The following is a 288,358-nucleotide window of genomic DNA, read 5'->3' on the forward strand; positions in this document are numbered from 1 at the left end:
CAGGTGTCCCCCCTCACAGAATTATGCCCAGCTGTGCCCCCTCACAGAATTATGCACAGCTGTGCCCCCTTCACAGGATTATGCCCAGCATTGTGCCCCCTTTAGGTTATGCTCTGCTGTTCCCCCTCACAGAATTATGCCTAGCTGTGCCCCCTGCACAGGATTATGCCCAGCATTGTGCCCCCTTTAGGTTATGCCCTGCTGTCCCCCCCTCACAGAATTATGGCCAGCTGTGCCCCCTTCACAGGATTATGCCTAGAATTGTGCCCCCTTCAGGTTATGCCCAGCGATGCCCCCTCACAGAATTAAGCCCAGCTGTGCCCCCTTCACTGGATTATACCCAGCATTGTAATCCTTTCACAGGAAAGTAAAAAATAAAAACTCCACATACTCACCTTGTTCCTAGCAGCAGCAGCCACAGGATACATTGGCTGCTCTGGCGCCGGCAGGGGGGGAGGAATTATGGAGCAGAGAGCCAACTGCTTTCTGCTTCATCATTACAGGCAACTGTCTCTGCATCCTATGATCATACCTCTCCTGTACCAGGACACCAGGACAGCCACTAAAATCCTGGACTGTTCCACTGAATCCAGGACAGTTGGGAGGTATGAAAAAGGGGTGTTTAACTTCAGTTAATTACATTTATCATGTAGAATAAGTTAACACAAGGCACTTACTAATGTATTGTGATTGTCCATATTGCCTCCTTTGCTGGCTTGATTCACTTATACAGTGCTTGTATCTAGGAGTTATGACCACCGCTGCAGCACAGATACAAGGTGGCAAGGACGGGAGCTGCTGTGCATGCAGTGCCAGCCACCAGAAATGCCCGCCCTTTTCCTACAGTGTGCAAGCACGGCCACTGCTGCTGGATTGCAGGGTGGTCATAACCCCTGGAAACAGTGGATAAGCCCTGGAGAAGTGTATAATGAATAAAGCTAGCAAAAGAAGCAATATGGACAATCACAATACATTAGTAAGTGCCTTATATTAACTTTCTCTACATGATAAATGCCATTTACTGAAGTGAGACAACCCCTTTAAATCACAACGTTCAACTTTTTGCAAAAAAATGACCTTTAGCGCTGATCCACTGGGTCACTGCATGAGTATTGAACTGAATCTTTGCTCAGGGTAAGGCTACGGCTACATGGTGACGAGTGTCGCGTGACTTCTTGTCGCCGAAAATTCGCAATTTTTTTTATAATGATAGTCAATGGTGTCGCCCTGTGACATGCTGTGACTGCCACATGAAAGACGCAAAAAATCCATTGTTGGATATCTGTGCGACACTATTGACTATCGTTACAAAAATTGTTGCGCAACATTGGTGTAACATGAACCTTGCGCAACACGTGTTGCAGTATAGTTATTTCCTTTTTGTCGCACGACACATCGCCATAAAGCCCTAGCCTGAAGGATATTGAATCCTAGCTACAAGTCTGCAGGACGGCATCCAGGACAACGCGTTCTTTCTACGTAATGAATGCAAGTGAGCCGTATTGCCAGCTGCAGTGCTTTCTAGGACGCAGTACGGGCAATGCTACACAGGAGGTAATGCGTTATAGAAAAAGGTGAATGACAGCTCTGCTTTCTAAGAGGAGATGGTGATTTCTTAGCATTCTGCTGCCCTAGCTCATGATGCCCTCTGCATTTCTGTGTGCAGGCTTCTAGTAGAGCACATACCCTATATATATATATATATATATATATATATATATATAGAAAGAGATATAGACCCCAAATTATAATAGTCTACCTTCAATTCAAACATGACGTTTTATTACAAAACAGCGGCTTTACCTGAACCCAGTAGTGATGCAGATCTAAGCTTTAGTGGGTACAGGCTGAAACTTTATGAGTTTTTATATATCTCTGATATCTCTGACATGGTTTGTACTAACTCTCACACAGCGCCCTTACACAGGGGCTATAAACCTCCATCACAATAATCTGCAGACTTAATAAGCCTCATTATACATAATCCTGGCCGGATCACATAATAATCCCCCCCATGTAGCTCTGGCAAGTGAAGAAATAAGAGAAGACGTCCTTACCATTTGCTGCAGTGCGAGACTCTCTTCGCCTTCTGCCAGCCTCTCGGTTCCTATACCAGAGTACGTCACAGTGCCAAGTCTGTTATTCTACCCCCCGTGCCCTGATTTTCTTCCCTGGGCAGGATATACAAGCCAGTGCACACCTTATAGATTGCTTTCTAGCAGAACACTAAGTGAGTTTGTGCTATGCTCAGTATTCTCTGCATCCATGTCAGACTCTGCCTGCATACAGTATGTATACCTCTACATGGACTGATTAGCTGGGGGCAGGGAGGAAAGCTAGCTCCTTAGATTGCTGAGTCTATTGCTCGGCTCTGGGTCACTGACAGCTGCCTTTTTTTCCTCTCTATTTCATTATTTTTCTATCTCCATCTCTCTCCTGTTAGTTCTGTTTCTTCCTCTCCCTATTTCCCTCTCCTTAGATATTGCAGATCATGGAACATATCGCCTTATAGACGCTCAGTACAGCATGACGAAGATAAAAGCATGATCGGCACACTTTAAGTAATGCTTCTCTGTCTTTAACCTCAGATTACTACTCAAGAAGAAATTGAAGGTCTCTTATGCCTTTAGAAAGGAAATATATATTGCAAAACATATGTAGACGGCCTTGTTTCAAGCGCCTTGAAATGGTTTCCAAGAATATTGGAGGTCATTTACTCAGCGCGCCATGCCACTTTTCAATGTAAAAAAAGTTTTGCAACGGTTTTTAATGCCCGGCGTTTTTGTGCTGTGCTCACCACTTGAGAGTGGAAGGGGCTGGGACTTCAGCCCCAACAAATTTACCATCTTTTACACCTGAAAACAGGCGTAAAACATGAGTGAAAACTATTCCAGTTAGGGGCTGGAGCAGTTTTCACTCCCGGCGCACGGACTGCCGGAGGTGTGCCTAATTTATGACGAGGTGCCGAGTTCGTATATGTTATATATAACCAGAAATGTATTAAATTAGTGTCCTTTATTTGAAAAAAAAAAAAAGGGTAAAACACATATCAAAAACAGGCTTATAAAAACACTGAATCCTCCAGCAGAGCAAAGGAGAAACAAAGACTGGCCATAAACTTTTAAGGGAAGACCCCTAGTCTGCACCGCCTCCCAAAAGATTCATACTCACTTGCTCCGGTCATGTGAGCTGGCTCCCTTTCGCCCATCTTCCAGTCCCTGGCTTGTTTTCTTCCGGCCGAAGAATGGAAAAGGCCAAATGTGCTGCTGCAGCAGCCAATGACAGGCTACAATGGTGACTTGCAGGTCTGCCATCAGGAATTTCAGGGCCCCATAAAGGGAAACAATGTGGGCCCCAATCACTTCTCACATTCAGAATCACATAATCTTTGCCATACACGTCAGATTTAAATTTCTATAGACATTTATTATGGGGGAAAAAAATTAAATGGAGAAACAAATTTACAAGTAATTATTGGGATTTGAACCGAAGACCTTCTGTGTGGTAGACAGAAGATTTACTTCTAAGATATAGATCTTTCATATAGAGGATATTGGTTTTCTGTCCTTAGAAAGCTAAAACATAATTACTGGTTTCTTCATATGTATAATATTAAATAAATACAGGTTGGCCCACGAAAAAGTAGCCCGCCTCCAGAGATAGCATGACAAGATGAACAAGCAAGTGGATTTTTTTTTTTTATTACCCACAAGTCACAAAAGATGCTGAAAGTGGTCCCTGTTCCCGTCTATGCATCGTTGGGCACGTCAGATTATGTTGGCTGATACTGCTTACAGCTCTTCAACAGTGATAAAAAAAATGTCCTGCTTTTTCCAAGAAGATGGGGCAACATGCCACACCTCACTGAACTCACTGGTACGGGTTCATGAACTGTTTACGGAGGAGCGAACTGTGAGCAAGGGGTTATGACCACGTTATCACCACGTTCCCCAGACTTATCCACGTGCGATTTTTATCTGTGGGGAAATTTAAAACAGAAAGTGTACGATAACAATCCATATCCCCTGGATGAACTCAAGGAAAACATCACAAACACTATCCGCGGCATCACAAAAAGTATCAGCCAACAAAATAATCCTACGTGCCCAAAGAGGCACAGACGTGAACGGGAACCACTTTCAGCATCTTTTGTGAATTATGGGTGAAACTTTCCACTTGCTCATTCATCTTGTCATACTATCGCTGGAAGCGGGCTACTTTTTCGTGGGCCACCCTGTAGTATATTAATAAAATTAATGGAAAAAAATTGAGGCATTTTTATTTTCACAATTAACTGATTACCATAAATAATGTGTTTACTATATTGTACAGGTTATTATGATTACAGGAATACCAAATACTGTAATATTTAACAGTAAGTATGTTACCAAAATGCATTTATTGTAATGATTTTTCTTTGCTCAGATTTTTTTAGTAACATTAGCTTTGCAGAAACATGGAACTTTTAGGCCTTAAGCAAACCACGGATCTGCAAAATACGGACACTTTTCATGTACAATCAGCATCTGGTGACCAGCTTCTCTTATGTCATGGGGATCCAATCACTGCTACGGCCACTGATTGCAGCCATGTAAAAGCGGATGTTTACAGCGAGGGACCAAGGGGAACATCGCAGGCCGGGAAAAGCAGGAACGTGGAGCCAGAAGCAGGTAAGTAAGCTTCCCTTTACAGGTCCCCCCCTCGATTCTTGCACAACCCCATTACTCCTATCTGGGGCCTGGACGCTACCTGAGTTCCCTAATCATAGATACAGATAAAATGCACTTCTGTGAACTTCTCTCCACTGAAGTCTATAGGAGTTAAGGAGATAACCGAGACTGCTACTCACTTACATATTAAAAGAAGGACATACCCATGCATTGTCTCCTCCTCACCTCTTCTTGGCTGGATAGAATCACAGAATAGCCATCAGTGAGGGTAGGTAGTGGAGACCCAATAGTTCCCCAAAGTGATAGAGGCCCCAGGACACTTACCTGACGTGCTCTCACTATAATATGACTTTGGAGAACATACATAATAAGTGAAATATGTGAAAGATAAGTGAAATGAAGAACAGTTTGTACTGTATATTAATTTAAGACTTACCTCATTTCCTTTGGGACAAATTCATAAATTTTACATGTCAAAAAAGAGAAACATAAACAGTTAATAAAATAGAGATATTTAGCCTAAAGTCTGTATGCACTACAAGCACATATTTTATCCATTAACTGCTATGTAGTGTATGCCTTTATATCATTTTTTAATTAAAGTGACCCTCCAATTTAAGAAAAGAAAATCACATTAACTGGGGAGCAAACAGAATACTTACATCGTGACCTTTTTATCATCATTTCAGCTGCAGATCTGTGGATTCCAGGGCTCCTCAGTGAGGTCTGTAGTAGCGGAATCCATAATAAAATTCTTAGATAACCCAAACCCGAACCTTGTATGCTGAACATGAAACACAAGTTCACTGAATACTATCCAAGACACTTACTGTTTAAAACGTCCGGCCCTGCCCATAGACTGGCCAGAACTGTTCACCTGGGCAGTGCCAATCTAAAACTTACCACTTATGGTCCGTGGTTGTGAGATTGTGAAACAGCTCTTATTGCATGAACAGTTATTTTAATGTTTGGCCACAAGAGGCCGCTGTTTCCCCACACAGCTAAACAGACTGCTCAGATTTAAATATTCATAGGAGGTGGAGCTGTGGGTCTAGAGGAAGGAAGCTGGCGTCCATTTTAGTTGCAGACTGGAAAAGTGTGTGAGAAAAGAAATCCATTAACATCCAAGCATGGAATCACCCTTTTGTGACCAGGACTGCAGCCAAGTGAAGGGATAGTACTGTATAGTCTAGTAAGATTGTAAGCTGCTGTGTCGCACCACGGGCTAGCCTGTATCTCACACACACACTATTGTTCCTGTTCTTCAGGGTAATAACAGGCATGGTGAGGCAGAGTTACTTCTGCTCGCAGTAGTTAAATTGTGCAAGTATTTTTCGGCTACCATCGTAGGGCGCCGTGCAGTGCGACACAAGGGTCTCAGCCTCCGGGCTGAGTATATATAATCTGATTTTATATTCACTGCATTTGGGAGTGTGTTTGATATCCCGTAACAGAAAAACAAAGTCTGTTCTACAAGAGCTGGTGTCAGAGTCGTTTTCCTTATTTGTGACTGTATCCTGTGGAGCGCACCCCAGTACACGGCTTACATGGTAGCGAAATCCATAACGGAATTCTTAGATAACCCGAACTATGTATGCTGAACTTGAAACACAGGTTTGCTCATTCCTAGTCTTGGACTATCAAATGCACAGTAAACATGAGGTAGTCTGAGCAGCAGGGTGGACTACTTGGATGGCAGACGAGGAGCTTGGGAATCAACGGATCTGTAGCTGAAAAGATAAAAAGGAGGTCACCATGTAAGTGTTCGGTTCATTTCCCAGTGAATTGAATTTTTTTTGATGAACCGGAAGATCACTTTAAACTATTTATCATGATAGGAAACTCTGTTTATTATTGATGCAGCGACCCACGAGGAGTGCTGTGAGAAGGATGGGAGTGGTAGTAGTGTCAGCTAAGAGTTGTAGTTCACAGTGGCTGTTGTAAATCCATTGCCCCCTGAGGCTGTACAGGGAATGAAGGGTGCACCCTGGACCTTTCTGGGGCTCCTGCCTGGTGGGGTGGTCTTGATGTTATGTATAGAGATGAGCGAATCGAAGTTGACGAAGCGGAATTGGATCTGAATTTCAGGAAAAAATCAATTCGCACTGAATCCAAATTTCTTCATGCTTCGTGGTAATGAAAATGGCTGCTGCACATGTTAGGGCATGGAGCAAAGAACTCTGGGAACGAGGGATCACCCACAATGCCATGCATGCAGCCAATCAGCAGCCAGCCAGCCCCTGTGATGTCACAGCCATATAAATACTCTCAGCCATTTTGGATTCTGCCATTTTCCAGTGTGCTTAGTGCAGGGAGAGACATCAGCAGACGCTAGGGACAGTGGTAGAAAAGACTTTATTGTGCTGAAAAAACGGTTTACAAGTTCAGGGAAAGATTATTCAAGGTATAGGGAAAGCATAGGGAGGCATCATCCACTCTATAAAAGGAGAACAGGGTGCAATAGGAGAGTGTAGAGCCTGGGTAATAGGAGCAATTCTATTACACCTTGCTGCACTTATTTGGGATCCAAATTGCTATTATACTGCTGCTTTTAGGTTTGCTTTTAGGTTTGCTTTTAGGTTTGCACTAGATGATACCTCTGTAATTCCAGCAAACCTTGTTTGTTATTGGAGTGCAAGTGCTGTGTTGCAGGGTGTATTTATAGGAGATATACGTACATCATATCAACCGTTCTGCGATGCATTTAAATTGTTCTACAGTTTCTTTTGGGGTGTATTAGTGTAAAAAAAAGGACGTCTTATTTGCCGTTCTGCGGTGCAGTTACATTGTACTACACACTTTTTTGGGGGTCTTTTAATAGTCTAAAAAACACGTATTATTTGCTGTTCTGCGGTGCAGTTACTTTTTTTTGGGTGTTTAAGTGTAAAAAAAGTACATCTTTTTTGCCCTTCTGCGGTGCAGTTACAGTACATTGTTCTACAGCTTTTTTTAGGTGTATAAGTGTAAAAAAAGAACATCTTATTTGCCGTTTTGCAGTGCAATTTCATTATACTACACACTTTTTTGGTGATGTTGTAATAGTATAAAAAGTATGTCTTATTTGCCGTTCTGCGGTGTAGTTACATTGTACAACACTTTTTTAGGGGTATTGTAATAGTCTAAAAAGTAAGTTTTATTTGCCGTTCTGCGGTGCAGTTACTTTGTACTGCAGCCTTTTTTGGAGTGTATAATTTTTTTTTTTAAAGTACATCTTATTTGCCGTTCTGCAGTGCAGTTACTTTATTGTACAGCCTTTTTTTGGGGTGTATAAGTGTAAAAAAAAGTACTAATCCACAGAGGTGTGTCCCAAAAAACACTCCCAGTCCAAGAAAAAATTACATAACCAAGGGACAATGGGCAATGGTAAATCTTAACATCAATTTACATATTACACATTATAATCCAAGCCAAATTGTCCCATAGATAGCTATTACACCATACTATATAATACATATAATGCTCAGCAGGTTTGGCTGTGCTGTTGCAAGCATACCCAAGGAACCAGTTTGTTTTAATGGTTGTCTTGTGGGTTGGATTTGTGCTGTTGATTGCATATTGAGGACACTGGTTCCCTGGGTATGCTTGCAACAGCACAGCCAACCTGCTGGGCATTATATGTATTATATAGTATGGTGTATTAGCTATCTATGGGACAATTTGGCTTGGATTATAATGTGTAATATGTAAATTGATGTTAAGATTTACCATTGCCCATTGTCCCTTGGTTATGTCATTATTTCTTGGACTGGGAGTGTTTTTGGAGACACACCTCTGTGGATCAGTACTTTTTTTTACACTTATACACCCCAAAAAAGGCTGTAGTATAAAGTAACTGCACGGCAGAACGGCAAATAAAATGTACTTTTAAAAAAAAACGCATACACTCCAAAAAAGGCTCCAAAAATGACATTCTCTGCGGTGTTTCAGCGAGGACAAGCTACTAGAAGACAGTCAGCAGCTACTGCCCAGCCAAGATCTGGAGAAGAGATCTGCTGCTTCCTCCAGTAGGCGGGCAAGTAGTGACAATGAGAGTCGTGTGGGTGCTGATGTTGCGAGCGGTCAGGCTCCTGGCCCTGAGACCATTGAGGGGGAAATCAGTGACGTGCAGACAGTAGTGGATGATGATGAAGCCGACCGCACTTAGGAGCCGGGTGAAGAAGGGCTTCATCGTCATCAAGAGAAGAGGGTGGCAGTTTGCACGTTAGGCAGCGGCTGAGCCAGCAAGGTGGCCGGGAGTCAGCAGGGTGGCAGCAGTGGGAGGTCGGGAGCAAAACGTGCCCGGGGTAGACTGCCTACTTCGCAGAAGACTACCTGCCTGGGAAGTAGCGGTGAAGGGGTCATGAAGGCAGCAGTAGCAGGCAGTCAGTATGGAGTGTAGGGGGAAAAATGACATTCTCGGCAGTGTTGCAATTTTTTGTTAGGCCGTCGGAGGAGGTGAACATGGCCATTTACCGAATTTGTGGGCAGGTATTGGCAATGGTTGGCAGGAATTTATCTTCTGCACTTTCTATCTTCTGCTGTCTGGGGACTGACTAGCTGAGGAGGAATGTGGCTTCTCCTGGCGTTCTGGTCTTTACTCACAGGTGTCTTCACAGGGTATGCTTCTTCCTGGAACTGGAGTGGTCTGCTTGCTTCTTCCAGCTGAGGCTGAAGAGCTCAGGCTGGGGAGGATGATCAATGTCTCAGCCGAGACAATATCCTGGCTTTGTTCTCTATATCTGGGAGCTCCTAACATGCACACCCTACCCCTAGCAGGGGTGGGCTACACACTGAACAACTTCCTTCTCCACCCATGAGGCAGGATGTGGGCGCAACCCACTCTGCTCACAGAGGGGGGAGCTAAACTGGAATGAACTATTCCAGCTTAGATGTGCTAAACTGAACCTAGCTCCTTGCCAGAACATTGCTGCCACCTGCTGGTGAACATGAAGATTGCAACAATTATACATTTGACAAGGTTTAGAATGCACAATTGTGAGGATATTATGTGAAATTACATGAGATGACAAGGTTAAGGCTCTTAACAGATTGTAGCGGGGTAGAAGAGTTTAGTAACACAACTCTGGGGTGTTACACAGTCCCTCCCTTCCAAGTGGTGGTGTAATGACCCAGAGTGCCATTACCACTTCCGCACCCCGCTACTGTCTCCTATAGGCTAATTCTATGTCATCTGTGTATGTATTGCAGGTCCATCACAATGTGCATATCTATTTCTTGTAACTGTTATGGTCAGATGTAATGTACCTGGTTCACCAGAGGTGGCAGAAAACATGGCAGTGCTAATTTTGCAGAGGATGGAACCCTTCTTTTCATTCTAAACCCCCTCTCTAAAGAGAGGAGGAGACTAGTTAGTTAAAGTTAGTTGAGAGTTACCCCCTGACAAGGGAGGAAGCAGGTCCACGACTCTGCTGGACTTGTCCTGTCTAAGCCAGCTAGAGCACCTTCAGCTCTGCTGGATATGGGGGCCGTAGCCTGGAGCCTCATAAGCCTGGAGGAAAAGTTCAGTGGATTAATCTAGAGTAAGACTACAGAGAGAAGTTGCAGCCTAAAGCAGAAAGCAAAGATTTCATTTGAGCCTGTCAGCACAGCAGAGCCAAAGAGCAACAGATGCAGCAGAGTTTAGTTTGCCTGCCAGAGTGTTAATGCTAACGCCTGCTGGAACCAAGATAAAGCTTGAAGATTGTTTCTGATACAGACGTGGACAAAATTGTTGGTACCCTTTGGTCAATGAAAGAAAAAGTCACAATGGTCACAGAAATAACTTTAATCTGACAAAAGTAATAATAAATTAAAATTCTATAAATGTTAACCAATGAAAGTCAGACATTGTTTTTCAACCATGCTTCAACAGAATTATGTAAAAAAATAAACTCATGAAACAGGCATGGACAAAAATGATGGTACCCCTAGAAAACACAGAACATAATGTGACCAAAGGGACATGTTAATTCAAGGTGTGTCCACTAATTAGCATCACAGGTGTCTACAACCTTGTAATCAGCCATTGGGCCTATATATATGGCTCCAGGTAATCACTGTGTTGTTTGGTGATATGGTGTGTACCACACTCGACATGGACCAGAGGAAGCAAAGGAAAGAGCTGTCTCAAGAGATCAGAAAGAAAATTATAGACAAGCATGTTAAAGGTAAAGGCTATAAGACCATCTCCAAGCAACTAGATGTTCCTGTGAGTACAGTTGCACATATTATTCATAAGTTTAAGATCCATGGGACTGTAGCCAACCTCCCTGGACGTGGCCGCAGGAGGAAAATTGATGACAAATCTAAGAGACGGATAATCCGAATGGTAACAAAAGAGCCTAGAAAGACTTCTAAAGAGATTCAAGGTGAACTTCATGCTCAAGGAACATCAGTGTCAGATCGCACCATCCGTCGTTGTTTGAGCCAAAGTGGACTACATGGGAGACGACCAAGGAGGACACCATTGTTGAAAACGAATCATAAAAAAGCAAGACTGGAATATGCCAAACTACATGTTGACAAGCCACAAAGCTTCTGGGAGAATGTCCTGTGGACAGATGAGACAAAAATCGAAGTTTTTGCCAAGGCACATCAGCTGTATGTTCACAGACGAAAAAATGAAGCATATCAAGAAAAGAACACTGTCCCTACTGTGAAACATGGAGGAGGCTCTGTTATGTTCTGGGGCTGCTTTGCTGCGTCTGGCACAGGGTGTCTTGAATCTGTGCAGGGTACAATGAAATCTCAAGACTATCAAGGAATTCTAGAGAGAAATGTACTAGCCAGTGTCAGAAAGCTTGGTCTCAGTCGCAGGTCATGGGTCTTGCAACAGGACAATGACCCAAAACACACCGCTAAAAACACCCAAGAATGGCTAAGAGGAAAAAATTGGACTATTCTAAAGTGGCCTTCTATGAGCCCTGACCTCAATCCTATTGAGCATCTTTGGAAGGAGCTGAAACATGCAGTCTGGAAAAGGCACCCTTCAAACCGGACACAACTGGAGCAGTTTGCTCATGAGGAGTGGGCCAAAATACCTGCTGAGAGGTGCAGATGTCTCATTGACAGTTACAGGAAGCGTTTGATTGCAGTGATTGCCTCAAAAGGTTGCGCAACAAAATATTAAGTTAGGGGTACCATCATTTTTGTCCATGCCTGTTTCATGAGTTTATTTTTTTACATAATTCTGTTGAAGCATGGTTGAAAAACAATGTCTGACTTTCATTGGTTAACATTTATAGAATTTTAATTTATTATTACTTTTGTCAGATTAAAGTTATTTCTGTGACCATTGTGACTTTTTCTTTCATTGACCAAAGGGTACCAACAATTTTGTCCACGTCTGTAATTGTTTATTAAAGTAAAGCTGCTATTGAACTTCACACAAGGTCTGGACTCAGTTTATTACTTTTCTTTTGCACCTAACGGTGCTGGGGTCAAGAACACCAGGGACCCTGCCGCCAAGGCACCTTAACAAAAACCCATTCCACTCAGGGCACCTCGAACACCATCTGTCGGTATTCCCTGGACAAACAGAGAGTGCCCCGAAGGAACTGGTGCTGTCCTTCCCATCACTGCACGCCGACCTAGGGAGGCTCTGCTAACCATGAGTAAATCAACTATTACCCCCATCGGCCCACCTTTCCTCACGTGTTCCCCCTGTGGATCCGGTCCCTGCAGTGGACTCTGCACCTTTCAGAGAACTGATGGCTTGTGGAGAGTCCTAAGTCGTCATTTCTTTGCCAAAAAGGCAGTACCAGCCATGTACACATATGTAGAACAGAAGGTGGGCCAGTCCTTGAGCCTGTCGGTGTCGGCAGCACTGGTTGTAGAGCTGTAACTATCGTCAAGGACAATATATGTCCTTTATGGCCCACTGGGTAAATTTGGTTCCTGCCCAGCCACACCAGCGCCTCCACGTTCTCACGCCGTTGGTCCTGCGACAATGTCCGCCTCTGCCTCCTCATCTTCCACTGTGTCCTCAGGCTCCACTGCAGGGACAATTCACAGTGCCCCACCAGCATACCACATGTGCAGCGCACGGCGGTGTCATGCTGTTTTGCACCTGGGTGAATGGAGTCACACAGGGGAGGAACTGCTCGACGTCCTTCATCAAGAAATCAAATCCTGGCTTTCTGCTCGACAACTCAAAATCGGAACCATGGGGAGCGACAACGGGAAGAACATGATGTCGGCACTGTGTCAAGGAGGGCTGAGCCATGCGGCCTGCATGGCATGTGTTTCAATCTGGTTGTAAAGCGGTTCCTGAAGTCTTTCGATCATCTGCAAGACATCCTGAAAATGGCCAGGAAACTTTGCATGCACTTCAGCCACTCGCAAAGCACACCCTCCTTGAGCTGCAGCGGCAGAACGACATCCTCCAACATAGGCTGATATGCAACGTTTCCACTCAATGGAATTCCACCCCCCATATGTTGGACCAATTATATGAACAGAGAAAGGCCATAAACGATTTCTTGATGATACAGGCGGACAGAGGTACTCCCCTGTGTAACTTCGATGTTAGCCAATGGCAGCTCATGCATGACACCTGCCGTTTGCTCGGGCCCTTTGAGGAGGCCACTTTATTTGTCAGTCGCCAGGACTACGGGATGAACAACGTCATTCCACTGATTCATGTCCTGGAACAGATGCTGCTAAATCTGGCAAGCAAGGAGACAGGAGACGTGGCGACTACATCTCATTGCCACATGAGCCCTGTGGGGGGCTGAACTAGAGGTGGAGGAGGGGGAGGAGGACATTCGAGCACAAGCAATGTGTAGTGAAAAAGGGTAGTTTCTACACAGGGGACAGGAAAGAAGGAGCAGCCAGAGGAGCTACAGGGCGATAAGGAAGAGGAGGCAGAGGACCCAGACACACAGTGTCAATATCAAGTGGAGATGGGGGCAGGGAGTCCCTCTGAGTCACTTGGGCAAATGGCCCGATGCATGCTCACTTGCTTGCGTAGTGACACCCGAATTGTCACCATTCGCCACAGGGATGACTACTGGCTCTCAACCATGTAAGACCCTCACTACCAGTCCAAAATGGGGGCCTTTTTTTACAACCGCTTAGAGAGAGGAGAAACTGAACTGCTATCAAGACATCCTATGTAGTCAGTTGGCTACTGGCTATGTGCACCATCGCCCCTTCCTCACGCAGGTCTGCCCAGGGGGGCCCTCTGCTCTCATGTTCCTTTTCCATGGCTGCTGGGGGGGGGGGGCAGGAGCAGTACCAGCTCCATCAGCAGTGTTATGCAAGATGGTGTGGACCTACTGCGCCACTGAATGGGTATACTCTAGAGGGGCGTAACCAAGCCACTACCTGGTCCTTACTACAGCCTCTGATGGTGAGGATAGGCGTGGGCTGTTAGGGTAGTTGCCAGGGGCTACTCCAAAGCAGTCCTCGAGTCAGTGACAGTTGACCAGGGGGTCAGAGTACTCGGTGCAAGCACCAAGGGGACTTGCACGGCCAGGAGGTTCTGGGTCTGGACAGGCGGTAATCAATTGGGCAGTCAATCAGGGGCAGGAGGCAAACAGGCAAAGTTCATAAATGAAGTCCAAGGTCAGAGGCAGGGGGCAAACAGGCAAAGTCCAGGAGTTCAATAAGCAGGGTCCGTTACACAGCGAAGCAGACAAGAGAGACACCTTAGCACTTGGAGATAGACAAGATAAAACCATGAGGTTGCTTAGGCATCTTCCTGTAGTAGGAAGCGCCTTTAAATACCTACTGAAATCCAGCAATAGGCTGGTGAGACAGAAGGCGTGTGTGTGTTGCCTCATAGGTGAAGAGAATCACACCCACGCAAGCTTGAACACCAGTGCAAGTCTTCAGCAGGAAGGAAACTCTGGCATGGAACACAGATAGCATAGTTAAGCTACCTGCTGCCCGCATTTGTCAGCATGGCAGCAGGAGGAAAAAGAGGGAGCCTGGCGCCCGTGGATAGGGGCAGCGGCGCCGGCACGGACCGCTGGGCTAACAAGCAGCAACTTAAGTCTAGAGTCACTGATGAGCAGTTTTCTTCACCCGCTTACTGAAGAAACTATTCACCAGCAGCAGCAGCTAGACTAAGAGCAGAACCTGAACCAGCAGGTTGTGGCATACTTGGAGTGCACCCTGCCAACCCACATTGAAGATCCCCTGCACTACTGCGCAGCCAAACTCGATTTGTGGTTGCAACTGACTGAGTTTGTCCTGGACAAGCTTTCCTGCCCGGCCATCAGTGTGGCATCAGAGCGGGTGTTTAGTTCGGTGGGGGCCATAGTTACCCAATAGAGAACTCGCCTGTCCACCCAAAATGTGGAGAAACTGACCTTTCTGAAGATGAATCAGGCGTGGATTAGCCAGGATTTTCAAACATCATTTCCTGATGTATCAGACCTGATCATCCATGGTGCCACACCTACACTTTGACGAAAGAGGCCTGTTTCTTCTGGCTACCTTCTTCAGCTACTATTCTGATGCTGCCACCTGCCTGATGCCACACCTGATGCTAGGTGCTTCTACTCAGCCACCTTCTTCAGCTGGTACTGGTATTTTTCCCCACCTCCCCATCTTGTCACTCTGCCACTCTGTGGTCTCCTCATGCTGCTGCTACATCAACACTATGTCTCTGGGCCACTCTGTGGTCTCCTCATACTGCTGCCACCTCACCACTCTGTGGTCTCCTCATGATATTTCTACCTCAACTCTATGTCAATGGACCACTCTGTGGTCTCCTCATGCTGCTGCCACATCACTACTCTGTAGTCTCCTCATGCTGTTCCCACCCTCCCCACTCTGTCACTGGGCCACTCTGTGGTCTCCTTATGCTGCTGCCACATCACTAGTCTGTGGTCTCCTCATGCTGATGCCACCTCAACACTATGTCACTGGGACCCTATGTGGTCTCCTCATGCTGCTGTCACCTCCCCACTCTGTCATTGTCCCACTCTATGATCTCCTCATGCTGCTGCCACATTACTACTCTGTGGTCTCCTCATGCTGCTGCCACCTCCCCACTCTGTCACTGGGCCACTCTGTGGTCTCCTCATGCTGCTGCCACCTCACCACTGTGTCACTGGGCCACTCTGTGGTCTCCTCATGCTGCTGCCACCTCACCAATATGTCATTAGGCATATTTATTTGATCCTTCTGATCTGCCAGAAGGAAGGAAAAATGAGACGCACAACGAATCCTGTCTATGTAGCAGCTGTAAGGCCTGTGTGACATGGTCCCTATTCTGCATCAGAATTGGCTTATGACTTGGTGGCCAAAAGCAGGAGTGGGTACAAAACACAGAAGACATGCAAAGATTCCATCCACGTGTCATCTCTGTTTTAGATCCACTCCTGTTTTTTTTTTTTTTACTTTAGCAATAATGATGGATTACTGACCAAATGCTGACCAAGTGAAGGCGGATGCTCAACAGACAGGATCCGTTTTTGGGGGGTTATTGTTCTGACGGATCAGAGGAAGGGCAAAATTATCAGTGACGTCAACACAAACTTACTGCTGACACCCTCTCCACTTTGTCAATGGGACTCTACTTGTATAAGCGTTTAATAGAACAGGTTCTGTAGACATCTATGTGGAATCAGTTGCCGATAGTGTAAAAGAAGTGCGCTTCTTCTTGATGCTAACATCGACCTGTAAGGCTGAGTTCACACTTGAGTTATTTGGTCAGTTTTGGCCCTGTAACTGCCCAAATAAGTGAAGTGTATAGTGATTCTAAGAGAGACGCCTGTCATCTGCATGTCATACTGACTCACAGTATTGTTTCAATACCACAGCATACTCCCTATGCGTGTTACTGCAAGGCACAGTGTTCTGCACCTCTATACAGGCTCTCTGCAGCCAGGAAATAGCCGTTTTTTAACACAATTTGCCACAAATAAATTTGGATTTAACCAAATCTTTTTGGAAAATTTAGCGAATCGACCGAATCGAGAAATTCATTCCTCTAGTTATGTAGGTTGGGTCAAGGCAGGACTCCCTGGTGGTGCAGGCAATGCAATGGTGGTTCAAAGTAATAAACAGGTCAGTTTAGGGGTATTTTTTACTGAGGTAGTTTAGGCAGTTCATAAACAGACACTGGTAGCCTTGACTCCAGACTGTCTTGGATACATTCACAATACCTCCAAGGCTGAACATGGGATCACCAACAGTGTGATAGCTTGTAGTACTGTGCGCTAGTGACAAACATGACTCCACTGGCTTTAATTGAACTTTACTGAAGTCTTAACTTTTGATCACAAGCAAACATATGAATATGATAACAGTTGTAAAGAATAGCTTATCAGTCATTGATGCTGTATAAGGCCTACCAGGCAGTGAGGGTCTCTCTTCAGCGGCTTGCCGGAAGACTCCCTCTCTGTCCACACATGTTCTAAGACCTTGTGCACAGCCGTGTGCATTCGGCCTTAGTCCCAGCACTGCCCCCGCTCAACCCTTCCTACTTCTATCGCCACAGCCCTTCCCTTGCATTCTAGCTCCATCTACTGGACAAGAGGTTGCACTGCAATCCCTTGTTACAGGCTGACTGAGTTTCTCTATCAGATCCAAACTACTTTCCAAGTCAAACAAAGAAGTGCACAATCCTAATATGTACTATAGTTCCTACAGCTGGGTTTAGATCCTCCAAAAGGTAGCTTATCTGTGGTAAAAGTGTAGTGGGTGCCTGACTCAATGTATTATTTGCACTAGCAGTAACGCCTGTATCTTTATACAAGCAATTTGCACCAGTCCTTTCACCCCTTAAGTACTGGGACCATTTTAGGTTTTGCATTTTAGTTTTCCTCCCTAAGTTCCGATAGCTCTAACTTTTTAAATTTTCCATTCATATAGCAATATGAGGGATTATTTTTTGGGGGATAAGTTGTATTTTTGACACCATTTATTTTACCATGTCTGTTATTGGAAAACGGGGAAAAAAAATTGTGTGCTTAAATGGAAAAAAGCCCACAATTCTGCCAAGGTTTTTGGGTTTTTTACATCACTGCATTCACTGTGTACTAAAAAAGACATGAGGTCCTTATTCTGCGGCTCCATATGAATACGACGATACCAAACTTGTATATTTTCTTTTTTTTTTGAACTACGTTTAAAAAAATAAAAACCTTTGAAAAAATAAACATTTTCTTCACATCACTATTTTCTGACAGTCATAACTTTTTTATATTTCTGTCTAGAAAGCTGTATGAGGGCTTGTTTTTTGCAGAATGATGAACTGTAGTTTTTATTAGTACCATTTTTGTGCTACGTACGACATTTTTATTACTGTCATTCATTTTTTTGGGGGAAAAGATTACTAAAAATTGTGAATTGCGTTAACATTTTTTCCCATTACGGTGTTCACAGCAGAGAAATAAAAAAAAATGTTTTTAATAGTTCAAACATTTCCAGATGCAGCAATACCCGATATGTTATAATTTTTCCTATTGTTATGTTTTTATATGCAAAATTTTGAAAGGGGAGTTATTTAAACTTTTTTTTTTTTTTTACATTTACAGTAATAACTTTTAACCCCCTTAGAGAGCTAGAACCTGGGATCTTTTGATCCCTTGTCCTATTCACTCCAGTAGAGATTTATTAGTGTGAATAGGATCCCGACACTCTCCCTGCTGAACTGTGCTTCATGCACAGCTTAGCTGGGAGCTTGCCATTTTACTGTGGGAGCACTGATCAGAAGGCAACCGCGTCCCTCAACAGTCTGCATATTCTGTACTTCTTTCTCTCTCAGAGGATGGTGGTAGTTGATGTCATACATACAAGGATAAGAGTTCCTTGAAGGCAGATGCAGATGTTTCCTCTTTCTTAGACACCTAGAACTCAACTACAAAGTTCCTGACCCAGAGGAGAATGGGTAGCCTCTTCCCACTGAGCAGGGCAAAATAACTAAACGGTGTTCCCAATTTCAGCTTTTGGATTACAGACATCACAGCTCAACTTTATTCATGCTTGTACAGTCAGTGGCCTTCTGTGGGATGCATCCTCATCAGGTTCACTGTGTTGACTGTGCAAGATTTCAACCAGGGGCTCGATGACCTCAGGGCCAGAAGGAAGTGTAGATAAGGCAGCAGTGGGAGGAACAGGGCTTGATTCAGCTGGAAATGCCTGGGTGCTGACCCCCTGGGCTCTTTTCAAGCAATTTGCATGTGAATCATAACACATTTTTGGAGGCTGACAATATCAACAAATGGATATAAAGTTATGTTTGGGTTACTGTGTATATCAACTACAGGGAACCAGGAACAGTTTAATTTGTGGTGGGTGACAGACTAACCTTTAATATTTTACTGGTTACTTTAATGCCAGACAGCAGTTTAACTCTATTTCATTGTCAGACATGTAACTTTAAGGGAATGTGACTTCAGAAAATGACCTAGTATTTGAATTAAATTAATTGAGTTAAATTGAGTCTGTCAGCAGTTTTGGCTAGGAAGGGGGCAGGGAGAATAGGAAAAATATACCTTTTGTGGAGCTTTTATTATCAGGAAGAGTATGAAGTTTTATTCTGCCAGACACTGCTCCTGCAAGTTCCTAGGGTGGGGCTTCTCTGTGAAGTGCTCACTGCAATTGAGCTGCTTCACTACCCCTCCCTTCTGCTCTGAGTGACAGCAGTAGTAGTCTCCTGGTTGGATGCTTAAGCTGTCACTCAGATCAGGGGGAGGGGCTGTAAAGCAACTCAGTGCACAGAGCATGTTATAGTAAAGCTCTGCCCTCTTGGTATTTCCAGGAGTAGATCCTAGCAGAAACAATCTTCATATTCACACTACCCCTGATAATGATAAATCCAACAAATATTTAACAACATACTCAGTTTATTATTATAGACATAAGCCAGCTAATACCCTCTTTCCTCAGGGACCTGCCTTATTGACTTCCTTGTAGCCCCCCACCCCTATCAATCATCTTGCAGCGTATTGCTGCTGCCAGTTGCTGTGTGATCCTGTGTGATGTGTTCCTGGCTCAATTAATTCTCCCATAGGAGTCAATAAGTCATCTCCAGACTACAGTTTAATTCATGCCAAGTGGCTTCTGTAAGGGTACTTTCACACTGGCTAGAATCCGTCAGGCAGGTCGGTTGCCGGAGCTGCCTGTCGGATCCGGAAATCCGTATGCAAGCGGATATCTTTTTTTGGGATCTGTTAGACTTATGCAATGAAATACCGGATCCGTCTTTCCAGTATCACCTGGAATAAGGGATCCAGTATTAAATTTTTTCAAAGCTAGAAAGAACTGTGCATGCGCAGACCGGAAAACCAATGCCGCAATTTCCGGAACGCTTGGTACCGGACCTGGCATTACTACATTTCAATGGAAATTAATGCCGGATCCGGAAAGGGCGGTAGTGTTCCAGGATTTTGTCCGGAAAAAATAACGCAGCATGCTACAGTATTTTGTCCGGTCAAATACTGTACAAGGGACGGAACAGAAGACATCCTGATGCATAATGAACGGATGGCTTTTAAATTCAGAATGCATTGGGACAAAACAGATTTTTTTTCCTTTACCAGATTTCAATACCGGAAAAGAATAACGCCAGTGTGAAAGTACCCTAAAGCATATCTCTGAATGCTGTTAAAGCAGTACACCACAGGTATTATGACTGACCCCATAGTTATGTACACAAAATGGAATTTAAAGTCTACTATAAGCAAATAAAAAACTGATTAGAAAAAAGAACACGTATCAGTATATATTTTTAATAAGTAAAAAAAAAAAAGTGATAGATTCCTTTTAACAGCTAACAGACCTATCTATAGCTTCCACTAGGAGGAGCTTTGGAGCTTTCTGATACAAACTTACATCTATACTGCTCTAATGTTACTGTAATACAGATATACCGCAATAATGTTACTGTATGACATACCTTTTAACCACCAGACGACAGAGGAAGCCACATCAGTATGAGAACCTAAAAGATAAATGAGAATATTTACAAGGAAGCCAAATACTTCAGCATCAATGGGAAATAATAGGTACCAGAGGACAAATAGGTTATTAAAGAGTCATAAAAAAAATGTATAAAACTCTCAGTTTTTTGTTTTCATCATTATATTCTGACCCCCATACCTTTTTTTATGGTTATGTCTACGGTGCTGTGTGAGGGCTAATTTTTTGTGGGATGATCTGTAGTTTTAAATAATACCGTGCTGGGGTGTGTATGACTTTTTGATCACTTTTTATTCAATTTTTTTATGAGCTAAAGTGATGAAAAAACAGCAAATGACCCATAATTATTTTTTTCCATTATACCATTCACCATATGAAATAAGTTTTAGTATGGGCGTTTTCACATGCGGCGATGCTCATAATGTTAAATTTTTATTGTTATTGTTTATTATTTATTTGTTTATTATTTATTATTAGGGGAAAAAGGGGTTATTTAAATTTTTATGGCGCTGGCAGGGTCTTTAGAGATGGCGCCCGCTCCTGAGCGGAGTGGACATTATAACCGCTAATGTCCACAACTTGCGGTCAAGCTCGCCGCAGATATTTTACACTTCAGATGTCGTGGTAAATCCTAACCACAGCATCTGAGCTGCTCCGGCTCCACTGCACAGTGATTGGAGGAGCCGGAGCTTGTGTCCAGCAGCCTCTGTCTTTGTGAATGACAGGAGGCTGCTGCATAGTATTTCCTATGGAGCCCTTGCCCGTAATAGGTCTCCATAGGAAAGTAGTAATTTTCTCATAGACTCCAATGCTCATCTAATGACTGCTTGTTATAGTTCCCTATGGGAACTATAAAAAAATTGTAAAAAATAATAATATTTTAGTAAAAAAAAAAAAATCTAATCACCCCCCTTTGCCCAAAATATCAAAGATCAAAGAAATAAAATAAAAAATACACATCATGGGTATCGCCATGTGCAAAAATGCCCATAGTTTAAAAATATCTTCCCTATATGGCAAAGAGCAAAGCGGAAAAAAGCGCCAAAATGGCCGATTTGCCGTTTTTAGGCACTTCACTTCTACAAAAAAATAACATAAAAAGTAATCAAAAAGTCATACACACCCCAGAATGGAATCAATAAGTACAGATAGTACAGATCACCCACAAAAAATGAGCCCCCATACAGCTCTGTACACATAATTACAAAAAAGTTATAGGGGTCAAAATACGGCGACAAAAAACTGATTTTTGCAACTTATTTATTATTTTATCTCTATCAAAACACAAGAAAAACTATACACATAAGGTATCAACGGATACGTACTGATCTGTTGAATGAAAGTAATTGCTCAGTTTTATCGCACATTGAATGTTGTAAATAAAATAAAAAAAGCCCTCACATGGCTATGTGAACAGAAAAATAAAAAAGTTATGGCTCTGGGAAGGAAGGGAGCGCAAAACAAAAACACAAAAACAAAAAAACCTCCAGGGTAGAAAGGAGAGCATGTATGTGTGATGCCCATGGACCATGTCCCACTAGAGTTCCCTTAAAGTGAAAGGAGTCCCTGGCCTGTCGTAATGCCACTGGCTTTACAGCGGGCGGTTAACAGCATCTTGGGTATCCCTTGCCCCTTAGGAGGTTTCTATGAAATATCTCCCTCTTATAGAGCAAGTAAATGTGACGCCAGCTGCGGTTAAGCAGAGGAAGCACGAGGCTCCCTTTTGTAGATGGTAATGTTGGTACCCAGGGTGGGATTGCCAGAGTGGTGCAGGGTGGCCTACAATGTAGATGTTGTTTACATGTGTCACGGTGTTCCTACCTGTATATCCTTGGATTCCAGACGTGGTGTGGTTCGAGGCAGTGCAAAAGGGGTAGGTGAACTTGGATGGTGGATGAGTAGAATGAATGGAGTCCAGACTTTGTAGTAACGTTTGAACAGTTGCTTTTACTTGACATAAATTGGTAATCCAATCAGTTTCCAAACGGTATCTTGGTCATCAGCAGGTATTAGCTTAACTTTGGCAGGCAAATACTTCTCTGCAACTATTTCAGCTCTGCTATGCCTGGTGGAGTAAATAGTAACTTTCCTCTTCTGCTGGAACTTAGGTTAGCTGTAGTCTGTCTCTCACTTTAATCCTAGAAACTTATTGTCCTGGCTTTGAAGTACTTCAAGCTCTAGCTTCAGCTTGGATGTGCACAACCTCCAGTGATAAGGCTGGCATAGGACTAACAGAACTTGTCCAGACAGGACGAGGCCTGCTGCCTTCCCTTAGCAGGGGTTAAGTCAGACAAGACTCCTCACACAACCTCTCCCCAGGAGGGGGGTAGGTTAGACTGACCTATTCACTACCTAAACTCCTCCCTCTCTAGATAGGGCTGGAAGGAATCAGAAGGTTCCTCTCCAGGGAAACTAACCTTGCCAATGTTGCCAGGTAATTGCATGAACATAACATGTTTCATAAATGAATATGCACATTATTATGAGATGACATGTAATACATTAGATAATATACATTAGCACATAGGAGACAGTAGAAAGGTACCAAAAAGAAGTGGTAATGGCACACTGGCACAGATTTCATGTGTTGCTATACAGGCTCAGTTAGGTGTGGTAAATGCGGAAGTATTCTCTTTCACATTTTGTTACAAAACTTATTCTAGGAATTATTTGTAATTTTCTAACCAAAATTATACTGAGCAGTATGTTAACAGAGCTAGTGTCCTTAACAAAGCTATTGTCTTACTTAACAAAGCCAATGTCCTCCTAAAATAGACATTGAGCCCTTAAGAGACAGTTTCTGTGCCTTTCTTAACAGAGCCAGACATGCCCACTCTTCAGCTTTTCAAAAGGAGAGCGGCCAATCGAATATTAGTCATATTGTTGCACTGCTCAACTCTAACTTACCAACAAAGAAGGTATGATGTTGCTCGTCCTTCTCAGGGCTTGGGGGAGGTGTATCTGGTGGATTTAATATACTGTCTTTGGGCAATGCATCATTTATTTGTTCCTCACCATCACTTTGTTGACAGACCTCAATAGTGTCAGGAATTATGCTCACCCTACGAATAGTTTGAAACTGTGATGTCAGAGGAGCATTAACTAGGTTTGTTTGATCCAATGTGACAACTTCAGTATTATTTAGTCTAGTTTGCAAAGAACTATCACTTATAACCGATTTAGTAGAAACTGCTGGCGAGGTACTATGGCGGCGTATAGCAGTACTGGCACGAAGAGCTGCGTAACTTGGATCTATCAGGGACAAGCTCTTTGATCTTGGTTTCACCTTGGATGATGCATACTGTGTCTCCAGTAGCCGTTTCCTCCATTCTGTGGCCTTGATTTCCAGTTGGCATCTATCCTTCTTAGCATTCACCAGCAAATTGGGATTTGGCGTTTGAACAGAAGGATTACTGCTCTTCTGTGCTTGTGTAACATCTTGTGCACTTATGTTCTCTTTTGTTGGTCTTTCTGCCAGGTCTGGCTGGACTGAAGTAGATTCCTGTTCATTTTTCTGGATAGCGTTTGATGACAATATGTCTCTGTCCTTGTCCTGTGCAGCCATGATGAGGAAACGTGAAGTCTGAGATTTAATAAAACAATGCAATGATCACTATAAGGTTTCACTGACAAGTGTATTGGAGAGAACCTGCCACCAACCATTTTTATCTTAATAAGGTCTAATATTGATACCTTTTCCCGTTAACCCCTTGAAGTTCCAGCCAGTGTTGGCATACTGGACTATTATAACTTTTTACTCTGACATTACTGTATGCAGCCTCGTTATGTTGTGTCAGTTGTACTTTGGTATAGCACTGTGGAGCACCGTGGACTCAACAAACAGGTTTATCTCTCCCACCAAGGAGGCACACACGCTTGGTGGTTATTGTAATGGCAAACAGTCTTTATACAGTAAATAAATGTTGCAGGAAAGATCACACAAGATTTTTAAATACATTCCTCTCCTGCTGACACACTTGGAGGTTGTACTTGGGTGCTTCTGCACTGTTGATATTCTTAAGGCAACATTTCTCATGTGGCTCAGCACTAAACCCACCTGATCTCAATTCACCGGGCACCAGGCAACCACAGCTGTTTTCATTGACAGTCTCTGCAGTGGGCCAGATCTCATCAGCCATAATCCCTCTCTCTTCTGGGACCTCTCTCTCCTATGCAGGGGCGAATTGGCAATGTACTCCATAGGGAGACTTCCCTTGGGGCGATTGCCTCTTACAAAGCAGTGGGCCGGTGACCCTGCAGCTGCTACTGTACGTTAATGAATGCCTTTAAGACAGACTCTCTTTACATGCCTTCATTACAGATTGCAATCTCGTACAGACGCCATGCCCCCAGCACTAATGAGGACAGCAGCTGATAGACGTACTGACTTCAAGACTGCGGGCACCCTGACCGTGACATCACTTCCCCCCCCCCCCCCTTCATTCCATTCATTGTTCCTGACCTGTATAACTGTCTTATGCTACTTTCACATATGCTATTTTGCTTGATCTAGAATGGATTTTTGTGTCAGAGAAAACTGATCCATCACCATTGCCGGATCCGTCTTAGTCCGCATCCCATGCTGGACAGAAAACCCTGTTTGCCGCGGTTTTCTGTCCGGTATTGGAACGTAACCAAACAGAACGGAATGGTTTCTGGTGCATTCTGTTCCGTTCAGTTCAGTTTTGTCCCCATTGACACTGAATGGGGACAAAATGGAAGCATTTTCCCCCGCTATTCAGATCCTCTGCCGGATCTCAATACTGGAAAGGAAAAAGGTAGATGTTAAAATAGCCTTTTCTACATCCCATCTCCCTGTGGTCCTCTCCGCCCTCTACCCTCCTCCTTTGGATGATAAGAAGTGGAGCACGTGGTTAGGGCTTATATGGAGTTACTGCTGTAAAGTGTTGGCTGGCAGTTGAATCGTATTGTCCTTGTCCCAGGAGGACCATGTAGAAGCTGAATAAAAGCAAAATTCTCATACAAGATACTCCTGATGAAAAAAGGTAAAGCCCAGGTAACCTGGCACCAGGGAGTAATGGCCCCTGGCTTAGGGGCACACATTACTTTCTTTATCTACTTGATGTAGCAAGGCTGAGTTTGCCATTTGGGCTGCAAGTGAGGATAAGTTTACCAGCAGTTTTATATATACAAGCAGGGGCGGATTGGCCATAGACCTAGATCTGTGGGCCGATGCCCAAAGGGCCACCCAAGCCCTCCTCTCTGCCGCTGGTCGGGTACATAATAAGCTGTCAGTGGTAACGTTGTGAGAATCAGCTATTCATGTACTCGGCCAGCGACATGCCCTCCTGAATTCATCTGCTGTGGCCCACATCTAACCTCCTAAGCCCCTACTCCATATCTTAATCAGAGACAACTGGAGGAAGAGAGCAGAAAATGGCAGCTATTGATGGCCACCACAGGACAGCTTTTGGGGCAGTATATTCTGCTGCTCTGTGGTATATAGTCCTGATGGGATGGTATTGCTGATGCCGCCTACTTGTATTGTCCTGCCTTCTGTCAATTTGGAACCCTCCACCCCACAACATGGAGTCACTTTTATGTTTTTTTTTCCCAAGGCCACTTCAAGTTCCCAGTCACCCCCTGCCAACAGGGTCCAACTATGTGCAGTGTCTCCTAGGTCTTCATGCATCTCCGCCAACTTCTCTCAGACTTCTACTATAAGCCCAATGGACTGGGGCAATAATTGGGCACTGCCCTGTGTAAAGGTGCCAGTAATCTCCCAACAAGTAAGCAAACACTTGATCGTCTGGTGATCGCATCGTTAATGGGGCACATAAAATCATCGTCTGTGGGCTGCCTACAAGCAATGAATCTGTATGGGGACAAACAAGCAAAGTATTTTCATAAAACCAAAGTCATTATTGGCCAAGTATTAACATACCTTATATTAATATGGAAGACAACATAAAAATGTCAGCAACACTGAGACATTGCCATGGCAGGGACAATCCCCAAGTGTCACGTACCGCTGATGAGGAGGAGGGCTGAAGTAATGTAATGCAAGTGTTCAATAATATAGACCAACCCCTGTCAAATGTTACATTTGGCTTCTTCCAACGGTCCTAACAGTTTCCTGTTGTGTCAGACATACTTGATATAACTGTAATGAGGGGTGCAGCTGTTCTTACAACCTCCCAGAAACACTTTATGCAACACTTCTATCCTAATAACTTCAGGTTACACTGTATGGTTAGGGGGTCTGCCCGCTGCCCACATCAGTACTTAGAATGAAGGTGTTGTCCTCTGTGACTCTTACCCCATATATTGAAAGGACCAAGTGCTCTTAAACCACAGCATCTGCACCAGCATCTTCTGCTGCTCCCTTTAATGACACCACTTCTGAGATGATGCTATGCAGAGAACCGAAACAACGCCTCATTCAAGTGAATTAGCTGGTCTACATTTGCCGCCAAACTGACAAAGTGAAGTGGTCTTAAAAAGGCAGAGAAATGCTCAAAACCCCAAATGCTGTTGCGCATTTTCAACTGGCGGAACAAATCCTGCACATGTGATCCATTGCTAACAGCAATCCCCAGCAAAAATGCATACAATGGAGGATGCCTGCAGCGGACCACATGTACCACAAGAACATCCTACACAGCATAGCCAAATGTGCGGATGTGATTGATTATATAAAACATAACATTGCAAAAATTGGTGCACTACAGTGGTAAATGCAATGGACAATATATGGCAAAACCCTCACTCTGATATTAAAAATGAGACTTTCGCCAATATATTCTTACCGTATATCAAGAACATACCGTAGCCTGAGTCATGTGACGCAGGCTTCACAGGTGCACCTAAATTCCTGTGTAGGATGTTCTTGTGGTACATGTGGTCCGCTGCAGGCATCCTCCATTGCATGCATTTTTGCTGGGGATTGCTGTTAGCAACGGATCATATAGGCAGGATTTGCTCCGCCTGTTGAAAATGCGCAACAGCATTTGGGGTTTTGAGCATTTCTCTGCCTTTTTTTTACTTTGTCAGTTTGTTTGTATATGTGTACCTGGAGGTGTGGCAACTCCGGGTTGAGTACTATTTAGGTGCACCTGTGTAGCCTGCGTCACATGACTGTGATAGGTGTGACTGACAGCCTCCAAACTCCTCTCATTGTATGCGTGATTTTACGCTGGAGTTAATCTGGGACCTATATCTTCCTCCCTTCTCCCATTGTATGTGTGATTCCACGCTGGAGGTAACTGGGAGGTGTTTGCCGTGTGTTGGACCTTATGCTCCTGTAATTGCCCATACGGCACAGGTAGGTAAGCGTTAGGTCCCGTGCCCCTATGAGAGACCTTGACAAGGTGCACAGGCTCCGGTATGTTCTTAATGTAAGAATATATTGGCGAAAGTCTCATTTTTAACATCAGAGTGAGGGTTTAGCCATATATTGTCAATTCCATTTACCACTGTAGTGCACCAATTTTTGCAATGCTAAGTTCTAAATTTTCCGCAGCAGCATGAAGTGAGAAATGATGGGTATTTTTGGAGGTTATAGTTGTTTGGCCCCCAAGATTTTTCTACAAATCCATCCATGTGCCATGCGGTCAGTTTGCTGCCCTCCAGCAATAACAGGTTCTTTACTGGAGAGCTTCTTCATTACCTTCTTCAAGACCCCTCAAGCTGAAACACATTGAAGCCAAGGCGTCAAGATTACTTATTGTCCATACCAAAAACTGTTTTCTTGAGCCCAAATTTAATTAAAATAAGAAGAAAAGGAGTAAGTTGTGTCACTAGAGCAAAGACTGGTGCAGCCAGTAAAAAACCTGTACAGCATATAATTGCTTCAGCAAAAACTGTTATCCAAGCAGCACCTCCCCAACAAGTAGGGTGGACCTTACCACTGGTGCCCACCTCACAGTTTGAGAAGCTGGCAGAGACCTGACCTTCATGATTCCCCAAGCTTGATTTTCATCCCATTTCTTTAGTGCTAGTGTCTCTATAACAATACGATTGATATGCCTTTCAGGGTACAGGGAAAGCTGCAAGACAATGACTTCCAGTAGTGGTCGGTTGTCTAGAGGACCAAAGTACCTCAAACACAGTAAAATATTTATAGACTTGACACAAGTTTCCGAAAACGAATAGTTCCAGGGTAAATGTTCTTTATTTCTAAAGATTATTCTAATTTCTTTTCCTTTGTGAGTTATGAACTCATTTGATATTTCAGGGTTCATTTAGGAAAGATTTAATCTGCAGATATAGAGCAGCACATTTTCTTTTGAACAAATGGCTAAATTTTATGTAAATTGTTCCTAAGAGGAAACGCTGGGACCTTCATTATTATGTGTGCCTGTAATATTCACTACCAATGTGCTTTTTATTGCTGACGAGGAATTTGGAAGATGCAAATCTGTCCTCCTGCTGAATTATGCTTTCCTGATCCATTGTACTGTTCATAAATTGTTTAAATTAATATACTTAGGCTACTTTCACACTAGTGTTAGGTTTGCCCGGTAGGCTGTTCTGGCAGGGGAGCAGCCTGCCACATCAGAACTAACGCTTGCACACGTGTGCTGCCGGAAAGTCCGGCCCGGCCCCATTCACTATAATGGGGTCGGGCCGAAGGTCCCGCCGCAGCACGGCAAATAGGCCGAGAGGCGGCCGGACAAATACCACAGTAGCCTAATATAATTAGTTAAGAAATACCTTGATATTGAATCTAAAGGTGAAAACTACCTGGTCTAAATCAATAGTGAACAACCATGGAAAAAGCATATAGAGAGACGGAGCCATAGAAAAATTACTATTGGGACATCCTCCGCGGAGTGGATAGTAGAGGTTTGGTGCAATTGTGTCGGTCAAAACTGATAATGCATTATAAAAAGAGGAAAAATATAAAGTTCTGGGAACTGTTCACATCGTACTTGGGTCATACATTGTGCCACTGAACAGATATGACTTGGGGCTACTCTTGAAGGTATTGTCAAGGTGTATATACCCTTTCACCCCCTGTATGGGAACCTGGCCATCGCTTTGGGGACCATCAGGCTGCTATCTCTAGTAGTAGTATTCATTCAGTGGTTGCTAACCCAGGCAGGTGAAGAGACACCAGTGTGTGGCAACAAAGGGACAGACAAATGTGCAGTCAGAAGGCAAGCTGAGGTCAGGACTGGCAGAGCTGCAATATGGTTAAACAGGCAATAGGTCAGGGAAGGCGGTACAGGTTCAATATCAGGCAGAGGGCAAGACAGGTGACACAGAGTCAATATAGTTTTTAGGCAGAGAAAGTCAGAACATACAATAGTGGCATACCCTTGCAGGAACTAGGCAAGCTGGGAACCTTGTTGATCAGACACTTTCTCATAGGGAAAAGTGCCATATATACCCAAGGGAACGCTGTCTTAATGTGAAATTTCTAGGTATTTACTATCAAAAATGTTTCATATATGTGGCAAAGCTGAGGTAGTGTAGACTGTACCATGTCATACGGAGTACCTGTAGTTCTGTATCACGAAGCAGTTGCCTCCATACGGCATGTGATGGAATATGTCATGGTTTTTCTATCCATGGATTCCCCTTACTCTAATTTCTCTGTATGTATCCTTATGGAATCAGTTAAAATATAGTTCCACAGACAGTCCATATGTACATAAGCTTAGAAGGCCTCAGTCAAAAAATTGACTATGGAGCAAGAAAAAAAGTTTTTGCCTGTGGGCAGAATAAGTTGTGGTAGCCAGGGCCTGCTTCAGACATATGTAGGCAATCGAGTCATAGTAGTCTATGTGGTCCCCTGTTACCCCTACCCTTGGCTTTACATATGTGAAGCATATTTACCATGGATCTAGTGAGTCCAGAGGATCCTAACATCTGGTCAGATTTACCTATGGTAGCACCAGCCCTAGGATTCACAGTGCACCCACTAGCCCACATTTACTGATGCAAATGCACCTACAGTTTTTTCGTAAATTTGCTGCATCTAGGTTCATAAAATGTTTCTACAGTAGCCCAAATAGGTGTGTGGCTTGGTGGGAAATCGGTGTAGTTTCACAGAAAAGGAGTGGCCTAAGATTTGATGTGTTGTGCCAAAATTATGCCACAATTCTGGCATAAAACTCTGTCTCAAAGTAAGCCAATCAATAGTTACTATACAGTTAGATGAAATCTAGATTTCCTGTGTGCCAGAGTGAGATGCACCTAATTTATTAAGAGGCAGAAGCCCTGCTCCTGCTGAACCCAGCCCCTTTTCTCGCCACTTGGAAAAGTGGCAAGAAGGTTATAAAGTCGCTAATTATGGTGCACATATGGCCTGCTTCATAATCTGACACTTATTAATGCAACAATATTGTCGTAGCTGCATTGATAAATGTCCTTCAATGTGTCTACCCCTGCCCCAAATTTATCATCCAGCCTGACCCCCTGTGATAAATCTGGTGCAGGTCTAGCCAGCCTGTGTATGCTTGCACCATCTATAGGTTTGGTAAATCTGTCCCATTGATTTTACTGTATTTTCCTTTCCATAAGACAAATAAACACACAGAATACAGGGGGCAGATACCGGGACAACTTCATGTATTCATTAACACAAAATGTAACAAGTGAAAAAGAACAACTTAATATTCTCCTACAAGCAGTGTCGTTTCTGAGAGCAACAACATACAGTACAAAAATGTGCAATATCATCTGCCTACCACCGGCTATTAGCTGCAGAGGGAATTTTCACTTCTTCATATACTGACTCTTACGGTGATTGACAAAAGAACCCTCAAGAAAACCTTAAAGTGAATGACCAAAATTCATCATCTCCTGTAATTTTTAGGTTCAGTCTTCCGCGCTGATACATTTCTAATATCTTTATAGTGGTCAGAGCTCCATATTTTTCTGTACAGATCTCCAAATTCCCTGTATGCACATTAAAGGGGTATTATCATCTTAATGATCACTGTTAAATCTGTTAATGATTTAACAGTGATCATTTTTCTAAATATATTTCATTAACAAATCCCCACCCCTTAGAAAAAAATAAACCTATACTTACCTGACTGTTGTCTTCCGTCTCCCCTGGTTACGGCCACCAGACTTCTATTTTTCTCCCGGCCGGCCGCGCGCTGTACTGAAAGCGCACGCCGAATCCACGCATGCGCCCTGGTGACTTCTTCCTGGCAAGTATACTATACTGGACAGGAAGAAGTCACCAGGGCGCATGCGCGGACTCAGGGTGCGCGTTCAGTACAGCGCGCGGCCCGGCCAGTGTTCTGCCGAAAGTCTATAGTTTGCCGAAAGTCTATAGCGGAAGTCACATGGTGCACTGCGCAAGCGCACTTCCACGAATCATCGTCTTAAAGTGACAGTCATCTCCAGTAAAATACAGCATCTACATTAATTTGTACCCTCGCGGGCTCGCTTCGCATCGGGCTCGGCATTTAGTAAAACTAACTCTATGCCGCCATTGATAGTAAAGAAGGAAATAGATGGTAAAGAAAGAGACTATCCATCTCTTTCTTTACCATCCATTTCCTTCTTTACTATCAATGGCGGCATAGAGTTAGCTTTACTAAATGCCGAGCGCAGCGAGGCGGAGCCCGATGCGTGGCGAGCCCGCGAGGGTACAAATTAATGTAGATTAATGAGCGCTGGGGGGGTATAGACTGTCACTTTAAAAAGTCTATACCCTTAAGTGTGCGCACGTGCGGTGTGTGAACTACTGCAGTGGAGGAATGATTTGGAATGATTTGCGGAAGTACGCTTGTGCGCTTGCGCAGCGCACCACGTGACTTCCGCTATAGACTTTCGGCAAACTATAGACTTTTGGCAGAACGCCGGGAGAAGACATCAATGAAGATGGAGCCCGCCCCCTGCCGAAACAAGGAAGTGGACGGCGCGCCGGGAGCAGGTAAGTATAAACCTGCGTGTTGAGAAAACCCCTTTAAGTTAAGTGATAAAATTCTGTCTGCCTACATCCACCACTAGGGGGAGCTTGGGAACTTTACGGTTGGTGAAAACAGTCAAAATGTTATAATTTTGCTCTATCTCTGTGCAGAGATCTGTATTAGAAAAACAAAGTTCTCACCTCTCAATTTATATTAAAGGGGGTTTCCCATCTTGAACCTTTATATAATATTCACAGGATGTGCCATAAATGTCAGGTCTATAACCTCCACAGTGGGCTCCCTTGACAGTCGCCCCATGACGCCTGAGAATGGAGAGGTGGCCACGCATGCCACCTGCTTGGCTGATTTCAGAACTCCCAAAGAAATGAATGGACATAGCTGCGGATGCGTGGTCACCTCTCCATTTACAGCGGCTGTGGGACAGGAGACCCTTATCTATCAGACTGTAGATATGCCATAAATGTCTAAAATGGCAAGACCTATAAAGAGACCAATGAGCACTGAACTTGTGAACCTGTCACCTGCAAATAGCGGAGGTAGAAATTTTGTGAGCTCAATCAACATAATATTAAACTGTAATTAAATTACCAATGACCCTTCATTATGTTGGAAGTTGTGGAGTCATAGGTTGCAGACACTACGGGTCTAATTTAAGGTGGGCTGGAGCTAGAAAGATCATTTAAATATTTCACCATATTTCATGTAAAGTAGATCTTAGTCTATATGATGTCTTGTTTCTACATATGATTCCGAACTGTTAGGGTACTGATGACCTACTGAACATTGTGAGGACGTTAGAGATGGACTGTGAGTTGTAAAGCTGGCCAAAGACACAAAACCATCATTAGGCAGACCTCTATGTTCTCAAGCCATCCCTATAAGCAGGCCGGTTTCACTCATTTCAATGGATAGCTTCAAGCTATGGGGTAAGGAGATAAGTGGTTACCAGATGCTACCTGAGGGTAGCAATAGGCTCAGATATGGCTCCAAACAATGTCTGATCTCTGTTATCCTGATGGGAGATGTGGTACACGGTCATCATTCCCCATACATGTGAGATTGTCTAGTATTTGCCAACAAAACCCTCATGTCAATAGACGACTTGATATTCATAATTTTTGGGAGGCATAAACACAATGCAATGTTCTATAGGAATTCTTAGATGAACAATCCTCAGAATACAGTTCTGGAGAAGTCAGGAGGTCACTCTGTGGTGGTACATGTATGTGTACCCTGGTGGACACTGAGAGTTGCAGTCTAACAAAACTTTCTGTGTAGCAACAAAAGTCATCTATTTAAAGAGTACAGCACTGGTGAATGGGCAGCTGCAAATATAAGAATAGAAATAATGTGTCTATTACAGTCTGTGATGGTCAGCGGGTTTCTGTATATGTGCTTGCTATAACATGGTCCGGCAAGAATCATGGGTATTACCTTTGATTGTCCTGTAGAAATCATTGATTGTTGTCAAACTTCAAATTATCATCTACTTTCTTTTAAAAAAAATAAGGAGTCTTAAAGGGGTTTTCCGGTTAGAATTATATATTTAGTAATGCCTCCTGAAAAAGAAGATGCACACTTACCTGCTCCATGTCGCTCCGATCCTCCTCGCTGTCTTCTCTGTGTCCATCTTTCAGTCCCGGCACTTTTTACATCTGACTGGCTATGCACTGCTGCAGCCAATGATTGGCTTCAGTGGTGACATGGCCACAAACAGCATATCAGGCAATGGCTGGAACGGTGCATGTGACCATGCCCATAGGAAGCTGGATGTAAACAATCCCGGGACTGGAAGATGAACACAGCAAAGACAGCACGGAGGACCAGAGCGACATGGAGCAGGTAAGTATGAAGCTTATTTTTCAGGAGGCAGGCTGGGGGCATTACTTAAAATATAATTATAACTGGAAAATCCCTTTAAGGGTACTGTATATGATCTGATATCTTATGGATACAAGTTTGAAGCGATTACTGGTGGGGCTCTATGGAGCCAAGACCTTTACTTTTAAGCAATGGGACAAATGGTAAACAAGTAACTTGAAGCTACTGGCCCAAGAATGTGTCATTTATACAGTAATAGTGGCGTCCTATATGGCCAATTGGGCCTCTAAGCCCCTTCGAGCTTCAGGGCTCAGTATAACTGCTATCTTCACCCCTAAAGCTACGTCCCTTGACAAACGGATTGCATCCCAGTGCCCATTTGGCTTCTGTCTGCTCCACCTAAAGAGCATCTGTCAGCATGATCAACCCTAATAAACCAGGCATAACCTGGTACAGTTGATCATGCTGAGTGCAACAACTCCCCCTCTTCCAGCATTCGCAGTTTGGATCTCAGAACGGGAACAGCCGAAAGAGATCCACTGCGTATGCGACAACTTTCCTTTTGCCGGTGGGTTGATCATACTGACAGATGCCCTTTAAAGGAGTTGTCCAGGATTAGAAACACATGGCAGCTTTCTTACAGAAACAGTGCCACACCTGTCCACAGGTTGTGGATGGTGCAATACTAGACACAACCTGTAGATGGTGCTATTTCCATAGGCAGCTATTTTTGTAATACTGGACAACCCCTTAAAGCTCTAGATGTGGAGCTGAAGGTGCACTACTGTTCCAATGATTTCAATCAGAGCCCCATCAGCTTCACTCAGAGATGGGGAAAATGTTTGAGTGAAACCAACTGAATGAAGACACAGTCCTTTGGGGTCTTAGCATGTAGGTTCCCACTGACATCAGGTCCACACACACTCTCAGAGATGGCCATAGGCATACATAATCAATAATAAATAACGATCTTTTGCTAAAAATTCTAATGGCTGATTCCCCTTCTACTATGGCCAGGTGTCTCAGAAGTGGGCAGGCAATTTCAGTAGTATTTCTATTGGGATAAACAATAACATGGGACAGTAAGCAAATGGAACCTTTGTAATCTACTCTCCAGATATCAAATGAAAGTCTAGCTGCCCACACAGACATTAGATTGTTAGCAGATCCTAGCAAAATTTACAGGATCGCATGAAAAAAAATTCAAGTATATATGGGCAGTTTTAGGATATATTCCCAGGCAGCCGACTTGTTACAGCCTTAAAGGGTTTGTCCAGGATATTACTATTGATGGCCTATCCTCTGCATAAGTCATCACTGTCTGATCGCTGATGTGCAGTAGCTCTGGTGACAGAAGACAGCGTCAAAACTACTCAGTTCCGTCCACTGTATGGTGGACAAAGCTGGTTACTGCAGCTATGCTCTCACTTAAAGGGGTAGTCTCACGAAAGATATTCTACAATTTTCAAACCAGAAGCTGGATCTGAATACATTTGTAATTTCATGTCATTAAAAATGTTTTATAGCTACTGAGTTATTCAATGAAATCTATCTGTATAGCGCCTGCTGTTTGCTCCTTTTCTAATTTCTAACAATCAAATTTTTCTAATTTCTCTGTCCTGCTTATTTAGGTGGACGCACATGCTCAGTTCCATCCTTCAACTGTTACCAGCTGCAGCAGAAAGAACACACCCCTGAGAAGAAAGGACACCCCACAAGCTGCCAGCTTGAAATAAATCTAGGGGTAGATGTCTAGATCCATGTGAGGTACAGGGCTGGTTCGAGCTTTGTTAGAAAGAGGTTGTCATGGAGATTGTGTATGATTTTCATTTTTTACATTGAACTTTGAATAACTCTTTTAAGTGAGAGGGAGCAGCTTTGCACTATCCTGCTCCATGACCAGCACCAGAGCTGCTCCTTAACAGCCGATTGGCAGGTATGTGAGGTACCATATCCCCACCTATTACATATGGATGGCCTGTCTTGAGAATGGCCATCAATAGTAAAATCCTAGACAACCCCGTGAAGGCCCTTTTACACGAGATGATGATGGGCTGAACAAATGTTCATATCAATGTTCATTCCTGATCTCTGCCCCGTGTAAATATGGCCGTCAATCAGCCGAAAGATCATTTGTTGGCTGATCACATCTTTTACGCAAGCATAAGAATCAGCATACCGACCACAGTGGCAAACTATATGGGGATAAACAATCGTTTTACTGATCATTCATCCCCAAACGGTATGATGAAGGCTGCATCTAAATGGCGGATGACCAGCGCCGATCAACTTGCTATTTCATTGATTAGTGCTCGTTATGGGTAGATTATCTGCCTTCGTAAAAGGACCCTTAGCCAGTTTGACACACTGGCAATGAAAGTCAATGATTCTAAATAAGATGCCGAGCGCAACACTGCCCTCTTGTGTACAGAAATATGCAAAATAATTGTGGAGCCCCAGTTATGGGTCTTCAACACAGTGAAAGCCAGATATCCCTCAAAGGAAGGAAAACCGAGCAAAGGTGTACGGAGGGAGCTTGGGTTGCAAAATCCTGCAGTATCAGACTCTGCAAACCTACATTCAGTATGACAGAATATGTTTGTGAGGTGAGGAGGAGATGAAATATTTTCAGTAACTCAAAAGTAAAAATCTAAGGCCAAAACTGTATCAAGGAAACTGCATTAATGTTCTATAAAAGAAAAATGTTTTCCTCATACATAAGGCAAAAATGTAGATTATTTTTAAATGTGCAAAACTGCTACACTGAGAAAAATGCACACTAGGGGGTGCTGTACACAACATGGAAATGACTATGAAGTGCACTTATAGAACACTGCAGACAAGGGAAATGAAAAATGGAGGAAGCCTGCAAAAGCTTCAGATCAATCACTTATAGGAAAGCTGTTTCTTCTCTAGTAGCTGCACATCTATTACATACGATGTATGCATCATACTGGCCTTTCAGTACTAAACCTAACGGTAAATATATGGTCACATCAGAACAGTAGGTGCCTTTATAAGCTACAGTAAAACTAACACAGAAGAGGCCGGTAGAAGTCCTCTTAGCACTCGTGCGTATACAGTCGCCTATGGGTGCTGCATATATCAACAGTAACGATGTGTAGACATAAGAATGCTGGTGCTTTCAAAAGCTGAGAACCAATCTATAAGTGCTAAGTGTGTAGACAAATAACATGAAATAAAATGAGAAGATGTCTTCTTTGCGTGTAAGACAGGGAGGCCTACTTCACAGATGTGTGACTGTCCTCTGCCCGAGTGCATTCTGGTCCTATCATAAAGACCAAGCCTGCTCTGGGCTGACAGCGAAACCAGTAGTCTCTTCTTGGCAACGAGAACAAGTCATCAAGGACAACAGGCTAAAGTCACAGACGTTGGGAGGCTATGTACAGAAAGCTATGCACAGTCTGCATATACAGATGAGTATTTACACAAGGTGCAGAATGCTCCTTTGAACAGAAAGGTGGTCAGAAAAGGAGGACGTCATGCAAGGAGGAGGTGATGTAATGACGCCCTGAAGGACAACATATATTCATTACCAGAGCCGCAAATAGTTTACAAAGTGCCACATAAAAAAACCAGGTTCCTCTCTGCCAGTCCAAGAACCATTACAAGCTCACTTAACGCGGTAGGCACCAAGTGGAACGACATCATCTTTGGATTCCCCACACAGTCAGTGGCAACAACTTGCTGGCACAGCAGGACCCGTTCTCAAATCAAGGATGTAGGGAAAGGGTCCCCAATCCGTGCACGGTAAGCAGTATGAGCTCCTCACAAACACACACAAGTTGAGTTATCTCCATAGGGTTTCCTTTATCCTTGAAGCTGATGTTATTCTGGGACTTCGGGATGTTCATGCAAGGTACTATCTCCTCTTCTGTAAATGTCCCAAAACCCTTTCTCCAGCTGCTCAAGATGTGAGCTCAGAGGCAGCTGCAAATTCAGGTGCCTGAGGAGTGAATCCAACCAGAGCTGTAGCTGCGAGAAACTTGGCCTATAAGAGATGGAAGGGTAAAAGAAATGATTTAATGCCGTAATATGTAAATCATACTGAATTTAATCAGTTTTTTTGTTACTCCGATGAGCAGAAAAAGATGTTAACTGTGTGTCGCTCCCAAATAAGAAGAGAGAGGAATTTTATTGAAGAAAATCAAATGAAAAGGACCTGATCGGGTATAGTTTAACAAAAGACAAGGTTCTATGATCTGAGGAGACCACATCACATTCATAAATCATGGTTGTGGCAACATCATGTGTTAGGTCAGGCTTAGGAAGGGCGCTGGGTCGAATTTTGACTCATAGGGAGCCACTTCCACAAGGTGGTGCTAGCGAAATTGTTCTCTTCACCAGCAGGTCAGAAAAACTTGTGAAGGTAGAGTGCAAAATGACTGCATCAAATACAGGGGAAAATGAGAAACAACTGCTTGGGAGAAGATTTCATTTTCAGCCACCACCAAGCATATGGTGTGATGGTAAGTATTGGGATGCCCAAATCTGGGTAGAGACCTTATTCCAATTTGTGGCTGGACTGGTAAATAATTGTTTCCCATGAGTCCCTATGTAACTTGATGTGAGATGCAAACACTTCCTTAAAATAAACAGTCACCTTATTCTGCACCTTCTCCGAAAACGATGGCAATGTCCACAGTGGATGCATGGATGAATGAAGCATAAAGCTTAGGCTACTTTCACACTAGCGTTCATGGGTCCGTTCGTGAGCTCCATTTGAAGGGGCTCACGAGCGGACCCGAACGCCTCCGTCCAGCCCTGATGCAGTCTGAATGGAGCGGATCCGCTCAGACTGCATCAGTCTGGCGGCGTTCAGCCTCCGCTCCGCTCGCCTCCGCACGGACAGGCGGACAGCTGAACGCTGCTTGCAGCGTTCAGCTGTCCGCCTGGCCGTGCGGATCCGTTCAGACTTACAATGTAAGTCAATGGGAACGGATCCGCTTGAAGATGTCACCATATGGCTCAATCTTCAAGCGGATCCGTCCCCCATTGACTTTACATTGAAAGTCTGAACGGATCCGCTCAGGCTACTTTCACACTTAGAATTTTTTCTAAGTTATTAATGCAGACGGATCCGTACTGAACGGAGCCTCCGTCTGCATTAATATGATCGGATCCGTTCAGAACGGATCCGATCGAACGCTAGTGTGAAAGTAGCCTTAAAGGGGCACTGTACTTTCAGTAAACTTTTAAAATGTCATAGGGACATATCAAAAGTTAAGATTGGTGGGGGTCTGAATGCTGAGACCTCCACGATCTCTAGAACAAGGAGAGAAGCATGCACTTAGCGCTCTCTCTCTCTCCTGGCTGCACAAGACAGGGCCATAGGCTTTCTATTGAGTCAGTCTTGCTTCCTGTCCTGCAGCGAGATCCATGCTAGAGATCGGTAAGGGTCTCAGCGCTCAGACCCACAAAGATCTAAACTATCCCTATGACATATCAAAAGCTTACTGAAAGTACAGTGCCACTTAAAGTTGCTGTCAAAGATGCCATCATAAAATATCTGATGTTGAGTCGTCCTGTAGATAGATGTCAATATTCGACTATGTCATTACAAATGGTTTGTCTTCACCAGCAGTAAAGCAGTAGCCTACCGTTTTTCAGGGTCTAAATCACAGCATAATACTGCACTGGGAAAGAACCCGGGTGGGCAATTTGTAGGACAAAAGCGATCCAAGAAGGCACAGACATTCAACCCAAAATCCATGGTGCGAGGAAGATAATCCGGGTCTGCACTCACACGGCCAATAATCTAAGGTAGAAGTGATGAGAAGAAAGATGGATAAGCCCTGGACAGTTCTGGTAAGTGCAGAAAATATAATGTCTCAGCATCACTAGTGTGTATAGATCTGTTACGGTATAAAGCCAAATAAAAGGTAAGAGGCTAGAAAAGCAAAAATATATGAGATTACCTCACAGAGAACAATCCCAAAGGAGAAAACATCTACAGATTCATCATAACTTCTTCCTGTAAAATGAAAAAAGTAGCTGAGACATTGTTTGGCTGAACCCTCAGCATGGAGCAGCTATCTGTGGCCCTCTGAACTCTCATACTATTGTCTAAGCATATTCTATGCATTTTTATTTCTAAATGTAAAGTACAATGCAGTATAATGAGGAAAAAGGATCCCCTGGTGGGCCCAGTATCTGATATTATAACGTGTCCCACAAGTAGGAGGGGGTTTATCAACTTTTTTGGGGGTTATTGCACAAACAAAAAACTTAATGCTAATTGGTGACATGGCCTGTATGCATTGAACATAGCACTGTAGCACTGTATACAACAAAATGAAAAGGAGACATGAAATTGGTTTAGAAAGCTGACAGTGGGTCCTCTGGTAGACCCCCGTTACTTCAGTCTGACACTGCAGGCATGACAAACTTTAAAGGGGTTGTCCGAGATCATAAAAAATGGCAAAAGAAGGGAATGTGAGAAAGAACTAATAGTGACCTGTTTCCACCCCACTCCTAAGTCATTGCTTTTGTTCCACCTGAAGGTCTTTGCTTGATGATGATGACACACTAGTCTATCCACGTGACCACTGCAGCCAATGTCAAGCCTCAAGTGGTCTCGTGCCCTAAACCTCTCAGGCAGTGACTGGCTGCAGCAGTCAGTGATTAGACACGAATGTCATTGCTGTAGACGAGTAAGCAAAGACAGTCAGGCATTGAAGTGGAGTGGAATCTAACAGAAGGGTATTGGTTCTCTTGTTATTTTATCACTTTGCCTGCCTCTTCCCATATTTTTTATGATCTCTGACCACCCCTTTAATACGTAATTTTCAGATTTAATATATACATGAACCTCACTTTTTACACTGTTTTTGTAAGATCTTACCATCTACCTTTACAGTTTATATAGGACATGATACGTATTGTAATTTTATTCTTACCATTTATCATTTCTGGTGCCATCCAGTATGGATTACCCACCACAGTATAGCGTTTCCTTCGGTCTTTTCGGAGGTCCCGAGCCTCATCTGTTACTAATCGTGCCAAACCAAAATCTGCCACCACAAGGCTGCCATCCTAAATGCCAGAGACAAGGGTGTATGGTTTTGCGCAGGATCAAAGAAATGTACATGGTGACTTTACTTATAATAAGCACAAAGTCATGTTAAAAAAACTGCTGCCACTAGTCTAAAGAACTTGGGGGTCTAAACAACTGGTACCTGATTGCAGGACAATTTTAACACAGAAATTATATACACCCATCTTCTTGGGTATACAAACAGCCTTCCTGGCAGGGCAGACACAGTCACTGTGGACGCTCTGTCTATGCCACCATTAAGGTAGCCATACACCTACACAAAAAGCTCATCAAAACGAACTATGAAAACTGATTGTTCATTGGGTTTATCAACAAACGATTGTTCTAGCTGATTCTTGACAACATCATCATCTGAAAAGTTGGTCATGTTTGAAATTTTCATCCAACATTCAGACAATAGTGGTTTGTGGATGAAATATCTTTCTTTGAAAGAAAGTTCCCAGAAAGATTCTTCTCCTGGTCTAAATAAACATTTACAGCCAACATGAAGAACTGTAATATAGACTACAATGTCTACGGCTGTGTCTGCAAAACTCTTGTTCACTCCTCTCTAATGTGTACAGGTGCATCTCAATAAATTAAAGGCTATGTACACCTTCAGAGGCAATTTTTCTTATGATTGCATGTTACTCATTTTTGGCCTTTAATAAAAATATTGAGCTGTTCTGTCACAAAGGGTTAACAGTTTTTCTAGCTGTGTGACGGACTTTCACTTTGTGACAGTCATCTAATAAGCCTTATCTCTAAACTACTGAGAGGTTATAAACACTTATTTAAGCCACATTCTTATCAGTAAGATAAGACCTGAGCTATAAAGAAGGTTTATAATGTCAGAGAGAAGAGATAAGGAGTGGAAAAGACTGAAAATCCAGAGTGCTACTAGAGCATTTTGCTCTTTACAGAAAAAAGGATGCCATATTTTTATTAAAGACCAATTAGAAAAATAATTTTTAGCTCAAAATGAGTACAATGCAATAATAAACAAATGCTCCAAATGTTGGCCTACTGAATAGTATGTACAGTATATGCACTCAGTACTTGCCCAGGGCTCCTTTTGCATGAATTAATGTATCAATGCAGTGTGGCATGGAGGTGAGCAGCCTGTGCCACTGCTGAGGTGTTATGGAAGCCCAGGTTGTTTTGATACCAGCTTTCGGTTCGTCTGCATTGTTGGGTCTAGTGTCTGTCATAAATTCTCTATGGGGATAAGGTCAGGCGAGTTTGCTGGCCAATCAAGCACAGTGATACTGTGGTTATTAAGCCAGGTATTGGTACTTTTGGCAATTTGGGCAGGTGCCAGGTCCTTCTGGAAAATTAAATCAGCATCTCCATAAAGCTTGTCAGCAGAGGGAAGCATTAAGTGCTCTAAAATTTCCTGGTAGACGGCTGCACAGATTTTGGACATGATATAACACAGTGGACCAACACCACCAGATGACATAGCTCCCCAAACTATCACTGACTGTGGAAACGGCACACTGGACCTCAAGCAACTTGGATTGTGTGTCCGTCCGCGCTTTCTTCAGACTCTTGATTTCCAAATAAAATGCCAGATTTCCTTTCATCTGAAAACAGGACTTTGGACCACTGAGCAACAGCCCAGTCCTTTTTCTCCTTAGTCCAGGTAACATAAACAAATAATGACCCACTTAGCAAGTCATGGGCGTATTATTCAATATACCGTATCCTATTTACATATAGTCGTAATGTATAGTCATATGTAAATTCGATTAGTCCAGGTAAGACACTTCTGACGTTGTCTCTGGGTCATGAGTGGCTTCACACAAGGAATGTGACAGTTGTAGCCCATGTCCTAGACAAATCTGTTTTGGTGGCACTTGACGCACTGACTCCAGCCACAGTCCACTCCTTGTGAATTTTCCCCAAATTCTTGAACGGCCATTTGATGACAATGCTTCCAAAGCTGTGGTTATCCCTGTTGCTTGTGCAACTTTTTCTACCATACTTTTCCCTTACACTCAACTTTCTATTAATATGCTTGGATACAGCACTCTGTGACCAGTCAGCTTCTTTAGCAATGACCTTTTGTGGCATACCCTCCTTGGGGAGGGTGTCAATGACTGTCTTCTGGACAACTGTCAAGTCAGCAGTCTTCTCCATGACTGTGTAGCCTACTGAACCAGACTGAGGGACCAGTTTGGGTTTTCATTAGCTGTAAGCCATAATCATCAACATTAAAAGAAATAAACACTTGAAATACATCACTCTGTGAGTAATGAATCTATATCATATGTGAGTTTCACCTTCTGAACTGAATTACTGAAATAAATAAACTTTTAGATGATATTCTAATTTATTGAGATGCACCTGTATGGCCACCTTTTGGTTGGCAAGTGTAAAATTTTTACCAAGATTGTAATGCCCCTGTTCTCAAGCCCAGTGATGCTGACCCTGCTTCAATGTTGACTATTCAGTACAGTCTACAATAGCCTAAAGAGGAGAATATGCTCCATGTGCACAGTGTGTAATAACATTTTAGGTTAGTCTTACCTCTCGTACAAGGCAGTTGTGAGAATTCAAGTCCCGATGAATTATATTCATAGAGTGGAGGTAGGTCTAGAAGCAATCATGTACATTTATTAGAAATACTGAATGTGAAGGGACAAACTATCAAATGAATATGAAACAGATATTAGATAGATACAGGCAGATAGACAGACATAGATAGATAATAGAAGATAGACAGCTAGAAAGAAAAAATCTCACCATTCCGGCTGCTATATCTCTCGCAAAAATAACTCTCTGGCTCCAGGGACATTGAGCATCCTAAAAGCAAAAGGAATGCTAAATTACCTGTGTGCTAATAAACATTTTGTGATTTAGGGTGGGTGCTTCCGTTTGACGTATACATTAGGAAAAAAAGGATAGAAAAACGCAGCACACCATGTTCTTGTATCCTGCAGAGTCCAGTAAAAAATGTATACTTTTTTTTTTTTTTTTTTTACAATAGTAAAAAAAAGTATACTTTTCTTTACAATAGAACTCTATGGTGCACGGATGACACTGTATGGCATCCGTCTGAGGCATCCGTTTAACGTATACGATTTTGTACACATTAAATGGATGGAAAAAACGTGATGTGAACCCAGACTTAGCAAACAAAAAAAAAAAAATTATTTCATGGCTTATGTTAACATACTTTGGGGGACTAGTTTAGTTGCCCATGGCAACCAATCAGATTTCACCATTCATTTTTCAGAGCTCCTTTGGAAAATGAAAGGATCAGTTTTCCATTGCACCAGTTTTGAAAAATGTCAATTTCCAAATGCTATGACTTATGGTTCCTTCATACTGTACATAATTACATACAATTTGGATGCACTGAATGTACATATTATTGTAGCCTCAAAGTACTCAATGCAGAAGAAGGATGAGGAAATCGAGTCACTTTCTAGTCTGGAATAATAATTGCCACCAGCACTTTTGAGGTGTTGGTATATTATAAAGATATGTGACACACAGTAGACTCTCATGGAGTAGGTGAAAGCCTGTTTAATGGAAGGAATTGGAATTCACGTACCATCCCCTTTATCACCTGCCGCAGGGTCCCTCCAGGGATGTATTCTGTAATGAAATTCAATCTCTTGTCCTTGTAAAGTACCCCTATAAACCTCAGGACGTTAGGGTGCTCCAGACAACGCATTACCTTCACCTTCAGGACAAAAGAAAATAAACGAGGGATCATGTATTAAATTTATTACACAAAGAAGTACATGTCCCCCTGAATTCACCCAATTCAATGATGCTGGCCCCTGTGGAATCACACCTATGGCATCATCAAGACTGTGGTGCCTTAAAGGGGTTGGCCTCTTTCTGGTTACTGTTGACCAATGTGGTTGTGAGATGATTATATGGCACTTACTAATATAGTCTTTGTTGAAATTCTGCCCCATTTTCTATATTTCATAAGATATGCCCCCTTGTTTACAATGTCTTTTCTGCTGTCCACACACAGGTCCTGCCCATAAGATGGCCGCTGATGGAGGGTCATCTGACCAGGCAAATCACCTCCATGTGATGTCTCCTCCATTTCAAACACACTGCACCTGCACCGAACTTCCAGTAGAACAAGCACAGATGGCAGGTGCAGTGTGTTTGAATGGAGGAGGCATCACATGGAGGTGATTTGCCTGATCACATGACTTTCCATCAGCAGCCATCTTATGGACAGGACTGTTCACAAGGGGTCATACCTTATGAAATATAGAAAATGGGGCAGAATTTCAATAAAGATTATATTAGTAAGTGCCATGTAATCATCTCACAAACACATTGGTCAACAGTAACCAGAAAGTGGTCAATTCCTTTAAAGTGAAAGCCTCACGATTCCGATATACGGTAGGTCATTCAATCCCAAAATGGCTGTTGGTCCCAGTGCTAAATTTATAGGGCCAGCACCCCTTTCAAGGGTGCTACTAACAACATTCTTACTTATGCCATCACCACCTGTTTGGAACCGTGAAGAAATTGTCCCACGAAAAAAAAAAAAAAATCTGCAGTTTTCAAATCTGAATACTTTTGTATTTACATGCAGTTCACAATTTAGTATAGCCATGGAGTTATTCAATAAAATGTATCTGTATAGCGCCACCTGTTTGTTCCTTTTCTTATTTCTCTGTCCACCTTGCTGAGGTGGACACATGCTCAGTATTAGGCCTCATGCACACGACCGTTGTTTCATTCCGTGTCTGTTGTTCCGTATTTCGTGATTTTCTGCGGACCCATTGACTTTCAATGGGTCCGTTGAAAACTCGGCTAATGCACCATTTGTCATCCACGTCCGTGATCCGTGGTTCTAGTCCAGTCCAAAAAATATAACCTGTCCTATTTTTTTCACGGAAAACGGTTCGCGGACCCATTCAAGTCAATGGGACTGTGAAAAAACGAGGAGGTACACAAGATTGTCACCCGCGTCCGCGGACGTTTTTTTTCCTATCATTTGCATGGCAAACTTGACTTAGACTTTTTTTTACTTTCCTTCATGTCTGGTGATCCTCCAAAAATAAAGGAAGACACACGAAAACAAAAACGGATCACGGAACAACGGAACCCCATTTTGCGGAACGGAACACAACAACGGTCGTGTGCATGAGGCCTTATCCTTCAACTGCCTCCTGAGCTGTGATAAGGAGAGAGGTGCAGATGAAAGAACACTCCCCTTAGCTGTAGCTTGAAATAAATCTAGTACAGCAGTGAATGAAGAGATCTCTGGATCCATGTGAGGTACAGGGCTGGTTCTAGCTTTGTTAGACCAAGACTGTCATGTACTATATGATGTCTGAATATAATTTTTTGCAGTACTCATGGCATAACACATTTAACACCTTAAGGACCCAGGATGAGAATTCTCGTCCTAAATTGCCAGTACTTTTTTCCCCAGGGCGAGCATTCTCGTCCTGCGGTCCTTTCCCTGCCCCACATGCAGTGCCACTATCAGCGGCAGGGGTCCGGCTGTTACTGACACCCGGAACCCTGCTGCATCCGCCAGCATCGGTGATAACACCGATGCCAGTGGATTTACCCCTCATATTCCGCGGTCAGCGCTGACCGCGGCATATGGGAGGTTCGTACTCCCTCTCCTGATCCATCGGGTCCCCGCACTGCTGTGACAGGGACCCGATGGTTGCCATGGCAGCCCCAAGCCTTTCAAAGGCCTTGGGGCCTGGCAGCTACGTTGGCCTATGAGGCCCAGCCCTCAGACAGGGTCTCATAGGCAAACTATCAGTGTATTACACTGATAGTCAATTGTACTGCATTGTAACAGGGATCAAACTTTAAAAATGTTGAAGTCCCATAGTGGGACAAAAATAAAAGAGTAACATAAAAGTGTTTAACGATAAAAATAAAAAAGTTTCAAGTAAAAAAAAAGAAATATAAAAAAACTAAAAAATACAGACATATTGGGTATCACCGCGTCCGTAACAACCTGCTCTATAAAAATATTATAGGATCCAACCAATCTGGTGAACGCCGTAAAAAAAACTAAAAAAAACAACTAATTTTCAAGCCATCACAAAATGTGCAAAACCAAGCGATAAATAAGTCATATGTACCCAAAAATGGTACTCAGCAAACCGTCATCTTATCCTGCAAAAAAAATGATCCTACATAAGAAATAAATATAAAAAATAGACAAATTAGGTATCGCCGCATCCATAACAACCTGCTCTATAAAAATATCACACAAACTACCTTGTCACCTTACATCACAAAAAGAGTAATACCAAATGATCAAAAAGTTGTATTTACCCCAAAATAGTACTAATCAAACCATCACCTCATGCTGCAAAGTTTTTCCAAATTTTCTGTAAATGTTAGATTTTTTAATAAACAAAGGTAAATTATATCGACTCAAATTTTCCACTATCATGAAGTACAATGTATCGCGAGAAAAAAATCTCAGAATAGTTTGAATAAGTAAAAGCATTCCGAAGTTATTACCACAAAGTGATATGTCAAATTTCCAAAAAACGACCTGGTCCTTAAGGTGAACAGTTCATAACCCCTGTGATGTCATAACTTGAACTGGTGCCCCACAGATGCTCCTGGTCCATTCCCCCCTCTCATCTCATTGGTGGTGGCTTCACTAGAGCCGGCTGCGGCTTGAGTGGCTGCACAGTACTTAAGCGCCACCACATCGCAACTGCGTTTGGTCGTACCCTTAGAAAATACTTGCCTCTTTTAAAAAGGCTCTTTGTGTCTCTTCATCAAATCTAATTAATTCCTTCATCACCATCACTTCACCAGTCAGACGATGAGTAACCTGAAGAGCAAGAGAAACACAGGCTTATGTATTAATGCCAGCTTCAGCTATAAATACATACAAAAATATGGCGTTTAGGCCACACGATGAATAGACAATGGCACAGAACTGGCATGGTCAATCAGTAATGGCAAATCTCCCCCATTATATTTTTATTGATATATCATTTGGCGTAGACCATATATCCGGGCATTTATAAAGAACAGATATACAGTATAATAGGACTGAAACGATTACTCGATTGAATCGAGTAATTCGACACAAAAAAATTCCTTGATGCGGGAGTGAAGCGCTTGCTATTACTTACCGCTCCGTAGTCACCCGCCGGCCCTTACCGCACTGCACTGGATCTTGACGCATCATCAGGTCATAGTGCACATAAGGATCCAGTGCAGCGTGCGGAAAAGAAGAGGAAGGGGCTGTGGAGCGGTGCCCCTACAGGAAAGGTAAGTATTTTATTTCACTGGCGCTGGGGACATGGCACTGAAGGGGGACAGCCAGCAATGGATAGCATGGAGGGGAAGATGGCAGTGGGGGACATGGAGGGGCTGATCTGATGGCACTGGGCGAGTGGGGACATGGAGGGGCTGATCTTATGGCACTGGGGGACATGGAGGGGTTGATCTGATGGCACTGGGGGACATGGAGGGGCTGATCTGATGGCACTAGGGGACATGGAGGGGCTGATCTGATGGCACTAGGGGACATGGAGGGGCTGATCTGATGGCAATGGGGGACATGGAGGGGATGATCTGATGGCACTGGGGGACATGGAGGGGATGATCTGATGGCACTGGGGGACATGGAGGGGCTGATCTGATGGCACTGGGCGGGTGGGGACATGGAGGGGCTGATCTGATGGCACTGGGGGACATGGAGGGGCTGATCTGATGGCACTGGGAGACATGGAGGGGCTGATCTGATGGCACTGGGGGACATGGAGGGGCTGATCTGCTGGCAATGGGGGACATGGAGGGGATGATCTGATGGCACTGGGGGACATGGAGGAGATGATCTGATAGCACTGGGGGACATGGAGGGGCTGATCTGATGGCACTGGGGTAGTGGGGGACATGGACGGGCTGATCTGATGGCACTGGGGGAGTGGGAGACATGGCAATGGATGGCATGGAGGGGCTGATGGCACTGGGGGAGTGGAGCTGAAGGCACTGGGGTGGGGGGGAGCTGATGGCACTGGGGGAACGGAGCTAATGGCACTGGGGTGGGGGGGGAGCTGATGGCACTGGGGGGAATAGTGGAGCTGATGGCGATGCGGGAACTGATGCACTTGGGCTGATCGCACAGGGGGGAACAAAGAGTGTTGAAGACTGATGTAAGGGGGTCTGATGAGTTTTTATAAAGGAAAACAGTCTATTAATTCATTTTTTCTTATTAGATTACTCGATTAATCGTAAAAACTACCCAATAGAATACTCGATTACTAAAATAATCGTTTACTGCAGCCCTACAGTATAAGATAAACGTATTCAGAGAATATTACATCTCATACAATACATTACATTAATAATAAAAATTTAAAAAATCTTAGCACAGTGGTCACTCAAGATACAATATTAATTGGTTCCAGGCGGACCATTGTATGGTGAAACCATTGTAAGTTGAGTAATACAGTGGTCACTCAAGATACAATATTAATTGGTTCCAGGCGGACCATTGTATGGTGAAACCATTGTAAGTTGAGTAATCGGTTCCAAAGCCCGAAAATGTAATCCAAGATAAGAGAAAATGAAGATTTAAGAAAAATAAGCAGATAACTAAGACAGATAGAACAAGTCCTTATATATAACAGTCAGGAATAGCTGCTAACTAGCAACTAATCCAGCTATTTCACCAGCGAAGTGTCCTTGATTGGTTGGATCTGAGTCTGAGCCATTGTATGCTGAGTCTGGTTTCAACTTACGATGGGTCAGAAAAGACTATTGTATGTTGAAAATATTGTATCCTGAGGCCATTGTATCTTGAGGGATCACTGTACTGATTCAACTAGCACAATAGATGGATCTTTTCAGGATAGGACGGGGCTTGCCTGTTGCTTGGGTACTTACCCTGATTGCCTGCCCAAAGCAGCCCCTTCCCAGCACTTCTCCCGGGATGAGATCTGAGGACCTGAATATACGATGTGATCCAGTAACACCACGGACAGATTCAGAGCGACACATATCTCTTCTGGAGCAGGATGGGGAACCCACACAGCTAGATCCAGGTGATCTGTCTATACTGCAGCTACGCCTTCACATGGGAGAAGTAAAAAAGACATCAAATACCAGTATAAAAACTCTTAATTTTCTTTAAGTAGTAGTTCTTTATAAGATGGAGGATAGCTTTGGGTGGTGGCCCCCCAAAGACTGATTTCCTGCCTGTAAGATCAATGTGTCTCTGTGTGATGATTGCCGTGCTGACCTCACACTGCTCTGCTGTGTGATAGATCACAGTACCACTGGCAGCACTCTCTCTTCCTATGCTTTGCATAGGTGGCCATGCTCTGAGCAAGGATGAGGAGAACTTCCCCAAGATACTGCAGAGATGCAGAGGAAAAGGGAGCAAGACGCCATCAACTGCTAGAGAATATACCACTGGAAGTGCTATTCTACCACAGCAATGTTATCACAGGTTCTTACTGCAGCATCAGCACCGCTATGGTAGCGCTCCCTGCAGTCAGGGTTGTTAAGGATTTTATTTTATATACAAAAAATTGGGACACTATACAAATCGTGAATAAAAACTGAATGCAATGATGTGGAGATGGCAAATGTCAATATTTTATTTGTAATAGAACGTAGATGCACAGATCAAACGTTTAATCCGAGTAAATGTATCATTTTAAAGGAAAAATACGTTGATTCAAAATTTCACGGTGTCAACAAATCCCAAGAAAGTTGGGACAAGTAGCAATAAGAGGCTGGAAAAAGTAAATTTGAGCATAACGAAGAGCTGGAAGACCAATTAACACTAATTAGGTCAATTGGCAACATGATTGGGTATAAAAAGAGCTTCTCAGAGTGGCAGTGTCTCCCAGAAGCCAAGATGGGTAGAGGATCACCAATTCCCACAATGTTGCGCAGAAAGATAGTGGAGCAATATCAGAAAGGTGTTACCCAGCGAAAAATTGCAAAGACTTTGCATCTATCATCATCAACTGTGCATAACATCATCCGAAGATTCAGAGAATCTGGAACAATCTCTGTGCGTAAGGGTCAAGGCCGTAAAACCATACTGGATGCCCGTGATCTCCGGGCCCTTAAACGACACTGCACCACAAACAGGAATGCTACTGTACAAGGAAATCACAGAATGGGCTCAGGAATACTTCCAGAAACCATTGTCAGTGAACACAATCCACCGTGCCATCCGCCGTTGCCAGCTGAAACTCTACAGTGCAAAGAAGAAGCCATTTCTAAGCAAGATCCACAAGCTCAGGCGTTTTCACTGGGCCAGGGATCATTTAAAATGGAGTGTGGCAAAATGGAAGACTGTTCTGTGGTCAGACGAGTCACGATTCGAAGTTCTTTTTGGAAATCTGGGACGCCAGTGTCATCCGGACCAAAGAGGACAAGGACAACCCAAGTTGTTATCAACGCTCAGTTCAGAAGCCTGCATCTCTGATGGTATGGGGTTGCATGAGTGCGTGTGGCATGGGCAGCTTGCATGTCTGGAAAGGCACCATCAATGCAGAAAAATATATTCAGGTTCTAGAACAACATATGCTCCCATCCAGACGTCATCTCTTTCAGGGAAGACCCTGCATTTTTTAACAAGATAATGCCAGACCACATTCTGCATCAATCACAACATCATGGCTGCGTAGGAGAAGGATCCGGGTACTGAAATGGCCAGTCTGCAGTCCAGATCTTTCACCTATAGAGAACATTTGGCGCATCATAAAGAGGAAGGTGCAACAAAGAAGGCCCAAGACGATTGAACAGTTAGAGGCCTGTATTAGACAAGAATGGGAGAGCATTCCTATTTCTAAACTTGAGAAACTGGTCTCCTCGGTCCCCAGACGTCTGTTGAGTGTTGTAAGAAGAAGGGGAGATGCCACACAGTGGAGAAAATGGCCTTGTCCCAACTTTTTGGGGATTTGTTGACACCATGAAATTCTGATTCAACATATTTTTCCCTTAAAATGGTACATTTTCTCAGTTTAAACTTTTGTTCCGTGATTTATGTTCTATTCTGAATAAAATATTAGAAGTTGGCACCTCCACATCATTGCATTCAGTATTTATTCACGATTTGTATAGTGTCCCAACTTTTTTGGAATCCGGTTTGTAAAATATGGGGTGTTCATGTCAAACAGACATGGTGAAAATATTTACCCTCCCACCATCAGACCCTCTTTACATTGCTAAGACTTGGTACCACACCATCCACAAGTGCGGGAAGCCTGCTGTTAAAGGTTATAAATGTAATGGCCGCATAGTGAAAAGTGCAATGTACCGGGAGTAGAGGGACAGTTCCTCTACGGCAGGTAAATTACTGTAATGAACGAATCTGATTTGTACATAGAACCAATTCGCTCATCACTATTACTGACAATGCCGTGAGCACAGTGCAGAGGTCCAGAGTGCAGCAGTCGTGAGGTCGGCCAGGAACATACAGTATTATAAATCATTATGATGCTGTGAGTTCACGTCAAAGGAGCAGTTAGATAAATACAGCCAGCACATAGACTGTATATGCCGTACTAAATGTCTAGAGCTGAGGACATGGGTTGCTAGATGGCCGCTAGCACATCGGGAATACCCAGTCCCCATAGCTCTGTGTGCTTTTATTGTGTAAAAAACCTGATTTGATAAATATGCAAATTAACCTGAGATGAGTCCTGTTTGTTAGATGAGTCAGGGACAGGACTCATCTCAGGTTAATTTGCATATGTATTAAATCGGGTTTTTTACACAATAAAAGCACACAGAGCTATGGGGACTGGGTATTGCGGATGTGCTAGCAGCCATCTAGCAGCCCATGTCCTCAGCTCTATACACAAAATCCCAGTGACAGGTTCCCTTTAAACCCAGGAGTGAATCTCAGTCTTTCCTTTACACATGTCCTCCGTTTATGATCCATTCCTGCCCGTTTCTTCGAAAACTGCATTGAAAAAACAAGGTGGAAACACAGCCTTATACTTCTTCCAGCACATTCCTATCACCAGAAGTTATTTTATGGTTTTAGTATGAGACATAATGCTAATTATTAAAGCAGGAGGATCATAATGTTACACCTATGGACGTACGTAACAGGCCTCTGGCGTCTGATTCCAGGTTCTGAGCAGGGAGTGGGCAAAGTGGTATTTTCATGTGGATCGTGCTCAATGGTTAACTGTAAGAGCCGGCTTGTCTCCTGTATTAAAATATCAATCTGCAGAAAAAAAAAAAAAAAGTGATAGGATTTCTAAAAATGTACAATAGTAGGAAAAAAACAGCAAGAGATCAAGTATAGTGGCTCACCTCATCAAGGGGAACGCTGCGAATAGGGGTGCCATTGATCTCCAGTATCCGATCTCCAACATGAATTGAGCCTTGAATGTCGGGACTGAGACAATCAGCATCCAGTCTAAAACACATTGAAAAGAGTGTTGGCGTATATACATTATTATAGCAATTTCCGCCATAGAAGATACTTCATCATGTATGGGATAGCCATGAACAATTAGAAAATAATATGTATTATTAGAATAAATATTATAAATCTACTATTATTTGCTATATTTCTTACAATTATGTACATGCACTCACATTGTGCAAACTACATGCAAAATCCGGAGCTCTCAGATCCATCGCCCATTCCTAACATAAACCGTGTCCGTAACAAAAGCAGACATGTGGTTTAAGTTTGCAGAGCAATTAAAACAAGTTTTTTTTTGTTTTTTTTGTAGATGGATGGTTCCAAAATAGTGATTTTATAAACTATTTTAATGACCTGGAAAAGAACATGATCACCGCTGAACCTGACATCTCATTATTTAGGTCTCACAAGCCACATTAGTCAACTATGATATGTCTACTCCTCCGTGGCTATTCAGTTCTCTATCTCTGGGGCAAAATGGGTTAAAAAAGTCCAGAATACCTTTGCATTCACTGACAGAAAACAAGTTCAAATGATAAGGAATGGAAAAACAAAGCATATTAAAGGGGTTTTCTAAGAGGAGAATATTTGTGACCTGTCATCAATACCCAACCCCTGGCATCCCTGCTGGAGGCCACAGCACGTTCGGTGGTCACATGGCTTAGTTGCAGTTCAGTCCCATTCAAGTATCAAGGGTCTATAAAAGCAGGTACACTACTTTTATAGACCTTTGAGACTCTATTAACACTACTATCAAAATAAGGTCATCTGGAGAAACAGCAGGTTTCTAAAGGTCTTTAGGTATTAGAATAATCAAATGAAAGTTATGTTTTAATATAAGGGTCAAAAACAGGGATTTGTTTAGCCACTTGGCTATTACTTTTTCTATATAAGTAGCCTGAACCACTGGAGAGGTCTATTTTCCTGTATGGTTTATGTATGGAGCCAATGCCCAGAGATCACAGAGAAGACTATAGGGTACACTATACTGTGCAACAGTCCAATATATTGTGGGTAAGACTGTCCTATAACTGCCTCCTGTGCATTTGTCCCAGACCCCACCCAGTACCACTATGCCACCCACTGCTCCCTGCCACAATGACAAGACGTCTCTGTTCAATTCTCATCTACCGCTCCGATCCCTACGTGGCAGATTTGGTGCTTCAAGAAAGGTAGAAAGATTCAGTCTTCTGAGAGATAAATTTAAAATGGTCAAAATTTGCTATTTTTAAAAGGAAGACATTATAGAGGAGACTAATAATGGTTTCCCTGCATGAATAGCAACCCCTTAATGTTATGTCTACGTATTATATATATATACTAGCAGAAGGACCCGGCTTCGCATGGGTATATTTTATCTATTTCATTTAAAGGGAGTCTGTCAGCCAGTGGCGTTGCTTCGGTTCACTTGAGAGCCGACTCAGCAAGTGAACCGAAGATTCGATGAGCTGAGCATGCGCATTGATCTTCAGTTCACTTGCTTCTGCCGGCTCAGGAAGTGAACCGAAAATCCGATTCATGAAAACGATCCGAACTTCCCATCTCTAAATTGTGTAAGCCTACGTGCCAGCCTACGTGTGTGCCGTGCGGTGCGTGCGGTGCTCAGGCCCAAGGAGGCGTGACTGAGTCCGTCAGTGGGGCCGCGGCGGATGGCAAGCGCCGCATCGGAGGGCTGTTGGAGCTGCCAGCCTGCCTACCTCCTGACTTTGGCAATAGCAATATTTTTACTGCACAGTACGTGTCCCCTATATTTATATATAATAAACAAAGAGTCCCACAGTACATAATGTGGGCAAAATATACCTAATTACATAACATTCCCAATAAATAAACTTATTTTTATGTGAAAAAAGGCTATTTACATTTTTATTAGTGATACTCTTTGGTGCCAGGGGGTGTACCCTGGCATTTTTATTATGGTACACCACCTGGCACCAAAGTGTATCACTTTAAAAAAAAAAAAAAAAATAGCCATTTTTCACATAAAAATAAGTTTATGTATTGGGAATGGTATGTAATTAGGTATATTTTGCCCACATTATGTACCACATTATATAACTAAATTATTATTAACTTAGGCTACTTTCACACTTGCGTTCAGAGCGGATCCGTCTAAATTATATTGTTAAAATATTTCTAAGTGTGAAAATGGCCTCAGACGGATCCGTCCAGACTTTCAATGTAAAGTCAATGGGGGACGGATCCGTTTGAAGATTGAGCCATATTGTGTCATCTTCAAACGGATCCGTCCCCATTGACTTACATTGTAAGTCTGGACGGATCCGCTTGCCTCCGCACGGCCAGGCGGACACCCGAACGCTGCAAGCAGCGTTCAGGTGTCCGCCTGCTGAGCGGAGCAGAGGCTGAACGCTGCCAGACTGATGCATTCTGAGCGGATCCGCGTCCACTCAGAATGCATTAGTGCTGGACGGATGCGTTCGGGTCCGCTTGTGAGAGCCTTCAAACGGAGCTCACAAGCGGACACCCGAACGCTAGTGTGAAAGTAGCCTAAATTATTGTACCACATTATATAACTAAATCATTATATAACTAAATTATTGGTTATGTGACTAAAAAATTATTGCTTCCGGGGGTGACACCATTTTCTACCGCACTGGGTGACACCAGCCCTAGCAACGCCACTGCTGTCAGCACATTTACCCCTTTTTAACAGTTCCCATAGCAGCTGTAGCCGCAACACAGATTATTAAAACTGTACCTTTATATGCTTTTGTGGACTTGTAAAACTGCCAAAAACGAACTTTGATGCATATGTAAAGGAGGGCTCGCAAGTGCCCAGGGGCGGCGTCCACTGCGTTGGTGCCCAGGCAGCTCTGCCTCTTCGGCTCTTATCCCCGCCCAGCCTCTTCCTCTGCCCGCCCAGCCTCTTCCTCAGCCCGCCCATCAGTTTTCTCTCCCTCTCAGCAAGATCCCGCGCCTACACGCTGACTTCCTTGGCCGGGGCATGCGCACTGCGATGCCCATTGCTGGCACGGCATCGCAGTAGCTTATGCGCATGCGCCGGCTAACGGATCAAACAGATAAATGTACCTCTCTTGGCTCTCTGTGTCTGCAGTGACAGCTGCTCGCTCGGCTTTCTTCCTCTTCTCTTGCGCCGTTTGACCGCCTCCTTTGTGCAGTTTTCGCGCTGTTAGCCGGCGCATGCACATAAGCTACTGCGATGCCGTGCCAGCAATGGGCATCACAGTGCGCATGCCCCGACCAAGGAAGTCAGCGAATAGGCGTGGGATCTCGCTGAGAGGGAGAGAAAACAGATGGGCGGGCAGAGGAAGAGGCTGGGCGGGCAGAGGAAGAGGCTGGGCGGAGATAAGAGCCGAAGAGGCAGAGCTGCCTGGGCACCAACGCGGTGGACGCCGCCCCTGGGCACTTGCGAGCCCTCCTTTACATATGCATCGAAGTTCGTTTTTGGCAGTTTTACAAGTCCACAAAAGCATATAAAGGTACCGTTTTAATCATCTATGTTGCGGCTACAGTGCTATGGGAACTGTTAAAAAGGGGTAAATGTGCTGACAGACTCCGTTTAATGTTTATGTGTGTCGTTAAAAGATATTGACAGTATCCCCCATAACATTTACCTCTCCAGCACCCCGCCTCCTTAACAGTTAACTCCACAGCAGCCCATCCCCTTAACTTTGACCTTCACAGCAGCCTGCCCCTTTAACAGTGAGTTTCACAGCACCCCACTCCCTTGACAGTGACCTCCTCAGGGGTCCGCCCCCTTAACAGTGACCTCTACAGCACCCCACCCCTGAAAACTGACCTCCATATGGGACCGTCCCCTTATCTGTGACCTCCACTGTTCCCTGCCCCTTAAAAGAGACCTTCCCATCACCCATCCCTTTAACAGTGAATGAAACAGTACCCCTTTCCCATAACAGTGACCTCACAGTACCCTGCCCCCTTAACAGTGACCTCCGCAGTGCCCTCCCCTTTAACAATGTCCTCCACAGCGGCCTGCCCCCTTAACAGTAACATCCACAGTGAACGCCCCTTTAACAGTGACCTCCGCAGTGCCTGCCCCTTTATCAGCGAACTCCATAGCGCCTGTCCATTTAATAGTGGCCCCTGCCCCCCCATGCATGTAGCAGTGTAGTTGTGCCATCATACGTCATATGACTGAATATTTAAGGACCTAGCAACTGCTAAAACCTGTGATCAGTTGTTATGGCAACCTGGAGTAGGACCTGCGAGCTTCTCTTCTATTGGCTAATAAGGGACATGTGACCATGTAAATGGCAGTTCGGATTTAAGGGAAAGGCTTTCTGGCTTCTATTGGCTAATGCAGGTCATATTTTGAGAATAACTCCGGAATGGTACGTCCTAAAGAGCTGGGACCTGCCGAACCGGTCTTCAGTCGGCGAAGGCGCACTGAGAGGAGGATGCTCGCTTTGCCACTCTATCCTCAATGCGTCTGCGCCGATGACGTCACATCTACACCCAGCGCAGGGTCCTCCTCTCAGTGCGCCTGTGCCGACTGAAGACCGGTACGGCGCAGGCGCCAGATTTTGAACGCAGACAGGGCTAGCCAGAGGACGAGCGCGTTCGCTGGATCCTGTCATTCAACATGAGGAGCGAGCGTCTTTATGAAAGGAGGATGCGGCTGCTACCAGCAAGTAGCCGCCCTACTTGCTGGTAGAGAGGTAAGTTACATATTATAAAGGTCCATTTTTTTAAGAAACTGCTGAACGAAAATGAGTAAGATCATTATATATTGATATATCGCAGTATAAGGAATGTAAGTAGCAAAAAAAAAAAAATGACTTTAGTGGGGTGACAGAAGCCCTTTAAAATACTCCTCAAAAATAGTAAGAGGAGTATTTTTACTCTTCTTGAAAAAAAGTAGTGCAACCTCTGTATGACGCTGTAAGGAGGCCGCAGAGCTCACCAGAGCGCCACAGCCTCTTCAAAAAGCAGATTGGCAGGGGTGCTGGGTGTCAACAATTAGATATTGATGACCTATTCTGAGGATAGGTCATTAATAAAAGGGGTTGTCTGGAGGATACAAATTTTGTAATAAAGGATCAAAATTGGTATAAGGTCCCCTGTTGGTCTATACTTCCTGGTACATCACAACATGCAGGAAATGCCGGCTCACCCAATCACTGGGTTACTGCTACATATGTGCAGTAATTAGCTAAGAGGTTATTTCCTGTGTGTCGAGAGGCACCAGGGGTATTCCAGGATTGTGCAGTGGATAGAGGCGGTAACTGCAGCGCTGCTTATATTTATTTAAATTGGAGACGCACTGCAGATTCCTGCTCCATTCTACTAGACCAGGGATGATGAACCTGCAGCCCTTCTGCTATTGAAAAACTACAACTCCCAGCATGCTCTAATAGCTGTAGACTGTCCAGGCATACTGGGAGTTGTCGTTTTGCAACAGCTGGAAGAATGCAGGTTTAGCATCTCTGGTCCAGTAGATGGACAGAGCTGCGTTGTTCCGGCGCCTCAAACAGCAGATCAGTGGGTGTGCTGGGTGTAAGACCCCGCCAATCAGATATTGATGACCTGTCCTGGGGATAAGCTATCAATATTAAAATCCTAGAATACCCTTTATGTATTGCTTGTTTTATTTTTAACCTATTCTGACCATTTTCTAAGAAATTCTGGTCAACACCTTTAAAGAAGTTTTGTGACTTAAAGACTAGGGACACTCAATTTTTTTATTATTTTATTCAGCTCATTTTGGGCTACAAATCATTCTTTTAGTTGGTCTTTATTACAAAATTTCAACAGTTTTTCTTCTAGAGCTTTCCATTTCAGTGTGTTTGCAGACTACCAGGTGTTCTGCTTCACACTGAATCCATCAGAGAACCTCTCTGTCGGCTGGAGCTGTAGCCCTTATGTCTGAACTCCTGACAGCTCATAAACACTCATTTAAACCATATTATTATAAAATTGATAACATAAACGGTTAGGAAAGTACAGATAAAGACTACAGATTCATTCACTGAAACTGAAAGCTATAGAAGAAAAACAGTTTTAACAGGAAAAAAAATTATCTTTAGCCCAAAGTGATCTTTACCCTTTGTTTTGGGTAATCATTGTATGAATGGAAAGCTTTGCAATTTTTGAAAATGATCTGTGCTTCCATTCCTTATTGTTATCTGTCAGTGAATGGAAGGGGTGTTTAATGGTATGTACACACTGGACGCAGAATACCGCAGAAAAGTGCGCTGCCGATTCAGCCGTGGATGTGTGGCATAAACTGCATAAATTACATGTGGTAATGGCTGTGGATTTCACCCTCACCAGTGCAAAGGTGGAAATCTGTGGTGAAGATCCGCAAGATATACTGACACGTTGCAGATTTCAAATCCGCACTGTATTTACACTTCACATTTTTTAAGCAGCATGTGGATCTTTTTAAAAATTGTATCCACCTTGCTGGTACTGCACAAGGCTGTGCATATCCGCCATGTGTGAACGTGCCCCAAAGATATTTTCAATGATAGCATATATGACATTGTGGAGCGCATTCACTGCAGATACATGAAAAAATATAGACACAAACAGATGATTCAGTTGTCTGCCCACATCCTCACCTTGTGCAGTTACTTAACTTTATGGATAAAAAAAAATCCATTGGCACCAAACTCGGTCAAAGTGACCTAATCTCTGAGCGTGCGAGCAATGAAAAGAAGGTTTCCATGGAAACAGCTGACAAAATTAGACAAGTATTTCTGAACAGTCTGGAATTCTGTGTGTCCATCGTTGATACAGTTATGGTTGAGCTCTGTTTACTCGGGCAGTTTACTGCTCTGTTATTTGGTCATTGCAGTACAGTATTTTGTGCCTTGTATGGCGGCATTATTTGTACAGCAGGTGGTGATGCAATTTATTTTGCCCAGGGGCCTCCACAGACCTTGATATGGGCCTGATAGCAATTATCTGAACAAAAATGAAAAAGCTATCCAAATCTATCCAGTGATAACTAGGTAGAAGACTGTCAGTCATCAGCAGGTGGGCAGGAGAGCAGGAATTCATGACTAACCAGGACTCTTCTCAGGTGGCCGGGACTCTATTCCAGGCCCAGTCTGCAATGATTGTGATGTTGGTTCTCGGCAACCACTTACTTTTAAATGACAGACCGCCGAAATCAGCTCACCTGTCTCTACTTTATGCTGCCGTTAGTGTGGGCAGCATAAAGTTGACGACAGGTTCCCTTTAATTTTATATATATATATATATATATATATATATAAAATTATATATTTTTTTTTTCATAAGGTTTTCTGGGATTTTTATACTGGAAAATAAGCAAGGCCATCAATTTCAGATCAGTGGGGGTCTGACACCCAGACAATCATCTGCTCAGGAGTAATCTGGCATCAGAAAAGAAATGCCAGAACTACACAGATCTGTCCATTGTGTAGTAGGCTGGTTTGTGTAGTTTAGGTGCCTATTACCAGTGTCGGAGCAAATTTTCAGTGGGGAGTGGGGTGCCGGATAGGTCATTTATAAAAATACTGCAAAACCCCTTTAAGCAAACAGCAGAAGAAAAGAAGTGTCTTCCAAAAGGGTTGTCTCTTGTAGACTCCACCCTTATGCGTGGCAAAAAAAGGAAATCCCCCCACTTGGGACCTAAAAGCCGGAACAGAGACCCGCTCTGGAGGACTTGATCCATCTATGTTTTACAAGGACGTCCATTCGGTGCAGGTGAGAAGCTAGCCTGACCATGGCTTTCCCCTGCTTGGTAATTTCCTGTGGTTCTGGGCCTTGGACCTGAGATGATCAGCTGCTGCAAACACGTTGATGACAATTTTCACATATCACACACTATGTCTATTACCGTATATATAATTTTTAGATTCAGATACGAAAATTGTCACAGAACCCCCAGAAATACTCACTCACGGACTCGCACAGTGTGAGAGTGCTCAGCACATGATGGAGTGATGGAGACAGACAGACCACGTCTACCATCGGAAGCTGGAAGAGACACCAGGGTCACCGTATGAGGTGATCGAGAGACTGGGGAGTCAATCACAGGGCGTCAGGGAGATCTGGAAGTAGCATGGTCCACTGTCAGGAGAAATTAGGTTACATTTATGAAAAGAAATCAATGAAACCATAGTTTTAATCCTTGAACCTGCTCTACAACTAAAGCCAGAATCGGACTATTTAGTGTTCCCAGCTGTTCTAGATCTCTACCTTCAATGCAATCCCTTTATATGTACCTCTCTCTCATATATGTGCATTACGTATAATATCAAATGCTTACACTGGAATTCAGCTCTTGTGGCCATTGGCAGGTAGACATGGCAACCATCAACCTTTCTCAATGTCCCTCGTACAGAAACAAGATTATGTGTAATAGTGATAAAGCTCTACAATACAGCCACAGCCTGAGATATTCAATTCCTTAAAATGCAGCAATGTTTCTGATTTGGCGATATATTCCGTGCAGTATTAAAGGGGTCTCCAACAGCCCCCCCCCCCCCATGTGCCGGGCCCCTCACAGGTAATATACTTGCCCTGCTCCCGGCGCCGCTCCTGGTCCCCGCACTACCGCTTCTTCCTGTACACGGACGAAAACATCCCGTGTCAGGGGGGAGCAGCCAATTGCAGGCGAGGACGGGGACGAGCCTCCCTAGCATCGCGGGTGACGCTAGGAAGGCTCATCCCCATCACCGCCTGCAATTGGCTGCATCCCCCCCGACACCGGATGCTTTCATCCGTGTACAGGGAGAAACAGCAGTGGCGGTGCGGAGACCAGGAGAGAGGCTGGGAGTGGGATGAGTATATTACCTGTGAGGGGCCCGGCACATGGAAGGGCTGTTGGAAACGTTGCATAAACCCTTCAATATTGCATCATCTGATTGTACAGCTGAAGAGTATATTTTTGTTCCTAAATGTCTGCCTATGATGCGTACAATAGCATACAATATAATTTAAAAAGAATACATCAACCATATTATTTCTGCTAAGTAAAAGCAAATATGGATTATTTTTATTTTTTTCTATCTATGTAGTGGCCACCATGTCTGAATTGTTGTTTTCGGTTCACAGCAGCTACATGGCCATAAGAATTCAGTGTCTGGATATGACTCAATGGCTTCTATGTGAGAGAGTTGTGGGACGTGCTCGGTCATCTGTGCCGTGAGGGGGAGGAGGTAAGCTGTGACCATCACTTATCTAATATATAGGTGTTATCCTTCCTGGGTGTGAGGATGACTGCTTAGAAGTCAGAAGTGTCAGCCTAATATTGGGCTTAGACTAGTTTCACACTAGCGCTAAAATGATCCGGCAGGTTGTTTCTTCAAAGGAACATCACATTCGGCACAGCCAGAGACTGCTTTAGCACTGCCAGGCCCCATGGACTATAATGGGACTCAGCAGGAGTCCGGCCTTTTACCAGCATTAGTGCTAGGATTCGGCCAGACAAAAACTAATGTCGGAAAACAGGCTGGATCCCTGCCTGGTCCAATTATAGTCGAGGGCTCCGGCGAGTAAGATTTTTGTCCGGCCGAATCCCAACACTAATGCTGGATCCCTGTCTAGTCCTAATATAAGATAAGATGCCTTTATTGTCACTGTACAATACAATGTAATACAATGTACAATACAATGAACTGTTGTATAGTCAGTGGGCTCCGGTGGATAAAGGTAGCATCCGGCTATACCAGATATGATGAATCTGTCAGGCTATTGCTCTGCCAGAACAGCCTGCCGGGTTATTTTAGCACTAGCCTTAGCGGTCAGAATAAAAACTGCAAGATTGCAGAGTTTTTAAATAATAGATATTGACACACAATTGTAAAAAAATAAATAAAAAAATGCTGAGATGTCCGTTCTCACGATACATTCCCTTAAAAAATGATAAGAAGTATTACTGACAGCAGACGGATCCTCTTGACTATAATGGAATTGATTTGGTTTCCTTTAGCGATCTGGCACTTTACTGGACAAAATGGTCCTGCTTGCAGAGTATTTTTTATAGAACCTGCACCAGAGGGCCCTAATGGAGCCTCTGACACAGATGTGAACGCGCTTTCAGTGTATAAAGATGGAGAGTTAGTCTACTGGTATATCAGGCACTATCAAACTGAGACCAATCTCTTGGGGGTGACTATGTATCTTACCAGTATAACTTGGACCGCTCCACCAATGCATATGTCTCTCCATCACCGATGAAAGAGGAACAGCGGGAACATACAAAGCATTCTGGGTGATACTTGTGCTCTCCTGCCACCTATAAAAGCAGAAACATCGGTGTCATAAAGTCATCCACGAAGATCTGCATATTAACAACCAATGACCGATAAGAGATATCAGTCCAAAATGTATCTTGTTGCCCAGGAAAAGGACGGATACACACCACTGTCAGACACGTAACCCCACAGGCTTATCTTCCTTACCATAACCAATCCTTTGGTGATATGCTCAGAGCAGCCGTGGCACATGCCGCCAAAGCGCGCCCAGTAGTGCTTTTTACAGAACAGTCTCCCATCTTTTTCATAGTAGCGGTGGGACAAGGACACACCACAGTCGCTGCACCTAAAAAAAGGAAAAAAGAAAAAGGATTTCAGAAGTAGACTTCAAAAATCAGATAATTTCACACACACATTCATTTATATTGAGATCCTACTTCAAAAGCAAGGATAATTTACAAATGAATACATTGAAGCCAGTGTCATATCCTTAAGGGCTATGTACACCTTTGGGGGTAATCTTTTTTCTTATTGCACGGAACTAATTTTGAGCTAAAAATCATTTTCTAATAATTTTGAACCCCTGTCTCTGTGCAGCCTTGAGTTTATCTGTTAGTAGGCTCTGCATTTTCTTTCTGCTCCATCAGGCAGCTCAGTTGAGGGCTCCTTATCTCTGACATTATAAACACTTGTTATAGATCAATGCTTCTCTTACTTATAAGAGTGTGTCTTAAATAAGTACATATGGATTTTTAGTCATTTAGAGACAAGGGTTATTAAATGAGGCACAAAGCGAAAGTACTATTCACACAGATAGACAGTTAACCCTTTATTGACAGAACGGCTTAATATTTTGAATTAAGACCAATTGAAAAAATTATTTTTAGCCCAAAATGAGTAAAGTGCAACCATAAAAATTGCCCCGAAAGATGTAGATACATTATCCTTTAAAGAAGCATTGTGAAGCATATTTTCTTAGCATTGTGCAATTCCTCTGTTATTCCTCCTGGAAATGGTAAACAATTACTGGATATCACCATTTTCCTTGTCAAAGTGGTATGTCCCTACACAGTCTGACACTGTTAGTCCTGATTGCACTGTGTACGGACACGCTCCTTTGACAAAGTGAATACTAATAATCAGTTGCCAATTTAGACCTCAAGTACACGGTTTTATCAGATTTTCAGTCAGCAAAAAACCCCAGATTTCCATTTTCCCGAACACTTTTTTTCTCACGCTCATCAATAGGGGAAGGGCTATTCTCATCTGAAAAAATAGACAATAATAAGACTTGCGGTGAGATTCTTGGATTAGGTGGGCCATGACAAAAAAACTGATGTGTGGATAGCCCCAATGATGTGTATCGGTCAGTGTTCTTTCCTTTTTTTTTTAAACGGACAGCACAAGGAAGAGGAATATAGACGTGTGCATGAGGCCCCAGGCTTATATCTCAGGATGTGTTCAGGGAAAAACTGATGGTTTTGCACAAAAGTTCAATCGGTTTTGTCTGCGACTGCGTTCAGTGTTTCTGTGCAGAGGCAATCAGGAAGGTGAAAAAAAAACTGAACATCTACATCTCTTAGCAACCATCAGTGAAAAACACATTGCGTCCGGATGCCTTCGGTTTTTCAAGCAAGCCCTATTCATTTATATTAGACCAGAACGCAGAGATGAAGTAAGAAAAACAAATGAGTCAGCATTGGGTCAGGATTCAGTCTGTTTGCTATGCGTTTGCTACACGCAACGTATCCAAACGGAAAACTCGCTCGTGTGAAAGAGTCCTAAGAAAAGATGCTCCACAATTGTTATATTCAAGTATTTTGTAAAAGAGACAAGTCATTCTAACCGATGGGTCCTCTCTAAGTTTTCACTATCCTGCAATTTTAAACACTATTCCACATGCTTTGGTTCACTATAAGCCATTGCAGACAACTGCAATGACGTGTTCTTACACTAGATGGCGCCAAATATATTGAATTGTCATGTAAAGGGAAAAACTGGCATTACCATCACAGTCAGAATAGCTGAATTTATGGATCTTTAGGTTACATAAGTGTGATTGAATAAAAGTGTTATGTAAAGAAGAACTGCACCATTCTATAGGCTCCATTCACATTACTGTACGCAAGAATACATAGATGCATATACCGGCAAAAACGGTGGCGCCTTCATCCAGAATGAGTGCCTCTGTCAGGCCAGCTCATTGCAGGCTTTTCTTTTATTGTACCGAAAAGTGTTGTCAGTTTATTTAGTGTGAGAGTCTATGGCCGACATATGCCGCTGTTTGTGTAGACAGCAGCATATGGAGGTATAAATTGAAAAATACGCCTGACGTACATGTCTGTCAGAAGCCTTTCAGACATCCTTCTCATTACAGGGCTAATATACATCATACGGCTGTGGGCATCAAAGCGTTAGAGGGGTATTCCCACCTTACATACGGTATTCATGGTTTATTTTATGACAGCGGTGGGTCTCACCCCTACGGCCCTCACCTAACCCTGAGCCCTGTTCGCCGACTTTGTGCAGCCGCTTTCCCTATTGAATTTGATGGTGTCCATTCCATTGAAGCCAAGGCAGTTACAGATAGATGCGGGCATAAATGTGTAAGATGGGCATGCCCCTTTCAGGGACACACCATCATGTAGCTGTAATAACGTGTATTCTATATTGGGGGAGATTCCAAGCAGACGCATTGTATTAGACCAGGCTGAGGCCTAGCAGGTTAGTTTCTTTAAAATAACAATGGACGGGTTGCTGACAGAGAATATAGTTAATGCCTTTGGAAAAGCACAGATAATGAAATTGAAATGTCACGGTACTATATACAAATTACAAACTCAGCTCATGAACTGACAGGTTCAGCTCTGCTACAGTAAACAGTAACTAAAGGGAACGTGCAGGACTGGTTTGGGTTACCCCAGTGCATGCTCTAGTCCTTGAGGGCCACTTAAAGGCTCAGCGTAAGATGATAATTAGGTAAGAGCCCAGGTGTCTCATGAAGGGGCAGCAGCGGGATAGTCTTCACGGTTACACAAAAGAAAAGGGGGATCATTACCATGTGTACATCTCTTCCCTGTATGTTCCTGGCAGAAGCGCCGCAGTACAGCGGACATCTCCAACAGGAGGCCTCTTGCACACGACCGTATGGCTTTTTCAGTATTTTGCTGTCCGCAAAAAACGGATCCACAAAAAATACAGATGACGTCCGTGTGCATTCCGTATTTTGCAGAACGGAACAGCTGGCCCCTGATAGAACAGTACTATCCTTGTCCATTATGCGGACAATAATAGGACCTGTTCTATCTTTGAACGGAATGGAAATACGGAAAGCATACGGTGTACCTTCAGTTTTTTTTGCGGATCCATTGAAATGAATGGTTCGGTATACGGTTCGTATACGGAACACAAAAAAACTGAACGGATAAAAAAAAAACGTTTGTGTGCAAGAGGCCTAAGGCCTCTTTCACGCGGGCGTGTCCGGATTAGCTCCGGATGCATTGCGGCAAACCAGCGCGAGTAGGTACCCAATTGCAGTCAGTTTTGACTGCGATTGCATTCCATTGTTCAGTTTTTATTGCATTTTTATTGCAATGCGTTTTGCTTGCGCATGATAAAAAACTGACTGTGGTACCCAGACCCGAACTTCTTCACAGAAGTTCAGGTTTGGGTTCAAGGTTGTGTAGATTGTATTATTTCCCCTTATAGGGAAAATAATAGCATTCTGAATACAGTGTTAAAAAATATATATTTTTTTTTTAACTCACCTTAATCCACTTGTTTGCGCAGCCGGCATCTCTTATGTCTTCATCTGTGAGCAATTTGATGACGTCACTACGCTCATCACATGGTCCATCACATGATCCATCACCATGGTGATGGATCATGTGATGAACGCAGTGATGTCATCAAAGGTCCTATTGCTCACAGAACAAGACAGAAGAGATGCCAACTGCGCGAACAAGTGGACTAAGGTTAGTTAAATTATAATTTTTTTTTAACCCCTCCAGCCCTATTGTACTATGCATTCTGTAGTCAGAATGCTATTATTTTCCCTTATAACCATGTTATAAGGGAAAATAATAATAACCGGGTCTCCATCCCGATCGTCTCCTAGCAACCGTGCGTGAAAATCGCACCGCATCCACACTTGCTTGCGGATGCTTGCGATTTTCACACCCCCTATTCACTTCTATGGGGCCTGTGTTGCGTGAAAAACGCAGCCCCATAGAAATGAATGGGTCCGGATTCAGTGCGGGTGCAATGCGTTCACTTCACGCATCGCACCCGCGCGGAAAACTCGCCCGTGTGAAAGGGACCTAAGGGTTCGGATATGCTGCAATCTTGGTCGCGAGACAGCTCTTGTACCTAAGGATCGCAGAGTATCGGTGCTACCATAGAAATGAATGGTGCAGCAGCGCAACTTGTGCCCGTGACCCCAGAATAGAATGTTTATGGTGGCAGCACTCATGCTAGTTGTGCTGCAACACCATTTATTTCTATTCTAGCACTGCTACACTGTGATCCTTGGACACAACAGCTGTCTTGCGATCAAGATCGCCATGTAGCCAAACCCTTAAAGGGGTTCACCGGGCTTTGAGTATTGGCAACCTATCCTCAGGATAGGTCATCAATATCAGATCGGTGGGGGTCCGACACCCGGCACCCCCGCCGTTCAGCTGTATGATGGGATGGCAAGCGCAGTGTGCACGTGCAGTCCCCCTTGTCTCTTCCTGCTGCCTTGCCATAGACATAGCAGCAGCAGCAGCAGCAGAAGAGAGAAGGGAGATGACACGTGCGCACTGCGTGTGCAGTCTCCCATATAGCTGAACAGCGGGAGTGACGGGTGTCGGAAAGCGGCACCCGTGTATTGCGGATCCGGTGTCACCGCGGTCATTCTTGTCCGCATTATGGACAAGGATAGGACTGTTCTATTATAGACGGGGCGTTCTGTTCTGCAAAATGCGGAACGCACACGGCCGGGATCTGTGTTTTGTGGTTCAGTAATTTGCGGACTGCAGAACTGGCTACGGTTGTGTGCATGATCCCTTGCTCTGCTTTTTTTCTGCATAAAAATCCATGTGGAAAAACCGCACGTAATCCGCACCGTATGCAGTTACCCTAATGGAGCAGAATGCTGAAACTGCCACTCCGTTCACTTCAGGGGGCTCGGAGGGGTCCCTGTACCCCTAGGAGCCCAGAAAAGCTGGGTGTCAATGAATGTGGGAGCAGCTGTGGTGGTCAGATTTCTTCCCAGCTTTTCCATAGACAGACTTAACTAATAAAATGATTGAATGGCAAATGTAACTCAAAAACGACTATTTACGGGGGATATTTTCTTTTTAGGAGTATTTTGTGGTACTTTTCCCCTGTAAATAGGCGTTTTTTAGTTCCATTTTCCATTTGATCCTTTTATTTTCATTTAGAAGTGTATACGCCTTGTTTCATGTATAATGTAGGTTAATGTCACATCCGGATCTGTCTCGCTGTATCATACACAGTGCATAGTACAAAGTACAAGGAAACGTTTCCATGAAAAGCGCTGTGCCTTTAAGAGATAGCCCTGTCATTCTATTGTCAAGGTCCATGCTGAGAGGCTGTGTTGGCCAACCATAATGAACCGTGGGAAACTGCATTATGGCAGCCTGCAGCACTGCTCTGTATGTGGGCTGCATCCTGACCGCAGCCCGTGTGTGTGTGTGAGCGCAGATGATCACAGCCACGCCAAGCTTTGGAGAAAGGAAGCACTAAGTAATGGAGGGACGTCTGCGCAGTCAGATAACGCCAGATATTTTAGGGCCACATCTACTTTCATGGCTTTACACAGGGTAATGGCACTGTATTCTTGTGTACAGTGTACATGAAGCGATTATATGGTTGGAAATGATACAGATCCATCATCTGGGGTGGGATGCGCTGTGAGAAGTCTGACCCTGCACATACAGGGTTAATGTCATCTGCCATTGAATAGGAGAAATGAAGCGTCACAGTATTTCGGAAGTGGCCTCTGTGTGTGTAAATAAAAGGGTCTGCCGTGTCCCCTGTGTCTTCGCCAGATGACACCATGACATCATGGTCCTGCAGATTCTGGTCATTAATGAGGAAGGAAACCTAATTGCTCCATTTGAATCCTTCCCGGAGAAGAACCACCAATGAAAACCCACAAGGCAAAGCGGAAGCCTCTGTTAACCCCTAAGGAGCCGCGGCTCTGCAGAGCGCGCAGGGAAGTAACGGGTATTATTACAAGGCGTGAAAATGCACACTTAAAATAGCAGCGTACTCCGGCTATATATAACGCCATACTGAGGCAGTGAGGAAACATGTCACACCTAGCCCACTCGCACGCCGTCCTGTCAGCACCCCCCGTTCCATTCGACATCTGTCATCAGCGCTTAATACTTTCGTTTATGCCTCATTTTAAGGTTTTGGTGTCTGTAAACTTCTTCTCAATTGTCAGTTGTTTGCAAGTTATTAATGGGGTTTTCCGGGTGTTTAGTAGTGAGGACCTATCCCCAGGATAGTCATCAGTACCTGATAGGTGGAGGTTCTGCAGCGGAGGATGGGAGTGGTAGTGGCTCTGGCTGTCACAGTCAATCACAGTGGCTTTTCATATATAGTTGCTCTCTAGGGCAGTTAAGTTAAGGGAGGCGACACCTTTTCGTACCTCAGGGAACAACCCCAGTTCTGGGACTCCTGACCGATGGTAGTCAGGGGGCCCGTGATGTTAACTGTTTGGATGGGTGCGCGTAGAGTGCAAGGGCCGGTATATCGTGCAGGAGCCAGTGACCAGGCCCGATGGAGCAGAATAAATGTCTGCCTTTACTGAAGTGCAAAATAGGAGTTGTAGTACATCCCACGCTAGCAAAACTCAGTTTCTACTGTACAAAGTGCAATTCTTCCCTGACAACAATGTATGGATTTAGGCAATGATGGGAGTTATGGCCCTCTTCTCTCTCAATTGTACTCTTGCAATGGTGGCTGTAGTGTCCACTGAAGGGGGTCATTTACTAAATGATATATGCCAGATGGTTTTGTATCTCTGTCACAGATTCTGGTGCAAAGGTTATTTGCGCCGCAATCTGCGACTTTTCCCAACTAACACCATGTCTAAAAACGGGGGTTTGGTGTGGGCGGGCCGACAGGCCCCTTTCATTTACCATTTTCTACGTCTGTTTTAGGCCTCATGCACACGACAGTATTGCTTTTTCAGTGTTTTGCGGTCCGTTTTTTACGGATCCGTTGTTCCGTTTTTTGTTTCCGTTGTGTTTCCGTTTCCTTTCCGTTTTTCCGTTCCGTTTTTCCGTATGCCATATACAGTATACAGTAATTACATAGTCAAAATTGGGCTGGGCATAACATTTTCAATAGATGGTTCAGCAAAAACGGAACGGATACGGAAGACATACGGATGCATTTCCGTATGTGTTCCGTTTTTTTTTGCGGACCCATTGACTTGAATGGAGCCAAGCACCGTGATTTGCGGACAAGAATAGGACATGTTCTATCTTTTCACGGCACGGAAATACTGAAATACTGAAACGGAATGCACACGGAGACACTTCAGTATTTTTTGCTGAACCATTGAAATGAATGGTTCAGTATATGTTCCGTATACTGAGCTCAAAAAACGTCCAGTATACTGAACGCAAAATACTGTCGTGTGCATGAGCCCTTAGGCATAGAAAATGTTCTAAATGTAAGCCAGCTGTGTTACGTTATTAAAGACCCCCATTGTGTCCGGATGTGAAGGGGGTTTTAACAGTGTCCCTCGTCACTGCAGTAAAGTTTCTCCATCACTTCTACTAGAAGTTTATGAATAAAATGCACAGCATTATAATACAATATATGGCAATATAAGGCTGCGGGTCCCTGTTAGACCTGGAATCTATTGAATTACACTGACATAATGCTGTCAGTGTAATACAATAGATTCCAGGACTCTCAGGGTCACACAGCATTATAAATCATTATAAGGCCTCATGCACACGACAGTTGTTTTTCTCGGTCCGCAAAACGGGGTTCTGTTGTTCCGTGATTCGTTTTTGTTTCCATGTGTCTTCCTTAATTTTTGGAGGATCTCCAGACATGAAGGAAAGTAAAAAAAAATCTAAGTCAAGTTTGCCATGCAAATGATAGGAAAAAAACTGACGCGGATGTGGATGACAATCTCGTGTGCCTCTCTGCGTTTTCACGGACCCATTGACTTGAATGGGTCCGCGAACCGTTGTCCATGAAAAAAATAGGACAGGTCCTATTTTTTTCATGGACTGGAAACACGGATCACGGACGCGGATGACAAACGGTGCATTAGCCGAGTTTTCCACGGACCCATTAAAAGTCAATGGGTCCGCAGAAAATCACGGAAAATAGAACAACGGACACGGAACACAACTACGGTCGTGTGCATGAGGCCTAAGGCTGTGCGCTCCTACCAGAGTAGAGTTCAGAACTGGAACTCACACTGACACACGTTGCGAGTTTCTCTTATTGAACTCCCTAGTCTAAAACGGTCCAATCCATGCTGTCACTCTCTACTGTATGGTAACACCCTGTTGTCAATCCATACATTTTCAGGAGGAAAAAGAGAAGAACAACACGAAGGATGCTCCAATACTGTTATTGTATGGGATGCAAGTATTGACGAGGACAATAATGCCATTCACAAATATTATAGCAAAAGTTATATCTAACCACCTGAGATGCTGAGCTCGCACTGACTGCTGCGCCCACATCCTCTCATGGCTCAATATATTACTTATGTAGGAGAAGTGCAGACAGGGAAACAGGGCCTATAAATTCAGACGTACGCTTTCAAAATGATTATGCCATTAAAATATAATTGATGTTTGACCCAGAATCGAAAACCACCACTTAGATCTCCGCTGTCTTTACGACTCTGGCATCTTGTAATAGGGTAAATACTCTCGGAAAGTGAGTGAATATTTGAGGTTATTAAAATAAATCAAGACCAGACAGTTGTAACAAAACCATGAAATTGAGAGAAATTCTCGGTATATGACAGCACCTAAAATGGAGGGGGTTGTGGAAAGAAATATACAAGGCCTAATTGTCCTTCTCAGCAGGACTTTACCACACAAGTCTGCTCGGATGGTGAGAATTTATAGGACTGTCTGGTGGCAAGTGATCCTCATTTCTATAACAAAACCAGAATGTCAGCTTACATCCCAGAAATCTGCTTGTCATTATATAAGAAAATTGTTAGGAAAATTCATCATTTCTGCCAGTTTCAAAATCAAGGTTGTTAAAAAAAAAAAAAAAAAAAAAAAAAATAGCTGCACACCATTATACATGCAAACAATAGTACTGAGAAATGGGGATCATCCTAAATAAAAGTGGTATTTTACCTACTATAAATGAGTAAATGGAAGCTCTTTGCGCACATTTTTAATCAAACGTGTGTCGGGCCCATCTACCAGGCGTCAAGGTGGCTTCCGCAGATGGGTCCCTAACACTGATATACCGCAGCCATTTTTTTATAAATCATGTTTGCTTGATGGAATGTTCTAGTCTAAATTTCCTTTTAGTTTAGTTTCAAAATCAAGTCATTTTTCCCACCATATTCATGATGCAACATTATTGGGGTTTCCAGGCCACCAAGCTTTTTGTAGGACTTGGTAAAAAATACTGATGAGTGAGATCCCTCAGTAGCATTGAGGTATATATGATCAAAATCGGTCCCTCTGCTGGCACTGACTCCTAGCATTACATTCACGATTCAATGGCACTGGCCCTTGGTATTCGACCTACAATCCACTGTCAAGTCAATGCGCATGTTTGGCCTTCTCACAACTGGAAATTAAACCAACCCTAGACGGCCAGGAATTTCTTCCCCCTTTTACAGGGTTTAGGAAATTTACACTGTCCATGCGTCAGTGAACACCCTTTAAAGAGGACCTGTCACCAAACCAAAATAATTGTTATATATATATAAAACTGTTTGGCATTCACCGAGCATGGCATACCCCCAGTTCATGAGATATCCCCCGTTCTTGATATGTTCCCCAAAAATTGCGGAGCCTGATATGTTAATGGAGAGAGACTAGCCAGAGGTTTGGCCAGTCCCTCCTCTTCCTTGCTAGGGGAGATTTCTCACCGCTGTGACGATCTCCATCACGAGAACTTCCCTGCTGCATCATAGCTTCAGACAGGGCCGCGTCTCACTCACGAAGAAGTGAGACTCCACTGTAGAAGAAGAACAGAAGAGCCCAACAGTCTCCACCGCCTAAGACAAGAAGACCCAAAGACCCTGCTAGGATTTTCTAGGCTAACTGTCTTTGATGATGGAGGCTGCTGGGCTCTCCTGTTTTTCTTCTACGGTTGCGTCTCACACCGATATGAGAGAGACACGGCCCCCCTTGAAGCTGTGGTGCAGCATGGTCTTGCGAAAACTTTCAGTTTGTCACAGCAGGGAGAAACCTTCTCTAGCAAATGGAAGTCACTCCAGATTAACATATCTGGCGCTGCAACTTTTGGGATCCTGACACGTGCAATAAGTGGAGGCTTCAAGTACTCACTGCACTCAGGAGAAGCTGGGACCACTGTGAGCTGAGGTCAGGGTCCTGGCTGCGGAAAGAGGTCTTCTGAGCCTGCATGAGATTTCGCATTGCCAGGCACTGACATCAGGAAGCCAGGGGAGGTCAGTGAGAGCAAGTTGGACAGGTTAGAAAATATGACTTGCCTCATTCAGCGATACGCCCTGTGCCTCCCTGAGCTACACTTTTATGACGTCAGGTATATTTTAAAAAAGTGAATTTTTGTCACAATTTTATTTTTATTTTTTATTCAACAAAATCAGTTTCTGAAAGCTGGCAGCTTCAACAGTGTGACCATGTCAAAAGTTCAATAAGCCAGTTCTGATGACAGGTTCCTTTTAACTTCAAACGGCCCATTTGCATGCGGCTCATGAGGGAATAAATCTACAGCAAAATTATCCATTAGAGGGGTGTCCTTAGACGCTGCTAAGGCCTTCGACAGTATAGAATGGAGTTACCTATGGGAAGTCCTAGCAGCTATGGGCTTTGGTAATGGTTTTATTTCCTGGGTACGGCTATTATATCATTCCCCAATTGCGAGAATTAGGGCGAACGGGATGCTCTCTGGATATTTCCCTCTACATAGGGGTACTCGGCAGGGATGTCCCTTGTCACCCTTGCTATTCGCAATCGCCAATGAACCTCTTGCATGTTTGTTGCGCACATCGACGCACCGGCAGGGTTTTCAGGTGGGTCATCAGGAAGAGAGAGTTTCGTTATACGCGGACGACCTGCTATTATATGTGGGAGACCTGCAAAATTCCATTGATTCCATAATGCAGGAAATTGTTGGATTTGGGACTTACTCCGGACACACCATTAACTGGGATAAGTCCACAATCCTTCCATTACATCCACTACCAGCCTCATTGGATATTGGAGGTTTACTCTTACAAGAGAATGACAGATTCAAATATCTAGGAGTGATGTGACTCCATCCCCGACTGACTATATTAAGTTAAATATAGAACCACTGATTGCCAAATTTATCACTAAATCTAATACTTGGTATAAACTGCCTCTATCGGTTATTGGTTGCAGTAACCTTATAAAAATGGTACTTATGCCTCAGTTGTTATATATTCTCCATAACTCTCCAGTCTGGATCCCACAACGTTTGTTTTTTAAAACTCAGGGTATTTTTAGGTTCCTAATTTGGAGGAAAAAGCAACCGAGGATACGTATTGAAACGCTTAAAAAAAGTAAGGAGGGGTGGGCTATCTTTGCCGAATCCATGGTTTTACTTCATAGCTGCCCAGCTGCAACACTTTAAAGGGTGGCTTCAAACTGATGAGCTGGATTCTTCGGCTGCTATTATTTAATTTATCACGAAACAAAGGGCTCCTATTGCCACAAGGAATTAGGGTGCTCCAGATCAGTTCATGGTACACTTCCCACACTGTCCCTGGTGACCAAAGTATGGTCTAAATTCAAAAATCTGATAGGTATTACTGGCTTCTGTGATATTTAGTCTGGAAGGTTTTTCTCCATGGGAGAGGAGAGGTCTATCAGGTGGAGCTTTTAAATCCTTTACATAGTTGCAGGAAGAGTTTAACTTGCCCAACACAGTATTTTTTCAGTTTTTGCAATTCAGGCATGCGTTTTTAGACACAATTTCCCAAGGGAGTGCAGATTACTGACTCTCCCTCTGTGATTAAGCATTTATTAAATGGCTCCTCTACTAAAGGCCTAATTTCTTTGCTTTATAGATATATTATTGATACTACCTCCTCTTCTACTACCATTAGGGCAAAGGCCCAGTGGGAAAAGGATCTTGGAGTGTTGTCCCAGGAACAATGGACAGATTCTGGCCCTCAGTCCCTCTTTAACAGTTAGTGAATCCCAGCGACTGTCACAATTGTTCCAAATCCATCGAGTGCATAGGACCCCACAATTTATTTTCAGGATTAGCGTTCGTCCGAATTCAATGTGCCCTAGATGTGGGGGAGAGGAAGTGACACTGCTCCATATGATTTGGAGTTGCCCACGGCTGCGATCCTATTGGGAGGATGTCAGAAGTATTATAGCAACGGCAACTCACATACGTTTACCTGATGACCCTAGGATCTGCATGTTGGGGCTACTAGATTTTTCGGGACAGGAGCTCCTTATGTATTCACAGACTCCTGTTCCAGGCTAGGGTACTGATAGCCAAACATTGGAAACGAAAGGCCCCGCCCACAAGGCAAGAAGTTATTAATAGGATGAATATAACCCTGAGGTTAGAAAAGGGAGTATATGCTAAACAAAATTGTCCAAATAAGTTCTTATCTCTATGGCAAGGATGGGTTGAGTCTGCGCAACTAGCTTCACAGGCCCTAGTTCAAGATTGTGTATGGGGACAAATGACCTTCTTACTCTCCCTCCCGGGTCGCTCTACATAATTACTGTGTGATGTTTGAACGGCTGAGCCAATTATTCTCGGACAGAGTAGTCTTGATGCCCAGACGCATGGTTGTCCTTAATGTACCAACATTGCTGTCTCTCTGCTCAATTTGGGAAGGGGTGGGTGGGAGGGCGTTATTGAGTAAAATGTTACAGTATGTTAATCATTTTAATGCTGTATTGCTCATATATTTCTTGACTTCCCATAATTGTCTTAGGTGTCTGCGTACACCACTTATTTTCAATTGTACAAAAAACTAAGAACTCCTTTTTGGTGTTCACATGATACTGTTTATTTCAATTTAAAAAAAACGGATTAAAAAAAATAAATTATCCATTAGACAACCTACCCAAAAACATTATTAGGACATGATGACCACAGCTGTGAGGTACCCTGGGTGTTTGGGGACATTATTGTGGTGACAGGTTCCCTTTAAAGGGGTTGTACCTTATTGATAAATAGCACTAAACATTGATATTATGCAAGTTTGTAATATATACAACTTAAACACATGGAGTGAGATTTCAGGGCCTGAAAGGACAAAGTCTACAAGGTTGCAAAACCATTAGCCTCCAGATAACTGAGTGCTTTCTCTTGTAGTGCGGACCCTTTATGCTGGGGGTCTTTGCTGGCAGGTAATTCAATGCGTGTCTCTAATTAACAGAGGCTCTTCCTCTTTCTGTACATATCCAGTAGCACAGCCGACACTGGAAACCAGACTGACAGGATGTGGCTGTGAAATGAACACCACATTCATGCCTAGTTATCACAGAAAAATACCCAATGCAGAACACTTTCTGCCGGGAAATAGCACAGATCAAAACCTTACAAGGGCCATGTACACATCCGTAATCTTTGTGGATTTGGGTGGCCGCAGTGGTGTAGCATGGGGGCAGGGGGGGTGGGGTGTTGCCCCGGGCGCCAGACTGCAGGGGGGTGCTGGCCGCTGGCACAAAAAATCTGTTAACCTCAGTTTTTCGCTCTGCTTCTGCTGCCCTGCGCAGCGCCACACATTGAGGAGCGGTTTCAGCAGAAGTAGCGCGCGCCCTGATGAATCACCAAGGCGCGCACGGCAGTACGGCACTTCACTGATAGGCTCCACACACTTTTCAGGCGGGAAAGACACTGCGTAGCCGGAGCAAGAAGAAGATGGCTGCCGCAGTGCCCCTTCAGGACAGGCTCCACAGGGCAGCCGGAATGAGAGACACTGACAGCGAGTGACAGTCAGTGTCACAGTGTGACTGAGTCACTCCCTGAGTGTTAGGTGGGGTGACCAAGCGGTATATCGAGGGGTAATACTGGTAGGCCTGGCCTGGTATATGGACAGCAGAGATGGGCAGATGGGATCCTCTGGGCAGTACTGTCTCTCTAGTCATCCTTCACCAGCACCCTGATTGCCACCTGCTTGACTTGGCTCTCATGGCACTGGTGCTTGGCTATAAGCACTGAGTGACCGGCGGGCAGGCAGTATATGAAGAAGTAATACTGATAGGCCTGGTATATGGACAGCAGAGATCGGCAGATGGCATCCTCTGGGGGTTGTATCTTACATAGTACTGTATGCTGGAGGAGCTGAAGGGGAAGTGATTTATCTTACATGGGACTGATGTATTTTACATGGGACTGAATGCTGGAGGGGCTGAAGGCAGGGGGAGTGATGTATTTTACATGCGACTGTATGCTGGAGGGGCTGAAAGCAGGGGGAGAGATGGATTTTAAATGGGACTGTTTGCAAGAAGGACAGAAGGCAGGGGAAGTTTTGTATTTTATATGGGACTGTATGTTGGAGGGGCTGAAGGCAGGGAAGTGAAGTGTCTTACATGGGACTGCATGCTGGAGGGGCTGAAGGAAGTGGGGGAGGGTTGTATCTTACATGGGACTATATGCTGGAGGGGCTGAAAGCAGGAGAGTGATGTACCTTACATGGGACTATATGCTGGAGGGGCTGAAGGCACGGGGAGTAATGTATTTTACATAGGACTGTTTGCAAGAAGGGCTGAAGGCAGGGGGAGTGATGTATCTTACATGGGACTGTATGCTGGAGGGGCTGAAGGCAGGCGGCGAAGAGAGGGAAGGTGATATTATTTACATGGGACTGTATGCTGGAGGGGCTGAAGGCAGGGGGAAGGTTGTATTTTACATAGGGACTGTATGCTGGAGGGGCAGAAGGGGGCCTTAATTATTACTATGATAAAGAGGGGGTTATAATTATTACAATAATACTACAGAGGTGGCCATTATAATATTATTAATAATAATAATAATACAGAGGGGGCAATAATAATAATAATACAGATGGGCCATTATATATTATAATTATACATTATACTTATGGGCACTACATGAGGAGGGGAGGTCTGTTATCTGAGGATGATAGCAAAGTGAGGAATCTAATTAAAAAAAAAAAAAAAAGTGAAACTTTGCAGAGACGAGACGCAGCTGAAAGAAGGTATCATGACGGTCCTATCTCCGAATGAAGACGCTGAGGAAAGTCTACATCACAGGAGATGTCACTGGATGTAACAGGTATGGTGCTGTATTCTCCTGTACATTTCATAGCAATGTATGTTATGTCCATCCAAATATCTGTTTTTGGGGTGGGTGTGGGGTGGATATAGAATTTGGCCCACACTGCCTAAGCCCGGCCCCAGACTTCAGGTCACACTGTGCGTGTTATGAATCCTGCGGGCTCATCTACTACATTATCTGTACACAGAGAGTTATCACTGTGTTATCTATGGTGTTACACAGGCTTGCCCCGGGTGCTGGCAACCCACACTACGCCACTGGGTGGCCGTTCCACCAATTATATAACACGTCCAATTCTGTTCTGTATTGCAGACGAGAATAGTCATTTGTAATGATGGGAGAAAAGAAAAATGCAGACTGCAGACAAAACCTTGTACATGAAGCCTTACACGGGGTTCCTGTGGGTTTTCCCTTGACTCCTAGGAAAATGACACTACTGATTGTACGTCAGATAGGAATATTAGTGTGTGGACCACTGGGCACTGAGAGTAATGTAAATGATACATTTATAGGGGAAAAACTGACATGAGAGGGTCATAAGGACCGTCACTCTGATTTGCATTGTATTTATCCATCATTTGCACCATTTTTGAGAGAACCAACCTTGTGTTGCTTGATGTGGTACATTCAGTCGCCATGCATTCTACACATAACGATTCCATGCAGTGCCTGATTAGAAGTGCTATATAGTATGCTGCCAAAATAACAGCCACATATATTGGCCAAACATACAGTTCCCTAAAGTACTACACTACTCCACCACCATCTACTGCAAAAATAGTATAGTGTCCAATGTCTAAGCAGTGGTGCTCCAGAATACAGGGCTGTAAAGTACTACAGGGGGTAATTTATCATTTTGCTTAATAAGTACATGTCACAAAAAAATACAATGCAATTTGACAGCACCATGCTGCAGGAGGAGCCGAGCAGATTGATATATCGTTTTGTGGAAAAAGATTTAGTAAGGAGGAGGAGTTATCAGTGATTGATAGCGATGTGTGTATACAGTAAGTGTGCATACAGAGATAGCGGTCAGTCACTGGTACTGGTAATGTAAAAATTACATGTAAATGTAAAAAGTATTAATTCATCTTTTTCCACAAAAATGTATATCAATCTGCTCAGGTTCTCCTGCTCCATAACATGCTGCTTTCAGATTGCATTGCATTTTTTGGTGACAGATCCTCTTTAAATCTTTATCAAACATCCCCTATCTTACTCAGCCCCCCCCAACAGATCTATCACAGTCAATGGCTGCACAATCTTTCAATTCAAGCAAGTCCTCCGTCTTGGGGTAACCTTTGATTCTGCTCTGGTCTTCAAACTGCACATCCAAGCCTTTTCCACCTCCCGCTGCCTCCAACTCAAAAATATCTCTGAGATTCGCACATTCTTCAGCTAGTAGATTACAAAAATGCTTGTACATGCCCTCACATCTCCTGCCTAGACTACTGTAACATCCTCCTCTGTGGCCTCCCATCTAGCACTCTCGCACATCTCCAGTCTATCCTCAACTCTGCTGCCCAACGAATCCACCTCTCCCCCGTTACTGCTCTGTCTCTTCTCTCTGCCAATCCCCCATTGACTACAAAATCCCATACAAACACTATCCATGATATACAAGGTCGTCCACCACCTGTCCCTCCATACATCTGTGCCCTGATCTCCTGATACCTTCTCACACGTAATCTCCAATCCTCACAAGACCTCTTTCTCTACTCTCCTATCTGTTATTCCTACAATTGCCTCCAAGATTTCTTTTGTGCATCCCCATACTCTCCATATTAACAAATTGGCCCTACAGGGTACAACACCATGGAACAGGACAACCCCAGGCAATTAGTAATTTTTTTGTATCAAAAACAGTCACCGAAACAGGTCCCATCTAGTGCAGAACATTGCAGTAATGAACTGTATCCCACGCAGGGCAACCTCATTATTTAAATCATAACAGAAGGTAGATTAATGGCACAGCCTTCTCCTAAATCAGGCCAGGACTTGTGGCAAATTGCAGAGCATAGCAGTGCTTGGGATGAGGCCAGATTACAGATGCCCATCCACATCACTCTATAAACAACTCTGAGACTGCTGACTGAATGAAAACAGTGCACAATGCACCAACAATATGTTTCCCACAGCACAGCATTAATATCCAGAAGTGACCTTGTGCTAAATTGGTCGTCTGCACCGCTCAACAATTTTTAGAGGAGGGGGAGGACTGATGACACAGATATTGGAGTAAGTGGTTCACGGGGGCTGATTGTATTAATATACAAGGACTTTATGAAGCAACACTCAACCTATCTATAATAAGAATACAAATCTGTATATCTACTGTGACACAGTGAGAGGTTTGGTCTGGGAAAACAGGTATTTTCCTCCCAGCATGTGCTGCTGGGCTGATTTACAGCCAGGTGAGGTCAAATACTGGACCGGATTTTAAATGCCGGCCCGGGTTTTGGCAGCACCTGGCTGTCCTTAAATAGGCAGCTGGGCTCAGAAGCCAGGTCTCTGTGTTGGGATCTCGGAGCGTTGTTTCTGGATAAAGGCTTGCTACCTGTTTGGCGTGAAAACCGGTTGGTGCTGCTATCAGCAAGGACTCTTTGAGGCAGAATTGCCGCTGGTGTGAATTACCACCAACACCAAGAGGTGACTTTTTGTTTTGTCACTTGCCTAAAGTGTAAATAAAACACTGAACTGGTTGATCAAAAGAATTTGCTGTTGCCTCAATACTGCATCCGCTAATCCTGTGTACCAGAGCGAGTCCCCACACTACCTACAGTATCTCTCTAATATCTAGCTATCTATCTAGCTAATATATATATATTTATATATATATTTATATTATTTTTTTATATCATATTTTTTATATAATATATATTTCACTCTCAGGAACAGAACGTTAACTTTTTGTTTTTAAACAATGACAAAACAGAGAATGTTTAATTTAGCCTTTTGCAATCCATCTATCACATATACAGTACTATCAGAAGGACCCGGCTTCGCACGGGTATATTTCATTTTATGTTTCCATGTGTCGCAAAAAGATATCCACAGTTTCCCCCATAACAGTGACCTCTACAGTACCCGCCCCTTTAACAATGACCTCCACAGTGCCCGCCCCTTTAATAGTGATCTCCACAGTGGCTGCCCCTTTAACAGTGACCTCCATAGTGGCCGCCCCTTTAAAATTGACCTCCACAGTGTCCGCCCCTTTAACAGTGACCTCCACAGTGCCCACCCCTTCAACAGTGACCTCCACAGTGCCCACCCCTTTAAAAGTGACCTCCACAGTGCCCGCCCCTTTAACATTGACCACCCCTTTAACAGTGACCTTCATAGTGTCCGCCCCTTTAACAGTGACCTCCACAGTACCCGCCCATTTAACAGTGACTTCCACAGTGCCCGTCCCTTTAACAGTGACCTCCGCATTGCCTATCCCTTTAACAGTGACCTCCACAGTTCCCCCCCCCCCCTTTAACAGTGAACTCCACAGCGCCCGTCCGTTTAATAGTGGCCCCTGCCCCTCATGCATGTAGCAGTGTAGTTGTGCCGTCATACGTCATATGAATATTTAAGGACCTGCGAACTGCTAAAACCTGTGATCAGTTGTTATGGCAACTTGGAGTAGGACCTGCGATCTCTTATTGGCTAATAAGGAACATGTGACCATGTAAATGATTTAAGTGAAAGGCTTGCTGGCTTCTATTGGCTAATGCAGATCATTTTTTGGGAATATCTCAGGAACGGTACGTCCTAGAGAGCTCAGACCCAGTCTAAAACCTTCCCGGACACCTGATGTACCTGTGTGCCAAATTTGGTGAAGATCGGACTAGTCATTTGGTCGCACATAAACAACGTCCAGACAGACAGAAATTTATTTTCATATATACAGTACAGACCAAAAGTTTCGGACACACCTTCTCATTCAAAGAGTTTTCTTTATTTTCATGACTATGACAATTGTAGATTCACACTGACGGCATCAAAACTATGGATTAACACATGTGGAATTATATACATTAAAAAAAAGTGCGAAACAACTGAAAATATGTCATATTCTAGGTTCTTCGAAGTAGCCACCTTTTGCTTTGATTACTGCTTTGCACACTCTTGGCATTCTCTTGATGAGCTTCAAGAGGTAGTCACCTGAAATAGTCTTCCAACAGTCTTGAAGGAGTTCCCAGAGATGCTTAGCACTTGTTGGCCCTTTTGCCTTCACTCTGCGGTCCAGCTCACCCCAAACCATCTCGATTGGGTTCAGGTCCGGTGACTGTGGAGGCCAGGTCATCTGGCGCAGCACCCCATCACTCTCCTTCATGGTGAAATAGCCCTTACACAGCCTGGAGGTGTGTTTGGGGTCATTGTCCTGTTGAAAAATAAATGATGGTCCAACTAAACGCAAACCGGATGGAATAGCATGCCGCTGCAAGATGCTGTGGTAGCCATGCTGGTTCAGTATGCCTTCAATTTTGAATAAATCCCCAACAGTGTCACCAGCAAAGCACCCCCACACCATCACACCTCCTTCTCCATGCTTCATGGTGGGAACCAGGCATGTAGAGTCCATCCGTTCACCTTTTCTGTGTCGCACAAAGACATGGTGGTTGGAACCAAAGATCTCAAATTTGGACTCATCAGACCAAAGCACAGATTTCCACTGGTCTAATGTCTATTCCTTGTGTTCTTTAGCCCAAACAAGTCTCTTCTGCTTGTTGCCTGTCCTTAGCAGTGGTTTCCTAGCAGATATTCTACCATGAAGGCCTGATTCACACAGTCTCCTCTTAACAGTTGTTCTAGAGATGTGTCTGCTGCTAGAACTCTGTGTGGCATTGACCTGGTCTCTAATCTGAGCTGCTGTTAACCTGCGATTTCTGAGGCTGGTGACTCGGATGAACTTATCCTCCACAGCAGAGGTGACTCTTGGTCTTCCTTTCCTGGGGAAGGTCCGCATGTGAGCCAGTTTCTTTGTAGCGCTTGGTGGTTTTTGTGACTGCACTTGGGGACACTTTCAAAGTTTTCCCAATTTTTCGGACTGACTGACCTTCATTTCTTAAAGTAATGATGGCCACTCGTTTTTCTTTACTTAGCTTCTTTTTTCTTTCCATAATACAAATTCTAACAGTCTATTCAGTAGGACTATCAGCTGACTTCTCCACAACGCAACTGATGGTCCCAACCCCATTTATAAAGCTAGAAATACCACTTATTAAACCTGACAGGGCACACCTGTGAAGTGAAAACCATTTCAGGTGACTACCTCTTGAAGCTCATCAAGAGAATGCCAAGAGTGTGTAAAGCAGTAATCAAAGCAAAAGGTGGCTACTTTGAAGAACCTAGAATATGACATATTTTCAGTTGTTTCACACTTTTTTTGTTATGTATATAATTCCACATGTGTTAATTCATAGTTTTGATGCCTTCAGTGTGAATCTACAATTTTCATAGTCATGAAAAAAAAGAAAACTCTTTGAATGAGAAGGTGTGTCCAAACTTTTGGCCTGTACTGTATAAGGGCTATGTCTTCTATCTATCTATCTATCTATCTATCTATCTATCTATCTTTCTTTCTTTCTATCTATAGAATATAGAAGATATCTATATATATATAGAAGATAAGCTGCACACTCAACAAACATTGGGTGCTATACATCTCAAGATCATGGACCAGCATCCAGAAACTTGAAAAAATGGAGAAAAAAAAAGGCAGCACTAGAAGATCTATCTACAGGTATCTATCGTAATCATTGACCACCCTACCCTTACTGCGAAAAATAACATGCCTCAAGTGCCAAGGCAACATCTCAGCTGCGTAAATCCCATTAGGACAGTGTTGATTTTCAATAACGTGGTCACATTTTATGAGAATGTGGCTTGTGGTAGGATACGTACCAGACTTGATTTCGATTTTAGATCAGAGCATTTTCTGAATATTGGATTTTCCATTCATCAAAAAAAAATCCAGTTTAAAGAGAGACCAGCAGGAAGACATGGAGTGAAGGTCTACCTTTGCTGATACACCTTCAATAGCGGTCAACTGTATGCTCATTCGGTTCTTCATTCCTCCTTATACATCAGTCAAACCGAGTATGTGTTTTATGGGGAGAGGAGTTTGGTGGCCCCTCATAAATGTAACACACTCACCTGGTTCTGCTGAAATTTTCTGGATCTGTCCAACTTTTCTCTTATTTGTGTGGTAGCCATATCATAGTTATGGCTGCATTTTTAAAAACAGTCTAAATCCACTATAGCAACACACAGGACAATCTTCAGCAGTTTGCTGCAGAGCCTCACCAAGCCGCTGTTCACACAATATACTGTATAATAAATGCAGCCCAGCAATCAAAAAGTATCAAAGTGAGCATCAAAATAATAATTTTGCGGAACGGGTGCAGACCCATTAATTTTCAATGGGGCCGGAATGTGCTGTCCGCATCTGCATTTGCGGATCCACACTTCCGCATCTGTGCTTCCGGTTCCGCAACAAAATAGAACATGTACTATTCTTGTCCGCAATTGCGGACAAGATTAGGTATTAATGCACATTGCCAGTGTCCGTGTTTTCTGCAAAACACTAACGGACGTGTGAATGGACCCTAAGTTGTCATGTCAGAATCCAAATACTGAAGCCGCGGGGACCAATGGCTGGTGGTGGGAGCACAGAGAGGAACTGCAAAAGTAAACATATACATTCGAGTCAGATTATTATGACCACCAGTTAATATCCAAAGTAACCACCACATACAGCACGGACAGCAGCTACACAGGCTGTAATGACTCAATGACGTCCTGGTAGGTTGTCATAGGTATCCGGAGCCATGCTGACTGCAGTGCATCCCACCGCTGCTGGAGGGTGTGGAGAGGGAGAGGATCCATAGATGATCAAAGTGGTCCTACAGGTGCTCAATTGGGTTCAAGTCTGGGGAATTAGGGGGCCAGGTTAGTATGTAGAAGTCTTGGTCATGCTCCTCCAACGAATGTTGAATATTTCTAGCCATGTGACATGTCGCACTGTCTTGCTGGAAGATCCCATCCGCCCTCAGGGAAGCGTGTATGGATGGACATGATTTGCAAGGATAGATTTAAATCCAGATTGATAGAGAGTGCCTTCTACATGGACGAGTGGACCCAGAGAATGCCATGAAAATATTCCCCAAACCATGACGCTACCATCACCAGCTCGTGGTGGCAGGGTGTTTGTTCTCTGATGTTTTTCACCTGACATGCCAACGTCCATCCCTTTGATGAAACAAAAAAAATGTCTGATGAGAAAGACTCATCAGAAAAGACAATCCTTTGCCAATCAGTAGAGGTCCAATTCTGATACTGCTGCGAAAATTGAAGCTTTTTCTGCCAATGCAACTTCGTTAACAGTGCAGTGAACATCCGTCTGTTTTTGAGCCCCATATGCAGTAGGGTTCGCTGAACTGTTTTAGACAGATGTCTGATTCATTTTGGCGGTGAACTTCTCCATGTGGCATCAGTCCACCATCGCACACCTGTGTAGTTGACATTCACCTCTTACGTCAATGGTACTTGGTGCTCCACAGTTTCCATGTTGCTTATGCGCAATGGTGCCATTTTTCCACTTACGATACACTTTCACTACAGCAGGACGCAAACAATTCACAAACTGTGCAGTTTTCAGAAATACTGCCACCCTTGGCCCGAAAGCCAATAATCATCCCTTTTTGGAATTATCACCCTTTTACCCATGACAGCAGTGAGGGATGTGTGTGCAGACAGCCTATCACACACCTTATACACCCACCAAGCCAGATCACCACACGTGACTTCCTTCATGAGCTACGCACTGCCGACGTCGAAAGTTGGAAGTGGTCATAATAACTGAACTCAACTGTGTATGAGAAAATGTGCCTTTCAACATGAGTGAACATTAGGATGTTTGCTTAGGGTACATGTTGCAGTCATATGACGTTTTTTGGCTGTGGGTTTGCAAACACTGTAGTGAAAAGCATGATACGACCACAACATGTGAATACACCCTTGGTCTCTGTGAACCTCTTTAGTTTTCTTTTCTTTTTTTAATACAAAAAGATAGGAATAATACAAGGTATAATAAAACACTAAGATCCGCTTACGGAATAGCCCCAAAAAGTACATAGCTAGAAAAAGCTCCTTTGTATCAAACGTCCAGACATCAAAATGTCCAGAACGTATAGATGATTAAGTAGATGAGAAGATTCTTGGACACTGAGATTCATGGTAACCAAAGCAAGGTAAGGAAATTTAGAGAGAACATGGAAAAAGAGAGAGAAATAAAAAGATTTAAAAAAATGAGAAAAGAAAAAAAAATACTATTTGGCTTCCCTCCTCCACTGCCTGCCTCCAGATACTGAGTCTTCTAAGGTCTCCATAAATATATCCTGTTTATCCGACCAAATACTAGAGACTATAATCCATACTAACTTGGATTATTGGTTTAAACCATGAACGGGCAATTGTAATTTTATTTGGCCCCACTACCAACCTACCTATCATTCCATAAAAATTCAGGCCCATAAACAGGAATTACCAAAGCCCTTAGCAAGCTACTCTTTGCTAGGGATACTCCGCTTTCCCCCGGAAGAGATATATACAGTCAGGTCCATAAATATTGGGACATTAACACAATTCTAACATTTTTGGCCCTATACACCACCACAATGGATTTGAAATAAAACGAACAAGATGTGCTTTAACTGCCGACTGTCAGCTTTAATTTGAGGGTATTTACATCCAAATCAGGTGAACGGTGTAGGAAGTACAACAGTTTGCATATGTGCCTCCCACTTGTTAAGGGACCAAAAGTAATGGGACAATTGGCTTCTCAGCTGTTCCATGGCCAGGTGTGTGTTATTCCCTCATTATCCCAATTACAATGAACAGATAAATGGTCCAGAGTTTATTTTAAGTGTGCTATAGTTGGTGTAATACAGCCCCAAACCACATGAAAGCAACGTGTGTCTGCGGTGGGATATATTGTAGATGGTCGCAATGGAGCCATATACCACTGTAGCATGTCCTTACAACCAGCCTCAATCAGACATGTGTTAATGGAAATTATATTCATCTGGTACTTAAACTGCCTCTACATTTCCTTACCTATGTCCCCCTCTTTTCTGGTCATATATGGAAGTTTCCTTTTAGGGGGGCACCAACACTCCAGAACGGGGCCCCGAAGTGAAAGAATAGCATCTGTGCATGCGTGGCAACCTCTCCGTTCACTGCTGCAGGCGGTCCAAAAACATCCCAACTATTTTCGGAAGTCCCATAGCTGTGAAAGGAGAACCTGCCACGCAAGGGTGATCACCTCTACATTCTCCACTATGGGGACGTTGGAAATAACCAAGCCAGCTCTCAGCTATTTTTGGAAGTCTCATAGCAGTGAATGGAGGATTTGAGCACATACACAACATGCTCTCCCTTCACCTCGGGAGCTCCATTCTGGAGATTGGAGTGGGTTTCAGAGGTGAGCTGCAGCAATCAGACATTTATAGAATATCCTAGTGATATGCCATAAATATTGAGATAGGACAACCTTTTAACCCAAAAAGTCATTCAAAATAAAATATCTTCATTCTTGGCTTTCCAAGAAACTCTTTTATGGTGCTGTGCAGTACAAGTGGCAGGCAGGAGTGTGCTAAATATATATATACACACAGACATGCACCGGTATATATTTTTTTAAATGCCCTTTGTTCTAGAGATGCACCTCCAGGTGCCCCCCTCCGCCCCAGACCAGAAGTGCTGCAGCCAATCAATAGCTTCAATGGTCACATGTGCACAAATAGTAAATGAAATGTATGGCCAGCTTTCGGCTCCATTCATACTAGTGTCATGTCTACCGTTAAATTAGAAGTCATGAAGCTGTAACAGAGCTAAGCAATTGGGTCTGCTCGGGCTCTGTCAAGGCTTCTGTCATTTTGATGGAAAAGATAATGCTGCATGTGGAGTTGCAGATGTGAACACAGCCTTAAGGCGGGTTTACACACTCCGATCTAACAGTCGATCGATCGTTGGGAAGGAAGCATTCCTTCCTGACAGTCGGCTGCTTGTTCAGTGAAGGAGACCGCTGTATTTACAGGCACTGAGCACCTCCACAGTATGAGAACGAGATATCACTATTGAGACCCCTCGTCCCCATACAGGTACATTGTTTCGGGGCAGCAGATCGCTGTTTAAACATTGCGACCTGCTGGCCAGAAATTATAATGTATGTGTCTGTGCAAACGATGGGATCACCCGATGAATGAAGATTTTGCTTGTTCATTGGGTGATCGGCCACATACTTAGATGGGCAGATTTTTAGGAAAGAGCGTTCACTGGAACGTTCATTCCCAATATTGGGCCATGTAAATCCACCTTTAGCTTGCATTTGAGGCAGACGAAAGATAACTTAACAATGAACTAATCTAAATTCTGCTCGTGCCTGGCTGTGAACTTCCTTAGTGGTTTAGGAGATTTCAACATGTTGAAGTGTCAGATATGGGTCTCACTGTTCATGGAAAAAGCTGTAATGGACAGGAGGACTGTGAAAACCAGAGCATGCTTTGTCATAGGATTCTAGTAGCACCACTTATCTAGCCTTCACCTATTAGTGTCCAGTAACCAGGACATGACTCTGACTCATGGAAACCAGTGGAAATTCCTCTCAGCAGATAAGGACAAAGCAGCCCACATCATCCCACCTTTTCATTACCTAAACTTAAACCCAAAACCATAAGTTCCATTACATCAACCTCATTTATCACGTATTGACAGGCATTCATGTACTTAGTCTCACAGCAGAGGAAGCCATGTTGTGGGATCAATCAATATTCACCAGGAAGTCATAGAGACATAAGGAACATCATTTCTAATGGAACCATGTATTATTAGGAACTATAGAGTGGAAATGTTTCATTCTCAAGCAGAATATCTGGCAGGGAATGGAAGCAATACATTATATACGAAGACAACCTTGGCCACATACATCGATTAGCTGAAACATTTAAACCGCCTATTATTGTGTATGCCAACATCATGCTGATAAAGTGGCTCTGACCTGTCGAGACATGGACTCCCGAGACCTCTGAAGGTGTTCTGTGGTATCTGACAACAAGACGTTAGCAGCAAATACTATAAGTTCTGTAACTTGAGATTGTGGGCCTCCCTGGATTGGATTTCTTTTCCAGGATATCCCACAAAAACTTGATCTGTGGGATTTGGGGCATTTGGAGGTCATCACCTTGAACTACCATCCTTAATCAATTTTTGTAGAGTGACAGGACACATTATCCTTATGAAAGAGGCCACAACCATTAGGGAATGCTGTAGCCATGAATGTATGTAATTGGGTCTGTACAATAAGCCAGGTGGTACATGTCAAATTAACATCCCCATCAATGTCAAAACCCCAAGGTTTCCCAGCAGATTGTCCAGAGCATTATGGATTCCGTTATGGAATCGCGTTATGGATTCCGCGTTATGGAATCGCGTTATGGATTTTGGTACAAAATTCCTGACATAATCATACCGCCAGGGAGGTTAAAGGGAACCAATCACCATGAAAATGCAATGTAAGCTGCAGGCAGCATGTTATAGAGCAGCAGGAGCTGAGCAGATTGATATATAGTTGTATAGGAAAAGATTCAGTATAACTTGTATTTCATTCAAGTTAATTCCTGCTCAATCTGGGCTTTGAAGACGAGGAGGCGGTCCTATCAGTGACTTACAGCTATTTCTGTAGGCACAGTCATAGAGAGAAGGCTGTCAACTCACTGATAGGACCGCCTCCTGGACTTCAAAGCCAGGAATATAAACAAATGAAATACAGGTTATACTGAATATTTCCCCTCAAAACCTTATATCATTCTGTTCAGCTCCTCTTGCTCTATATGATCCCGCATTAAGCTCAGGCACCGTATTCAATGTGACAGGTTCCCTTTAAGTCACAGCTATTTCACTGAAGAACCATAAAATTATTAGGCCGAACTACATGACAATTACAGTACTTTAAATGTTTGTTCATAGACGATGGGTAGATGCTAAAGCCCCTCTACCTGAAGTGTGAAGGAAAAGTTGAGGAGGACAAGCTAAAAAGGTAAATGTCTCAAAAGTAGTGTTTTTTTCACTGAAGAGCCTTTTCAACTGATATGTTACCACAGGCTTATCAGAAAAGAGGATCAAAGTAAATGATACAAATAATCTTATACGTATTCAACTACACCCAAATACTTTATGCACTATATAGTCTTAAAGGTCAGATCAAATGTAGTTAAAGACATTTTCAAGGATTTCATCACTATCTGGTGGTGTGGTGGTCCAATAACCTGCACCCCCATCAATTACCAGCTCCACCCAATACACAATGGGGGCAGGTATGCAGTTCTAGTACTGGAGCTACAAGGTAACAGCTGATTGATGGAGGTGTGGGGTGTAGGATCCCTGGTGATCTGATATACATGGTCTATCCTGAGGACAGACCATCAATATCAAAATCCCTTTCACTTAGTGTCCTATGATTTCCAATCCAAAAAAGAGACCTGGGGTAGAGTATTCCTGCGACATAGATTAAAGGTATTCATCCGTGCATGAAGACTGCATTTAACTTTTTTTTATAAAAAAAAAAAAAATCAAGGTGCTCCGGTAAAAGAATATACACTGCAGCCAATTATTCCTAATCATTGCTGACAGGTTTCTGACAATGGTGGAAGAATGAGATATCAGCTGTGAGGTGGAAGAAGCATGTATCGCTGTATGTATGAAAGTGCTTGCTATTGTCCACTTATGGGACCACCAAGAATGGCTCTGCAGCCTTCGTACATGCTATGAATACATACTGAGTTCCCGCTCAATAATTGCAATTTGTTGTCCCTAAACCAATGCTAAGTCAATAAATGGTGTCAACACGTCGATACAGATGTCCACATCAGAGCTCCACCACGCTCAATGCGGGATATACGTACATATGCGAGCAATCAATCCATACTCGCAATCCTCTTGGGTATAGTTCCTCTGCCCTACTATAATTGCACTTACACTGAACTTTAAGGGCTCATGCACAAGAGCGAGTATCATGTGCGGGGGTGTCAGTCTTTAGAAAGGACAGCACCTGAAGTAATAACTGAACCACACTGAAAGACTGTCCGTTTTTCAAAAATGGCTTCTAGGAGATGCTATGAAAAAAATGCATGAAAACTGATGACATCTGTGTGGACAAAACGCTTAGGGCCCATGTACACGACTGTGATTGGCTCAGGAAACATCGTCACTGTGTTGTCCATATCTCCTGCCAACCACGACCCCCCTGACCTGAAGTGACTGTCTGTATTATAAAAATAAGGCTACTTTCACACTTGCATTTTTGCCTGATCCGGCAGGGATCAGCAAAAACGCTTCAGTTACTGATAATAAAAGCGCCTGCATCCGTTATGGACGGATCCGGTTGTATTATCTTTAACATACCCAAGACGGATCCATCATGAACACTATTCAAAGTCAATGGGGGATGGATCAGTTTTCTATTGTGTCTGAGAAAACGGATCCGTCCCTATTGACTTGCATTGTGGGTCATGCCGTCCGTTTTGCTCCACATCCAATGCTGCTGCGGTTTGCTCTCCGGTATGGGAACACAACCAAACGGAATGGAATGCATTTTGGAGCATTCCGTTCTGTTCAGTTACGTTTTGTCCCTATTGACAGTGATTGGGGACAAAACGGAAGCGTTTATCTCTGGTATTGAGATCCTATGATGGATCTCAATACCGGAAAATGTAAACACAAGTGTGAAAGTAGCCTAAATGATACAGTCAGTCTCTGATCACGGGGCTAATGCAGTGTAAACTCATCATCATGTGATTACACTGCTACAGCCCCGCAATCAGATAGGAACTTACTTATAAATTCAGTGTAGGTCATGGAGATGCGGCCGACATGTGAACTGTGTTTCCCAGGCCGATCATGGTCATGTGCATAAGCCATAAGAATCACAGACATCACTGAAGCAAACTGAGGCAAAGCTAAGGGAAAAACATCAGTTTCTCACTGACCGACTGGCAGGAGTTAAAGGGCTTGTCCGGGTCCATTTTCACCCAGGCAGCCTTCCTGACTTGAGCATCGGAGCAGTTCATGCTCCGATGCCCTCCTATAGTAGGGCAGAGGAACTATACCCAAGAGGATTGCGAGTATGGATTGATTGCTCGCATATGTACAGCTCTGAACCCGGACAACCCCTTTAAATATAATCCGTAAATATGGATCAAAACTGTGCAATCCCATACACTGCATATATAATGATGTGGTAGCAACAAACAGACACATTAGGCTGATCATACACTTTACAGCTATATCTTCCGACCACCCCAGAAACATGCTCGACTGAAAGCAAAAAGATTGGACAGGTTGAAACCCAACTGCGTGATCCTTCTCTCCCCAACATCTGCCATCAGTGAATAGCTGGGAGGCGCATCAGATAAGATGGTCGGCTGGTCCCACTGAAATTGGCGGCTCCAGTTGACGTTAATCTAATGGCCAGCTTTAGCTGCCACTAAAATGCGGTTGTATAAAATGATAACAAATGAAAAGAAGCAAAGCAAGATATATAATCCCTCATACCTACGGCATAGGTACAATTCCAAATAATTTGTGTATAGGTGTAGAATATAGCTAATGCACTCATATCATCTGCGCATGTGCCAATACTCGCAGTAACGGCGCATGCGTGAGAGCCATGTTAATCTGCCGACACAGTGGCGAATCCAATGTAGAGGGACAGTCCCTCACAGATCGAAAATTTGTTCAGATGAATGAAGCAACTCGTATGAATTGATTCACTCATCCCTACTTTGTAGACAATACATACATTAAAAATCACTATAACATATACTCCATAGCGACACAAATATGAAGTGTAAGGTACACGTTGTGGAATAAAGGGGAGAACGTGTGCTGCTACATAATGCTGTGAAACTTACTGTTTCTTTGCTGCCTGTTGCTTTCGCTCCATCCTCCATGCGGCCGGTTCTCACAGCCGTCTGCCCCGTCTGCCTACCCCCTGTTTTGCTTCCCCAGCCCCCTGTGAGTAATATAGAAGAACAGGAAGTTCTGAACACACAGCTGTGTGAACAGCGGAGAAAACCTCCCCCTCTACATAAAATCATTAGGGTATTTAACTTCCGCAGAGCCAGCCACAGATATAGTGCTCAGATAAATGATTCTCTTTTAGAGTCATGATGGATTGAAGCTACTGGAAAATCTCAGGTTTTTTTTTGAAGGTGGTCTGGTATGTGTGATTGGGTTATTTTCCAGTTTTCTCTAGTTGTTTAGTTCTAGTTCAGAAAACCTATTTTTATATGCGAGTTAATATATTGTGGTCCCCTGTCCAGGAGGCTCATTTCTTAAGGCTCCATCAGACAGGACATTATTGGGAAGGAGTGTTCCTAGGAACGCTAGCTCCCGATAACTCCCGATAAGGGGACTTCCAATCACCCAATGCGCAAGCGACCGCTTAACCATCGTGGGGGGGGGGGGGGGCCATCTTTCAGGAGTTCACCTTGCACCCAGGGTTGGACCTGTCATTGTAACTGAAAACTGAGCCAATCAAGTTTCTGTCCATCCTAGAGCTAGTTGAGGATTTAGGCTAGGGCTACACCGCGACATTTTGTAGAGCGACTGATTGATTTAGCTTTTGAACTACAGCTGCAGTCAACAGGATTGCATTGAACTGAATACATTAAATTGGACTGCAGCTGTAGTTCAATAGTTAAAATCAATCAGTCGAGCTACAAAATGTCGCAGTGTAGCCCTAGCCTAAAGCCAGCTGTCCCCTATCATCATTGCCTGGTATTGCGTCTGTCTTCCCCAGGCTCTATACTGCGCAACTTACTACAGACTTTTCAGTTTTTTTATTTCAGGCTTGTTTTTAGCATTATCCTTGCGGCTGTTGATTCTGGATACATCTATTCTTCTGGTACTTCTGGTACTACATTCATCATGTTTGTTCTTTTGCCCATGCTTGCTGACTACTCTTTCACATAATTCTGATAGGTTTGCTACTAGTGTGACCACACCAGTATTCTGTTATCAAGCTCTGCAGACATATCCTGCGTCCCTAGCAGCCAAGTCCATCCTGCCTCGTGGCGACCTCTGGTGAATATCTAGTGGTAGCCTTAGTTTCATACTACCCAGAGAGATTTCAGAAGGCTAGCAACAGGTTTTGCGTTCACTGGCAGTGGTCTGGATGGTGACTGTAGTTCTCCCTAACAGCAGGGCCAGCTCTATAATAAGGCAGACCAAGCGGCGCAGGCGCAGAGAAGGGGGCGCCAGGGCGGACATTTTACTTCTTTTTTTTTTTTTATTAAATACATAACTTGCGGATTTGCCCTGCCGGGCCTGGCCGCCCATCCCAGCCTGCAGGTGTGCCGTGCGGCCCCAGCCCTCACCTCCTCGCAGAGCGGCACGCAGGCTCAGCAGCAGCATGGCATCAGCAACACAGACTGTCACAGGGTCCAGGGGGTGTGACTGCAGACTGGCGCGGCGGCGGCAGGCAGCAGCAACTGGTGTAGACTGGGCAGCGGAGGTCTGGAGACTGGAGGCGGAGCTGTTTGTGGTGAGTAACTGTGTGGACAAATGTCTCCGAGTAGTCTGTCTGTGCGGCCCGCAGGGAGAAATGTATGTGGTATGGGGTGGGTGAAATGGACATGATGGGGGGGGGGGGGAGCAATGTGGCAACATGGATGGAGGGGGGGAGAAATGTGACAACATGGATGGAGGGGGGGAAATGTGGCAACATGGATGGAGTGGGGGAAATGTGAGGGCTGATGTGACATAGGTGATTTGACATGGAGGAGGAGAAATGTGACATGGAGGGGTGAGAAATGTGACATTGAGGGGGTAAAATGTGACATGGAGGGGGAGAAATGTGACATGGAGGCAATGAGGGGGAGAAATGTGACATGGAGGCCATGAGGGGAAGAAATGTGACATGGAGGCCATGAGGGGAAGAAATGTGACATGGAGGCCATGAGGGGGAGATATGTGACATGGAGGCCATGAGGGGGAGAAATGTGAGGGGGGCTGATGGCTGACATGGGGGCATGATGGCTGACATGGGGGGCTGATGGATGGGAGCTGATGGCTGACATAGGGGGCTTATCTGAGGCATTGGGGGTTTAATCTGAGGCACAATACAACACATACAACACAATAATCTGTGGCACTTTCCAATCGAATAAAAAAAAAAAAAAATCAGGCGTTCTCTGCAACTTGAAGGGGTTGTCCGGGTTCAAAGCTGAACCTGGACATACCTCCATTTTTACCCAGGCATCCCCCCTGACTTTAGCATCGGAGCAGTTCATGCTCCGATGCTATCCTTTGCCCTGCGCTAGATCACGCGGGGCAAGAGCTCTTTTGTTTACAATAACACACAGTGTGTTCGGTGACGTCACCAGCTCTGATGGGCATGCTTTAGCGCTGCCCTAGCCGTTTTACTGGCTAGGGCAGCGCTAAAGCCCGCCCATCAGTGCCGGTGATGTCACCGGGCTTTCTGGCAGCCCCATGGAGAGCCCGGTTTGTTGCCGGTACTCTTTAAAATGCCTTTGCCCTGCTCGATTCAGCGCAGGGCAAAGGAGAGCATTGGAGCATGTCAGGAGGGCTGCCTGGGTAAAAATGGACACATGTCCGGGTTCAGCACTGAACCCTTTAATGCAAAGCTGAGTTTTCATAATGGTTGTGCTTCTTTTTACAATCATAAATGAAGAAACAGTTATGTTCGGGCTTCCTATTGTTTTTTTCAGCCATATTATTCCCTGTTTTAGCTGCACAGCTAGATGCATTTCACTCAGAGGCAGAGGGCGTCTCCAACCTGCCAGCACTGTACTGCACTCCTGGGCTCACAAAACAAATACGGAGGGATAAATCACACTTACAGAAAGGCGGGATGATCCTGTGATGTTCAAAAGCAGGAGCTGTGTTTCCAGAACCAGGCACCTGAACTACACTGCTTTGTCCACTGTGTAATGCCGGTACTTGGTTACTACAATGCTGTTCACATTTAAATAAAGAGGAGGACCACTTTAGTAACCAGGCATGGCCGCTACACAGTGTACTGAGATGTGTAGTTCAGATGGCTACTTCTGGAGCTGAGCTTCTGGAAACAGCTGATTGGTGAGAGTGCTGGGAGTCAGAACCTGGCTAATCTGATAATGGTGACCTGTCCTATCGATAGGTCATAAATACTTAAATGGTCCATCATGGACATTGGAGGCATATCGCTAGCACCTCTGGGACCTGCCCCTATCCTTAGACTTCATGCGTGGCCGCCCTCCATTTATTTCTATGGGAGTGCTGAAAAAAGCCGGGGGCGGCATGCTCAGCTATATTCATAAGTCCCACTGAAATGAATGGGAAGCGCACCATGCAAGGTGCGCACCATGCAAGCGCGGCCACCACTCCATTCACTTCTATGGGGCTGACGGAAATAGCTGAGCCAGCACTCAGCTATTTTCGTCAGTCCCATAGAAATGGCTGTGCATGCCTGGTGTGACCTCCTGCACATTCTGAGCTCCGTTCCCTTTGGGGCCCGCACCTATCAGATATTGAAGGCACATCACTGTCCAAGATGGACCAACCCCTTTAAGTCCCGGAGGAGACCTCTTTAAATGGTCACTAACCTTTCAACAAACTTTGCATAAATTATAGGTGAAGATAAGAAACTGTAACAAATCTTATGAGAGAAACATGCTCTTTTCTCCCACTAGCAGTTCACTAGTCCTCCTCAATCCTGCCTTTGTTGTGGAGCAACACAATGCCCAACTGCTGGTGTGATGATCTGGAGAGCTATCACGTACGACAGTCGATGACCCCAAGTAGTGATACGAGGGACACTAACAGCTCAGTGGTATGTGCAGAACATCCTGCGGCCACATGAGTTTTTCAGCAGGATGAGGTTCATCCACCCACACAGCAAGGGTTTCCCATTCCCAGGAATATCTCAGCCAGATTACAACACTTCCTCAGCCTGCCCTGTCACCAGATTTATCGCCAATCGATCATTTATGGGACCAGGTGGGACGCCAGCTTCAGCAAACTACGAGTGTGCAGGATCTACAGGCCTATCTGCAATATCTGTGGGCAAATGTGCTGCAGGATACCATACAGACCCTGCATCCTCCATGCCCAACCGTATCTCATCTTGTATCCAGGCTAGAGGCGGACCATTTTACTGTTTCCCCAATAAACTTACCATATCACGATAATGTTGTAATCACTTACATATATCATTATTACATTCACATATAGAAAACTTTATTCGATTCCAACTACTCCTTCTTGGTGAGGTTTTTTTTTGGTCAATAGGTGCCTGTTCCTCTCATGTTTCCAAAAGTTTACGTCAAGTAATCTGGTTTCTTCCAATACTTCAAAACATAGCCTGCTTACTTCTCCTTTCGATTCCCATGAATGAAATTGCTCATACTGTCCCAGTGGGGACAGGGACTTAGTTTCTATCAAGTGTTGTGGAATATGGCGATGACTGAATTATGGGAAACAAATATTGCATACAGAACTTTTTGTTTAGCTGCATCTCCGAGCTTGTTATTCTTTATTACCTGTTTTGCTACCGGCTGTAAAAGCTGCAGCGTCATTCATTAGACTAAGTGCTGCTTACACTGGCAGAGGACTCTATTCTACATTACTGTCTGAAGGGCAGCGTAAGAACAAATCTGTTTTAGGCTATGTTCTGTCTGTGTTTCTGCCCACTGTTTAACCCCTTCAGGAGAAGACCAACTTTGGAAATGACGTTTTCAGTTTTTCTTCCTTGCATTCCAAGGGCCATTAATTAATTTATTTTTCCACTGACATACTGTAGCCATATGGGGGTATGTTCGTTTTTTTTTAGAACAAACTGTTTAATGTGAATATTTAAAGGGGTTGTTAACTCCTGGGATCCTCCCGGGCAGAACCCCCAGCATGGCCAGATGTGCGGAGGGATTCATACTTACCTGACCCCTGCTGCTGGGTTCTGGCTCCTTTGCTACCCCCAAGACCGCTGCAGTTCTCAGGTCTCCCCGTATCTTTATTCAGTTTGATGCATGTCACATGGCCGCTGCAGCCAATGGCTGGCTAAAGTTGTGACGTGTCTCCCATGTGTCATGTCACTGGGTGACATAATGCATGTGACCACTGCAGCCAGTCATTTGCCACAGTGGCCATGTAACCTGCATCAACATATGGTCTGGTGTTAAGAGCTGCAGGGTCCCGGAGGGAGCGAAGGAGCAGGAACCCAGCAACAGAGTTCAGGTAAGTATGACTCCCTCAGCAAGTCCAGCCGCGCTGGGGTCTGTACAAGAGGACCCCAGGGGGAACCTTTAATGTGTAATAATAATGTACTGCCAAACCATAAAAAATAATTTGTGGCGAGGTGAAAATAATATATATATATACACACACACACCTAAAGAATTATTAGGAACACGATACTAATACGGTGTTGGATCCCTTTTGCCTTCAGAACTGCCTTAATTCTACGTGGCATTGATTCAACAGGGTGCTGATAGCATTCTTTAGAAATGTTTGCCCATATTGATAGGATAGCATCTTGCAGTTGATGGAGATTTGAGGGATGCACATCCAGGGCACGAAGCTCCCGTTCCACCACATCCCAAAGATGCTCTATTGGGTTGAGATCTGGTGACTGTGGGGGCCATTTTAGTACAGTGAACTCATTGTCATGTTCAAGAAACATTTTTCCAGTCTTCAACAGTCCAATTTTGGTGAGCTCGTGCAAATTGTAGCCTCTTTTTCCCATTTTGTAGTGGAGATGAGTGGTACCCGGTGGGGTCTTCTGCTGTTGTAGCCCATCCGCCTCAAGGTTGTGCGTGTTGTGGCTTCACAAATGCTTTGCTGCATACCCCGGTTGTAACGAGTGGTTATTTCAGTCAACGTTGCTCTTCTATCAGCTTGAATCAGTCGGCCCATTCTCTTCAGACTTCTAGTATCAACAAGGCATTTTCGCCCACAGGACTGCCGCATACTGGAGGTTTTTCCCTTTTCACACTATTCTTTGTAAACCCTAGAAATGGTTGTGCGTGAAAATCCCAGTAACTGAGCAGATTGTGAAATACTCATACCGGCCCGTCTGGCACCAACAACCATGCCACGCTCAAAATTGCTTAAATCACCTTTCTTTCCCATTGGAGTTCAGGAGATTGTCTTGACCAGGACCACAACCCTACATGCATTGAAGCAACTGCCATGTGATTGGTTGACTAGATAATCGCATTAATGAGAAATAGAACAGGTGTTCCTAATAATTCTTTAGGTGAGTGTATATATATATATATATATATATACACACACACACACACTGTATTTTTCGCCCTATAAGATGCACTTTTTCCCCCCAAAAAAGGGGGGAAATGTCAATGCCTTATAGGGCAAATACTGATGAGCCCTTCCATTACGAAAGCTCTCATTAGTACAGTAGGACCAGAAACGTTGAATACAGTGCTCCTTGTGTTGGCTTTGCATTAACCGCTATCTGGCCTTCTTCTGCCAACGCTGCATTGTGTCATGCACACAGTGTGAGGATGTAGGCGTTCTCTGTGACCTCATCCTGTGTGACGCCAGGTCACAGCACAGCGCAGTAGGAGGAGCGCTGAATCTCTGGTTTGGCGACAGCAGTGTCCAGAGCATGGAGAATTGAGTTGATTTATTTATTTTGTCTGATCTGAGGTCTGCTTGGAGGTCTGACCTGGGGTCTAATTAACACTGGGGGTCTGATCTGAGGTCTGATTGGGGGTCTGAGCTGGGTTCTAATAAACATTTGGGGTTTGATCTGAGGACTGATTGGGTCAGATTAACATTTGGGGCTCTGACCTTAGATCTAATTAACATTGCGGGTCTGATCTGAGGTCTGACGAAAAACATATTTTTCTTATTTTCCTCCTCTAAAACCTAAGTGAGTCTTATGGGAAGGTATTTCTTAAAGTGCAAAAAAAATGGTAGTTTAAATAGAAATTTTTTATTACATTTTACTACTTCAAAGGGAACCTGTCACCTGGATTTTGGGTATAGAGTTGAGGACATGGGTTGCTAGATGGCCACTAGCACATCCACAATACCCAGTCCCCATAGCTCTGTGTGCTTTTATTGTGTAAAAAAATAAAAATATTTGATACATATGCAAATTAACCTGAGATGAGTCCTGTTCGTGACTCATCTCAGGGACAACACTCATCTCAGGTTAATTTGCATGCGTATCAAATCGTTTTTTTTACACAATAATAGCACACAGAGCTATGGGGACTGGGTATTGTGGATGTGCTAGTGGCCATCTAGCAACCTATATTCTCAGCTCTATACCCAAAATCCCGGTGACAGGTTCCCTTTAAATTAAACTTTTTTAAAGGGCTCGAATGTTCTAGTTACACAAGTCATTGTGGAAAAGGGAAAATACCTGAAACAGTCACTATGCCAATCCGAGTCCAAGGCCTGCAGATAACGTCCATCATAGATACTTTGTCCACAACTGGCACACACTGGCAGATCACTCCCTGAAAACGGAGAAAAGCGTGTAAATAGGAATACATTTTCAGTAGTTTTATGCATTCTTTATTTGTGACATATTTGTATAAAATGTATGCACTGAAATGATCTCAACCACCGGTCTAAAAGTATAAAGAATCAGCTAAATCTAAATCATTATAAATTTCATTATACTTTTTTTTTAAAATCAGCAAACTCCATCCTTGTCTGAAATAACTCAGTTACCATACATTTTGAGATCGACATGGTGCATGAATTGCCATTTTTCGGACTGTAAGAGGCAAAAAAAAATGTTGCTATTGAGTGTCCGCTTCTCTGGATGGGAGGCAGCTAAAGATATGGTTCTGGTCTTCTTTGAAAGCGGACAGCCTAAGCTTTAAAACAAGATCAGAATCAAATCAGTTAATATAGCTATTAGCAATGAAGTCAGAAACGATTGCAGATGAAAGTGAAACCAGGCTCCCTCCCGACCCGATTTCTAACAGCTATAAGTAGTGGAGAGAATGGTATGATTCTGATCTTGTTTTAAAGCTTAGACTGGCCATATCTATAGCCCAATTGGGAGATATGAGTGGTTAAAGCAGCCCTCCCCGTCAGCTGTTTGTGAACTAAGCCAGCCTGGAAAGGGGGGAGAGGGTGGTTAATGGACTGTTACATGGTTAATGCAATTCTCCCCTGAGGGTTTTTCCTCATATTCTAGGCCTAGGGGTGTCCATTGGGCAGCTTTTTATTCTTTTTTTCTGCATTTTTCTACTTTTTCTACTTACTTTTACAAGCATAATTAAAATGTTATTTTATTTATATTAATTATATACTATTCATCCGTGAAATGTTTTATTACTTTATACTTTCTTGAAGGATTTCAATCACCCCTGACCTGTGACCCAGGGACCAAGCGGTCGCTACATGGTGTTTGCATTTGTGTATACATATGTGCATGTTGTTTAATCCCTGGTGAAAGGACTTTCCACTTCATTAAGGCTACTTTCACACTTGCTTTCGGAGCGGATCCGTCTGGTATCTGCACAGACGGATCCGCACCTATAATGCAAACGCTTAGATCCGTTCAGAACGGATCCGTTTGCATTACCATGAACAAAAAAAAAAAAATATATATATTTTTTTTTTCATGATAGTGCAAACGGATCCGTTTTGACTTTACATTGAAAGTCAATAGGGGACGGATCCGTTTGAAAATTGAGCCATACTGTGTCAACTTCAAACGAATCCGTCCCCATTGACTTACATTGTAAGTCTGGACGGATCCGTTTGCCTCCGCACGGCCAGGCGGACACCCGAACTTCCGCCTGCTGAGCGGAGCGGAGGACAAACGCTGCCAGACTGATCCACTCAGAATGCATTAGGGCTGGACGGATCCGTTCGGGGCCGCTTGTGAGAGCCTTCAAACGGAACTCACAAGCAGAGCCCCGAACGCAAGTGTGAAAGTAGCCTAAACCACCAGGGAAGGTTAAATAATAATTTTATGTTGTCTAAACCTGGGGTGTGTCTTATCATCAGAAAAATATTGTACTTCATTCATTAAAGGGGTTGTGCCATCACATAGAATGGGGATACGCTAGGATATGTCCACATTGTCTAATAGGTGTAGGTCCCACTGGAGATGAAGAACCCATTTTGGGATGTTGTGAGTACCCATTTTGAGTATTGAAGTGTTCCAGAATTTTGACTAGAAGTTACCTATCAATATGTTGGAAAAAGTTACATTAATAAAGAATGACAACTATAGGAAAGTCGAAAAGGCCTCTCCTAAAGCAAGGATATGTCAAGAATTCTGGGTACTGTCCAATTTATCACTGCATCAAAACATATCGTTCATTTAAAAAGGGCCAAAATAGCCAAAATAAAATTAAATGATTAGTATCATAATGGTATCATAAGTCCATAGGCGCAATAGGTTCAAACATGTCCTGAGGAGCTAATATCACATAATACATTAAATTGGATTATAAGCCATAATTACTCATACGATGACCCATCCAGTTCAGTGTTGAGATGCACATCCTTTCTTTTCTTTCTCTGTATTATGGTTCATGCAGATCAATCCACCGTTTTTCATTCTCTACTCTCTACCATTTGCCCCTGCCTATCAAGGAGAGTAATCGCTCAGTAAACGGTGCCCCATTACTACTCAATGGCTTTCCCTATTCAAACTATTGCACAACCGGCTCAATGTGTTTCCCCTATTCAATAAAATATTCACTGGTAGAAAGACTTTGATAAATGCTGGGATACCGACTCTTACATTTACATTTGTGTCATTATCGTCAAAGCATTTATCAAAGTTGTACTAGGGCCACTGGATGGCCATTTCGTGTGCTGAAAAAAGTCCCTCGAACCTTCTATTAAATAGGGGAAACACATCGGGATGGTTGCATTCTTAGGGTGCAATAATTTGAATATATATATAGCCAAATGATGAGCAATTATTCTGCGTAATCCAATTTAAATGCATTACTAGTTGCCTACTGATCTATAATAACTATTTATTGCTATTTTAGGCTGTTTGGGGCATTTTTAGATGAATTATAAGTTATGTTTTAATGCCAGGGGATGTTTTGATGCAGTGATAAATTAGGCCACTGTGGCTAAGATATATATCTCTGTAAGTGCTGTAATTAGTTTAGTCATTCAGGTTATACTGTTCATCTATAGGTTTAAAGGGGTTTCTCACTCTTTAGGTATCCTGCGGATACGTCATCAATCATCACTGAACACAGTCACGATTCGTATGTCCGTTCCGCAGTCCCACAAAAAAGATAGAACATCTCCTATTCTTCTCCTTTTTGCGGACAAGAATAGGCATTGTTACAATGGGTCCAAAAAACAAACATGCAACACGGGGGCCACACAGGCATTATCCGTATTTTTTGCGGATCTGTGTTTTGCAGACCACAAAATACATACAGTCGTATGAATGAACCCTTATTCTTATTCAGTTATCTCATGGATACATTAAACATGACCAATAGTTGATCCCTACCATTTGTAATTAAATAGATCATAAAAAATTAACATTTTCCTATTTTACGTAAAAAAAATAAAAATACTCCTTTAAGACTTGCACATATATTTTAACAGAAAATGGATGGGATCTGTGATGGAGCCTATGCTGTATGTGTAAACATGGCCTTTATCTTCCAAAAATGATGTGGGAGTACAAATGTACTCATTTCTGGTGACACACAGCTGTCCCTTACACCTTGTCTCCCAACTGAGTAGAAATATTGACCATGACCACTACTACAAGTAGAAAACTGTTTGAATTGCCACTCAGAGTGTTGTAGTGGCTGCCTAAGCATGTCACCTGGCGTGACTGTCATGGACAGGCTTCCTAAAAATCAGACAGAACTGAACTCCAAGGAAAGAAAAAGCCCTCCAGACATGTAACTACTAAACTTCGTGGCCTTGCTGTTTATTTACAGCCTACGCAATGTAAGCCGGAGGGTCGGATTCCCAACCTCCATATCTACGTCAGGAAATTGCCCTCTCACCAAGCTCCCACAAACCTAGATTGCTATCCTTTCCGCTATGCATGTCAAACATTTTGGGAATGCCATCAAGTCAACAACACAAAAATTCGCATCATGAAGCACATAAGGGCAGCTCCGGTTACATGGCACAATTTATCAAACTGTCGAGAAACAATTTGAAGGGGGTGATTAAGAAAAATCATTTTGGCAACATGGCGGATCAATAGTTAGCACCGTGGCTTTGCTGTGCTGAGATCCTGGGTCTGAATGTGACCATGAGAAGCATCAGCTTGTTTGTCCTCCCCCTCTCTTATGAGAATGAGAATGTCCTCCCCCTCTCTTACGAGAATACAAATCAAATCTGAGAAACTCCATTCAGTTGGCATGCATCTTTATATCCGATTTATACTTGCCGGCATGGGCAATTCAGCCATGACCAGTTTCTATTTGACATGCCCCTTGTCTTACTGTGCATTTTTCTTTAGCGCTTGGGCACAATCTCACTGACACCACATTAAGACGAGCTGGGGGGTTATTAGGATCAAATATACAGGTCAAGCTGATTGGTCAAGTATACTTAAAGGGGTATTCCCATCTCCTACATTGGGGGCATATCGCTAGGATATGCCCCCAATGTCTGAAAGGTGCAGGTCCCACCTCTGGGACCCTCACCTTATACTTAGAACGGAGCCTGAAAAGTACTGGAGGGCGCACTGTGCATACTCGGCCGCCCTCCATTCATTCCTATGGGAGCGCCAAAAATAGCCGAGCCAGCTATTTCCGCCAACCCCATAGAATTGAATGGGAGCTATTTTCGGCGATCCCATAGGAATGAATGGAGGGCGACTGAGCATGTGCAGAGCATCGTCTGACGCTTTGCGGGCTCTGTTCTAACTAAAGGTGCGGGTTCCACCTCTGGGATCCTAGTGATACGCCCCCAATGCCCGAGATGGAAAAGCCCCTTTAATTTGTGTTATTTATACATTTGCGTCTGTATTAACTTTGAGGGGCATTACACTTCAGACACTTTGATATTCACCCTACACTTACTGGCATGGTCATGCGCACATTGATTTTTGATGCTTTTGCTTACAGTATGTGGTTATGTGTGCTTCTCTCTTTACATCCCTCTCTGCCTCTGGATGCTGATGCCACATTGGGGGTCCTGCCAGGGCCTCGCTGGTATTTGTCATACAGGTTTATACAGAGGCGTAACTGGAAATGACTGGGCCCCACAGCAAATTTTTGAAAGGGCCCTTCTCCCCCAGAAACTTCTTCGCCACCTCATCATCCCCTGCAACCTCCAATGTGACCCACTGTTTCTAGTCAAGATCGTTCTCTCAGACCAGGCCCGGCAGCCGCTCTGTCCGTTTCCTACACCTACACTGTACGTCACATCACTGTATATAATGTCATTGTATAATACTGTTGAAGGGGCCCTGACAATAAAATCTTTTAGTCCTCCGCTTCGGTGGGCCCCTTCTGAGTTCAGGCCCCGTAGCAGTTTTTCCCCTGCTTCCCATATAGATATGCCCTTGGGTTTATACTAATTGATAAGGTACCGTAGATGGTCTACGTGTCTAATTATTTAGTCAATTACTTTCACATGTGCAATGTATATAAAGAGACACCACATGGCTGGATTCACTACCTTTTCCATGTTTTTTTTTTACATTTTTTTTTATTGTATTTTGGAATACACTTTTGGCTTTGGGGTGGCTTACATCACTACTGGGGATGAGCGAATTTCATATTTTGAAGTTTGTGTGCGGGTTCTTGTTGTGGTATTTACTGAATTGTGTTATGGATTCCGTTACCACGGACCATAAAGAAATCTTTAGAGGGATTCTGTCATAATGGAAGTCTATGGCCTGCATAACGGATCCGTCCGGTTTATGTTATGCTGTAGTCCTAATTGTATGCCATTGTATTTCCCATTTGCCACAATTCTATGATACAGCTAATAACCCCACAGGATAGGGGATAAGGGGATAACTATCAGATCGGTGGGGGCCCTGTAGTCCCCTGAAATGAACACATCAGCCAGTTGCGCATGCGCGTGGCCGCTACATTCATTTCCATGGGAATTCCAGAGATAGCAGAGTACAGAAGATGAATGGAGCAGCCGCACACATGCCCGACCGACCGCTTCGTACATTTTAGGAGGGCTGCAGGAGGTACAGGGCCCCCATTTTCATGATCAGTTGGGGTCCCAGCGGTAGGACCCCCACCAATCTAATAGTTAGCCCTATTCTGTGGATAGGGGATAACTTCTAACAAATGGAATACCCCTTTAAGGTATACAATGTACTCAGTTGATTATATTAGCATTTTGCACAGTGTATTGAATATTTGGACTTTTGGCATGTGCGTATCTCTCTTTTGTGTGCTCTTAAAAGTCATATTTTCCATTACATTTGTGGGTGTAAACAGATTTATTTCGGATCTTCTTTTCCTCTTGGTTTCTGTCCTCCCTGTGTGTACACAAGTTTTCTCTGGTACGGTGGTTTTGTTTTATACTCAAAAAAAATTCTAAAATTGGTGCGAGTGTGTATTCCCTATGAACTGCAGATTGTCAACCCTATTGGAGCCAGCGACCTACAGTATGTGAGTGATGACAACATTTTTTAAACTTGTGGCCACAATCTACCATAATATAGGTAAAATCATTATTTAACATTTTTATGTTTGATCAATTGTAATTAACAATACATAATAGTGCTAGCAATTATCATTGATCACTTTGTGCTTTTACAATGGGTCTGCATGCTGCGGCAGCTCCTAGCAGATGAAATAGCGCCCACCCACATTGGCTACACAATTTTCAAAGTAATAGCTTTGTTTTGCCCACCAAATTGTGTGTTGGGTCTGCTATTGCACAGCATCTATATAAAAAGGACCGGTCATCTCTCCTGAAGTGTGTTTTAGTGAATGATTGTATTCCTCATTTAATGATCATTCTGCTGACAGTGTCAAACAATTGATAAAATCATTCATAAAATTCTAGAAGGAAATTGGAATAATAGCGGTATGGCACATCAGATAGTTATATGAAAAGATTTACCCGAATTGCTATTACGTGGGGAATGCCATTAATCGGTAAAATAGATATGTCGGGAGAGGTGACCGTTCTCCTTTAAAGTGTTCCTGAGTTTTGAAAAAAAGTTTTCATAATGGCCGTGCTTCTTTGTATAATCATAACAGTTATGTTTGGGCTTCCTTAATGTACGTACTTTTCAGCCATATTATTCCCTGTTTGAGATGCACAGCTAGATGCATTTCAATCAGAAGCAGAGGGTGTATCTCTTTTGCCAGTACAGTATGCAGAGACCTCTAACCTATGTTTGTTTTCTTCTGGGGAGCCCAAAAAGTTGATAAGGATGAATAAATAAGACAGGTTAGGCTACTTTCACACTGGTGTTTTGGCTTTCCGTCTGTGAGATCTGTTCAGGGCTCTCAAAAGCGGTCCAAAACAGATCAATTTTGCCCTAATGCATTCTGAATGGAAAAGGATCCGCTCAGAATGCATCAGTTTGCCTCCGTTCCGTCTCCATTCCGCTTTGGAGGCGGACACCAAAACGCTGCCTGCAGCGTTTTGGTGTCCGTCTGACGAAACCGAGCCAAACGGATCCGTTCTGACACACAATGTAAGTCAAAAGGAACGGATCCGTTTTCACTGGCACAATAGAAAATGGTTTCGTCCCCCATTTACTTTCAATGGTGTTCATGACGGATCCGTCTTGGCTATATTAAAGATAATACAAACTGATCTGTTCTAAACTAATGCAGACGGTTGTATTATCTGAATGGATCCGTCTTTGCAGATGCATGACGGATCCGCACAAAAGGGGAGTGTGAAAGTAGCCTAATTGGTATACAGTGGCTCACCCTTCCTTATACTACGGTGAAGGTGCTCTGTTTTTTGTGTGACTCACCCAGTCACTAAAGGAACTAAAATGGATAACTTCAAAGTGAAAAACAGGCACTCACCATCTGTATAGCAAAATTTGTCTGTAAAACATCACATTTATTAACGTAGAGTACACAAGAATTATGAGTAAACGAGTATAAATAAAATACCATATAAAACACCATATAAAATAAAAATATCCCCTTAAAATGTTCAAATAAAATTGAGAAACTTGTAAGCATACGTCAATTCCACCATCTGTCAATTATACTCGTTTACTTATAATTCTTGTGTACTCTGCGTTAATAAATGTGATGTTTTACAGACAAATTTTGCTATACAGATGGTGAGTGCCTGTTTTTCACTTTGAAGGATGAATAAATCACTTACAGAAAGGCAGGGGGCTCCTGTGGTATTAAAGAGAACCTGTCACCGGGAATTTGGGTATAGAGCTGAGGACATGGGTTGCTAGATGGCCGCTAGCACATCCGCAATACCCAGTCCCCATAGCTCTGTGTGCTTTTAGTGTGTAAAAAGAAATATTTGATACATATGCAAATTAACCTGAGATGAGTGCTGTCCCTGACTCATCTCACGTACAGGACTCATCTCAGGTTAATTTGCATATGTATCAAATCGTTATTTTTTTTACACAATAAAAGCACACAGAGCTATGGGGACTGGGTATTGCGGATGTGCCAGCGGCCATCTAGCAACCCATGTCCTTTTCTTTTTGCCGAAAATGAATTTATAAGATTATGTTCTGAGCCCTCTCAAGTGCCCAGGGCGGTCTCTCAATCCTCGGAGCCCCAGGCAGCACCTCCTAAAAGGCTCATTACCCCGCCCTCCGTGCGCCTCTGCCCGCCCGTTTACTCCCCTCCCCTGTCCTTTTCCACTGCGGCTGTGCGGTCCAAATCGTAGCGGGCGCATGCGCAATGCGATGCCCACTCCTGGCAGGGCATCGCAATACCTACTGCGCATGCGCCCGCTACGATTAGAAGCCCCCCCTGATGTAGCCTAGACTAGAAACTCCAAAAAAGTGACCCCCATCTAAGAAACTACACCCCTCAAGGTATTCAAAAGTTACTTTACAAACTTTGTTAACCCTTTATGTGTTCCGCAAAACTAAATAGCGAATGTAGAAACAATTTTTGAATTTAAATTTTTTGTTACCTTGCCTCAAAAAAAATTGTAATATAGAGCAACCAAAAATCGTAATTACCCTAAAATAGTCCCAAAACAACAACCACCATATCCCGTAGTTTAGATGGGGTCACTTTTATGGAGTTTCTACTTTAAAGAGGACCTGTCACCACTCCCGACATGTCTGTTTTAATAGCTTCATGCATTCCCCATGTAATAACAATTTTGGAACATCTATTCTTATGGCTCTATGTTGTGCCATTCCTTTATTATTTGTACTAGAAGTAATGAACGAATTGCTAGCAGTCTGCAGTAAGGGTACAGAGGGGAGGTAACCAGTTGGGGGGTGTACCTGCTTCGGCCTATAATGGCAGCACTGATTGGATACAGTGAGTTTGTGTAGGTGCACAATGCCAACTGGTTACCTCCCCTCTGTACCCTTACTGCAGACTGCTAGCAATTCATTCATAACTTCTAGTACAAATAATAAAGGAATGGCACAACATAGAGTTATAAGAACAGATGCTCTAAGGCTACTTTCACTCTTGCGTTCGGGGCTCCGCTTGTGAGTTCCGTTTGAAGGCTCTCACAAGCGGCCCCGAACGGATCCGTCCAGCCCTAATGCATTCTGAGTGGATACGGATACGCTCAGAATGCATCAGTCTGGCACCGTTTGTCCTCCGCTCAGCAGGCGGACACCTGAACGCAGCTTGCAGCGTTCGGGTGTCCGCCTGGCCTTGCGGAGGCAAACGGATCCGTCCAGACTTACAATGTAAGTCAATGGGGACGGATCCGTTTGAAGTTGACACAATATGGCTCAATTTTCAAACGGATCCGTCCCCCATTGACTTTCAATGTAAAGTCAAAACGGATCCATTTGCACTATCATGAACAAAAAAAAAAAAAAATGCTTTCACACCAGACGGATCCGCTCCGAACGCAAGTGTGAAAGTAGCCTAAAACAGACATTTCGGGAGAGGCAAGAGGTCCTCTTTAAAAGGAACCTGTCACCAGGATTTTGTGTATAGAGCTGAGGACATGGGTTGCTAGATGGCCGTAGCACATCCGCAATACCCAGTCCCCATAGCTAGATGGCTGTAGCACATCCGCAATACCCAGTCCCCATAGCTCTGTGTGCTTTTATTGTGTAAAAAAAAAAAAAAAGATTTGATACATATGCAAATTAACCCGAGAACTGGCACTGCAGGAAGGCGTTACTGGACACTTGAGGAGAGGAATAACGCACCTCTGGGCACCTTGAGGCTTAATTAGCATATTTGAAAAATCGCTTTTTGATCAAAATGAAAACTTGAATAAAAGAAAGACCCTTGCTGGAATGAAGGTACTTTATTGAACATTGCTATGTTAAAGGATAACTGTCACACTTAGACCCTAATTTCAATTTCCATATATGTAGTTACTAATAACATGATATTCCAGAATCAGTTACTATTAGACTGACTTACCCCATATTTAATAAGATTGAGCCCTTAGCAACCAGTCTGCATAAAACTGCAAACTCACTATTCAGTTAAGATGGCCGCCACTGCCCTCACCCTGAGGCTAATCCCGCCTGCCCTCACTAGCCAGTAACAATAGCCCCCCAAAAGTGTCAGTAACCACAGCCCTCCCCCTAAAGGGTTAATCTCCTGCAGCACAAAGGGGTCCTCTTACCACATGTTGCTTTCATTTATACGATTAATGCAAGAAGGAGAGGAGAAAGTAAGGCGGCACTGCCTCCACTGATATCGCCGATGTGGGCTGGTAGCATGCGGTATTGAGAATCCTATAGGTGGTGCTCAGCAACAAAAAGTAAACATCAAGTGGGAGTCGATCATTAAGGTGAGAAGAAAATAAACAGCGTTGCGGCACTCACCAGGATAAAAAATCTTTATTGTGGCTTCCTTAGAAGAAGATACATGTGGGTCCAGAGGCGGATACACTGTTGCGGGCGGCGACGGCCGTTTCGCGCGTGGGGTCGCGCTTCCTCAGGCCGCTGAATACGTCATGACGCTAGTGCGTTTTATATAGAGGCAGACAGGGCTCGGCCGGCGCCGTCATCCACAGCTGTTCGCCCCTGGAAGTAATGACGTCTAAAAACAAGCGCACAGCAGTGACGTGATAAGTACCAACAAGGTAATAGCACAAATACATGATTCAATGTGTTGATCTGCATGCATCTCCACAAAACGGGGGATGCACGCAGAGGTCCGGATGCTTAAAGAGGACACGTATAAAGACAACATATATTATATATCCCTACGCTAGGGGAGAGGGGGCGCACAATATAAGTATGGGATTCCATACATTACATAGATAGAGGGATCGAACACTGCATCACAGACATGGGATGAGAATAAAAAGAAAAGAAATATAGAGATAAAGGCCAACTCGTGACTAAGCATAGAGGAACAAGGACATAAGAACGTATATATCAGTGATGCGAGTTGTTGTTTACAGGAAGACAGACATGTCATTTCTGTCATTCATGCCTGCTGGGCCCATTGCGCCTGTCTGAATGATCCACCTTGCCTCCCTCTGCAGAAGTAGACGATGCCGGTCCCCTCCACGAGGGATAGGACGGACATGTTCCACCCCCGCAAAGGAGAGGCAACGCGGTTGAGCATCATGGGCGGCCCGAATATGATCAATAAGGCGGGGGCTACCTCTTCCTGATCTAATAGACCCAACATGCTTGCGTATCCGTTCAAAAAGGGGACGTATGGTTTTACCCACATAAAAACGTCCACACGGGCAGAAGATCACGTAGACAACATAAGGGGTGCGGCAATTAATGAAATCTCGCACTGTGTGCGTGATATACCTCCAAAAATTAAATGCTTGCTGCATATATTGAGTGTACAAAACGAGCAGTGACCGCATTTAAAGTTGCCCTTAGGTTTACCTAACCACGTCTCGTTCTTAGGTGTGGAAAACACACTATTGACGAGTTTATCTTTTAAAGTAGGGCATCTCTTAAATGCAATCAGGGGTTTCTCGCTAGTTACACTATCCAGGGAGGAATCCCCCTTTAAAAGGTCCCAATTCTGATTGATCACTTGCTTAACCATGTCTGCCGCTGCACTATATTGAAAAGAAAATGCAAAACGTGAAGGTGCAGAATTGACTGTTCTTTCTTTAAGTAGGGAGGCACGATCCAACTTAGCCGCCTTACGCATGGCTGTTGAAACATCATTCGACGGATAACCCCTATCCAGGAGTCTCCTACGGAGTTCCAATGCCTGTTTAAAGAAACTTTCATCTGTGTCGTTAATCCTACGGAGACGAATAAATTGACCGTAAGGAACAGCACGCTTGACCGAGGTTGGATGAAAACTGGTCTGGTGGAGGAGGGAGTTGGTGGCAGTAGATTTACGATGGCCACTAGTATGTATAGTGCCATCCTTAACGGTAACTTGTACATCCAGAAAGTCTAGGGATTCACTGCCAAATTTGGCAGTGAACCTCATATTCATCCGGTTGTGTGTATTTAAATATTCTACAAAAGCCCAACACAACTCCTCACTCCCCCGCCAGACCATAAAAATGTCATCCACGTACCTCAGGAGAAGGTGGATATGGCATAGATAGGGATTATCCGTCGAAAAAATGTATGTCTCTTCAAATACCGCCAGGTACAGGTTTGCAAATGTGCACGAGACCGGGGTGCCCATTGCAGTACCTAGTACCTGGCGGTACCAGAGACCATCAAATTGGAAAACATTATTGCTCAGAACTAAGTCTAAAGCTTCAAGAACAAAATCAATAAACATAACACTTTTATCAGTTTTTTGTAGGACCGTATTAATCGCCCGGAGGCCTAAATCGTGCGGAATACGGGTGTACAAGCTCTCGACATCAAGAGAGACCAGGTGAAAGTCCTCCTGCCACTCAAGATGATTAAGTGCGCGGAGGAAGTCACCTGTGTCTTTTAGGTAAGTAGGAGTGCTACTTAGCAATGGCCTCAAGAGCCAGTCCACGTAGCCGGAAAGGGGCTCCATCACTGAACCGATCCCCGCAATGATGGGACGGCCGGGGGGTCGGGTCAGTGATTTATGTATTTTCGGTAGAAAATACCATGTCTGTCTTCCTGTAAACAACAACTCGCATCACTGATATATACGTTCTTATGTCCTTGTTCCTCTATGCTTAGTCACGAGTTGGCCTTTATCTCTATATTTCTTTTCTTTTTATTCTCATCCCATGTCTGTGATGCAGTGTTCGATCCCTCTATCTATGTAATGTATGGAATCCCATACTTATATTGTGCGCCCCCTCTCCCCTAGCGTAGGGATATATAATATATGTTGTCTTAATACGTGTCCTCTTTAAGCATCCGGACCTCTGCGTGCATCCCCCGTTTTGTGGAGATGCATGCAGATCAACACATTGAATCATGTATTTGTGCTATTACCTTGTTGGTACTTATCACGTCACTGCTGTGCGCTTGTTTTTAGACGTCATTACTTCCAGGGGCGAACAGCTGTGGATGACGGTGCCGGCCGAGCCCTGTCTGCCTCTATATAAAACGCACTAGCGTCATGACGTATTCAGCGGCCTGAGGAAGCGCGACCCCACGCGCGAAACGGCCGTCGCCGCCCGCAACAGTGTATACGCCTCTGGACCCACATGTATCTTCTTCTAAGGAAGCCACAATAAAGATTTTTTATCCTGGTGAGTGCCGCAACGCTGTTTGCTTTCATTTATACACTGAGCAGATGGCAGATCTCCCTTCCCTGGTCTGCGCTGCTTCAACTCTACTTCTCCAGCTCTGCTGAGTGAGGGAGCGTCTGCCAAGCGCAGGGACAGGGAGAAGTGCACACAGCCCAGGCACTGTTATCAGCTGCTGGGGAGGACCTGGCTTTAATCATTTAGGCCTCTTTCACACTTGCGTTGTTAGGATCCGGCGTGCACTTCCGTTACCGGAAGTGCCTGCCGGATCCGTAATACTGCAAGTGAACTGAAAGCATTTGAAGACTGATCAGTCTTCAAAATGCGTTCAGTGTTACTATGGCAGCCAGGACGCTATTAAAGTCCTGGTTGCCATAGTAGTAGTGGGGAGCGGGGGAGCAGTATACTTACCGCCCGTGCGGCTCCCGGGGCGCTCCAGAGTGACGTCAGAGCGCCCCATGCGCATGGATGACGTGTCCATGCGATCACGTCATCCATGCGCGTTGGGCGCCCTGACGTCACTCTGAAGCGCCCCGGGAGCCGCACGGACGGTAAGTATACTGCTCCCCCGCTCCCCACTACACTTTACCATGGCAAACAGGACTTTAGCGTCCTGGCAGCCATGGTAACCATTCAGAAAAAGCTAAACGTCGGATTTCTTTCGATGGCATTAATTCCGGATCCGGCCTTGCGGCAACTGTTCAGGATTTTTGGCCGGTTCTGAACTAAAGACATCCTGATGCATCCTGAACGGATTTCTCTCCATTCAGAATGCATTGGGATAATCCTGATCAGGATTTTTCCGGCATAGAGCCCCGACGACGGAACTCTATGCCGGAACAAAAGAACGCAAGTGTGAAAGAGCCCTTACTTACGGTCCCTGGCTGTCTGTAATCTGACCTTGCACGCTGCGTGCTTCTGCGTCCTTCAACACATAGACGGACCCTGCCTAGCAACCTGATTTTAAGCACAGGTAAAATAGGCAGTACAGGGAACAAAACTGTGGAATTAAGGGGTAATTGAATACACAGTGAAAAGTTTAAATAGGGCCACCAGGGAGAGATTAATCACCACAATCCAATACAAAAAATATGACAGTTATACTTTAACAGTTTAATATGCTCAAACTAGGTGACAGATTCCCTTTAAAGAGGACCTGTCACCTCTCCTGACATGTATGTTTTAATAAATACATGTATTCCCAATGTAATAACAATTCTGGAGCATCTACTCTTATGGCTGTATGCTGTGCCATTCCTTTATTAGTTGAAATAGAATGAATTGCTAGCAGTCTGCAGTAAGGGTACAGAGGGGCGGTAACCAGTTGGGGTGGGGGGCCCTGCACAGACTCACTGTATCCAATCAGTGCTGCCATTTTCAGACTGGACAGGTAACCCCCCCCCCCCCCCTCCCCCCAACTGGTTACCTCCCCTCTGCTAGCAATTCATTCATAACTTCTAGTAGAAGTAATCAAGGAATGGCACTACATAGAGTCATAAGAATTGTTATTACATGGGGAATGCATGTAGCTATTAAAACAGGCATGTCAGGAGCGGTGACAGGTCCTTTTTAGGTATGTGGGTGGGCATTTTTGAATATCATTACAGTGGATATAGCCTTCAGTTCCGGTGATGCAGCAACAACACAGTACAATAACTGTAATTATTACTTCCATGGGTCCTATACAGAGGTTGAGTCATAAACCCTCAATATGCAGATTGTTCTGTGTCTCTACGCCCACTGGGAACCAGCCTTTGATATTCAGAGCGGCGTGCCACTTATTAATTACCACAGGGCCTTTCATGCATAAAATATGTCCCTATTCTCAATAAGTTATACAGAAAGTACAGAGCTCAGTTTATCTGGGCAAGATTAACGGGGCACATTTTGGGCCTCCTAGTGCACTGGTCCAGAGGTCGCCATCCAGAATATTTCTATTATTATAATTAGTACCAGCTCATTACAAGAATAGATGGAAGTCTTTGATATCCCCTTCTTCCAAGTAGCAGAATGAATGGCCTCTCATAGCTGGTGTATCACTTCATGCAAGGACAGTACAGCTCTGAATTATTTACATGTTCTCACAGATACGGTAATTGGGAATTGCTTAAAACCAGAAAAATGAGATTTGTCATCTACCTGGAGGGCACCATAGAGAAGACTCCATGAGACTACCAGTTTAAAGGTTTCTCCATTGATATTTAGCATTTACAGTCAGGTCCATAAATATTGGGACATCGACACAATTCTAAAATTTTTGGCCCTATACACCACCACAATGGATTTAAAATGAAACAAACAAGACGTGCTTTAACTTCAGACTGTCAACTCTAATTTGAGGGTATTTACCTCCAAATCAGGTGACCGATGTAGAAATTACAACAGTTTGCATATGTGCCAACCACTTTTTGGGTGCTACTATTCTGATGCAGGGCGCTTGATGCATCCCCCCCATATGTTTACCCTCGCCACGCTCTGACTTTATTAGTGTGGGGGATTAGCTCTTTTCCGGTGGTTGCAAACACACGCTTCTTCACAGACACCAGGATTTAGGGGCCAAACTGTGCTTTATTGTGGCACACGGCATAAAGAAAAACACACAAAGCCAAAATAAAATACCTTGCCCGTCTGGGCCCTATCTAAACACATAGGTTTCCCTGACTCACCTAAAGCGTAACACAGTTCACACGCGTGATGAGATGCGGCTTCTCCAGCAGCCTCCAGGCTGCTCCCACACCAGTGTCTCTTGGGGGATCAGTGGTCTCTCAGCCCTCCTGGCTCAGACCACACAGAGCCACTCCAGCCTTCTGTGTGCAAGTCCCCCACCCCCTCTCACGCTGAGGATTCCTTTATCCCCAAGGTGATTACTGCACCTGGTCTTTCTTCAGACCTGGTAATTCTGGGGAAGACACAGCAAATCCTGCCATATATCTCCCCTAACAACCATGAGGCATGTCACTGCCTCACATTAGAGACAAGGTGCAATACCGCTGCATGCTATGCGGTGGTGTCCGGCTATGCTGAATACGGTGACACTGGTAATCTGCTCCTCTGCCAGAGATGTGAACGTAGTCTTAGGCCTCTTTCACACGAGCTAGATTTTCCTCGCAGGTGCGATGCGTGAATTGAAGGCATTGCACCCGCACTGAATCCGGACCAATTCACTTCTATGGGGCTGTGCACATGAGCGGTGATTTTTCACGCATCACTTGTGCGTTGCGTGAAAATCGCAGCATGCTCTATTTTGTGCGTTTTTCACGCAACACAGGCCCCATAGAAATGAATGGGGCTGCGTGAAAATCGCAAGCATCCGCAAGCAAGTGCGGATGCTGTGCGATTTTCACGCACGGTTGCTAGGAGACTATCAGGATGGGGACCCGATCATTATTTTCCCTTATAACATGGTTATAAGGGAAAATAATAGCATTTTTAATACAGACTGCATAGTACAATAGGGCTGGAGGGGTTAAAAAAAATATAAAATAATTTAACTTAATCCACTTGTTGGCGCAAGCCCGGCTTCTCTTCTGTCTTCATCTTTGCTGTGCGGTAGGAAAAGGATCTGTGGTTATGTCACTGCGCTCATCACATGGTCCGTCACATGATCCATCACCATGGTGATGGATCATGTGATGAGCGCAGTGATGTCATCAAAGGTCCTTTACCAGGTCTTGAAGAAAGAAAAAAGAAGAGATGCCGGCTGAGCGAACAAGTGGATTAAGGCAAGTCAAATTATATATTTTTTTAACCCCTCCAGCCCTATTGTACTATGCATTCTGTATTAAGAATGCTATTTTTTTTCCCTTATAACCATGTTTTAAGGGAAAATAATACAATCCTACACAACACCGATCCCAAACCCGAACTTCTGTGAAGAAGTACGGCTTCGGGTCTGGGTACCAAACAATGCCGATTTTTCTCACGCGCGTGCAAAACGCATTAAAATGTTTTGCACTCGCACGGAAAAATTGCGCATTTTCCAGCGACGCAGCTGCATCTTATCCGGCCCTAAAACATGACGCCCGTATGAAAGAGGCCTTAAAGCTAAATTTACATACGGTATGTATCATTTCTATTCTATTTATCTTCTCCCTTGCACCAGAAAAGTGGCTTTAAAAAGTCGCCAGCTGTGAGTTTGTTGCTTTTTAAATGCAACTGCAAAAAAAATGTTGCAAGTGCCTGTTTTTACACCACCCTCGCCACTTTTCCAAAAGGGAGCGTGACAAGGGTGGGAAAGGGGCGTGGCCTGCAGCCGAGACAAATTTATCTTCGTTTCCACCAGTCTTCTTAGCTGTCATAGATTTCTGTTTAGGCGCCCAGACTGCCGGAGCATGTGCCTAATTTATGACGAGGCGTGGGTGCATCCTCCAGCAGTGCAGGGGATATTGATACAATCTAAATGGGAGTGTGCCTTCAACCAAACATTTTTTTTTGCCCAAATACCTAATTTTAAATGGTCATCTAAACGTTTAAATAGCCTTAAGGACCAGCTCTCAAATTGATCATAGTCCCCACATTGTTTTATTTTTATCATTTTAGCAGTGTACTTTTGTGCAATTTCCTAGGCTGATCTGGTCCACTGGTAACACTGGCAATCCTGTGCTAACCAGTATAGAGGATTATGGCATTGACTGATGGGGCAGGTCACTGCAGAACCCTATAAAGCTGTAGTATATATAACGTGGTGACAACAGATTACATTGACACCGCTGGCTGTAGACCTTTAAATCCTGTTTATGATCAGTTAGAAATCTATAAAACATAGAGCACCAAATAGTTAATGAAGCCCCTGCTATAATCCTACTGATATCACAAGCACGTACAGCACAAGGGTATGGCCAGGGACATCTTCTGTGTCCCCAGGCTTCTGTTGTCATCTGCGTGCTCATCAGTATGCTTTCTCTGATGCATTCAATGGATTTTATGGGAGCTTTCATTTATCATCCATCCACTTGTCAATTGATGCATCAGAATAAAATGAAAAATCAAGACTATATGAATAACAAATGTAGAAAAAAAAGAACAAGGTACAGTAACCAGCACAAGCTTGTATTGGAGATGTTGGGGCGGACTGGGAACTTAACCTGGCCCTGGAAAACAAACCTATAAGTGGCCCAATGTTGTAGGAGTGTCCAAATTGACAGAAGGCAGGGCAACACCATAGCGCGAAATACTGTCCAAGCAGAAACACATACCACAGTGCAGCACAATATACTGCAAAAAAGCTGTCCCTTCTGTGGTGGCCATCAATAGCTGCCATTTTCTGTCCTCCTCCTCCAGTTGTCTCTGATTAAGATATGGAGCAGGGGGCTTAAGAGGTGAGATGTGGGCCACAGCAGTTGAATTAAGGCTACTTTCACACTAGCGTTCTGCTGTCCGCTTGCAGCGTTCAGCTGTCCGCCTGGCCGTGCGGAGGCGTGCGGATCCGTCCAGACTTACAATGTAAGTCAATGGGAACGGATCCGCCTGAAGATGACACCATATGGCTCAATCTTCAAGCGGATCCGTCCCCCATTAACTTTACATTGAAAGTCTGAACTGATCCGCTCAGGCTACTTTCGCACTTAGAAATTTTTCTAAGTTATTAATGCAGACGGATCCGTACTGAACGGAGCCTACGTCTTGTAAGAAGGAACAAGGAGCCGTCTTTGACGGAAGATACGTGTCACCGAGGTTCCTGGCCTCGGTGAGGTAAGAACCAGGTTTTTTCCTGAAGTGTCAGGTCTGTAGTGCAATCTGACACTTCAACTGTTAGAATGGCTGTAAAGCCAATCCGGGCCGGTTCTTATTGGGAGCAGCCAAAGAGCAGGGTGGGTGGCTGTTCCCCACGGTTCCAGGCCGGGTTTTGGCTGGAATATAAAAAACCCAGCCAGCATGTTCAGGTGGTGGATTATCCTCCATGTCAGAGGAGCTGAGGAGTCTGTGGTTTGGAGACACTGAGGGATCTGTTTGTGTGAGCCATAGGCTGGGGAAACAGGCCACTAAAGACTGCTGCGGACTCTGGGTGAAAATCATCTGCTGACCAGGTGACGTCTTTTTTGCACTGTGAACTTTGTGTGGTGTGAACAGGCACCAAAACTGAACACTTACTTTTGGCTTGTTTTCTTGCTATGTGTGAATGTGAATAAACACTGAACTTGGATTTGAACCTTGTTTTTGCCTCTGTACTGCGTCCGCTTACCCTAGCCTACCAAAGCGAATCCCCACATTCTGCATTAATATGATCGGATCCGTTCAGAACGGATCCAATCAAACGCAAGTGTGAAAGTAGCCTTAGGCTGGGTTCACACGGGCGTGTCCGGATTAGGTCCGGATGCGTCCCGGTGTATTGCGGCAAACCCGCGCGATTGGGTACGCAATTGCAGTCAGTTTTGACTGCGATTGCGTTCCGATGTTCAGTGTTTATCACGCGGGTGCAATGTGTTTTGCACTCGCGTGATAAAAAACCGACTGTGGTACCCAGACCCGAACTTCTTCACAGAAGTTCAGGTTTGGGTTAGTTGTAGTGTAGATTGTATTATTTTCCCTTATAACATGGTTATAAGGGAAAATAATAGCATTCTGAATACAGAATGCTTAGTACAAGGGCAATTGAGGGTTAAAAAAATAAAAAATAAATTAACTCACCTTGTCCTCTTCATCGCGCAGTTCCCGGTCTGGTAGATGAGCTGTCGGCTAAAGGACCTTTGGTGACGTCAGATCACATGCTCCAATCACATGGTACATCACCGTGGTGATGTACCATGTGATTGGAGCATGTGATCTGACGTCACCAAAGGTCCTTTAGCCGACAGCTCATCAGAAGAGACCGGGAACTGCGCGATGAAGAGGACAAGGTGAGTTAATTTATTTTTTATTTTTTTAACCCTCAATTGCCCTTGTACTAAGCATTCTGTATTCAGAATGCTATTATTTTCCCTTATAACCATGTTATAAGAGAAAAAAATACAGTGAATAGACTGTCACCTAGCAACCATGAGTGAAAATCGCACCGCATCCGCACTTGCTTGCGGATGCTTGCGATTTTCACTCAGCCCCATTCATTTCTATGGGGCCTGTCCTGCGTTACAAACGCAGAATATAGAGCATGCTGCGATTTTAAAGCATTGCAGAAGTGATGCGTGAAAAAAATCGCTCATGTGCACAGCCCCATAGAAATGAATGGTGCCGGATTCAGTGCGGGTGCAATACGTTCACCTACCGCATTGCACCCGCGCGGAAATCTCGCCCGTGTGAACTCAGCCTTAGAGTGCATGTGCGGTCGCTGGTGGGGTACATGAATAGCTGATTCTCACAGGGTTCATTAACGCTAAGAGCTCATTATGTACCCGGTCAGTGGCAGATAGGAGGGCTCGGGCAGCCCTCTGGGCATCGGCCCACCAGGAAATTTCCCTGTAAGGTATATGGCCAATCTGCCCTGTATATATACACCTTAAAGGGGTGTGAAGGAGAACATATTTCTTGAAAAAAAACCAAAAAAAAATAAAAAATCGGGCCAGAACATGTCAAAAACAACAAGGAAGCTCTACTCGCCTCCACCCATCCCTGACATTCTGATGCAGCTTAAAGATGGCCACATACATTAGCTAGAAATAGGTTGAAGGTTGAACAGCAGTTGAAGAAATGATTGTTTGTTGAACGCTTGTCATGTCATTGCTGCCATGCACATTTTGGTCCATGTTGGCAAATGGACACACACATGATCAATGACACCACGCACAGGACGAACAATCTTTCTTGGAACTTCAGTGTTTTTTATCAGAACTTTCTTTCATGGAAAGATTTTTCGAAGAGCTCATTCACATGACCACACCGTGGTTTTGTGGTCCGCAAATTGCGGATCTGAAAAACACGGATGCCACACGTGTGCGTTCTGCAATTTGAGGAGCGGAATAGGCTTCCCATTATAGAAATGCCTATTCTTGTCTGCAAAACGGACAATAATAGTACATGCTCTATCTTTTTTTGCAGGGCCACGGAACAGGCAAAAGGGGCAGCTGCCCCGGGCCCAGTTGCTCGTGGGGGGGTCCAAGGCAGCTGCCTCTTGAGCCCCTCTGGTCACTGCCCACAAATTATTTTATGTCCCATAAGATGCATTTTTTTCCCCCAAAAGTGCCACACATCAGGTTTTTTTATGCAGTTTTTGAAGCCAAAATCAGGAATGAAACATAAAAGGGGAGAAAGTGTGCCCGACATTTGCAGCCCCATTTACTTGAATGGGCTGGCAATCCGCAAGAATTAGTCTGTTCCACAAAAAAAATAGAACATGTATTTTCTTGTGGTGTGGAGGCATGGACCGAAATCTCACAGAAGCACTCTGTAAAGCTTCCACGGGCATCCGATCCATGCCTCCGCTCTGCACCACTCCATATTTTGTGGACCAATTCAAGTGAATAGGTCCGCATCTGTGATATGGGGCACACAAGGCTGATGCCCGTATATTGTGGACCCGCTGTTTGCGGGCCGCAATACAGGCATGGGCCGCACATGTTCGTGTGCATAAGCCCTATGGCCGGCTCAGACCTACTCACATGGTCATCTTTTTGTCAAATCATCCCTTTCGCTCCAACAAAACAACGTTCCTTGTCAATACCACAGCTTTAGGTTAGGAAATGTCTCTTTGTTGAGCGTCCTGTGACACTCCTGAGATCCTGGTATGATTCAGAGGTGCAAATATGACAGGCACTCCTCCTTCTGGGTTGTATATGAGAATAATGATTATTTATTCAATAAAATAAATTCAAAAAAATGTGCTTATCAAAAAACATATATATTACATATGGGGCCCCAAGTATTATTCTTACAATGTATTGCTGCAAGAGGACAATATATGTGCAAAGACTACTTCAGGAATACATCTAACATTGCAATTAACACATAAAATACTATTTATATCTAAAAATGATATATTTTTCTTGCATGCAAGCGATATTTATTTTATTCAGCAGCCAACTTTGAGAACCCGGCTCCAGAATCAACAAGCGGAGGAGGGGAGTACTGTGGTATGCTACCTCAGTAAGAAGAGATCCACCTGAGGTCTATCTGAAGGAGGAGGGGAGAGAGCACACCCCCGTACACAAGCTATCCACGTTAAAGTGGGTTTTCTCATCTCAGACAATGGGGGCATATCGCTAGGATATGCCCCCATTGTCTTATAGGTGCGGGTTCCACCGCTGGGAAAGTGAAGAAGAGCGCACTGAGCATGCGCAGCCGCCCTCCATTTATTTCTATGGGGCCGCCGGAAATAGCCGAGCACTGGCTCGGCTATTGCTGTCTGCCCCATAGGAATGAATGGGAGCATGGGCAGCGCATGCGTGGCACACTCTCATTCACTTCTATGGGAGAGGCGGGGATTAGCGCTTGGTGGTGGACGAACCCCGGGAAATCTGGAGTCCTCCAGCCACAGCGCTCCGTTCTCGATATAGGTGCGGGTCCCAGCGGTGGGACCCGCACCTATAAGACAATGGGGGCATATCCTAGCGATATGCCCCCATTGTCTAAGATGGGAATACCCCTTTAAGAGACTGCTCCATTTGTAAGCTGCCCTAAGTGAGAGGAACTGTACAGCCTCACATGTAAGGTATTTCCGTCGAGAGGAGATCCAGCTCAAGTCGGGTAAGAGGAGAATTGAATATAGTCCCGTAAGAGGAGAATTGAATATAGACCAGCAAATGGAGGAGGGGGAGCACGTGGTAAGACACCACAATTATGTATTTGTGAATATAGTGGACACTATGCTGATGAAACATTGTGTTCTAATAATATATGAACTACAACTCAATGTATTAATTGTTTATACAACAATATATGAGCTATTACTCAATTTATGAATTGTACACATAATAACAATTTTTTGGTCAGTTTTTAGATATAAATAGTATTTTATGTTTTAATTGCAATGTTAGATGTATTCCTGAAGTATCGTAGTCTTTGCAAATATATTGTCCTCTTGCAGCAATACATCAATACATTGCAAGAATAATACTTGGGGCCCCATATGTAATATATAACATTTTTATGTATTGTTTTTTGATGATATAAGCACAACATTTTATTGAATTTAATTTATTGAATAAATAATCATTATTCTCATATACAACCCAGAAGGAGGAGTGCCTGGTAGTGGGCGATTTAGTGGATAAGCGCGCCCTTCAACTTCCATAGCTTCTAATTGAGAGCCTCCCTATTGAATATTTGATTCAGAGGTAACAGTACGTGTAAATTAGAGGGAGTGCAGAAATGAAGTATCATATGCCAGTCAGGGTCTGTCCAACCTCATTATATGACGTCCACACGGGTACAAAAAATCGTGTGGATTTTGTCCACAGAGGAAATGCTGGAAATTCATTGCAACAGCATGAAAATTAGTGGCAGAAATCTGCAGCATGAATCAACATGATGCAGATTTAAAATCCACACCGTCGGTCCAGTTATGTGCGGATTGCGTTGCGCAAATTTTCTGCAGCGTGTGGATGAGTTTTTTATTTATTTTTTTTACATTAATTGATTTTGCTGCTACTGTGTATGCTGTGTATTTTCAACATGCATTTCCGCTGAAAAAAATCCATGCGGATTACGTGCAGTTTTTCCACACAGTTTTGTGCGCAAAAACTTCAGTGGAAGGGCCCATTCAGATGGCCGTAGTGCTTTGTGGATCCACAAAACACGGATACCGCCCGTGTGCGTTCTGCAATTTGCGGACCGCACATGGCCGCAACCATAATAGAAAATTCCTATTCTTGTCCATGATTGCGGACAAGAATAGGACATGCTCTATCTTTTCCGCAGAGCCGTGGAACGGAACCACGGATGCGGACAGCACACGGTGTGCTGTCCGCATCTTTTACGGCCCCAAAAGCATGTTAATTATGTTTGTGGTTTTAGCTGCGGAATTCACTCTTTCAATGAAGGGTGAGATCTGCATCAAATCCGCAAACAGAAATGTGGATTTTGGTGTGGAAATGGGGCAGAAATGCACATAAATCCAGCCCAAAATTTGTGCACATCTTATGTGCACTCACCCGCATCATGTGCAGGAGGCCTTGAAGGATAAGCGATGCCTTTTTCCCCACAATTACTCTTTCTACCTTGCCTGTGAATGTATGAGGGCACGGAGTAGAAGCAAAGACTTTGCTTTAGGGAACTTGTCATGTATGATCATTGTCATATGAACACGTCTCAGGCGCATTAGTTAGTTCTGGGAAGAACTACAACTGACATCTAGAGTACAACGTAAGAACATGAAAATAGTCTCTGGCCTCCTGTGTAAAGGTTAGAGAGAGAGCAGAGATGTGTACAGCACTATTAGCTTTTTAACTTTAGCCTGTTTCCAGTGTATATACCTTTTACATATGATTTTGTGGTGCTCTTCTATAAAGTAAAGGTGCCTCTACAAATTATATAAACGTCAACCAAACCAGCAGATTTGGGGCAAGCCGAGAGTGAACGTGTTCAGGAGCCTGTATTAGATGGGCAGATTTTCTGCAGATGATCGCTAACGAGCATTCGTAGTAATGCTCGTTAGCGATCTGCCGGTGATTACCCGATGGGTAATCGAAATCTCTTGACATGTTTAAAAATGATCGTTTGCAGTCGGCAGATCATGGTGTCTAATCACGATCTGCCTCCTTTTTATCCCTGGAGGCATCCGTAAAGAACAGCGGTGACGTCACCCGTAACAGTTTCTGCAGGTTCCCTCGTGCAGGCGTTCGCTGCCGGCCGAAGCGACGCTCTCTATAGGAGGTTGAGCCAGAAGCACGGAATAGCCCGAAGCACTGAAGAAAGAACGCCCTGCACTGGACGCTCACAGATAAGAACCAGCGATCTTTCTTCAGGACAGGTACTGGGATTATTGCTTTGACTATATCAAATACTTTGTTTCTAATTGACAAAACCCCACTCACACATCCCCATATCAGCGCGGGTACTTCACTCTGATTCTGCGGAATCAGACTTCTCTATCAATCAGATTACTGTCCATGATCCTTATCCCCTTTCTTTGATTCCTGATTTGTTTAACCAGATTGTTGGTGCCAAGGTGTTCTCCAAGTTGGACTTAAAGGGGGCATATAATCTGGTCAGGATCAAGGAAGGGGGTGAATGGAAGACGGTTTTCAATACTCATGAGGGTCATTTTGAGAACCTAGTCATGCCTTTTGGGTTGACCAATGCTCCTGCGGTTTTTCAGCATTTTGTGAATAACTTTCACCTGGCGGGGAGGTTTGTAGTTGTGTATTTGGATGACATACTAATTTATTCTCCAGACATGGAGATACATCAGGATCATGTTAGACAGGTGTTGCAGATCCTAAGGGATAACAAATTGTACGCAAAATTAGAACAGTGTATTTTTGCAGTACATGAGGTGCAATTTTTGGGATACCTGTTGTGGTCTTCGGGTTTTCGAATGGATCCGGAGAAAGTCCGTGCCGTATTGGACTGGGATTGACCCGAAAATCTGAAGGCTCTTATGCAGTTTTTGGGGTTCACTAATTATTACCGAAATGTATTCAGAACTATTCAACAGTGGTGAAACCCTTAACTTACATGACTAAGAAAGGGACGGATGTTTCAGTGTGGTCTGCTTCGGCATTGCAAGCTTTTTCTGCGGTTGAGGAATGCTTCTCTTCTGCCCCTATATATATTACAACCTTTCATTGTGGAAGTGATCGTGTCCGAGGTGGGGGTAGAAGCAGTTTTATCGCAAGGCCCGTAACCTGGTAAATGGTGTCCATGTGCCTTTTTCTCAAAAAAACTCTCTTCCGCAGAGAGAAATTACGATGTGGGTAACAGAGAGTTACTGGCTGTTGGCTTTCGAGGAATGGCGTCATTGGTTAGAAGGGGCGATTCATCCGATCAGTGTTCACAGATCACAAAAACCTGGATTACCTGGAGTCGGCTAAACGACTGAAGCCGAGGCAGGCCAGATGGTCTTTGTTTTTCACCAGATTCAATTTCACTGTCACTTATCGTCCTGGGGTTAAGGCAGATGCCTTGTCACATAGTTTTCCTGGAGGTGGTGATTTTCAAAATCAGAGTCCTATTCTATAGGAAGGGGTGGTGATGTCTGCTCTATACCCTGACCTAGAGGTGAAGGTGTTAGAGGCTCAGGGAGACATACCGCATTCTTTCCCCTCTGGGAAACTGTGCCGTCGGAATTGCGTTACAAGGTGTTTGAGGAACATCACTGTAGTGTGTTTAAGGGACACCCTGGGAGCAGATCTCCAGGGTTGCGTAAATGTGTTGAGGACTATGTGTCAGCCTGTAGTGTCTGTGTAAGTGCTAAGGTGACACATACTCGATCCTACTTCCGTTGCCTATCCCATCCAGACCATGGACTCATTTCTCTATGGATTTTATCATTGATCTGTCTAATTTGTGATCGCTTTAGTAAAATGGTGCACTTTATAGCATTGTCTGTCCTACCTAATGCTAAAACACTTGCTCAAGTGTTTGTCGATAACATTGTGAAAGTCCATGGCACTTCCTCTGATGTGGTGTCTGTTTTCGGATTGTGGGACTCAGTTTATGTCCAGATTCGGCTGGGGGTACAACTGTCTTTTTCTTCGACTTTTCAACCTCAGTCGAACGGACTGACGGAGCACACTAATCAGAGCCTGGAGACTTACTTAAGATGTTTTGACTCTGAGAACCAGTAGGAGTGGTCATTATTTTTGTCTTTTGCCGAGTTTGCCCAAAAAATTGTAGACAGGAGTCCACTGGTAAGTCGCAGTCTTTGGGGCATATGGGTTTCACCCGCAGTTTGGCACTTTTTCTGGTTCAGATACTTCTGGTATTCCGGAGGAGGAACGTTTTTCATTATCATCTATATGGCGTAATATTCAAAATAACTTGATGAATATGGACAAAAAGTATAAACGTGTGGCTGACAGGAAACGTAAAAAGGGTCCGGACCTAAGAGTGGGTGATTTAGTACCTTCTTGGAAGTTGGGTCCAAGGATTATTGGTCCATATAAGATCACTGCCATTATTATTTCTATAGCTTTTCGTCTTGAACTTCCTCAGGTTCTGAAAATACATAATGTGTTTCATAAATTTTTGTTGAAGAGATATGTTGAACCTTTGGAGCCGTCTTCCTTGCCACCCGATCCTGTCATGGTGGAAGGTAGTTTGGAATTCCAGATCGCCAAAATAATTGACTCTCGAGCCCTCCGTAGAGCTCTTCAGTACGTTGTTCACTGGAAGGGTTATTGACCTGAGGAGAGGCTGTGGGTACCGGTATCAGACGTGAATGCCAGTCATTTGATGAAAGCTTTTCACAGGTCTCACCCGGATAAGGTCGGTCCTGGGTGCCCGGAGGTCACTCGTAGAAGGGGGGGGGTACTGTCACAGATGTACCGAGACATACGGACGTTCCCGCGACAGTGAGTGGTAGGAGATCTTTGAGACTGGCAACACGTGGTTTAGTTTGACATGTTTACCTTGTGAATCAATAGGCATCTCTGTTGTTCTTGGTACTGGCCACACCCTTAACCTCCAGGTGTTGCTATCGTGGTCATTTAACTTTCCCTATTTATAGTTGTCTCTCCCACGATGCTGTCCGGTTCATAGCTTCAGTTGGACCTGTGGATAGCTGGTGTTTGGCTCTTGGCTGAGTTCCTGGTGCTGCCATAGCTTCTTGGAAGTTAAAGGGAGTCTTTCACCTAAACTGACCATTAGAGAACACTAACACCCTGATCTGCATTATAGTCCCATTTTGAAATGCTACTTACCGTAGAGCTGTCTGTCGCTTATTTTCGCTAAAAACACTTTTATTCAATATGTTAATTAGGTTCTGAAGGTGCCCTGGGGCGGCGTTCAAGCAGACGGTGCCCAGGTCCCTCGTCGCTTTTCATATGAAACCCCTCCCGCCCTCCCTAAGCTCTTCAGAAATCCTGCGCCAGCGCCGTTCACAAGATTCGCCGCGCCTGTGCACTTCATTTCCCATTACCCCAGAAATCACGAGGGGTAAGGTATTTTCACGAAGTAATGATTTTTGTTAGAACACAGGCTAGATGTACGGGCCGGCACATGCGCATTAAACGCTCTTGTGCCTCTGCCTATAATGGGGAATGAAGTGCGCAGGCGCAGCGAATCTTGTGAACGGCGCTGGCGCTGGATTTCCGAGGGCCAGAGGGGTGAAAGGGGAGGGGTTTCATATGAAAAGCGACGAAGGGCCTGGGCACCTTCAGAACCTAATTAACATATTGAATAAAAGTGTTTTTTAGTGAAAATAAGCGACGGACAGCTATACGGTAAGTAACATTCCAATATGGGAACTATAATGCAGATCATGGTGTTAGTGTTCTATAATGGTCAGTTTAGGTGAAAGACTCCCTTTAAGTGTTACCTTCCCATTTGCATTTTGGCTTTTCGATGTGTTGCATTTCTTTGTTGTTTTGTATTGGGCCTTAGGGAGACTCCCGTTCATCCTTCCGTTTGGAGGAACATGATGTCTCATTCCTGTTATTAGTACCAGGGTTAGATAGGGACTTTAGGTATTCCTGTGTATAAACTCGCCTACCTCTAGGGTCTGTTCATACAGGTAGTCAGTCAGGACTTTGATTAGGGTTTCACTAGGAGGTAGGGCTGCAGTAAATTAATATTTTTGTAATCGAGTATTCTATCGATTATATTTCTCGATTCATCGAGTAATCTAATAAGAAAAAGCTACTTAAAATAACGTACGTAATTAGGCATGTATAAAGTTATTGGTTTGGAGGGGTTAATGGAAGCACCTTGGCATTAGGCATGTATAAAGTTATTGGTTTGAAGGGGTTAATAACTTTATACATGCCCATTGGGTTTGGAGGGGTTAATGGAAGCACCTTGGCATTAGGCATGTATAAAGTTATTGGTTTGAAGGGGTTAATAACTTTATACATGCCCATTGGGTTTGGAGGGGTTAATGGAAGCACCTTGGCATTAGGCATGTATAAAGTTATCGGTTTGAAGGGGTTAATAACTTTATACATGCCTAATGCCAAGGTGCTTCCATTAACCCCTCCAAACCCAATGGGCATGTATAAAGTTATTGGTTTGAAGAGGTTAATGAAAGCACCTTGAAGGTGCCTTCATTAACCCCTCTCTAAACCAATAACTTTATACATGCCAAGGTGGTGCCTGCAGCCTCCATTAACCACTCTCTCTCCATCTGCCTCCCCCCAGCCTCTGATCTGCCTGCCCCCTCTGGTAACGCAACCCCCCCCCCCCCCCCCCCTCCCCAGTATTAATCATTGGTGGCAGTGGCCACAGGGTCCCCCTCCTCCCCCCCCCCCCCCCATCATTGGTGGCAGTTTGCAGTTCCGATCGGTTACCATGGCAGCCAGGAGTCACGCTACTGAAGTCCTGGCTGCCATGGTATGTTAGTGAGCAGAGAGCAGCGCATTATACTCACGTGCGCTGTGGCCGCCGGTCGCTCCTTCTCATAGGTCTGTGCGGCAAAATTAAAACACGTACTCTTTTTTTCACGGACGTGACACTGACACAGAAATGTGAACGAGGCCTTAGGGTACGGCCACATGATCACGTTTACTGATAATATTTGGAAGCCAAAATCAGGGGAGGTACAACGTCTCTCCTATTCTGAATTCACCCCAGGTTTTCACTTCCAAAACCCTTAATGTTGGATTTGTAAGTAACCATTCTTTGGCCAATCTGACATGTTCATTATTTAATGATAATGCATGTGAGAGAGCAGTATGAGACGTTAGGCTTGGAACAGCACTTTCCATCAAAATCCGCTAAAAAATAAAAATACCATAAGTAATAAGAAGAATTGTAAACCGGATTGCATACAATCATTTCCATTTTTCCATCAGTATAACAGATCCATTTTTTTCAATGCCTCCCACGGACACACCCCTTTGCCCAAAAATTCAACCAATTACAGGTCTCCAAGACAAACTGGAAAAAAACAGATCTATAAGAGAAACTGACATCAGTTTGGATATGTATTTTGTATGAATTTTTCAGACCCCTTTGGGTGCAGCCAAAACCGCAAACATTGTCATCCTGCGGATTTGAAAATCTGCAAGGTATGTCAATTTTCAGAACTATCCGGAAAGTGTACATGATAATTGTCTATTCTCAGTCACTCTGCTGTATTAGGGCGCATTCACACAACCGTGTTGTGGCTATGCCCATGTTGCGGACTGCAAACTGTGGATCCGCAAAACACGGCACTGGCCGTGTGCACCCTGCATCTTGGTGCGGACCCATTGACTTCAAAAGGTTCTGTGATCCCATTTAGGGGACCAGTACTGAATCAGAGGTTGGGCCCTTCTGGTCAAGGTGACACCACAGAGGAACTGTGCACCTACCTGTATCAGTATATGAAAAAGGGCTGCACTTTATAGTATCTATCGCACATAATGCACATTACCCATGCCTCAATGTCTGAAAGCTTCAGCTCTCTTCTAATATCCACTCGTAGAATACCCCACAGTCACACTTTCTACCCCCATCTCCTTCATCGTACCTACTGTAACTCACCAGATGTACTTACAGTAATAACGCCTGCTGCAGCCATCTGTCACCATTCAGTAAGCCCAATCACGGCACTACCAGACGGCGCATTCGTGTCGCAGGTGCGACGTCGCCGTCCTCGGAGTACCACGCGGCCATAATTAAAACTAATTAGGACCCCACTGTTTAGTCGGTGTGTTTTGTTAGTGGCCGTGCAGTATCCGCATTACAACGTAGGCCGACTAAACAGCGCAGTCATAATTAGTTTAATTAGCAAATGCAAGGATCCTTCCAACAGTCCTGCGATTAGGATGGGGCAAAAAAATATAAAAAATTGTCCAAAAAAGCTGTGTTTTTTAAAACAACATATTTGCTTTTGTGCTGCTCTTCCTTCCAGCAAGAGAAAACACACAGCAAACCTAAATTACATTAATGTAACTCAATTTTTTAATTAATGTACGTCAGTCTTGCTTTTTCTTTTCCTGGACGGAAACGTAGAATAAACGTGGATATGATGTTGCAAAAAACGAAAGCTTTGCTGCATCAAAAGTACCGCAGCAATGTGTGCAGAATAGGTGCAGTTTTCAGCGTGGATAAACCGCAGTGTATTACAGGACCAGCAAAGTGTACGATATTACACTAATCTCTTCCACGCTTTGCGGATTTTTGCCATGTAGAAATTGACCTGCCGCATAGATTTCAAATTAAATAGCATGTCGATGATGGTTGCGGTTTTACCTTTGGATTTCACCCTTTTCAATAAAGGGTGAGATCTGCAGCAAAACTGCATCAAATCCGCAGCAAAATCCACAACTAGACATTGCGGATACTGGTGCGGGTATGCCGCAGAAACGCACATATATCCGCACGGAAATTCATGCAGATCTTATGAGCGTTCACCCGCACTTCTGTGCAGGTGGCCTAAGGGTTTTACACAGTGCGGTTTTTCAAAATGCACTAAGAATGTACACATCAATTTCTGGTGTGGATACTGTGCAGACACCTCAGAAATCCACGCGGTTTAGCTCCATTCAAAATCCCTCTTGTGAACCTACCCTTAGGACTCATGTACACGAGCGTAATGGCTCAGTGACCTGCTGCGGGCCACAAATAGCAGTCCACTATATACGAGCACCAGTCGCGTGCAGTCCGTTTGCAGATGCGGACCCACTGACTGGAATGGGTCTGCGATCTGCAAGATACAGCCAAAGGCCTCATGCACACGACCGTTGTTGTGTCCCGTGTCCGTTGTTCCAGTTTCCGTGATTTTCTGCGGACTCATTGACTTTTAATGGGTCCGTGGAAAACTCGGCTAATGCACCGTTTGTCATCCGCGTCCGTGATCTGTGTTTCCAGTCCGTGAAAAAATTATGACCTGTCCTATTTTTTCCACGGACAACGGTTCGCAGACCCATTCAAGTCAATGGGTCCGTGAAAAATACACGGATGCACACAAGATTGTCATCTGCGTCCATGCTTTTTTCCTATCATTTTCATGGCAAACTAAACTTGGCAAAATAAAGGAAGACACACGGAAACAAAAACGGACACAGATCACGCAACAACAGAACCCCTTTTTGCGGACCGCCAAAAAATACTGTCGTGTGCATGAGGCCAAAGATAGAACATGGTCTATCTTTTTGAGGTGCGCAGGCACAGACCAGAAAGCCCACGGAAGCGCTTCATAGTGTTTCTGTGGGCTTCCAATCCATTCCTTCCGTTCCACAAAAGATAGGTGAAGTCCTATCTTTGGTTGTATCTGGCGGATAGCGGACTCATTCAAGTCAATGGGCCCGCATCAGCACCGCGGAGTGCACACGGCCGGTGCCCATATGTGTATTGCCGTCCAGCAGTTTACGGTCCGCAATAGGGGCACTGAGCCACTATGGTCATGTGCATGAGCCAAAACCAGGAGTAGATTAAAAAAAAAAGAAGTCGTACCCGTCCTGTATACTTTCTCTCCTATATGATCCACTCCTGATTTTGGCTCCTAAGATTGCACCAGGAAACCTGCCTGCGGCTGTGGAAGTAATCCCACACAGTGTAAGGCCTCTTTCACATGATCGTATGGCTTTCTCAGTCTTTTGCGGTCAAAAAGCCGTTGTTTCGTTTTTTTGTTTCCGTTCTGTTTTTCCGTTCTTCCGTATGGCATATACAGTAATTACATAGAAAAAATTGGGCTGGGCATAACATTTTCAATAGATGGTTCCGCAAAAAATGAACGGATACGGAAGACATACGGATGCATTTCTGTTTGTGTTCCGTTTTTACTGCCAGATTGTTTGAAAAGGTAATCCTTTATTGCACTTACAAACTCTGAAGAAAACTGTGAAGGCGAAGCCCAGGGCAGAAGCTAGACGTGCTGCCACTTTATAATGTGTTGTTGAGCTCTGTCTTGAATTCAAGGTTTGTAAACGCAATTAAGGATTTTCCTTTTTTTAAACAATCTGGCGGTATTATACCACTGTATATTGGATTATCTCCACATCTGACAGATTCCTATGTGAGGACAACTCTAGGAGGGACCCCAGTGTTTTCTTTTCATGTGGGAAAATAAGGCCCAGCAAGGGTGAATGGAGGAAGAGCGCCTATGCCATGTTCTAAGTGGGAGGCAAGTATGAAATAGATGGACCTCAGTATTTTCCATCCCAGACAAACATACCGTTGAGTGGTCAGGTACTTTTTCATAAGGGCTCATGCACACGACCGCAAAAAAAAAACACGGATGACATCCGTGTGACATCCGTATTGCATTCATTTTTTGCAGATCCATTGTTACAATGCCTGTTCTAGTCCGCAAAATGGACAAAAATGGGATATGTTCTGTTTTTTTGCAGTAATTTCAGTTTTTGGGGGGGACCCATTGAAGTGAATGGTTCGCATACGGACCTGTAAAAAAAACGGAACGGAAAAAAATACGTTTGTGTGCATGAGCCCTAAAGATGTACAAAAGATGTACAAAATGACTGTATCCCGAGCCATTCAGTGTAGCAGCACCTATCAGAAGGGTATATTCTATTCACACATACCAGCTGAGTTCAGAACGACTTCTGAAAAATCACATGCGGTTTTGCCGCTGCGTCACAATGTGGTTGTTGGCTGTGCGTTTTTTTTACAAGTGACGGATATTAAATAATTGTGTTTCACCCGCAAAAAAAAACCTGCACTGCCAATCACTGCATGGGGGTACCATGGCAAAACTGCGCTTTTCCAGATGTGGCTTTGACTGCTTCATGCTACAGGTCCATCCCAATACACTCTAAAAACTATTTTTATTTTCCAGATTTGCGTTCCGTCTTTTTGCGGATAAGTGTTTCCGCCAAAAAAATTCCGTTTTTACCAATTGTACATCCACATCCGTTATTCCGCCCAAAAAACGGAAGGAGGAATATATTTTGCTAGGGTACTAAATTTTTTTTTTTATTTCCTGGAAACAGATCCGCAATTGCGGATGATATATTGATGCATTCCGCATGTCATCCGCATTTTTGCGGAACCAGTGACTACCACGGGACCACGGACTGCATTTTGCTGAAAATAGTAGGACAAGTTCTATTATTTTTGCAGATCCGCATAATTGAATGGAACAATGGAACTCGGTGTTCATTGAAATGAATGGGTCCGCATTCCGTTCCACAAATTTGCGAAACCGATGCAGATTACAAAATACTGACGTGACATTCAGTTTTGGTTTATTTGCAGACCGTATGCGGAACCATTAATTTCAATGGGTTCGCAAAAAAATTGAAGGTACTCCGTGTGCATTCCGTTTCCGTATGTCCGTTCCGCAAAAAATAGAACATGTCCTAATATTGTCCGCATTACGGACAAGGATAGGACTGTTCTATTAGGGGCCAGCTGTTCTGTAAAATACGCAATACACACGGACGTCATCCGAATTTTTTGCGGATACTTTTTTTGCGGACCGCAAAATACATACTGTCGTGTGCATGAGCCCTAACACTCATCATCATAGATCTATTTACATGCAGGGCTGAATGCAGTGGAGACACCGGTAGACCCACCGAGCAGAAATGGAGCAGGGGGGTGCAGGTGAGTATTCTTCACAGGTCCAATGGGGAGGAGTGGGGATTAAAAAAAAATGGGATAGCCCTTTAGGCCAGAGAAACACGTGACAGAAAATCTAAGGGAATAATTTGCAAAAAAAACGCATTTCAGAGACGGAATTCCGAAATTCTCATGCACTTTGCTGATACTTTAGGATGCTGCGGATTTGTCACACATAAAGGCTTCCTGATGCAGTTTTGGAATCCAAAATCATTAGTGGATCATAAAAAGAGAGAAACTATAACCCTAAGTTCACACCTGAGCGTTTTACAGCGCGTTCCTACGCGCTGTAAAACGCTCAACAAGGAGAAACCAATGCTTCCCTATGGGAATGGTTCTCACCTGGGCGTTTTACAGTGCGTACGATCGCGCTGTAAAACGCCTGACGCTCAAAAAAGTTCTTGAGCTTCTTTGGGCGTTTTGTTGCGCATTCCCGTACATAGACTTTCGGGAATGCGCGACAATGGGCGTTCGCTTGTCTCTGTATGCACGATTGTAAACGCCCGTACAATCGCGCATACAGAGCGCTCCATCGCGAACGCTCAGGTGTGAACCCAGGGTAAAGGACAGATACGACTTCTCTTTTTTAATTATTCACTCCTGGTTTTAGCTTCCAAAACTTCATACAGAAACCTGACTATACCCTAATTTTTGGTTCAAATGATGGATTTTCGGCGCAGGTTTCAAAGCGGATTTGGTGCTGAAAACCCTGCCGAATTTGTGCTGAAACCAACTCTCATTGTTTTCAAAGAAAAGCCGCGCCACTGTTTATGCGGCCGAGGATCTTTTACCTGCACCAGTCAATGGAGCTAAACCAAGAGAGGGACCACAGCATTTAAAAACAATTAAAAAAAAGGTCAAAAAACGCAAAGCGGTTTTTACTGAGGGATACGTGGGGGGATTCAGACACGGTCAAAATCCTTCCTGTGAAGCTACTCTAACAATGGATTCTATCAAAGCCCCACCTGTACTCGCAGCACCCGTCACCCATAATACCCGTCATTCACCATGCTAATCCCAAGTTTATACAACTATGTGCTGTGCTATGCAAACTCATCACAACCTCTCTGTAATACCAGCACTATACAGTACTTAATCACCCCAAAAAATACATAACCCTGCCTGCACCCAAATCATCTATCAATTTCAACCATATCAACCCAACGCCCTGGACCATCCTTATCTGCATCTAGAACCAAAACAGGTGGTTGACCTTGATCCTAACATCCTATCTGGCAATGAATTGTGAAAATACTCAGGTATCCAAAGTGTCTGTCACCATGTTACAGTACACACCGAACCGGTGCCAAGGTACCACCAGTCACAACCGAGCGTCTGTCACCATGATACAGTACATACAGAACCTGTACCAAGGTGCCACCAGTCACAACCGAGCGTCTGTCACCATGATACAGTACACACAGAACCGGTGCCAAGGTACCACCAGTCACAACCGAGTGTCTGTCACCATGATACAGTACACACAGAACCGGTGCCAAGGTACCACCAGTCACAACCGAGTGTCTGTCACCATGATACAGTACACACAGAACCGATGCCAAGGTGCCACTAGTCACAACCAAGTGCCTATCACTATGTTACAGTACACACAGAACCGGTGCGAGGGTACCACCAGTCACAACCGAGCATCCGACACTATGCTACAGTACACACAGAACCGGTACCAAGGTGCCACTAGGAACTACCGACTGTCAGTCACCATGCTACAGTACATACAGAACCGGTACCAATGTGCCACCAGTCACAACCAAGTGTCAGTCACCATGCTACAGTACATACAGAACCGGTACCAATGTGCCACCAGTCACAACCGAGTGTCAGTCACCATGCTACACAGAACCGGTACCAATGTGCCACCAGTCATAACCGAGTGTCTGTCACTATGCTACAGTACATACAGAACCAGTACAAAGTACCACCGGTCACAACCAAACATCTGTCACCATGCTTCAGTAGACACAGAACCGGTACCAAGGTGCCATCTGTCACCATTCTACAGTACATACACAACTGGTACCAAAGTGCCACCGGTCACAACCGAGTGTCTGTCACCATGTTACAGTACAAACAGAACCAGTACCAAGGTGCCACTGGTCACAACCGAGCGTCTGTCACCATGCTACAGTACACGCAGAACCAGTACCAAGGTGCCACCGGTCACAACCGAAACCCTGCATGGATCCAGACCCACAGGCACACGTCATACAACATCTCACAAGACTGACTGATATAGAAGAATGTCGGAAGGGAAAGACCACCTATCCATCTTCTACCTATGCCTAGAGAGGAGGTCCCCAATTGTAAATGTGGAAAAACAAAAACCATTAAATTGCAAACATTTACTGATAAATACTGATATCCCATCCGAACTGTCACTGTCTGGTAGTAAACCAAAGGCAATTGCCATTCCAGTGCGTCCATAAAGGGACAGTGTCCAAATATGAGGATCACTTGTCCTTTACTGTAACGCCCACAGTCCCATGTTGTCCTAATTACAAATCACATCCAGAATCCACATGAGACTATGTAGTATATGGCAGCCTCTACTGTCACCGGCTATTCCAGAGGTCAGCAACCTGTGAAACTACAACTCCCAGCATGCTCCATTAATTTCTATGACAGTTCTGAGAAGAGCATGCATGCTGGGAGTTGTAGAAGCCGCCTACCCCTAGTCTCCTGCATGCAGAGCAATGTTCAACAGCTCCACACATCTTCAGGATGATCCTGCAATTGCAGATTGTGACAATATGACTGCACGACCCCCATTATCCTAGCAGCACCTGCACTGTGCAGACCCCCTCTGCTATGGTACTTTGCATCCGCTGCACCACAGGGGCCAACCATGAGCACCACAGATATGGCTCACCTTCCTCTTCTCCCATGTATTCCTCACTCCAGGAGCAGCACAGTAACATCAACTTCATTCACCCCACGTGTGTGAGGCCGCGGATCAGGGGGTTCCAGTGCTCGCGTCCCTGCGTCCCGCCTTTCTTCCCTGGCCGGTCCCTTGCATGGGAAGCAACGCTGTCCACAGATGCTACACGGCAGAATGGGAGGAGGACGGACGACCATGCAGCTATCCCTGGGAAAGATGCGCCTGTGTGAGGGAGGCCGGGGAGCGATTCTCCGATGCTGCGTCAAGCCTGAGCTAAGCAACTACTGCGTTACCGGATTACATCACCTCGGCACATCCCTCACACTCCCCCTCCGTGTATACTGTAGACCGAGGGGATGTGCTGCGTTATTCATGCGGCCACAGAATACATCATGTGTCATAATGTGAGGAAAAGTATAAGATATAAAATACACATGCAATAATAGCTCAGAACCTAGCTATTATACAGAGATAAGTGGCTTAGACGCTGCTTATCTTTCCCTGTACAACCATGTCCCTGTTTCGCCTGACGTTGTGCTGCCACTCTATTTTGTATAAAAGAGGTTCTGCAGCAGCTGCAATGCCTATTATTCTATAGTACTGTGTCTCAGCTGTGGAAGAGCTGCCTTCCCGAAGGGATGAAGGCGTTTCATGTCAATAAGCGGCGGTGGGCAGAAAGTTCCTCACATTTCAAAGAGGTTCTGCAGCAGCTGAACGAGTAATGTGCACCTTGCTGGAAAGTCACCTCAGAGTTCTTGGATCTGTAAATGCAATGGTCAAATAACATCTTGGTGACCTGTAATATTCGTATAAATGACAGTGAGGCGGCCATCTTCCCATAGACTTGCACATGCATTGGGCCCGATCCATGGACTGCAATTTGCCGTCTCCAACGCACAAGCACCATCCGTGCGGCTGGCACAGACGGGTGCAGACCCATTAAACTTGAATGGGTCCGCGATCCGTACACCGCAAAAAAAATAGAACATGTTCATGGTGGGGAAGCACGGACAGAAAACCATGGGAGCTCTCCGTAGTGCTTCTGTGGGGTTCCGTGCCTCCATTCCCCGCCGCACCTTTCCGGATTGCAGACCCTTTCAAGCGAATGGGTCCACATGCGTGATGCGGTGCACAAGCGTCCGGTGCCCGTAGATTGCGGACCCGCTGTTTGCACGACGCAATACGAGCCTGGCCGCCACACTTTCGTGTGCATGAGCCTTTCAAATGTAGTGTGCATGCTCGGCCGCCACTCCAAATGGGGGCACAGGAACCCCCTTTCTCTTGATCGGTGGGGATCCTAGTGGTTGCACCACCATCTTGTGGATAGGTGATAAGTCGTCATTCTGCGACTACCCCTTTGATGAATTAACCCCTTTGTGACCAGCATCCTGTCGGTGCACGGTGCAGTTAGGCCATATCTGTACGTCCTTCAGTTTCATGGCAAGTCTCGCTTTTAAATAACCAGCTCTAGGTCACAAAACGTGCTAGCCCCATCATGGCACCGTAGAAGAACAAAATATAAAAAAATTAAAAAATTCCATGCTGCAAGTGCTAGTCTAGTGATAGTCTAAAGCCTCGGACTTCTTCCTGAAGGGGTTAATACGTGACAGATTTATTAAGAGCGCGCCTTTCTATAAACTTGGCGCAATTCCCTCCCGTGATCTTTTTTAGGGTGCGGCCACACGGTCAGGTTTCCTGGTTAAGTTTTAGAAGCTAAAATCTGGAGTGGTTCTTAGCAGGACGGGAAACAGACATCTACAGCGTGGGTCGTCGTTGATCCGCATCCTTTCAGTTGTGAATGAGCAGGATGAGGGTGGTAGTCTGCGTACACATTGTTGGTATTGATTGGGTAGCGGTCCTGCCCTGGGTGTGGAGTATGTCTGGACTCATTAAGATTCATGTAGCAGTCACATAAGCAGCAGCTGCGGTCTCTACCCCCCGCGTGTCTCTTAGGGAGGGCCTGCCCTGCCTGGCCTCATTATCAGCAGGGCCCTCTGTGGCGGTTTTCGCCGCCTCTCCCTGCGTGCTTTACACTCCTGACTTGGGATGAGCTTTGGTATTTAATGACCCAATTTTCAGTCTTTTTTGGAAATGCGTAGATTACGAGTGGTCGTCACAGAGGTTCTTATTTTTTTCTGTGTTTTATATACCTTGCAGACTGTTACTACGTTTTTCATTTTTTCCCCTTTCGTGTTTGGGGGTGATAAGGCCTCATACACACGACCGTATCTTTAGCTCACATCCGATCCGTTTCTTTTCCATTTCCATTCATTTCAACAGGGCAGCAAAAAATGCAAACAGTACACCATGTGCTGTCCGCGTCCGTATGTCTGTTCTGCCATCCCTCAAAAAACAGAAGTGATGTCACTGAAAACTGCGGTGGACCCGCCACTGACATATTAGCCCACTGAAGGAGGACAATCCACCATGTATGGACTCGTGCCAATTGTTAATGTGGCAGAAATCTGAGGGTCAGTAGATGGAAAAATCAGCCTTAGAGCTCATGCACACGACCATTAGATGTTTTGTGGTCCGCAAAACACAGATTACGACCGCATGCATTCTGCAGAACGGAAGGGCTGGCCCCTAATACAGCAGTCCTATCCTAGTAAGACATTTCCATTTTTTTTGCGGCCCCGTTGAAGTGGATGTTTCCACATATAGGTCGCAAGAAAACGGACATGGAAAAAAATACGTTTGTGTGCCTGAGCCCTTAGGGCCTGTATTTTCATTCCGTGTCCGTTCCGTTTTTTTGCGCATCGTATGCGGCACCATTCATTTCAATGGGTCCGCAAAAAAAACCAGAAGTTACTCCGTGTGCATTCAGTTTCTGTATGTCCGTTCCGCAAACAAATAGAACATGTCCTATTATTTTCCGCATTACATACAAGGATAGGACTGTTCTATTAGGGGCTAGCTGTTCCGTTACGCAAAACACAGAATGCACACGGACATCATCAGTATTTTTTGCGGACCGCAAAATACGTACGGTCGTGTGCATGGGCCCTTATTCAGAGTGGAGAGCTGCTGCACTAGACCCTGCACACCCAGCCAATACACAAATAATCTATTGATTTCAATAGGAACTGTGTAATGCAGTCATGCCCCACAGAGTGCAGGTGATCTTTGGGGTCCCAGCACCAGGACACCCTGTAATCAGCTTATAGTCAAAGCCTTCTAATACCCCATGCACCTGGAGCAGCAGTTAGGGACTGGAGCAGCATTGGAACAGCAGCGGCAGGGATCGGTGGAGGTGAGGAATGCTGCTTTTTTTTTTTTTTTTTTTTTTTTTTTTTTTTTTTTTTAACTGTTAACACTATCTTGCCATTTTTATTATTTTTATTCTCCCTGGAAAACATCTTGCCATAGAGTCCCTTTTGGAGAACCATATAGAATTCCTTCTGCCATGGAAGCTGCACTGGTCAAATATCCAGCTGGTCATATAAAGGCTTTCCTGGAGTGCAGTATTACAGTTTGGAAGCAAACCCCAGCATGAAGACTCAATGGCCCGATTGAGTCGTCAGATTTGAGTGACTGGATCGGAAAGATAAAGAACGTTTTGCTTCTTGTGTAGTATTCCATCCGATCAGATACATTTTGGGTGACAGGTGCACTTTAAAGACCCAGCCCGTTATCAGATCATTCGCCTACTGGGAAATCCAACCTGCTCATCCCATTCTAATGAAGTGCAGTGTAAAGACACTGGTGTGTGTTACTGTAGCCTTGATGTAGAAATGAATCATGTCTAGCAGCGTGCGCGCGGACAGAATTTATATGGGACTGTGCCTGGCAGCTGTGCTTGGCAAGTCTAGGGTTAACCAAGGCCAGAGTGCCCATGCCCACTTTAAAATAGAAAAAGCAGTAGCGCTGATTATGGACTTAGGAATGTCAGCTGTAAGATTATCCCTATCCTAAGGGACCAAGCACACAACCATTGTTGTTTTGCGGAACTGCAAAACGCGGATCTGCAGAACACGGATACCGGCCATGTGCATTCTGCATTTTGCAGAACGAAACAGCTGGCCCCTAAGAGAAGAGTCCTATACCTGTCCATAATGCGGACAATAATAGCAAGTTTTATTATTTTGTGGAATAGACATGCGGACATATGGACATGAAACGCACACAGAGTCATTTGTTCCACATATGGGCAGCAAAAAAAAACGGAACAGACACAGAAAAAAATATGTTTGTGTGCATGAGCCCTAAACTGCATTCTATGAGAGATGGGAGCCTGGTATGTGGAAGATGGTGTCTGAGCTGTAGGCAGCATACAGCATTAAACAAAGTGTTAAAACGAATCGACTTTGGATCTATGATGTGAAGATCGATTCGCTCAACGCGAGTCTCGACCAAATAGAAAAGGAAAGGAAAATGCAGAACTGAAATCCGTGGCGACGTCACCTGTAAGGCCTCCTGCACATGAATGTGTGCGCTCCGTGGCCGTATTGCGGACCGCATTTGCGGAAACGCAATACACGGGCACCGTTCCGTGTGCATTCCGCATCACGGATGCGGACCCATTCACTTCAATGGGTCCACAAATCCGGAGATGCGGAATGGTGCGGAACGGAAGCACGGAACTGAACCCTACAGGAGCACTACTTCTGTGGGGTTTCATCCCGTACGTCCGTTCATGTCCTATCTTTTTGCGGAACGGCTGGATCCGCATTTTTGCGGACAGCATACGACTGTCTGAATGAGCCCTTAGAATGAAGTTTTATGCTCCTGTTTTATCCGAAGTCAATTCGCTCATCCTTAGTCATCATTATCACATCGGCAGGGGTCTGAGTTCCAGCACCCCCGCTAATTAGCTGTCTCAGGAATCTACAACGCTCACCAGACCTCTGGTGAGCGCCACGACCTCCTGGCAGCTTTTCAAGGACAGAGCTGTACATTGTGTAGCGGCTATCGTATTGCAACCCAGCCCAATTGATTTGAACGGGGCTGAACTGCAACTTAGTGATGTCACGTGGCCGAGGAAGAGTTTGAGGCACTCACTGAGTGACCCGCTTCTTCTAACAGCTGATCATCCAGGGTCCCAGCAATCGGATCCCCGCCGATCTGATATTGATGACCTATCCTGAGGATAGCTAATCAATATCTTTTCCAAGGATAACCCCTTTAAGCCATGCCCCATTTATGAGAGGCGCTTCCCTTCCCTCTGAGCCATGCCCCTTGCCATACAAGTCAGAAAAAATACACAAATGGGGTACAAATCACACATGCCAGGTGTTTTTGGTGCATTTTGATTAGTGGACCGCCATCAATGTATAGCAGCAAGGTGCTTAACTTTCTTACAATGATTACATTGTATATAGAGCTACTTGTGTTATGCAGGTGTTTTTTTTTCTTTTGGATTCATTTCATAGCTGTCATTGTGACCGAGGTAAAAGAAAAACCTGCCAAACATGTCAACATCAATACCTACACAAGAACATATCAGAGCATGGGAAAGTAAAGACCTTGCTGACTGAATGCCAACTAACTAGATACAGAAATGATATCACAGGTAAAATATGCACAACACCTTCATATACCTTTGTCTGACCCCATCACAGTTCAAACGTGAGAGCCAATACTAAAATGCCCTCCTGTCACTACTATTGTGAGACGGTGACAGGAAAGGTGATGGGGGTTCATTATATTTCCCCAACATTCTTTTTATATGTATACTAGGCTCCAGGAAGTGTGTGTGTGTGTGTATGTATATATATGTATATATATATATATATATATATATATATATATATATATATATATATATATATATATATATTAATTATCTTCCGGAGAAAAGCTGAGTATCCCTAGCAAAGAGTAGCTTGCTAAGGGCTTTGGTAATTCCTGTTTGTAACGGATCTCCTAGCACCCCGACCGAGTACCTTCGTTAATGGATGCTCCCAGTGCCTCCCGGGGACTCCAAGCACTCCACTCGACACCGATACCACCACAGGAACCAGGAACAGGAACAGCTCTTACAAGAGCTAGTAGTAATAGCCAGGAGAGTATACACGTATAGCAATCCCCACACACATGAGACTAGGCTCTATGTTGAATGTAAAAACAGCAACCCTTTATTGAGGGCTACCCGCCCGTATTTATGCAGGTCCCCATCTGGTTGACATGCCCCTAGGGGACCAGAAGGAAGACTGCGACACAGGACAGATACAACACATCCCCACAATGCATCATGGTTTCCTCCTCTCTGTCCTGGAGACAACCGAGGAGCAATCCAATTATCTCTCAGGACAAAGGGAAATCGCCAATACACATGTGGAGACAACAGGACAGACATCACCATTTAAACACACAATGGCACAATGGGACAATAGAAACACACCCAGCATATTCCTCCCCTCTGTCTATCCACTCAACTATCTCCCAAGCTGACAAGTTACACTTATTATAAATTGTTACAACTTTGTGAGTTTACATTGTCAATACAAATAACTTACATCAATTTAACTTGGGGACAAACCTATCCAAAATTCACTTGAATAGGTTCAGGGGTTTAAAAGTTAGCAAAAGTATCTCAAAGGGCTGTAATCCTGGGGCAGGAGGCTGGCAAACAGCCCCCTCCAAAACACTGTGGCGAGGTTGGTTTCGTCACACATCTCCCCCTCCCAGGGAAGACTAACCAGATACCTGACCTCACGCCGGTCGGTACCTGAGTTAGTCTGGCAGCCCACCCACAACCAAATACTGGACCTGTTGAATTTAGTAGCCTGTCTCTGTCCAGTAAATCCACCAAGGTTATATTGGTAGCTGGTACTCCCGGTCTCTGAGTTGCTCCCTGGCTTGGAGTGGAGGTTGCTTTGTGGGCAGGGATCAGCGGGTCTCTGCCCTGGTGCCAGCGCTACCATGGAAGAAGCCTGGTTGGAGTCTGGTTGTTGGAGGGGGAGACCGACTGTCTCCCCTTCGGCTAAACAGCCCTGTTGCAAGGGGACAGGACCGACTGTCCCTACCCCCTGTGCTGTAAGTGCAGAGACCATGGTCCCATCTGCACTGTTGTGGGGCTTACTGTCTCCCCCTGGTGCGTTAAGCTGCCGCTGGGGAGAGGGTGTAACGAGCTCCTCTCCCATACATACTTCCAGCCGCTGGGGAGGGCGACCGACCGTCTCCGCTCCCAATACAGATTCCTGCTGCTGGGGAAAGGAGACTGGGCTCTCTATTCCCTGTAGGACACTCTGCCGCTGGGGGACAGGACTGACTGTCTCTGCCCCCTGTAACTCCGCCTGCCGCTGGGGAATGGAGACTAGGTTCCCAATTCCCAATAAATCACACGGCCGCTGGGGAATGGAGACTGGGCTCTTAATTCCCTGCAATTTACACTGCCAATAGGGAGAGGGGGTAACAAGCTCCTCTCCCATACATACTTCCAGCCGCTGGGGAGGGCGACCGACCGTCTCCGCTCCCAATACAGATTCCTGCTGCTGGGGAAAGGAGACTGGGCTCTCTATTCCCTGTAGGACACTCTGCCGCTGGGGGACAGGACTGACTGTCTCTGCCCCCTGTAACTCAGCCTGCCGCTGGGGAATGGAGACTGGGCTCCCAATTCCCTGCAGGAGCAGTGGAGAGAGCTCGGTCCCATCTGGGTCTGACACTCTGCTCTCCTACTGAGCCTTCTCACTGGAGTGGAACAGCTGCTGGTAGCCCTGTTCCAGCTCTATCTCCCGGGTCACCAGGTGGACCAGGTCCTGCTCAATCTCATGAGTGTCGTCCCAGTCATACCTGCCCTCCCTCCATTCCAAGAGATCACAGAAATGGGCTTGTGTAGGGCTCCCAAACTCTAGCTCTGAAAAAGTCTCCCATAACAAGCCAGGACCATCAAACTCCTCTCCCTCTGGCTTGTCATGCTCAGCTGTCCTGGGTCGGTACTGTGTCCCATACCACCAGAGCGCCTGGTAGGCATCTTCCAGCCACAGCTCCTGCCATGCTAGGAGTTCCAATTCCTTTACCCATTCCTCCCGGGGCTGCTCTCCCAGGAAGGGCATCCGCAGGGCTACTCGCTTCAGCAACCGCTGGTCTTCCGTGGGGAGTCTCTCGTCCCGCATATACTCCACAATACCCAGTACCTGGTACCAGATGCCTTTGCGGACTGCATCTCGGTCATCCATGACACCCTCATCGTACTCCACTGCTGTTTCCATTCTGGTGCTGTCAGGGTCACTGTACTAGGACATGCGTTGCCCTCAAATTGTAAAATCCATTAAATGGTGTCTCCTGTAGCTGTCCTTATGGCTGTGGCAATGATCCCGCCGCTTGCCACCAGTGTAACGGATCTCCTAGCACCCCGACCGGGTACCCCCGTTAATGGATGCTCCCAGTGCCTCCCGGGGACTCCAAGCACTCCGCTCGACACCGATACCACCACAGGAACAGGAACAGCTCTTACAAGAGCTAGTAGTAATAGCCAAGAGAGTATACACATATAGCAATCCCCACACACATGAGACGAGGCTCTATGTTGAATGTAAAAACAGCAACCCTTTATTGAGGCCTACCCGCCGGTATTTATGCAGGTCCCCATCTGGTTGACACGCTCCTAGGGGACCAGAAGGAAGTCTGCGACACAGGACAGATACAACACATCCCCACAATGCATCATGGTTTCCTCCTCTCTGTCCTGGAGACAACCGAGGAGCAATCCAATTATCTCTCAGGACAAAGGGAAATCGCCAATACACATGTGGAGACAACAGGACAGACACCACCATTTAAACACACAATGGCACAATGGGACAATAGAACAATGGGACAATAGAACAATAGAAACACACCCAGCATATTCCTCCCCTCTGTCTATCCACTCAACTATCTCCCAAGCTGACAAGTTACATTTATTATAAATTGTTACAACTTTGTGAGTTTACATTGTCCATACATATAACTTACATCAATTTAACCAGTATAACTTGGGGACAAACCTATCTAAAATTCACTTGAATAGGTTCAGAGGTTTAAAAGTTAGCAAAAGTATCTCAAAGGGCCGTAATCCTGGGGCAGGAGGCTGGCAAACAGCCCCCTCCAAAACACTGTGGCGAGGTTGGTTTCGTCACACTGTTTATGGGCCTGAATTTTTATAGAATGATAGGTAGGTTGGTAGTGGGGCCTATCATACAAGTTTTCTTTGTAACACAAGTCTGACTCACATACCTCCCAAGTGCCCTGTATCCAGCGGGACAGTCCTTGATTTATGTGGCTGTCCCACGGTCCCAGTACAGGGGAGGTATGTCCCTGTGTATTTCTGTGAGGGGGCACAGCTGGACATATTTCTTAGGGGGGGGGGGGGGGCACAGCTGGGCATATTTCTGAGGGGCACAACTGGGCATATTTCTGTGAGGGGGCACATAACTGGGCATATTACTGTGAGGGGGCACATAACTGGGCATATTACTGTGAGGGAGCACATAACTAGGCTTATTACTGTGAGGGGGCACATAACTGGGCCTATTACTGTGAGGGGGCACATAACTGGGCCTGTTACTGTAAGGGGGCACATAACTGGGCATATTACTGTGAGGGGGCACATAACTGGGCATATTACTGTGAGGGGGCACATAACTGGGCATATTACTGTGAGGGGGCACATAACTGGGCATATTACTGTGAGGGGGCACATAACTGGGCATATTACTGTGAGGGGGCACATAACTGGGCATATTACTGTGAGGGGGCACATAACTGGGCCTATTACTGTGAGGGGGCAAATAACTAGGCATATTACTGTAAGGGGGCACATAATTGGGCATATTCTGTTAGAGGGCACATTACTGGGCATATTACTGTGAGGGGGCACATATCTGGCATAACTACTGTGAGGGGGCACATATCTGGGTATAACTACTGTGAGGGGGCACCTATCTGGGCATAACTACTGTGAGGGGGCACCTATCTGAGCATAGCTACTGTGAAGGAGGCACATATCTGGGCATAATCTGTGAAGGGTGCGCTATGTGGACATAAATACTGTGTGGTGGCATAAAGGGGGAATAATTACTATGTGGGGGCATTTAGGGGACTGGGTGGGATTAGGTGTTTTGTTATGTTTTGGGCGGAGTTAGAGGCGTGGCCTAGTGCAGGAAAAAAATTGCTGCGGCTCACATAGGGTCCATCTTCCTTCTTTTCAAAAGTTGTGAGGTATGGACTCATTTTTAGGCTATTAAGGTGTGCACTAGAGAGGAAGAGCCATCTGAGGAGACAGAACCTGTCTGGGGAGACTTACTGAGGTTGCTAGCCTCAAAGTGGACATTTGCTCTTGTTGTGAGGAACAACATGCTAATGAATTTTTATTGGAGTGGTTGGTAGTAAGCCACATGTATAGCCAGGAAAACTTGTATGTTCAGTTAGCGCTCAGCTGAGCAGCGGTTGATTTGTGTCTCAGGCCTGAATGTGAAGGCTATGGGGGCCATTTACTAACCAGATTGCGGTGACTTTTCCCCACTCACGCCAGTTCTGAAAAAGTGGGAGAGCGGTGAAGGGGACAGTCCGGCAGGCCCGTCTTAATGACCATTTTCTACCCCTGGTTTGGATGTAGAGATTGGTCTAAATGTAAGACAGCTAGGGAGTGGACTCTGTCTCCCATTGACACCCCACGTACGGTATGAGATTGCAGGGTGCCAATGTCTGTGCACGCAGGCAGTGGTCTAATTAAGGCCCCAGGCCTGCCTCCAGCATGCCCTATCAGGCTGCATCAGTGAATGCCAGTGTGCGGTATGCCAGACCTAACAGGGGAATTATATGTGAGGTCACGGTGTGAGCAATAGGTGGGCCGAGGTAAATACAGTTCTGGTAACTCACGGTTATGTCATCCCTGGGCAGGCCCACATAAGTGAAGAGGAGAAAGGCACAAGGATTCTCTGGGGCACACTCTGGTGTAAGGGACATGGGCCAGATGGTGTTTCGAGGTGCCCTTGATGGTCTGTATTAATGTGCCTATGGCAAGGTCCCTTGTAGTCGTGACACCAGTACCTTTTGTATGGCGGTGCAACCATTTACTGTACAGGGAGTGCAGAATTATTAGGCAAGTTGTATTTTTGAGGATTAATTTTATTATTGAACAACAACCATGTTCTCAATGAACACAAAAAACTCATTAATATCAAAGCTGAATATTTTTTGAAGTAGTTTTTAGTTTGTTTTTAGTTTTAGCTATTTTAGGGGGATATCTGTGTGTGCAGGTGACTATTACTGTACATAATTATTAGGCAACTTAACAAAAAACAAATATTTACCCATTTCAATTATTTATTTTTACCAGTGAAACCAATATAACATCTCAACATTCACAAATATACATTTCTGACATTCAAAAACAAAACAAAAACAAATCGGTGACCAATATAGCCACCTTTCTTTGCAAGGACACTCAAAAGCCTGCCATCCATGGATTCTGTCAGTGTTTTGATCTGTTCACCATCAACATTGCGTGCAGCAGCAACCACAGCCTCCCAGACACTGTTCAGAGAGGTGTACTGTTTTCCCTCCTTGTAAATCTCACATTTGATGATGGACCACAGGTTCTCAATGGGGTTCAGATCAGGTGAACAAGGAGGCCATGTCATTAGATTTTCTTCTTTTATACCCTTTCTTGCCAGCCACGCTGTGGAGTACTTGGACGCGTGTGATGGAACATTGTCCTGCATGAAAATCATGTTTTTCTTACCTTGCAGACTTCTTCCTGTACCACTGCTTGAAGAAGGTGTCTTCCAGAAACTGGCAGTAGGACTAGGAGTGGAGCTTGACTCCATCCTCAACCCAAAAAGGCCCCACAAGCTCATCTTTGATGATACCAGCCCAAACCAGTACTCCACCTCCACCTTGCTGGCGTCTGAGTCGGACTGGAGCTCTCTGCCCTTTACCAATCCAGCCATCTGGCCCATCAAGACTCACTCTCATTTCATCAGTCCATAAAAGTCTTGAGAGATTTCTTGGCCCAGTCTTGACGTTTCAGCTTGTGTGTCTTGTTCAGTGGTGGTCGTCTTTCAGCCTTTCTTACCTTGGCCATGTCTCTGAGTATTGCACACCTTGTGCTTTTGGGCACTCCTAGTGATGTTGCAGCTCTGAAATATGGCCAAACTGGTGGCAAGTGGCATCTTGGCAGCTGCACGCTTGACTTTTCTCAGTTCATGGGCAGTTATTTTGCGCCTTGTTTTTTCCACACGCTTCTTGCGACCCTGTTGACTATTTTGAATGAAACGCTTGATTGTTCGATGATCACGCTTCAGAAGCTTTGCAATTTTAAGAGTGCTGCATCCCTCTGCAAGATATCTCACTATTTTTGACTTTTCTGAGCCTGTCAAGTCCTTCTTTTGACCCATTTTGCCAAAGGAAAGGAAGTTGCCTAATAATTATGCACACCTGATATAGGGTGTTGATGTCATTAGACCACACCCCTTCTCATTACAGAGATGAACATCACCTAATATGCTTAATTGGTAGTAGGCTTTCGAGCCTATACAGCTTGGAGTAAGACAACATGCATAAAGAGGATGATGTGGTCAAAATACTCATTTGCCTAATAATTCTGCACGTAGTGTAGTGTTAATGGAGGAACTTGAGACTGAGACAGGAAGGATGAAATCCAGGGTAGAACTTTACTGAAGATAACTCTTAATAACAGTACATCCAAAATATTAAACAGTCTCTTAGTACAGAGGTAACACTGCTGCAGGTCCTCTGCTGACAAGTGTAAATGTCCCTCTCTAGCTATTAAATGCAATTAAATTGTAGCCTTACGAGTAGTAGACTTCAGGGCTGGTCCTGGTGATCCCGGTGCAGGCTTGTGAAGTTGCCGGAGGCTGGTGACTCCTTCACTTGGGAATCCAAAGGTCCTACTCCTAAGGCACTATTAGAAAATGGCCATAACCTTTTGGGAGTCTCTTTCTTTAGTATTTTCTGAATAAATGGAACACTTCAGATCCGGGCTGAAAACTGGCTGAGAGCTCAAGATTGCAGACTGCACACACCACACACTGCTAGACTGCACGCAACTGGTCTGGAACTCTCTAGACCAGGGATCAGCAACCTTCGGCACTCCAGCTGTGGTGAAACTACAATTCCCAGCATGCTCCATTCATTTCTATGTGAGTTTTTAGAAGAGGAGCGTAAGTATGCATGCTGGGAGTTGTAGTTTCACAACATCTGGAGTGCCGGAGGTTGCCTACCCCTGCTCTAGACTGACTAACTAGGCCTGAGCTGGACTATATATGGGAGGTATTATCTCCCCCTAGTGGTAGGCTCAGTGTAATGCAGTCAAAAATACACTTATAAGCAGGGATTATGCAAAAGAATGCATTGCAGCATAAAAACAGGCTATAAAAAGCATAATACAACAACTTTGCAGTACCCACGAGGGTAGTGGGATTTTGCATAACCCCTTGTTTAACCTGTGTCGTCTTCGACATGAAGATAAAGGTGCCCTGAAAGATACAAAAAGAGAACAATCCTGCAGGCATGAAGAACAGTACCATAACCCATATAAATACTTTTTCTTGAAATCTGAAAAGTAATTGGTTAGGCACAATTGTAGATATCAGGCAAACATCAAGAATGGTGGTAAACAAATGAAAAGGGGCGTAGTTTATTTTCTCTGAAGACTGATGAACAGGGGCACTGACCTGGCACAGCAAAACAATTATTCAGGATAGTCCATAATGGGGAAATAATGAACATGGGTGAAAATCAGGAGGCTCACAGGGCATGAGTCTGTTCATTGAGCATAGACGAAGTAAAGATGATCAATAACACAGAGGCTCAGGTACGTTTGAGTATATGTCCGGGCACAGGTTTGAATGTTGCGTCAACAAAAGAAAGAAGACTGTAGAGTCCTTGAAGTAAGGCAAATAATCAGAGTCAAGAAGTCTCTTACTCCGGCTCTGTAGTCTCACCAGGAAGCGAAATTGTAATCCACATTAAACTGGGGTATCTGGAAGGCTTCACTGATTCTGAAGTAAATACTCCCTATAACGAGCAGGAGGTTGTCCCTTGTTAGGCTCCTTTCACACCTGCGTTCAGGTGTCCGCTCGTGAGCTCTGTTTGAAGGGGCTCACGAGCGGCCCTGAACGCAGCCGTCTGGCCCTAATGCATTCTCAGTGGAGGCGGATCCACTGAGAATGCATCCGTCTGCCAGCGCTCAGCCTCCGCTCCGCTCAGTGAGCGGACACCTGAACGCTGCAAGCAGCGTTCGGGTGTCCGCCTGGCCGTGCGGAGGCGAGCGGATCCGTTCCGACTTACAATGTAAGTCAATGGGGACGGATCTGCTTGAAGATGACACCATATGGCTCAATCTCCAAGCGGATCCGTCCCCCATTGACTTTCAATGTAAAGTCTGAACGGATCCGCTCAGGCTACTTTCACACTTAGAAAAATTTTCTAAGTTCTAATGCAGACGGATCCGTTCTGAACAGAGCCACCGTCTGCATTAATATGAGCGGATCCGTTCAGAACGGATCCGATCGAACGCAGGTGTGAAAGTAGCCTTAATCTGACTGGATCTGCGAAGTGGCGGCCCTTCTTCTGACCTTGGCGCAAGGGGACTTGGTACATCTGGAATTTCTTGAACTACTGAAACTTCTTCTTGAGGTGGTTCCTCTGGCTGATGTGATACTGTACTGACTGGAGCAGGCACAGCAATGTTTAACCATGGTGTAAGGAACCATTTTAGAGGATCTGCTTTCCGTCATTAGTTTTTCAACAGTTTGCATAGGCTCTACAGACTTAACTGGTAGTTCACTTAACTTTCTGACTGAAGTTTGATCCATCTCTCCTTTTCAATTTGAGATTCTGGGTTGTTCTGTAGATGGGGATTTAGGACTCTTGTTTTTGATGGAGAGCATGCTTTGTTGGGCAAAGTTTTTGTAGAAATTAGGCATCACCACCACCACCATATTAGGTATCATTGCATCCGTAACAACATGCTCCAGAAAATTTCACATGACCTAACCCCTGAACACCTTAAAAAAATAATAGAAAGGGTGTCAAAAAGCCACAATATAGAGCAACAAAAAAAAAAAACTAAAATAGTACCAACAAGACTGCCACCTTATCCTGTAGTTTCCAAAATGGGGTCTTTTTTTTGGAGTTTCAACTCTAGGGGTGCATCAGGGGGTCTTCAAATGTGACATGGAAGCTTAAAATTATCTGAGTGAAATCTGCCTTCCAAAAACCATATGGCATTCCTTTCCTTCTGCGCCCTGTCATGTGCCCGTACAGCAGTTTACGACCACATATGGGGTGTTTCTGTAAACTACAGAATCAGGGCAATAAATATTTAAGTTTTGTTTGGCTGTTATCCCTTGCTTTGTTAGCGGAAAAAAATGGATTAAAATGGAAAATATGCCAATAAAGTGAAATTCTGAAATTTCATCTCCATAGTCCATTAATTATTGTGGAACACCTAAAGGGTTAACAAAGTTTGTAAAATTAGTTTTGAATACTTTGACGGGTTTAGTTTCTAAAATACGGTCATTTTTGGGTGGTTTCTATTATGTAAGCCTCACAAAGTGACTTCAGACTTGAACTGGTCCTTAAAAAGTGGCTTTTGGAAATTTTCTGAAAAATTTCAAGATTTGCTTCTAAACTCCTAAGCCTTCTAACGTCCCCCCAAAAATACAATGGCATTCACAAAATGATCCAAACATGAAATAGACATATGAGGAATGTAAAGTAAAAGCTATTTTTGTAGTTATTACTATCTATTATAGAAGTAGAGAAATTGAAATTTGGATATGTGATAATTTTTCAAAATTTTGGGTAAATTTGGTATTTTTTATAAATAAAATTAAATGTTTTCACTTAATTTTACCACTGTCATGAAGTACAATATGTGACCAAAAAACAATCTCAGAATGGCCTGGATAAGTAAAAGCGTTTAAAAGTTATTACCACATAAAGTAACATATATTCTAACTTGAAGCGTCCCCATCACCATGGGAACGCCTCTGTGTTAGAATATACTGTCGGATCAGAGTTTTCACGATGTAACTCAAATCCGATGGTATATTCTAACATAGAGGCGTACCCATGGTGATGGAGACGCTTCAAGTTAAAATATACCATCGGGTTGGAGAAAACTCTGATAGGGACTCCTGACTTTACATTGAAAGTCAATGGGGGACGGATCCGTTTGCAATTGCACCATATTGTGTCAACATCAAATGGATCCGTCCCCATTGACTTACATTGTAAGTCAGGACGGATCCGTTTGGCTTGACACGGCCAGGCGGACACCAAAACAACTTTTTTTTTAACTTTTCTTCATGTCTGGTGATCCTCCAAAAATCACAGAAGACACACGGAAGAAAAAACGGACACGGATCACGGAACAACGGAACCCCGTTTTGCGGACCGTGAAAAAAAACTGAGGCCTAATAATGAGTCTCTAAACCTTGGGGTTCCATAGTCCAATAAACTACATAAGGCCACTGGGACGGTGGTCGAATATTGTGTTGCATTTAGTATAGTAGTATTATTGTGCACTCTCTTTGAAGGGGTTTTCCGGTTACACCAAAAAATAAATAACACCAGCATTCAAGCTTACTGCATTATGTAAGTCAGCAGGGATACATTTCTAACTAGGCACTTGGGGGCATGTACCTAGAGCGCCACCCAGCTGAACATAGGTGGTAGGCTTCACTAGAGATTAAATTCACTTTAGTAAAGTGAGGAGTCTAAGGCCTCTTTCACACTTGCGTTGTCCAGATCCGTTGTGTACTCCATTTGCCGGAATGACATGCCGGATCCGGAAAAACGCAAGTGAACTGAAAGCATTTAAAGACGGATCCGTCTTCAAAATGCGTTCAGTGTTACTATGGCAGCCAGGACGCTATTAAAGTCCTGGTTGCCATAGTAGTAATGGGGAGCAGTATACTTACCGTTCGTGCGGCTCCCGGGGCGCTCCAGAATGATGTCAGGGCGCCCCATGCGCATGGATGACGTGTCCATGCGATCACGTCATCCATGCACGTTGGGCGCCCTTAAGTCACTCTGGAGCGCCCCGGGAGCCGCACGGACGGTAAGTATACTGCTCCCCCGCTCCCCACTACACTTTACCATGGCTGCCAGGACTTTAGCGTCCTGGCAGCCATGGTAACCATTCAGAAAAAGCTAAACGTCGGATCCAGCAATGCGCCAAAACGACGTTTAGCTTAAGGATGGATCCGGATCAATGCTTTTCAATGGGCATTAATTCCGGATACGGCCTTGCGGCAAGTGTTCAGGATTTTTGGCCGGAGCAAAAAGCTCAGCATGCTGCGGTATTTTCTCCGGCCAAAAAACGTTCCGGTCCTGAACTGAAGACATCCTGATGCATCCTGAACGGATTTCTATCCATCCAGAATGCATTGGGATAATCCTGATCAGGATTCTTCCGGCATAGAACCCCGACGACGGAACTCTATGCCGGAAGAAAAGAACGCAGGTGTGAAAGAGCCCTAAGATGTATGTGTGTTAAATCCTCCAGAGATGAGATATGGCTGAAAAAATAATCATGTCTGAATGGAGAAGTTGAGGAAAGAGAACGTCTACATCAGCGGAGGAGACAACCCTGGATGTAAAAGGTATTTAGTGCTGAATTTCCCTGTATGTTTTGTTGCACTGTATGTAATGTCCATTTAAATATGTGTTTAGCAGTAGGCTGGGGGGAGGGGGGTGTTGGATTCAGTATTCGGCACGGAAAGGAGAGGCGCTATTTTAGTTTTCGCTTCAGAAAGCAGGGAAACTAGAATTGATCCTGGCTGCAGCGTCAACAAGGCAATGAGGGGGAATAGAGAAAAAGAGAAAAGATAATCTCCCTCCTTCTTCTCTGCACTGCATTGCTAAGTTTGCGAAGGTTGGTGGAGCAACAGTGAATGGGAACTGCTGATCCACCAATCAGCTCAGTGACCGACATCAGTGCCACCAAGAAGGATACAGTAGCTGCTGTGTCACTCGCCCACGTGCCTGTAAGTGCCAACGCCACCAGATGGAGATGTAACCCTCCATGAGTCCAGACCTGCATTTGTCCACCTTAGAGGAGGCGAGTTAGTAGTCAGCGCAGCATCACAGTGGGCCAGTGCCAGTATACTGTATATACCCCAATGCAATCACTAGCAGTATACTGTGTATACACCAGTCCATTCTATAGCAGCAAGCCCACCATAGGACATAGCAGCATCTCATCTCAATCTCATCTGATAGTGGCCCACACTGACTGTGAGATCACATGCTGCTGAAGAAGTCCCACTGCAAGGACCAGCCAGGTGCCACCGAATGCTGTCAGAACTTAGTGTTTGTGAGTGATGATTTCTGGAAGTCACAGTAAGGGACTGGAGAGATGTAACACATAGTGATGTCGCGAACATAAAATTTTCCGTTCGCGAACGGCGGATGCGAATTTCCGCAAATGTTCGCGAACGTGATAACCGGGCGAACCGCAATAGATATCAATAGGAAGGCGAATTTGAAAACCCACAGGTACTCTTTGTGGCCACAATAGTGATGGAAAAGTTGTTTCAAGGGGACTAACACCTGGACTGTGGCATGCCGGAGGGGGATCCATGGCAAAACTCCCATGGAAAATTACGTAGTTGACGCAGAGTGTGGTAAGTTGAAATCGCAATGCGATTTATAGAACTTGAATTAATCGCATTGCGATTTCAACTTTCTCAAATCCGACAGTACATTCTAGCATGGAGTCGTTCCCATGGTGATGGGGATGCTCCATGAGCACGGAAGTCGGCAGAAGTTCTGTTGAAATCACAATGCGATTTAAAGAACTTGAATTAATCGCATTGCGATTTCAACTTAGAGCTTCTGCCGACTTCCGTGCTCATGGAGCGTCCCCATCACCATGGAAACGGCTCCATGCTAGAATGTACTGTCGGATTTGAGAAAGTTGTAATCGCAATGCGATTAATGCAGGTATATTAATCGCATTGCGAATCCAACTTAGAGCTGGGTTCCTAATGGTTATATTGCTAGAATATAACGAAGATTGAGAATCTAGTGCTATATTCGTTATATTCGTCAATTCTAGCAATACAACCATTAGGAACTTAGCTTGCATTCGCTAGCTTGAATTCGCAATGCGATTAATGTAACCTGCGTTATTCGCATTGCGATTACAACTTAGATCTGAGCTCCTAATGGTTGTATTGCTAGAATTGACAACGAATATAGCACTAGATTCTCAATCTTCGTTATATTCTATCAATATAACCATTAGGAATCCAGCTCTAAGTTGTAATCGCAATACGATTAATATAACCGGTATTATTCGCATTGCGATTACAACTTTGTGACACTGCAGCTTCAGAATTAATCTAAGATGGATGCTGTCCTTGCTTTTTGATAGGCGGTGGGGGGGAGGGTATGCTGATTGGCTGGAATGTGTCTGCTGACTGTGAGGTACAGGGTCAAAGTTTGCTCAATGATGACGTATAGGAGGCGGACCGAACATCGCATATGTTCGCTCGCAGCGGCGAACGCGAACAAGCTATGTTCGCCGGGAACTATTCGCCGGCGAATAGTTTGGGACATCTCTAGTGACACACTGTAACTGACATACCATCAGTGAGCAGACAGATGCATGTGCCGCAGCACGGAAGGAGTGGAGCAGATGACGGGAGTGGCGGTGGCTCCCGCTACAACAGCTATTCACGTAAATCACAGTGGCAATCCTCACAATCAGGGGCGTAGCTGTAAGGATGTAGGGAAAGGGACCTTAAATGCATTACTCTGCTATGTTGTAAATTGTAAAATTACTGCAACATCTCGCTTTGGTCAGTAGATGGCAGCAAAGGATAAGATGATAAATGTCTACATTGGAGCTGCCTATCAGAGGAATACTAATAACCTATTTAGTTTGCAAAGTATGAAAATAGCTAATTTATAGGCTGTTTTGGAGCCTTACAAGTGTGATAGCAAACTGAATATGCAGGCTTGACACTGCACTTACAGTTAGGTCCATATATATTTGGACAGAGACAACATTTTTTTTATTTTTGTTCTGTACATTACCTCAAAGGATTTTGAACAAAACAATTCAGATGAAGTTCAGACTTTCAGCTTTAATTCAGTGGGTTGAACCAAATGATTTCATAAAAATGTGCCCCCTGCACGCCCCTTCTGAAGAAGCTGAGCGAAACACACGTCAGGGGTGCGCTCACCAGGGTCCCAAGGTTGGTTCCCCTTTACTTATTTCTATATGTGTTGTCCATGCTGGTTATGACTTCTTATGCGTTGGATGTATATTGCATGCTATTTAGCTGCTGCTGGGGTGGAATATCCACATACTGCATCCATTCACATTTACAACATAGCTAGCATGGCAACAATTGTATCATCATTGAAAGCCCACACTTTCACCTGGCCTGTGTATGAGAAATCTTCTCACTTTAGCCAATTGGCTTACTCAGGCTAATAGGTGAGGTGCGCTTGGGGGGTAGTTCCATATTGGTACCTTGGTGGGGCGCTGATTCGCAGTGCTGCCACTTTACTGCTGCTATTTCATGCATATTTATTTATGTCTAAGGTTTTGTCTTTTTTGTGATGAACTAATAAAATATCTTGTGATGTACGTACATGTGTGTTGTTGTTTATCGGATCTATAAGCCTTTGAGTCAGTTGTCCAATTACTTTTGGTCCCTTTAAAAACAGGGTGCCACATGTAAAGGAGCTGAAACTCCTAAACTCTTCATTCAATTTTAATGTGGCTATCCTCAAGAGAAAGTAAGAGTCTGGACTTTATGTCCATGTCAATTATATAACTATGACTTGAATATATTTTAGTAAACAGGTAAAAAAACAAAATTTGTGTCCAAATATATATGGACCTAACTGTAGCAAATGACTTATTGTATCAAACTCTTCTTGTGGAAGGGGAGGAGGTTCCTCTAGAAGCAGGAATTGAGCAGATGGAGGCTGTGCTTTGTGCTGCTGAAAACCACAAGGGATCATCTCTGCTGAATCTGGAAGGGAATGAACCGGCTCACAGTGAAGACTGGCGACAAAGGGGAGGTTTACAGCGACGACCCCAGGAGTGTTGTGTCTGTAGGATTCAGTTCTGGAGTGGACCAGGAAATAAGATAAAGCACCAAGAACCTGCTCAAGAAACTGTAAGTGCGGCTCTGCCGCGTCACATTGCACACACTGTTAAAGTGGCATTTGGACATAAATAACGCTCCAAGTACAGTTGCATTGCGGGTTACAGGCTGCAAGTTCATGCAAAGCCCTAGCCCTAAGGGACTCATACGCTGACACCTTCCTATCTCACTGGCTGCTCATAGGGTGTTACATGGTGGGAGCTGGAGTAAGGATTACAGCTGCAATCAAAGGGACAGACATCATTTACCTGTGGATTGCAAATAGAAAAGTCTTATTTAAAGAAATAATTACCTGTGGATTACAAATAGTATTGTGCAATACTTAGGGTGCACCCCTATGAGGAACTCGTCCAGGAACATACAAGTGCAGTTAGGCTGCTTAATGGACTTTGGGGAAAACATCACATCTACTGGTTTATTGTTAGGCTGTGTTAAATTCACTGTTGGTTTATTTTCTGTATACCAACCTGTTATATATATTCTTAGCTTCTTTCTCATTATATTGTTTAGTAAACTCTACTGCTGGGCAAGAACCATTGTCTGTGTCTGTGTGGCATCGTCTAACCTATGTACCTGTGGGCCCAGCACTCAGGCTTCTTTCAGCACCCCAACAAGGAACTCGTCCAGGAACATACAAGTGCAGCTAGGCTGCTTAATGGACTTTGGGGAAAACATCACAATTACTGGTTTATTGTTAGACAGTGTTACATTTACTGTTGGTTTATTTTCTGTGTACCAATCTATTTAATATATTCTCAGCTTCTTGTTCACTACATTGTTCTGTAAACTCAACTGCTGGGAAAGAACCGTTGTCTGTGTCTGTGTGGCATCGTGTACCCTCTGTACCTGTGGGCCAAGTCTTCTGTCTTCTTTCATAGCTATAGTGGGTGCAGAGGTAGCAGTCTGGAGGGGGCACAAAGTCCCTTGTGCCAAATAAGACACACGTAGGTCAAGTTACACCTCTGACTGGAGGGAAGGGATTAGGTCAAGGTATTTGGCTTGATTGGGTTGGGGGCTTTTCAATTTTTGCCTTAGGAAGCACGAAGGCTATGTGCTTCCCTGCCCCCTGGCCACAAAGCAATGACTGAAAGGGGGCCCAAACTAAACTTTTGCACCAGGGCACATGACATTTAGCTATGCCCCTGCTCAGTGATTCTCCCTAGGGCCGGGCAGTGACAGTAGGACGCACCCTTTCTTCCCTCGGCGCACATCCTGATGTTGGTGCTCCTGCCTGATGGTTGTTTGAGGCGCTTGGTGGTATGAGTTTGGTACGGGTGCATGTCAGGAAATGTAGGTGCTGTGGCCGGCGAATGGTGCTGGAATCAGTAACTAGGCCAGTTGTAAAAAATTGACAAGTCTCTCTTTACTAAAGTGCAGAATGGAAGTTGTAGTACAGCAAAACACAGTTCCAAACAATTCACAGTGGAAATCTTCTGCAATAGCAATGCATGGATATAAGCAAACATGAGAGTTGTAGGCCTCCTTCCTTCCTTCTTTCTCTCTCTCTCTGTAGAATCGAGGTCTGGGAATAAGGCTCTTGCAAATGTGTCTGTAATTCCCACACTGAGGGGCACAGGATTATTATATGACTGGCCAAGACCGTGTCAAAGTTTGGAATGGTGTATTAGCAATGTCTCTATTACTGAAGTAAAGTCTTTAAAGTTTTAAACCGTATTGTAAAGTAGAGATAACTCACTCTAAACTCCTGTAGGAATGGACCTAAGTCCATCACCTAGCTTCCTACAAGGGCAGAGTCAGGATTGTTAACCCTGACTTATTCATTGTAGGAAAGCGCAAGGGGCCGTCATTGACGGAAGATATGTGTCACCAAGGTTCCTGGCCTCGGGGAGGTAAGAGTCTGTAATTTAAAGTGTCAGCGGCAGCTAGTGCTGACTGACACTATTCGTTATTTAGTGTGGCTGTAAAGCCGATCCGGGCCTGCTCTTACTGGGAGCAGCCAATGTGCAGGGTGGGTGGCTGTTCCCCACGCTCCAGGCCAGGTTTTGGTTACGGATATAAAACCCAACCAGCAGTCTCAGCTGGGTGTGGATTATCCTCCCACAGTGGAGCTTTGCCAGTCTCGGTGTTGGGGCCTGAGAGTTTGGGCCGGGATTAAGGCCTACTATCTTGTTTGGATGAAAGCACGTGGACTTCTGTTTCACCCAAGGACTTATGTGTTGCTGCCTGGTGTGAACAAACACCAGACTCAAGGTGACTGTTTTTCCTTGAAACTGACTTTTTGTTGTCACTTTCCTTATGTGTAAATAAAACATTGAACTGTTTAAGTTAAAGACGTTGTTGTCGCCTCTATACTGCGTCCGCAAGCCTGTCTACCGGAGCAAATCCCCACATCATACAGAACTATGCGGGTAGTAATTAGTATAATATGCCTCGTGGTGTTTTGTATTTTCTTTTTGAAGTGTGGCTTTCAGTTCCATGTGTAAGTGTATGGGGTGGTTGGAAGGCATAGCTGACGGCCTAGGGAGGGTTTGGCTGTTAGCTATCTAAATTGTATGAACATCAATGTTGAGTGGGTGCTCTGAAGGGTCTAGGGCAGCATGAACTCTAAATAGGGCCCTGTAAATCAGATGATGAAGATGAAGTTCTGAGGGTATTTTGACTCCTGCAGTATAATAGTGATTTGTGACCCTCACCCTGTGTTTACATCCCTGCCCAAGACTTACGGGGATGTCTGCAGCATCAAGTCTCTGCCTCTCCTTCCCCTCCCAGCTCCAATGTCACAGATCCAAGTCTGCTTGAAGCCCTTCTGGAAAAACCCCAAAGTCATCATTGCTGAGATCACGTCTACATGGCAAGATCCAAGAGAATGAGCAGAATGCTGACCTCAGAGGCAAGGTTGCTGATGATGTTGTGTGGACAGAACATAGACTTACAAGCCTTTTCACGCCTCAGATGAGGAAGTGAGGTCTTCGGGACACGGAACCAGCACAGTGGAACATGTCACATGAGTGCAGGAAATCAGGGCATTACTGAAACAACATGTAAGGGATAACATGTTGTTTCCTGTCAATTGATGCGGAAAATTGCTAATCTGGAATACCCCTTTAGGCCTCATGCACACGACCGTTGTTCAGGTCCGCATCCGAGCCGCAGTTTTTGTGGCTCGGTTGTGGACTCATTTACTTCAATGGGGCCGCAAAAGATGTGGACAGCACTCCGTGTGCTGTTAGCATCCGTTGTTCCGTTCCGTGGCCCGCAAAAAAAATATAACATGTCCTATTCTTGTCCGTTTTGTGGACAAGAATAGGCATTTCTACAATGGGCCGCCCGTTCCGTTGCTACAATGGGTGGCTTCCGTTTTTTGCAGATCCGCGGTTTGTGGACTGCAAAAAACGGAACGGTCAAGTGCATGAGGCCTTAAGCTTATCACAACTGTTCTCTGATTTTTACTTTGTGGAAAAAAGGAAAGATCTGAGGGGGCACCACTTGATATTTGCCCAAACTTCACAGATTCGGCCCTCATCACAATAACACACAACATGCAAGATCTCATTTAAAAAGTTTTCTTTATTCTTTATTTTAAGCAATTACTTTTAATAACTTTTTTCAGTATTATTTTTACAAAAAAAAGTGTTCAGTTTTTTTTTTCCCTTTTGGAGGCGGTATGAGAGGGAATACATTGAGAAGAGGAAGATGAAGGGGTGGTCAGTAAACTAAAGCATTTACACATAAAAACGCACCCCTCACAACCAGACACAGCTGGGTGGGAAAGTCAAGATCATTCTGCAGCATAATGGTATCCAGAGGGAAGGCAGAGAGAAGGCGTGGAGCCTGAGAGAAGGGGCTCACTCTACCTAAAATCTCACAGCTTTTTATGTTTAACTCCTTCAATGCCAGAATGTTTAAATATGTTACAAATTTCTTTGGCAGCAACGTGTAATATAAAAACAACAATAATTACATATATATATCAGCTCTTGTCCCCTCCTCTCATGACATTTGTCACTCTCCCTTATTCCAGAGCAGTTTACACTTCAATAAGCCCTCACAGTAATAGTCAATACCTTCCTCTTTCAAGGGTCCTGCAGAAAAATGGCGCATAAGTAAAACCAAAACATAAAAAAAAAATCAACAACAAAAAACAGCAAGGCTCTGCATTTTGTGGTAAATAATAAAGAAAGAAATATATTTTTTCGATTTCTGTATTTAAAAAAGGATGATGCTTTTGGACTCCTCTGTCACGCTCCGCCCTCGAGGAGGGAGAAGTCACACACTTTAATAATACAAATAATAAAAAATAAAACATATCCCATACAGTCGCTGGCCAATTGCATTACAACAGAGTCAGTTCCAAGTATAAGTTACAACAACAACAATAACCTACTGGGGCCATGGTGTGAGAGACAGGAGCGAGGGGCAGGGGCTGAATGGCCTTTTATTTCTCTTGCATGGTAATGGGTGGGGGGAGGGGGTAATTCATAATTACTGGCCCAAATACAAGGCCACCAATAGCCCTCAATTGTCCACTTTATGTCAACAGTGCTTCAAAAACATCCAGCGGTACATCAGATGGAAAAAAATGTGAGCAAAAACTCAAGGCCTCATGTACAAAAACTTATATGGACAAAAAGAAAATCAATCAGCTCTGATGTTTCCGAGGCACATTTTCAAAATTGAAATACAGATGTGTCCACCCTTATCTTAGCTCCAGTTTACAGTAGTCTTGTTAAATAAATTCAATACATTATTGCAGCATGCTAACAAAACCTTTGACAGACTGCAATTCACATAACTTCCACTGGGTGGCCGCACATAGACCAATATAGGATAGATATCTTATGCCACAATATCGCTAGGTCATGTGAAAAGCCGGTCATCTTGCATGACACATCATGGTATGTATTGAGCCAAGAGAAAAGATAAGGAAGGACACATCTGTAAGACACTTGGTTGGTTGCTAAAGGTGCCATTGCTTTATTTTTTGGACACAAGGCCCTATCAGGTCAGTCATGGTGCCATCATGTATTGAGCTTTCATTCACAAAAGGGTTCTGTAAGTTTTTACACCAAGCCAAATAGTGGACAATTGGTTCCTTATGATGGCCCAGATGAATGCCAACCAACTCCTGACTATAGATGATGTGTATGCTGTGTTTTTTTTACATTTATATATAGTGCATGTATGTCCATACTTGTGAATGTCTGAGTGTACTGTAGGCAAGTCTGCACAGCTCTGTAGGTTTCTTCATGTGCATTTGTAGACGTAGACTCTGATCTCTTTGGGCATGCACACATATACACAGTACAGACGTATTCATACAGCATCAGTGTGTGCACATGTGCCTGTCGGAATAGTCAGACTGCAGGCTCATCTTAGAAAGTGGAGCTCCCAGATGGACGTCTGGAAGGCCAGAGAAAAGGATTATGGGGGTAACTGAGGGAAAGGAGAACAGAGGGGGATACTTGAATCCTTTTACATTCACACCATGCAGTAGCACCATAGTTGATGAGGTTAATCGTAGCTCTCCGACTGTTTATTTTCTCCGCCTGCCGCAGTATTTCCCTTGGCCGCACAGTCCGCCACCTACGTAGAGAAAACCAGTCAAGACAAATGTGGCAAGGCTGTATTCAAAGGGTAAATACATCTAAAAATGAATGCATACGGTGAAACATACAGTGCCTCACAGATAAACCACATGGACACGGAATCAGTCTGCTAGTCCATTATACAGACCCAGGAGGACCCCGTGCCACCTCGCCGTCCACTGCCTTGTGAATCAGACTTTAATGTCCAGGATTGAAGCAAAATGGAGGACCAGGCAGTAGGGTGATAATTGGTTATTTTGTTTAACCCCTTCCTAAGCCAAATCATTTTGAGCATGAATTGGTACAATATACTGGCTGGCTTACATTTAGACCGGCCGTGGATGCGCCAAAGTTATGTAGAGGCCGGCCCATCTTCATAACTTCGGCGGATCAACCACCAATGCAGGGGTTATTAAGACCAGCATCTAAAATGTCCCCCATACTATTAATATGGCGTTCAGCCATATGCCATAAGGCTTTATGTGTCTGACTGTGCACCCTCATCTAAGTCTAGTCATCACTATCAGTGTGAATTCCATCGCACTGCTCCTCCTTAATCCTGATGATTTGAATGTATTGCTAATTAGTGACATCCATTGCCGTATGTTATCCTACAGCTTCCAGCAGGATGACAGCGGCACTTAATAAAATTGAATATTTGCCGCCCGTCCAGAAGCATTAGTGGTTCATGAACCTTGATTTTATATCTTTCTGACCCACAAATATTACAAAGATCACTGTAGCATATGGCAGTCATTGTAAAGGCTAATGGTCATGGCCAGACCCTAATGCAGGTACTTATATAACATACATATGCTCTGTACTGGGCTTCTGTACAATATCCCATACAGCTCTATTGATTATACTTTAAGCATCCTTCATCTGTATGCATGTCAGCTATGGAATAGAGGTAGGTAATACATCTTACTAGTATTCAATCAATATACTTTCTCTTACATAAGTGTGCCTTAGACGCAGTGACATCAATGACATCACAGGGCAATGTGATTTCAGCCGTGATATACTATTGTTGCATGCCTTTCACCTTCCCATTTGTTTTATGAGAGGCATGCAAGACTTTTCATTGCTTCCATTCCTTTAGTATGTATATCCTAATGTTTTGGACTGTACATTTTTTTAACATTAGCATTATATATAAAAGAACTAATCATGCTTACCTCGGTAGTAGGATTTAGCAGGCTTTTGAGCTGTGAAAAGAATTATAGATTATATATCTGTCAAATGATCGTTTATCATTATCATAATCATCTTCACCATCATTATTTACCTCCTAATGGGTATCCTCCAGCTCCAGCACCTGTATCAAAGATTACAAAATGTAGGTGTGAGTATGATGCACCATCTAGTGTTCAGTAGACAGAATGCAAGTTCTATCATATGCTTTATTACTGCTGACAGAGGTGTGAAATATACTTTGGGATCACAGGCACATCACAGGCTGAATGTCTTGGTGATAATGTTTTAAAAAGTTAACCATTTTTTACATCCCTTCTTCTTTCTTTCTTTCTTTCTTTCTTTCTTTCTCGGAGATCAAATAAGTAAAATACTAATAGATTAAACCCATTTAACATAACTGAGTCGTGGGCGATTTCCTATGTATTTTAGTAAACAGCACTATAACACTCAATTTGAAAAACTGTCTTCCTAAAGTGATTTTTAGGCTTGCTGAGAACCTACACAATATTTCATAATAATAATACATAATTGCATATTAAGTTTTACAGTTGTATAACTAACAAGGTTGAAAAAAATAAACAAAATTCAAAGGATAATCCCAGCAGGCATACTTGTATCCAATATATAATATGCTTTATTTCATAATAAAATGACTAAATCACAGGACGCGTTTCGGCCCGTCCAGCCTTCCTCAACTGCAATATATTGGATACAAGTACGCCTGCTGGGATTATCCTTAGAATTTTGATATATATGACTACAGGGGGCAGTGCAGTGGGCATTATAAATACTAGGGGTGCTTCAGGGCGAGCATTATAACAGTAGGGGGCAATATAAATACTGGCGTCACTTCAGGGTGAGCATTATAACAGTAGGAGACAATATAAATACTGGGGGCATTATAACAGTAGGGGCTGATATAAATACTGGGGCACTTCAGGGTAAGCATTATAACAGTAGGGGGCATTATAAATACTGAGGGCAATGTGGGGGCATTTTAAATCCAGTGGACATTAAGTGTTCTTATTACTAAGGGAGGCTCTATAGGAGGGACTTATAGATCTGCATTATTTCTACTAAGAGCTCTATGGGGGCCTTATTACTACTGAGGGGTCTGTAGAAAGCTTAATTACCACTGGGGGAACAATAGGGGGCATTTTTTCTACTGGGAGCTCTGTAAGGGCATTATTAATACTTGAGTGCTCTTCTACTAATGGGGGCACTCTTGGGGAGCACTATCACTGTTGGGGCACTGTAGGGGTAGTATTACTAATGAGGACTGTTACTATGGGGAGCACTCATTTTCCTTCAGCATAGTATTCGGGGGTACAGAAAAGTGAGGAAGCCAAGATGTCTATGTGTCACACTCTGCAGAGACGAGGCGGCTCAGAGAAGTTATCCGGACCAAATGGAGAAGATGATGACAGAGAAGATCTACATAAGAGGAGACGTCAACTGGAGGCACTGGATGTGAAAGGTACGTGCTGCTTTATAGCAAATACAGTAAAATGTCTTCAGTGCTAGTGTTTAGAGAATTGGGCCATATGCATTGGGGCTTGGGCCCCAGATCTTTTGAGACTCTAGCAACGCCCCTGGCCTCTGGGAGCAATAGCTACACCTAGAGGCCCAGCTCTCTGTGCAATTGCCGTGCCCCCTCCACTTTGAATGACTTTAGGAGGAGTCAGGGCCAGGCATGATGACGTTTACCCTGCATCGCCCTGTCAAAGTGCAGAGGTCGTCACAGTTGCAGAGAGAGCAGAGCCTTTAGGTGTAATGGCAATGCCCTCGTTGCTCCTAGAGGCTCATTTGCATATATTAAAACATTGTTTTTTTCAGCAATACAAGCACATACTGTATGAACATGGGACGAACACAGATGCCTTCAGCTGCCAAGCGCACATGTAACAGGTCAGCCAGTGTCATAAGTACAAATCTGCTGATAGCTACCACGAAAACTCTGCTGTGAATTTTACTTTTTAGTAAATAGTTAAAATTGTACCTCCAAGGCCAGCTCCTGCTAGTCCGCCTTGCCCAAATCCACCTCCACCTCCAGCTCCAGCTCCATAGCCTGAGAAGAGAATGATGTATTTAGTATTTTTATACTGATGTACTTTTCACATTTTATGCCATTAACAACATCTATGGGGATTATGGGAATATGGCCAAGGAAGGATATCTTCAGGTATACTAGTCAGGTCAGGTATACTGGTCAGGTATACTAGTATCCTCATTCCTCTGGCCTTCTGAGCCTGCCCATGTAGTTTATCATGCCCACTGCACCCTAGGTCTTGTCATTATGACCAGATTGGACACTGATTCTGTTTAGAGGAAATATCTTCAGATATTAGGATTAGCCTCTTTACCTGGCTTAGGTGGTTTGCCTCCGGCTCCTGGATACTGACCTGGTAACAGAGAAAGATGTTATATAACTTTTATTAAGAAGAACTTTTATTTAGCAATGTCATTGTCCATTGTAGCATCACATCCTTCAAACATCCTTCAAACTGATGACTTTTCTTCCTGCTTTCTGCACATTATGATGACTTTCCGTGTGGCTTTCTGTCATTGTTAATGCTTACCTCCAGCTCCTATGCCTCCAGGACCAAAACCAGTTCCAGCACCAGGACCAAAGCCAGCACCAACTCCACCTGCTCCTCCAGATACAAGGCCACCACCATAACCTTGGAAGCCAACACAGAGAAACACTCAATAGTTTTCCTTAATTGAGAATCCAACCATTCTTCATTATGCTTTAGGCCCCCATTACAGTACATATGTCATCCAACTTACCTGGCTTGGGTGGCTTGCCTCCAGCTCCTGGGTACTGACCTGCAAATATGAGACGTTATTTGACCTTGTGTCCCTGGCTGAATAATTCATTGAATATTTGCTCATCCTACATGCTATAAAACCTCATGATACAGCTGCTCTGTCAGTATTTATCTCTAACACCACACAATTATGGCTAGTCTTGGTATTTGAGTATGTTCTATACAGTCTGCAGTTCACTTGTTTCCCTCCAGCTGCCTGCAATCTGTTTTGTATCAGTAAAACTCCACTGAGACAGGCAATAACAATAAATGCCATTTTCCCAGCTATTTCTCAGCAATGATAGTTTGGCTCCCTTGAAGCAAAAGCAAAGTGTCTTTTTTTATTTTATTATTTTGATCTTTATGACACATTATAATGGTTCCAATGCTATATAATGATCCATATGTAACGGCTCCCTATAGTAAAACCATCGTATGGGGATATATTGGAAAACTGGCAAGCGTACGCTGTCTACTCTGTCCAATAGAAAGATCTGCCAATTAATGTAAGCACTTGCTTGACCTGTTTTTTTATGCTGTCAAACACCAAATGGATTTATGACCCATATCCATTCTATCATGCAAACAGATGAGGCTTGACTATCCCGTTCCAAATTGTACGGTATTCACAAGTGTTTGGCCAGACGTGCCGAGGAATGCTGGCTTTGAAATGCGTCTGTTGACTTTTCAGGACCAAGCTTAAAAATGCAGAGGCCAAGTGCAGTTTACTTAAAACAGACTCCTCAAAGTACAACTAGAACCTCTTCGGGGGGTCGTCTAGTTTAGGCCTGTTTTCAAATGCTCTCCTAGGTCATTGTGACTTTACAAGAACCCTTTCTTTTCAGAGCAGGAGGATCAGCACCATGTAATGCTTCATGAACACTGACTGGTGAAATTCACGCCAATAAAAGCAGATTGCAAAGGGCCCCAACCAGTGTTCCCTCTAAATCATGCTCTCTGAGGGTCAACTCTATCTGTCTGTAGGAATGGTCATTTTAACTATGACATTTCCAGCTTAGAGGAAATAATAGTCCCAACACTTACAATATGCCATCCTAATAAAGAAACCTCACAGACAATGTGGAATATAGCAGGACAGGTCACCAGCAACAATTCCGATATTAAGTAGTTACGCAAGTAAAAAATAATAATACTTGTCAATGAAGTTCAAGCTTCTTATATCAATTACAAATCTTTTAATGCAAAATTAAAGGATTATTCCTACTGTATCTTGTAAAGTGATATGGACGGCCAACTTCTAGGAACAATTTTAAGAATGAAGAGGATGCAGCATGGATAATTAGCCCCATCTTAATTTTCCTTGCACAGTGGTGCACTCAGATGTGCAGGGGACTCCAGGAAGCCCCATTCCCTTAAATTGGGACATGTTAAATTTCAATGCATGACAGGTTGCTTGGGCACTATTGTGCAGGGGAAAATCAATTAAAGGGGTTATCCCATGATTAATGTGAAATTGATAATCAGGCATCAAATAGTACAGGACATTTTTATTCTAACAAAGCTAGAACCAGCCCTGTACCGCACATGGATCTAGAAACATCCCCATTTATTGCTCCGATTGCTCTGCTAGATTTATTTCAAGATGGCAGCTCAGTAGGTGTGTCTTTACTGCTTCGGTTCTCTTCCTTTAACTGTCACAGTAGATGGCAGTGGTGGCAGTTCAAGGACGAAACAGAGCATATGCGACCACCTCAGTGATGTTACTAAGGTGGACGGAGAAATAAGGAAAAGAACAAACAGCAGGTGGTGCTATGCAGATGCTTATTTCATAACTTTGTGGCTATACAAAATTACATGCAATTACAAAAATATTCTGATCTAGTTTGAAAAATATAGAATATTTTTCACAAGACAACTCATTTAAGGTGACCAAGGATTGGCTTGGAAGAGAAGGAGGTGGATCCAGCGAGTAAAATCTTATATATTTTTATATATATGATTTTACTCACTGGATCCACCTTCTTCTCTTCCAAGCTTTCTCAGGGTGTGGACACAGTTTAGGATCCGAGCTTTGAGTCTGCAAGCTATTCCCTTGGGAGCTGGACATCCACTACATGTGACCGGGGATTGGCAACAGCTATATTCAACTGTGGCCACAGTCTTGCCACAGAGGCTTTATCAATCTCTCAAAGTCTTGTGTAGAAAACCTCTTTCACTGGCATAGAACCCTATAATCTCTAAAACACATTTATATGCTGTTCCTACCTGCACCGCCTATGCCACCAGGTCCAAAGCCAGCACCAGGTCCAAAACCTCCACCTAATAATCCAGCACCAGGTCCAAAGCCAGCACCAGGTCCAAAACCTCCACCTAATAATCCAGCACCAGGTCCAAAGCCAGCACCAGGTCCAAAACCTCCACCTAATAATCCAGCCCCAGGTCCATAACCTACAAAAAATAGTGTCGATTAATTCATCCTATATCACCAGTTCCTGCTGACATTTATAAGTAGATCTATGTACTATTGTACACAGAATAGCCTGGCTGCTAAAGAACAGATTATATTATTACATCTTATTATTCACTAGTTAAAATGGACTGTATAGGTTTATCACTCTTAGGGCTCATTCACATGACACAAGTGAAAAGCAGCGCGTGGCGGCCATCTTTGCAACTGCCATAACACGACGTCACAGCCAGACGGTCCCCATTGAGATCATTTCAGCTGTTTTAAGTGGCCATTTAGACAGGAGTGCACCCATTTAAGGCTGGGTTCACTACACATTTTTGTCTTACATTTAATGTATACAAAGAATGAGTTGCAGGATGGAAAAGGGTAGTGTACTCTATGGTGATGGATGCCATTGCATGGCGTCCATCTCGGACGTCAGTTTTTTGTATACTTTTTTGTATGTGCTAAACATTGGTTAAAAACGTGATGTGAACCCAGCCTTTGTGCTGTTAAAACCAGGCACACTGTGTAAAAACCTACTTCTAACTACATCAGTTACCTAGTAGTGGCCATTACTACTCTATGTTTTATGGTTACACGATAGCACTTCATTAATGATTACCTGGTTTAGGTGGTTTGCCTCCAGCACCAACTCCAGCTCCGGGATAACCTGATATGATAGACACAATTAAACAGAGAATTATGCTTTACAGTTCTGTCATTTCAGAATCCGTGAAGGGTACAGTATGTCCTCATTGTTTTACTGTTTAAATAAAAACATAATCTACATTTAAAGGGGTTTTCCAGAAGTTTAATTTTGATGGTCTGTCTGCAGGATCATCAATATATGCAAGGTGGTACACACCATTATCTCCTGAAAGTAGATATGTACATTGGGCCCAAGGAGGCTCAGACTGAAGTTGCCTCCTTGGCAGGGGCATAGCTAATGGCCTATGGGCCCTGGTGCAAGTGTTCAGCTTGGGCCTCCCCTCCCTCAGTGCTTTATGGCCAGGTGCAGGGAAGAGCATGGCCGCCAAAAATTGAAACTGTACCCCCTCCCCATCCCAAATTCTTGACCTAACCCCTTGCCTTCAGCCAGAGGTATGACTTGAATATGTACTTTCTATAATAGTGGTGTCTTCTTATGTGGCTGTGGCACAAAGGTCTTTGGGCCCCCTCAGGCTCCTGGGTCTGGTAGCGTCTGCTACCTCTGGGCCCCCTATAGCTAGGCCCATGCTGCTTGATTAGCCTGGGAGGGTACTGTTTAGAGGATGCACTTTATGAAATTTGGCTAACTGGAATAAGTTTGTCCTGTAAGCCTTTGAAGTACACATTACAAGCAATTAATCTTTACTAAGTAAGGAGAACCTTTTCATAGCACCAAGAAGCTCTAGCTACATCTTATGAGACAACCTACGATTAAATCATTCATGTAATTCCCAGGTCACAGTTTGATCTACTTTTACTCTTGAATTCCATCTGTAACATTGCAGTCCTCGCGGGTTCACTAACTGGACTGCAAAGATTTCACAAATTAGCAAGTGGTTAACTAATTAACTAAGCATAATATTTCTCTTCCATGATTTAGTATTCCTGGCAAAAGAGTATCCCTTGGAGAGTGGAGATGGTTGGACAACTTGGGGAAAACACGGCCACATGCTTAATGTCTCTGCAGCATCCAGTAAACAGCCGTCACATGGTAACATTACAGTTTGGTGACTCATAGTAATTTAGGCGTCTTATTTAAAATAATTTTCTCCTTTAGGCTTATTGCCAGGCTAGGGAGTTTCCATGGTTTTAGTGATGTAGCCCTGGGGAACAAAAGATCTGCAAACAGCCAGTTATATTTCATTGCCTTTAATAAAGATGTCAGCTAACCTCGGGTCAGAAAGTGACATCATGGTCTAGTCCTGGTTTTCCAAGATATTTCTGAATTCTTTTTTGTTTGTTTCCGTTGGATGTAAAATGATATCCATATATTTCCCACATCAAAACTGTCAGACCTTGGCGGCTCAATGTTATTCAAAGTGGGTCAAGTATTAAAGTTTAGCTGTTGGCATATCTCATTGTGGGATACTATGTAAAGTATATATACTCCTAAATAAGCTCTCAAAGTTGCGCTCAAGTAGAAGCATTTGAAAAAAACAGGCCTGAACAATTGGCTTCATAGGGCTTGTTTCAACAATGCAGCCTGTGTCCATATGTCTTATCAATCCTGTTATCGATCCCGTTCTTGGGATCCTCCCCATGAACCAGTGCAGAGAGTTGCTAAGGCTACTTTCACACTCACGCTTGGTGCGGATCCGTTCAGATAATACAACTGTCTGCATCCGTTCAGAACGGATCCGTTTGTATTATCTTTAACCAGGGGTCGAGTGGAGGGGGAACGCATGGGAACGGCATTCCTGCACTTTTTTCATGGCAGGAACGCCGTTCCCTTTCAGCCTCAAGCCAGGAGAACACGGCTGAATCAGATTCACAGGGGGAGACGGAGCGCACTGTGCAGGGCAGGTTAAGGGAGGAGGGGCGGCTTCAGTTGAGAGGAAGCTGTCTGTGCGGTGCCGCTGCCTGCGACTCCTCTCATGGCGCCCCGCCCCCTAATGACATCATCTCCTTCACTACGAGATCATTTAGAATGTCTTTTAGAAAAGTTTGTCCTGGGATTCGAACTCACGACCTCTACACATCAGAGGAAGGCATTTACCCTCACAGCCATGAAAGCCGTCTAGGTAGTTGCTTAAAAAAATAAATATAAGACTTCTAATTATACCTAGTGTACTGCTATCTAGTGTACAACCATACACATGACAGCTGCCCACTGTGTATGGATGTAGCAGAGCTGGGTGTGTTGGGGCAGCTGTCATGTGTATGGTTGTACACTAGGTATCAGTACACTAGGTATAAGTAGAAGTCTTATTTTTTTTTTTTTTAAACAGCTACCTTGACAGCTTTTATGGCTGTGAGGGTAAATGCCTTGCCTCTGATGTGTAGAGGTCATGAGTTCGAATCCCAGGACAAACTTTTCTAAAAGTGTTTTTTTTTTTTTTTTATAAGACTTCTACTGATACCTAGTTTACTGATACCAAGTGTACAACCATACACATGACAGCTGCCCACTGTGTATGGATGTAGCAGGGCTGGGTGTGTTGGGGCAGCTGTCATGTGTATGGTTGTACACTAGGTATCAGTACACTAGGTATAAGTAGAAGTCTTAGTTTTTTTTTTTTTAAGCAACTACCTCAACAGCTTTTATGGCTGTGAGGGTAAATGCCTTGCCTGTAATGTGTAGAGGTCATGAGTTCGAATCCCAGTACAAACTAAAAGTGTTTTTTTTTCTTTTTCTGATACTTCTACTGATACCTTGTGTACTGATACCTAGTGTACAACCATACACATGACAGCTGCCCCAACACACCCAGCTCTGCTACATCCATACACAGTGGGCAAAGTTACCTACAGTAGAAGTCTTATATATATTTTTTTTTAAGAAGCAAGCTAGACAGCTTTCATAGCTGTGAGGGCATATGCCTTGCTTCTGCTGTGTAGAGGTCATGAGATCGAATCCCAGGACAAACATTTCTAAAAGTGCTATTTTTTTAATTTATTTTTTAGTCCGCAGCGACACAAATTACAGCATGCTAGATTTTCTGTGCTTTTTTATTTTTTGGAGGGGGGGGGGGGGGGGGGGTTGCAGTGGATCTTGGGTGAGTTCCCACACTTTTTTTCCCAGGACTTGACCCCTGTCTTTAACATAGCCAAGACGGATCCGTCTTGAACACCATTGAAAGTCAATGGAGGACGGATCCGTTTTCTATTGTACCAGATTGTGTCATAGAAAACGGATCCGTCCCCATTGACTTACATTGTGTGCCAGGACGGATCCGTTTGGCTCAGTTTCGTCAGACGGCATCAATGTCCGCCTCCAGAGCGGAATGGAGACGGATTGGAGGCAAACTGATGCATTCTGAGCGGATACTTTTCCATTCAGAATGCATTAGGGCAAAACTGATCCGTTTTGGACTGCTTGTGAGAGCCCTGAACGGATCTCCCAAACAGAAAGCCAAAACGCTGGTGTGAAAGTAGCCTAAGTAAAAGGCCAATGATTGTATAAATGATGGCCATTTTGAATGTTCATACCTAATCATTGCCATATGTAAATGTTCCTGGAAAATGAGCGAATGCATTTGGGTATTTATCAGCCTATGTGAAAGGTCCTTAAATGAGTACCAATTGCTTGCTATATTGTCTATCGGTGCTTGTTACAGGGAGAAATCTGCCCCTGTAATAAGACTGTAACAGTAGCTCCTGCTTTGCCAGACCTGGCCCATCCTTGTTTTACATGGTTACCCATTTGTCTGAATGGCCAGCATGTAATACTACATTTTTCCTGCTCATTGATCTCCTAGAGTTCCAAGAGCATGGTGATCAGCTGATCACTGGGTTGGCAGCTTTTCAGAAAACTTTTAATCCCATTTTTTGGCATGTTCCATGTACCACTGATTATAGTTTTTATCCATTCAATTTAGAGGGCCTCAAATTATTCTTTTTATTTTTTGCATTTTAAGGATTATTCAGATTTCCTTTTAATTCTGTTTCAAGTGAATAAAGTGAACAATAATTGTCTGAGCAGTGTCTTATTTGAAAACATTTGTACAATGCGCTGTCATACACACCTCCTGCACCACCACCTAGACCACCAACACCAGCTCCAAGTCCAGCACCTAGTCCACCAGCACCTTGTCCCCCAACACCAGCACCAGTTCCAAGACTACCAAGTCCAGCACCAGCACCATAACCTTAGAGAATGTAATAAAACATAAAGAAAACAGTACAATACATATTTTTTTCTAAAGTTACATTGCACCAAAAGACTGTAATAGAAGAGTATTATTATAGGAAAACCTATTGTGATGAAAATGCAGTATAATGCAGCATGTAACAGAGCAGGAGAAGCTGAGCAGATTGATATATAGTATAGTTTTGTTGGAGAAGATTCAGCCGTGTTTCATTCCTTTAAATTCCTGCTCTTTCTGGGCTTTGAAGACAAGGAGGTGGTCTTATCAGGATTGACAGCTATCTCTGTATACACAGTCATGGAGGGAAGGCTGCCAATCACTGATAGGACCACCTCCTGGACTTCAAAGCCCAGAATGAGCTGGCATTTAAATGACTGAAATGCAAGCTATACTGAATCTTTTCCCATAAAACACTGATCAGGTCAGATCCTCCTGTTCTATAACATGCTGCCCACTGTTTTCAACATGATAGATTTTATTTAAATTATCCTATACATTCATTGTATGAATGGATGAAAACATCCTACCTGGTTTTGGTGGTTTCCCTCCTGCACCAGCTCCTGGGTACAGGCCTGACAAAAGAAAGAACATAGAATACAACTTTGAAGTACCGGTAATCGACTATTCGAGGAATACATTTACAAGTGAAACAAAAAAGTATAAATCAGGTTTCAATATACATAACTATATGGGACCTAGACTCTCACCTCCAGCTCCTATGCCCCCAGGTCCAGCACCAGGAACTTGTCCACCTCCTATTCCAGCTCCAGGCACTAGTCCCCCAACACCAGCACCAGTTCCAAGACTACCAAGTCCAGCACCAGCACCATAACCTAGAGAATGTAATAAAGCATAAAGAAAACAGTACAAGAATTTTTTCTTCTTCTAAATTTACATTGCACCAAAAGACTGTAATAGAAGAGTATTATTATAGGAGAACCTATCGTGATGAAAATGCAGTATGATGCAGCATGTAACAGAGCAGGAGAAGCTGAGCAGATTGATATATAGTATAGTTTTGTTGGAGAAGATTCAGCCGTGTTTCATTCCTTTAAATTCCTGCTCTTTCTGGGCTTTGAAGACAAGGAGATGGTCTTATCAGGATTGACAGCTATCTCTGTATACACAGTCATGGAGGGAAGGCTGCCAAGCACTGATAGGACCACCTCCTGGACTTCAAAGCCCAGAATGAGCAGGCATTTAAATGACTGAAATGCAAGCTATACTGAATCTTTTCCCATAAAACACTGATCAGGTCAGACAGGGCCGGCGTCAGAACCCGGCAAACCCGGGCAAGTGGCGGGGCCCACTGTAAGTTAGGGGGCCCACTCGTCTCCGTGGCGGCCCCTTTAAAATGTTTGCCAGAAATATTTGCGCAGCGCAGCGCAGCGCCTGCTCGCCGTCCGAGCCATAATTATTCATGTTGCGCAGCGCAGCGCCCGCCCCCTCTCTCACGTGATCCTCTTCTCTTCTGACTCAGAGTCCAGGCACCGCACGCCGCACAGATCAACGAATCCAGCGATGATCCTCATTTGAGTCTGACTCACTGTAAGCCCGCCCCCAGCCAGCAGCAGGCCTGATAGCCGAGCCCAGAGGAAACCTGGCGCCCAGCCCAGAGGAAACCTGGAGGAGCTGAATGCTGCTGCTGGACTCGTTTTAAATTTAGAATTAAGGTGAACTAGTAACAGTCACATACCAAGACCAGTTCATGAATTTTTGCCAATAAACTGTATAATTGATTTCATGTGTTCTGGTATTTTCTTATAGGAGTTTATATTGTGTTTTAGGCCGAATGCACACGTCCGCGTTCCACGGCTGTGAGCGGTCCGTGGTATCCCGGCCTGGCATCCTGCTGAGAGCAGGAGCGCACGGCGTCATTGGTTTCTGCTATGACGCAGTGCGCTTCATGCCGCCGCTGCACTACAGTAATACACTCGTATAGATCATACGAGTGTATTACTGTAGTGCAGCGGCGGCATGAAGCGCACGGCGTCATAGCAGAAACCAATGACGCCGTGCGCTCCTGCTCTCAGCAGGATGCCAGGCCGGGATACCACGGACCGCTCACAGCCGTGGAACGCGGACGTGTGCATTCGGCCTAAAACACAATATAAACTCCTATAAGAAAATACCAGAACACATGAAATCAATTATACAGTTTATTGGCAAAACTTCATAAGAGGAAATTTTCCTCTTATGAATTTTTGACAATAAAGTGTATTATTGATTATCATTTTCTTATAGGAGTTTGTTTTAAGCCTCATTCACACGGCCGTTGTGTGCCCATGGCTGTATTGCGGCCCGCATACGGCAGGTCCGCAACGCAATACACAGGCACCGGCCCATGTGCACTCCGCATCACAGATGCGGACCCATTCACTTGAATGGGTCCGCAATCACAGAGATGCAGAACGAACGCATGGATTGGAACCCCATGGAAGCACTATGGAGTGCTTCCGTGGTATTTCTGGCCATGCCTCCGCACCCCAATAAAATAGAACTTATTCAATTTTTTTGCGGGGGGAGGACGGTTAACGGACCCATTCAAGTTGAATGGGTCCGGATTCGTCCCGGCCACTGCATGGACGTTGCCCGTGCATTGGGGACCGCAACGGATGCACAACGGCCGTGTGCATGAGGCCTAAGGGCTCTTTCATACGAGCGGATGCCGTGCGGGTAATCCGCTGCGTGAAAGAGTGCCAAGCCCCGTCCAGGACAGCAGAGACACGGAGCAGTAACATGATTGATAATGCTCTTTGCCTCTCTCTGACATTTTTACTACAAAATGACAGTGAGATACAGTTGTCACTGTGATTTTGTAGTAAAATTATCACAGAGAGGCAAAGAGCATTATCAATCATGTTACTGCTCCGTGTCTCTGCTGTCCTGGACGGGGCTTGGCACTCTTTCACGCAGCGGATTACCCGCACGGCATCCGCTCGTATGAAAGAGCCCTTATGCCCCTTGCAGACTAGCGTTCCTCCCGCAGCAAGTCCACATCGCAGCACCCGGCCCAACCTCCCAGCGCTGCCGGAGGTCACATAGCATTATATTGATTGATCTAACCCTTAAAGTTCTGGAATGTATTGGATAACTGGCATAATGCTGTTAGTGTCATCTAATACATTCCAGGACTATAAGGGTTACATAGCATCATAAATCAATATAATGCTATGTGAATCCCATCAGTGCTGGGAGGTCAGGCCGGGTGCTGCGATGCGGACTCGCTGCGGGAGGAACGCTTGTCTGCAAGGGGCCTTAGCACAGGGGGGCCCACTGAGGCTTTATCGCCCAAGGGCCCACATGAACCTGGAGCCGGCCCTGAGGTCAGATCCTCCTGCTCTATAACATGCTGCCCACTGTTTTCAACATGATAGATTTTATTTAAATTAACTTATACACTCATTGTATGAATAGATAAAAACATCCTACCTGGTTTTGGTGGTTTCCCTCCTGCACCAGCTCCTGGGTACAGGCCTGACAAAAGTAAGAACATAAAATACAACTTTGAAGTAATCGACTATTCGAGGAAAACATTTACAAGTGAAACAAAAAAGTATAAATCAGGTTTCAATATACGTGACTATATGGGACCTAGACTCTCACCTCCAGCTCCTATGCCCCCAGGTCCAGCACCAGGAACTAGTCCACCACCAGGCACTAGTCCACCACCAGCCACTAGTCCACCACCAGGTAATACTCCTCCAGTTCCATAACCTAAACACACATTGTAAGTTGTAAATTGACATATAAATTGACATTGATCCAAAAATGTAGCAGATGCTAACATACTGACCTGGTTTGGGAGGTTTGCCTCCTGCACCTGGATAATACCCTATAGACATAAGGAAAACATAATTGAAAGTTTTTATAATTCATATATTGACAAAAAATAATTTTGCAGATAATTCATATTATTTTTTATACCAATTCTGGGATTACTTTTTAAGTGGCGCTTTACTGTTTTGATTGGTGGAGGTCCGAGCGCTGAGACTCCAAAGAAAGTCTATGGGCCCATCTAGATTCCATCTCCTGCAGTGAGGAGAGAGAGTGCGCCATGTAAGGGCTTCTCTCCTCCTTCTAGCGTTCAATGGTGGGGTCTCATCCCTTAGACTCCCACCAATCAAAACCTTTGGTATGTTGACATATCAAACGTTCACTGCCTCTTTAAGTTCAACAGCCCCATGAATTATATTAGCCTGAGGCTTGGAGATGAGGAGCAGCTGTGCAAACATTTTTGACATTTTTTGATGTTTCTGGGACTTCTGACCAAACACTTGTTCAGAGGACAGCTATTATCCTTCCATTTCCATACACCTCTGGCGACAGCTTGTCTCCTATGGGAACAGAGGATTGGGCACATTGAAATCCAAGATGACTGATCCATCTTTCCCCAAGTATGCTTGTTAGTCAGAAGGTCCCACGGAAATAGACTGGTTCAGCTAACCCATCTAATATGAATAGGCATCTCCAGTCTTAGATTTGAGAGTGCACATAATGGTCAGTAACTTTAAAGTTTGATTATAAAGTATACATAGACCGGAAGGTAAACTCCATTAGTGGAGAACACATAAAAACAAGTTATATTATTTATTTTTTGTTGTTGTCTGGGAAACAGTAAGCATCTTACATACCTGCCCCTGGCACTCCTCCGGTACCAGCACCAACTGCAAATCAAAAAGAAAGAACACTAAAGAACTTTTCATGTATTGCACCCCAGTATACAGAATACACATTTAGGATGGTCTAGTTACAAGATTTAAAGGGAACCTGTCACAATGAAAATGCACTGTAAGCTACAGGAAGCATGTTATAAAGCAGGAGGAGCTGAGCAGATTGATATATATAAATTTATGGGGAAAGATTCAGTAAAACTTGTAATATATACATTTAAATTCCTGCTCATTCAGGACTTTGAAGTCCAGGAGGCGGTCCTATCAGTGATTGACAGGCATAGAGGGAAGCCCGTCAATCACTGATAGGACCGCCTACTGGTTTTCAAAACCCAGAATTAGCAGGAATTTAAATGAATAAAAGGGAGGTTATGCTGAATCTTTCCCCATAAAGCTAAATCTAAATTAATCTGCTCAACTCCTCCTGTTCTTTAATATGGTGCCTGCAGCGCAAACACCATGTCCAACATGACAGGTTCCCTTTAATGGCCTCTGTGGTCCTTCACTCTGTCTGACCCTCTGCAAACTTTAAAGGGGTATTCCACTTTCAGCAAATAGATAAACACCTGTCCTGGTCATGTGGTGGACAGGTGTCTGGATAGGCTCTGATAATGGTAATGTAGCTGTAATACATCATGTACAGATGTGGCCACGTTATTTCGGCTGGCTTAACGTGTGACCTTCACATGGCCAGTGGAGATTTTTGTTCACTGGAAGTAAACAATGAAGGTGCCTCGCCATTTGAAGGACTGCAAGCAGAAAAGTGTATTGAATATCCATGTAAATGTTCATTATGCATAGTATAACCTTTATTGCAGAATCCAGACTATCCCTTTCAAAATTAATAAATTTACAAAAAAGAGGAGCTGTCACCTCTCCTGACATGTTTTTTTTTTAGTAACTACTTGCATTCCCCCTGTGATAACAATTCTGGAGCATGGACCTATGTTGTGCCATTCCTCTTTTATTCCTGCTAGAAGTTTATGACTGGATTGCCAGCAGTCCGCAATAAAGGTCCACCTGGGTGTTGCCGGTTTGTGAGGGGGTGTTTTTGTGTCTGGCACTGGGAGCAGTGATTGTCAGACTGCACAGTAACACCCCCCCAACTGGTAACACTAATGTGGAACTATCCTCAAAGATACAACATTTCCTATTATTGTCCGCATAACGGACATAGATAGGACTGTTCTATCAGAGGCCAGCTGTTCCGTTCTGCCAAAAACGGAATGCACACGGACGTCATCCGTATTTTTTGCGGACTGCAAAATACTGAAAAAGCCATACGGTCGTGTGCAAGAAGCCTGACTCTGTAAAAAGTAAAAGCTGCAATCTGATTGGTTGATATGGCGAGCACGATATGTTTTGTGCACACACAGTTTTTATGGATGAGGCTTATGATTTTTTTTTTAAACAGGATTTTCCCAGAAATGACCTTCATCACCTATTTACAGCTATCCTCACTAAGTGAAAGGTATCATTACATTCAGCTGAGCTAGCCCTACAAGACGCTGTGCTTGGTTTACCCATAATTTCCTAGTGACAGAATCCCTTTATAAACTGGTCAGTACAAATAAACACACAACATAACATAAGGCCAGCAAAATGCAAGAACTCTGGATTAAAGTGAATTATAAAGTATATAAATGCTATACTCTAAATACAAACCTCCAGCGGGCAGCCCACCAGCACCATAGCCACCAACTGTGCAGGAAAAAAGAGATATACAATTACCTATAGCATTAAAAATGGCAAGGGTCTTATGCTGTGCAATATGGGTAATGAAAAGAGGATGACTGTTGCATTGGGATTAAATACATATTTTGTGTTATGGGAAAACAGTGTAGTTATTGTGCCCTACTAAGAGGGAGGCTGGCTGCACCTGTCCCCTCTGAGGGAGGAGCTGTGTAGTCTGATTGCATCAGCCAGAGAGTCTGGAGTAGGCAGCCGGAGTGTGAGGAGCTGCATGGGTCTGTTCAGTGTGAGGCCTACTACAAGGATTCTCCATTCCTTCATGCTGAGGACAAGAGCCAGACTCCTGAGAGAAGCAAGCAAAGTATCTATAGACCATTTAGAACCATAAGGGACAGTGCGTGGTGGCAATGTTAGCACTCGCCTATGATTTTGGACTTTGCTGCTGGTGGAAAGGGTCAATTGCCTCTGGCACCCACCACACTTTTACAACAAATAAGCTACCTGTTGGAAGATCTGCACCCGCAGTGGTAACTGCAGTGTTAATGAGAATGGAATTGCACGCCTTTGATGAATTTGGAAAGTTGGAAAGATTCAATAGAGACAGACTATACAGTCTGCTTTCCCAAATTTACCCTTGGAAAGATTGTGTGTCATTTAGAGAGACAGAACATGCAGTGGTATTTGTCCGACTGAAACCCAGCATTAATTAAAGTGGCCAAATCACCGCCGGATTCCTCTATAGTCTATGGGGTTTGTGCTCTCATGTGTTTTACATACAGTATAATAGCTGCATTACATCCCATGTGATAAGTCCCATAAACCTTGGATACAAGAAATTATAGTCCTATGGCTGATATTGCTGCTATAGCTTACCTCCTTGGAAACCACCAACTCCCACTAGTGAAAAGAAAATGGTGTTAATGTGCTACAGTAAGTACTAAAAAAGACAAATGATAACACTTTGGACAGGCATTTATCATTGCCTGTACGCCACAAAACTGGCATCAAAAAGTTGCAAAGTTTGCTACTTTTTGAGAGTTTAGAGCCCTTTTTACCACTTTTTCAAAAGGGAGGGAGGGGAAAGCAGGTCTGGGAATGGGTGGTGCAGGGGCAAGTGTAGCTGACCCGAAACACTTTCTATAATCTATGGCAGTAAATTTGCATTGATTATAGCGGAAATCGACACCAGCTCCATTTCTGGTAAAGATTTCCATTTTGGCGCACAGATCTGTACAGAGGCACCACAATTATGACATTATGCCTCTTATCTGACAGCAGTGGGGAACAGATTAAGACTGGCATGTAAAACATTGGCCTTAATACATTTAAAACTCTTCACCAAAAGTAATGCAAATTTGTATATGGCAACATCTATAGTCATAGTATCCCGTCTACTGTAGCTGTGATATAATGAACATTGTACGTTTTCTTCAGTATCTCTTGATATCATCATGTTAGTTATGACCGCCCCACATTCTGTGGGCTACAATGAAAGGCATCATAGAATCCATATTTCACAAGTATAGACAAGAGTAGAATAAAGGGGTTGTCCAGGATTAGAAAAACGTGGCTGATTTGTTCCGAAAAATGGCCTCACGCCTGTGCATGGGTTTGCGCCTGGCACTGCAGCTCAGTTCCATTGAAGTGAATGGCACTCGACTGTAATACCACACTCAACTTGTGGACAGGTGTGGTGCTGTTTTTGGAAGAAAGCAGACATCTTTTTCTAGTCTTAGGCAACCTCTTTAATCATGTATCCCTTAGACTCAATATTTGGTAATTTACTCTGAAGACTGTACAATTTGTGGTTGATTATGTGTTATATCTATACTGTATGTACATTGTCCTGCAGCGTATTGCAATAATCTCATCTTTCTAGATCTGTCAGGTAACGTACCTCCACTGGGTACACCACCAGGGCTTAGTAAATGAACAATAAACCTACAAATTTGTGATAAAATTAAGCAGGCTATAGACTTGTCCACAACCTCGGCTTGTAGAAATCTTGCAGAGAATCCAAGTATTAAGGGTTTGAAGTGTTTAATACTAATGACCTATCTTTGGGAAGGTTATGAGAGTATCTGATCGGTGGAGGGCCGACTCCAGGCACTCCTGCAGATCACCAGTTTAAAGAGACCATGGATTCCATGAGCGCCATGGCTTCTTCTTAGGCCAGTGACGCCACATACATACAGCACAGACCAAAAGTTTGGACACACCTTCTCATTTAAAGAGTATTCTTTATTTTCATGACTATGAAGGCATCAAAACTATGAATTAACACATGTGGAATTATATACATAACAAACAAGTGTGAAACAACTGAAAATATGTCATATTCTAGGTTCTTCAAAGTAGCCACCTTTTGCTTTGATTACTGCTTTGCACACTCTTGGCATTCTCTTGATGAGCTTCAAGAGGTAGTCACCTGAAATGGTTTTCACTTCACAGGTGTGCCCTGTCAGGTTTAATAAGTGGGATTTCTTGCCTTATAAATTGGGTTGGGACCATCAGTTGCGTTGAGGAGAAGTCAGGTGGATACACAGCTGATAGTCCTACTGAATAGACTGTTAGAATTTGTATTATGGCAAAAAAAAAGCAGCTAAGTAAAGAAAAATGAGTGGCCATCATTACTTTAAGAAATGAAGGTCAGTCAGTCAGCCGAAAAATTGGGAAAACTTTGAAAGTAAGGGCTATTTGACCATGAAGAAGAGTGATGGGGTGCTGCGCCAGATGACCTGGCCTCCACAGTCACCGGACCTGAACCCAATCGAGATGGTTTGGGGTGAGCTGGACCGCAGAGTGAAGGCAAAAGGGCCAACAAGTGCTAAGCATCTCTTGGAACTCCTTCAAGACTGTTGGAAGACCATTTCAGGGGACTACCTCTTGAAGCTCATCAAGAGAATGCCAAGAGTGTGCAAAGCAGTAATCAAAGGTGGCTACTTTGAAGAACCTAGAATATGACATATTTTCAGCTGTTTCACACTTGTTTGTTATGTATATAATCCCACATGTGTTAATTCATAGTTTTGATGCCTTCATAGTCATGAAAATAAAGAATACTCTTTGAATGAGAAGATGTGTCCAAACTTTTGGTCTGTACTGTAGGTATCATGGCCGAGGTGAAGCTCAGTCCCATTCAAGTAAATGGGGATGAATTGCAATATCAAGCACTACCGCTATCCAATAGCCTGGGGATAGGTCATCAGTATTGAACACTCAGACAACCTCTTTAATTTCCTCTTGATCCCTTTGATTAATGTCTGACATATCACTAAGGGAAGGGGGGCCTAAATAAAGAGGGAGTCCTTGTTGGTACTTGATTCCAGAATTGCAGAGGAAGAAGTGGGGAAGGATCTTTCTGCAGCCTGTCATCTTATATCCAGATACAGAACTGACACATAGACTACAGATATTGAGGTATACTGTATCACATTAAAGGGAATGTGTCACCAGAAAATGACCTGTGGTTTAAATCAAGTTTTTATGTCAAGCCTATTTTGAAATTATTTTTGAGGTTTTTCATTTTCCATGTCAATATATAATCCTGCAGTTTTTCGCACTCCACTAAGCCTAGTAATAGATATCACGTCTTTGTTTGTACAGATCACTTTTCAGCAGTCATCTCATTATCATCACAGGCAGGATTACAAGGATGGATAATACCTATATCTAAGTAGCACAGGATCCACCATTCACAGCAGGTGACTGTCAAAGCTTATATACTCCCTCCCTGTACAATGACTTCTGCACTGGTCACAGAGCGTGACTAGAAAACTCTCCCATAGAAGTGAACGAGCCTCCTCCCATCTCTCGTGTCTAAGGACCATGTGGCTGCTGTGAAGCATATCTCTAAATGCTGTGAACAACAGCTCAGGCAAGAGAAATCCCTTAAGGAAATAGAATTAAAGGGCTTCTGTCACTCCACTAAACTCATTTTTTTTTTTTGTCTCCTTAAAATTCTTATGCTGCGATTTCTCAATATATAGGGCTATTACTCAGTTTGGTTCAGTAGTTATATAAAAAAACTGACTTTTATAATATGCAAATTACCTCTCTAGCAGCAAGTCGGGCGGCTACCTGCTGCTAGCAGCCGCATCCTCCATTCATAATGACACCCCCTCCTCATGTTCAGTAATGGGGCCAGCGGACGCGCTCATTCTCTGACTGGCCCTGTCTGCGTTTTAAATCTCGCGCCAGTCTTCAGTTGGCGCAGGCGCTCTGAGTGGAGGACGCTCGCTCAGCCGCTCCATCCTCAGTGCGCCTGCGCCGATGACGTCACATGTACACCTGGCACAGGCGCACTGAGGATGGAGCGGCCGAGCGAGCGTCCTCCACTCAGTGCGCCTGCGCCAACTGAAGACTGGCGCGAGATTTAAAACGCAGACAGGGCTAGTCAGAGGACGAGCGCGTCCGCTGGCCCTGTCAATCAACATGAGGAGGGGGCATCATTATGAATGGCGGATGCGGCTGCTAGCAGCAGGTAGCCGTCCTACCTGCTGCTAGAGAGGTAATTTGCATATTATAAAAGTCCGTTTTTTTATATAACTACTGAACCAAACTGAGTAATAGCCCTATATATTGAGAAATCGCAGCATAAGGATTTTAAGGAGATTTAAAAAAAAATGAGTTTAGTGGAGTGACAGAAGCCCTTTAAATAAAAAAGGATATGTCACTATCTGGTTTTAACTTGCCCTAAAATGTTAAGGGAATCATTTTTGGGGATTTCTTCAACATTTTGTTGTGTACTTTGTATATCTTTTCAGTCAGATATAATAATAGCATATAATAACACACACCTCCTGCAGGAAGACCTCCAACTCCATAGCCCGCTGTAATGATACAAGAGCATACCAGTAATGAAATAGGATCTGGGGCTTGCATAATAAAATAATCACACACACGTATTGTAACCAAGGGGCGTAGCCGGTGCCAGTGTCACCAACATGCCAATTTGAATTCATTAGAATATTTACATGCACTAGGGAAGTGAAGTTAATCTTTGACCCATGAGAGGGAATAACCTAACTACAACTATTGTCACATATCTAAGTGTGGTTGACTTGCTTGGTGATGGGCAGCACGTTGGCCTAGTGGTTAGCACTGGTGCCTTGCAGTGCTGGGGTCCTGGGTTCGCATCTCACCCAAAAAAAAAAAAAAAAAAAAAAAAAAAAAACGGTTTGCATGGGTTTTCTCTGGTTACTCCAGTTTCCCCCCCCCCACACGCCAAAGACATACTGAAAGGAACCTTAGATTGTGAGCTCCACTGGGATCAGCATGATGCTAATGTCTGTAAAGTGCTGCGGAATATAGTACCGCTATATAAGTGCATAACATAAATAGGTGCCCATTTATACCGTTATACCATATTAAATAAACATAGTTTCACCAACATTATTTTAACTCACCTCCAGTCTTAGGTGGTTTAGCACCAACACCACCTACACAACAGAAAAGTATATTTATTAAACGGAATGGTACAAACTAGAATAGAAGAAACAGATTACCTTTACTATGCTTACTTAAAGCTACTGTATACTGATTTATTTTGTTATGTATTATCTCTTAATATATGATAACTTTAGGTAGTGTCTCTATGTCTTACCAACTCCAGGAACACCACCAACTCCTGGAACACCACCAACTCCCGGAACTCCTCCTACTCCGGCCACGCCGCCTACACCAGAAACACCACCAACTCCAGGTACACCTTAGGAAATAATAATTTCATTAACTCTTTAATCCCTCTATCCAGTTGTCTAGTTCTAAATGACAGTATAGATTACTTTATATAATATACTGAATATATTTAGACTGCGTAACATACAAGACTTATTTATGTGGGTGAAGTAGTGCTTAGGGGTCTGTCGAGTAAAAGGGAACACAAACCCTACTTGACCATTGCAGACATTGGGTTCCTGTGGTGGACCCCTGCATGAGGGTGTCACTAGATGACTTGATTGACAAAGTGTCATATACAATGAAGACATGACATCAGCAAAGTCCAAGGTACTCTCGATAGATATCCCAATACATAGCTATGTACGTGTTAACAGGGCTGTCCCACAAAAAATATTCTACCGTTATGTTTTTCAAGCCAGCACCTAGATTCAAATACTTCTGTAATTCTCTGAATGAGCTATTTAATAAAATCTGTCTGCATAACACCACCTGTCCACCTCACTGAGGTGGACACACATGCTCAGTTCCATCCTTCCACTGCCAACAGCTACTGTTAGAAGCTTTGATAGTTACAGGAAGAGATTTGAAGCAGAAAGGAGATGTCTCCTGAGAAAGGACACCCCCTGAAGAAGGATATGCCCCATGAGCTGCCAGCCTGGATGGGGAGAATTTAGCAGAGCAATTGGAGCCATGTATGGGGAGATCTGTGGATCCATCTGAGGTGCAGGGCCGGTTCTTAGTTTGTTAGAAAGAGACTGTCATGTACTATATGATGTCTGATTTTGATTTTTTACATTAATCATGGGATAGCCTCTTTCAGTATATAAAGAGAATACAAAACTTACAGAACACATGTATGATTTCTTAGAGGAAGAATGCAAAGGAATATGAATTTTGAAGCAATATTTCTTCAGAAAGGACATTCGCGCCTTTAAAGGTCATATATTAAAAGAGCAACAAACGGAATACATAATAGGGTATGATATCAAGTAGATTATTATAAACTTGCCATATTTTGGGGGTTTCCCACCAGGCTGAACTCCATATTGAGGTATTCCTGATGAAAAAAAATAATAATAATTTCACAAAAAGCTTGAAAAATTTACCTTTTACGCATTTGCTACCATGAGTTCCTTACAAAACCTACCTGCTCCTGGTACTGCTCCACCACCTGGCAATACGCCAGCAACTCCAGGATAAAGACCAGGTACGACGCCAGGAATAGCTCCAGGGATGCCTCCTGGCACAGCTCCAGCAGCTACATGGAATAATCAAGAATTAGGACTATATATGTTGTACGTTATATATGATCACTACATTTTATGAGTATGACAAATGTGGTCTCTTCCCCCCAAATCCAGACAATTACTAAACAATGCAACCACCAAACATAGAAGGAATCTGCTTCCAGGATAAACAAGTTAGGTCATTATTATGTGAATGAAATCTTATTTGTGCAGTCTTTGGAATATATAATGTGTCATGTTATTTCCTTCTGCCCTAAGTTATTATTACATAGTTCTTAAACTATCCATAAACACGATTACATTATCAGAACTTCAAAGATGCTGTTTATCAGCTGTGATTGTTCAAAGACTTTGCTGCAGAATATAGTTTAACAGATGATAAAAGGAAACATCCTTCCTTAGAGCAGGTCAATTGTTTGCAGAGCACACAAGTCACATGCATAATGCTACTTTGGCGCATAGATTTGAATTTACAGCCATTTTAATAGAGCAAAAAAATTTTTTAACGTAAAGGGAATGTGTAGGCGTAAGGATTCTCCAAATCTTGTTTTTGCTGTCTGTCAAGTGTATATGTTTGATGGATTAAAGCAAATGTGACATCAGAAAACAACCCATTGCTGAAATCAAGTTTTTACGCTAAACATTTTTTTAAATAATTTTTGGTGATGTCATTTTTAATTTTCCATGTCACTATGTTTAAAAAAAAAAAAACTAACTAAAATCATGTAGTTTTTGCACTGGTCGCTAAGCTTAATAATAGGTGCTAGTTTCTGGTGTGTTCAGAGTTCACTTTTCAGTAGTCATCTCATTATCATTACAGGAAGGATTAGAATGACAGCTATTACCTCTATATAGATAAGTCATGATTATTCACAATGGGTGATTCCACAGCTTATCTACTGCCTCCTGAACTCTGCACAGGTCACAGAGCATTCCTAGAAAATTCTTCTATAGAAGACAGTGAGGTCCCATCCTGTCCATTATGTCTACGGCCCATAGTGGCTGCTGCAAAGCATATCTCTAAATGCTGTTAACAGCTCATGGAAGACGGCTGCACCCATAATCGTGTTCAGGAAACAAAATAAAAAAATTCCTACAATCTAGAAACTGATTTTAAAAAGGCTTCTATGTCATTATCTGGTTTAACTGGCAGAATAAAATATAAGTAAGACATTGCCTTTGTGTGCTTTTTTAGAAGGATTGAATATCCTAGTAAACCATGCATACTTAGTATACCTGCAAAAAACAAGCCTTTTTAACGTTGCAGTAGACGGGACATGAATGGAAATGTAAAGTCTTACATTTCCATCCATGAAACACATTTATTTTTCAACAATTAAAGCGGTTGTGCCAGGTTCCACAGGTTAGGAGATAACTAACTGATCAGTGGGGGTCTGACTGCTGGGACCCCCCACTGATCCCAAGAATAGAGGGTCCCATTCCGCCACTCTGATTGGGCAGCAAGTTGGGCATGGGCCCTGCTGCTCCATTCATTCTCCATGGGACCGAGGGAAATAGTCGAGAGCTGTACTTGGTGAGGGTCCGGTGGCAGAACCCCCACCGAAAGGCCATAGACCTTTCAGGGAAATTTCCCAGTGGGCCAATGCCCAGAGGCCGCCTGGACCACCTCTCACGGCCGGCCAGTGGAAGTATTTGGGAATGTATTTTGTGCTGCTGGCAGTATTTTGTGATGGACAGTGGTACTTGGCCATGTTAGGGTGGTACTGTATAATGTATATACACAAATATAGTTCTAGATTATAACATGCGTCGAAGCCTAGCAGACACCTCCAAATCAAAAATACCACACATATCAAAGTATGATATAAATCTTTATTGTTAAATCCAAATAGGACATATGAAATATCCATGTGAGAAGTTCTGGAATGTAGAGCAACCCCCCGAATGATAGGTCAGATAATTTAATATAAAATAGCAGTCCTGGTAGAGACCAATGAAGTAAAGAGACAGAGCAGGGTCATAAGCTCAGCATGTGCACACTCTCCTAAATCGCATAAGTGGTTCAACCCACAAACCAATGACATGTATGTAGTGGTGAGAGGAAAAGGCCAAACCACAACAGGGTATATAAAATACAAGCCCCCCGCCCAATAATAAGAGACCCGTAATCAAAACACCACTTCAATACATGCATGGAAAATCAGCAAAACAACCAGGAAATGATAAATAGTAGAATATAATACTGACCAAACTGGGGGGGATATTTACCGGTGGGCCAATGCCCAGGGGGCCGCCTGGGCCCTCCTCACAGCCTGCCAGTGGAATTTTTTGGGGATGTATTTTGTGCTGCTGGCAGTATTTTGTGATGGACTGTGAAATTTGGCTCTGTTGGGGTGGTATAATGTGCTACAATATGGTATTGCTGGCCAAGACCTCCATCAATTTGGACTTGAGCACAAAACGGGGCCACTTTTAGTATTTTTTCCAGGGCCACTTTAAGTTCCCAGTCCGCCCCTGCCCACCGATCAGTTATTCATCCCCTTTCCTATGGATAGGGGTTAACTTAAAAACATCCCCTCCTCCTTTGATAGACTTCAAACCTTCAAAAAATAAAAATACTCTAAAAATTGATACATTTTTTATTAAAATGTATCAAATTGATAACCAAGACATTAAACATATGTTTTAAAAAAGGAGATGTACACAATTGTCTAAGTTTTTTCTATACACATATTGCATTCTATATACATATATATGCAATACCAGACACCTCCTATGGAAAAGGGTGGTGTTGTTGCAAGAAAAAAAAAAGTTTACCTTTTTTTTTATTCCTTCCATGTTTTAAGAAGATAGGTTTGACTTTTTGTTATGTTCTATAGGAGTTCTACTTTCTATGATAAACGAGCTAGAGAGGTTGCATATACGTAGCACTGCTTTCTTGTATTACTCCACAAGGGGGCGCCAAAGCTGCCAGACCAAATGTAATCTTGACAGACTGCATGCTCTCCTGAATCTAAGCTTCAGACTGACAATTTTGGGAATAACGCATTGGAAATAGATGGATAGCAGATCTCACCTGCATATTTTGCGGCTTTAGCAGCTGCGGCAGCTTGAGCTCCAACTCCTAAAAACAGAACAGGAAGCCTAGTCAATACATATCACCATGTTCATGGCTGTCAGAGCACAGCGACTTATATTACATCACACCGCATGCTACAGCGAAAAAAGACATAAAAGATGAAAGCAGGAAATTAGGTTACATGTAATAGGAATCGCGGACAGAACAAATTAGCGGAGCTGTCTATAAGTGAATGTAAAACTCATGCTATATTTTACTTCTCAAGTTTCTTGCACAAAATTCAATTCAGTGCAATATTCAAAACAGATGCTGAGCAGTTTGGTAACTTTATGCATTAGAAGGAGAAAAAGCAAAAGGCGAGCGAGTCTTCCAAGGCGATAAATTACTCGGTAATAGCTGGGGACCATTTACATGGTTACTCAAAGTTATACAAAAACAGCAAATGTCAACACTGCCGTATGTTACACAGCTGGGATTTGTAACTTTTTCGGCAGTGCTTCAATCTTTAGCATTTTGCTTGGTACATACCAGTTCCTGTAGGGTATCCCGACTTGCCGCCAGCACCAACTCCAGCGGGACCTATAACATGGCAAAGCGTTCTTGTTAATAAGAAAGTCCTGTCTTATGTGAGATTTTATGAATTGTGTCAAGTTTGCATCTTGAAATAAGCTGCGACTTTTAGAGTCGATCTCAGCTCCGCAGAGCTATAAACTATTTTATTGCTCTTCCAAGGAAGTTTCATGCAGTCGCAACGAGACCCGTGCGCAGCATCACCAGTACAGTGCACTGAATTGTCTTGTTAGTACAGGTTCTGGCATACCTTGTCCAGGTTTGCATGATACTTTTGACTTATTCTCTGTTAAGGCCTCCTGCACATGACCATTTCCATTTTGCAGTCTGCAAATCGCGGATCTGCAAAATACAAATGCGATCCTTGTGCAGCCCGCCATTTTCGCAGGACCCACTGTAAAAAAGCCTATACTAAAAGGACGAGAGTAGGACAGGTTCCATAACTTGCGGCCCAGCTGCACTGATGACATAGAAATAAAAATTAAAGGGTATTCCCAGGGAATGCTTAAAAATTTGGCCAGAATCATTACTCAGGGGCACTCCGCTATCTGGCACTGGACTGAACATCCATGCACATTATATCTCCACATATCACTCTAAGCTATTATAATTTTATATTTTAAGTTTTTCTTTGGTTCGCTCTTCAATAAAAATATATATTCTCTACACAAGTGGACTATACAATTCCATGCAGCGCCAGATAGCTAAGTTCCTCTCAATTTCTGTTTTCCTGTTAATAATCCTACCGACATTGGGTGTGTCGTGGGATGAGCACCCTATTATTGTTTCCCAAATTGGATGAGACACTAATTTTTGTTAATTTAGAATCATTACTCACTTCACTTTTCCCCTGAAACTGCTGTTCTGATACTGCTCCAATCTCTGATGCTCCCCACTACTTGATTGTGGCCTAAACACACAAAAAATAGCTTGGACTGGCCACTCAGTATATCGTTGGCCAAAGCGGTCACCCAACCTAGCCAGTGATTGGCTGAGAGTGCAGTCCAAGCCATTTCCTGTGAGTTGAGCTTGAGACCAGGAAATAGAGAGCAGCTGTGGAGCATCAGTGAGGTGAGTAATGACTGTTATTTTTAACACATTGTGCCCCATTTCTTTTATAAAGCATCCAATGGAAACCCCAGAATAATGGACCTAGAAAAGTTAAAATGAGTTCAAAGGTGGACAATTACTGTCTCCAGGTGTCAAATTCTCCACTATATCCCTCTTACACATGACTTGTTATGACTTTCAATGAAAGTTGCATGTTCGTTGTCATCTTCACTCATTTACTATACTTGGATTGTAACCAATAAATATTTATGGAAGATAATTCCCAAAGGAAATTTATACTCCATAAGCCTACCAAATCTACATAATGTGTTATGTATATATGAGCAGTGTTAGTATTATTCCCCCCTTAAATGTAAAACTTTAAGCCCCTGGGTCAGACCTTTCAGCTCCTTTTGGAGGAGAATGGTGTAGATTAGAAAGCCATTAATGTCAACCACACTCATTACATGTCACCACGCGTTATAAATTATTCTCATGTTGGCCAGACATTTTTTTTACATAGTTTAAATGCTGCTGCATAAAACCAGATTTTCACTGAATGCTCTGCATGCCAGGAACTATACTGGAATTCTAACATAGCATAGTTTATTTATTTCTGCTCTCTTCTGGGCCTCAGCTTGAGTCTGGTCAATGTTTCCTCCATGATATGTTGACGTTGAACTTTCCAAATGGCTTTTGGACATTTTCTTTCACTCAAATAAGGCTATTATACTGTTGAGATTATTTTTGACGTACCGCCAAAACCTCCAGGTACTCCTGACGTGTATGGAAGCCCGTATCCACCTGGAGGGGGAAATAAAACTTGTGTTAAAGGGAATATATTATGAATTTAGGGGGAGATTTATCCAACTGGTGTAAAGTAGAACTGGTTTAGTTTCCCAAAGAAGCCATTCAGATTCCTCCTTTCATTTTTCACAGCTCCATTGGAAAATGAAAGGTGGAGTCTGATTGGTTGCTATCGGCAAGTAAGCCAGTTCTACTTCACACTAGTTTTTAAAGTTTTCATCCTGTGTTTTTGCCTCCATTAAGGGGTTGTCATGTTGATGAATTTTTTTTTTTTTAAAAGCTTAGACTGTTGTAAAATAATAAAACAAGACATATTCACCCTACCAACCCCCCATCACTCCAGTTCCAATGCTTCTCAGATCTCCCACTGTCTCTACCTGGCTGAAAGGTCACATTTCTGTGTCAGAAGGGACATGGGAGGAAAGAGCAGTGAGGAACCTTGGAAGCTATGTAACAAGAGTAGAAGGGGATTGGTAAACTATTACTTTTTTTATTATTTTATACCATTCTGAAGAATTTTTTAAATAATTTTAATTGGCTGGAAGTCTGGTCTTTTTTCTCTAACTGTGGCTATTTATTAGGTATTTCAAAGGCCTTTCTAGTGTCAGCCATATTGTATAACTCAATGGTCATTATGTTGCAGTGAAATGCAGAAAACAGGAAATATCAGTGAGTTGTGGAGGCTCTAATAGTCAGTATTCAGGACACTCTCCTTTATGAGCCAGATGACAGGGCAGCCCCTCCCCCATATGAGCCCATCCTTTTATATCTATAGTCAGCAGGCAATACTACATTTACCCCGTGGGGTCCACTTTAGCTACAGCCATTGCCATGGATTTCTAAAACGGGACCTCTAGTTATCAGCTGATAGCCTGACCAAGCTTCAGTTTAAAAAGATCTTGTGACATCATGAGACAACCCCTTTAGAAGACATCCTAAATACACAGTTGTCTGTTAATGGTCATGAGATGAATCTCTTTATCTGTAAATACAAACCAATACATATATGAGCACATACCTGGTAGTTTGGGGGCTTTAATAGGATATCCTAAAGGTACACCAGGCTGCTGTCCACCAAAACCACCAAAACCTAGAAAATAAATAAAGAATTTTGAAATAAATTGTGAAAACATTCTGTTTAATACGGTACTCACCAACCAAAATGAGTTACAATCAGGTTATATATGTAAAAATGCATATGATAATAAAATAATTTATATATATATATACACTCAATATTAATATGTTAGATGTCTCTAGATGATGCCCAGGCCAACCCTGATTAATTACTTCATGAGAATAATGTGAATGTTAAGACTGCATTAAAGGGGTTGTCTCACGTCAGTAAGTGGCATTTCTCATGTACAGAAAGTTAATACAAGCCACTTACTAATGTATTGTAAGTGTCTATATTGCCTCCTTTGCTGGCTGGATGCAAGCACGACCACCACTGATGGATTGCAGGGTGGTCTGTAACCATGGAAACGAGCAGTGTATAATGTGATGGAAACATGAATCCAGACAGCAAAGGAAGCAATATGGACAATCACAATATATTACTAAGTGCCTTGTAATAACTTTCTCTACATGATAAATGCCACTTACTGAAGTCAGATAACCCCTTTAAGTTCATCAAATTAAGTTAATAAAAAAGGTTGCTTTTCATTATTTCAAGCAGTAAAGTCACAGGAACAAATGTATGTTAATGAGATATTTGATGAATTATGAGTTTTAATCTTCCACTTTGACACAGAACACATTTTTTATTTGGTTTTGCATTTAAGTAGTAAAAAACAACATTGCTCATTCACAATGATGAGGGTTTGGTTTCCGTTTACTGTTCCCTTTTCTGATATGCTGAATAACTATCTGCACATTGAGGATTCCCGTTCTTCCTTGGCCCATTATCTTAACTGGCTTGCCAGTGACGACAGGGTGGGGTAAAGGAAAGGACAACATGCATTTGACATTTGCTTCCTCATCCAAAAAATGTTAACTAATGCAAAAAATGTCTGAACATTAGCAGCTTTTTACAACTATTTCCTAGCCTGTTGCCTCAATATGACTTTGTACATAACAAAAAGCATTATCTGGGCTCATGGCAAACAAATGTATAGAATATCTTAATGTGCTGGCATACAAATGTCTTCTAGTTTGAGTAAAAAAATATGAATTCAACTTAATCGCATGGTCTACTCTCGGGTTATATAATGCTTTCCTGGTTAATTATATATACTACACCTGATTAAAATACAAGTGAACATGCATTACATTTATATATAACAAACCATATAAATAAAGTATTCTACTGTAGCCTACATCTACAAATATTATGCTTACCTGGGATTCCACCTAAAGCACCACCAGCACCTATGAGCAAAGGCAAGTGTAAATACATGACTGGTAGTAAGGAACAAAGAATTTGATCTTAGAGAAAAAAGGGGCAAGTTACAAAGTTCTCTGCTGGCAAGGGGTGTAGCTACTGGGGGCAAGAGAGTATGTGCCTCGACTGGTGGTCATCAGAAGGTCTACCAAAAAGTCACCATGCCTTGGCCAGTGTCATGTACCACCGCTTCTCAGACTCTGCACTACACATAACACAGTGGATCAGAATTGTCTAGTGTAAAAATGACCAGATGCTAATAGTAAGAATTCGTTAAGCATTCCTACAGATTTCCCAATGGAGAGATTTCTAGGCAGCACCACTATGACTTTGGATAGCAGCAGCCCAGGAACCAGCTATGGGCACCATTAACCACAACCACATGGAATGTGAATATGTTTGTGTAGATTCATTAGGGTCAGCTTCATACAAAAGAAATGTTGACAACGCAGGCCCAGGCATCAATGGTCTCCAGAACTGGCCTTTAGTAGCAAGCATTAGTTAACAATTTTGTGAGTGTGTGGGACATTGTTGGTTGGCAAGGAAGTAGTAGGAAGATATTAAATACACAGCTGTGTTTGAAAGGAAGTCTGACCTTGTGGCTTCTGTTTGACACCATTCCCAGTGGCCACTCCAGGGAGAACACCAACCCCTGGATATCGTACACCTAGAAAACAAATGAAGGAGGATCAAGTAGGGCACATGAAATTTAAGATGATTCTGTTTGGTTGATATCTGATAAGTCAGCTAGTCTGCTATGTACTGTACCAGTACCTAACATTCTCTGCATTTTGTGTTTTTTAGAGCATTAGTATTTGGTATTTTGACTGTGGAGTTGGAACAATCATTGAACATCACATTGAAGATAATGAAGCATACAGTATATGCCTGACCTTACCTGTTCCGGGCAACACTCCTCCTGGGAATGCCCCAGGAAGTCCAGCACCTGTAAAGTAATAAAAAAATACAATTATAATAATAGCAGTTTTAAGACTACAAGTAATATATAAAGATAATGTAAGAACTTTAACATGGCATATAATAATGTTTAAAGCAACTCTACAGTTCAAGAAAAATAATTCACATTAACCGGGCAATGAACAAAAGACTTATATGTTGACCTCCATCTCATCTTTTCAGCTGCTGATCTGCCAGTTCCCGGACTTCTCTTCTGTCATCCAAGATGGCAAAACTGCTTCTCAGACCACCTGATACATATTGTTCATTTGATAGTTCAAGACACTTCTTGCTGCCCTGGGATTGGCTAGCACTGCCCACTTGACCAGTGCTGGCCAATCCAAGAGCAGGGCTGAACAAGCAGGAAGCCTCTTTGCCTACCAAACGCACAGTATGCATCTGGTAGTCTGAGAAGTGGTGTGGCCATCTTGAATGATAGAAGAGAAGCCCAGAAATCCATATATCGGCAGCTATAAAGATGAAAAGGAGGTCATCATGTAATTGTTATGTTCCTCCCCTATTTTATGTGAATTTATTTTTCTTGAACCTGAGAGCTCCTTTGAGAGTAAATGTCAAACTGAATGGTTTCTGATCTTTAAAAAAATATATAAGGCTAATTTCACACCTGTAAAGTTATGGTATCTGGCCTATCCAGATGCTGTTGTTCATTGCCAGATCCCATTAACTATGAGCGCCTCACCAATACTGAACCACAAAATCACATATATCGCAAAACCTACATATATTTACATGTGGTTTTACCATCATGTAGCAAGGTTGTGGTGAATTGCCGGTTAGTCCTTCTGAAAATGTATGACTACATTCAAATCTGGTGGTGACCATGCCCTTGTTGATGGGGTGTGTCTTGATGCACTTAGACACTGTCCAGTCCGCGCTGGCACTGTCAGACTTTGTAGGAACATTTCTTATGAACTATAGGAATAGTAGTGCCCAATTCATGCAATTCATTTACAGGAAGAATAAGAGAGGATTGGGCAATTCATAGTTCTCTTGTGATTTAATGGAAAATACAAGAATTTACTGAGACATATCAGGAGAACTGATAGATCCCATTTATGGACATAGTGAAAAGTCCAAAGGAATGCATTTTACATGACTTCATAATAAAAACTGATCAAAATAGGATAGCTTAGAGAACGGCAACATAAACAACTGCTAACCATAAGTAAAAGTAAAGTTTATTTCGGATCTGCAAAACGACGCCTGGATAATCCCCAAATAGTCTAGCATAGTATTCTGTCAACATAGGCTTTATCAGAATAAGTGCTGTTAGATGCTGGAACTACTGTAAGAGTCTCTTTGTGTAATTACATTTTACTTAGAAACCATAAACTGTTCAGTCTGAACAGTAAAAATATGTGTGATATATGTAAAAATATGGAGTGAAACCATCTTACTAAGGACTATGCACATTTATCTCCTGCCATTATGTGAAGTACACTGTCCTACCTGGAAGTTTTCCTGGCTTTGCTCCAGCACCTGGTTGAACTCCCCCTGGGGGTACTGCAGCCCCTGAAACAAATACCGAATTAGGGCTGTTGCAGGGATTTTTGTTAAAACAAGTAGGACATTTCAGACATAATACTAGCAAAAACAAATACTATAAAATGGAAATGGTTTTGCTATTTGCCATGGCACAGCATAGTTATGCTGAGTGCTGCGGCCTCCTCACTGTATATCAAGGACAATGCTGTACATTGTATAGCAGCTGTGCTTGGTACTTGAATGGGACTGAGCTGCTCCTAAGCCATGTGATCAATGAACATGACAACACTGGCCTAGGAAGAGGCCACAGCGCTCACCCTAGTTCAGCAGCCGCTGATTAGTGGGGTTGACGGGAGTCAAACCCATTCTGATATGATATCATGTGCCTGGAAAACCCCTTTAACTCTAGAAAGATCAATAACTCAATCACCTGCAGTAACACCAGGAACAATGCCAGCGCCTAGTAAAGAGAAACATTATTAATACAAATGTATACACAAAGGCGCTGTTTAAAAATGTTATGTGTACTTATTGCCATAATTATTTTTACTTTGATTAGCGGTACATGTGAATACAAGAAACTTCACACATCTGCACATATCCCTTTCCCTTCCTGCAGGCTTTTTGTAAATGTCCAGAAATCTCCTCTATGAGTAAAAAAATCTGTCCGCTATTAAATAGTAAAAAGAAGGCAGGGAGGAGGGAGATGCAGCTGCAGAAGAGAGGAAAAATTGGGGGAAGGGGCGGGGACATTTTATTGGCTAGAAAGAACCCGTCCACTCAACAAGTATGGAGAAAGAAAATGTGCAGCACAGGTATCGAAAACTACCCATAGGTTACTTAAAGGGCTTATCCTGGAAATAATTTTGATCACCTATCCTAAGGATAGGTCATCAATATCAGATCGGCGGGGTCTGACACCTGGTACTCCCGCCAATCAGCTGTTAGGAGAGGCTGGGTGCTCAGTGACAGCCGCAGCCTTTTCCTAGGCCATGTGATGTCACCATACATCAGTCACGTGGTCTAGTTGCCTAGTTGCAGTGTGAATGGTGCTGAGCTACGATGAAAAGCACAGCCACTATACTGTGTAGGGAGCTGTGCCTGGAGAGCTGTCGGGAGTCCACCATGCTCACCAGAACTACTGAGATCATCGCGGCTCCCTGGAACAGCCCATCAGCCCACGCCAATGTGATAATGATGAGGAGAGGTCCTCATTATCTTTTCCTGGATAACCCCTTTAAAGGATCACTAAGTTTTGAGAAAACCTTTGACATGTCATAGAGATGTATCAAAAGTTGTGATTGGAGGGGATCTGAGTGCTGAGACCCCCACCGATCGCTAGAGTATGGGGAGAGAAGCACTCGCAAATCATTCTCTTTCCTCACTGCAGGAGACAGACACAATAGAAAGTCTATGGGCCATCTCGATTCTATCCCCGGCAGTGAGGAAAAATGTACAATATGTGAGCACTTCTCTGTTCTCATTCTAACGATCGGTGGAGGCACTCACACCCCAACTGGTCGAAACTTTTAAAATATTTCTATGACAAATCAAAACTTTTCTCAAAACCCTTTAAAACTATTTTGGCTTCACTACATCTTTTACAGTATGCATCTATAGCCGCCTGTGATTTTTATTTATTTTTTCAATTATAGTCCCTTTAAATAGAATGAACTCTACTTCATGGTGCATGATTCGGGCACATTTTACATTAGGCCGTCTTGTTTTTAGATAATGGTATGAATGTCTGCTCTGCGGGTCTTATTATTATGTAATCTCCAGCACAGGCCATAGATCTTGACAGTACAGCGAATACAAATAGGTCCCAGGAGACCCACTGAGAAGCAAGTGAGGCCAATTTTAGCTTTTCCGAAAGAATTGCTTCCCTCCAGCCACACACATATCCCTGAGAAGGCAGGGTTCACAGTAATGTGCATACATGTAACAGGAAGCTTTCACTCCTGTGTGTGCCATGGGCGGACTAGGTAGAGGGTATGGGTCACAAGCACACAAGTCCAGAATAACGCTTACCTGGGATTATACCACCTGGATATGCGCCAGGTACTCCCCCTGCAGGCAAATGGAAGTAATAGAAGTAAATTGTAAAACATATGGGATCTGTACCAAATTCTATAGCAATAATTCAGTAATGTCCTTATTTGTGAGGTTTATGTGAAATATTCTGCATAGATATAATGCAGGTTAAAGGGAATGTCTCACATAGACAACCCCTCTATTAGGGATACCACCTCTATGGACCATAGAGGAGATCCAAAAACAGTTGATTTTACTTTCACCTATAAAGGGGTTGTCCGGGCTCTTACTATTGATGACCTATCCTCATGATAGGTCATCAATATCAGATCGGCGGGGGTCCGACACCCGACACACCCGCCGATCAGCTGTATGAGGAGAACGCGAGTGCAGTGCGCACATGCCATCTCCTGTTTCTCTTCCTGTTCACCACTGCTGTCTATGCTGTCATACAGCTGATCGGCGGGGGTGCCGGGTGTCGGACCCCCGCCAATCTGATATTGATGTCCTATGCTGTGGATAAGTCATCAATATAGGAGAGCTCGGAGAACCCCTTTAAGCATGTCCCAAAGTTCCTGGGACCCAATGCGAAATCTGTAGCAATGCATCTCACCCACCATGTACTGTAGTTACAGTACCAATATATTCTTATGAGGGGCAGGGACTCCTGGGTGCCTTTAGGCATCAGGGGCGACTGCTACCTCTGTACCCCCTTTTAGCTACAGCCCTGGATGGATGTCCCCTGTCTATATAAAAACTGGTTAGCATATAGCAACATATGATACTACTATTACTAATACTATTCCTCCTGTTACTACTACTATCAACATACTGTAAAACTTTAGTACATGGGAATTGGGATTACATAATCATTTAAACTTAAATTATAAACTCTTTGGCTAACCCACAATACATTAGATAATCTTGCGGAAACTTCTAACTCATTATAATGAATGTCATACAAGGTTATCATGATCACAGTTGATAAACCAGGATGGGAAGAGAGGAAAAGGAAGACATGTTTCTGACCTGCACCTCCTTGTACCACTCCCCCAGGGTACAAGCCAGGGATCCCTGCACCTGTCAGGAAATGAAGATCAACCGTGAGGGATATGCACACGTCATGTGCTCATCAAAGCATACGGACAGATTACATCAGCTTCATGGGCAGAAGGCTTCAATACGGGTAGGAAATGTGTATGCTTGAATTGAAGGCTAATATAAGACATAGATGTCAGTGAATAGAAACACTTATTGGTGAGAAAAACTCATCCTAGTCTTACTGTCACCGGAACACTGTGTGTTACAAGAAAGAGCTACGATATACTTATGAAATAAATTATTCCATTCAATGACAGCGAACATATTGAAAAGGGTGGAAATTCCACATTTTCTATTCAAAATGTGGCAGAATTTTGGCACGCAATTCCCGACGCGTTTTCCACCACATCAGACAAGTTGGTATGGCTTACTAGAAAGTGGATGTGGATTCAGGAGTAAAACCTGCAGCATAAATTGACATGCTGTGGACTGAAAACCTGCAGTGAAAGTTTAGTTTGTGCTATAGGCTCCTCAACATGTGGATTAGATTTGTTAAAATGCCATCCAATGTTGCAGAATGCAGATAAATAGCACTAAAATTCGCTACAGCAAATTGGCAGTATTTAAGCCACGCAAGGACACGCTGTAAAGGTGCACCAGATTTAATATCCACCATCCGCCACTGTGATAAATCTGGGACAGTATTAGTAAATCTCCCCTGAAGTGTATTAGAAAGTGTTTTCTTATATAAGCTTTCCTTACTAAAATACAGGCTGAGTAAATACGAGGACAGTGACACCGCTATTACCTGGTCCTTTTCCTGGTTTAGCACCAGCACCTGGTTGGACACCACCTGAAAAGAGAAATGAGGAAAGATGAATTATATATCTGTCATATGTCATATGTTCTGTCTGGTATCAGGATACTTGGATATGGATTCATTTGCGAGCCCCAACTACCTGGTCATCCTAGAAAAAGCCTGAAGTGCAAGAAACACTAAAGGGGTAATCCCAGTTAATGAATTGCTAGGGCATTTCAAATAAAGTATTTTTGTAATATACATACAATAAAAATATTGTTATGTTTTCTATGTACATTGCATTTCACTCTCTGGTAGCGCCCCCCCACTGTTTATCATTCTGGTCCACCATCTCCTGCTTCAGTAGAGGATTAACATGCTTAGTAGCTTCCTCCTCTCAGTGCCAGCGCAGCGATCTCATAGGGAAGCGCCCCAGATACCTTTTGTTCATTTGTCTCTACATCTAAATGTATAGAAATATATAGCTCTTTCTCTCTAGACAGTGGAGAAGGAAATTAGTGCTGACAAACCATAGTGCAATTTATTAGTGGAATTGTTGGGGATGTGTATTTTCTACGGGGAGGAAAACAGGAGAACAGAGTTTCAGTAAGTGGGGGTGGGCAGAGAAAGCAAGAGTCAAATGTAATACACATAGGAAGTGCTGAAAGTGAAGAGACAAGCACTGCAGAGAGGTGAGTAAAGAAGCTAAAAAGGGGGGAAATTACACTGGAGAGCAGTGTCTTTGCTTTGAAATACTGTAGTTGAAATAACGGCGTGCATTACTCAAGATGTATATATATCTTTTTTTTGGGCTTTATTAATTAAATTAATACTGTTATGTCCCCTACTAGCTATGGCTTCAACAAAATAAAATCAGGAGAACAGAATTTGATGTTTGTTACTATAAACCATTTACCTGGTAGCAGCCCAGCACCAATGCCACCAACGCCACCAACTCCACCGGCAACGCCTATGAGAGATAAACATTACAGAAGGATTACACGACAGTTTAGGCTCACTTTACTTGCCATTGGATTTGTCGGTTGTATGTTTCCTGAACACCATAACATTTTGGTCATTTGTGCAAAAAATAGTTTAATGTATAGATAGATATAAGTAATATCTGTAAGATACAACAATTATATTTGGTTATGAAGAGTGCATTATTGTATACCCTATAAATAAAAGAGGCATTTTTTATTTGAAAAAACTCCAAGAAAACTTTGGTTCATTGGTCATGCAAAAGGAGTATGTTCTATGTAGTATAAAAGAAATTTCACTTTAAGCAACTGTATAGTTTTCCAGACAGTTCTGCTTGTTCTTACACATGCCCATTGAAGTCAGTGGGTGTTAAAGTGGGTGTCTTTCATATATATCAAGGTTCATCTGTGGTGTACCCACACTTATGTATTAGAGAACGGATCAAAGATTCCTAAATTGTGCTTTTTCTAAGAATATGGTTTACATGATTGTGAGCTATAAGGAGTCCAGAGATAAGGGCTACACATCTAGCCATTACAGCAGCTCAGTGACTGATTCACTGTAAAGCAGAAAGCAATACTTTCTAATACACTGAAAGTGAAAGCTGTAGAACAAAACAGTTGTAAAATTTATAAAGAAGACCAATTGGAAAAAAAAAATCGTTTTTTTTAGCCTAAAATTAGTAAAATGCAATAATTTAATTAATTAAAAATTGCTTCCAATGGTGTCCATAGCCTTTAAAGTCCTTTTGTGGCAACTGATCATTGTGTCAATTATTGAGACGAGCGTTACCAATAATTGGCTAGTGTAAAGGTGCTCGTTCATTGGGTGATTGTGTCTTTCATTCATATCAAAATTCTTATTTCTGGGCAGCAGATTGTCCTAAATAAACAGGCTTCTGCTGCCCAGAACCTATATGGGGACAAACCCCATGTAAGTGCAGCGTCAGCTCCACTGATAATCAAGCTATTATCAGGAACATTTTGTCCACTCCTGATAATTGCCTGTTTCTTTGGACCATGTAAAATAACCTCTTGTCTGTTTTGTTGGACTTTGCAGAAGAAACATTGGGGAACTGTGCCCATTAATATTTCTACAGTGATTAAGAAGTCCTTGGAATGGGTTATAAGTGGAGACTGAATTCCATCCATGGCATGTAATATGGAATTCTTTATCAGCAAGCATTTGTAATCCTCACAAGACGTGCAACGAACTGCTGTAACCATTGCAATATGTTTAGAGTAATGAGCTCCAATAAATGCAAGATAAAGATTCAGGAAGCAGGCACAGGCCAACTCAAACAAACCACAATGGTAAGGGCTGATGTCAACATAAGCTGACTAACCATTTCCAATGTTCATTTTATTATTGTACTGGATAAACGTGCATTTTCATTTTCTGGTATATCCTGTTGTTTTATTAAAGTTTATCAGATTCATGCTAAGAATCCCAGGATTATTTGGTGCTTGTGTAATCTGTAAGAATACACAGGAGGCTCCTAAACAATTGACCACAAAAAATTATTATATGAAGCCATGTCTCCTACTATTAAATAGGTCAAAATCCACTTTATGTGTTACATCACCAATGTTTTACTGCTCTGGTTGGATTCAGTTTTATCAAGGACTATAAAAATTACTTTAGGGACATGAAATATATTCACATAGGCCGCATAACAATCATGTATCACTGTCTTGTAATGTAAAGTTTAACAGGAACACATAATGAAGATTCATAGGCCCACCCAATAGCACTATAGAGCAGTCTTTAGACTAAATTATAAGGAACTGTGCACAACCTTAAAGGGGTTTTCTCACAAAGAACACTCATCCACATGATGAGGGATAATTTTCTGATTGCTTGGGGTCCGATTACTGGGACCCCCAGCAATCGCAAGAACAGAGGTTCCACGTGAATGAGGTGGTAATGCACACGTGTGACCACGGCTTCACTCACTTCTATGGTACTGCCCAGTGTAGCACTCAGCTCTGTCTCAGACAGTCCCATAGAAGTGAATGGAGCGATAGTCATACATATACACTACTGCTCCATTTGCATGGGGACATCTGTTCTCGAGATCCCAGAAGTTGGAGCCCTAGCGATTAGACACTTACCTCTATGATGCAGACATATTTTAGCCCTGTACAACTATTTTTAAAAAACCTACATGTATAAGAAATGGTTCATCCCATCATTACTTATCGTGCCATTGGGGTAAAAATGCTCTCAAATGACAGCTGTAGGAATAGTCGTAAAGGGGTTGTAGGGCCACTGTTGTTTATGGGCTTGGCTGGTATTGCAGTTCAGCTCAACTTAAGTTAATGGGACAGATTTATTAATCCTGTCTAAAATAAAGACAAGTAGTCTACAGATCTGTCACATTTTTCACAGTGACTCGGGCTAAATGATAAATTTGGTCTGGAGCTAAACACTTTTGTCTAATTTTATACTACAGATATAGCAGGGGTAACACACAAACTCTTAACTCAAATTTCTTAACTTATTGCAGTATCTTGAAACAAAAGCCAGTGAAAAGCAATTGAAGGTGTTTGCTTAACGTATTTAGTTTAGATAACAAGTCTGAGAAAGCATGTGTGTTAACTCTACTACATCTGTATTTTGTTGCAAACACCCTTTCCCACTAAGCCAGTCCTCCTTGACAGACAAGGCAGAGTGGATTTTTGGCTTACATTTTGCCAAATTATAACAGGGTTTGAGCACAGCCAAAATAGTAAATGCAGGACAGTGGAACTGACCTAAAATAAATGAAACAGCCCATGGACAAGAGTGGTAGTGTTTCTTCAAAAACAAAAGAAAAAAAAGACCCTTGGACAGCCCCTTTAATTTGTTTGAAAATGGTTTTCTGCATTATTTGTATCATAAATAATGTATGAAATATCATGGCAGATCCCACAACGTACTGTATTTATCTCTAAGGAATAAATACAGCATTGGACTGAAGTTCCTTGGGCACACCAGAGTAAATGTATATGCAAGACAAGTGCATGTCTACTTTAAAGTCATTTTTGTTTTTATGACACATACAGGACTTACCATCAATAAGGTTTAATAGGATATCTAGTTCTAGGTGGACATAAACTGCAAAGGGCCCTTGTGCAAAAAGAGAACGTCGACTCCTTTTATGAAACTACTAGCTTGTTTCTAGCAAGTTTCCTAATGGTGTACCTACCTATTCCAGATCATAATCCACCAGTAACTATGACAACAGATAATATCCCTTTACATTCAATGAGGTAGTCATTAGGAAACATTTGTGTTTTCTTGGTAAGATGGCGGTGGACCTTTTTCTCCTATTGCAGCTCATCAGCACAGACTGAATATATGGTATGTCCACCCCTGAGGTTAAATAAGATTTTCTGTGGCTATACCTTCAGGGTACTGTTTTATTAGGTTCTTATTATTGTTTTAGTGCTTGGGCCCACCAGAGGATCTTTTGGTACTCTGGTGGGTCAGTCCAACACAGAATAAACATTGGCTAAAGGGCATCAGTATTATAAATACATAAAGAAAAGATAATGCTATTATGGACACACCTTAAAGGGGTTGTTCACCCCCAGGGACATTTTCGGGTGGCCCCCTGCATTTGGCAAGACCTGCAAAGGGAAGCATACTTACCTTTTCACCGCCACTTAGTTCCAGCTTTGTTGATGGCCTGCCTCTGCTGCACCTCTCCCGTCTCACTGTCAACATCCTGGTTAAGTAGCCGCTGCAGCCAATGACTGCATCTTGGGGAACACGTCAACACCTTGCGACCATTCATTGGCTGTTGCAGCCATGTCACCCCTGTTAAACCAAATGTTGACACAGGGAGACCAGAGAGATGCAGCAGCAGGAGGGGGAGCGAAGGAGCTGTATGGTTCCCTCCACAAGTCCGCCATGTGGGGGCACCCAAAAAGCCCATCTGGGTGAACAACCTCTTTAAGGATTGGTGAGAATGCCTTCTCAGGTGGCGCTCTTTCAATGGTTGTAGGGGGAAAGCAATATGTCAGATATACTATATTCCTGAACTTTGGGAGACAGATGATCCATTTAATTTGCAGAATCACCTTTTCTGGTCATATATCAAAAGGTAAGCAACTCATTTGACCAAGTTATTACTTATAGATTTCTATGATATGTGAATCTCGTATATATGGACATATGCACAGTTAAGAATGTTTTATCTAATTTCATACATTTTGCCATTTGGAAATACTCAGTGACCTTGTTTAATTGATATAACACACACCTAAAGGAATAGTTAGTAACAGCTGACAATACAGGCTATTGTAGAGATTTAAGAATAGAAAGGTTATTTTAAATTTTAGTTTTTATCAGGTTACATTAATTTGGGTCAAGGTCAGTGAGAATTTCCAAGTGAGTATGTTCTTAAATACTCACTGTCAGGCAATTCACTGCAATGAGTACATACTCATTATATTCTGTATGTATGTATAGTATATTTTAATATCAATGGTTAATGGTTGATTCACTTAATATAATAACACCATAAACGGTCTCTAGTTCAAGAGGTACACTCCTCAAAATTATGAATTTACACACACAGAAAGGAGTGCAACCACATCAATTTTCAGGGATTAAAACAACAATATTTTATTTATAACTAGTAAAGGACACATGTATTCAGAGTACATAAATATGTGTACACGGGGACAAATCACAGATATGAATCACCTATTCCACAGACCCATAGCACTAATTATGCCGAGATCAGCCCCCTTGCTTTGTACTCTCCGGAAAACTCCCGGCAAATTGGATCATGCTGGGGGGATCTGGATCAAGGCAAGCAGTTTGATTGCACGCATGCTGTCTATGTGAAACTATGCCTTACTTATACGGCTCTAATCTGCAGATTTAAAAGAAGCCGAAAAGGTGCACAACATAGCGATGTTACCTACCAAATGCAGGGGCTGCGGGCAAGGTGAGGTTGCTCCTCAACGCGCGTTTCGCGTATCGTTTGCTTCCTCAGGACGCGGAGTTGAGGAAGCAAACGATACGCGAAACGCGCGTTGAGGAGCAACCTCACCTTGCCCGCAGCCCCTGCATTTGGTAGGTAACATCGCTATGTTGTGCACCTTTTCGGCTTCTTTTAAATCTGCAGATTAGAGCCGTATAAGTAAGGCATAGTTTCACATAGACAGCATGCGTGCAATCAAACTGCTTGCCTTGATCCAGATCCCCCCAGCATGATCCAATTTGCCGGGAGTTTTCCGGAGAGTACAAAGCAAGGGGGCTGGTCTCGGCATAATTAGTGCTATGGGTCTGTGGAATAGGTGATTCATATCTGTGATTTGTCCCCGTGTACACATATTTATGTACTCTGAATACATGTGTCCTTTACTAGTTATAAATAAAATATTGTTGTTTTAATCCCTGAAAATTGATGTGGTTGCACTCCTTTCTGTGTGTGTAAATTCACTTAATATAATATATATTATTTGTATCGCTCTATACAACATTAGAGGCACGTCTTTTGTAGATTAGCTTGTTAGTAAAAGCTGGGATTGAACTGTTCACATCCCTAAGACTGTCACATCTCTAAGATGTCACAGTCCTCTGCACATAGTTTTTTTTTAGTTTTTTATGTGCAGATTTGTCATTGTCATACCTTTACAGTTTGATGGCTCTGTTTCTACTGGCTGAGCCCCTGGAGCACCTAGAAAAGCACCGGTGGTTTTATGACACTGATAAAGATCTGATGTCTACTAGAAGGACTTCATTTCCCAGTTGTTACACCAAAAATTTGCAAACCCCCATGAGTCGTTAACCTAATGATAGGCATACTGTACCATACCGACTACCTATTCTGTCTGACTAAACTCTATTTTTTGGCCATTGGAAAAGGACAGCAATCAAGTAAATGTATTTTACTCACAAAAAGCCAAAATCATGGTATTATAAAAGATGGTTGGCCTCCCCAACTAGCAGCTGGGAGGAAACATCATATTCTTATTGCTCTGATGTAGAGCTGTGGTCATGGCATCATTATTTTGGCTATAACATATGCCTATTCAGTTATTGTAGAATATGTGTTGGCTCTAAATAACTTAAACTTGGAATCATGGGCAGCAGTGGACCTAAACAGCCATTTGTGTAACTGCTGTATAATACATTGTCAACTTGGTGACACAAAGGCTAGTAGTCTATAACGGAGCCCTTAAACGTCTTCATATAGGCTGGAAAATGGCACATTTTTACTTACCAAGTCCACCGACTCCAGCTCCTGGCCCATAACCTGCATAAAGGAAAGTTACAATAGTAAAATATTATCCAGTATTAGAGATCTGTATGACTGCTGAAACATACTCGCATAATGCCACCATGCTCAATAAATCTTTATAGTATTCAGAACATTTTTTTTCTCATACAGAGGGACAAATCCACCAAACAGGTGGGAATTTATTAAGGGTGAGTTCACAATTCAGCTATTTGGTCAGTTATTTCCATCATGAGCCAAAACCAGTGGTAAAGCCTGCTCAGAGATTAGGTATAATGGAAGGATCTGCTCCTGTTCTGTGTTTTTGACTAGTGTTGGGCGCAAATATTCGAATCACGAATATTAATCGTGAATATCGGCACTTTGAGAATTTGCGAATATTTAGAATATAGTGATATATATTCGTAATTTCGAATATTCTAGATGATTTTTTTTTCATCAGTAACCTCCCTGCTTCTTGCTTGTGGGCCAATGAGAAGGCTGCAATGTCTTTGTCTGAGCTTAGCAACATCTCTAGCAACCAACAGGAAAGTTGCCTACCCCTTACTCTATAAGAACCTCCCCAGCAGCCATTTTCTCTAGTTTTTCAAAGTTCTGAGAGAGAGAGCCTGTATTTCGCACGCATTACGCAAATAATACATTGCCGATTTTTCGCAATCAGGAAAATAATCTCGAATTCACGAATTTGCGACTATATGATGAATAATTATCCAAATATTCGTGAAATATCACAAATTCGAATACAGCCCCTGACGCTCATCACTAACCCGCACCTGGTTTGAGCTTACAATAACTGATGGAAATAACTGACCAAATAACTGAAGTTTGAACTTGGCCTAAGGTAGATACCACTCTTAATTACAATTGTACTGGATGTGCTGGAGTAAGAGGAACAGGCCTTTTAATTAGTTTGTTGCATGATTCTCTATACAGAAAAGCAAATCTATGCCAGTTTTGAGATGGTATAGATGTGAACTATAACTTATTTCAATTTATGGGTACATTTTTGTAAATATGCCAGCCAGGGAAGACCCTACCCCCTAATAGAAGCCCCAGTTCCCCCTTTTTTTTTTATTAATCAAGATAACAGTGGTGTAAAATTTTTAAAAGTTGCATTTTGGTGTGTGTTTCATACCAGAAAACTGGCACTTCATATAATACATTTTCTCCATAGTTTTAAATGATAACATTCTATTTGTCCAAATCTCTTCTTATTGTGAAGCTTAAAAGTCCAGTGGGTGGTCCTAATCCTTGCTTGACAGTTATCTCTGTATGACTGTGCATACATCTATAGCTGGAAGTCACTTGTTATGGCAGATGGTGTGGAACCACTGTATAAAACAACAGATTTGGCTTAGGGCTTCTCATAAGGGCACTATCCTGGCAGTCCCCTGGCTTTCATCATTTAATCATTGTACAAGGGAACCACCAGGCTGCTACCTCCTGGAGTAGTCTCAGTGAGATTGACAACTGACCCATGGAGGGATCAGGCAAAACCATAGTCAGGAACAGGCCAAGGTCAGGGCAGGCAGAGTCCGAGCAATGCGATAGACAGTCCAAGGTCAGGGCAGGCAGCAAATGGCTAATAGAGAGGTCAGACAGCCGAGGGTTAGAATCCAGTAACTGGTAAAAAGTCGGTACAAGGGCAGACAACAAAAACAGCACACCTTGGCACTCCTATAGGGGGAGGTGCCTTAAGTACCCAATAGTGGCCAGTCATAGGTTGGTGTGAATTAGGATGCTTGTACGCTGGCCATTTAGGAACTGGAGGGAGCACACACACATGCACTATGGGCAAAGAGGAGGTGCCTGGCTGGGCACTACCAGGGAGTACAAGCAGACATCTTCCGCACCCGTGCCTACAGCAAGGGAGCAGAGGAAGACCAGCGGGTCTAAACCGCCAAAGCAGGAGAAGGAGGATAGTGGTAAGTAGAGCAACATCCGATAATATCACTGAGTAGGACATTTTACTGAACTCAGAAATTGAGAAAATATTTACAAGTTATACCAAATGTTTTGCCAAAAAACTATATATCAATCTGCTTAGCATCTTCTTCTCTATGACAGGTGACAGGTTTGCTTAAACTCAATAAATAGCATGCAGCTGACTGCTTAGCTCACCCTAGTAGCAGCTGTTTACTGCCAGAATTTTATAATTCTGTGCTGGAAATTTGGAACCCCGTAGGAGCCCCATCTGTTGCGAAGATTAATAATTATGAAAGTAATTATTGCAGAATTATATACCTAAGCACACCATTGTTTTAAAAGGTGGACAACACTTAAAAACGTGTAATTAAAATGTGTTTCTGTATTCAGCTTACATTAAAAATGCCATACATGTTGCACAGTAATCCATAACAACATGTGGTCTCTCACTCGCATGTTTTGAACGCAAAAGAGGTCTTGTTCATCATTATCATTATATCCTTAAATCATCGCTAACACAACTTTGCATAAATCAGTAGTACATGCGACCACAAGAAACTATGTAATATGTTTTATCAGTGATAAATGTCTAGTTCTCCAGTGTATCAGCAACTTCCCCCATTCCCCCACTAATAGATTTGCACTTGTGTGCAATGGATTGCAGCTTGCACCCACTATGTCTGGGAAAGCTGCAAACCAGATATTCAGCAAGCATAGGGTAAAAATGGCAGATACAGTCCTATAATGGCCAGAAATAGTGTTATTCCTCATGTACACACACTCTAATGCAAAGTGTATTCAAAGTTCAGTGCCGCTTTAAAGTTGCTAATGAACTTTATCCTCAGTTATTTTTTATGTACTAGTAAAGTTCTTTGAATACAATGTCACAAAGGGTAATGTTTATGATTATTTATGACATGTGGAAATTCAGTGTATCTAACCTGGTTTTGGTGGCTTGCCTCCAGCACCTAGTCCACCAGCTCCTAATCCACCAACTCCTAGCCCACCTGCTCCAAGTCCACCAGGTCCATATCCACCAGCTCCAGCACCTCCGATGCCTCCAGCTCCAATGCCGCCCACACCTAGGCAATCAATATGATGTTAATAGGTGAACATTCACTTTGTATAGCATGTACAGCAAAACAAACAATTGTAAACCAAAGTTGTATGTTTCATTCTAAGCTTGCAAAAATTATCAACATGTCCAAAGTGGTTTTCCAGAAGTTCAAAACTGACGACTTAAATCAGGATAGTTCAAACAAATGTAGTGTGAACAACGTCTAGAAATGGTGGTGCCTGTTGAGGACTTGGCAATCGTCATAAGAAGAATACAAAAATCAATGGCACTTCACTCTTGTATGCGCTTTAACTGTTAGTCTGTTGACAATATACAAAGCTTCCAGGCATGATCCAGGTTAATATGACTTAGAGGATGTAGAAATACGGTTTCTGTACAGAATATTGGACTTTTGGGTCAGACCTTTGTTAACAGTAAATCTGTGGCATGAGACCAGTATGAGGCACCTTCCTGGACCACTTGTCCTATTTCTCAGGATAGGTCATCAATATCTGCTCAGTGGGAGTCCGACACCCAGCACTATCACTGGTCAGCTGTTTGAAGAGACTGCAAAGCTCTAGTGAGCACTGCGGCCCCCTCACAATGTACTGGTGGGAGGATAAGTCATCAAAATTGAACTCCTTGAAAGCCCCTTCAAAAGTTCAAATGAATCTTCTGTATTTTAAAATCTTTTTAATAAATTGGCCCAAATTCATATTGTTATATGATTAATTATAGCATGTGGAAATTCTCTATATCTCACCTGGTTTTGGTGGCTTGCCTCCAGCACCTAGTCCACCAGCTCCATAACCACCAGCTCCATAACCACCAGCTCCATAACCACCAGCTCCATAACCACCAGGTCCATAACCACCAGGTCCATATCCTCCAGCTCCAACACCTCCAATACCCCCAGGTCCAAAGCCACCTGTTCCTACGCCACCAACACCTATTATAAAATATTATATTAGATGCACAACCTGGAAACAAGTTATATTTCAGTGGTTTGTAACGTTTGTCCTTACATCAGTAAAGAATAAAGAGAGGCTTCAAACCAATTTTATACTAAGATTAATTCATAAAGTAAAAACAGCAAATATCATGGGACCTAAATTGAAAACAGGTGATTGCAGCACCCCTGAGAGATTAATTCATCAAAAAATGAAAATGCAGCGGTAATTACATATTAATGCATTATTATTTTAAGTTCAAGTAATTGTGTTTAACTTGGCTTTCTATGTGGAACAAGCTAATGCAGTGTTCTCTAGTTTCTTGCATTTGGGAATACAAGAACGAATCAATATACTGTAAAACAAATTAAACTTCTGCACTCACGTTGTACTCTTATGAAAACCATTCTCAAACTCTCCAGCCCAGTACTGACCAGGCGGGCTATATAACTTTGTGAGGGGAATACATTTCATAACTTTACTATGTGTTAGGGAAATAGAGAATGACAAATGCAACAATGTTCCTGAGAAGTACAGTAAGCGCATGAACGCTCCCAGTTATATGCTCCATGTGCAAATATGACTTTTTATGCCACACTACCCCACATTTAAGGGGGGATTCTCATCTTATAATGTTAAGAAACATATATGGACCACTTGTGATATAACAGCTAGCTTATTGAGAGTTAGGTATTTGTCATACCGTCTCTACCAACTATCCCAATGGTGTGCCAACAGCAAATATCAGCCATTATCATTTTTAGCAGCTCTTGGTGTGCAATCAAGTAGACAGAAGGGAGCATTGTCATTTCTATGGTGAGGTTCTTTTTATATACACCCTTAGACTTACAACATTGCCGTTGGTAAATTTGGGACATGTAAGCCCACCCCAAAACACCCCCAAACATGCCAGGAACACCCTCTTATGGGACTGATGGCAACTATGCATGCCACATTTGAATGAGATTGGAAGGAAGGGGTCCTAAATAAAAGGGACATCTTGCTGCCATGAAAATTTCAGTTTTATAGTATAGAAAAAGGCTGTGCAGAGCAATTGTATGGAGTCAGTTACAACACCAGTAGTGAAAACATTCTGCGGAAATGTAATGCATGTCTTCATATTCTGTGTTCCACAAATGGCTTTTTATCATATGCTATAAAAGAGCCACTGATTACTTTTTTTACTCTCTAAGGTTACGATATACATAGTATTAGGGTGTAGTATGGTAACACATTACATTATGTCAGTGATTTGAAGGGGGGCGGGGGGGAAGTCCATAAAACAGGACAATGCTGGGTGATGAGAGTTTTTGGAACCGCGCTGCTCTGGACTATACTCTCCGGTCAATAGTGGATGGTGCCGGGCTCCAACACCTTTCCTTTCCACCCAAAGAAGGTCCAATCTTCCACAGATGGTTTCCTCTATAGGGTTCAAGGAAATTGATACAATAGTGAAGCACCCTTTGGCTTGATGTTATTAAAAGGTTTTATTGTACTCACAAGAGTCGATCAACTCTTGTGAGTACAATAAAACCTTTTAATAACATCAAGCCAAAGGGTGCTTCACTATTGTATCAATTTCCTTGAACCCTATAGAGGAAACCATCTGTGGAAGATTGGACCTTCTTTGGGTGGAAAGGAAAGGTGTTGGAGCCCGGCACCATCCACTATTGACCGGAGAGTATAGTCCAGAGCAGCGCGGTTCCAAAAACTCTCATTACCTGCATTTCCAGTGTGATACACCTACCACACTACTCCGGAACCAGCAGCAGCGCAAGCAACTTGTCCGTGTGAGGATACAGGACTGACTTTTTTATTGTTGATTTAATTTGTATCTGGGTGATGACATAATTGCAGTATCTGGCCAAAATCTAGTGCATGCTTAACAAAGTGTTCTGTAAAAGAATGCCGTGCCTAAAAAAATGTAGAGGCAAAAACCTGTCCATTATAATGCACTGAGAGTAACACCCTAGTATTAGCGCAGGTAGCGTGTATACTGTGGGAGCCTGAGTGCAATAGGCAAAGCATACAGCAGCTGCATCCTTATGGACATCACTAGGATTTCATTTTATGCTTTTTATATCTCGATTTTCCACGCTTCAATGTTGTCGAATTAGAAACAACAATATCAGAAATATGCTACAACATCATCATCTTACCTGGCTTGGGGGGTTTTCCTCCAGGATATAACCCTAGAAGAAAGAATTTTTGATGAGAAGCCAATCTACATATATGTCTTGGATTGTTATTGTTATGATGTCATTACTTGAACTACGCTCATAGTTATATGAGTTGCAGAGGCAGAAGTTGCGACTGGGCCCTGGGGTCTGAGTAGACGCGGATCAAGTGGTCTCAATCACATGAGAAGTCACCAGTATTATAAATATCACATGGTAGGTTGGGGCCCTGGAGCTACAGAATTATGCAATGCAACCTAGGACCTTCAAAGAACCCCTCTGACCAGGGGTGCACCTTGCCTTTCTGCTGCCTGAGACAAAAACTGAAATGGCGCACCCCCAGTGCCAATTTTTTAACCGAACCCCTTCAATCGCCTCACCTGGCCTCATTGGTGGGGCACCCCTGCCTCTGACTAAGTGTCAGTTCATTAACCAGTTCAAGGTCAGGCCATTTTTCCCCATTTATGACCAATCACAGGAGAATTATTAAAGTCAGTTGTTTTGAGTTTGCATTGGCTGAATATGCACCAAATTTATCAAATGCCTTATATATTGATACATTTGGCACATCTCTTAAAATAACACTTTTGTCTAGAGATGGTTCAGGTTCACTTCCTGGACTGTATATACAGTCCTTATCATGTGCCATCTATAGAGAGTTTGAGAAAGTAGGTGACAGTAATAAACCACTTCAGCCTCCTCTTTAGGGAATACGGCTGTTGCTGAATACTGGCTCCACGCTGTTACAGCTGCAGACTCACCAAAGATGTTATGGAACATGCTTGTAGTGTTAGATGGGGACCCGCCAGACATTTTACGTCATCGTACAGTCTGCAAGTAGTTCATCATCCAGGATTGATGATTGTTGGTTTGGCCATACACATAACAGCTAATCATCTGAGCATGCATGGTTGAACACCAATACTGTTCGCAAATGTCTATATAAACACTTCTATGCACCACAAATAAGAAGAACTCTGGCCATATACAATCAGTGTGCTGTATTACCCTAAAAATAGTGAAGTAACTAAGGGGCACATTTATTAAGTTATATAGAGGCGCTGGCCTTAAGCGTAGATCATTTTTTACGCCTAAAACAGGTGTAGAAAATGGTTATTGAGACTGGCCTCCCGGCCTGTCCCCTTCCCGCCTTCGCCGCGCCCCAATTTTTGGACCAGGCGTAAGAAGTCACAGATAAATGTTTGATAAATTACCTCCTAAGTCTAAATTTTGGGTAACTACTTTCCATAGTGAAAGAAAAAGAAACTCCACGGCACTTCCAAATAAAACTGTGCGTATTTATTCACCAGATGCGACGTTTCGGTCCACTCAATGGAACCTTCCTCCATTGCTTGAGGAAGGTTCCATTGAGTGGACAGAAACATTGCATCTGGTGAATAATTAGGCACAGTTTTATTTGGAAGTGCCGTGGAGTTTCTTTTTCTATTGGACAGTGGGATTGCATCTACAGCCGCTGGCACTCCTATCTTACTCTTCAGACTGCGGTGCTGCTCTGAGTTATATTTTTTATACTTTCCATAGTGGCTTTAATTTTTTTTTTCCAATCTGTAGTCCACATATGTGGAGCAGCTGTATTGCTCCAACCATTCCTTCGGGCTGTGCTCGAATGGACTGCCAGGCATAGTACAATGTGAAATGGCTAAAAGCTTCAGTTTTGTTACAGTCATGTAGCCCTAACCTATCATGCACAAAAAATAAAATTGAATCAAGTCCATATTTTTCCTTTTTTCCCCCAATTAAGTTACTGTACGTTTCTAGTGCTATACCGAAATCAATAGGTTATACTGACCTGCTCCTCCGATTCCTCCAGGTCCCACACCAGCTCCTCCTTTATAAAGAAACCCAGAACAGTTGCAGTTAGAATCATGTAACTAGTATTGCACATAGCACATAGATTATTTTGTTAAAACCATCTTTATTATGCAGGATAAATTATTCTTCCCATTTAATTTCTTGGACCACAGGGGCACAAGGTAATACATTTTTAACACTAACGTTTTGACTATAGAAATGGGATCTAAGGTCTTTTAAAGGAGCGTTCTCTGCAAAACTGTTCTACACCTATTATACAGCCTGCGGTTGAGCATAAGACAGGGATTCAAGGAGCAAAGAAGAAGGAATCGCTGTTCTATGCACTACCCCCTGATGCCCAACACTAGGCATATCATATTTTATTAATTTTGACTCTTTTAACGTTATGAAATTGTTGTAGCCTACTAAATCCCTTTACACTGAAAACCCAATGCTAATTGGACGTCAGATTGGAAATCCTTTTACTTTTCTAATTCAAGCTTCTTCTTGTCTAAGCAGACAGATTACTGCATTGCAGTTTAATATTATGAAGTCAGAAGCACATATCCCACACTGTACCCCAATTTTCTCATACAAACATAAATATAGGCCAGTACAACTAAAATGTAGCCATATTGACAGGTCAACCAAAATGCAGTTTGTTATGCAGTATAACATGCCAAGTCCAATATGTATAGATTATATATGCAGGTTACATAAAATTCTTCTTACCAGGATATACCCCTGCACCTCCACCTGGTAAAAAACTGACCTCCAGGTACGCCTCCAGCAGGAACCCCTGTGGGCAGAAAAACAGGCGTTACATTTAGTTATGGATACTGTATAAGGGTTTTCAATAAGGACTATAGGAATATTATTTTTGTTTGCTATTAATACACTCAGGATATTTTGGCTGAAACTTCCCCTATCTAGAGCTGATCGAGTTTCACTAGTTAAAATGGTGATATTACCACAATTGCTCTATGTGCTCAGGAATACACCTATTTGGATACAAGACAAACATTTTAAACTTATAGAGAGTCTAATTAATGATTTAATATGGGGAAGAAAGCGAGTTCGACTTAAGTTGGAGTATTTGTATAGATCAGTGGAGTGTGGGGGTTTAAATCTCCCCTACTTTAAGGGATACTTTATTGCAGCCCAGCTATTGAGGTGCTATGAATCAGAGCATAGCGCACTTCTGGGGAAGTTGGTAACTAGTCATGCCCACAATAATATTTTTTCCTTGTTGGAATCTGGCCTATTGAAGAGCTATGAGCAAGGCTATAGAGAGACTATAAAACTACTCCTTAAGGTGTGGGCTACAACTAGGACATGGTTGAAAGTTAAGGGTTCACTTACATTTACGCCTCTTTGGCACAATTTGTATTTAAAAAGGCTGGATGAAATTGCAGCTGACACATTTTGGCAGAAGAATAAAATTTTATATATTTCACAGGTAGCTAAAGATAGAGAAATTAAATCCTATATGGAAATGACACAAAATTTAAAAAATCTTTCATGGTTTAGGTATTTCCAATTGCGTTCTGTGTTATCCAGCTTGGATGATAAGCGGCTGTTGGATATAGATAATGTTTCCTTTCTGAATGATTGGGTAGGAGTTACACATTCTAGAATAAAAATCTCAAATATATATAAGTTATTAATTAAAGCACGGTTTAGTGATATACACTCTCCAGGACAAAAAGCGTGGGAGGCGGACTGTCCGAATGTACAAATAGAAGGGTGGGATAATATTTTTGGGAATCTATCTTCACTATCCCAGAACTTTAACCATGTCCTGATACAATTTTATATCTGCCACAGATTATATATTACTCCACTGTGGATGAACAAATGTGGGTTAAGAGACACGTCCAATTGTCCCAAATGTGACACTGTAGGAGCAGACTTTCTCCATATAATATGGACCTGTCCAGAACTTATAAACTACTGGAACGGTATCAATAACTATATTATGTGTAAATTAAAAATTCTAATCCCTTTTGAACCACAAGTATTTATTCTCAATGATCTCTCCAAATTAAAAATTCATAGTTATCAAAAGATTTTCTTGAGTAGAGTATTCATGTTGGCTAGAGTTTTGATCAGCCGCACCTGGTTTGCCCGATCCACTCCAAATAAAAACACATGGATAAATTTAATCGATAAGGTAAAGAACTACGAAAAAATTTTATATAGACGGAGGGAAAATGAATACCAATGGACCAGGATATGGGGTGGTTGGAGGTCTGGTTAGCTGAGATCAAGTTGTTTTATTTATAAGGGGTCCTACTTTGACGCACCACAAACTGGGAGGGAGGGAGGGGAGGGTTTTTCTAAATATTTTGAAAAGATGAGTGGAATATACGCACATATAATTACTTGGGTTACTAAGAATTGAGAGATTGTAATAAATTTTTTATTGTAAACGTTATGTAGTTTTCCCAATAAAAAATTAAAAAAAAAAAAAAAAAAAAAAAAAAAAATACACTCAGGATACATTTAATGTTGATTTTCACATAGTAAGCAATATTTAATGAAGTTCTCAAGAAAGAAAGGAATTTTTTTTCATCAGCAGCGACCAGTTGTATAGAGAACAGCAATCAATGGTAGTAGGTTGGCAACAGGACTGGTAACAGAGCAGTTGAGTTCACAGCCAAGAGGGCCCAACCAGCGGTATTAGACACAGTGGTACGGTACTGGAGCATGTGCTGTTATATCAGTACTTCAGTGAATGGGCTGCAGTCATCCAACCAACGCTGCTCCCCCTTCATTCTGCTTATCGATGGGCCATTGTTATGGACAATGGTTGTGGAACCACTGTGGATTTGGCTATTGGCTACACCTAAGGGCATTATCCTGGTGGCTCCTTGGTATTCACCCTTTAACACCTATAAAGGGATCTAGTGTTCACTGCAGGGAAAGCACCAGGCCACTACCTCTGTGTAATTGACTGCTGACCATGTGGTTGGTTGCTGACCCACGGGGTCAGAGACACTTGTGTGGGGCAAGGAGGGAACAGGCAAACCAGTATTCAATAGCAGGCCGAGGTCATGGCGGGCAGAACTTGTGCAAATCCATGAAAGAGTCCAAAGGTCAGGGCAGGCGGCACATGGTTACAATCTGTGAATCAGGCAGAAGTCCATACACAGGCAGACAAATGGATTATAGCACCTTTGCAGTATCTAGTAAGACATGAAAGACTGATTGCTCAGACACCTCTTCCAAGGGAGAGAAGCTTTATATACCCACAGTCCATCCATTAGCTAGTACAGATTATGTACATGTGTGGTGGCCCTTTAAGGACTGGGGAGCCCACATGTGCCTCATGACGAGGCCTAGCAGCGTGGGACAGAGGAGCCTGGCAACTGGCCCCTCTTCTAGGGGGCAAAGGAGTACCAGTGGGGCCCAGCTGGTGGGCAAAATCTAAGTCAATGAGGTGGTGCCCATGCCTGTCCCAGATAGGAATCCCAGGCATCATATTTTAACAAAAACACACATTAATGACCAATCCTAGGGATAGGCTGTCAATTTAAAATCCTGGAAAATTCTTTAAAATCCACATTCTGCAGACCTTAAAGCAATGTGTATATCCCAATCATTTTGACTCATGTAGGTTATGTTCATCCTTGCATCATGGCTTCTAACCAACCTCATATGGTCTATGTGTTGTTTTTTTTTACATTGATATGCTTGTGAAAGTTCCTCTAGCGTAGAAAGCAAGCAAAACAATGGAAATGGTCAGAATAACATTGCACGCATCCCAGCATTTGAGATTATTTTCTTTGTAACTGCTGATAATATGGAGAACTTTGGAATCATTTTTGTTTGCATTCCTTGTCATAGATGCTATGATGCAGCGCACACTTATCAAATTAGTAATCAAGATGGTGAGCAACAAAATGAGGGCAAATGTTCTGTCAGCTCAGTTTTCATTAACCATGATGTAACTGGATACTGATTCTAGTAAGAGTAGGGAACTGATGTTGAGGAAGAGAATCTAAAGGAACAAGCCAAAAGACTGATCCCTTGAAAAGAGGTGAAGAAGGACATCAAGATACAGTATCTGATGTAGGAGCTGATGTAGAGGAAAAAAATGTAAAGGAATGAGTCAGAGGACTAATCCATTGATAAGATGTGGAGAAGGATGTCAAAATATCTGATGTAGAAACTGATTTAGGGGAAGAGAATTTAAAGGAACAAGTCACAAGACTGATCCATTAAAAAAGATATGAAGAAGAACATCAACATATCATATTATAGGAGATTCCTAATGAAATGGGTAGAATCAATGAACAATCAAAAATAATGTAAACAAGAATTGGATGTGTTTTCATGACTAAAGCTAGCAATATGATCAAATCTATTGATTCAGGGAATATTGGTCAACTTTCATAACTTTTTAGGAACTATTAAATATACACTGTTCTCATTTGGTCTACAGTGGATGTCTAGCATCTCATTCGACACTGTACAAAGTATGGGGGCTATGTTATCACAGAATGTTTAGATTCATGTACATAAGAGAACATAACAATTCAAGGTTTGTTCCATCAGGACAACTCCAGGCCATATTGCATATGGACATCATAGAGGGTGGTCCCCCACTAGAGCTTCTCTGTAAAAGAGGATCCCGCTCTGGTAGGTTAATTAGGTGAATAGCTGGCATGTAATGCTATATTATATGGCTGGCTACTGGATATGCTCATAGGGTGTGGGAGAATCTAAACTTCTGATGGTCAGCTGATTTCCACGCTGGCTTTTTTTTTTTAAAGGGTTTGTCATCATGAGTCAACCCCTACTAATTGTACATATTATTACAAATAGTACACTAATAATCTGACCCTTGGTATGTAATTTGAGTTTTTTTAAATGATCTTTAAAATAATGAACACTTTAAATCACTTGTCTAGTTATATGTTTCCCACTAGAGTGAACTATTAAACCGTACTTTTGTATTTTTAACTCTGTGATTGTGTGTGGACTGTCATGTGGATATTACTGCCTTACTGTGGGGGTTTATTCCCCTTGTGTACTAATCTAACAGAGAGATCATGAAGTAATTGCTGTGGGAGAAAAATATACAAGATAAGATTGACAGACACAGAGTAGGGAGGAGGTAGGAGAGGACAGAGTAGTATCTACTGTATGTATACCTGTACCCAGGTGAGTGGGTGACCTGGCTCCATCACTCCAAAATGGCAGTTTGTGGGTGCAAGTATCTTTCCAAAGTGAGGGCAGGAAGAACAGTTTTAGAGCACAAACTAGTCAGAGGACCAGGTATATTTCTTGGTCACAGATGCAGTTTAGTTGGTCTTTTATTTGTATAACCATAAAGGGGTTTTCCGGGATTACTATGGTTTTTAAAAGGTATGTTCATGTAGTTGCTGACCCCACAAACATCCTCCGCATGCTTTTTTTTTCCATCTTGGACTTTCCTGACCCGTTTTCACCATGTAAACCAATCACTCTGGTTTATATCCTGTATGTAGCACTTCCAGTTCCTGTATCCTACCAAACCCATGATACACTTCTCCTTTCTCTGCCACTGCTCCAGCACCGCCCCTAACAACACCCAGCTAGTTTATAGCCCCTCTCACCCTGCTAGTTACATAGATGCCCCACCCATGGACATGACATCACAGGAAATAAGAAAGAGCTACATGGATATGGTCATGTGATCACAGCCCAGAACGGAAGATAGGAGCAATAATAGTAAAACAAATACATTACAAAATTACAGCTTCCTTCCTAAATGGTAATTTTATAGGGTGCATTAGGATGGACTAGGGGTAGGTTCCGGTGCAGGGTGCATCCGCCATTAGGGTGCTCCACTGTTTTGAGGGGTAGCCAGGGCCCTTTTAGGGAAAAATCTTCATCCTGACCTTGTTTACCTCTACCCCATCTGCCACCATATCCATTTAAGGTTCATTTTTTATCACATCTAATAATTGTATTGCTTGGGTGTAATGTACTTCCCACATCGACTGTATTTTTATTGAGTATGTATTAAAAGTTACGTTTTAGAGATTCATCTCTTATGTGCCCTGATATTGATGCAAATCTGAAACCCCCTTTAAGATCTCAATAGTGTGAAGATAATCTGCCAATAACATAAATCTACCATTTTCTAATAATCCAGTGGTGTCTTTTGCCCCTAGTTAGAAATATAGAATGTGTCGGCAGATAAGAACCATTTGGCCCATCTAGTCTGCCCAATATACTAAGTACTAGTTGCTGATTCCATAAATCTTTTTAACCATGCAGTGGTCGCTGTGAGTTTTTTCTCCAGATGTCTTTATAATGTAGCAGATCTCTAAGGCAGTAAGGTTAATATAGCGTCACTGACATTTATATTATATATACTAGGATTAATGGAGCGATTCCTAAAATTCACTACCCGGTGCATGGGATTTACACAGATCTCCTCCATATGTTTTTCATGAGGACGTTGATATTATAATGGTACCATAATGTTGTAGTGAGTGTTCAGTGGATTGATTTGTATGTATTTAAATGAGTCCAGAATAAGACAAGTCATGACGCAATGTCAAAGCCTCAAAGGGTAGAATAGTTGTAAAAAGCTGAATACCAAACGTCATACGTCACTGACATATTTTTGTGTTCTGCCTCTCTTTGATAGTAGGAGATGCACTGAACCTTGCTTTTCCTCACAATAAATACATTCCTTTGGTCTGCACACAGACAATCTGTGATTAGTAGCGTTGTGAATCCAGATCTGTCATGACACCTAAGTATGAATGATTAGGAATCCGATTTCCTAACATTTTCTGGATTTTGGACCCTATTCCAGACATACTATTGCATAATATATGGAAAAATGTGAACTGTAATGCAAAGCCTGGACACATTTATAGAGTCGTTGCTGTCACATCCATGATAAGGGAATGATTTTGGCTAGGCAAGCCTCCTGGCAGTGAAATGGTTAGTGCAGGAATTTCTGGCAGGTTGCTCTGCAGGGATGGGGTTAAAACAAATAACCACAACCCCACATGAGAGGTGTGTGTTTGATTACTGAAATCCCAGTGGAATTAAGAATTGCAGAACTGTTGATCTCAGCGTGAGAGGAATTTGGAGCGCTCAGTATCTGATACACCAGTGCCAGAACTCAGTGTAAGACTGCCGGCCGTGGGGGAGCACTGCTACAATACTGGCTTAAGGGCAGTTAGTAAACAAAATTTAGTGGGGGAGCCATATAAGTGCTGTCAGACGGTCCCTTGAAAGACTGGCAACGATTAATAGAGTGGCAGAGTTTGACTATGGGTCTCAGATTGCAGGTTTATACATTTTTATGGCCTCAAGGTTAGGATTTATTTACTAGGGAGAATGATGACTTGAGAATCCAAAATACTGAAATATTTTTGAACGTGGAAACGTCACGCGCCTTTTCCATTGCCATCCCGGGGACACATGCTGTTAGAATTCACGGAGGGCTGGTTTCCAGGAGAGAGCAGCCCTCGATGCACTGCACAGGTGGTTTGCCAGCTCTACCAGGAGTCTGGGAGGTCTTTCCTTTTTTCCTCGAGAACCTCATGAACATTCCGGTAGAATTGGCAAGTATGCTAGAACATTCTTGCCACATTAGTGGAAGTTTATTCACAACCAAAAATATCTGTGATGAGGTCAATGAATTATTTTTTCATTTACTACATTTAGGATCATTTATTGGGCATTGCAGTGACAATTTAACCACAAAAAAAATGTGGCAATAGCGCTCTTATGAAATGGAACTAATGGATATAAAGAAGAGAGGGGTTCCCATTGTAAAGACCAAAGTGGACAACCCATTATGGTTTTACCACCCAGGACAGGATGGCCTGGTGTTTGATTCCTCTTCCATGCCCATTTCACGGCCCTTAGGTCAATTCCCCACCCATTGTTTGCTTAGGCTATTTTCACATCTACAACATGGATTCCAGCAGGCTGTTCCGGCAGAGAACAGCCTGCTGGAATTCTCCTGATCCGGCCTTGCCGGATGCAACTAGAATGCCTGCCAGCCCCATTAACAATAATAGATTTTGAGGGAGATATAGCCTCAATCCAGCAAATATGTCGAGAATCAGCCAGACAGAAACTGTTGCACGCTGCAGTTTGTATGTGGCTGATTCCCAGCATTCTCTGCTGGAACTGGCAGCCAGATCGCAGTGTCGCTTAGGCTACTTTCACATATGCATTAAAACTATGTGGTGGGCTGTTGTGGCAGAGCCAGATAGGACTGGAGCATCACCAGACCCCTTAGGCTGTTCCTCTGCCGTATAGTATTAACGCATATGTGAAACTAACCTACATAAGTAGTTCCTCTGGATAGAGGAGTCATGTACAGATTCTAACCATAAATGAAAAGGGGATAGGACCAACCAGAGCTAAAGCCTCTCACCAAGGGCTTTATAACACCTGTATGAGCTACCTTTATATGCACACTATGAACTATGAACTATGAACACCAATAAAGGTTACGCTTTATGGGGCAATTTTTGGTTTCTGCTGTAATGCCACTAATTCATTAGCTCTGGTTGGCATCCTGACTTTACTGACATTTGACTGGTCAGATCTGTGATTTCTTTTTTATATGCACACTAGATACTGTTATAGCAGTGGTATGATTTCTAGTTGCTGAGCAAGCTCTGCCTAGTGGATCTCATTGTGTGGCCATAGCTTTAATGTGCTCTTCTAAGGAGGGTACATATATGGTGTTGTGTTCAAGGTATTTTATTTTATTGTAATACAGTCCTGGGGATATTCATACAGGTAATAGTCCAAACTGCATTAAAGATGAATGAACAGGCATAATTAAATTTGTTAATGCTTTCAATGTAGGATGGTATAAAAACTAAGGTGGTACAAACACAATATTTGCAATATGGACATTAGCCATCGAGTTAACATTCTGGTAAAATTATGGAAACAGTAACAGACAGGAAGGTGACAGGAAATGTCATCAGAGCACCATCTAGCCAAGAATTTTAGATATCACCTGTTATGGAAGAGCAAATATATTCCCTTCAAGGGTTATAATCCTCTATCTGAATGCTAATGGTTGTTTGACTACTGCCGCCTGGTGCAACAAGCCAATTGTCATCACAAGTTGTGAAACAGAGTTTACAGGAGACAGCACTGGGAACCACTTAGGATAAAAAGTCTCAGGGCAGCTGTCCAGGGTTCTGACACCTTACAGATTAGCGCTGCAGCTGTTCTTGTTCCTGGCAATTACTTGAAAACAAGCTTTGCATAGATCTATTGTACTAATTAAGGTATTTTAGGTCAACATTTCCAATAATCAACATCCTAATCTCTGTAACTCTTGTATAACACATAATACAAACAAGCTGTCAGTTGCACCAGTTGAGGTTGAGGTAGCCTGTCCTACTATCTTACTATGGTCCATTGGTTCTAAAACCTTCCATAATTCATGTGCACTAAGCCCTGTGGAATGTAAGGTGAACATAAAAAAATAAGAGAAACCAAGAATAAGAGGCAGCCAGAAAGTAATTGTATTTACTTCCGATGACTACAGTGGCTACATTTTAAGTCTAATCTGATTACTTGAGGTGGGCTGTTCTTTGCTACACAGCATGGGCATCAGGAGCCTTAGACTGTTCTCAAGAGCAATGTTTGAACCATAAGGAACTATTATGTAAAAGGATGAGGTCCTCAACATGCTTGGTCACAATGTAGTCATACCTTGCTTGGGAGGGTAGGGCCTTAAGAAGATTGCACTTTTCTCAGTAGCTTCCCAAAAGAAAAGTGATTTGGGATTTAGATATTGATGGCCTATTATGAAATTGGTAGGAGTCTGATAACCAGCCTCACTACCGATCAGCTGTTTCAGGCAGCCTCTGAACTGGAAGCCTTTGTCCACTGTATAGTTTTTGTCCACTGCTAGCATACTGCAGTATAAATGGAAGATTGAGGTGTAGTACCCCGACACAGCCACTGCACAGTGTACAGAACTTTGTGTGTCTGGCTTCACCTACTGTACATTTTCCATTACTGGTGACTGCCCCAACACAGCTAATACAAGGTTATGGGGTGTAAGCCTTTTGCCAATCTGATATTTATGACCTTTCCCGAAGAAAGACCTTCAATATCGAAGAATTAGAAAATCCCCTTAACTTTTCTGTTTTCATGTAATCTCAGTGGTATCTTTTTAAGGACAGACATTTATGTTTATTGATTGCATAAGCTAAAAGGCCAGATAGATGGTAGTGGACCCACTAAAATTTGTGTACTATTCGGACTACACCCACATCGCATGCAATCCATACCAGTTGTTTTTTTCCCAGAAAGTTGAAAAATGCATTATTATCATTCAAATGCATAGTTTCAGAAAAAAAATATACAGATGCACCCAGAGCCTGATGGACATCCAGATACTGTATGTCTTTGTTTTGCAGGCAGAAATCAGAACTGCTGGCTGAATCTGATCTAAATAAATATTTGTTGACTTGTCTCAGCCAATAGCTCTTTTGACTATTAGTCACACAGTCTTCATCATTGTCCCAATGATCATTTACACATTGAAGGAAACTACTACCAGTAAACCACAACTTCATACCACAGTTTACTCTGGAACATAAATTTGTAAATGTAGATAGCAAAGTTCACTATCTTAGGTTCATTTACAGTATATACTTGTAGCAGGAAGGATTAAGGGGTAGTAATGGGCCTTAGGCTATATCCACAGATGTTCTTACTATGAAGAGGACAGGGGAGGAGGAAACATCTTGTATACTGAACTGATCTTACTCAGCTGCAGAGGAAGAGGAGACATGAAGCAGCTAAAGCTTCGCCTCTTCCTTCCAGATTGACCTTGGCTCGTTTTCTATGCCTGTCATACATAAAACTAGCAGAAACTAAAACCAGGCATTTTTGTTCTTTGGAAGAGCAGCAGGCAGCAGCATGGGCTGCAGGTGCTGCCAATTAAAGAACCCCCTCTGGGGTTATACAGTATGCCCTTTTTAATGGATCTTTATAACCCACACAGTTATTCATGTCAAGAACATGGGAAATTATTCATTGTGCTTAAGCTCTTAAATATCACAGACTGGATTCCGGCAGTGTACAGTAGTACAATCAAGTGAAATCCACAAAGCTGTAATGGCTACCACTGAAGCTCATGCAATATCTTGGGTCATTAGTTCTACTAAACTGACTGTATGCATTTCTTTGAATCACTGATACTTCATGCTTTTGATCATTTCATATGCATTTTTACAGTTTTAAAGGGAAGTACAATACTGATGACCTATCTTCAGGATAGGTCATAAATATCTAATTGGTGGGGGTCCAACTCCCGGCACCCACACGATCAGTTGTTTGAAGAGGCTGCAGTCGGTCACATGGCCTGTATGCAGCTCAGTCCCATTCAAGTGAGATGGCCACAGTGCTCACCAGAATGCTACAGCCTCTTCAAACAGATTATTGGCGAAGGTGCAGGGCTGTTGGACCTCCACCAATCATGATGATCTATATTTAGGACTGGCTGGATCTACCAAATAGGTGCATGTAATCATCTGAGGATCTGATGTGGTTGGTGTCCTTCTTCTCAGAGTTCCTTTAGCCCTATTTTCATTAAGTATACATTGTCTAAAATGTTTTCTCTTCAGACTGCTCTTGAGAGACATCAGATACCCTTACTGTAAAAGATACATGTGTAATGTGTCACTGCTAAGTGTATAAGATGATAGACTAAATTACCTATTGGCTCAGCCAACATTTATGAGGACTCGGTCTACCTCTAGCAGAAACTATTATTGGCTATTGTTTTCTTCTAATTGTTCTTTTTCATATTGTAATGCAAGAAATTAGATGGATATCTTCCCAACTTTAATCATTTGTGTAGAGTCCTCCAGTATAACAGTTTGGGTTTTGTTCAGTTTTATATGGTGTGGAAATCTGTTCAGACTAAACTACAGTCTATTTACTTTTAGCTTAATAAATCAAGTTTAAACTTTGAAAACCCTTCAACAAGTATTCATGGAAAATCGTCTGGCCAGGTTTCTAAATATAGGATTATTTAACAAGACACTTCAGACTGGAAGATTTATACATGTACTTTTTGCTTTAATCCTCTCTGCTCTTCATTTATGATTTTTTTATGTACTGTGATTGGAGATGCAACAAAAAGAAACAAGTGCGTTCAAGCTATAAACTAAAGCTATTAGCTGCCAATTGTGTGGTAAAAGAACTATATAAAATATCTTGTAATGTGACCTGGTCACTGCTACTATATGCTAATTAATGATTGAAAACTCCCACGTGTGGTGAATAGACATGTTTCCCCCACTATACATTATTGGTTATCCATTGGGGCACCATTATTTGATCTGAACCTGGCCAACGAAACATATGATTTTAATCAGCATTATGCGTGGTTTGATAGGGTTGATCCTGCTGACTGATGCTGACTGCTTTATGCTTTATAAGCCTGCTACTTAAAAGTAGTGTTAAAACCAAGTAGTGTTGGTTACGGACCCAAACCCGAACTTTGCTGGAAAAGTTTGAGTTCGAGTTTGGTGTTCGGGCATTTAATAAAGCTTGTTGAAAGGCTGCAGGGCAGCCAATCAACAAGCTTTTAAGCTGTGTGCCCTTAGAAGCCATCACAGCCATGCCTACTAATGGAATGGCTGTGATTGGCCGGTGCATCATGTGACCCAGCCTCTATATAAGCTGGATCACGTGTAGCACCGCCCATCAGCTCTCAGTAGTGAAGGGACAGAAAGGAGGCAGCTGAAGTGAGTGACAGTGTTAGTGCGATACATCATCTTTGCACCCCTGACACAGAAAGCAAATCATAAAAATGGCTGTTAATTCTGTGGGTGACCTACAGCGATTTGTTTTGTGGGTGCAATGCAACATTGTACTTTGTACCCCTGACACACAAATATAATAGTTAATCCGTCTGTTAGTTAGGTGCACGTCATATACCCATTTATTGCGTGAAGTACACCTGCACTGCATACAAGACAGGGAAATTGATATAGTTAATCCGTCTCTTAGTTAGGTGCACGTCATATACCCATTTTATTTGTGTGAAGTACACCTGCACTGCATACGTGACAGGGAAAATAATATAGTTAATCTGTCTGTTAGTTCAGTGGGTGACCTCAAAGAATGAGGAGAGCATCAAATAAGGACCTGGCCCCTGGTCGTGGTTGCTGCTGGGGTTGGTTGGAGCTCCTGTTGCAAGGGAGAGGACTGTGGTTGATCTGTGCCAGCTACACGCCCAAATGAAACACCTTCTCAGGTGAACGTAGGCGACGAAACGTTCAGCGTTATTTTGTAGGCCGAATACCGGTGTACGAATGGTGAGGCCTTGAACAAGTAGAGGCGGTAGTAGATTGGGTGGCTGACAGTGCCTCCAGTTCCTTCACATTGTCTCCCACCCGGTCCCCTGCTGAAAGTGCAGAATTGGCACCTGCAGCCCATGGGCATCTGTCTTTCACCTCACCCCCTTGCAAATCAGCCAAGCAGTCTGAGCCCCAAGTCATGCAGCAGTCTCTTATGCTTTTTGATGACTCTGCTAGCAAGGTTTCCCAGGGCCATCCACATAGCCCTGCCCCAGAAGTGAAAGAGATCTGAGAGCACTGATGCCCAACCACTTATGTTTCAGGATGTGGACATGAGAGGACCACCGCAGCATGTCTCTGATGATGATGAAACACAAGTGCCAACTGCTGCAGCGTTCTTCAGTGTGCAGACTGGCAATGAGGGCAGGGGTATAGAGTGGGTGGAAGACGATGTGGAGGATGATGAGGTCCTAGACCCCACATGGAATCAAGGTCATGCGAGTGATGTGTGCAGTTCGGAAGAAGAGGTTGTGGTCACACAGCACCAGCCGCACAGCAAAAGAGGGTGCAGTGTGCAAAAGCAGAGTGGTCATCCCCTAGCCCGTACACCTGCTACTGCCCACCGCACCCAGGGACTGAACACACCAAAGCCAGCTTCAGGGAGTTCCCTGGCATGGTAGTTCTTCAGTTCTTCAGACAATGTGCTGACGACAAAACGCGAGTGATTTGCAAGCTGTGCAATCAGAGCCTGGAGCGAGGCATAAATGTTCTAAACCTGAGCACCACCTGCATGACCAGGCATCTAAATGCAAAGCACGAGCTGCAGTGGAGTAAACATCTAAAAAACCATGAAAGATCTCAGGATCCTCCTGCTCCCTCTTCTGCTGCAGTCTCAGCCTTTTCCTCCCCCTCTGGAGTGACAGTGACACCTGCCACCCCGCAAACAGAGGATGTGGCAGCAACATCACCACTTCCGTCACCAAGCATCTCCACAATGTCCCATGGAAGCGTTCAGCTGTCCATCTCCAAAACACTGGAGAGAAAGAGGAAGTTCCCCCCTACCCACCCGCGATCCCTGGCCCTGCCAGCATTTCAAAATTCCTGGTCTGCTGTCATTCCGTCTGATGGAGACGGAGACTTTGAAAAAACGTATGGCAGTGGCTGTTACACAGTACGTGGTTCCCAGCTGCCACTACTTTTCCAGGCGAGCCATCCCAGCCCTGCACAACCAAGTGGCGGACAAAATTAGGTGTGCACTGCGCAACGCCATCTGTGGCAAGGTCCACATAACCACCGATACATGGACCAGTAAGCACGAGCAGGGACGTTATATCTCCCTAACTGCACACTGGGTAAATGCAGTGGTGGCTGGGCCTGAGGCGGATAGCAGTATGGCGCATGTCCTTCCGCCACCGAGGTTTGCAGGACGTTGCTCTTTGCCTCCTGTTGCCTCCCCCTCCTACTCTGCTTCCTCCTTTACCGCCTCCTCATCTGGTCAGCGTAACACCTTCACCACTAACTTCAGCACAGCCAGGGGGAAACGACAGCAGGCTGTTTTAAAACTCATCTGTTTAGGGGGGGAAAAAACACACCGCGCAGGAGCTGTGGACTGGCATGGAACAACAGACCGATGAGTGGTTGGTGCTACTCAGCTTCAAGCCCGGCCTGGTGGTTGTGTGCGATAATGGGCAAAATCTCGTAACAGCTCTGGGCCTAGCCGGTTTGATGCACATCCCTTGCCTGGCACATGTGCTGAATTTGGTGGTGCAGAGGTTCCTGAAAAATTACCCCGATATGTCAGAGCTGCTGCAGAAAGTGCGGTCCATCTGTGCGCGCTTTCAGCGTTCTCACCCTGCTGCTGCTCGCCTTACTGCGCTGCAGCGCAACTTCAGCCTTTCCACTCACCGCCTCATATGCGACGTGCCAACAAGGTAGAACTACACCTTGCACATGCTGGAGAGACTGTGCGAGCAGTGGACTTTCAGCTGCAGCACGGACGGGTGAGTCGCTCTGTGGAACAGCACCACTTCACCACCAATAGGTGGGCCTCCATGCAGGTCGTGTGTGCCGTGTTGTGCTGTTTTGAGTACTCCACCAACATGACCAGTGCCGATGATGCCGTCTTCAGCGTTACTATCCCACTTCTATGTCTCCTTGAAAAAACCCTTTGGGCGATGATGGAAGAGGATGTGGCACAGGAGGAAGAGGAGGAGGAAGAGGGATCATTTCCACGGTTATCAGGCCAGTCATTTACAAGTGGCTCGGAGGGTGGGTTCTTGCATCAACAGAGGCCAGGAACTCAATTGTCCAGCCACGGCACAGTTCTGGAGGATGAGGAGGATGAGGAGAAGGAACCATGTTCACAGCAGGGTGGCACCCAAAGCAGCTCATGGGCATCACTGGAGCGTGGCTGGGGGATACAGAGGACAAAGACGATACACCTCCCACAGAGGACATCTTGTCGTTGCCTCTGGGCAGCCTGGCACACATGAGAGACTACATGCTGCAGTGTCTGCGCAATGACCGCTGAGTTGCCTACATTCTAACCAGTCCCGATTACTGGGTGGCCACCCTGCTAGATCCCCGCTACAAGAACAACGTGCCGTCCTTAATTCCGTCACTGGAGTGTAATCGGAAGATGCGCGAGTACAAGCGCACGCTGGTAGACATGTTGCTGATGGCATTCCCACCTGACACCGTGGGCTCAGTGGAAATGCAAGGTGAAAGCAGAGGAGGAGGAAGAAGTCGCCAACGCAGCTGGGGCACCGCCAGAACCTCAGAAGGGAGGGTTAGCATGGCCGAAATGTGGAAAAGCTTTGTCAGCACGCCACAACAACCAGCACCACCAGCTGATATGGAACGTCTTAGCAGGAGGCAGCATTTAAGCAACATGGTGGAACAGTACGTGTGCACAAGTCTACACGTACTGACTGATTGGTCTGTCCCATTCAACTTCTGGGTCTCCAAATTGGGCACATGGCGTAAGCTTGCCCTTTACGCCTTGGAGGTGCTGGCCTGCCTTGCGGCCAGTGATTGTCCGAGCGTGTGTTCAGTACGGCAGGAGGGGTGATCACAGATAATGTGGACAAGCTCACGTTCATTAAAATGAACCAGGCATGGATCCCACAAGACTTCTCCGTACCTTGTGCAGAATAAACCGGCCGCACCCAGCCATTGTTATACTCCAGCGCACTTTCTCTTTGTTTTCTTTTTTATATTTCCCAATGTTTTGGGGTCTTCCTAAATATTTGAAAAATAAAAATTTAAAAAACTACAAAAATAGTGTTGGCTACCTCCTCCTCCTCCACCACCGCTTCCACCTACACCGCCACGTCCACCGCCTCCTCAACCTCCTACTCCACTTTTAGCTCCGCCTCCTAGTTCAAGATCATTAGTCTTAACTTTTTTTTTCAAATTTGTGTGTAAATATGTTATTTTAATTCATTTTCTGATCCACATTTGTTTTCAGGGCAATTGTCTAGCTCTTACCCCTGTTTTGCTTCCTTTTGCAGCCCTCTAGCTCTTTCTATTATTTTTTTAGTTCGCCAAAGTTCGGGTTCGGGGTCAAGTTCTGAACCCGAACTTCCAGGTGTTCGCTCAACCCTACTTAAAAGGGTTTTCCTGTAAAATGATTTTGTAAAAAAAAGTTCCTGGCTTCATTGGTGATGTGCCCACAAGCAGCATGTCACCGCTGAAGCCAGTCATTGGATGGAGTGGTGCATGTGACCATGTTCATAGTCAGCGGGATGTCCACAGCGTTCGAAACGGAGGAAGGAGAAAACAGAGGCAACTTGGAGCAGGGAAGTATGAATCATCTGTTTCAGGAGCCATGTAAAATTCATTTTTACAGGAAAACCCCTTCAAGAACACAGATTTGTTCAATTGCTGGAAGTTTGTTGCATATCAAGGCTGAGATGACTGATTTGCCCCTACACACTGCAGCTCTGCCTGTTCAGGTTGGCTGCTTGTATAAGCACAAGCCCTCCCTACAGTTCACCAAGTGCATATCATGACAGCTGAATTCAATTTACCAAGGATCAAATAATAATATATTACAGACAGCTAAAGTAAATGAATAAAGTAGATGAATTGTACATTTTAGTTGCCTAAATCCTACCCGAATGTAAAACTAAAAAAAAACTATTATATATGAATTTCTCATAGAGTGTATCTTCTTCCTTTTTTAACAGGAGATAAATGAGCTGTAGCCCTTGCTTTACTGCCTACCTGCCCCATATGTCACATATTCTGGTATGTTTGCTATACAAGGGTTCCTGAAAGGTTACCGTATGTCACACTGTTCCCACACATGTAAGTCATTTACTCCATAGCCTTCGACAAACGAATCAAGAGCAAGGAAAAATAGATGAAAACGGTCCCTCCAAACCATTATCATATATGTATTTAATTACTCCTTTAATAGTAATTGAAAGATTAAACTAGATGATACCTTATAAAAGAGATGTGTCAATAGAAAGCATACATATGTACTAGTGCAGCTGCAGGATGATCTACAGTGGTGCAGGTGGCACATAGTAGAAACATAGTAGTATGCACATTTTAAATCTTTTTGTATTTGCACTTTGATAGGAGTGATCTCCAGGTGGTCCACAATCTTGGAGCACCACTTGCATTTCTGCTTCTTGGCACTCAACTAAGAACACTATGTTATCTTCAAGGGTGACTTATACCCAGGTTAATAAGATGCAGGGTTATGGTTAGACTTACTGTACATTTGGGAGATTTGTTGATGACCATGTTTCCATGAATAAGGCTGCAGATGAAAACAGCCTTTTGAGTACAGTACTTACCATCACTAAAACACACAATGAGGATATCTTGAGCATTTCACTATGTATTATATTAGCTAAGGCTACTTCACGCAGGTTCCCGCAGAGGGACAGCCTGCTGGAGTTCACTGTATCTGGCCTAGCATGATACTGCCATGCACCTCCAGACACCATTGACTATAATAGGATCCAGTGGAGATTCGTCTGGTTTCCAGCATGAGCACCAGGTGTCGACTGGACAAAAACCAGTGAGTGCACCAGTCATTCCGAAACCCAGCACTCATGACTGACAGAAACAGGCTGGATCTCCTTAAAGTCAATGGAGTCTGGCGGTGCATGGCAGCATCAACTAGGCCAGATACGGTGAACTCCAGCAGAATGTTCCTCTACCGGAGCATCCTCTGCCGGAAAAGCTTTACCGCAGGTGTGAAACTAGCCTAATATATATGGGGGCCTCCTAACTATCCCCTGAAAGAGGATGTTTAGGAAAAGAAGAGAAAAAAAAAATCAGGCAAGTTGAATTTCAACACCTGATCCTTTTGTTCTTTCAGGACACAAACTACCAGGCCTTGGCTCCCCCCCCCCCTTCCTTGCCAATGAAAATGTATGAATGATTGTCTAAGGCTACTTTCACACTAGCGTTTTTACTGGATCCGCCAGGGTTCAGCAAAAACGCTTCTGTTACTGATAATACAACCATCTGTATCCGTTATGAACGAATATGGTTGTATTATCTTTAACATTGCCAAGACGGATCTGTCATGAACTCCATTGAAAGTCAATAGGGGACGGATCCGTTTTCTATTGTGTCAGATTCTGTCAGAGGAAACGGATCCGTCTCCATTGACTTGGATTAGGGGTCATGCCGGATCCCTCTTGCTCCGCATCCCAGGACGGAAAGCAAACTACAACATGTTGCGGTTTGCTCTCCAGTATGGGAACGCAACTAAACGGAACGGAATGCATTTTGGAGCAATCGGTTCTGTTCAGTTCAATTCATTGTCAATGGGGACAAAACTGAAACTTTTTTTCCGGTATTGAGTCCCTGTGACTGATCTCAATACCAGAAAACTAACACGCTAGTGTGAAAGTAGCCTAAAGCGAGCATGCCTGTGTATAGTTGAATCGAGGAAATAGCTGTTAAAAAGCTTTTAAAAGTGTATGGGTACCTGAACCCTCCTGATATACTGTATATCTGCCACTTAATGAAAAGAATGGATGATTTTACTATGGAGAAGCCCTGTAATACTTTTCAGGAAGCCTCATCTTCTATGATCTATTGACTCATACAGAAGACATTCAGATGCACAGTAAAAGCTTTGAAGGGGTGTTCGATGTCTTATGGGACTCAGCTTGCAGTAGATTTCCTCTCTACTAAACTGTATATGGAGCTGTGCTAGTTCTGTCGTGCCATGGCTCCTTCTATGAGCTGATCATGCAGATGCTGGGAGTCAGACCACATTGATCTGATCCAATAGGTCGTCAATATTTAAGTCTCAAAAAATCCCTTTAAGCACAGCCAATAGTAATTATGGCAAAAATTACCAACATAATTGCTATAGGCACTCTCAGTCACATGGACATGCTGAAGGGGCAACCTGTGGAGCTGCACAGGGTCCCTGTAGACTAGATTGCCCACCCTCACTGCACAAAAAAATAATTAATAGAGCTCATTGAGCAAGGGACTAGGCTAATGATTCCTTAGCTCTAATGAACTGTGGTTAGGAGTTAGTGAAGAGGTATTTTTTGGAGTCATGATTGAGGTGCTTGATTAGCCTCCCAATAAGTGGATGGACATAGATGGCCTATATACTGTCCTTTGCTGGGGCCCTCTACTAATTGTTTCTGACTCTGCTAAGCAGAACAAATATTGTTGAGATGTCAAATGTAGGATAAATGATGAAGAATTCTGTCTCTAAGTTGAGCAATAAAGTAACCCAGATGGGTTATTTGGGGGCTAGGAGGAGCCAGCTACCCCAGTACCTCTTATGGAAAGTTTAGAACTTGACCTATTGTTTTAATCTTAACTGGAACTTTAAGAACCTGGAGGCAGAATAACACAGTAAAGGGTGGATGAGAAAGGATGTTTAATTAGTATTAACTTTCTTTCATACATAAACTATTTCCTTTTATGTTAATATCTTACAAAAAGGAAAAGAAACAGTGACTTGCCAAAACTCATTCTATCTTCTGGAAAGAATATGCCTGAAAACCTCTTAAAAGCACAACTGGGAGAAGTATCACGTATCAGCGTCTGCTGGATCCAAATCTGGTGCAAGCATGGACCAGACCCATCAAGTATAAAATTGCCTTCTTTCCTCCAGTTATTCTGCTTTAAAGGGAGTCTGTCATCAGCATTTCACTTTTTTAACCCTTCCCATAGCTCCCTAGCATGCTTACAGTTAATAAAAACGTTACCTCTGGCATCAATCCTGGACTTATAGAACCATCAAAAACGATCTTTATAACATATGCAAATGAAGGCTCGCAAGTGCCCAGGGGCAGCGTTACCCTCGTAGGTGCCCTGCTAGCTCAGCCTTTTCATTGCTTTCCCCCACTCCTTCCCACCCTCCGCCCGCCCATCCTTTCCCTCTGACCGCCTATCTACCAACTTGTTTTTCCGCCGAGATCCCGCGCCTGCGCACTCACACCTTTGGCCGGCGCATGCGCACTGCGATGCCCATTCCTTGTACGGCATCACAGTAACTATTGCGCATGCGCCGGCTAACGACGCAAAAACACAACAAAGGAGGCAGTCCATCGACGCATGCGCATTAATTACTGTGATGCCATACAAGGAATGGGCATTACAGTGCGCATGCGCCAGCCAAAGGAATGAGTGCGCAGGCGCGGGATCTCGGTGGAATAACAAGTTGGTAGATAGGCGGTCAGAGGGAAAGGATGGGCGGGCGGAGGGTAGGAAGGGGCGGGGGGAAGCAATGAAAAGGCTGAGCTAGCAGGGCACCTACAAGGGTAACGCCGCCCCTGGGCACTTGCGAGCCCTCATTTGCATATGTTATAAAGATAGTTTTTGATGGTTTTGTCCAGGATTGATGCCAGAGGTAACATTTTTATTAACTGTAAGCATGCTAGGGAGCTATGGGAAGGGTTAAAAAAGTGAAATGCTGATGACAGACTCATCCAGTTTAGGAGCAAAGTGAATGATAAACAGCCGTCTAGGAGTCTCGAGCACTAATATGTAGAAGTATCTGGGCAGGATCTTTGACATATCGGAAAATTAGTTTACACTCCAGGTGTACCTCATCATATGTAGCGGATAGCAAGTGCACATAGATTGATACCGTAGAGCAAATGATAAACCAACTACCTGCCAGTGACATCACATGTCATTGTGTATCATGACATCATGCTATATATCAAGTATAAGAATGAACAGCGAGACCTCCACCTGGTGGTAACACAATGTTGTGTAGGTAACACCATAGTCATTGGTTTGTTATTTTTTTGCATATTGTTAAGCATCAGTCCTATTGGGTCCAAGCCAGGACCTAACAAGTAACCATGGGTCCCCACTGCTAACTTACAAATATGGTCCGACATACTGGAAGCATAACTTGAAGCTAAGCAAAATCTGTAAAATGCACTTTCTTTTATGACTCTTGGGTCTCTAGGGCCTGGGTACAGCTGCTAAATCTGCACCCCTACATCTACCCCCAATCAACAGCAAAAGCATGACTTATATAAACACTTAGGGGGAGATTTATTATTCCCTGTGGACCTGAAAAGTGACGTTAAAAAGGTGTGATTTTTTAACAGCGACTTCTTTAAAAATTGTTGCATCTGCCACTTTCCGCCATCCTTGACACTTTTCTGAAATGGGGTGTGGCAAGGGCGGAACGAGGGCGTGGTCAGTCCCTGTGACAAATGTATCTTCATGTCTGCCAGTTTTCTGATGTAAATGAAGCTAGAAAAGTATGGTAGCTCTTAGCTGTCGTAGATTTATGGTTAGACGCACGGAGTGCAAGCGAATAAACCAGATTTATGACGAGGTGTGTGCCTTGTCATAAATTAGGCGCATCCTCCGGCAGTGCAGGGGCAGAAAGAGCCAGTCTTGATAGATCTCCCTTTATTCTTCTAACATCCACTATGACCGCCAACCATTGAGGCCCCTTTAAGAGTTGAGGTGGCCTATCAAGTCTGGTTACACCCCTGTTGACGTCCCTGCTTTTGTAACCTCTGCACAACTTACTGCTATAATATGAACAGGGGGGCACCACCAATGATGCCAGGTGAGGATCGCCTCAGGCAGCACCAGGTAGGGGCAAGAGGCGGGCAGCAGAAGGGCCATGGGCAATGTTTAATTGTGGCAAAGGTGTTAGGTTAAGAAATTGGCATGGGGGGGTGCCGTTTCAGTTTTAGACTCAAGCATCAGTAAGGCTAGGTGCACCCCTGATTATGAAACGACCATTACTAAAAGTGCCAATTCTTTTAGTGAAAAAAGTACAATGCAACAGCACTCTGCAAACCAAATATAGTACAGAAGAAGTCTTTTAATGCTAATGCTATGCTTATTTGGCAGACGGGCCCAAATAATTTTGTACCAAATGCATCTGCCAAGAATCTCAAATTTAGTTAATAAGCATAGCATTAGCATTAAAATACTTTTTTTGTCCTTTATTTGGTTTGCAGAGAGGCGTTGGATTGTATTTTTTTCTTTGTGTTTTCAGCCGTAGCAACGTGCACCTGCGCATTGGGATGTGCCGACTGACCCCCTTTTTTTCTTTGCAGATTTCTTTGAGTGACCACAAGCCCACTGTAACTATATTTACTTGGTGACCATACATGATAATGAATTTCTAAGTAATCCGTGTCATTTTGGGAAGATTAATTAAATTCCACAATGCCATTGTTCCATCATTTCTGGTCTAATCACTTAACAAGGGATTTACTGATGATTCCCAAACCATAAACAAATGCAGAACAATTGCAACAGATCCATGAAATCACATCTGTTATTGTTTCTTTGTTGCTATTTGCTCTAACCTCATTCCAAAATTCAGCCTACGGATGGCGAATAAGGCTTAATACTTATGTATGCAATGGTTATACAACTGTACAAATGTGTAACGTCAGGGGGACATGAAAGAGGCATGAGCCCGTCCAGAGTGGACACATCTGCTAAGCAGGGGCCGGGTAATCCTATGCATATCCCCATTCTCTATCTCATTCTGCATATCTCTGCTTAAAGGGAACCTCTCCTCACATGTCTGTTTTAGTAACTACTTGCATTCCCCATGTAATAACAATTCTGAAGCATCTATTCTTATGACTCTATGGTGTTCCTTTCCTGTATTACTCCTACTAGAAGATTATGACTAAAGGAACAAATGGGTGTTACCAGTTGAGGGTGTGTCTCTGCACAGTCTGACCCTGGCAGCACTGATTGGACAGTGTCAGACTGTGCAAGGACACACCCCCAACTGGTAACACCCAGTTGTACCTTTATCTATAAATGTCTTACAGGAATAATAGAGCAATGGCGCAACACAGAGTTATAAGAAATGCTCCTGAATTATAAATGGTCCAGAATTATCTTTTCATGTGGAATACAATTATTTGCTACAATGGACATGTCAGAAGTGGTGACAGGATCTCTTTATGGACTCATTCAGATGACTGTATCCGTTTCTGCAATCACCAAACTGCAGCTCCGCAAAACACGGATACCGTCTGTGTGCGTTCTGCATTCTGGGAAGGCCAGCCCTATGATATAAATGCCTATTCTTGTCCGCAATTGCGGACAAGAATAGGACATGTTCTATCTTTTTTGCGGGGCCGCGGAACAGAAGTACGGATGCGGACAACACACTGTCCGCATCTATTGTGGCCCCATTGAAATAAACTGGTCCGCACCCGTTCCGCAAAATTGCGGATAAGATGTGGACTCAAATATATGATTGTGTGAATGAACTCTAAGTGTGAGTGTAATACTCGTTCTTACACAATGTGGTTCTAGTAATGAAGATGTCAGATAACCTTGATGTATGAACCCGAAGTGCGCCAGAAATCAATGCAGTTCTAAGGCAGTTACCATCCATGCCTGAGACATGGGGTGGCTGATGTTAAGAGAGGGACAATCTGGGTTCTATTGCAATGTGGCAATGGGAATATTACGGTGTAGGTATGCAGGTCCTTCCTGGCAGGAAGGTGTTAACTGCCCCAGCCTTTGTATTCGTGTCAGATGTGTATGTGTCAGCTTTCGCTTGCAAGTTAATGCTTTTGCTTCCCTTGACAGAAAACATCTGGAATATCTGGAGAAACAGATCTTTACTACAGTTCTCCGGGAGTATTCAGCATCTAAGAATAACCTTAATAGAACCTGTTCAGCTGATCTCGGATAGAACATGGGTGCCTAATGCAAGCGGGACAATATCTGTCGGGGACCTTCCATTGCTTTGCATTGCATGAATATATGCAGAATCTGGAGATTAATAAAGTTGGCCCTTCCTTACTATGTTATACAGTTACTAGCGCAAGTGCCAAGATGTACTTTGATTTGTTGTAATGTAGAGAATTTGCACTGAGCATGCCCACAAACTCTATACAATGATCATACTATGCAATAGGTGATTGACAATCCATAGAAAATGCTCATGTGAATGACATCAGAGTACCCTAAAGGAGGTGACTCTACCCTGTGCCACCTAGAGACATGGCATGCGCTCCCTGGGGTTCATGTAGCACAGATTGAGAACCTAGGATTTTCTAGATCATGGACAGTGACAAACATACTATAGAACATATCTATCCTACAACCGACATCTACAAAAAAAAAAGCAAATAAAAATGTTTAAAAAAAAAGTGAGAGACAAAACAGATAAAAACAATTCAAGGAGACCCCAGATTGTCATATGCAAATGTTTTGGGGAAATTGGAGCAATTTCGATTCGGGTAGAATTTATTCGGAGCTAAATCGAACCAGATGACCATTTTGGGTGAATCGATCTCGAATTTTGGGCAATTCGCTCATCTCTAAACATGAGTTAGTAGCATAATGCATCACTCATTTAGCCATCTTGGATTGAGATTATGTAACTAGTCCTACATGTTTATCAAGGAATCTCTGCCCAAATCCTGGACCTGGTTTACATCCCTCTGCCACCCAGCACCCAGGGTACATGCCCTAATAGACTCCTCTAAGCTCCTATATGTTTCAATAGGAAAAGACATAAAAAATGCTACGGTATCTTAAAGGGTCTCTAAAAACTTTTGATATGTCATAGAGAAGTATCAAAGGATTAGATTGGCGGGGGTCTTAGCACTGAGACCTCCACAGATCCCTAGAACGAGGGGAGTGAAGTGCTCGCATATTGCACTCTCTTTTCTCGCTGCTGAGGACAGAATCGAGACGGGACCATGGACTTCTATGGAGCTTGACGTGGGCAGCTATCCGCGCGCTTCTCTCCCCAGCGCTGAGAACCCCACCAATCAAAACTCTTGATGTATCTCTATGATATATAAAAAAGTTTTTTTTTTTTTAAGTGAATGACCCTTTAGAGGTTTCTTTGTTGCCTAGACACTACAGATAGCAGAAGATGAATATGTGGCAAGACATGGATCCAGTGACAGTATTGTAGGGCTGTGACACAGATCTATCACAAAGTACAGGCTCAGGCTACAAATATAAAAATATAATTTGTATCATGTAGTAAAATATACAGGGGGTGAAGCATGGCAGCAGCGCTCACACGTGAGGCAGGCATAGGCAGAGTTTCCCTACAAGCTGGATTTGTGAACTAACCCTTTCCATAGCTGGAAATGTATTTCTATGTCATCATTTCAAGTATACTAGTCTTCTGCCTTCTCAATTAGCGTGAAACGAACAGTTTAACCCCCATAATGTACTCTGCCTGCTGCAATAAACAAGACATTCAGCTGCAAAGCGCTGTGAAATTCACTTTCCAAAGCACTTATGGTCCATATAAATTTGGCAGCAGTTCAGGCACTTGTTTCCTCTGTGTAACTAGACCCAGCCCTCTATCAGAGCTGTAGTATCCATCTAGAGCACAGCACCATACGCTGATCCCTGTGTATATACACTGCTGGAAGAAGTTATGGCACTAACTCGTCTGGGGAACACTAAAGCCAAAGACTGGAAAAGTGACACATATAGTGACCGTGGAGCCTCCAAGAGGAAGGTCATGTCTCCATGGGACCCTACGCAGGTACGTGTGACATATAGATCTAATTAAAAATGTTCTCCTGTTATAGTTAGGTTAGGACTACACGGTCAGGTTTCTGCTGGAGTGAATTCAAAAAAGAGAAGTCCTATCTGTCCTGTATACTTTCTCTCCTTTTATCATCCACTCCTGATTTGGGCTTCCAGGAAACCTGACCGTGTGGCCGTACCCTAAGGGTCCATTCACACGTCCGTGAAAGTGTCCGCATCCGTTCCGCAAATTGCCGAACGGGTGCGGACTCATTCATTCTCTCTGCGGCAGGAGTGGATCGGCATTTTCCGGAGCGCGCTCCCGATCTTCCGGTCCGCGGCTCCGGAAAAAAAAAAATAGAACACGTCCTATTCTTGTCCGCAATTGCGGACAAAAATAGGCAGTTCTATGGGGGTGCCGTCCGGGTGTATTGCGGATCCGCAATACACTACGGAGGTGTGAATGGACCCTAACAGAGTAAAATGATGTACGGAGGTCACAACTGGATCTATGTTGCTGGAAAAAAGACACCAACCAATGTAGCAGAGCTGAGATGTCAGGTATAGCAGTGATGGGCTTCACCCCTTGTCACTATGCACTCTTTGAGGTTTTACATGGCATTGCAGGTAAATCAGCTACATAGTTCATGGCACACATAGTACATGACAAAGTTAGCTCTCCTACATCTGTATTTCGGCAATGTTCTGTTGAGTTTGTCATATTATAGTCAAGTGTAATGCGCTTGTGTTTTAATTGTAAATAAAGGCATGTTATGGTAATGAAAAGGTTAATCATAATGGTTCTAGTGCCTGGTCTGTCTATGTACCTCGGGAGAGGTGGTGTGTGCGTGTGTGGTTTCCAGGGTGCCTCTCTGTTTCATGTGTAAACTGAATGGATTCACATGTGTCTGCAAATGCATTTCTTACTCCAAATGTCAAGCCCCGGAATTCACCCCGTGTTTGCTCTTAGTACTGAAGTTTAGTATATGTGGCTGAGAACTGAGAAGATCCAAGCTAAGGATGTTCACAGGGGACATCACCCCACTGAGGGGCGATTGAACATGTTTTCAGCCCAGGTGTTCTTCAAGCTAAGATGCTCACTATGTCACCTTTCATGTCTATTACTGAACTGTACTGTATGTGTCATCCAACGAGTACCGTATGTTGTGACACTATAGAGTGGTAGTGTATGGCGAGCAGGTGGATGTAGTGTATACGATATGGCATACATGGTAAGATATAAAATATAGCTAAAGTTATGGAGAACATTCAGTGAACCCAATAAAGAAAGAACAAATGATATTCAGCCCTGCAGAATATACATAAAACATCAAGGACATATGCAGAACAGTGACTGGAGTATACATGGTCACTCACCTCCTTGCAGCGTAGTTTGGCAGAAGGCAAGTAGCAGGAAGATGCTCCGAAGTGGAGCGGCAGGCCGTATGCTCTCCATGTCTCACAATGCCCCCGTCCCCTCACACATGCTGGGTTTTATCCCGCCGCTCAGCTCACATCCCCAATGAGGGAGGGGCAGCAAGAGACACGACGTCATTCTAACAGTGCCAGCAGCCCCATCCCACCCCCCCCCCCTTATTATTGGGAGAGGAGGGGGAATATTTTATTTTGTTTTGTTTCCTTTTTTTTCTTTTCTTTTCTTTCTTTTTTTTCTTTTTTCATTTTTCTTGGCTGACGTTCTGCAATTCTGGCTGAAATAGACATGGGAGCAGAGCCAGAAAGAGGGGGTGCAGAATTCTCCGCTCTGTGTTTATCTGTCTCTCTCGCTTTCTGTCTGTCTGTCTGTCCCTTTGCTCTCTGAACAGGGAATTTGTCAAATTCTTTAGCGAGCTGTAGACGAGGGCCAAAAGATGTCCAGTTTTGATCAATGAACTCATCACGATGCTTTCATGTACAGGTGCAAGGCTAAGCGCAGGCAAATCAGAGACATTTAAGCAGATTGCTTCTAGCATGTACGAGCGTCTGTACTTGAGAAACCCTTAGCTTTCAATATTGGATAATATCACAGTGTAATAATAACTCATAAAGCGCTCCAGTTTATGGCGATTTCCTGTTGTAAAAACAAATACAGGTTGGTTTTTCGAAGGAAATCCCAGTAAGACCTGTTACTGGTTATAATGTTAATATGGAGTACAGTGACTTCAAATACATGAGATCAGGTGCACAGCCCTGCAACATTTGTAGGAAATATAGAACTGATACTGTATATTTCTTTACAAATGATTTTTCCACTCAAGTTGACTTCTATTATAGAGATATAGAGAAGGAAAAATGGAAACCAGTATTACAATTGCTAGCAAACATGTCTATATCAAATTGCTCTATACAATAAGCATGGCATCACTACTTGCAATGCAACAATTCGTGATGGAGCAGATTGCTCCATTTTTACTGAGAGAAGGTTTTTTTGACATGTATTCTCATTGAAACCATGCAACCAACTAAGGCCGATCCAGTTTTCCACCAAATTTGGACAGGACCAAGTTGAGGATAGAAGGAATTCAATGATCCTAATGGTTGTACATTTAGCGGCAAGATTATTAGGAGCCCTTACTCCTGAATACTTTGTTGGGCCACCATTATGCTTGCACCCCTATATTATAATGCATGGTGTACTATACACTGAGGCTGACATCTGACTTGGTCTCAGTATGGGCGGTACAAGCTCTGTGTTATAGAAGGTGCCCACCCAACAACTCTGCCTACTTATTTCTAATACTGACTCCTCAATTCTCTCTACCCCTCCACACAACGAAGAGCTGCCACCTGGTCATGTACCTGTAGTGGAGAATGCCAGCTCTTGGAGCTCCTCTTCCAATCTTCACTTCTCTTATATACTATGTATATTTATATTATTGCCTGACTAGGGGAGCACACCTTGGGTTTGTAGAGCACCGGTCATGCAGTGAAAGTCATTGTTTCCCAATTATATTGGTAGTTGAATGTTTTCACCATCTTTTGCCCAGTTCCCATTAATCTGAAATACCAAATGGAAGTATACTTTCGTACTTGCTACAATAGGTAGACTATTGTGGAATAGTACTGTAATACTAGAAAGAAAAGGGCTTCTCAGTAAAGCCAGTCAAATAATGTTACCATCTAGTCCTGGGATGCCCTTTATGGTCAGCAATAATATATAGTGGATGGCACTCCTTGTTCCGTAGAAGTAACGGTGCTCAGTGGTAATGATCAATGTAGATATAGATAGAGACCACGGCACTCGTGTTGAAGTTATCAGAAAAAGTTCATTTTATTGTCCATCCCAACTTGAAATTGATAACACTGGCCAACGTTTCGGTCCACCAGGACCTTGTTCACGGCCTAAAGCGCAAATATATACATAGGTTTTGATTGAGACAGAGTTCACAGGGCAGACAATAAATATGCAATAAAGCAAAATATCTGTGACAAATGAATACAAGGATATCTATAGTACGGTACGATTATATATAGCCATTTAGTGCAGAGGAGTACCGTAAAATGGATATACAGTTATATATATACACATGTGAAGACTGGTTACAAGGTGGGAGCAGGCTCATCTTGATCCAGGTAGAATAGGTGACAGACCTATATAAGGAAGCAGTAGCAATAAATCAATATTCATGTGCAGGCTGAGAGTCATATAGCATTTTGCATAACATCCAATATTGTTGGATGGACAATAATCAAGTTGGGATGGACAATAAAATGAACTTTTTCTGATAACTTCAACACGAGTGCCGTGGTCTCTATCTATATCTTTATGGCCAGCATACGTGATAAATATATGATTGTGAGGTTTGACAACTGGGACTCTACCAATCACTAAAATAGGGGAACTGAGTTCCCCTGGTTTGGCAGAATTTAAAGGGAGCACATATACCTTACCACTTCATTCAGAGGCTATGACATTTACAGAAATAGGCATACGCAGTACTCTGCTATCTCTGTCAATCCCATAGACTTCAAAATGGAGTGGCAGGGCACATATATGGTTACCATTTAATTCAAATGCCTCCAGAATGGTGGCTTGGGAGCACTGTTTTGCTCATCATTGGCGTGGTCCAACTGGGTGAACCTCCACCAATCAGTCACAATGTAGATATATGATGAATGTATTTTGTGAGATAACATTTTTAACTGAGCTATCCTGCAGATGTCAAGCAGAAATCGTCCTAGTCCGGCTGGGTAATGGCCTGAAAAAGATTAATTACCTGATGTCAGTTATTTTAAAGGGGATTTCAGCTTAGAAACCCAATATTCAAGTACCTTTTATAGAATTTTGAGTTAATATATGAGCGGAGGGTGTGACTCTTTCACGACCAACAGCTAGATTAATAGCTAGGCCACATCCACATCAGCTCCCTCCTGACATCCGTTAAGTTAGACAGTAGGTCCATCCTGATCAGCTATCTATCAACTGACAGGACTTAGTATCATCATATACTCCCCACTGACTATATACAGGAGCTAAGTATCCTTTCTTTATTTATCTGTGTGTATCCTTTGTTTGCCCTACAAATTAGGGTCTGTCTATTACCCCCTGATGATCTGCCAGGCGCAGGTAAAACTTGTTGGGGTTTACACGTATCTATCTTAGGTATTTACCATCTAGGTAGGATTACTTTAGGTTGACTATAGCCATAGGTACGGGGACAGGGTATCTCTACCATCTGGGGATATCCCTGGGCTTAGGGCCTAGGTTTTTAGGGACATCCAGGGAGAGTTACTCCCCTCCCTCTAAATACCCCCTATTTCCTGTCCGCGGATATAAACACCTAATCACCTATATGACTATAGGTTTATTCCTATTTTATTATAAGTATTTTATTTCTTATTTTTATTTTTTTGTGGTATCATAATCACAGTAGGAGTTAAAAAAACCTAACCAATCTTCTGTTAGGTCATGGTCACCATTTGAGCAGCTTTCTGCTCCATTTACCCATTAATTTAAAATAAAGGTATTGTTTTTATGAGCACGCTATATTCCTCTTTATACACTTAATACTAATTGATGACGTGTCGATTATCTATACTATCAAATCTATTTTCCTTAAATTAATAGCTAGGCCACGTTTCATGGCCATGAAGACCTAGCATGACAGTGCTTTAGACCTACAGTCTATTGATGGAAATTACATGTGGCTTCATAAAAAAATTGATAACTTGTTGCTGAATTCCTCCACAGATTACAGATGAAGTGAAGTACTGTACTTTGTGATCAGCGTATCAATAGGGGGCCCTTCTAAGGGTTTGTCCAAAGCAGATTGATGACATTTTTTAGAACATTCCCTTTGTCTACTACTCACTTCAAAGGGACTGGCATGGGATATGCCATAAATGTCCAGATGGGACAACCATTTAAACTAACTTTCTAACTTAGTATTTTATGTCAATACTGATGAGACGAGATAAAGACAATTTCATTGCGAGTTCTTCCTTGTAATCTGTTCTCTAATGGCGGGGGGTTTTGCAACAATTAAGCAAAATATAACAAAATCCACACAATTTTGGTTCATTGTAAAATAAATACTTTTTTTGTATAGCAGAAACATATTTCGGTGGGGCCTTGCCCAGAAGTATGATGTCATTTCAACCATTTAGCTAGCTATAGCCATTGTTTTACTGTAATTTACAGTATTGCATTCAACACATATGAATAAATCACATGTTCAGATGCTTGCAAATATGAACAATGTGATATATAAATTCCTAAAGATTTTCAGTGACACGTTAACATGTAGTCTTGATCTTTTTTCCCTCGATTACTCGAACCTCATTTCCCCAGCGTTTTCATTTTTAGCCAGTTACAAATTCTGCTCCAGTAGTTATAAGTACAGTATATCCTTACTTTCTGGTACTTATTTATTCTAATCTGTCAACTGGCTGAAACACAATTCAAGATGTATTTGTCTTTCAAGGTCCTTCAATCTTTTGTACTCTGTAGCATCTTGTTCTTAAAGGGGTTGCCCAGGTTTTTACTTTTTAATTTGCTCCCAAACCAGCTGTAGTTATGAAAAACCTATATATAGCCCTAACAAGATTGCGGGCTTACCCCTAATTAGAATATATATAACCGATTGAAGGAGTAAGGTAAGTAAATATAATTTAATTTAGAAAAAATATATACTACAATAGTACAAAAATACTCAATTTTATTAAGAAAATCACAAAAGACACATGATCAGCACTGGTCACAAATAAGACAATACATACAGGTTACAATACATGTTAAAAACCAAGTGAACCGATGGTGGGCTGCCAATACATATATCTAAGGTAAAGTGCGAGTGCATAATTGTACCCAAAAGGTCATAAGTAGTGGACATGTAGTATCCAAAAGCTGTAGCTATTAGACACCACAAATATCCACATGTATATATGTGTCAAAATTTGCCACAAGCCGGTGTAAATGTATACACCAAAAGTTATCAAGATTAGGGCAATACCAAAAATCACAATTGTATTTGACACATGATGGAAACTATTGTATATACTGACCAATTGATTCAATTGTATCGTGCAGCAATACCACCGGTCCACTCCCCAACGCACGTTTCGCGTACAGCTTTTTCAAGGGGTATTGGTTGGCAAAGAGGAGGGTCATCCATAAATAGGTCAGGTGGATCCATTTGATTGGTTGTTGGACTACTGTTTAGTTGCATTTGGGGCTCACCTGGGTATTATCACATGGCGGACTTTGCTGGAGCCTGGCCCCTCAGCCGCATGCCACCACATCCGGTGACGCCGCGCCGGTCCAGAGGAAGGCAGTCACACACATCCTGTGCGACACGCGTCACTCTGGAGCGGCCGGCGGCACACGAATGCGGCGCATGCGCAGATCACCAAACATCCCTATTCCGCCATATTAGATAAGGGCACATGACATACCATACAAATATATCAGAAAATCAGATTGTTTTACATGAAATAATGACATCTTATCATATATACACCATAATAGGCACAGTTGTTACTATAACAGGCACAGTTGTTATCCTGAGGCATGAACACATATATACTGACAATCCACATCCAATATTTGTCAGTCTATCAATGTGTATATACACGTGCACAGAACCTCATTTCAATTCAACTTCAATGTATATGCATATATATATATATATGTTTGTCAGGCGACAATACCCGAAGTGCACTTGCACTAAACAGATATTGTACATCTGACCACAATAGTCATACACATCGAGTAACATTTAGTTCGATATGTTATACTATGGTGGTGACGCATGCGCAGGAGAAAGCAAGGACCAGGCCTATGCCAAATGCTGTGAAAAGCAAGTGATGAGAGATTATTATATATGAAGACAAAAAATTACAAGCTAATTGTCATAATAATTAGTTTTACAATATACTAAGGCCATAATTTGACCAAAACAATGTTGTCACTCGGACTGAAGTGGGGGGCCTTAAACTACAAATTAGGAGGATATTAGGCGTTATTATTCCCATCGACCTCTTTTTCTGACATACATAATTAGCCATGATAGGAGTAAGTAGTAATAAGGTCTCCCAAATCAGAAGCCTCATAGTGCAAAGTGAAGTGCTGAAAAAGAGAATTGTTAAATGTATAAGACAAAAAACAAAATAAAGTGAATGAATACCACTATAAGTTACGTCAATTCTACATGTTAATAGTAACTAAAGTGTCACCATTGCATATAATTGGCTATATGCCGTGAATCAAAATTATATGTAAGTATCCCAAATTGTTCAAACATAAAGAAAGAACAAATGAGGATATGCCCTGCCAAACCGTGAGTATTTCGCATACACCCCTATCCAAGCACCAATCACCTGTACACCGATATAGCCGATGTTCAGACTGGTCACATCCCCAGTCACACTAAAGGTATCATGCGGCCAATTCTCACACCCCGAGCCTCTATATGCATAGAAAAATCACCCATCCTATCCAGCACCCATTGATGAGTGCCCTACAATCATCGCCATACACATAAACAAAAAGAAACCTGGACAGATCACGGAGATTCAAGGAGGAGGCATCACAAGAAAGATGCAAAAGGCACCTTGTCATTCAACCCATATGGCACCTGGGTTTGCAATTTAATTATCCATTTACTTTCCACTTGTTCAAGTCGTCTGAAGAGATCGCCTCCTCGAGATCCTAGATTTACCCTATCGATGCCACGAACCCTCAGGTCCTGCCATCGATTATTGTGTTTCAACCGAAAGTGTCGTGCAACTGGTTTGAGTTTCAATATTCGTTCCCTATCATCAGCTGGCACCTTTGACGCCATCCGAATATCACTCTGATGTTCCTGAAGGCGTATACGCAATTCACGTGTCGTCATGCCTATGTAGATTAACCCACATGGACATGTTGCGTAATAGATGACGCCACAGGTGCTACAGTTGATAAAGTGCACAATTTTGTATACATCTTTACCAGATGAATCACTAAATGACACACTTTTTACCATAGCCTTACAGATGCTACAATGTCCGCACGGTGTCGAGCCCCACTTTGGTCCCCTAGACTGAAACAGGAATTCTTGGTTGTTAGGTGGGACATAATGGCTGGATACCAGAATGTCACTAAGATTCTTGCTGCGTCTAGAGACCAGAGTGGGGGCCGAGGTAAGTACCGAATTTAGGACATGATCACTTTGTAATACAGGCCAATATTTTACAAACGTTTTTCTGATGTTATTCCATTGTGGACTGTAATTCGTGATCATACAGACTGGTCGAGCCTCATCCACCGCTGCATTATGGACTTTTTTAGGCTTTGTTGTGAGGAGGGTCTGTCGTGATGTATTGACAGCTCGCTGGTACCCCCGTTCAATAACCACAGGGTGGTATCCTCTTTGTACAAAACGTTGTCGAAGCTGAGTTGATTCCTTTTCAAAGTCCTCTGTTGTAGTGCATAATCTTTTGGCTCTTAGAAACTGACCAATCGGTATAGATCGTTTTTGATGTTGTGGATGAAAGGACGATGCGTGTAACAAAGCGTTTACAGCAGTATCCTTGCGATGAATTGCCGTCGATAGAGTGCCATCCGTGGTCGTCTTGATGTTGATATCCAAAAATGTCATTTGACTTTGGGAGATGGTTTGGGTCAGTCTTATATTCCAATCATTCGCGTTAAGTTGTACCAAAAATAAATCAAGTGCCGTCCTGGATCCCTGCCAAACAAACAAAATATCATCTATAAAGCGGATCCAGGATATAACCTGTCCATCCGCCCCATCCATGATCTGCTGTACGTATTCACGTTCCCAAAGACCCAAAAATAGGTTAGCGTATGAGGGCGCACAAGTCGCCCCCATCGCCACACCTCGTAATTGGAGATAGTGTCGGTCTTTGAAAAGGAAATGATTATGTGTGAGTACAAAATCCAACAGAACTAGTATGAACTCCACCAGTTCCGGCGATAGATTCCTTGTCCGCAAAAAGAAACTGGAGGCCTTCAAGCCAAGTTCATGCTGGATACAGGTATACAGCGATTCTACATCGCATGTCACGAGGTACATATCATCTTCCATATGGACATTCTCCAACCGCTTCAACACATCGGTGGAGTCACGTACATAAGATGGAAGACATTGGACACATGGCTTGAGGTAGAAATCCAAAAAACGACAAATGGGTTCGCTAAGCCCACCACACCCCGACACTATCGGTCTACCCGGAGGTCTCGTTGAAGATTTATGCACCTTCGGTAGTAGATACAGTGTGGGGGTTATTGGATGCTTCACCACCAAGCCATTGTATACAGTCCTGTTAATGATTGATGACTCCACCGCTGTCAGCAGAACGGCCTGTATCTGCATTTGATAGTCATTGGTAGGATTACAGGTCAATCTGCGGTAGCAGGCGGTGTCAGCTGTAGTTATGAACAAATCCATAAACACCTGCACCCCGCCATTCATCCCGCCATTCAATTATTGCCCTCATCGGTGACGTGCCCCAAGTGACATGTGACCCATCAATGGCACGCCACTTGGGGATATGTCACCATTGAGGTCAGTCATTGGCTGCAGCAGTACACATGACCCCATCAGTGCAAAAATTTACAGACAGGGACTGGAAGTCCAGTTAAAAGAGGCGGGGAGCCACAATGGAGCGGCAGGGAACAGGTCAATATGGATTTCTCGGTGTAAAAAATTAAATAGTAAACTTGGATAACCCCTTTAAAGTGGCCATACAAATTAGACAAAAGTAGGTAGACGGTTAAACAATAGTCGTCTGGAGAATGGTCATTTTGCAGAAGCAGCCATGGACATTTAAGTTTTATTGGCTTCAGTTGTTCAAACTGGTCATGCATGTTCAGTGATGCTGGTCTAAGAAAAAACAAGCTTTCTGGGAGATTTCTTTCATAGAGACATCTTTTATACAACTATTGGACAAACATTTCATACATGGCTGACTTCTTTACGGTGATGATGGTCTTTTCATTGCTCAGCTAAAACCATTCTTCATTGTTAAATTTCACCTATCATTTTGGTTGAAATCATCTTCTTTGATCAACTTTAGACTAATATACATGGGCACTTTCAGTCTTCTGTTGCTTTATTAGATGATTGATACTTACTTTTCATATCCTTCATCTTATCATTGAAAAATATCTTTCCCTAAAATCTTCTAATAGCCGTTGAAACACCTTTTCGAAAGATATACAGATATGTCCTGCCTTAACTTTCCTCTGGGCTTGACTTGGGATCCTGGGATGTGTGAGATGACCAGCTTTAAAAAAAACCCACATGATTTTACTACAGGTCCTCGAATTCTGGAGAAGGGTGGTTAATCTAGGGAGTCATTCTGATTGTCTGACTGGAGTCGGGAAGGAATTTTTTCCCCTAAAATGAGGAAAATTGGCTTCTACCTGGCTGAACTGGATGGACATGTGTCTTTTTTCAGCCTTACAGGGCTCATGCACACGAACGTGATTTCTTTCCGATTCTGTTTTTTTGCGGACCGTATGCAGAACCATTCATTTCAATAGGTCTGCAAAAAAAAAATGGAAGTTGTTCTATGTGCATTCCGTCCTGTTATTGTCCGTATTACGGACAAGGATAGTACTGTTCTATTAGGGTCCAGGTGTTCCGTTCTGCAAAATACGGAATGCACACGGACGTCATCCGTATATTTTGCGGATTCGTTTTTTGCGGATGGCAAAATACATACAGTCGTGTGCATGAGCCCTTACTATGTTACTATGATTTTGTAATACTCTGTAGGAGATGTACAAATTGGGTTTTGCTAACATGTTGATATAATATATTAAATTTATATTGTGAGAAATTTCTTAACAAAATGTATGTAAAGTTAGGAAAGGGCATAGCTGTGTATATGTTCCTGAATGCAATGTGCATACAATACAGTTTCATATTTCAGATCATTAGCTTTTCATGTGCTGCTTTATGGTGTCTCCAAGAGGCACTATATTCTTCCTTAGAGTCGGTGATTTTTGGGGAATATTCTTCTGTAATATGGAATGTGAGTGAATCTGGGAGAAAACCCTCTATCTCTCCATTTAAATTTAGATACATATGGAGGTACAGAACAGGCCCACAACAGTCTTTGGGCATTGTTCTATGGATCCGGAATATATTCATGTGCATGGACTCTTACATTAAGTCTCTAAACCTTGGGTATGACCCCATTCTGGCCCAAATATTTGTCATTGGATGGAAATATAAAAGGTAGCCAGCTGTGATATTTCAGCTTCACATTGCTTTTGATGGACATGGTGATTATGATGAAGATGAAAGTCTTCATCTTTAACAACCATTTGCTTGTTGGACAATGATATAGGCTATGTCACTCTTCCAATTGAAGATGTCGCTTCCAATTGAAGAACTGTGGTTGACCTTACCAGGGGGTTCTCCAGTCCATACTTATTCCCTTGACAGGAAGCTGATTGCAATCTATCTTTTGGAACCCCCAGAGATCAGCTGTAATCTGTGGAGGTAAGTGCTCAGCACCACCACAGGGGAGATTAAGCATTACACAGTTTACATTCAAATCAATTGGCTCTGTGTAATCCTAGACACGGGATTATCCAGAGTAAGAGACACTTTTTTGTAACCACACTTCACTCTGGCCAAGAAATGAGGATCCTGAATAGGAAAACACCCTCTATTAACTCTGAATTCTCCACTAAGGTATAAAAAAATGGATTTTGTAGAAAAAAATAACTACCCGTTTAACAAAAAAATGTTTCAGTATCAGGTAATCATCCATTATGGCCTGTCCACTTTTTTCTCTCTTGGTTGCTCAAGTTGTTTGTTCACGTTTAGTAGTTACTGGAAGTACAGGTTGACTCTATAAAAAGAGACTGACCCCATTCCTTACATTCCTATGGATTTGTTGGCTGGTAATTTCTAAGATTGATAGTTTCTAAGATTCTAGTGTATAATGGTTGCAAGTTCTATCTGATAAATCGAGGAATTGGTGAAAACTAAGTGATAATATGAGCTTTAAACAGTTTCTAATATTGGATAAAGACAATTAGGGAAGGAAATCACAATGAGGTGTATTTGCTTAATGGAAAGATCACAGTAATTTAACTTGCCAGACCTAGCTTGTGCACACAACCAAGAACATTGGATGGATTGCATAACCTTTTGGGTATAATACACAGCATTAACAGTGTTTGACAGGCTGAATGAAATTCAACAGGGCTTGTCAAACTCAATGAGCCTGTGACACTTTGGCTACAGCTCAGCATATACGTCATAGTCTCCAAAGACTGGACTAATATTGTCCTTCTCAAATCAACTGACCTAACTTTGAAGTGAGTTCTGTGCCACCTCAGTAATGCAGATGTGCCCTGCCAGGTCATGGTTTTTCTCTTTCTTCTGTCCCGTCCAAGACTTGAGCAACTGTTGTTGAAATTGCTGTAATTACTCCGGTTACTCTCAGATTGCCAGTGCATTTGTTAAGCCTAATGTTTTTCTCTATGCTTTTGGTGCTTACTAGATCTTAAATGAATAGGGGGCAGATAAATGTATCACATAGACATGTTTGTACACCCTTGCATGGCGCAGTTATCCATATAATAACGCCTGCTATTTCATGATTGAAGCTTCCCTGTATGTAAATTAAAAATGCGAGTGCAGCATATAATCAAGTCAGAAAGTTTTCCATGGATCGGTTTTATTGTGAATACACATTAGAGAGGGACAATGACGCTATTTGAGTGACTTAGAGAGAGGCAAGGTCCTCGGTACTTCCTAAAGTGCCAACCTTCTGGGAGTTTCTTGCGCAATGGTATTGAGAGTATACCGAGGACAGTGTGAACTGATCACACATCCAGCGAAAATGGATTCTGTGAATGTAAACAACTCAACAACAAAAGAAGTGAAAGGAATATGTCGAGAATTGTTCTGCACACAGGCAGTGCACAATCAAGCAAAGTGCAACTGGGTACATGGCTGGTGCTCCAGTTAACATGTCTGAATGCACAACTTGCCTTTCCTTATCACAGAGGAGCAATAACATCAGATGAACAATTGAAGTGCCTATGCTGCCTAAGGGAAACAGAAAGGCAAGACTTCAAAAATTGAATAACTGAGCAGTGGAAAAACATTGCCTGGTGACATGAATCCAGATTTCTGTTGTACCATGCTGATGGGAGGGTCATAATTTTGCACAAACAGAATGAATCAAAAAATGCTTCCTTTCAGGTGTAAACAGTTTAGGCTAATGGAGATGGAATAACATGTGGGGACAGTTTTCTTGGCACACCCTGGGTCCTCTGATACCTGTGGATAGATGTATGGACAGTAGCATTTACCTAAGCATTGCAGCTGACCAAGTTCATCCTCGTGGCAGCTGTTAACCATGTAGCAAAAGGACCAGGGGCGTAACTAGAAGTGACTGGGCCCCACAGCAAATATTTGTAAGGGCCCCCCTCAGCGCGCTTCGCACCTCCCTCCTCCTGTGTAAACCCCACTCCTTTGGCACAGTGTAGCGGTATACTGTATATTGTGTGGCACAGTGTAGCGGTATACTGTATATTGTGTGGCACAGTGTAGAGGTATACTATATATTGTGTGGCACAGTGTAGCGGTATACTGTATATTGTGTGGCACAGTGTAGCGGTATACTGTATATTGTGTGGCACAGTATAGAGGTATACTGTATATTGTGTGGCACAGTGTAGCGGTATACTGTATATTGTGTGGCACAGTATAGAGGTATACTGTATATTGTGTGGCACAGTGTAGCGGTATACTGTATATTGTGTGGCACAGTGTAGAGGTATATTGTGAGGCACAGTGTAGCGGTATACTGTATATTGTGTGGCACAGTGTTGAGGTATATTGTGAGGCACAGTGTAGCGGTATACTGTATATTGTGTGGCACAGTGTAGCGGTATATTGTGAGGCACAGTGTAGAGGTATACTGTATATTGTGTGGCACAGTGTAGCGGTATACTGTATATTGTGGGGCACAGTGTAGCAGTATACTGTACATTGTGAGGCACAGTATAGAGGTATACTGTATATTGTGTGGCACAGTGTAGCGGTATACTGTATATTGTGTGGCACAGTGTAGGCTATATGTGTATAACATAAACATACTCCACATGAACACTTACAGTTACTTGGCTTGGTCCTTGGGGATCTCGGACACCACTTCCACACTTTGGCCGGGGGCTCGGCGGAGCTGATGTTGTGTTTTATCCTAATGAGAAAGATTTTATAATAAGGATTTGGAGAAGGGGCAGAGGGATAGCAGAGCAGGGAGAGGCTGGTGCCGCTACTAGGGGGTCATACCATGGGGCAGTAATAAAACCCACCATAATGCCCCCCCCCCCCCCAGTAGTAATAATTCTCCTTATAATGTGACAGTGCAAAAAATACCCCCTTGTAATGCCCCCAGTTGAGCTAATGTCCCCATAGTGCCCCAAAAAATGTGCCAGTATAAAATACCCCTATATAGTGCCCCCAGTAACTTCCCCCATAGTGCTCCTCTCCCCCCTTCCTGCTAGTGCCCCCCCAAAATGTACCAGTATAAAATGCCCCATATATAGTGCCCCAGTAGATGCCGCTCAGTGTCCGGCCTCTGATAGGCTGCCGGCCTAGTGTCCCCCATAATGCCCCCAATAATGTGCCAGTAAGTGCCCCTATCATGTGCCAGTATCAAGTGCCTCTCCCCCCCCCACATGTCCCAGTATCATAGTGCCATCTCCCCCCATGTGCCAGTATCAAGTGCCTCTCTCCTTCCCACCCCCCATGTGCCAGTATCAAGTGCCTCTCTCCTCCCCATGTCCCAGTATCATAGTGCCATCTCCCCCCCCCCCCCCACTAAAAAGTGCCAATATCAAGTGCCTCTCTCCCTCCCCCCTCCCTATGTGCCAGTATCAGGTGCCCCCCCCCCCATGTGCCAGTATCAAGTGCCAACCCCCCCTCTCCCCTCCAGGTGCCAGTATCAGGTGCCTCCCCCCCCCCCTTATGTCCCAGTATCATAGTGCCATCTCCCCCCCCCCCCACCACCACCACAAAAAAAGTGCCAGTATCAAGTGCCTCTCTCCCTCCCCCCCCCAATGCCAGTATCAGGTGCCTCTCTCCCTCCCCCCCCATGCCAGTATCAGGTGCCAACCCCACTCCCATGTGCCAGTATCAGGTGCCAACCCCCCCCCCCCCAGGTGCCAGTATCAGGTGCCAACCCCCCCCCCCCAGGTGCCAGTATCAGGTGCCAGTATCAGGTGCCAACCCCCCTCCCCCCATGTGCCAGTATCAGGTGCCTTCCGCTCCCCCATGGCAGTAACAGTCGGGTATTAAAAAAATAATAAACACTTCTACTTACCTCCATGTCAGCGATGCGATGCAGCCTCTTCCTGTGTCCCGCCTTGTATTCTGTCCCGCCCTGTATGCCCTTATATGGAGTCAGTGCTTGTATTTCAGAAAAGAGTCTGCTGGGATTCGAACCCAGGACCTTCTGCTTCAGAGGCAGAGCAGCTATCCACTAGACCATAAGAGCTGCCTTGAGGCTGAGTGAAAAAATATGAGACTTCTACTGTCATAGCTGGCTAAGTGTACATCTATACACATGGCAGCTGTTCATATATAGAGATGTAGCAGAGCTGAATGTGCAGGGACAGCTGTCATATACAGATATAGCAGTGCTAGGTGTGTTTGGGCAGCTGTCATGTGTATAGATGTATTTTTTTTTTTTACAGTCAGTTGTAATGCAGCCTTTATGGCTGTGAGGGTAAATGCTTTGCCACTGATTCACTTATAGATTGGAGGTTGTGGGTTCGAATCCCAGACCAGGAGACTTTTAGCAGACAGTAAAATTAGATCACTCTAGCGGCTGTGAAGGGGCCCTGAACACGATATTTATCTAACTTGAAAATAAACTGTCACACACGCTGCTTGGGGCGCCGGGCCCCCTTGGCAGCCCGGGCCCCGAAGCAGCTGCTTCCCCTGCTTCCCCGGTAGTTACGCCACTGAAAAGGACACTTTCAGAAGGACAATAAACCATGCCACAAGGGTTGTATACTCATGGATTGGTTCTAGGAATATGACAGTGAGATTTCCTTGCTATTCTGTCCTTCACAGTCCTCAGATATTATTCCTACAGAGCATCTCTGGGGTGAAGTAGAAAAGGCTTCTCAGAGCATGCCACAACAAATTACTACGGTTATGAAGGAACAGAGAGATTCAACATGATACTAAATGAGTGTCTCCAATAAAATAGCTATCCAGTGAATATCACTAATGCTATCCAATTAATCATAAATTCGAGGGAAATATAATAAAACCCACAGTTTCTTTCAGTGGTAGACCATCATGATATTGTTTCTACGATGACACAGAAGGCAGTTAGAGATCACTCCCTGTTTGCAATGCCCACTTCCTACTATCTTCCAGTTCTTGCAACTTACATTTCTCTAAACAATAGTTTTCCTTCTGTAGACTATTGATGCAACATTGTTAGTATAAAATAAAAGTGAAATCTATATTAAGAAAATGACTTTTCATCTGAAGACCTCTGTATCTTGTTTGAACTGTGTATGATTCATCATTAGCAATGTTTGATTTCCCGTCTGTACACTTTTTCGACAGTGTAATACTTGAAAACTTATCTTGTTTTCTCACAAAAGTACAACATGCTGCTGTTGTATACCTGCTATCGATGCTGGAAATATTAGGGGCTATGAGGCCTATGGAGAGAAGCCTAAAGGTGGCCATACACATGTCATTGATGTCGGCTGAACCCACATATTTTGATGGGACTAGCAAACCATCTAAAATGTATGATGGTGTCCCAACTTTCCCCTGAAAACAGATGTTGGGGGGTAGAAGGATCAGACTGTTAGACTTCAACACTCCTGATTGTTCTGGTCTCAGGGAAGATAAGCTACCACCAGAGATTTCTAGAAGAAGCTTAATTCCCTCTTCCCACTCAGAACACATGCACGCTGAGCATACGTATGTATGGGAGAGTCAGAAGGAATCTAAAGTACATTGCCAGCAGGGGTAGTCCAGCTTTTTTTACTGTATCTGTTGAACAAAATCATACTCGCCTGCTCCCCGCCTCTCCTTACTGGCCACCTTGGTCCTTATCTCCCTTCATTGGTTTTCCGGTCCCTGTCCTGTAAACTTTCAGATGGATGGGGTCACGTGCACCACTACAGCCAATGACTTGATGTTGCAAGACCAGCAGAGGTTCAGGGACTTTGTGCTACAGCCAATTAACACTACCAATCAATAAGAGAGGGAGTTGCAGTTATGCACGTAATATCAGTTGGCGCTGACCTATTTTTATTGACCTCTGCATCTCTATTGCACTTACAGTCCTATTTTTATAAGCGATGTACAAAAATAATTCATTTCTAAAATAAATTTACATAGTAAAAATTAGAAAACATAGAATACATTGATTGCTTGGTAAGGATATACATGATTAAGACACAGACCAAAACTATACATATGGTGTGTACTAAATATCCCCCTAAGCGTAAACTCAACCTATAACATGTCACGGACAACAGAAAAGGTCTATTCAGATGTTAACCATTGAAAAAAGAAATATTGGAGGGAATTCAACAATAATGTGTCAAAATATCCAGCCGGCATAACTGCGGAAGAAGACCACAGAATATATATCAAAGATCAAACTATAGTGTGGTGTGAAGGAATTCGACAATCATGTGTAAAAAATTCCAGTTTGCACAACTGAAAAAAAAGAACATTATTTATCCATACATATCCATGGAAAGCCGTAGAGGATCATTATGATCTGACTGTAGAGGAACTGGATAAAGTGAGAGGGAGAAACCACAACGCCAGATTGACGCAGCAGGGGAAATGTGACACTGTGCTCTTTTACTCTGCTAAAGCCCTACTTTATTACACAATTTTGCATTTTGACAAATGTAAAGAAAATGGCATTCATACAGGGAAAACATTTGTTGTTTTATTTTCCAGTAGGGTGACCGATTTTACTTTGCCATTTTAGATTATATTTGGGAAGAAAGGAGTCCAAAATAAATCAACTTTCTATATTATATTTTTACTGATCTTTGTATGTTCACAGTGCCAGCTTACAGAAAAATCTCCAAAATAACAGGCAGAGCGAGTCCATAGCAGGAAACGTTCTGAGTGAGTGATGACTGTGTACTATGTGGTCTGCTAAATGTTTATTTTACATAATGTCCATAACGTCTCAATTAGTAATGTAAACCAAGAAACAAATTGCAATTTTTTTGCATATTGGCACATGATTCCTCATGTTCTCAGTAAGATCTTTCCAGAAAGGCCTATGTTGAGGTGTTGGTTTTGTGACAGGGAGAAGGGTAAGATCCTTCACGTTCTCTGGGGCTCCTCCAAACACAGACCGTCTGGCCCAAAGTTTGAGAGATTATTTCCACAATCACCAGCTGGTCTCTCGAAAACAATCCTGCATTGATACTATTACAATACCTTGGCAAGTACAAAAAAGTAACTTCTCAGGCATATGCTTATTTCCAGCTTGGAGATTCTATGAGTCCCCATCTATACGACAGAGGTTTGCATGGAGGATTTAATGCATTTCTCCTCTGGATGCCTTGAGTTTTGACAAGACATACGGTAATTCTTTTAGATAACTGTTACTATTGTCTCTAGATACCTGGATTTTTTGTTGATCCATGCAGATGGGCACATAATAGGGTTAACAAAAAAATAATGAAAATAAAGTGCAAGGTTCCATGACCAGTCCAGCTTAAAACTTCCTTTAATAAAGCATTGAAGATGAAAACAGTAAAAACATAAGCAAGACCTACTCATTTTGAGTGGAGACACCACTCTTAGCCATGCCGAAGAGTGGTGTCTCCACTTGAAAAGCGTAGGTCTTGCTTATGTTTTTACTGTTTTCATCTTCTATGATTTAATAAAGGACTTTTCATGCTGGACTGGTGCTGGAACATTGAACTTTATTTTCTGGACTCTAGCAGGTGACTAGCCTTGCATTTGCTCCGTGCACCTGGAGATATGGAGAAGATGATTTCAAGGCTGGGCAAGTTGTCCTTCAAAATTTATTTCTATTAAAACCAGTCATACCTCTCTTACAAGAAAACTACCTATCCTTTTAAGGGGTAGGTCACTTTCTGGTTATTGTTGACCAATGTGTTTGTGAGATGATTATATGACACTTACTAATATGATCTTTGTTAAAATTCTGCACCATTTTCTGTATATGACCAGATCAATCACGACCATGCAATGCCTCCTCCATTCAAATACACTGCCCCTGCCATCTGTACTTGTTCTGTTGGGAGTTTAGTGCAGGTGAAGCGCGTTTGAATTGAGGAGGCATCGCATGGAGGTGATTTGTCTAGTCACATGACCTCCCCATCAGCAGCAATTTTATAGACAGGACCTCTGTGTGGACAGGACAAAATGCTCTATAAACAAGGAGGCAAGCCTTATTAAATACAGAAAAAGGTGCCGAATTTCAACAAAGACTATATTAGTAAGTGCCATATAATCATCTCTGAAACACATTGGTCAACAGTAACCAGAAGGTGGCCAACCCCTTTAATGTTAACTTGTTGCTATGGGTTACCATTTGCCCTCTTTACAATGGTTATAACTGTCCATAAGGTACTGCTTTGTGATGTAAATATTTTGCACTATATGATATTCTGCACAGCTTATGTGTATTTTGTGAACAGCATTGAAATTATGCTGATACCTAGTGGGCAATCGTGTTATTGTTGTAGGATAATATGCTGTTAGGTCCATAGGAACTTTTTGGTCACGTCATCTAATTATGTCGGTCCTCAAGCCATAGTGAGAGCACATGTCTGTTAGATGATAAATAGAACTGCAGGCAAGCTTCTTGGTCAGACACAGAAGTGCCTGAGACTGAGACGTCAGACACTGTCCTAAGAAAGAGAGCTGGGAGATTCTGCCATTCCTGTGTGTAGCTAGCAAGTAGTAGCATTCACTACGGGTTGCCCCATCTGAAGGCTTAGGTAGTGCAAGTGTAGCTTAGCACTGCAGATGAATTCAGTTAGGAGCATAGTTGTTGAAAGAAATTGCCTAACCCCTTTACCCAGAAAGCTGCCTTGTAATTAGAGATGAGCGAAGTTGTGAAAATTTCGATTTGGCTGCTTTGCTGAATTTTACAAAAATTTTTGCTTCATGACAAATTACTTTGTCACAAAGCACATTTCTTTGTAAGTAGTGGGTGCAATGACGGGGAACGGATATTTTGCCACCTCCCATCATTGAACCCTTTAGATGCCCAGATGCCGCATTCATCATTGAACACGGCATCTGAGATGAATATTAAGGCCTTTCAGGGGGTGATGAGTTAAAAAAAAATATGCTGTCCAGCTTGGTGATGTCATATGCACAAGATTTTGCCCGAGATCTTCAAGCAAGATGGCCAAGGCGGCCTCTTCATGTTCAAATGGATTAGGCGAGTATGATTTTTTTAATTTTTACAGCAATTTCAGGGAAAATGTATTCATTACCATGAAGCACGAGGACATTTGACTTTTCGGCAAATCAAATTGCAGGGAGGGTGGAGTTTTAGCTAGAGTCAGTTCAGTTTGCTCCCTGCCAAGGGAGGGTGTGCAGCAGGTGCACATCCTTGCTGGATGTGCCTTGCTAAAGCCAGCTACAGCACCTTTAGCTCTGCTGAATGTGGAGGGCACAGCTTGGAGCCTCTGAAGCCAGAAGGAGTTTTCCCTGGACAAATCTAGAGTCAGACTACCGAGAGAAGTTGCAGCAGACAGCTAAAGCAAAGTTATTCAGTCAGCTTGTCAACATAGCAGAGCCAGAGAGCACCAGATGTAGCAAGGTTGAGTTTGTTCGCCTGCCAGAGTTAACGCTAAAGCCTGCTGGGAACCAAGACAAAGCCTGAAACTGTTTGAGAAACATTAATGCAAAGTAAAGATGAATCACAAGGTCTGGACTCAATTTACTTCATCTTCCTCTTCATCAACAACTCCCCTTTCATTGCTTCGGGGCCAACGCCTGGGTTCCAGCGTATACATGTAGGAGCACCGTCACACGTGCACCAACATTAAGGGACATTTAGGCCACCCTACACTACTCTGGCATGCCTACACCTGGGTACCATCCACAGTATCACTAAAAGGGGCCCTGTGCCATCACGAAACAAGTACTAAGATCCTTAAAGGACCCTGTGGGGAGGCACCCTCTGCAGATTGATGGTTGAATCAGAGCTACCAGGAGGCTGGAGTGCACCTACTGCAATCATCCATAGTGTGGAGATAGACAGGACCTCGACTAGGTGTCATAGTGTAGGATGTCATTAGCTACCATGGCCATGGAGGGAACATTGACCAGTCTTCAGTATGTCCAAGACATTGTGGAACCAGTTCTACTTACTTTTTTGGTGCTTTAACAAGGTAATGTCCATCCACACACTGCCCATACTTCACCATGAGCTCTTCAGGGTATACAGCAGCTCCACTGACCAGCTAAGTCACAAGATCTCTCCACCATCAAGAATTTCTGGAACTGGATGGGGCGATGGATCTCCCATACACAGCAGCCAACAACCACAGCTATGTCTCAAAGTTGAAAAAACTTGGATTACCTACCACAGGAGGACACAGAGAGCGGCAGCCTGTATCGCAGCAAGGTGAGATGCCATCCAGCATTAATGTGACCCTGCCTCACCATATACCCTTGCTGCAGAGCCCTAAATAAAGATTGCACCATCTTGGTTGTGTGATCATTGACCAAGCATCGCTAGCAGTTTATACCATCTTATCAATCTCAGCTAAATCACATTAAGTTTTCTAGGTGTTCTTATTTTTAATTTTCCAGAAGTGTATTTAGACCATTGGCCTGTGGGAAACAGTGAGAAGGTCACAATGCTACTGGGAGCGCCACTGCCTTCTCAAACTTCTGATCAGCGGGGTCCTAGGTGTCTGATCCGTCCCGCAATCAGATGCTGAAGATCTACCCAAATAAAAATATCTAGAACCTCTTTTAAAATTGTAGCTTTAAAGGGCTTTTCCAACATTTTAATACTGATGACCTATCCTCTAGATATGTCATCAGTATCTGATCAATGGGGATCCGACATCCCCTACCGGGATCTTCGTCGATCAGCTGTTTGAGAAGGCACCAGCACAGCCTTCTCAAGCTTTTCCTAGGCCAGTGATGACACGTTAATTGGTCATGTGGCCTAGGCCATAGGTCATCAGTATCTGACACCCGGGACCCCTGCTGATCAGCTGTTTGAGAAGGCAGCAGCACTTGCAGTTGCGCCGCGGCCTTTTCACAGCTTCTCCTAGGCCAGTGATGTCACATTCACAGTCAAGTGAATGGGGCTAAGTGTGATACCAAGCACAGCCATTATACAATGTACAGCACTGTGTTTGGTGAGCTGCGAGAAGGCCATGATGCTCACAGGAGCACAGGTGCCTTTCTTAAACAGCTGATCGTCGGGGTCCCAGGTGTTGGACATCCATCGATCAGATACTGATGACCTATCCAAAGGATAGGTCATCAGTTATAAAATCCTGGAAAACACTTTTAACTCTCTTAACCCAGGAAGGCCAATTTTCACCAACTAAGTGAAGACCTTAATGGCATAAACTAGGACAGCATCCTTAAAAATAAAAGTACACAGGCAAAATGGGACATTTTTAACCAACCTAAATCCTGTGAATAACACACACATACCTTATTGGAATAAACCGGATACAAACAGAAAAAACTATGTGGTTATATAAAACTATAAGGGGCAGAATATATGATCAAAAGAAAGCTTTTAGTTTTAAACTACTAAAACAAAAGGCAATGACAAGATATTAAATAATTGTAGGAAAAAATATAAATTGTGTAAAAGACAAATAAAGATAGCAAATATTGAGATCATTGCCAAAGAAAGTAAAAATAATCCAAGAAAATTATTCAGTTACATCAATAAAAACAAATTTAAAAATGAAAATGTTTCTCTCTTAAGAATAATCTGGGCATAATGGTGAAGGATGAGGAAAATGCAAATCTATTATATAACTTCTTCTCAACTTTATTTGTACAGAAAAATTAAATGACAGATTATTTGGGATAATGTAAATTCTCCATTAAATGTCACCTGCTTAACCCAGAAAGAAGTGCATCACCAATTAAAAAACTAAACTAGACAAATTGAGTCCAGATGGCATTCAACCCTGAATTTTAAAGGAATTAAGTACCATTTTAGACAGACCATTATTCCTAATGTATAATAGTAGGGTCTGCAACTTTTTCCCAAATAGTGCTTTGAGGCCCAATGAACTAGAAGGTCATCATTTTGCACCATTATCTGTATCTACATGGTTTATGTTGCTTTCTCTACATAAATGTAAGGTCATGCACTTGGGCCGAGGAAATAAAATTTACATTTATGTATTAAATAGTAAAACACTGTGAAAAAGTGACACTTAAAAAGACTTAGGCATATTGGTGGACCAAAGTCAGGAAACTGCTGCCAAGGCAAATAAAATAATGGAGTGCATATGAGGCAAATGTAGATGCTAATGACAAGTACATAGTTTTGTATTTCAGACCATGCTGGAATATTGTGTACACATTTTGCCACCTGTGTATAAGGACATAGTTGAACTAGAGCGGGAGCAGAGGACGACCAAGGTAATTAACGTAATGGGTGGATTGCGGTACGGAAACAGGTTAAAAAACTTGGGTTTGTTAAGTTTGGAAAAAATGGTTTGGGGAGATATAGTTGCAATGTACAAATACTTAAATGGACTGTACAGATATCTTGCTGATGATATTTTTATACCTAAGCCTGTAACTATGACAAGAGGTCATTCTTTGCTGTAGAGGAAAGAAGGTTTCATCATGAACATAGATATGGTTTCTTTACTACAGACTATGGAAAACTCTGTCACTGGAGATTGTGATGGTTAATTCATTGAACAAGTCCATGAGGGGTCTGAGTGGCTTTCTTTAATGTAAAAATATTGCAGATTATGGGTACTGGATTTCTGAAAATGGGACATTGATCCAGGAATTTATTCTCATTGCCATATTTGGAGTCTCCCTTAATATAGGGCAGTTGGCATCTGCCTCATAGTTATTTTTTTGTCTCCCCTGCATCAAACTTGTAGGTTTATAGGTTGGACTTGATGGACCTGTGTTTTCCAATCTTACCAACTTTGTAGCCGTGTACTCCCCTCCATACACATACATGCTTAGCTTGGCTGAGTGTGCATGTGTTCTCATTGGAGAGAGGGGAGTAATGTATCCAAGAACAAAAGGATCAAGCATGTTGAAATCCAACTTCCCAATTCCTCCAACTTGAGTTAGGAGGCTACAATTTAGATAGTTGGCCGAACAGTCCCACCAAAATCAGCAGGTTAGACAATATACATTTAATGTGTATGAGCAGCTTAATTCTCTAAAATTATTTGATGAATTTACAATTCATCTGTTGAACTCCATTGAAATGAGCCTTGAAGCTTGAAGAGCTCACTGAACTACAGCTTAGGGGTGAGCTACAAAAAAGATGAATCATTTTTAACTTGATTTATTAAATTAATGTATTCATTTTTTTCTTGTATTTTTCTAGCAATGGTTTTAGTTTTTTTCCTGACTGTGTACAGCTTTCAGGACGTAGTGCATGCAAAATTACCTGACTCTGTAATATCTGATAGGGGTCTTATCTAAGCTCTGATGGGGGTCTGATCTGAAATCTGATATGTGGGTCTCATATAGGGGTCTGATTTGAAGTCTGAGTGGGGTCTGATATGGAGGTCTAACATGAGGGTGTGATCTGAGCTCTGATGGGGGTCTGATATTAGGGTATGATCTGAGCTCTGCAGGGGTCTGGTAAGGGGTCTGATCTGAGGTTTGATATGGGGTTCTTATATGGGAGTCTGATCTGAGTTCTGATATGGGAGTCTGATGAAGACTGCGGCCTGTTCTGAGGTCTGATGAAAAAAACTTTTTTCTTATTTTCCGCTTCTATAACCTAGGTGCGTCTCATCATCAGGTGCGTCTTATAAAGTGAAAATAAGGTAAATGTAATCAATAGAAAAAGCACCACCATTGTAAAATTGCAATGAAGAAATGTTTGAAATTTGAGTGTTGATTGACAGAAAAAAAGTGCGTACATGAAGGAATCCTAAGGCTAGTTTCACATACATGGCTGGATGTTCCGGCAGAGAATGCCAGGAATCGGCCAGACAAAAAACACTGCATGGTGTTGTTTTTATCCTACTGATTCTTGGCATATTTGTTGGGTAGTCAATGGGGTCCGACCGGCAGGCAGCAGTATCCGGCAATGCCGGATCCGGAGAACACCGTCAGGCTGTTCTCTACCAGAAGGCCTTCCCAAGGCTCTGCCACATATGCAGATTATGTATGTTTTCCCACGCAGATTCTTGTGCAGAAAAAACGCGGCATAATACAGTACCAGAAAAATTAATGAGATTTGCCATATCTTATGTATACATTGCCTATTTTGTATGTTTGGAAACTGAGGCTACTTTCACACTTGCGCTTGATCGGATCCGTTCTGAACGGATCCGATCATATTAATGCAGACGGAGGCTCCGTTCAGTACGGATCCGGCTGCATTAATAACTTAGAAAAAATTCTAAGTGTGAAAGCAGCCTGAGCGGATCCGTTCAGACTTTCAATGTAAAGTCAATGGGGGACGGATCCGCTTGAAGATTGAGCCATAGGGTGACATCCTCAAGCGGATCCGTTCCCATTGACTTACATTGTAAGTCTGAACGGATCCGCTCGCCTCCGCACGGCCAGGCGGACAGCTGAACGCTGCAAGCAGCGTTCAGCTGTCCGCCTGTCCGTGCGGAGGCGAGCGGAGCGGAGGCTGAACGCCGCCAGACTGATGCAGTCTGAGCGGATCCGCTCCATTCAGACTGCATCAGGGCTGGACGGAGGCGTTTGGGTCCGCTCGTGAGCTCCTTCAAACCGAGCTCACGAACGGACCCATGAACGCTAGTGTGAAAGTAGCCTGACCTGCTTTGTGGATTTTAAAACCCGCAGTATGTCAATTGTTTATGCCATTTCATACATTCTATATAGTGGTTGTCCCCATAGGGAAATGGGTTTGTTAAAATAAACAGAATATCTACACCAAAAACCACAAAAGAAGCAAAAAAATTGGATAAATAGTGCTTATTTATGTGCAGTTTGTTCCATTATTTATGCAGTTTTCATGTTGATTTTCTGCATACAAATATGCAATATTTGCAGGAAGCCTTAGGATGCTGCTATGCAATAGTTAATATTTTTCAGAAACTCTTATTGTCATGATTAAAAAACACCACTCCAAAACAATGCTTGTAAAAAAAAAAGCTCAAAAAAGCCTCTAAAAACTGGCCAAATAAAAAACATTGTGTGTCAGCATACACTGTTCACATGGAGTCCATTGCTGGCAGAATTTGGTACGGAATTAGCACAGTTGTATGGACATGGGTTTCTGCCACAGAATACATGGTAGATCTTGCCTTTGCAAAATCCATCATGCGAACTAGCTATGTTTTATGGTGCGTTCTTTTAAATGCCCCCCAAAAATCTAATTCAAGGCGGAGACCCAGATTTAGTATCTATTGATGAAGTTGTAGACAAGCCCCTCACCCCTCAATATTGTGGTACTATCCAGTTTTTTTTGATTTTATGTTTAATTGTTTTTTGTAGCTATTTGCAACTTTTTTTTATTTTTTATTATTCAATGTGTACAGATGTGTTGTGTCTATAATTTATCAGTCATTTCAGAAGAGCAAATCAGACAGCTCAATAAGTAAGGTGCTCTTCTGTTCTGACACAGCAAAAGCCTGAGCACAGGGAGTAATGTGCATGAGTGGAGCATAGAGGGAGTCTTGCACTGTGGTTTCTTATATTCTCCCTTCTATAAAGTACTGTACTTCTGAACACATGGAAAGATTACACTTTGCCCTACAAACATAAGTGGTGCTGTGCTATACACGTCTGGAAAATGATGTCACTGCTGATTTACTAAGCACAGTTCTCAATCTTGTCATATGAGACATGTCACAGTTTTGTAGAAATAAAACTGGTACGAGTCAGTTATAAAAAAAAGGACAATTGCAGGCAATTTCTTCGTTAGGCTAGTTTTAAAACATATGAATATTAAAGGGAGTCTGTCATCAACATTTCACCTTTGTAACCCTTCCCATAGCTTTCTAGCATCCTTACAGTTAATAAAAACGTTACCTTTATGATCAATCCTGGACTTATAAAACCGGCAAAAAACATCTTTGTAGCATATGCAAATGAGGGCTCGCAAGTGCCCAGGGGCGGCGTTACCCTCGTAGGTGCCCTGCTAGCTCAGCCTTTTCTTCGCTTCCCCCCGCCCCTTCCTTCCCTCCGCCCGCCCATCCTTTCCCTCTGACCGCCTATCTACTAACTTCTTGTTTTGCCGAGATCCCGCGCCTGCGCACTCAGTCTGTCGGCCGGCTAACGGCGCGAAGCTCGCGCAAGCGCATTAATTACTGTGATGCCGTTTAAGGAATGGGCATCGCAGTGCGCATGCGCCGGACGACAGACTGAGTGCGCAGGCAGACGGACTGAGTGCAGAGGTACTGCACATTTGATGTTTATAGTCTTTTTTAGTCACTAATTGATGTAAAAAATGAAAACTATATATCATACAGTACATGACAATTTCTTTCTAACAAAGCTAGAACCAGCCCTGCATCTCACATGGATCCAGAGACCTCCCCATTCATTGCTACAATTGTTCCGCCCAAGCTGCGGCCCTCCAGCTGTTGTAAAACTACAACTCCCACCATGCCCTGCTGTAGGCTGATAGGCTAGCTGTAGGCTGTCCGGGCATGCTGGGAATTGTAGTTTTGTAACAGCTGGAGAGCCACAAGTTGGGCATCCCTGATCTAGCGGAACAATTGGAGCAATAAAGGGGGAGATCTCTGGATCCAAGTTGGGAATCCCTGCGCTAGATTAATTTCAGGCTGGCAGCTCACGGGGTGTTTCCATTCTCAGAGGGAGTGTCCTTTTTGCTGTAGCTCTTTTCCTGTAACTGCCATAGCTTCTTACAGAAGAAATGGCTGGTGGCAGTCAAAGATTTAAACTTCAGTGAGGTGGATGGAGAAGAACAAACAGCAGGTGGTGCTATACAAATACATTTTATTGAATAACTTAGTGGCTATAATTAATTACATGCAATTGCAAAAGTGTTCAGATCAAGGCGCTGATTTGAAAAATTTATAATATTTTCCTGAGCTCAACCTATTTAAGTGGTAAAATATATTTAGTAACTGGGGCTTACACTTTGCTGGGGTAATAATATTGAACAACAGTCGCATAACACCAACTTTAACTTAGGATGCCCTGGAACACCATAATCAACACCACTGGTCTCCTAGATAGTCAGGTTTCACCACAGATGGCTGCTGGCTTTCACTCATACTGTCTGTGTGAGGCTATGGCCTACCCTACTTTGCCATTTCTTGTGGGGTTGCACCAGTTTGCGATTTCCTGGAAGCTCATGAGTCCTTCTGAATGCTAAGACATTACCCTACACATAATTATCTCCCAATCAACCATGGCTGTATACATAGAAATGCGTACACCACTGAACATTAGCAGAGCATGGTCGTATACCACTGGCTGATCCGAATAGTTTGAGTCAAGTCTTTTGTTTATGGACACTGTCTCTTTAAGAGAACCACGTCGTACACGAACTGTAACTGCAACAGTACAGTAAGCCTGTTACAGAGGACCTGTTACTATGCAGTGCACTCAGCAAGCAGCATGTTGTAGAGCAGAAGGGGCTGGTGTATAGTTTTTTGGAAAAAGATTCAGTAAAATTTGTAATTTTAAGGCCTCATTGACACGACTGTGTGACCACCATGCCATGTTGTGAACTACCAACCACTGCTCGCAAAACACGGGCATCGGCTGTGTGAGCTTGGTATTGTGGTTCAGACCCATTGATTTCAATGGGTCCGCGATCCGTAAGATGCGGCAAAAGATAGGACATGTTCAATTATTTGCAGCACAGGGGCATGTGCAACAACAGCAGTCCGCAAGGGGTCCCTTTAAGATGAGATAAGTGTTTTGTGACGCCAGTTGCAATGAAGAAACAACAGGACAGAGTGTTGGTACCCAGGCGCAGGAATGGCCGAGTGATATAGGGTGGCCTACAATGTCCCTTAATGTTTTGTGCACGTGTCACGGTGCTCCTACCTGGATACACTGGAACCCCAGGCGTTGGTTCTGAAGCAGACAATAGGCAGAACAATTGAGGGATTTGGAAAAATATTTGAGTCCAGACCTTGTGATGAAGTTCAATGGCAGCTTTACTTTGCATAAATATTTCTCCAAATGGATTACAGACTTTGTCTTGGTTCCAGCAGGCTTTAGCATTAACTCTGGCAGGCAAACAATCTCAACTTTGTTACATCGGTTTCTCTTTTGCTTTGCTGTACTAACAGACTTAAATGGAATCTCTGCAGGATGCTGCAACTTCTCTCTGTAGTCTGACTCTTGATTATGCCAGGGAATAGGTTAGAATCCTGGAAGCTCCATCATAGAGTCTCAACCAGAACACACCAGAACTCCCTACCTCCTTCTGGTAGCAAACAGGACTGACTCACTTCTGACCAAGAAATGAGGGGAGAATGGAATGGTGAGTTCTGTAGCTCTGCCATAGTTGCTGACACCTGCTGGTGAACCAGGCACATTACATGAACAATTAAATACTAATATTATAAATGCACAGTGTCTAGGGACCTGGAAATAAATGCATAAGATAACATTATATTAGCATTCATAGATAGAACCAGGGCATAGGAGTGGTAATGCCACTGAGGGGTGTTACACATGGAATTGGAAGCACATGGCCAATGGATCCACACTGTAATGTGGAGTACAACATGGGCATGACGGTCCCACAGTCGTGTTAATGGTCCCTTTCGAAATCCCTCCTCTTTCTAGGTTTTGGAGTTTAGCGGGTGGTCCTATTAGTTATTTACATCTATCTCTGAATACATAATCAACCACTGATAGGACCACTGGACGCTTAAACTCAGAATCAGCAGGGATATAAATTAATAATAATAAGTTATACTGAATACTTTCTCATAAAACTATATATCAATCTGCTAAGTTTCTCCTGTTTCAGCATGCTGCAGATTGCAGTTGGTTTTTATTGTGATAGGATAGGAAAAGTAATCAATGTTATATTGTTAATTCTAGAAAACCCCTTTACCTTTAAGAAAGCATTTAGCTTAACTTTACCTTAAGATGAATGTCATTTAGTACAGTAGATGTTACAGGGTTTTTAAGCGCATGCAGAGAGGGGAAGGATGAGGGGTAATACAAGCAGACGAGAGTTTGTGAGCTTGAGCGTTTTTGAGTTCCAGTGTGTGTTTGTATTAAGTGTGTGACTTTAGATTATGTGACTTCCGATTCAGGGACTTTAGGAGGGGACTACAGTAAGTTACATTGTTATCACTGCACTATATTGTAATCCCCATTTAGTATGTGTTCCATTATTGACAGCGCAGTCCAGTGCACATTTTGTTTAATGTATGTAGTCCTGGAACAGCCGTTTGAGGGTGCACATCTTTGTTCAAAATGTGAGCAAATTGCCCGTTTGGAATCGCACATCTAGTATGTAACCGGGCGAGGTTCAACACTGAGAAGCGTGGACAATTTGGAAAAGAGTTTGCTGCTCACTAAGCAAGCATTCTATGGGGTAGATGTGGGGAAGGGTGGTAGCGAGAATGCTCAGGAAAGTGAGGTAGCTAGCTGGGTAACAGTTAGAAAGCGGGGTAGAGGGAAGAGTGCCAGGGAGGCTAGCTTTGATCTGACACACCCCAAGAAATTTGCAAGGTTGGCAGATGAGGGGGATGTCAGTTCAGGGAGAGCACTGCTGCAGCCGGATGTCAGCTCCAGTAAGCAGGGGACCAGGAGAGCAGGTCAGGCCAGACAGGTGCTGGTAGTAGGAGACTCAATTATTAGGGATACAGATAGGGCGATCTGTCCTCCTGAAGCGTCCTTAAAAATGATTTTAGGGATTTAGGTCAAAAGCTTAGGGCAAGGACCTCAAAGGTAGTGTTTTTAGAAATACTACCTGTACCACGGGCCACACAAGAAAAACAACGGGAGATTAGGGAGGTTAACAAGTAGCTCAAGAACTGGTGTATAAAAGAGGGGTTTGGGTTCCTGGAGAACTGGGCCGACTTCTCTATCGGCTACAGGCTCTGTCGTAGGGATGGGCTGCACCTCAATGGGGAAGGGGCAGCTGTGTTGGGGGAGAAGATGGATATAAGGTTGGAGGAGTGTTTAAACTAGGGACTGGGGGGAGGGTAATTACATTACAGGATGGGAAGATACAGATATAGACAGGGGGCAAGGTAGTGGGACTGGTGGAGAAATGGAAGGAGGGACTAGAACAGTTCAGAAGGAAAGGTGTAGGGTACAAAATATACATAAACCTCTTAAATGTATGTATACTAATGCCAGAAGCCTGACCAATAAAACTGGGGAACTGGAATTAGTGATGTGTGAGGAGGACTATGACATAGTAGGAATAACTGAGACATGGCTGGATGATAGCTATGACTGGGCGGTTAATGTACAGGGTTACAGTCTGTTTAGAAAGGATAACCAGAGAGGGGGAGGGGCCTGCCTTTATGTAAAGTCCTGTCTAAAGACCACAGTCCGACAAGATATACTGTAAGTGAGGGACATAAACATGTGGAGTCACTGTGGGTTGAAATACATGGAGGCAATAATAATAATAAAAAATTACTAATAGGAGTTTATTATAAACCACCTAATATGCCAGAGTCCACAGAGAATCTGCTACTAAACGAGATAGATGAGGCGGCAAATCATAATGAGGTGGTTTTTATGGGGGAATTCAACTACCCAGATATAGACTGGGAAACTGAAACCTGTATATCTTATAAAGGAATCAGGTTCTTGACTTCTTGGCAATAACCAAAGACAATTACCTTTCCCAACTGGTTCAGGACCCGACTAGAGGGACGGTCATACTGGACTTAGTACTAACCAATAGGCCTGACAGAACAACAGACGTGCAGGTTGGGGGACACCTGGGAAATAGTGGCCATAAAGTAATAACCTTCCAATTATCATTCAAAAGAGTGTTTCTTCAGGGAGGAACAAAAATGCTAAACTTCAAAATAGCAAATTTTAGCCAACTAAGAGAGGCCATAGGCCTAACTAAGGCTACTTTCACACTCGCGTTTGGTGCGGATCTGTCTTGTATCTGCACAGACGGATCCGCACCAATAATGCAAAAGCTTGTATCTGTTCAAAACAGATCTGTTTGCATTATTCATAAAAAAAAAAGTCTAAGTCAAAACGGATCCGTCTTGACTTACATTGAAAGTCAATGGGGGACGGATCCGTTATCAATTGCACCATATTGTGTCCGTTTGGCTCCGCATAGTCAGATGGTCACCAAAACGCTGCAAGCTGCGTTTTAGCAACCGTCTAAAAAACGCAACGGAGACCAAACGCAGACAAATTTTGGCATTCTGAATGGATCCTTATCCATTCAGAATGCATTGGGGCTGAACTGATCCATTTTGGGCCGCTTGTGAGAGCCCTGAAACGGATCTCACAAGCAGACCCAGAAACGCCAGTGTGAAAGTAGCCTAACTGGGACAAAGTCCTCAAAAATAAAAATACAGCCACAAAATGGTATATTTTTAAAAGCATCCTAAAATCTAATTGTGATAGGTACATACCTTATGGGAATAAAAGGTTAAGGAACAAGAAAAAAACGATGTGGATAAATAGAACTGTAAAGAAAGCAATAAATGACAAAAAGAAAGCATTGAAATCCCTAAAACAGGAGGGTGACGAGGAAGCACTAAAAAACTATAAGGAAAAAAATAAAATATGTTAAAAACAAATAAAAGCAGCCAAACTAGAGACCGAGAGATTAATTGCCAAAGAGAGCAAAACTGACCCTAAAATGTTCTTCAGTTATATAAATAGTAAAAAGTATAAATCTGAAGGTGTCGGCCCTTTACAGAGTATTGAGGGGGGAGCTGCAAAGAGCGACGAGGAGAAAGCAAAGCTATTAAATATTTTTTTCTCCACTGTATTCACTAAGGAAAATAAACTGTCAGATGAAACGCAGAATGTAAAAGTAAATTCCCCATTAAAAGTGCCCTGTCTGACCAAAGAAGAAGTACAATGGCGTCTTAAAAACATTAAAATAGACAAATCGCCTAGGACTAGAGATGTCGCGAACATAAAATTTTCCGTTCGTGAACGGTGAGCGCAAATTTTTGCAAATGTTCGCGAACGGGCAAACCGCCATTGACTTTAATAGGCAGGCGAATTTTAAAACCCACAGGGACTCTTTCTAGCCACAGTAGTGATGGAAAAGTTGTTTCAAGGGGACTAACACCTGGACTGTGGAATGCCGGAGGAGGATCCATGGCAAAACTCCCATGGAAAATTACATAGTTGACGCAGAGTTGGGTTTTAATCCATAAAGGGCATAAATCACCTAACAATCCAATATTTTTTTTTGAACAACGTGGTTTAAAACATCCAGTGTGTCACATCCGATATGAGTGGTATTTTCTATAGTTCTATTCTCATTAGTTTAATCCCTGTTACGTCCCCAATCTGGGGTCCATTTATTGAATTGATTTTTCGAACGGGGAGATGGTTAAAAAAATGCTGGCTCCCTCCCCTTTGTTTGAATCCACGGTCACTGCGTCTGCGCCGTGCAATTTACTGTCACACCCGATATGAGTGGTATTTTCTGTAGTTCTCTTCTCATCAGTTTAATCCCTGTTATGTCCCATATCAGGGATTGCCTTTTGTGAAAAAAAATTTAGGCCGGGTACCTTCGACTGCCTTCACAGTGACAGACCAAACTCTGATACACCAAAATGAATTAATTTTAGGAACCGGGAGATGGAAAAAGCAGCTTGGTCGGTCCTCTTACTCCCAAGTTGGGGCACTGCGCGTGCACGGAGCAATGTGCTGTGACACCCTATATGAGTGGTGTCTTAAATAGTACTATTCCTGACAGTTTATTCCCTGTTACGCCCCCTATCCGGGGACGTGTGTCGAATTGATTAACCATTGTCGAATTAACGAACCATTACGACATCCTGAAATAATTTAGTTCTGAGCTCTGTACTTGCTTTGCATTGGAATTGATGGGGATTTTTTAAATTGTCTGCATTATTTCTAATAAACTATTAAGAGACTTTATTATGATTTTATGTATTAAAAACCCATACAACTTAAAAATAAATAAATAATAAATAAAGTTTTTTTTCTATGAAAAATTATCCAGCCGATCGCTTTTAGTCTGATCATAATAAAGCAACGGCCTTATCATCTGGGGTGTGGCAACATTGCCAACACACTCATAGAGGTTATGATTGCTTCATTGTGATACGCAAGCCCCTTCACCACAACAAGGTACCGATCAAGAAGGGGAATTGACACATCTATGTGCCTTTTTTTGTTTTGTTTTTGCAGCCACAGTGCAGCACCAGAGGCCAGAAAAATTAGGCATGTACACATGCCTGAAAAATTAGGTACTGTTGCAGAAAGGTGACTAAAATATTGCGGCTTGAACCCTAGTTGGTGGCGGAGAATTCACGAAAGTTATCCGGTATGCAGACATTAAATACAGCAGCGTGGGGACCATTTTGAGGCCAAGGCATGTCATCAGGCCTTTTGTTAGTCAAACGTATCCCCCACTGTCAGTCCCTTCGGGATCCATGCCTCATTCATCTTAATGAAGGTGAGGTAATCAACAGTTTTTTGACTGAGGCGACTTCTTTTGTCAGTGACAATGCCTCCTGCTGCACTGAAGGTCCTTTCTGACAGGACACTTGAAGCGGGGCAGGCCAGAAGTTCTATCGCAAACTGGGATAGCTCAGGCCACAGGTCAAGCCTACACACCCAGTAGTCAAGGGGTTCATCGCTCCTCAGAGTGTCGATATCTGCAGTTAAGGCGAGGTAGTCTGCTACCTGTCGGTCGAGTCGTTCTCTAAGGCTGGATCCCGAAGGGCTGTGGCGATGTGTAGGACTGAAAAAGCTCTGCATGTCTTCCATCAACAACACATCTGTAAAGCGTCCTGTCCTTGCCGCCGTGGTCGTGGTAGGAGGAGGATTACTTTCACCTCTTCCCCAGTTAGATTCCCGTTGTGCTGTGACATTCCCCTTATAAGCTGTGTAAAGCATATTTTTTAGTTTGGTTTTGAACTGCTGCATCCTTTCTGACTTTCGGTAATTTGGTAACATTTCCGCCACTTTCTGCTTATACCGGGGGTCTAGTAGCGTGGCCACCCAGTACAGGTCGTTCTCCTTCATCCTTTTTATACGAGGGTCGCTCAACAGACATGACAGCATGAAAGACCCCATTTGCACAAGGTCATTTCCCGTTCCTCCTCCTCACTGATGTCATTGACGGTCTGTTCTTCCCCCCAGCCATGTACAACACCACAGGTCCCAGATAGGTGACAACAACGAGCACCCTAGGATGCCTGCTGTGGTTGGTATTCGTCCTCCTCAAAGCCACATTCCTCCTCTGACTCCTCTTCCTCATACTCCTCTTGCAGCGTTGCCGCAGGTCCGGCAAGCGATGATGACAAGGCTGTTTCTGGTAGTGATGGTGCCAGCAACTCTTCCTCTTCACGCTCATCTACAGCCTGATCCAGCACTCTTCGCAGGGCACGCTCCAGGAAGAAAACAAATGGGATGAGGTCGCTGATGGTGCCTTCGGTGCGACTGACTAGGTTTGTCACCTCCTCAAAAGGACGCATGAGCCTACAGGCATTGTACATGAGCGACCAGTAACGTGGCAAAAAAATTCCCAGCTCCGCAGAGGCTGTCCTAGCACCCCGGTCATACAAATACTCGTTGACGGCTTTTTCTTGTTGGAGCAGGCGGTCGAACATTAGGAGTGTTGAATCCCAACGTGTCGGGCTGTCGCAAATCAAGCGCCTCACTGGCATGTTGTTTAGGCGCTGAATGTCTGAAAAGTGCGCCATGGCCGTGTAGGAACGCCTGAAATGGCCACACACCTTCCTGGCCTGCTTGAGGACGTCCTGTAAGCCTGGGTATTTAGACACAAAGCATTGTACGATGAGATTTAACACATGTGCCATGCACAGCACATGTGACAACTTGCCCAAATTCAATGCCGCCAACAAATTGCTTCCATTGTCACACACCACTTTGCCGATCTCCAGTTGGTGCGGGGTCAGCCACTGATCCACCTGTGCGTTCAGGGCGGACAGGAGTGCTGGTCCGGTGTGGCTCTCTGCTTTCAGGCAAGTCAACCCCAAGACAGTTTGACACTGTCGTATCCGGGATGTGGAATAGCCCCTGGGGAGCTGGGGGGATTCAGTTGATGTGCAGCCAGACGCCGCTGCAAAAGAAGACTCAGCCGAGGAGGTTATCGAAGAGGATGGAGTAGGAGGAGTAGAGGAGGTGGCAGTAGGCCTGCCTGCAAGTCGTGGCGGTGTCACCAACTCCGCTGCAGAGCCACGCATTCCATGTTTGGCAGCCGTCAGCAGGTTGACCCAATGCGCAGTGTAGGTGATATACCTGCCCTGACCGTGCTTTGCAGACCAGGTATCAGTGGTCAGATGGACCCTTGCCCCAACACTGTATGCCAGAGATGCCATGACTTCCTTTTCAATCACTGAGTAGAGGTTTGGGATTGCTTTTTTTTTAAAAAAAATTTGTCCGGGTACCTTCCACTGTGGTGTCCCAATAGCGACACATTTTTTGAAGGCCTCAGACTCCACCAGCTGGTATGGTAAAAGCTGGTGGTAAGAGTTCCGTCAAGCCAGCTGTCAGACGCCGGGCAAGGGGGTGACTCTGTGACACTGGCTTCTTGCGCTCAAACATTTCCTTTACAGACACCTGACTGTGGGCAGATAAGATGGAACTGCTGAAGGTGAGAGGCGGAGTGGCGGGTGGTTGAGAGGGGGCAAGGAGGACAGCAGTGGTTGACGTGGCTGAAGATGCTGGACCAGGAGGAGGATGGTGGCTTTGAGTTTGTGTACTGCTTGTACTCATGTGTTGATCCCATAGGCGTTTGTGATGTGAGATCATGTGTCTTCGCAAAGCAGTTGTACCGAGGTTGGTGTTGGACTTCCCATGACTCAGTTTCTTTTGGCACAGGTTGCAAATGGCATTGCTGTTATCAGAGGCAGACACACAAAAAAAATGCCACACTGCTGAGCTTTGCAATGACGGCATTCTGTTGGTGGCAACAGCATGCGTTGATTGGCGTGCTGCCTGGCTGACCCCGGGTGCTGATACATGCTGTCTGACTGTGCCACTAGCTCCTTGCGACGACCTCCCCCTGCTTCCAACTCGTCTCCTCCTTCTCTCTGTCTCCCCTTCTGAACTTTCCCCCTCTTCTTCTTCTCTTCGAGCAGGCACCCACGTGGCATCCACGGACACATCGTCATCATCAACCGCTTCACTTGCATCTGACACCTCAGCAAAGGAAGCAGCAGCGGGTACAACATCATCATCATCATCACACTGTACGTCCATGTGTGTAATGCTGACTGACTGAGACATATCCCTGTTATCTACATCCTCTGGCAATAATGGTTACGCATCACTAATTTCACCCAACTGATGTGTAAATAACTCCTCTGAGGGATCAAGTGAAGCGGCTGTGGTGGCTGTGGTGGTAGTGGTGGGCGGGAGAGTGGTAACTTGAGAGCAGGTGACCTGGAGGAGGATGGTGCGTCAAGGTTCTTAGCGGAAGCTGTTGAAGATTGGGTGTCCTGTGTAAGCCAGTCAACTATTTTCTCCGAATGTTTTGGGTTCAGGGTACGTGGCCTCTGAACACTGGGCATTATTCCAGGGCCAGTGGAAATCACAGCACCACGACCACGACGGCCCCTGCGGGGTGGCCTGCCTCTGCCTGTCATATTTTTTTTAGATAAGTGGTACTATGCATTCAAGGTACTGTGCCACCCTATATAAGTGGTGGGCAGTGGGCACAGTACAGTCTGTGTGGGCCTGACACACACTGGCTTGCAACTGGGATTATATCACAGAAAAATATTAAATATTTTTTTTTATCTGCAAGGTATTTGTAAGTGACACCCTGTAACGGTATGATTGGAGGCCTGGCCAGTGGCCACAGTACAGTCTGTGTGGGCCTCACACACACAAGCTTGCAACTGGTATTATATTACAGAAAAATATTAAATATAATTTTTTTATCTGCAAGGTATTTGTGAGTGAGTGACACCCTGTAATGGTATGAGTGGAGGCCTAGCCAGTGGCCACAGTACAGTCTGTGGGCCAGACACACACTGGCTTGCAACTGGGATTATATCACAGAAAAATATTAAATAGAATTCTTTTTTATCTGCAAGGTATTTGTGAGTGAGTGACACCCTGTAACGGTATGAATGGAGGCCTAACCAGTGGCCACAGTACAGTCCGTGGCCAGACACACACTGGCTTGCAACTGGGATTATATCACAGAAAAATATTAAATATAATTTTTTTTATCTGCAAGGTATTGTCTGTGACACCCTGTATGAATGGTGTGCACACAGTACTGTCTGTGACTGAGCCTGCAGCCTCTCACACACGGGCAGCCAGGCAACTTCAATATATATATATATATATATATATATAAAATAAAAAAAACACACTGATGTACCAGCCCTGAAAAGGGCTTTTTGGGGTGCTGTCAGGACGCTGTCCTTACAGCAGATGAGTCTGTGGACACAGAACACTGCCCTATTTAACGCTTTCCCTATTAGATCAGCAGCAGCACTGTCCCTCCTTTCACTGAGAATGCAGCTTCCGAATGAATCTAAAATGGATGCTGTCCAGGAGGTGGGAGGGTCTGGGAGGGAGGGTCTGCTGCTGATTGGCTGGAATGTGTCTGCTGACTGTGAGGTACAGGGTCAAAGTTTACTCAATGATGATGTATAGGGGGCGGACCGAACATCGCATATGTTCGCCCGCCACGGCGAACGCGAACAAGCTATGTTCGCCGGGAACTGTTCGCCGGCGAATAGTTCGGGACATCACTACCTAGGACCTAGGAATTTTGGTGAACAGCAAACTAAGCTGTAGAAGCCAGGGTCAGGCAGCTGCTGCCAAGGCCATTAAGATAATGGGTTTCATCAAAAGGGGCATAGATGCCCGTGATGAGAACATAATCCTGCCACTTTACAAATCACTAGTCAGACCACACATGGAGTACTGTGTACAGTTCTGGGCTCCTGTGAACAAGGCAGACATAGCAGAGCTGGAGAGGGTACAGAGGAGGGAAGCTAAAGTAATAACTGGAATGGGTGGACTACAAGACCCTGAAAGATTATCAACATTACGGTTATTCACTTTAGAAAAAAGACGACTGAGGGAAGATCTAATAACTATGTATAAATATATCAGGGGTCAGTACAGAGATCTCTCCCATCATCTATTTATACCCAGGACTGTGACGAGGGGACATCCTCTGCGTCTGGAGGAAAGAAGGTTTGTACACAAACATAGAAGAGGATTCTTTATGGTAAGAGAAGTGAGACTATGGAACTCTCTGCCTGAGGAGGTGGTGATGGTGAGTTCACTAAAAGAGTTCAAGAGGGGCCTGGATGTATTTCTGGAGAGTAATAATATTACAGGCTATAGCTACTAGAGAGGGGTTGTTGATCCAGGGAGTTATTCTGATTGCCTGATTGGAGTCAGGTAGGAATTTATTTCCCCTTAAGTGGGGAAAATTGGCTTCTACCTCACAGTTTTTTTTTGCCTTCCTCTGGATCAACTTGCAGGATGACAGGCCGAACTGGATGGACAGATGTCTTTTTTCGGCCTTATGAACTATGTTACTATGTTACCTAGGGTGTCTTCAGAGGGTAATTCCCATTTCAGCCTTTCATGATTGAGATTGGAAAAATCTTTGTACTGTAAGTACTGACCTAGTGGTGGCCAGAGTTATATCCGAGCCGGCTACCCTCTGTTGGTTCAATAACTCAATGAGTGCTACTCAAACAGCAGAGTGCAGCAAACTGTTACTTATCATATCAGTTTCAGAAACAGTGAAGGCCACTGTTGCAGCCTCCATTCACTGCTATGATAGGCTACTTTCACTAGCATTAATGTTTTCCGGTATTGAGATCCGTCATAGGGTCTAAATACCGGAAAAAAATGCTTCCGTTTTGTCCCCATTCATTGTCAATGGGGAAAAAACGTAACTGAACAGAACGGAATGCTCCAAAATGTATTCCGTTCCGTTCTCATACCGGAGAGCAAACTGCAGCATGCTTTCCGTCCTGATATGCGGAGCAAGACGGATCCGGCATGACCCACAATGCAAGTCAATGGGGGCGGGGTTTTCTCTGACACAATAGAAAATGGATCCGTCCCCCATTGACTTTTAATGAAGTTCATGAAGGAACTGTTGGCTATGTTAATACAACCAGATCCGTTTATAACCGATGCAGATGGTTTTATTATCAGTAACGGAAGCGTTTTTGCTGAACCCTGCTGATCCAGGAAAAACTGTAGCCTTAGTTACAGAAATGGCAGAACACAACCTTCTCAGCTGTTTCTGTAACACCACAACCCACCCCTGGCTGGTGCCATGAGAGGCTGAGATGGCTTTAACTTTTTTTGTCAAACAGTCTCAAACCAGAGACCTCACAGTCCCCTGATGAACGGCACCATATACAGTACAGGGAAACACTTCGGGACACGTGTTGTTGCTAATGGTTACCATCCATACATCTTGGGGTTACTATTTGGAGTATCTTTATGCCTACTGCTGATGGTACCATTCTACGTGACTGTATATCCATTAGCTTTTTGGGGGATAATCATAAGGACTATTGATGTATTGTATTCAGATCTGTCTGGTCGTGGTATCTCTCCCTTGTCAGGGCATCCCAGGGATACATAGGAGGTTCCTGATGAGGGATCACCACTATCGGGGAGGCCATTCCATTTATAGGCCGGGCTAATAGCCAGTAGGGCCAGTGATAAGGGCGAGTTTTTTCCTTACTTAGATTACCAAGCCACCTTGCCCCCTGACCCCAGGGGCGAACTGAGAACTACTGAAAAAGTGGCCCTAGAAAAAAAGGTTTATGTGGCCCCAAGTTGCAGGCGGATCTTAATTGATAGAAGACGGGACACCATAATTAGGCAGGGCCAACATATATAGGCAGAAGTAATCAGGGCCAGCAATACCATAGTGTGAAGCAATATACTACCCCAGCTGAAACAAATACCACATTGCATCACAAAATACTGCCACCTGCGCCACAGTATTCAACTGTATCACTGTCCTGAGGACGTTGATGCAGTAGAATTCAAGAGAGCATCTGCCGGCCAGGTGCGTAAGAGAGAATTAGTTCATTATAAACCTGGCTGGCGGACGTGAGGAGGGCTTGGGTGGCCCTCCTAGGCATCGGCCCACTAGGAAAATTTCCCTGTAGGATCTATGGCCAATCGACCCCTGCCTGACCCTCTTCCATGAAAGTTTTAACTCACTTTTGTGTTTGGGGTATTTTAATTATGAGTAACAAAGGTTACGTTTTTACTGGTGATGGCGCTGTGACTCCCTCGGACTGTATGGACGCCAGTGCTATATCCAGATTCTCTGATGATTCTATAAATCACATGTGATCAAATTGAAGAAGATGGGGCATTTTGAG

General features: G+C 43.3%; 2 protein-coding genes across 2 annotated transcripts; both read right to left on the minus strand.

Moving 5' to 3' along the window:
• Positions 1–35,921: 35,921 nt before the first annotated feature.
• Positions 35,922–139,590, minus strand: LIMK1 (LIM domain kinase 1). The gene is given in 17 exon segments (XM_044283927.1): positions 35,922–38,219; positions 39,829–39,986; positions 40,147–40,202; positions 41,128–41,263; positions 43,797–43,862; positions 44,013–44,072; positions 44,827–44,958; positions 47,983–48,069; positions 50,136–50,319; positions 53,321–53,445; positions 53,535–53,640; positions 61,527–61,664; positions 61,666–61,698; positions 63,759–63,868; positions 64,035–64,173; positions 101,734–101,830; positions 139,459–139,590. Coding segments are annotated over 17 exon segments (1,848 nt in total). The 5' UTR covers positions 139,517–139,590; the 3' UTR covers positions 35,922–38,056.
• A 24,471-nt stretch (positions 139,591–164,061) lies between these two features.
• On the minus strand, positions 164,062–254,543 carry ELN (elastin). Its single transcript, XM_044285791.1, has 45 exons — positions 254,312–254,543; positions 247,588–247,697; positions 220,670–220,736; positions 219,936–219,974; positions 218,108–218,140; positions 215,762–215,947; positions 214,883–215,023; positions 212,001–212,033; positions 211,407–211,454; positions 205,713–205,766; positions 204,806–204,850; positions 203,986–204,036; positions 202,954–202,992; positions 201,353–201,382; positions 200,887–200,949; positions 199,358–199,405; positions 199,055–199,126; positions 198,417–198,446; positions 197,095–197,166; positions 196,026–196,073; positions 194,178–194,228; positions 193,647–193,694; positions 190,510–190,620; positions 190,372–190,419; positions 189,286–189,390; positions 189,089–189,121; positions 188,480–188,512; positions 184,554–184,577; positions 183,654–183,689; positions 181,950–181,982; positions 181,112–181,150; positions 180,922–181,032; positions 180,748–180,792; positions 178,023–178,148; positions 177,843–177,887; positions 177,193–177,315; positions 173,142–173,189; positions 172,333–172,515; positions 170,087–170,125; positions 169,876–169,977; positions 169,660–169,698; positions 169,296–169,364; positions 167,388–167,417; positions 167,278–167,307; positions 164,062–166,097 (listed from the first exon to the last, which is right to left on the minus strand). The coding sequence occupies exons 1-45, from the start codon at positions 254,541–254,543 to the stop codon at positions 166,048–166,050; spliced, it is 3,042 nt and encodes a 1,013-aa protein (XP_044141726.1). The 3' UTR covers positions 164,062–166,047.
• Between the last annotated feature and the right edge of the window lie 33,815 nt (positions 254,544–288,358).

Source organism: Bufo gargarizans, chromosome 3 (genome assembly GCF_014858855.1).
Source record: "Bufo gargarizans isolate SCDJY-AF-19 chromosome 3, ASM1485885v1, whole genome shotgun sequence".
Classification (NCBI taxonomy): Eukaryota; Metazoa; Chordata; class Amphibia; order Anura; family Bufonidae; genus Bufo; species Bufo gargarizans.

What these genes read in the sequence shown, in the direction of transcription:
- ELN (XM_044285791.1), bottom strand. Translation starts at nt 254,543, where the DNA reads ATGACGACACGTGAATTGCGTATACGCCTTCAGGAACATCAGAGTGAT. An exon ending in AGGCAAACCACCTAAACCAG is followed by an intron (nt 172,516 to 173,141) that starts GTAATCATTAAT and finishes TATTTTTTGTAG; the next exon opens with GTTATGGACCTGGGGCTGGA. An exon ending in TGGTGGCATAGGCGGTGCAG is followed by an intron (nt 170,126 to 172,332) that starts GTAGGAACAGCA and finishes TCATATTTGCAG; the next exon opens with GTCAGTACCCAGGAGCTGGA.